Below are 263,826 nucleotides of genomic sequence, written 5' to 3'. Positions count from 1 at the left end.
CGATGAGGGGTGATGGGAGACCACAGTCTTAGTTAAAAGCCTTCCAGGGTTTGTTTTTCCTCTTTCGTTGTCGAGGGCACAGGTTCGGTGGGAGATCGACGTGACCCCCCCCCCCCCCCCCTCAGTTGACTTTGCGGACAGGAAGCGTTTGTTCTAGGCACCCCTCTGATCATGACGATGAAAATTGATGTTGAAGAGGGGAAGAGGACAGTGGACAGATTGCGACACCAACGTCTATTCGCAAACCACCCGCAAACCCGGCTGCGGGTTAGTTGCCTCTGATATCCAGTCCTCACGGCTGCGACTTCCCGATCCTCTTGTTGGCACAGTCCGAGTCACCGTGCACATCTTCTGACTGTGAGGCTGGCAGTTGGGTCCAACATACCTGCCAGAAGGCCCCGTTTCAGTTTTCAGTGGCGCTGGTTGTGGCCTTCCGTGGACACGCACACTGTGCGAGGAAATTCGCCTCGCCAGCGCCATTCTCTCTCTTCCTTGCCCGACCTTGGTAGAGTGCTTCCCCTTGAACACTATTCGATCACTGTCGGTACCAGACAGCGCGGCGGTACCGAATCACGACGACCCGTGCTGGCAACGGCTGGAGGCGCTTCATGCTCATCGACACGGCCCGTTGCATAGGCCAAAACTCTGATACCCTACCCGGCGATACCTTGCAGACGGGTCACCTCTTGTCCGATGACCAGCCGCTGGGTACCTTGGATACAGAAGACGCTTGCTGAGTGGTAGTGGATGGATTGGTATGCGTCTACCAAGGACCAGGGTTTCAACCTGCGGGGATCGCATTGTGCTTGGTGTCCGAATTGCCAGGCGGTCCCCCAGGCCCAGGGACTAGCCAAGACTCGATAGTGGCCCGTAACACGTCTTATCCCGAGATCTGATCCGCTCGACATGGACAGGGCAGCCTTCACCTCGGGTGGGTGTTGCGCCTTGTTGCGCCTGATGTGTCTTCCTCCGCCCCGTGATGGCCGTGATTTGCAGCCGTCCTACCGAATGAAGCAGTAGAAGAAACTATGCCAGCAACAGACCTGCCGACGGACGAGGACTGCCTGAGTCTGAGACCCTGAGCAATGTCTTTGACTCTAAGGGGATACGCTCTCGAGTGTGTGCCGTGCTCTGCATGTGAAGTCGCAGCGACCCAGCAGGATCGCGGAAACTAGGACCAGGGTAACAGGTCAGGCAGGTACCTCTGGAACCACAAGTTGCTCGACGCCTGGGCCCGCCGCAGCGAGCCACGGCTGCTCTCTGGTCACTTGGATGCCACAACCCGGCGAGCGAACGAGAAAGCACGCGTGGCATGCGACCTTCAGCGCATGGCGCGCTGTTTATGTCTCGGTCTAGCGGGCTGCGACTGGGGGATGGATGACCAGACCGAGTCATGCAAGTGACTTGTGTGGAGGGCGGCTGGAGACTGAGAGAAAAAAGCAGCTCTGGGAGCAAGATAGCTATGTGCATGTAGGTGCTGGCTGGGCTGGCGCAGACGATGGATGAGATACTAACTGCTGACAGGCCGGGGTCGGTCGTTGCACAGTGCGCCGCCAGCGACGAGAATGAAGGCGACTTGACAGATGGCCCCCGCCTAGTCGGTGCTGCGAAGAAGCACGAGGCTGGCCATGATTCCCCTCATTTCCTGTTGCATCCGTGGTGGGTGTTTGGCGTGCAGCATGCAGCAGGAGATTGCTCAAACTCACCCAACGGCGCGGGGCAGCTGCTTGCTGACGATAGGTGCGAACGCGGTGGATTATCCGGTGCAAATGGCTCGCTCGGCAAACCATTGGCTTCGGCTTACCCGCTCAGCGATGCAAGAGAAAAAGACTTGTTATCTCCAGCAAGTGACAATGAGGAGTCAAGTTCATTTCACTTTTTGTTTGTTCATTTCCTTGAGACGATGTCAACAGGCAGTCTGGTGGCTGGGCAAGTGCAGTCGAGACAAAATGAAATGACCATCGCTGTTGCCGTCCCAAATCCATCGCTTGGATATCGCTGCCTCTTAAGTGCCTCTTACCTTAGAGGTGCCAACGCTGTCTCTCGGCTGCCACGATGCAGGATCCAGGGCATGAAGCATTCGACCAATCCAAATACTGGAGCCGAGCCGCCATGATAGCAACTCTTCACCATGCGGCCATAACAGCAGCCTGGATTCCACCTATGACCCCATCGCGGACAACCACAGTACAACGACAATCCAGACTAGTGAACCCCCACTGACCAAGAGGTACCTCGCAGTTATGCTGCACCGCGACGCTACTGCATCTCGCTCACCAAAGAACCCGGCAAAAGCCAGGGCCGCCGCGCTCTCGCCCGCGGACCCGGGTCCCATCTCCTGCCACAGGGCTTCCCTGACAGCCCGCTCGATTCGTTCGACGGGGCTATTGCTATTACGGAGCGTGGATGAGGCAGTTTGAGAGACCACGCAAGGACTCGCCAGAGCTCGCCAGGGCTCATACACCAGCAAGGGGGCATGTCAGCCAGAGACCCAGAAGGAGTGTCCAAGTGCTGACTATCAAGCCAACCTGGACCCGAAGAGCAATGGCGTCTGTGTGCTTCCCTGCCCAACAAGCATGGTTGAGCTGCATGGAATAAATCAGAGAAGGCTTGTTCGATGCCGTTCGTGCGAGGTGGCACATGATCCTGCGGACCTTTGGGGCAGCATTGGGCAGTCGCCAAGTCAATGGATCACCATGATCTTCCCCTCGGTCAATTTGGGAGCACCCTCAAACACCGGTGCTCACCGATCTTTTTCGTTCTCTTTCGCCCCTGTCATATCTCGTCTTCGACGTCTGGGACATGCGAGGGCTTGAGTCAGCCAGCGAGAGCACCCAATCTTTTTCGACGCACCAAGCCCCCATTGCGAAACCCCATACTGCTATCAACACAAAGCACACGTTCAACCCATTGGCAACAGAGGGCGTTGGAAGGGATGCACCACCATTGGCGCCACTGATGTGCGAGGCACGGCCGATCACTCGCCCCCTCCAGCTTTCTCTGGCAACTGTCCGATGACAGCGGCTCGTTGCCGAGCTTGAATCCAGGATTGGCGTCCAGGGCCCTTCCGTACATGTCGGCCCCCTGGAGGGTGAAGCCGAGGGTCCATATTCTCGGCTTCAATTGGCGGCATTAGTCACCCCTCTTTCGCCATACTGCCGGACTGATGCAACGCACGTCGAACTCCGCCGTGCCTGAGCAAGCTCGTAGCCCCCCGCTTTCTGCTAGATATCGCCGTGATTGGGTAACAAAACAACCCGGCGACTCTCATCGGCCTGACCAACGACGTTCGCATGTGAGCTAGGTGTGGTCGGCTCTCCGGGTCAAGGGCCCATCTCGCCCAACCTCAGCCCCTCGAGTGTCAAAGCAGACATCTCCCGTTCTCTTATTCGTTTCTTCTAGTTAGGGCCGTGTTCAGAAGCGCTGATTCATCTCGCTTCTCTCACTGCAGATCATCAATTCTGGCTCAGCATGGCCTCGTCCAAGACCACAAGTGAAGCCGAGGTCAAGGCGCTCGCGCAGTATACCGCTTGCGACATATCTGACGCCCTGGTTAAACTCAAGGTTCAAGGAGGCGGATTTCTCGCCGACCTGCATTGCTACAGCCAACCGGATGCCAGTCACACTTCCATCACGATAGCACCGGCGTCTACCGTGCTATTCATCCCCAAGGGCGCGACATTGGACGCACCACGTTCTAACATCCCCCAAGACGCTCATTGGGCAGATCTAACACCGCCGCATACTATCGTTGTCATCAGGCAGCCCAATGGCCAAAGAAATGCCGTCTGTGGAGGGATCATGGCTGTTCGGATGAAGGTTCGCCAAGCCAAGGCGGTCGTCGTCGCAGGACGGGCCAGGGACCTGGAGGAGCTGAGAAGCACAGGTCTACCTGTATGTTGACAAAGCCACATAAAAAGCGTTAGTGATGTGCTCACGCTGATACATGCAGGTTTGGGCCCGTGGTCTATCCACTGTAGGGGCAGGGGCGGCAAGCACGCCTTGGGCTGTTCAGGTTCCTCTCGACATTGATGGAACCATCGTTCACCCGGGGGATCTTGTATTTAGCGACCCTGTCAACGGCGTCGTTGTCATTCCCCAAGACAAGGTCAGCCAGGTCCTTGAGCTTCTGCCACGCCTGACTGCTGCCGATGACAAGGTTAAAGAGGATGTCTTGAAGGGCGTCAGCGTTTATGATGCCTTCAAAACCCACAGGAGCAATCTTTAATGGCTTTCGTTCAGAAATATGGATCAAAGCTACATGTGGTGCTCAGTATTGTGAATAGGGCCAGTCCTGTTTCAGAGGATCGCCAAGACTGGTGTCCAAAACTGGCAGGACACCGCGAACATGGATATAGGTGCGAATTGGCCACAACATACCACGGTCCAAGGCCAAACAGCGTTGCAACTCTTCTTGACCGGTTCAAGCCCGTCATATCTCAGCAGAAACTGTTCAGCCTCTTTGTATAAATGAGTGCCTGTCGTAAGGGCCCGTAGAATGGCGCATTCCTGGCGATCCAGCACCACGATGACCAGCAGCAACAAACGACGGCGATTGGTTAACTTCAACTGATGGCGATCGGCTAGTGGCGCAGCCCCTTGACCTTTCAGTATATCGTAGGTGCCTAGGTGACGCTGACCGAACTGTGTCGGGGACGGGAACCTTAGGAGCATCGCACTTACGCTGTGACATGATTCCCGCTAGCTCACCGGCTGCAGGCTGACCATCCAGATCCCCCTTACGTGCACACCGATGAGATGAGCTCGGCGCCCCCCTCCTCCCCAACATGGTCTCGCTGTCTTTCCTGTTGGCCGGGGTCCTGCATGGTAATAGCAGGACGAATAAGTTGCCATGGATGACCAGTGGTGCGCACAAAAGCCCCGCTCGACGCACAGCAACAAGCCGATGTAACAAGGCAGCATCACTATCTTTACCACCCCGAAACCACAGGCGATGCCGCTAAAAAGTAACTCCAGAATCAGTTCGTCCCTCGACGAGACGACCTAGCAGTACTGTCGAGCAAGCCCAGCGGTCCGTGCCCCGCTTACGGGTTCACTCCGAGCCTGATTGTCAAGGTGCGCCAGCGTCATATCAATACAAGATCACCATTCTCAGGTAGGGCCCGCGTTGGTTCGTGTTCATCAATTCATTAACATGCCATACCGTGCCCTCGTGATACCTCTGGGGAGAGGGATAAAAAAAGAAAACCATCCAAGACCAGCATTAGACCCCTCCAACAGTAAGTACAGCCCATTGATCAGCATGGAAAAAGTTTGAAACAAGAATCTTCGTGTGCCTCTTTTTTCTGTCTCCTCTCTCTCCGTGCCTTTCGATTTTCGTGGAAAAGGGACGAGAGTGTAACGGCAATGGACCGAGACGCTGGGAAACTCCAACGCAAGGAAAAAGGGAAATACGCCTCTTGAAAATGGACATTGCTGTTCTCGTTGCTGTTTCGCACATCGCGAGACGGGGGAGAAAAGAAAGGGCAGACACTGGCAGCTCACGAGAACGTGTCCGCTACGTGATCCAACTAGGACAGCCAGGCGTCCCGGTCCTTCTGCTGCGGCGTCGGCAGACCAAAGTCAAGCTTGGGCATCTCGATGCGGGGCGCGGCATCTTTTCCGGGCACGGGCGACGCCGCAGAGGCTGAGGCAACGGGCTTCTTCCTGGGGCTCCGCGGCTCGGGCGGCGGTCCGTACCGTACATCGCGGACGTCCCAGCCGTCTTCGGCGGCGGCGGCGACCCAGGTGCGCAGGGCCTCGTGGACGCAGCCGTAGAACTTTTCCTTGCAGAGGCGCAGACTGCCGCCGAGACAGCGCTCCCAGCCCGAGATGCGCATGCCGTGACGGATAGCGTTGCGCTGGGCCACGGTGGGCGTGCAGGCAAGGATGGCGTTGACGAGATCAAGATGGGAAGCGAGGTAGTTGGTCGCGTCCCACTCGACACCACCAACGTAGGGAGCCGCGGGCACGGGAGGTCGTTCCTGCGGGAAGTGCTTGTGCATGTATGCGTAGGGTAGGTGGTCAGAGTGACCGGGGCCGGCTGAGAGAGGCATGTCAAGCTGAGCACCACCCTTGCTGGACATGTCGGCGGGCAGGGCGACGACGTTGAGGTTGTGGAGGAAGATCCAGAAGACCTCCTTTGTCACGCTGACGGTCTCCTTGTTCCAGACGGTATAGGGGCGCTCCTTGCGCATCTCGAGAACGAAGGGGACGGGCCGCTCATCCTCCTTGCCCTCCTGGTTGCGGAGGTAGGAGAGCATGGCCTTGGCGCGGATGACGCGTTCCTGGGGCGATGCTGACTCGATATAGGTGAAGAGGACCGAGGTGATGATGTTGCGGGTGGTGAATTCGCTGGGGCCCTTCTTCTCGGGATCGAAGATCATGTGAATCAGCTTGGGGAAAATTTCTGTGTGGATCGAGTCGAGATACTGCAAGGCGAGGGCGGTGGTGCAGAGTGCCTTGAGGCAGAGGAGGTTCTCATGAAGAAGTGCGTCCTCGTGCTCTTCCCTGTTTGAGTGGTTAGCAACAACAATCTTTGCACAAGGTCGATGCCGGCACGTACCTCCATTCCACCTCCAGGATGCGGTTCAGGAGATCGACAATCTCCTTCATACCACCCTGCTTCATGAACTCTTCGGTCCACGACACCGTCTCGTTCCGCAGCAGCAAGCGCAACTTGTGCAGCTTGCCGACCTCGACCAGCTCAGGCTTCTGCACCTTGCGGAGATACGACACAAAGTCACCTGGCCCCTGACCGAGCTTGATCTTGGCGAGGATCCCGCTGCCAGCTGACGGGTTGGCCGCTGTCACGGGCCTCTCGCCGACAAGGCTCTCGGTGGACTTTGTCCGAAAGTGTCTGCTCAGCGTTCCCTCGCCCTTGGACTTCTTCGTCGGCGACTTGGCGTCCTTCTTCGCGCGCCCCAGCGTGAAGCTCCGCCCGCGCGTCCGCTTGGGGTGGCTCTCCTCGGTATCCGTGCCGACGGCGACGGCCGAGGAGGAGCCCGCGTCGACGCTCGTCGTGCTCTCGTTTCCGTTGCCGGTTTGCTGCTGCTCCGCCTTGGCCGCCATCTCGGCCCAGTCCTGGCGGATAAACTCCATCTTGATTGTGTCGTTGAGATTCCGCATCTTGAACCGCTGGTTCTCGGGGATGTTGCGCCGGTCGAGCATGGCCTCGAGGTGGGCGTTGATGTCCTTGGGGTCGATGGCGGCATCGGCCGGGTTGCTCTCTGGTGCCTGCTTGTCGGTCCTGTGGCCCGAGGCCGAGAAGGCCGTGAAGATCTTGGGACGCTGCGCTTTGCTCGTGATGCGCTCCGACGAGGCGGGCTTGCGGCTATCGTGATGAGGCCTGTGGCTCGTGGTAGGAAGGAGACCCGCATCATCGCGGACGCGGGATTCGGGCTTGGAAGAGGTGTAGGGCTGGTAGGACTTGGGGCGTTCCTTGCCAAGAGGTCCTGGCGAGGGGTGGAGGCTATTCTCTGTCGATCTGCTGCCGTGGGCACTGCCCATGTCGAAGGAGGTCTTGCCGTCCAGATGGCGATTGTGTTGTTGTTGTTGTTGCTGCTGCTGCTGCTGCTGTTGCCCGAGGTCTTGGCTCGAGAACTGAGCGAAAATGGGGGGTGGGGGTCCGATGAGATCGACTGCTGAGGTCGAGGCTGGTGGTGTTCTGTTCTCCTTGTTACCTGCTTCGCGGCGCTCGTCCTCCTTTGCCTGCCTGCTCAGGCCCTTGGATGACTTGGGCCGTGACAGCAGACCCGCGAGGTTTGTGGATGATTTTGTCTTTTTCGGCTTTTCCGGCGACGGCTCGCGCGATTTGGGTGGTCGAGAGGACTCCTTGATGCGGGCAAAGGTGCTGAACGCTGATTTGGTGGGTGACCGTCCGCGGTCGTCGCTGTTTTGCCGTTCATCTCGTGTCTTTCGTGGAGAGCGGGGTCCCGTGGTATCCTGCTGATTCTGTTGCAGCTCGCCGAGGGCGCCGCCCATGTGCCTTGCGAGTCCCATGACCGGTGGGCTCTCCAAGGATTCGATCTGGGGTGCCGTGCTTGCTGTCGTCGTGTTGATGGCGAGGCCGGAGGGGAGGTTGCTGCCGCCGGACTGGTTCCGCCTGTGCATGAAGGATTTAAGGACAGAAGATTTGGACCGCTGGTGTCCGACACTGCTCTCCTGACGCGGAACACCGTGGAGATCGTCGTGCGAAGTTGCCATGGCCACCAGGAGGAGAGACGTTTGTGGGGACACGGGGTACTGGAAACAAGAAAGTCGTAAGGTGCAATGGCTAAGCTGAAACGGTCCAGGAATGCTGTCCTATTCGAATGCGTCGTTCAAAGATGCCAGGCGAGTCATACTACCATTGTTTCGCTCGCAGGGGAAAGAAGGCGGGCTGGAAGCTGCGTGGGAGGCGAGCGATGCTGAGGGTGTTGGAATGAATTGGAGGTTCAGGCCGGGAGGATAAGGCCTGCGGAGTATCTCGATCGGTGTGGGGATGTTTATTCTGGCGCTGTTGCCACGACGACATCCACCCGCTTATCTTATCGCAGGTTCGCGCTTGGACCACCAATTCATCAACGTCAATGCTGGAAGGGCTCATCGGCTTACTCATCCTCCGCGATTCGAGGTCGCCCTTTTAGCACATATTCTTCCCGCTCTTGTACCTCTCGATTTGCAGTGGCTGGTGTTGTCATAGTCGTCGTTCAAGGTGACAGAGTGGACATGTCCACTCATGCAACCTTGGTACTGATTGGCAGATATATGGCCAAGACCAACCCATCTGTAGCTACCTCACCTACCAGTCTAGGTGAGACTGACACAGCTACTCGAATACGTTCATGCCTGAACCCAATACCGACAACCTGGGTAGCTGGCTTTTTTCGTCTTGAGACATGGACACAGAGTGGGACGGTAGGCTTGCATCCCATGTGTTCTATTGTTTTCGTGGCGTTCATTCCGGACGGCCGTCTTCTCCCTGTCGTCACTCTGCTTCTTCCACAAGTACCCACTCAATATGCTTCTTGAGGACGTCCAGGTTCATCCTCGATGTTTTGCTGTGTGCTTTAACTCGACTTTCGGGTTGAGCGAACTTATGACCGACAGACTTCTCTTGCAGTACCCATTCCATGTCGAACCGCCCTGACTACGACAGTGACATGGATCATCGCACTGCTCAGGGTCGAATGCAACTACGACGATGGTCCGTAAGCTGCTAGATTGCTGGTCACATGTACAATCCTCACCTCGTTTCGCCAATGGAGCAGACGTAGTTCCTAGTATCGCTGCAGAACAATCTACGCCAGCGCTTGCATTCATATTTAGAGGCCATGCACAAATTTCTCGTCCCGTTTGTCCCACACCTTCGCGTGCCTGATGGCTTCGTCTTTTCTTCAGGTGTTGATCTCAGTGTCTGTCTGTCTTGACATCGTCCTACGGTTGAAAACGGTTCGAAGCGACACCGGCGTTGGCCCGCTGCGTCCGATCAGCGGAGCATGGCAAATTGTCCAAGAGTGCAGGCAACTTTTGGTAGCGTCAACCGTGAACCTTGACCTCGAAACTCAACTTGCAGCCGGCAGCATGACGAACGACATGACCACGCGCCAAACATGCTTGGTCAAGCATTTGTCAGTGCACCCGAAATTCCACGCGACTTCGGCGCTCTCGGAGATGATCAGATAAGATAGAGCAGGGGCCGGGGGATCTGATTGTCCCGCACTGAAGCGCCGCCAAGCCGCTTCCGTCAGGTTACGAGCTGCCAAGACCATTCTGCTGGGACGAGCGACCCTTGACGAACCCTGGAAGGAAGCGCCACGAGTCGCGAGCTCTGTCCCCTCACGCCCTGGCAGTTGTCGGTGGCGCATGTCGGTAGTTCGGGTGAATGGGGAGGGGCAGAGATTTAAGAATCGGACCATGTGCAGTCGCAGGGCGTACATTTCAGGACTCTCCCCAAGTTCTTACTTTTGGTTGACCGCCAAAGCTGCGTCCAAGGCACCTTGAAAGCCACCCGACGAAGTACTCGTCCTCCGTTTCCGCTCGTCTACATCATGGCCGCCTCAGCCGACCAGGTCACGGCAGTGCCGAACAAGCGTGAGGATGCCATCGAACGGAACAAGGGTAACATTGACCAGCAAGATGGACTTGTGCCCGAGGATCCTTCAAAGGAGCAGGAAGCGGAACAACCCATGGCTGTTCCAACGGAGGCTATGCGCAAGATCTGGAGTATAAGGCCTCTGGTCGCAGTCTTCGTTGGGTGAGTACATCAAGGCATACCCCGACAGCCGAACCGCGAAAGCCCCCGGCAATGAAACACTAATGGGACCCAGATTGTTCATCATGAACTTCAGCATGATCTTTGCTGCTTCGTCTGCCGGCGTCTACGACCCCTATGTCACAAGTCATTTCGAAGGCCACTCGCTCATCGCCACGGCTAACATTATCCACGGAATTGTGCGCATTGTGGGATATCCGCTTCTCGCAAAGGTCGCCGATGTGAGTGCAATTTCCAACACTGAGTCCAGGAGGAGCATGTGACAGTTACTGATCGCCTTGCGTCTCACAGCACATTGGTCGTCCTCAGGGCTTCGCCGGCTCCGCCATCAGCATGGCACTGGCAAATGTACTCTATGCTGCCTGCCACAACGTGGAAACCTATCTGGTAAATTTCGCACATTTATTTAAATATCCAGCTCATGAGGATTATGTACTGACTGTGAGCCTGCGCAGTCCGGTGGTGTCTTCGAATCATTCGGTGACACATGGTGGACCATCACGGAGCAAATCTTCATTGCCGATGTGACTTCTCTTGTCAACAGAGGCTTCCTCTTTACCCTGCCGCAGTCGCTCGCTGCTATCCCTACCCTGTACGCTGGGACCTACCTCGGAGAGCACATGCTCCTGAACTCGACTTGGCGCTGGGGTTTCGGTATGTGGGCTGTGATCATTCCCTTCTGCGCCCTGCCTACCATCGCCATCATGCTCTTCATGGAGCACCGCGGCCGCAAGAAGGGTATCAAGTGGCAAAGGCTGCCGCTGCGGGCTTCTTCTGGAGCTCCCCAGGGATCGTCTTTCCTGACCCAGCTCTACTACGTTGTGTGGGTGCGCCTCGACATTATGGGAGCGTTCCTGCTGCTGGCCGGTCTGTCAATGACCCTCCTTCCGCTGTCCATCACGGGAAGGAGAAACACAGAGCGCTGGACCGAAGCTTCTTCGATCGTTCTCATTATCATGGGTGTGCTCACCTTTGTGGCCTTCCTCGTGTGGGATGGACGATTTGCGAAGAACCCCATTGTGCCGTTCCGCATGATCAAGAACCGGAACGTTCTCCTGGCGTGCGTGTCGGTCTGCTTGATCGCCATGTCAGACTCGACCTATCGTGCTTTCGGGCCGAGCTTCCTCCAAGTGGCTGGCGGCTACTCGCCGGGACATGCTGTTCGTATCGAGTAAGTCGTCCATCGAGGGCCTTGTCGTCCAATACTGATCCTCCCTCCCAGCAACGCTCGAAGGGTAGCCCTCAACCTCGGTGGACTCGTCATTGGTATCGCCATCCGCTTCGTCAAGCACACCAAGCCCTTCATCATCATTGGCTGTGTCATGGTCGCCCTCGCGAACGGACTTCCGATCTACTTCACCAACATTGACGGGACCCGTGTCGCCAACGAAGCCGCTCTGACGACTAGTCAGGTCCTGCTAGGTCTGGGCCGCGGCTTTGCCCAGATCCCTCTGCAGGTGTCCTTGCAAGCCGTCGTGCCGGACCACGAGGTTGGCATTGCCACTGCGCTCTTCCTCTCCTCTTCAGGCTTTGGTGCCAACGTTGGCAACAGGTAGGGCAGGATCGCACCCCATACCCGCACATTGACTGATATGCGTGCATCACAGTGTCAGCGGAGCCATCTGGAACACGATTCTCCCCCGCCGTCTCCTGGAGCATCTCCCAGAAGCAGCCAAGGAGAACAGCCGCGCCATCTTCCGCTCCATCGTTGCCGCCCAAAGCTTTGCGATCGGCACGCCTGAGAGGAGCGCCATTAATCTGAGCTACCGCCAGACGCAGCAGACACTGGCTATCGCGTCGCTGTCAATCTCGATTCCCCTCCTCCTCATCATGCTCCTCATCCGGAACGTGGACTTTGTTGCCGAGGAGAAGAAGAAGGCGCAGCTGGCCGAGGAGCAGGCCGCCGCCGCTCTTGCGGAAGAGGCCGCCAGGGAGGATTCTGAGAACAGGAACGTCTCGGGGCAAGATGCCAGCGACCCGGAGAAGCGCGTTGGGCGGTAAAACCGGCGCGCTGTTGCAGTTGGGGTGAAAACTTGACACATCCAATTTTTCTATCTGATGACTGAGATTTGGGAAGATCAGTATCCTTCAAGTATTCATCGTATTGATTAGGCCGACGTGCGAAGAAATCCCACACGCCGAGTCTACATCTAACAGACGGGCCGTAGCTGTCCTGCATTTCTTCTGGATCAAGTCACCCTGACAGTGCTCGTGAGAAATAGCAACAATAGCTCCCCCATCCGGAACCCCGGGTCTGAAGGATGCAGTCATATATCTAGCAAAGAAGAGATAGATCATTCATCCTGGGGTTGCTTGCTCAAATTATTGAACCGTTCCATTTGCTCGTCAAAGTTTAGTTCGGGATAGTCCAGCTCGTTTAACACGCGGCGGTCCATGTACTGCTGCATTCGCAGCCGCGGCTTCTGGGGCGGTGCCCTCTCCCAAATATCTCTGTACACCTTATGGACCGGAATGGCGTCGCCTTGATCGATCCGCGTTCTGTTATCGGAAGAGGGTAGAATCGGAAGTGGTCCGTTGGTCCTTTCCTTTCTTTCCTCCGGATGCTTTTCCCTCGAACGAAGGAATTCGATCAGCCGGCTTTGCTGATCGTCGAGGAGTTGGCAGATCCGATATGTGATCCTGTCTCTCCCACAATGAATATAAGCATTCGGCTCTATGTTTTGATCATGCCACGACGAGGAGTGGTCGAAAAGGATGACGCCTCCAAGGATTCGGTCCTCGGCCCAGTATCCCACCATGTCTGCGATGCCGTCTGGATACTGCTCGTGGGCAACGAAGTGCGACTGCGTGAACAATGTGGGATGAGGGACTACGCGGGCCCACATATCAGGTGGACGCTCCCATGATGTGACCTCATCTACGTCAAGAGTATCCGTGGTTGTGCGATCATGCAAGCGTAGGTTGCGCTGGAACAAGAGGACGGCGATCTGATGAATCGCCGAGGCCGTAAGCTCGAGGAGGCGAAGGGCGAAGCCGCGACTCGACGTTGACGACGATTGAAAAGACTGCAGCAGCTGTGACCCGTTAGTTGCTGGCCAGAGATGAGAAGGAAAAAACGTCATTCACCTCGGGCTTGAAGACAAGTGCTTCTGACTTGAAATCACCTCGAAACTCTTCAGCCTTTGCTCTCGCCTCCGGACAGAGCTCGTTGTGAGAGTTGATGGGGTGTTGTGGCGTCAGCTTGGTCCCTCGAGTGTCCCATGCTATGTCACAGATAGGTAGGCCGTCAATGATCTGGGCAAAGGTGACCAATGCTGCGTCGGTAGCCAGAACGTTGCTTAGGGCCTGTGACACGGCATGGCGGTGCTGACTGTCAAGCCTTTCCACGTTTAAATAATGACTTGAAGGCATTTTTGAGACTGAATGGAAAGATTCAATGTATTAGGTGGGAACAACGGGAGGCTCTCATCTCTTTTGTTTCAAGCTTAACCGCTTGACCTGGACATGGAGGGGGTGGGGAGGTTGATTTTGGACCAACCAACCAATCATGTGCGGAACGCGACAGGATCAGGGTTCGGAGATGCTTCTCGACCGCCAGAGGGCTACATGAGGACTTTTATTTTATCTTGCCTGGCGCTCAACTTTGCGATTTGATATGGGCTGGCAGATACGACAATCGAGAGAACTCGCGTGTGGCACTTGGCAAGCCGTGTCCCATCGTTCTCTTGCAACTGTGAAAACATCATCCGCTAAGCTCGAGATGAATGAAAGTGAAAGGCTTTGTTAATAGCCAGTTTTTAATAACCTTTTTCGAACCGTTCCAGCTAAAATTATTGTACTTGGCAATGCAGTCAAGTTTCGATCGCCCTATCCGATCCGCTTAGCTCAAGTCGCACACATCGGTCTGCTCAGGCGACGAGGTCGCCCATCTTACTCACCGCAGACCCGAGCCTCCATAAAAAAAGCATCATGTAGCTGGTTTGTCGGCTTTTGAGTATCATTGTCATGAACATAGTTGTCAATTTGGTTAGGAACATGAGTTTAAGTCGATTTGCACTGTTTTGCAATCCGGTCTCGTCCTTGGATACGCTTGACTATGAAACCAACGCTGAATAGGAATTCCTCCGACTTCTAGTAATCGCGATGGCTCCGAGGCCTGCTTCCAGTAAACTCATGCTACGTCTTCAGACACATCTCCGAAATCACATGGGCCACAGCCATTTTTCACTACGATAAACCGGTACCCTCCTCTTTGTTACTACAATTAGTTGTCAAGCTAGAGTCATCGCTGCCCCGAAACAGTCTTTGATTGTCCCATCATCAACGTCTCTTCTTCATGACCAAGTCATCTTAGTTACACTTTCGAGCCGTTCTACACTCCCGGACGTGTCGTGGTTGGTTCCGTTGAACCAGATGGAATCTCGCGACTTCAAACTGGAGGAAAATCATCGGATCGCTTTGGGGTACTCCCTAGCTTGGTTTGCCGAAGTCCACTATGTATAGGGTATTAGTCACCGCTGCTTCTTGCGGCTTGTCCGACATTCAGTCTGAAACTACAACATCAGGTCCCTCCAGCCCATGTAGCAGTATTCAACCCCGGTTTCAATTATGAAGAAAAGCCAACTTGCCTACCAGTGCCGCCCCATGAGACGGAGAATCCTGCGACTTCAGAATGCCTGGATAGGCGAATGCTACGAGCGCCGGAGCTTTGAATGGCGCAGGAGCTAAACAGGTAGCTCCCGTCCGGCATTGGGCCAGTCGGTTCACAGAAAATACCCGACTTTAAAATTGCAGCAAGCCCATCTCGTGAGAGGCGCACCGTTGGCTGCAAGATCACGCCACCCGATTGACACAGTCCAACTGCAATTGAATGGGTGAATGTAATGTGGACAGGATCAGCTTGTGGTGTGTCATTGTCATTGTCTCCTCTTGCACTACGACAGCCCCCTTTTTCACTTAATGTCATTTTCCAGGAGGCCAAGAGGTGCACACGACGCTCAATTGACCTATTACCTCACTTCTTCTACTCGGGGGCGGCATGGACGTACAGCACAAGACTAACCCGGACTGCACAACGCGGCTTCAAGGCCTCAAGGGCTCGCAACCTACCTACGTACCTCTCTGACTGGTCAGCTCATGCAAGCGGACGATCGGCAGGAATCGCGCGCCCACATGGAAGGGCCGAACTAGGTGCATGGCAACATAACCGCTCAAGCACAACAGGCAATGGGCAGCAAACGCCCCATGCAAGGCCGTTGAGGCTCCAACGGCACGACCCAGAACGCGAAGAGGCGTCGCTCGGAGCTCGGGCATTTGCAGTGGGTAAACAGGGCGATGCAGTCATCGTCACTACATTGATGCCAGGGGAGGGGAGGGGGTCCCCTGGTTCAAGGATGAGGTGCATTGGCGTGCCGGTCTGGCTGGACTTCCACCCCCCCCTCGTTCGGCCCTTTCCAGGATCTGGCCCACCTCCGCATTTTACTCCGCCGTCTCGACCATGAGTTCCGCCCTTGGCCGCGTTAGACTCCGCATTCTGGCTGCCCACGGGTGCCTCTGACGATGGGGAGGTCTGGCAGATCTTTCGCCCCCTCCCCGCGCCCGCCGGCCATGACAGCGGCCCTGAACTTCCTAATCTGGGGAAACTCTCCTTGCCCCCCCTTTCCGCCGCTCGCTGAAATACCGGCCGTATCTCGCTTCTACTACGGGGCTGGGCGTTTTCATATGAAGCTTGGGAGTGCAAGTGGAAGCCACCCGCGAGGCTTGAAAGGCCCCGGAGACGTCCCCCATGGGAGGTGAGAGGGGAAGGCGGGGAGGGGACAAGGGGATCCAGGATGGAGATGGCTGGCAACGTGCTGCTCGTGCATGACGTCGTGGTTGCTACCTTGGCCTGGTTCGCCGTGCCCTCTACTAGGCCGGACCTTTTGCCCAGGTACCACACTGGCGATGGGTTGCAGACGTTCGGCGCGTTGCATCGCGCGCTGCATCGTGGGATCCTCCTCTAACCCGTACGTTGTCCTACCCTGCCTCGCTAGCTAGCCAAGCCCCCGGCTCGGCCGCTCTCATCCTGAATCTCTTGCAGATCCCTCTGCATTGGTAGGCAGGCAAGGCAGCACACATTGCTCGGAATGCGGTGCCCAGACAGCTGGGTCGGGCCAAGAGGGTGCTGTATAAATTGAAGTGGCTTCCCCCGCGATCTGAATTCATGCTGCAACCCCGACCAGTCACTTCAAGATGCATTACTGGAAGACCCTGCTCGTTCCCGGTGTGGCCGCGGCGGCCGTGCTCAAGAGGGACTCCCCAGACTACGACAAGCTTGCCGATTGTCCCGGCTATGCTGCCTCGAACGTCAAGACGACCGGCAACGGTCTGACTGCCGAGCTGAAGCTCGCTGGCCCGGCCTGCAACACGTACGGCACCGACCTCGAGGAGCTTACTCTGTCGGTTACCTACGAGAGCGGTGCGTTTGATCCTGCTCTTTCACTTCACATGACCATGGCTGACTTCGTGACCAGAGTCCCGTATCCACGTGAAGATCCAGGACCCGGCGGACCAGGTTTACCAGGTCCCCGAGTCTGTCTTCCCCCGGCCCGACGAAGGCTCCTTCTCCGGTGACGCCAAGATCAAGTTTGACTACACCGAGGAGCCCTTTGCCTTCACCATCAAGAGGGCCGATACGGAGGAGGTTCTCTTCGACACCTCGGCCGCCTCCATCGTCTTCGAGTCGCAGTACCTCCGCCTGAGGACGAGCCTGCCCGAGGACCCTTACCTCTACGGCCTCGGCGAGCACACCGACCCCTTCCGCCTCAACACGACCAACTACATCCGCACGCTGTGGAACCGTGACAGCTATGGTGTTCCGTACGGCAGCAACCTGTACGGCAGCCACCCCTTCTACATCGAGCAGCGCGAGACGGGCACCCACGGCGTCTTCCTCCTCAACTCGAACGGCATGGACGTCATGGTCAACAAGGACGACGCCGGCCAGTACCTCGAGTACAACACGCTCGGTGGCGTGCTCGACTTCTGGTTCCTATCCGGCCCCTCGCCCGTCGACGTCGTCAAGCAGTACTCGGACATCGTCGGGCTGCCCTCGCTCCAGCCCTACTGGGGTCTCGGCTTCCACCAGTGCCGCTACGGCTACCGCGACGCCTTTGACGTCGCCGAGGTCGTCTACAACTACAGCCAGGCCGGCATCCCCCTCGAGACCATGTGGACCGACATTGACTACATGGACGCCCGCAAGGTCTTCACCCTCGACCCCCGCCGCTACCCCGTCGAGAAGGTCCGCCAGATCGTCGACTACCTCCACGAGCACGACCAGCACTACATTGTCATGGTTGACCCGGCCGTCGCCTACGAGGAGTCGGACATTGTCAACCGCGGTCGCCAGGACGACATTTGGCTGCAGCACCCCAACGGCTCCGAGTACCTCGGCGTCGTCTGGCCCGGCGTCACCATCTTCCCCGATTGGTTTGCCGAGAACATCACCAAGTACTGGAACAACGAGTTTGACATCTTCTTCGACAAGGACACGGGTGTCGACATTGACGGTCTGTGGATCGACATGAACGAGCCCGCCAACTTCTGCAACGGTCTCTGCGATGACCCCTTTGGCGACGCCGTCGGCTACCCGCCCGAGCCCCCCGCCGTCCGCGAGAACCCCCGCGCCCTGCCCGGCTTTGGCTGTGAGTTCCAGCTCCCCGGTGCCTGCGACGGCAGCGCCGAGCGCCGCCAGATCGAGGCTCACCCCGCCCGCCCCCGTGCCGCCGGCGCCGAGACGTCTTCGCTCGACGTCCGCCAGACCGGCTCGGGCGACCGCAAGGGTCTCCCCGACCGCGACCTCCTGTACCCCAAGTACGCGATCCACAACGACGCGGCGGGGCCCGACGTGTCGTGGAACGCGGACCGCGGCGGCCTCTCGTTCAAGACGGTCAAGACGGACATTGCGCACCAGAACGGTCTCGTCATGTACGACACGCACAACCTCTACGGCGCCATGATGGGCAAGGCGTCGCGCGACGCCATGATGGCGCGCCGCGAGGGCCTGCGGCCCTTCATCATCACGCGCAGCACGTTCCCCGGCGACGGCAAGGCCGTGGGCCACTGGCTCGGTGACAACCTTTCGCAGTGGGACCACTACCGGTTCGCCATCTACACGACCATGACCTTCTCGGCGCTGTACCAGTTCCCCATGGCCGGCTCGGACGTGTGCGGCTTCGGCGGCGATGCCACCGAGCAGCTCTGCGCGCGCTGGGCCTCGCTCGGCGCCTTCTTCACCTTCTACCGCAACCACAACGGCATCGACTCCATCTCGCAGGAGTTCTACCGCTGGCCCGCCGTCGCCGAGTCGGCCCGCAAGGCCATCGACATCCGCTACCGCCTGCTCGACTACATCTACACGGCCATCTACAAGGCCACCGTCGACGGCAGCCCGACGCTGAACCCCATGTACTTTGTCTACCCCGAGGACCGCGCCACCTGGGCCCTGCAGCACCAGTTCTTCTACGGCGACGCCGTCCTCGTCGCCCCCGTCACCGAGCAGGATGCCACGAGCGTCGACGTCTACCTGCCCAAGGACACCTTCTACGACTGGTACACCCACCGTCCCATCCGCGGCAAGGGCGCCCTGCACACCTTTGAGGACCAGGACGTCACCGACATTCCGCTGCTCATCCGCTCCGGCAAGATCCTGCCGCTGCGCGTCGCCTCGGCCAACACGACGACGGCGCTGCGCCAGAACGACTTTGAGCTGCTCGTCACCCTCGACGTTGACGGCAAGGCCAGCGGCGAGCTGTACCTCGACGACGGCGTGTCGCTCGTCCAGCAGGGCCACACCCTCATCGACTTCACCTTTGAAAACGGCGTGCTCTCCCTCGACGGCACCTTCGGCTACGAGGTCGACGTCAAGATTGTCAAGGTCAAGGTCCTCGGCGCCTCGTGCCGCACCGGTGCTGGCAAGGAGGGCCGCGGCAGCAAGACTGTCAAGGTTGACCTGTCGCTGAACAAGGCGGGCTCCGTCAAGGTGTGGTGAACATGAACAGATGCGAACCTTTGTTGTCTTGATAAGGCCAGAGCTTGGATACGACTTATGAGATGCACCCAGATTTCGATTCTGATGTGAGGTTGGGGTAACCGATTTGCTGTGGAATAAAAAGCCTCAAGAATTGAATACCATTCCCTAAAACAAAGTTTCATGACGTTCGTGCCTTGGTATCTCGACCGCAATAATAACCCTGCCTTGCATAGTATTAGATGCTTCGCGCCTGGAGAACTATAGTCACCAGCCGTGGGCCAAGGATAAACCCATCAAGTGCTTTTTGTATGATCTTGCAAAATAACCTCAAAGAGTGAGATTGCGTAATGTTTACCAGGAAACATGGCACCGCCGCCAGCAGTAGTACCCTTCTCAATTCTCCTCATTGCTTGATATCTGGCTTTGTCTCCCTGCTGCCGCACTTTGTCGCGCACAGATAATGTCGAATCAAAAGGCCTCTTAGTCTCTTGAAAGTCTGTTGATCCCAAGTGCTCTGATCAGGAGATGACGACTAAGTAGGCCTCACTACGAACGACAGTCAAACCGGCGAAGAGCGCGCTCTCAGGCTTCAGCTGTGCGCCTGCGTTTTGAATACCGAAGAGCTCAATAATTGGTCGTGGAGGCAACTGCAGTGTCTGAATGCGGATGCTTCTCGGAAGAACTTGCATATCTTGAGAGCGAGGAATGATGCGGACTTTCAGTTCCACGAGGGGAGAAAGTAGGATCTCTCAGGTCGTGTACATTTGGAACCGCAGGTCTTCTTCAGGTCTTCTCCATTCAGATTGTCTGAGTAAGGTGCCAGAAACGCCACTAGCTGAGGTTAGCAAGCTACGAGAGCTGGGAGGCATGGGTCTCTGGTTCGTCCTTGGGGTCCTCGTGATCGAGAGTGTCCGATTTCTGCAGCATGGCTAGCAATATTTATTCTTCGAATGTCTCCTTTAGACCACCATCCACCGAAAAGGCCTTCCTTTGTTCTTCAGAACCGGTAGATGATCTGTCCTGTTTGTAAAGTCTTGCATCGGTGGAATCAGGAGGTCGATATATTCGCCCAGAACGACCGTCGCTCTGGTCGATGATCATGCTTCCAGGTACGCTGGGAAGCTTCTGGGTAAATGCATCCAGCAATAACATCCAGTGACGCTGTTTCTTGACGCCCCCGTTTTTTCAACCTCTTCAGGGAGTTTCCATAGAAAAATAGGAGAGCCTTTTCGTCTCGGCTTAGGGTCTTGGACAAGAGTGACGGAATTCTCTGGGTACTCGAGAAAATCGCTTCTCATGCATTCGCTGTGATTCATTGATTTGCGAGGCGCCCAGGATATCTTTCGGAACGTTTGATTTAAGAGGGAAGGGGTCCTCAGGATCTGAAGGAGCGTCAGTGACTGCACCAAAACGTGTGGTAAGGCGGGGTGTCCCTCGTTACGTCTCACAGTGCTCTTTGCACAACCAAGGCACACCTTGTTCTCCATGGCCAGGGGTGGAATTCCAGTAAAGGATGAGCATGGAAGCCTCGGGAAGTCGTTCAATTGCGGAAGGCCTTCCCGGAGAGGAGAGCGCCAGTACAGCTCAGCGTTAGATGGAGACCTCAAGATGGTATGAGAGAGGTCATCCAACCATGGGATGAACTACTTTTCAAGGTGGAATCGAGGTAGAACGTTTCTGGTGGGATGTTCCTTGCCTTGAGGTTGTCACAGAGGCTCTGGGCACGTGTATGAAGGCGCAGGGTTGAAAGTCCAATAAAAGGGGCGAATAGGCTGAGAAGAAGTGCCGCAGGCGTATAAACGCAGAATCAGCTCCCAAGCCAAACGCTTCAATGCCCAGCCAAACACCATGTCCCTGAGGAAGTAGTCATGAGAGGAGACGTGACAAGAGCAAGAGGCATGTACTTTAATCAGACTTGATTCAAAAGTACTCAATGTCAAACCTCTTTGCGCAGTCTCTGCGTCAATCCAGGTTCTGCGGGATGGGCTGCCACGATGTCACTTCTTCCAACGAGCAAAGTCAATAAATTAAGGTATGTCCGCTCCCTTCACTCCAAATGCCGCCGCAGGCTCATAATGTGTTGCTGTTGTTCCCAACTCATGCCCTTCCGATACCAGCCCTAACCCTTGCCCCTATTCAAGCCCCAACAACAGCCCGCTCCATCGCCCGAACCCCCTCAAACCAGACTGAAGCTCCCAGTGACGCCCTCAAAGGCGCGAACGCTGCCCAAGAGGCTCTTCGAGTTACCATAGTACCGAATCCGATATGTTCCCGCCGCAGCCGCCGAGCCGCCCTCCGCCGTCTCCCACCGGATCGTCACCTCGCTGTGACCCAGCAGCCAGTCGGTCCGCGCCCACTCATACACGAGAAACCAGTCGGCATCGTCCCGCACCTTGCTCCACGTTCCGTCCGCCGCGCGTCTCTCGACGGCGGCGTATGTGCCCTCGAGACGGAGGTTGTTCCGTGGGTTCGCGCCCTGGAACTTGACCACAACCTCCGACCCGCGGGTGTAGCTCGCCGAGGGGGCCGTGATGACGGCACCAAAAGCCCGTCCCGCGGGCGCGCCGTCCGTGACAACGCCCGTGTTGAAGTTGAGCGAGTTGGCGCGGTTGTCGGGCGGCGCGGGGCCTGCGGGCGGCAGCGTCGTGGCGCCGGGGGCGAGGTGCTGGAGGTTGGAGATGGTGAGGTTGATGTAGGCGTCGAGCGTGTAGCGGCCGTAGAAGGTTGAGGCGCCTTCGTAGCGCTGGACATCGTATTCTTCGCGGGTTGTGACATAGTGCTGCACCTGTTAGTCGGCGTCACATGAGGGGGAAATGATCTTGGTCAACAGGCGGGATAAAAAAAAGGGGGGGGCCAACGTACCGAGTACGTGTTTGCTGGACCGCCGAGCACAACGAGAGGACTTCCGCCCGTGATGCTACCCGAAGCCGCCGCTACGGCCTCTCTCCATCGCCTGCCAGCCATGGTCGTCGTCTCAGCACTGCCGACAACGAGGACAAGCTGCCCTACACGCAGAGTTTGAATATCGACAATGTTTGGGCTCCACGCGTACGGAGTGTTCACGCCACCGACGTCAAGCAAGATGGGCTTCGGCTCCTGGCACGCCTGTTGCTCAGCTGAAGGCGCCCGCAAAATGCCACCCACAACTCGCCACAAAGGATTCTCTCCCGTCGAGTCGCCCTGCGTGAAGTCAAAGGCGCCAGGACCATCGGTCGTGCCGGCGGCAAACGAGTAGCCAAGGGAGGCTGGGCACGTCTGTACCTCCTGACCCGAAGGTAGGCGGAACTTGGAGAAGGTCATGTTATGGAAGAAGTGGAAGGACTTGACAGTCGGGCCCGTGATGGGTGTTGATCTGGAGCCGAGCGCATCCTGGTCAAGTCAGCTTTTTCGTCTCGGACGTGGCACGAGCGCGATGGCAAGACAAACTCACAAAAATGGCCTTGGCGCCAACATACTGCCTCCTTCCAATCTCGTAAGCGCTCGAAACACCGAGATCCAGCTTTCTGAACTCGGGGCCCCGCCCACGGCATGACTGCGAGAGGCCGTCGGCACAAGTACTCGTCTCAAAGTCGCACTGCTGGCCCGACCCGTCATCGCACCAGGCGCCGAGAACATTGGGCGTCGTGTCGGCATGGTTCGCCTGGGCAAATCCAGCGACGAACCCGCCGCCAATCTCCTTCTCAAAAAGCCACGACGCGACGCCCTTGTTGTCGCCAGCCACCTTTGTATTGTTCTGCAGCATGGACGTCGGGTGCACGGCGAGCCAGTTGAGCACGCCGAGGGCCTTGTTGTCCGAGGCGCGGCGGAAACGCAGCAGCGTCATGGTCTTGTCTACATCTCCGGGGTAGCGCGCACGCTCAGAAGCCGGGTTCTGAAGGTAGGCCCAGGGGCTGCGGTTGATGGCGGCGTTGGGGACCTCTCCTGTACCAAAGTCGAGGTAACCCTAGGAAACGTCAGTCTTCCCATATATCCGACCAAGACGAGACAACTTGCCTCTGCTAAGGACTCGTGCGCCCTCTTGATGGACAGAACAGCACCATCGACGATGGCCTGATAGCTCTGTCTGTCGAATCCCAAGTTTGTAATCTGGGGCAGCAAGTAGTTGAAAAAGGCTCCCGGCCCAGCGTGGCTGTGAGAGCCCGTCACGGCAATGTTGTTCTTGTTGTACACGGCGTAAGCAGGGCCCAGCGCCGCGACGCCCTCGAGAATGCCCCTTCTTACAGCCGTGTCTCCCGTTTGCGTATCAAGAACAAGGTAGACGAACCTGTCAGCAGGCTTGGAGGCGTCGCCAACAATGAAGGCACGGCTGAACAGTCGCTGGCGCAGGCCGGTGCCCTTCTGGTCGAGGTCGGCGTAGCCGGCAAAGCCAATCTCAACGACAGGGCCCGTCATGTCGGCTTTTCCGACGCCGAGGAGGTACTTGGAGCCAGAAGCCTGGCGACGCTCATTGATGAAGTCATCACCAAGCGTGGCCGCCGTGGCGAAGCTCAAGAAGAAAGAAAGGAGGAGGGCATAAAGGGGCAGCCTTGACAACATGATGTTGTTGCTATAGCGAAGCTGCAAACCAAACATAACTTTTGATCAAGACCTTAGCAGTGCGGCGAGGCAAAAGCAGATGCTCAATCATCTGGAGAACCTCCAGGTCAAGAAAATTGTGCCCCTCACAACGACCCTTATATCCCCCTTTCAAGCCGCGGTGTCACAAGTCAGACTGTCAGGAACGCATCAAACGTGCTCCAATAGTGTCTCCTCCTGCCCACCACCTACGTAGGGGCAAGAGAAGGAAGCTTCGCTTCGAGAAGGCAAGTCACGACCCCTCCCCTCCCCTCCCTCAAGGTAGGTAGAAAACGCCATAGCTCCCAGAGGCGCCGCTTCAACAACCCAAGAGAACTCGGCCGATACTTCCTGATCGACAGTAGCGGACCTGCGCAAGAGAAGTACGACCACTAAGAGGAGAGCAACGCGCATCAAAGCACACAACGTCGACAAGGCTCCCGGGCCGAGTTAGGTCGCCATTCAACCCCCTCCAGTTCAGGTGTGCGCCCAAAGGCCGGGAGCTCGACGAACCGGAGACGATCCAGCATCCATCTACCGTCAACCGAGCAGGAGGGGCGCGGCGAAGGGGAGGGGAAGGGGGAGCCGGAGTGCTTCGAGTAACGAGTGTCGGATAAGAGTGTGGGTGCGAATGTGACCTATACAGGAAAAAGATGCTCTCGGAGAAGAAAGGCCAGAGACCAGGCCGGGCTGTCAAGACGCCAAAAACGGTCGTTGACTCCGGCGATCCCACCTTCGAACACGACGTAACCTCTGGATGTTTTTGTTGAAGTCCCCCCACCGAACGCCCACGCATCCAATGAAGCTGCCGCGCCGGCAGTGTGGCTGCTGGGCGGACATCACGCGCGACGTGCCCGCTCGAATGCGGGGGAGACCAGGGGGGGAAGACCCAAGGATGGACACAGGCATGAGATAGGTCAGGATGGAAAGAGAGAGAGAGAGGGTGCATTCAGAAGGTCATCCAGCGGCGCGCTATTGGATCGTCTGCCGGGGAGCTGTAGATTAGAAGGCCTCCATCGCAGATTCTATTCGATGCAGCGGGTGAGTTTCCAGGTTTTGCTAACAACCCTTACCCCCTCCTCTTATCCCCCCCCCTCCCTTGCCTTTCTAGATACTCCACCAAGTCCCATGTCCCGTAGTGCAGGCTGGCTTAGGGACTCAAAGTTGACGGCTAGCGTGATTGAAGCTGAATTGCTGTGCTGGATGTGGCTGCCGCACAACGCCCCCCCTGTCTGCTTCTACGCGATGCAGCTACCTGTTTGGGAACCGGCATTGGGGAGGGGTCAGTTCCAGTGGTTATATTGAAGATAGGAGGATCTTGTAGGTCGTATGACGTGTGGATCCTGCACGATGCCGGCATCTGGTCCAGGTTGGGAAAGTCTCGTGTGCGCTGGCTGGCTCGCGTGCGTGTGCCCGTGTGGTTGAGGGAGTGAAGCATACAGGCTTCAACGTCAAGGAAACCCGTCAGGGCCAAAGCGTCGGCCAAAAGTTGTCGAGATAAGACAGTGGCGCCCGTCACGCACGCCAAGGTACGGCTATTGCGCCTGGCAGACCCCCTGTCGATGAAACATTGATTCTGTCAAGCGTGGATGGGCGCCCTTCTCATCAGACAGAAGAAGAAATGTGCCCCCCTAAGTCTTCACTTGATAAGATTGAGAATTCCGGGACGGCAAAAGGCAGATTCGTCAACTTCAGGCGTGTGACTTTGGAATTACACAACTAGGTTGATCTAAAAGTACGGCACACATGGAAGCCAGATAGGTAGTCAAGCTAACACCAAAACAAGAGCGCCCTATCGCCTGTGCTGAAGCCGCACAGCCTGCTCTCTCTTCATATCCTCCTTTTGCCAGCACCTCGCCTTCCATCCATCGCGTCCCACTTCATACCCATCATGAGGAATAGATAAGGCGTTACCGTGAATGAGAACTGTATTTCTCACAGCCTGCACCTGCAAATGCCTGTTTCACCGCTGGCCCCGTTTTCTTTCCCCGAATCTCCCGACCTGAATCCATATCCCGGTCCAGCTTAAATATCATTTGAACGCCGGGTATTTCTGCCCAGCTTGCGCCATCCCACCCTATTCGACGCAATGAGACAAGCACACCGGAAAAACAACCAACAAAAAAAATACACAAGACGCCGCTAACAGACTGACGGGCGACTCGTCAGGAAGTGTACACCATTGTAATGATGATCATCGTGAGTCGCGATCAATAGGTACCAGCGCGAGACAAAGGGAAAATGTATGCGAAGCGCAGATCCGGCGCAAAGCTCAGCAACCGAGCTCCTCCTCGCACTCGCTCATGCTGCCGTACCCTGTGTCGGTCTCCATGCCCACAACGCTCCTCGTGATGCTAAGGCAGCGATCCACCATCTTGTGGCGAACGTCCTGATCCAACCCACACTGCTCGCCTGGCGTGCTGCCGATCCAGATGCGGAGGCTGCCAGCCAGGCGTTCGAGCGAGGTGCTGAATGCTTCGGCAGCCGAGGGATGCGTGTGGAGCTCCGTCATGAGTTTGAATAGTGCCGTGCATCCGAGGAGCGACATGCTCGCCGTGACGCTGGGTTGTGCGAGCTTCTCCACGAGTTGGGTGCTCTCGCGAGGGGCCGGTCCCGTCTTGAATCGTTGGAGATGGGCAATTGCCATGGCGCACCGCAGCGCCACTTGGACATCGGGCGTCTGAACTGCTGGCGAAGACGAATCTAGGATCGGAGACACGATGTCGTTAATCGGTGCCTGTACGACGCCGGGCTGGACAGTTTGAATGGCAGATGCAATGCTAGCGCCCCGCTTCTCGTCGACGAGGACGGCACGAGCGACGAGAGCTCGTGCCTGCGCGCCTGACGCGACGGGAGCTGCCTTGAGGGCATTGTCAAGGTGGCCCGACACGACCTCCTGAGACTCGGTCTCATCCTTGCCGGCACTCAAGCTGGCAGTCAAAGCCCGCTGGACTTCCTGACTGGACCACCAAGCCGCCACCGCATCCATGGGGGATCGCACGGCCTGATCGTCCACGACAGCATCCATACCCTCCGTCTGCTCGTTCGCGTTTTCGGTAGTCGGAAGATTCCATGCCAGGTTATAGGCTCGTCGAATGATGTGGCAATTCAAGACGTTGTCACACTCTTGTTCCAGCAGCGCAGCAAGATGTTCGGGAAGCTCGTCGTCGTTTGCTTGCTCCGAGACGCGTCGTTGTTGCGTAAGAATCCTGTTCAATTGCTTGGCCTCGTTCCAGCGGGACCTCGCCAGCTTTGTGGCAATAGTATTGTGAATACCCCGGGAGCCGAGGTCCCAGAGCAGAACCCGAATGTGGAGCGCCTTCAGCATGGATCGAAGAGGGGTATCAGGGAGTGTGCCGGATGCCAACAAGGTCAGCGTCAGCCGGCTCTTGTTTACTTCGACATCTCCACCGGCCAATTGCGCATCCAGAGCAATCGACCATGCCTTGACGCGGGCTGCTTCCTGTTCTTCGGTGAATCCAGTCAGTGCCTGGTAGCCGTGGACTCCGATCGTGTTTCGTAGGCTCAGCTTCATGGTTTTGAGAATAAGGGCAGCTGCCTCCAGGAAGAAATTGTGCTTTGGGACCCAGACTGTTTGGATCGCAGTGAGCCATGCCTGTCGTCGGACATGAATAGGCGATGCCAGCGAAGGAGCAGGTTCGAGCGAGCTACTCATTTGCTCCGCGCCCTTCTTCTGCTTCTTGTCTGAAGGGGCAAAGAGCGAAGGCATGAAAACGCTAAGGAAGATGCCGAAGAAAAGGAGGACTTTGAGGTGAGAGATAAAGTGCGCGGCGGGGACGACGTGACCAGCGACGTGGAAGTTGCTGGACTTCAAGGCGCCGAGAAGCTGCATCGGAACCGCGAACAGGCCGCGGCCTTCTGGCGTCTCGTTGCTTTGCTCCTCCGTACGCACAGCCTCGATAATCATCAGTCCAGCCAGGGAGCCGACCATCAACTTGCCGAAATAGGGTGCGTTGTTGCCCCATCGGGCGCCTTGCTGTGCTTGTTGCTGCTGCTGGATCTGTTGTTGGCGAAGCAGACCAGGGTTGCCACGGAACTGTTGCTGCGGCACCGGGTAAGGCTGACCGGCAGCCATCTGAGCGGCGATGATGCGCTTCATATCTTCGGGAACGGTCATCATGCCCTGGGGTGCGTCGCCGCGAGGTGTGCCCATGGGTGTGTTGATATATTGATCCTGAGGATACTGCATTGGCGTGGGTGGTTGTTGCATTGGGCTCATGGCACCAGTCATGGCACCAGCCATGAACAGTTTTTCGAAGGCTGCGATGCGCGCCTGCATCGCACCATTCTCATCCAGCAAGCGGTTATTTCGCTTCTCGAGATGGCGGATATATTCGGTAGCCTTGCTTAGCACCTAGAGTGAGGGTTAGATGGCGTTTCAGTGTCAGCGGCGTCGCCCAACATACCGTTGCCTTGTTCAACTTGTGAGCCGGTGTCAGGCCGTGCAGCTCTTCACGGTCTTCGGTCGTATCTTCGCCCCGCGCACTCTTCGACATGATGCGCAAACTGGGGACGCTGTCTCTCAACGCTGCGATTTTGTCGTTAAGGTTTGTCCGATAGCGCTTCTCAATCATGTTGTGGGCCGTCTTTTTGACAGGCTGGTTGCCATCTTCATCGAGCTCATCTTCATCATCCTCAGCGTCGGCCGACGACTTTCTCTTCCGACTGAGAGGCTTGCCAAATTGATCAGTGCCATCCGGGGACGAAAGAGCCCCCGCAGCAGCGGAACCGGGACTCGGCTCACTCTTGGGCGAGTTGTACTGAAGATGGGCGGGCATGGCGATGCTCCGTAGTTTCTCCTGTTGGGCAGGTGTCAGGAGGTTCAGCGTCTCGCCGCCTGGCGCGTTATATCGCTGAGGGGTACCCTGCCTGAGGGAGGGTTGTGCGGCGTTGTTGCTGTTGTTGATGGTGGGGTTGGGGTAGTATCCTGACGACGAAGGGTTGGACTGGTCGTAGGTAGCACTGGTGCCAGTCGAAGGCGAGGCCTGTTGCTGTTGCTGAGGTGCGGGTGCCACGTCCCAGGACGCGGTCTGGAAGAGAGGCACGGAGTCGGCGGCACTGCTCGCGGCAGCAAAGTTGAAGCTGTCGTACGACGGGGTGTCCTGGTAGGCCCAACTGGAGGAATCATACAGGAACTGATTGTCGGTATCGGCCTGGTTGCTGGTCGCGATGTTGGATTGGGATGGGTCGGTCTTCACACGCTGAGCGGCATTGTCGTCGATGAAGGGAGGCTGCGCACCGAGGTTGGAGTTACCAAAGCCATAAATGGCCCCAGAACCTTGGTCGGTCATGTTGCTGTGGGAAGGATATGCAACCATGGGCTGACCACTGGCATCCAGCGCGACGGGGTCGTGGCCCAGAGATCCGATGGCCACAGGAGTGGGCGGGCAGAGGCGGGCAGAGGAAGGCTTGTCAAGCGAGGCGAGGCGAGCTGCGAAAGCGAGTCGTACGAGGTTGGGCAGAGATCTAGTGGGCTGCGGTAGATGATTGGGATGAGTATAGGCTCAAGGCAGGGAGTCGCGGAAGATAATCGTATGACGGTCGGGACGATGCTGTAGGGGCCGGGGATTGGCAAATGGATGGAATGTGCTCGTTGAGCGTGACAGGCGTGGAATGGCAGAGGAGGAGGTGCAGAGGACAGGAGTCGGAAGAATCTGGGACGGATCGAAACCGGGGGGGCATCGTACGATGTTGAAGCGACATGGGCTCAGCTGCGCCAAGCCGCTCTGGTTAGCCAGTCGAACCTGCCCAAGCTCGGTCACCAAGTGGGGGGGGGAAGGCACCTACCTGCCTGTCGTCGCACAGGTCGCACCCGCCATACCCAATTTGCCATTTGGATAACGGATCTATGGGCCCACCTTAACCGTCTAACGGGGACCAAGCCGGCCGAACCACGGTACTTCCGGCCTGTTCCGGATGACTCAGCAGCCTACCATCCCTGATCCGTCTCCCTCAGTCCCGCTTCAGGACTGTCTCATCATGTCGATCTGTCCACCATGACGGTCATACCCGCCGAACAACTTTGACGGCTTTATATTCCTCTTTGTGCCGTTCGTTTGTTGAGGGTTCGCTCCAAATCCTACTGTCCTGAATCGACCGATTGTGTCAGACAAACCTTTGCGCCCCATGCTGTAATGGCCACGGTTTTGTTGGGTGCTGTGGCTTAGTACCAAACCATACACCTCGCTGGTCAGCAAGCCTTGATCAATCTGCATAGAAGCATAAGTGAGCGTGATGTTGAACATGGTTTTAAGATATTAGGACTGACACGCATTTAACGAAAAATCGAAGAGATGCATTCATCCAAGCAATCCCGGGCGTAGGATATTCGAGGATTGATCTTGCTACCCTTCAACCCACGTTCATGCCCTGCGCTTCATACAAGCAAACGCCGTTCTTTATTTCGACGCCTCTTTCGATCGAGACACGAAACTCAAGACATACATTCGTACTAACCGGTGCCCTCGTCGTGCTGCCATGGCAGACCAGAACATTGACAGTTACGTCAAGTGACAGCAGTCACTGTCTGTGTTTCGAATTCGATCTTCATTTAGTAGCATCTCATGAGCATCCTCAGATTCAATTATCGGTGTCTCCGTTCCTGTTGAACTTCCTTTACACCCATCAAGTTCGAGAATGCATGTATACGCTACCTTTAAAGTCAATATACTGATGACCCCGCCGCCGATAACGTGTGCACACCAACCAATACGGCTACGCCACCCGACTTGATTCAAGAAAGACGGTTTACCTGACAAGAGCCGTGAGGTGGAGCATTGTGTGTTTAATCGTAGAAAAACTTCTTTGCATCAGTCAATGCTCAATCCGGGTACAGGTAAAGCTGGAACTCTGGGCAACTTAAGACTGGTCAAAACTGTCGTAGGAAGTACCAAGCTGGCACAATCGGCATTTACCTCAGGCAAGGCATTTAAGGTAGGGAGCCAAAAGAGCCCAATCTCTGTGGGCTTATATGCCCATTGGGTCCCCCAACTACCACCCCTTTGGTCATCACATGACATCAGTTTGTCCAAGTTATCTACCGACTTGCATGGCTCGCGATTTCGATCGATCAAACTCAAAGTTCTACTTGCATGGTCGCTTCTTCTCAGCAGCCCTTCGACAGCAACAGACACTATTTACGCATATGGCTACCTTTACGTAGCCCGAGGCTTTGGGATGCACATCAGGCGCGCCAGCTCACACTGGGCTCTTCGAAACATTAGTTCTTCGACAACTCTTAGGAACCACAACGAGCCTGCCGCTCAGACTGTTCATCTTAAGAACCCAATCGGCAAGTTACAAAAGTCATCGATGAAGGATGTCTTGTTTGTAGGGCTCGATATCGATACGTTTCAAGGGTACGAGAAATTGATTGCAGACCAGCAAATTCATATCGGGTTATCGATATTGGATACTAAAATGCTGGAGGAATTGTTTCAAGAGTCAAGGCTAGATCGACCTTGCGACCCTGCGATCACGTCTTATCAATTCACTTGTGGGAATTCAGCGTACTTCCGACGAGCATATAACAGATTTTATCCGGAAATTCCCGGCCCATCGCTCTTGGCGATGTTAAGCCTAAGTGTAAATCTCTGATGGCTAATAGAGACGTAGCTGTGGTACTACATGGAGCCGATTTAGATCTCAAAATTCTTCGACAGCTCAAGATCAACATCGAAAAAATGTCTCTCTATATTATAGAGACCAACAAGGTGGCGCAGTTCTCTCTCCAGCTGCACTACCGGGTGGGCTTGGAGAAACTACTCGACGCATTTCAGATACCATACGCGTGTTTACATGCAGCCGGTAATCTGTTTGCAGGCTTTGCTCATACTTGCAGTCTGTGATGCGGAACTTCAACCATCGGGCTCTTCTTAGCCGTTACTCCAGATAGCCAGAGAGGCGGCACAAGCCTCAAGGCCCCTCTCTACGGCGGAGATACAGGCACCGATAATCGAAGCTAGAAAGCAGGCAACGGGTGAGAGTCGTGCTAGGAGGAATTTAAGACGGGCGGCCAGGACTGAGAGCCGAAGGGTAGGAAGACTCACAGGCAAGTCTGATACAGTGCAAGCCGCGGACATTGAGCCACCACGAGGCACATCAACTGAGTCTCAGGCTACGACTTCGTGAAATTGGTTAGAGCACAGCATGTGGGTTATTGGAAGTGAGGTGTTGAAGGTTACCTAGCTAACTGCGGTGGTTTTGGACAGGACAACGGGATAGGTGGGCGCATGGAGCAAACTTCCAGGGAGGCGTGGCATCCATCGTTCTATACACGAAATTATCCTACGTTCAGGATTTGAATGCGTAACGGAAGTACTTTACATGGCCTAGCGAGGACGTCGTTCTAACCAGAACGGTCTCACCACGGCAACACTGTAGAGCTGCGGCCTATGTTATAATCATACGAAACGCAGCAACAGAAACAGGAAGTGGCAGAGTATCAATGAATCTATCGATTTTTATCAAGGTACAAGTCGCATTTGACAGAGCTGCGTAATCTCAACCCCATGAAGTACTATCAGGATGTGTCACTCTGTCAGAGCGTGGTTTTGGGCAGAGTGAAGAGGTCTTCCACACGTGGTCCGCAGGCGATATATAATACGTATGGGTGTGTGATACATCTGAATTCTGGTCCCCCTCAACCAGGAGGGCCCTCAAAAGTTCTCATATATACGTTCTCGTTGTCCCTAGCCCCCACACAAGTCCCTCGCCCTGAAGCTCTGTAGGGGCCTCCTAGCCCGTTGTAACTAACATGACGTGGTGAAATCGTTTTCCTTGCGTCTCTTGATTTTTCATTCCCACAAGTTCTCTGACATGATCGGCCGTTCACCCTCGGAAACATGTCTTCAGTTGTGTTCTGCTGTATAACATCATGATACCCATTGGAGCCACCTAACTTCGACTCCGCATCTAGCCAGCATTTCGTCTTGCGCATGTCACCCAAACGACCGAGTTCAAGCCTTGGTGAAGAAAGGAGGCCAAACAAGCCTGGCTCTTCGCTGGTCGAGTAGTTCGACATTAGGATAATCGTTATACGGGCATATCTACTCTTAAGTTATAGTTCGATGGAAAGAAGGTAGGTGGGCATTATAAATTATGGACAATACAATGGAAGCAGGAAATGAGAGCAGGAAAGTAAGATGAAGGGTGCGAGTGGGAAAGAAGCATGCACGATGCAGGCTAGACCAGGACCAACAATTCATTGACGAATTTATTTATTTTCGATGATTCTACAAGGGAAAGGAGAATGCTATTGAAGCAGTGGTGATAAATAGGCGGAACGCCTGGAACTTGGTTATCGACATCAAATCGAGGACGGTCGTGTGTTTACCGAATACTTCATACCAACAACAAAACTCCGGAATAACAAACCTGGGCAGAGACGGCATTCATCATCCCACTTTGACGCTCAATCATTTCTGGCCAAGGTCTGGCCCCCCTCAAACACCTTGTGGGACAGCCACTCGCAAAATTGACGCCGCCGGGTGCGGACTGAGATACCACAGACGTTCCAATAGGCTCCGGCCGGGAGGGGTTGATCCCGAACATGACATTGAAAGTTATTTTTAGGTGCATGCAGCTCATTCTTGTCGACTTCGCAGACGCCAACCAGCCCCTGCCGCTGTACCGACCCCTCCATCCAAGCGCCGACAGGAGAGGATCCCCGTCTCATCGCCAGGTCCAGTTCGCCTCTGTGTCGTCCTTCTCCGCGATGCACAAAGTCACTCAGAAAAGGGTTTCAACCAAAAGACCAAGATATGCATGTACTGATGTGCATGTACTGTTCAAATAAAGCAAAAGAAAACCATGTCTTGAGACGACACGTTCCGTGGTATATCGACAAATAAGACCCCGCATGCACCTTCATCAACTCGCCTTTCGTGAGAACCCCCTCGCAATGCAAGATGCCACCGTCGTGACTCCCTCCTCTCTTCCACTGCACCCAGATAGAGAGAGATAGTAAAAGAAAAATACCCAGCCCGAGAAGGCATTGTTGTCTCACTGCCCGCTGCCGGATTGTCTAAATATCGAAAGCCTCGATGTCCCGTTTTGTCCTAAATTACAGTCCTCCTCCCATTGTTGAGGGCTTCGCCGTTACCACACGTCCTCGCTGTCGCGCACCATTTCCATAGTCGGCGTCTTGGGCTCCAGACGCTTCATGCGCTTGCGATCCGCCTTGGACACCAGAGACGGTGTCATGGGGATACAGGGGGTGAAGGGCTGGTACGGAGAGTACGGCACTGCGGCTCCCGTAGCCGGCGTGCGCAGGCCGCTCGGCGAGAGGGGACCTGTGCGCTCAAACGTCGTCTGCTTGGTGTTATGTGCCACCATAGATGGAGAAGCTAGAGAAGGCTCGTAGGCGCGCAGGGGCAAGGCACCGCCGGTGCGAACGGCCGAGGGGGCGTTGGGACGCTGGAAGGTGGCGCCAGGCTTGGGTGAGGCCGGCAGCGTGGGGAAACGCGTGACATGGGGCTTGGGGGATGTAGGAAGACCGACAAGGGGCGTCTGGGAATGGTCGGATGCGGCCGAGATGGGATCGGCCTCCGTGGGGGCCGATGAGATAGTGCGGTGGTGGTTGCCGTGCTTGGGCGGTTGGCTGAGGGGCAGCTGGAAGCCGATGCGCTCGTCGATGCTCTGCGTGCTCTCTGGCGATTGATCGGGGGAGATGGGTGCGGTCTGCACCTGTCCTCGCTGCAGGCCAAAGGGCACCTGGTCGGTAGGGACCGGAGGTGGCGGGGGCGGGGCATAGTGACGAGGAGGGATGGTGTCCATCTCTTGAGCCTCATACCGGGGGAAAGTGGCGGATTTCGGGGTCATCATGGGAGACGAGATGCTGATGCCGCGCACCCCTGTCTTCTTCTTGGGGGAGCGCAGGGCCGAGAGGATGGAAGAGGTGCGCGACTTCTTCTCCTCGGTGAGGTTCAGGGCCGCGGGTTTGTTCTTCTCCTTCTTGAGGGTGGATGGCGCGGTCGACCGGTCGGACGTCGACGACCTTGGGTAGGTGGAGGCGATCACAGGCGCAGGCGGTCCCTGGAGGATGATGCCTTTGGCCTTGGCCTCTTCCTGTTCCATCACGTACTTGTACATGTCTTCGAGCTGCGTTTGCGCCATGTGTCTGTCGGCTGCGACCACACGCTGGTCGACTGCGAAATCAACACCGGGGGCGTGGAGCGTGGAGGAGGGCGAAGGGGAGATGTAGGGTGTCACCGGACTGGGGAAGAATTCGCTTCTGTCTGGCGACGGGTACGAGAAGTTGCGAACGGGACTCCGTGGGATGCTGCGTGGCGATTCGGGCCGCGTTGGGATGATGAGATTCGGCAACTGCTTCCTGTCGTCTTCAAAAAAGACAGCTTCTAGGTCCTCTTCGTCTTCTTCTTCTTCGTCGGCGGCTTTGAGGTGTTCGCGACGCTTTTTGGAAAGAATGAGGATGAGGATGGCGACCAGCACCAGTGAGACTCCGTAGGCACCGACAATGGCACCAATCTGGATCGGCAGGTATTTCGTGTCTCTCAGCGCACCTGCGGAGAGAGGAGGGCCGTCTTCGGGAGCTGGCGCGGGACCCCACTCAATGTTGAGAGGATTGTTGTCTCGTCGTTGCTGGCCGACGGCGGCGAGAGGCGAGATTGGTGAGGCGGCGACGGGTGTGATCAAGATGGACGTTGTGGCAAGAATGAGCGACGATGTGACAAGAAAAGAGAGGCGGAGAGGTTGCTGGCGAGATTGGACTCCGGACATCGTGGTGAGGGACGTCCGGAAGTCTTAAAGGGTGAACCAGCTGAACCAGCTGTGATGATCCTACCTCCTGGCGGGCGATCCGAAACACATTACACATGGGAGAGTAACATGAAAGAGGGTCGGATACGCGGCGCACAAAGGTATATAGCGGTTGATGAAGTTCGGCACTGCGTCGAGATTGGCGCTGTGCGATGCAAGCTGCGTTCTGACTTGCTGGAAGGGCCCGGGATGGCTCGAGGTGGCACAGGATGGCCCCAGGCACTAGCCATGCTCACGACGCCAGTGGTCACACCTTGCATGAGAGCAGAGGAGGAAAATAGCGCCCACGAAGGCACGGCGCCGTGACTCGGTCGACCCTTGGGTGCCCTCTGAGGCCGTTTGTGGCCCTCCATCAACCTGTCGCGCGCCGACTGACGAGGGGGGGCGGGAGGTTGAAGACCGCATTTCGAACGTGGTTGGCCGGACCGTCGTGATGGCCAGGGGCTGTAAGCGCCGACCATGTACAGCCGGGGTCATGATTGGCGACAACCACCCACCACCAACCCCGCGCCGGACGAGCTAGAGGCGCATATCCGATGGCACACCGCGTTGCCAAGCAGTCGCTCGAGTCCAGCCCCCCGGCCGCTCGCTGCTCCATTCGCATGGCAAGCCGCCCTTGGAGATGAAGACTTCTGCTTCTTGCCTCGCTCGACATGGTGTATGGCTGCGTCGAAGAGGAGAGCGAGGCGACTTGACTTGGTCATTTGGGACCCGTGGTACGAGTATCTGGTTCCGAATGGATTCCACAGAGCCGTTCTGCGCCTGCTGCGGGCCCGGCAAGCTGCAACTTTCTCCTCTACTAGTCGACCCATGACCTCAGCGCTGGGACGGCATGTCTCTCTTGTTTCTCTCCCCCCTCTCGGTTCCTGTTCGTTGCGGCATGTCATCTCGCGACCGGCGGTGGGGCCAACAGAAAACCAGAGAGCGATGATCAGAGCCCCTCGAATGGTGGATGGAAGTGTGATGATAATCCACTAGATATGCCCGTCGCGCCGTCACATCACCGCTTCTTCTCGTCGCCCCTCGAATGAAATGCCGAGAGGCGTGTGTTCTCTCGGTGCTAAGGTGCCGACACGACTCGCGAACTGTGATCACAAGAGACATGTGGTCTCGCCCATCACAACGTGATTGAGAGTGATGAGAATTTGAATGCTGACAGGTGGTGATGAGCACGCTGCAGAAAACTTGTCATGTTGGTGTTCTTGCGCGCGGTCTGGTCTTCTCTGCGTCGATGGCTTGCCGTCCGCGCTTGGGGCGGGAGCCTCAACCAAAACGTGATGTGAAGCGATGTGACCAACGATCCAGAGATACGGTTCTGAACCTATAAGAGGCCAGGAACGACCTCCGACAGAGACCCTCCAACTCCCAACGATGAGGGTCTTGACAACCCCCCCTCACGGGACAAGAGGGTGGGAAGAGAACATGGCAGCGGGATGAGGCTTGCGGCGCGGCACGGTTCGGGACCGAGTGATCCATTCCTTGTCGCTTCTTGGGTATTCTAGAGTTCAGCGATTCTTCGGACGGTGCTGATGAGGTCGTGATGTGCCAGGCGTACGCGCATCCAGGCCCAGCTGTAAGAAAGACGTCCATGTAGAAAGACGGCGGGCACCATCTTGATCGTCATCATGCCACTCATGCACAGGCTCGGGACTTGGCACGCAGCTTGCCCGTCAAATATGAACCCTGGAGACCCCATCTCTGCCGAGCTGGCATGTTGCTATTTTGGTCGATGGAATCGATAATGTGATGATGGCTTGCATTGACAATACACTGTCTGCAGGTGCACCAGCGAGGAGTCGCTTGGCTGGGACAGGAGGGGAAGAGTCTCGCTGCTTTAAGCTCAGCCTGTCAACTGAGCTCCTGTAGTGGCTCAGCCAGCATGATCCAGCCACACACAGAGCCACGATGCTCACCATGGAACTCATATCGACGAAGACACATGTTTGACGAGCTCTGGTCAGGGTCGCATGATAGCCCGTGCCTGCGCTTCCGATTCTGCGGCATCGGCAATACCGCGATGTGAGGCTTCGGCGCCGCTCTCCTCTCCATTTCGGTAACCCATGTGCCTCGCAAATCGGGAAGCAGTTTGCATACCCTTTATCACAATGACAGCACACGGGGACACGACACTGGGGTTTTCTAGGCGAGCAGTGACCGTTATGGCCCCTTCTAGCTGTAGCGTACTATCAGTACCTCTTGGTGTTGCAGTGCAAGAAGCCTGGAAAATCTTGAACAGTGGCTTGGTAGCAGGGTCTTGCGATCGTCAGGCTCTCAGTACCTCCAGTATCAAGGAGACTCGTTCTAACATCCGCATTGTACTAATTCACTATCATGGACGCCCACCCGGCGGTATTGGGGTCCTATGGGCGTTCTCTAAGCCCTGCGTCAAAAAAACAGGATGACCTCGTTGGTTCACAGAAGCTCCATGAGCTGTGGGCAAAAACCAACTTGATAGACACACGACAGGTGATCGCTGTTACGTCCTCAAACCGAACCTTCCATTGATCATACAATCGTAATATTCGCTCAGACATGAAGGTCTACGTGAAATACAGGCTGAACGACAGACAAACATTGACGGGATCAAACACCAATACAGGGCAAGCTTGTGGCGGCCCAGAGCCGGAGAAGAAAAAGAATCACATTAATGTCGCCCCACCCAAAACCAAGTGCCGCTCAATGCACCTAGTGATCAAACAAGGCCTTCTACTCCATCTTGTACACGTGGAACTTCTCAGGGACATCCTCGAGGTCCCTGTCAGCTGCCGCGATGTCGACACTAAACGCAGCTGTTAGTAAACATGGCCAAGGCGCGGGATCCAGTGGCGCAGATATGACGGAATGTCCAAAGAGAAGGATAGAATCATCGCCAGGTCTTCCTGAAATACAAATTGTACTCACTGCACTGATATTAGCAAACGATGCCCGGAACGGATGATGGGCCTATGTCTTGCGTACCATTTCGAGATAAGAAGCTTCGTCCAAGCTTGTAAGGTTGAATTTGACCCCGCCGAAGGAGACGATGGAGGGCCTCACAACATCGGCACAATCCTCTCGGGCACGAACGGAGCGTCTTCGGTCGTTGATGAAGTGATAGCCGCCACCGCCGTATCCCCCGAAGGACATGCAGACAGATGTGTCTTGGCCGAAGGTGGCCTGTGACGAGATGATGTTGCCACACTGGCTGCCCTGATGGCCGGTGGCTCGAATGTTCCAACCGGTCGGGATCTCCCTGAAGTCGATGCTGGCGAAAGGGCTCCCTGGGTTTGGGACCGAACAACACACGTTGGGACTTACGTTTGCACAGTGGACACTGTTCTTTCCGCGACAGTCGGTGGCATCCCAGTTGAGCCAAATGTCAATGGCAGAGACGCCGGCAACAAAGTTGAAGAGGATCGGAGCGAAACGCATTCTGACTCAGGTGAAATCTTTGGCGGGTGAGGCTAGGAGCACAGATGAACTGGAGAAGACGGGGAGGATGATGTAAATGAAATAAAAGCGACGGAAGAGTGGCAGATGCGTGCTTTATATCTGAAAGTTGATGGTTCAAACTTGCCAGATGACTCTCAAAATGAGCGGACTTGCCTCGTCGAATGGCTTGTCCAGCGGTGACTGACCCATTTTCGAGTTGAAAAGCCTCATCCCAGGGTCAACTATTGACAGGCGCGCAAAGCGTGAAAGCGGCGGTGTCTCCATGGGCAACGGACCTGAAGCAGGGGATAATCAGGCAACAGCAGCTGTGTTGGCCGTTTCAACACGCTGCTTGCATTGCATCGTTGCGGGGGCGGAAGCAACAGAGCCAACAGAAACTACAAGTGACGCCAGCGTGCAGAATGCGTTCTTGCGGTTGGTACTACCATGACGGCTGTGCTTAAGCGATGGTCGGACCCCTGTCTTTGTTTGAGCCTGACAAGACGAGGCTCCTCCGATGTCCGTAACTCGCAGATGCTGCCAGTATGAAGCCCATGTGACTGTTTCCCCCCGACAGTATTTTCCTCTACAATTTTCTGCTCCAAAAATTAGAGTATTGGCCAATGATTTTTGGTTTCGATCTCGTGTTGCCCTTCAAAGGGCTGCTCTTGATCCATCCAGAAGGCATCACGCTCTTGGAAGACATATTGCTTTTGTAATTTTGATTGGAAATAAGGAGAGACCATCCACATCCTGGTTGCACCAACAACATCCACATGGAGCCGTGGGGTAACTCCGACTGGATTATATGCGATGGCCCTGTTCCCTACAATGACGCTAATGTTCACGCACCTGGACGTCTCCACCTTTTCAGTTGGAGACAAAACCGTGCCTGATACGTCGTGAACACCCGCTCAAGCTTCAGACGCGGTCTAGTCTGTTGACCGTGTTCAGTCATTTGGCCAAACGCGCAGGTAGCTAGCTGCACCTGATTCACCAGAGCATAAGTAGCACCGTCAGAAATCTCAGCATGTGCCACAATTCTGACTGTGTCGTTGATGCCCTTCACTTTGAACCTTAACGGATCTTCATATTCAGTGCTGGCTTAGTTCGCTGTGGCAAAGTGAGGGCGTGGCATTGCATTCACTGGCACTAACAAGTTTACAGTGCCATGGTGACCGGGCAACGTCAACCCAACACGCTAATATGCATCATGAGTGGTGTGCCATGTAGGCAGTCCGCTATCAATTATGGGGAGCCATGAACTTCCAATCGGAAGGGCCAAGCTCGCTTCCGTGGTGGTCCTCAAGTATTCCCAAAAAGATCAGATTTGGTCGAATGCGATCACATCAGACATGAATTTGCAAATGGCTGTTGGCGCTAGCACTCCTATTTTGTGGTCCCTCCTGGCTGCAACCCATGAAGGCATGGGCCAGACTTTTCGCATCCCTGTAGAGCGTTCGCTGGGGCTTTCCATCCGTGGCAGACTGTGCGGTATTGGCGCCTGGTAGTAAAGACTTACTGCGCCAGCCGGAGCAGCTAGGGACGAACCCCGTTTTGATGCCCCAGAGGTGCCGCCCAAGTTGTGGGAGCTTGTGGGGGTTCAGCATGCTGTAAAGGCGTGGGTTCTGAGCCTTGATACTAGGGATAGTCGATTGCCCTTCTGGTCATGACAGTTTCAAGCCGGCTTTTGATCAGCCTCAGCTGAAGGATGAGTTCCAACAGGGCAGGTCGGATCGTGCCGGCCCAGTGGGCTTGACCCCTTGCAAAGTAGATTCGTCCACCAGATCCACTCCCACTTGACTGCTTGTTCGGACCCTGGCGACTGATCCTTCCTCGCACCCCTCATCTGCCATGCTGCATCGTCTCCTGGCGATCGGTGGTGGAATGCAAAGACGTATCCTGTCCGAACAAAGTCCCTACATCGTCATAGTTGCTCTGGCGAGCGGACAAGCTGCTGCCCTCTTTGCGGGAGAGGATAGGTGATATCAGAAAATGAGTGCGCATAGCGTACTGGGCCGTTCCCTGGGCGTTCTGCTGACTTTTCCTTTGCTGCTGCGCTGCTCTGAAGTCTCCCTACGTCTATCGACATTGAGCTTGATTTCAGAAACTTGCGGTCAAACTTGCAAAACGAATTGGGCCCACTGGGTTCTAGAGTCCTCGTCAAGTCTGCGGTCTTGAACACTCGGAAGAAGACGCTGACTTCCTCAAAAGCCGCGAGAGTCTAGTCTCGCGACACATCTTACACGAGAAATACTGGCCCTGTCGATTCTCTGCGATATTTGGGTCCGTATCTCAAGCGACCGTTCAAGCTCGTTCTTTGATGGTGCACAAAATACTTAAACTCGTCTCAGGCGTCACTAAGAGCGGCAAGGACCCACTTGGTCTCATGCTGTGGATGGTCACACAGGCCCTGGTGGATCCACCTGGCCAAAGCTCCATCTCTCTCTCTCTCTCTCCACCGGTCATGTGACTTCGTGCTGCGATTTCCACTTCACGCGATTCCCACCCATCACGACGCGTCTCACCACTCCACCAAACTCGAATGTCCATCTTTTGAGATCCCAATGGACCCGCCCGTTCACCATGAGCTTGTCCAGCGCAGCGCCTAGTGCGGCTGAGTCCCTTCTCGCCAGTCTCAACAAGGCACAATGTCGCGCCGTCACCTCCTCAGCACCCACCGTCGCCATCCTGGCTGGACCAGGTAGCGGCAAGACGCATACCTTGACCTCTCGTGTCGTTTGGCTCCTGGAGAATGCCGGCTACCACCCGGCAGACATAGTCGTCGCGACTTTCACCGTCAAGTCGGCTCGAGAAATGAAAGAGCGCATCGGACGGGCATTGGGCGACGGCCGTGAGAAGAAGATTGTCCTCGGCACCTTTCACAGCATTGCCCGCCGCTATCTTGCTACCTATGGCCAACGCATCGGCCTCAGTCAGAGGTTTGGCATCGCTGATGACGGAGATTCGAGGGCCGTCATCCAGAGGATATGCAAGCGGCTGGGTCTGGTGGTGGATCCCCATGCCGTCCGTTCCTGGATCAGCAAGAAGAAGGCCAAGGGCTCCGAGCAGCACATCGCACAGCGGCCCAACGCCAAGAAGCCGCGCGAGAACCCCGAGTTTGAGACCTGCTTCCGCGCGTACCAGGACCATCTGGAGCGCTCCAACCTCCTCGACTACGACGACCTGCTGACCAAGTGTGTGGAGCTGCTGCGAAAGCACCCCTCATGCGTGTCCAACGTGCAGGCGGTGCTCATTGACGAGTACCAGGACACAAACGGCATCCAGTACGAGCTTATGAGGCTATTTGCCCAGGCCCGCGATCGCATCACTATCGTTGGTGACCCGGACCAGAGCATTTACGGCTGGCGATCGGCCGAGATCAAGAATCTGTATCGTCTGTTGAAGGACTTTCCCCAGACGGACGAAATCTCACTGGAGGAGAATTATCGGTCGTCACAGGCCATCCTGGACGTGTCGTTAAAGGTCATTCAGCAAGACAAGAAGCGGTACCAAAAACTCCTGCTTCCCGTCCACAACAAGGGCACGCGGCCGGTGTTGCGCCGACTGAAGACGGCCGCCAACGAGGCAGAGTGGCTCGTCTCCGAGATCCGACGTGCCATTCTCATGTCGGGGAAAATGATGAACGAAGACGATGTGGCCATTCTGCTGCGGTCTGCAGCACTCTCCCGACACATTGAGTCAGCGCTCGGCAAGTGCGGCATACCCTACAGGATGGTGGGCGGGAAAAAGTTTTACGAACGCATCGAGGTCAAGATTCTCATTGATTATCTACGTGTCATTCACCAGCCCGAGAACAACGACTCGCTTGCGCGCATCATCAATGTCCCTCGTCGCGGTATCGGCGACGTGACCATAAAGAGTCTCGTCGAAGAGGCTGAAACTGCCAAGATGGACGTCTGGACTCTTCTGACGAAGCACTGCCGCGGGGACCGAAAGGCGCAAACAAACATCAAGAAGGCGATGGAGCAAAAGATCAGCGGGGAGCTCATCAGAATGGTCATGTCGGTGAGGAAGAAGGTCGAGGAACCCCCGAATGGAAGTCCCTGCTACCATCTGGTCGACCTCATTGGCGATCTGCTCTCGCAGCTGAATTTCCAGAAGTACCTCCAGGACATGTATCCCGAGGAACATGAGGCGCGATGGGCCAACGTCGAGGAGTTTATAAACCTAGCGGGCGATTTCATGCGCGAGCTCAGCGCGACTGTGGAAGACGACAAGTTGCCCACCATCGACGGCGTCCAGCAGGTGGAGGAGAAGGATGCGCTTGGCAGGTTTCTAGCCAACGTCGCGCTGGCTTCTGATTCCCAGAAGGGTGAGGCGGAGAATAAGCCAATGGTGACCATTTCAACAATCCACGCGGCCAAGGGCCTCGAGTGGCCCGTAGTTTTCGTGCCAGCCGTGTACAACGGCTCAATACCGCACGCCAGGGCAGAAGACTTGGACGAGGAACGAAGGCTCCTTTACGTCGCCATGACGAGAGCGCAATCGCTTCTTTACCTCAGCTGTCCACTCTACAGCTCCCAGGCCGGGGGTATGGGTGGCGGAGGAGAGAAGGCCGAGCTTTCTACTTTTCTGCCCACTGAAATCCACCAGTCGTTCGCCAGGAGAGGGCCCTCGTTCAGCACCGAGGTGATCCAGGAGGTGGGCCGCATCCTAGGCCGCGCAGACTCCGTACCTTCGGCGGAACGTATTTTTGCACAGATGCCGCTGCTCGAGAGACTGGAGGACACGCTTTACCCTGCCGACCCAGAAGAGAGCAATCCAGCGGGCAGGGCTGATAAGAACGGTTTCAAGCGCCACCGAGGCCCGCAGGCCAACGGCGACACTCCCGCCGAGGCCTATCCCCAATGGCAGACGGCAACCACCATGGAAGCCGCCTCGGCCTTCACACTGCCCGGTTTCACGACCGCTGGCGCGCACCAGACCGCCATTGCCGCGGCCAAGGAAGTCGCCGAAGCCGCCGAGGCCGCCGGGCCGCAGCGAAAGCAGGCCGGACCAGGACACGCCAACACGCGACGCGCTGGAACGACGAAACGTCCCCCCGACCAGCGCAGCCTCCTGGGCTTCGTCAACAAGAGACAAAAGTCCGACCCATCAGGCACTGCCTCTGAGCCTATGCCCGTCGCCGACGTTCGCTCGGGCCTGACCCGGCACGTCTCGACATCACACTCGGCGGTCGCGCCCTATCCCCGCGGCCAGCCGGCGCCTCCGAATCCGGCCGCACCGGCTCTCCCCGGACACAGGCTCACGACGCCGACCATCGCGAAGCCGACGGCCAAATCACGTCCGCCAGCAGGCGAGGCGCAGGCGCACTACGGCTTCCTCTCGAGCTCGCCGGCCAAGTCAGCAGTGCCTCAGCCGGGCGACGACGACGCTGAAGCAGAGCCAGTCGTGGCGCCCGAGGCGCGGGAGCGGCCAGCAAGCTGTCTGCATGCGACGACATCAATGGGGCAAGGGGTGGGACGGTTCGAGAGGCCGGCGTTACTGAAGAAGGAGGGCGGTATTGCACCGATAGACCGGTTGAGGAAACCGTTCAAGCCACTGACCATGAATCGGCGTTAGCGAGGCGTACGAAAGAAAACAAACTACCCTGTCGATAGGTTCTCGATAGATTTCATGAATGATGTAATGCCCAGTGTGACGGACCCCCATGTGGACGGCCGGCCTCATTTTGACCACATGAGCACCAAACCGGACCACCTCTCGGGTGAAGCAGGAAGACCAGAAGCGGCGGTGTCACGGGGATGGATGCATGCCTTACGCCCAGGCATAACACGTCCCCAAGCGGGCCAGGCAGCGCACGGGTCGTAAAACCCCACCACCGCCGCCCCGGATTTACGACGTCAGCATAACGGTTGTTTGCTGTGCACTGACGACCTGGGTAAGGTACCTTGGTTGCCTTGCGTAAGGCTGACCCTCGTACCTGAACGTTCAGGTAGCGTCAAGGGACCAACCTGGAGAAGCTTGGGTATATAAGATGATCAGAATCTCGCCCTACAGTGGTCATCGTCATCCTCTGATCCAAGCCTCAAAACGAGAGACTCTCATCCAAGAGCTTCACCACCAACCGAAACACGTCCGCCAATGTATCGCTCCACCATGACACCCGTGGCCCGATCAGCCATCCTCCGCCCATCAGCGGCCAGGACTCTTTACCCCAGGAGCCTCTCCATCTCTGCTCCCCGCCGCGGTTCCGCGCCGCCGAACCCGGGCTCCGACCTGTGGAATCCGAAGGAAATGTGGCGCAAAGCCTCGCCCCGAACGAAAACCTTTGTTGTGCTGGGTGTCGCGGTGGCCGCCATCGCCGAGGGGGGGTTCTGGGCGACCTTTGGGCCGCGCATCTTCGGCAAGGACAAGACGGCCGAGTAGACTTTCACACACTTCATCGTCGTCATCTCTACCAAGACACTGAGGGAAAGACAAGGCAGGCAGACAGATTGTGTATCGTTATTTGTGTCCCAAATCTACTCATAATTATCCCTTCTAACGCCTTTGATGCCCGGCCCTGCCCGTACATGAATAACGTCCCATACTTTCCCCGCTGAAACCTTCTACCAATCCGGTGCGCTTCCGCATCCGCCTCCGGCAAGCACCTCCACTGGCCTGTTCATCTTGAGCGGCGCGAATGGCTTGACGCCGGGCTTCTTTCCGCGAATGCCCTTGAAACCAACGGCCTTGTCGAGGCCCGCGAACGGCGCCTGGCCAGACTCTCCCTTCTTGACCTTCCACTTGGCCGTGCCGAGTTCGGCGTCGAGCTCAGCCACCGGCGGCAGCAGCACGTGCACCATGCCGTCGGCGCGCTCCTCGGCCTCGAATGTCGCGATGCTCAGCTCGCCATCGTTCTTGCAGTCGCCGTTGGCGAGGTCAAAGTTGCGCTTGTGGTAGGGGCACGACACCCACGGCGCCGACTTCTTGGCGTCGCCGTTGGTGCTGCACCCGGAGTCCGCCTTGGGCGCGTCCGAGCACGTGTTTTCGCCTGTAGCCTCGCCGATGAGGCCCTCGGACAACACAAAGGCACGCTTGTGCGGGCACATTTGCTGCGTAGCATAGTACTTTCCGCGAACACGCCACACGGCGAGCTGCGTGTCACCGCGCTTGATCGTCGCCGAGATGCCGTCCGGCGCATCGTCGGCGCCGGCAAAGTAGGAGGCAGCAAGAAGGGGCTCCCACTCTTTCGAGGTCCACCGTGACTTGAGCGCCTTGAAGTCCTCCTTGGCCGCCTCTGGCGCCCAGTACACGGGCCTCTCCTGGTCACGCTCCGCCTCGATCTCCACATTCTCAACCGACTCGTCCGTATTGGCGAACTGCTTGAATTTGTTGATGATTGAAGGCGTCGCAAGTGCCTCGGCCCATTCGTCAAAGAAGCTGTCAACGAGTTCCTGCATCTGTGCCTCCAGGGACGCACAGATGCCGAGCTTGTCTTCGAGCACGACCTCCTGGAGATACTTCAGGCCACCCGGCAGCGCTTGAATCCAGCTCGCCGTCCGCTGAAGCTTGTCTCCAGTGCGGATGTAGAACATGAGGTAGCGATCAAGGATAGGGATGACTTCGGTGGGCGGTACGTCCTTGGCCAGCAGCTCCGCGTGTCTCGGCGTGACACCACCGTTGCCGGCAACGTAGATGTTGAAGCCCTTGTCCGTCGCGATGAGGCCAAAGTCCTTGCTCTGCGCTTCAGCGCACTCACGCACGCAACCGCTGACGCCACCCTTGATCTTGTGCGGCGCCCGGATGGACTTGTAACGCTCCTCGAGACGGACAGCGAGGCCAACCGAATCGCCGATACCGTAACGGCACCACGTGCTTCCGACACAGGACTTGACAGTACGCAGCGATTTCGCGTACGCGTGGCCCGACTCCATGCCTCCAGCGATGAGCTCCCGCCAGATGGCAGGCAGGTCCTGCCGACGGGCACCAAACATGTCAACGCGCTGGCCACCAGTGATCTTGGTGTAAAGCTTGTACTTGGCAGCGACCTGGCCGATGACAATGAGCTTCGCGGGAGTAACTTCACCACCCGACATACGAGGCACAACGGAGTAAGTGCCGTTGCGCTGAATGTTTCCAAGGAAACGATCGTTGGTCTCTTGAAGACCGTGTTGAGGCTTGTCCATGACGTGGCGATTCCAGAGCGAGGAGAAGATGCCGCCAATTGTGGGCTTGCAGGCCTCGCAGCCAAGCGAGTCGGGTTCGGTTCCGACTTCGCGCATGACCTCGGCGAGCGTACGCAGCTTCTTGACCATGATGATGTGGTAGAGCTCGGCACGCGAGTATTTGAAGTGAGAGCACAGATGGTTCTTGACTTCGTTGCCCATTGACGCCATTGTCTTGTTGAAGATTGTCGTCACGAGAGGCATGCAGCCGCCACAGCCCGTGCCGGCCTTGGTGCACGCCTTGATGTCACCGATGCTCGTGCATGAGCCGTCCTTGACGGCGTCGACGACGTCGCCCTTGGTCACGTTGTGGCACGAGCAAATCTGGGTATCATGGGATAGATCGTCACCATCATCCTCCCCATCCTTTTTCGCGCCAAGAATGAGCTCGCTCGGTGGGATGTCGAGAACCTTCATGTTCTTAACCATGGGTACAAGCTTGATGTAATCGCGTGTGTCGCCAATCATCATACCACCCAGGAGGTACTTGCCATCTTCCGTGAACAGATACTTCTTGTACACGTTGGAGAAGGGGTCGCGGTAGGTAAGGGCCTTGACCGGTGCTGGCGGTAGGCCGTTGGTGAGCGTCTCGAGAGCCGTTTGCGCGTTCTCCTTGTTGGCACGCTTCGCACGAGGCGGCAGCTTCTTGGGCCCGTCGCGATCAGCAAAGAAGTCACCAAAGCTGGCGACTTCCACTCCAAGCAGCTTGAGCTTCGTGCTCAGATCCGGAGTCTTGAAAACGCGAGGCGAGTGCAGGTGAGCTTGTGTCAGATTGAAAGACAAGACATCGGCCATCTCTACACCAGGAGCGATGAGACCAAAGGTCTGGGTCTGCCAGCTGGCACACTCGCCAATGGCGTAAATGTCGGGCTCGCTGGTGCTCAGATCATCGCCGACGATGATACCACCGCCGCGATCGGCGCACTTGAGGCCGGCCTTGCGGGCGAGATCATCTCTTGGTCGAATGCCAATGGCAAAGCAAATTGTCGAGCAGGCCATCTGCTCACCGTCCTCAAACAGAACGCCAGTCACATAGTTGTCGGCATCCACCTCGACCTTACCAACGCGCTTGCTGAGGAGAACGTCGAGGCCGAGGTCGCGGACCTGTTCAACAACCATGGTACCAGCATCGGCATCGAGCTGACGGCTGAGTACCCATCGGTTCCTCTCGATGAGCTTAACCTTGTCGTAGCACTTAAGATCCATCATGGCATTGGCAGCCTCCAGACCAAGCAGGCCGCCACCGACAACGGCGCCGACGGTCCCTTTCCTATGCTCGGCAAATTCAATGAGGTTGATCAGATCATCAATTGTTCGGTAGACGAAGACGCCTTTCGCGTCGTGCCCGGGGGTGTGGCGGGGCAGGACGGCATCGGAACCGGTGGCGAAGACGAGGGAATCGTAGGAAACGACCTCGCCGCTGGAACATGTCACCGTCTTGGCCTTGGCGTCGACATCTGTGACTTTGGTGTTGATGTGGTAGCCGAGAGCTCCTTCGGGTGCGGCAGCATACTAGAAGACACACAGGCAAGGTTAGGCACTGTGGTGCGATCGACACGAGGTGAGCGAAGGCACATACCCATTCTTTTGGGTTCATGTAGAGGTTCTCGACTTTTCGGTGGTCGAAGAAACTTGTCAGGCCGACACGGTTGTATGCCAGATGTGATTCCTCCCCAATGACGATGATGTCGTAGGCGCGTGTGCGGGCATCGAGCTTGAGCATCTTCTCGATGAAGGCGATGCCGACCATGCCCAGGCCGACAACGACAATCTTCTTTCGCTCCGCCATGGTGAAGGATGATCCCCTAGGGGGGGTCACGATACAGGGGTTTGACGAATTGGAGGTGGGAGGGGGGCGCCGTCAACCCTGGATAAGAGGTCTTGTTGGATGTGGTGTACACTGGTGATGTTTCGAACAACAAGTGTGTCAAGAAACAGTGAAGGGGAAGAAATTGGTATGGACGGGAGAAAAAGTCAATCATTCAACGCAAGACACCCGGGCACCTCGTCGACAAAAGTCGCGCCACTTGGTTTCGGCTCTTGTGTCTAGGGTGTACCATTTCCGCGTGGCATGAGGTCAATGTGGTCCAACCCAGCTAGAGGGAATGGCCAATGGGCCTGGCCTCGTTCGCCCATGGTCTGATGTGGTGTGAGCATCTCCGGATGGGCGATCGTGGGGCGGAGCCATATCTCCAGGTTTCAAAGAGGGACCGAGTCTCGCGGGCGCATTAGGGAATAGCATGGCGTGTACTGGACCTCCCCGAGATGGGCGGGCGGGCGATATGATCTGGAGGGGTTGATGTCGCGCTCGACATGGAGGGGTCCTTTGCTGGTCGAGGTCAAGAGCGATGGAGTCCCGATAAGAGCTGCGCGAGATAAGACATTGGGGGAGAGCACTTATCCTCCAATAAGAGCAGGGGCGACCGCCCGCAGCAGAGGCTCTGCTGCGCCCGCGGAGAAGTAACTTTGGGGCCAGTGCGACCCGGGCTGCCGCTAATCGCTCTTGCCAGCGACGAATCGCTCCTTCCTGGTGCTAATCGCGCCTCCCCCCCCCCCCCAAGCTCCCCCCAAAAACTGCTCGTCCCCCCTACGAAAATCGCTCGACAATCAGATACGCGGGATGACACCAAGCGCACCCTAAGAGGACAGCATCTCCTTCGTCATGCCATCCGAGGAGAAAGCGCCCCAGGGTCCATTAGATATAGCCCTCCCTCCATTGGCCCTCCCCTTGCGGCTCCTGATAGACGTGCAGCCGGGTTATCGGGCTGGGCCGAACTGGCTGCCGTTCCGCCTCTCATTGGCCTCGTCTTCCCTGTCAGCAGCTTTACCGTCCCATTCTCTGGGCTGAAAGCTGGCGATAAGGGCCGCCGAGAGCGGGTGTGTACCATCTGCCTTTGGATCGTCTCAGGAGACTAGCATGTCCGCCTTTCTCCGTCGAAACCTTCTCCGCCCCTTCGCCAACCGATTCCAGACATCGGAGCCGTTGGTTGCGTCGAACAGCAATTCACGTCATTTGTCCCGTTGGACGATCGACGATTCCACGATAGCGTGTTGGACGACACATGACAGACAGTCTGACAAAGAAAATTGACTCGATTACTCCCCACCCCAGATTTCTCCCCCTGAACCGGTATTGTGACAAACACATTTGAAGCTTCCCGCCCAGATACCGCGGGGCATTTTGGCCCTTGTTTACTGTACAGCATAACATTACACCTCCCCGCAGGTCACGTGCATCATCTCCCAGGTCTGGCATGTCGTCCAAGCGCATGACTACGCGCTGGCAATGAAGCCATGGCCGCACTTACGCGGCGATCTCCCGCCGGAACGCGAAAAAGTAGTTGCCCACCTTCTCGCTGCCGGCGACCTCGCGCCACCCAACGCCGGGCACGTAGACGACACCCATGATGCGGGGGCTCGCCCAGCCGCTCTGCCCGGCGAACCAGGCCGTCAGCTCGGCGTCATTGATGTATTTGTTCCAGTCGTGGGTGCCCTTGGGCACGATGCCGAGGACGTCCTCGGCGAGAAAGTTTGTCGTCAGCCAGCTGACCCAGGTGCGGGCGATGGTGCTGCCGACGAGCCAGCCGCCAGGCTTGACAAAGGGGGCGCAGCGCGCGAGGAATTCGGCGGGCGAGTCGACGTGCTCGACGACCTCGAAGACGGAGACGACGTCGAAGCGGTCCGCAGGCGTCGCCGGCATGGGCAGCGTCTCGATGGTGGCCGGTAGGTAGGTCAGCTGGGGCGGGCGCAGGGCCGGGTCGCGGCGGGCATGGGCGCGGGCGATGGCGAGGACTTCGGGTGAAGGGTCAATGGCCGTGACCGAGGCTGTTGTGGGCAGGCGGGCGGCCGACTCGGCGAAGATTCCGCCGCCACAACCAACGTCGAGATAGCGGGCCGTGGCGGCCGACGAGGGGGGCGGCGCGTCGGCGGTCGAGGCCTGACAGGCGCGGATAAAGTCGTGTCGTAGCGGGTTCATGAGGTGCAGGAGGCGGGAGGAGCCGTGGGGATCCCACCACGAGGCAGCGAGGCCGTTGAAGTGGGAGATTTCCTCGGCATTGACTGACGAGAAGGTCGACGAGGGCCTGGCGTGGGTCGGGGGAGTTGTTGTCGCGCCTCGTAATGACTGTCGTGTTGCTGAGGGGCGGGCTCGACGCAGCTGCCGCAGCAGAGCGGCTGTTGCTGCCCGGGGGGTGGCCATTATGTGGTTGCGATGGTCGGCCGTGTTGGTGTTGCAAGAAAAAGGTGACGAGAAAGTGAAGCTTCAGCCAAAGGAAGCTAGGCCAAGCTCAGGCCAGGGCTACATGGAGCTTGCGACGATGATGAGCATAGGCAGGTGTCGTGCAGTGCAGTGCAGTGCATTGGCAGTGCCAGCGACAACCATGTGAAAGTGGCTGCCGCGGTGGCTCGTTCATTCGGCTCTGCAGACCGAGGCTGACCGAGCGGGCGAGGCCCATCTGACCTGACCCCTCCTTCGGCATCGGCTGGCTTGCAGGGAGGGACGTGGGCACGGCCAAACTGCTGCCCACGTATTATCCATTGCGTTTGATGACTGCGGTGGTAATATTGCGTGCAATCCACAGAGTGCTGCTGTCGGATTGCGTATCACCAAACTCTTGGTCATCTCAAATATGGATTGGTCAGCATCATCCAGATCAAGCATTCATCAATTACCTACATCGGGGAGGGAGAAAAAGGTGGAAGCCGCGCGGGAACCCAATTCGGTAGGGTTACCTAAGCCTCTGAGCCGCGGCTGGTACCCGGCAATGGGGTCCCTTCGACTCCACCGAGGGCCATCAGTCAGCGGTGGCATGAGCATGAGCATGAGCATGTCAAAGCCGCAGTCAGGCGGTGCCAGGGCAGTGGGTCATTGCCCCTCCTCCGCCGGCCTCGCCGTCCTGAGTCAAGAGCAGCCGAGAGCGGGACGCTACACTGATGCTCGTGCTTGCCCAGGCGCAGTCGGTCCCACGACACCGATCTGGCATCCCGCTTGAGTACCTTAGGTAGTAGGTACTAGGTTCAACATCGCCAGATCTCTTGGGTTCTCCTCTCATCTGTTTTCTTCCACCTCTTCACGACCGACCAGACCATATTGCTCGACCCAATCGACAGTCACCCGCGCGCTGCTTGCCGTCGCTTCACCTTTACCCCTCCACTCGGCACATGTCCATAGGACCCCTAAAAACTTCGCCGACCCCTCTGTGAACGCCCGGAAAGAGTCACCACCTCACCACCGCAACCACCATCGCCAATCTCCCTCCGGCGACACCCTCCAAACTCGATTGCGATACCCAACATTCACAGCGAACGCAACCATGCCCTCTTCTACATTACCCGCGTCGGCTTTCGACACGATCCCCGACGCCATCGCCGCATTCCGTACGTCCCATTGATTGCGCCTTCCTCCCCCAAATCCAAGTCCGATCACCATGCTAACACAAGTCCCCTTCCTAGGCAACGGCGAATTCCTCGTTGTCCTCGACGACCCTTCGCGCGAGAATGAAGCCGACCTCATCATCTCCGCCCAGTCTATAACCACAGCCCAAATGGCTTTCATGATCCGCCACTCCTCCGGCCTCATCTGCGCACCGCTGGCCCCCCACCTCACCGAGTCTCTCGAGCTGCCGCAAATGGTCCCCCTGACCGCGACCCAGGATCCCCGCGGCACCGCCTACACCCTCTCTGTCGATGCCGCCGACCCCTCCGTCACCACCGGCATCTCTGCCCACGACCGCGCCCTGACCTGCCGCACCCTCGCCGCCAAGGGCTCCAAGCCCGCGGATCTCCGCCGCCCCGGCCACGTCTTCCCGCTGCGCGCCCGTGAGGGCGGCGTCCGCGTGCGGCCCGGTCACACCGAGGCCGCTGTTGACTTTGCCAGGCTCGCTGGCACCGGCGACGCTGGCGTCATTTGCGAGCTCGTCGAGGACGGCGTCGAGGTCGAGGGCAAGGCCCTGCGCGAGGGCGGCGGCATGATGCGCGCCGAGGGCTGCATCGCGTTTGCCCGCAAATTTGGTCTCAAGGTCGTCACCATTGCCGATCTGGTCGCCTACCTCGAGAAGACGGAGGGGAAGGTTGAGGCCAACGGAGCGTGAAAGGAGACGAGCTGTACGAGCTCTGCATAAGGGATGCACGGGGGAAGGGAAGGGATGCGAGGTGAAGGAGGAAACGGAGCAATGCAAAATGGCCAAGTTGCGGGAAACAATCAAAAATGCAGATTGCCAATTATTATTATTTTGGCCATCTAGCCGAGGTTGGACATGTACATACACACAAATCACCCCCACCATCTGTTGTGCGACTTTTCGAATACAAGGAGGCAAGATCTTGATTCTACATGCGTGTGCCAGTACCCGTTTCTCATTCTCTGTCTTCTTCGCAGGTCCTCTCTTTCTAAAGATGCTTCCCCTTAACCCCTTGCCCACATATCCCTCCAGCTTTACCAAGTCGTACACTGCATGCCGCCATCCAGCCACTCGGGCAGGTCAAACTCCACGTCGTAGGTCGGATTCGCCCTGTGCTCGTCCTCGCTGACCGGGTCCCAAGCCCAGCGGTCCGCATACTCGGGCGCCAGTCGCCCGAACAGCATGTCGACAATGTAATCGCCAATGACGGGCAGAAACTTCCACCCGTGGAACGAGCCGCCCGTCGCAACAAACAGGTTCGCGCAGTGGGGGTGCGGCGTGATGAGAAAGTCGTGCGACTTGGTCGTGGCGTCCCTGCGTCGACAGTTAGCTCGGTCGAGAAATACGCCGCGGGGGTGGCGACCGGGAAGCCAGAGAGAACAACTGACCAGCACATGCGGAACCTCTCAATCTTGACGCCATCGACCTCCTTGCCGTACAGGCCCCTCATGGTGCTGAGCGCTCTCTTCTCGAACCGCGAGGAGAAGGCGCGGCCAAACCACGTGGCGTACTGCTCGTCATCCGGCGCCATCGACATGCGCTGGCCCGAGGCCTTGTGAAGCTGCATGTTGGTGAAGCTCATGTCGCAGTTGAACTTGATGACGCCCTCGGCAGTCATGCCCATGCTCTCGCCCTTGACCTGCGGCAGGACGTTCTTGCACACCGGCACGCCCGTGTACTTGTCCTTCTGCGCGCCGGTAAAGCGCCCCGTGAAGCTGACGGCACCCGTGGCCTCGACCCTATGGCCTGCATGCAACTCCGCTCTGTCAGGCGCGCTATCGGCCAGGAGCAAAGGTGTCCGAGCCCCGGTGCAGAGGAGCACCGCGTCCGCGCGCATCTCGTCGCCGCCTCTGAACTGCACGCCGACGCAGGCACCCACTTCGTTGAAAATGAGCTTCTCCACGTCGCCGACGTGGTGCCGCACCCCCTCAGCCTGGGCAGCCTGCAGGACGGCCCCGAGGGCCTTGTCGGCCTCGGCCCAGCCGCAATCTGGATTGTACATGATCTTATCAAGTCCCTCAAATTCGCCGTCAGCAAAGGCGCCGTTAAAGCGCCTCCGAACCTCATCGACGTCAAGCCACTCGGCGCGGCTCTGCACATTCAGCTTTTGATAGTTGCGCATGCTTCCATTGCTGAAGTTTCCCGGATCGGCCCGCAGCATGCCGACCTGGTGGTAGTAAGGGGTGTATAGTTTGTCCTCGCGCCACTGCTGCATGGCCTTAACCATCATGCGCATGTACAGAATGTCTGCATAGTCGTCCCGCACTATCTTGTTGATGTCGTGTGAGGCGGCGCGCGGGTTGGCGAGGAGCGTTGTGTCGATGAGCGTGACGACTTTGTCCTTGTGGCTCTTGGCCAGGCTGAGCGCGGTTGCAGCACCAAAGTTGCCGCCGCCAACAATGATGATGCTCTGCGCTTGAGTAATGTCGGCCATTGTAACAGATGCTGTAACTGGCTGGATGCGTGGCTTGACCTAAAGCTTGTTGCATATTAGTCAGGGCTGCGAATCAACACAACCCAAAACGATGTCTGCGTTGCCCCTTTTATATAGCACATGGGCTAAACGTCATACAAGGGGAACAATCACGAAAGGAGGAAGCTCAGTGAGGCTGGGCCGACCGAAAGACATCGAACTGCGCGGGCTGGTGGGACGACAACGCATTGTGCCCACACTCATCTTACTTGGTGATGCGCTCTTCGTAGAAAACCTGACCCCGTGGGTCGTGGCTGCTGGAGGATGATCCTTTAGGCGTATCGTTCGATCACCACCCCGAGCAAGTCGGCGCAAAGAGCGGCAAGAACACTTTGGCAGTCAATTTTCTTCTGGACCAAGGAGGCGGTTGCGCAATCACTGAGTTCTGGCCCAGTGAAATGCTGGAGTTATGATGCAGGGATCCGCAGCCAAGGCGAAAGATCAGTCGGAAGGTGAAGGATTCTTGCCCGATATACCCTTTTCCCCTTTCTCGGCGTAGAATTTAAGAGTTCAAGCTGCATCAGATGCACCGTCGCGTAGGGTCAAGCGTGACGACGCCGGGAGGGGGTTACGCCACGCCGGCTAGGAGTCGGCCTAGTGCCGGCCCCGAATTGCTCTCGGCGGCGCTTGCGAGGCGGCATGGCCAATGAGACCATGTGGAAGCATCATAGCGTTGTTTTCTCTCTTCTTTTGATGCTTTTCGTGGTGTTCTTTCAGCGGCAGACGCGAGATGTTTCCTCTTTTCTCGTACTAGATGATCCGCTCTCGGCCGAGGCCGTGCCATCTTCCACGACATGGCAACTGATTCCACTCGCATTTGCCTTCGAACACGAGGAATCTCAACTTTCTTTTTGCAAGGCGGAATAGCGTGTCTTGTCCGAATGTTCGCCACTCATGACCATCGAGATGCAGGAGCACACCAGAAACATCGGATCCACGGTAGGCAGCCTGCAGCCCCCTTTCGCGAAATTCGTTGGGCAATGCGGTGAGCCGATGCAGAGTCCCGATCGTAGACCTAGACCCAATCAAATTTCGCAATTCGTCACATCTAGATGCCACTGAAGGACTCTATAACGCAGGTTAGCGCAGTGGCGCAACGAACCTGCACAATACAGTTGCGTCCCGCGTCGAGTGCATGTGGCTTACTGAGAACTGATAGTCGCTGGGCCTCTGTCCCATGCAACCCACCGCATTCGATCATTTTACTCGTCTACAGACCAAGTCCTACCCTCTCAGGTCTCCTAGGTTCAGCTTTCTCTGTTTGTCAACTCACACCGACCGAATTAACCAATACCCTCTGTAGCGTGCGTGCTCCACGCCCATGACGCACATCATGGGTGTTTGCACGTGTGCGTGCGAACAAAATGACCCTTGCCTTGGTCGATGTCGCCTGCCGCCTCTTTTTAAAGACCCTCATGCGCACGCTATCCTAGAATTCGGCGTTCTAGTGGGGGACTTAGCCTCCCGTTGTTGACTACAGCTGCTTAAAGGCTATTCTTTTGCCAGTGTTTGCTGCCCTCTGGAGAGAGTGTCGCCTTTGGCGATAGCATTCTCATGGCAACATTCCTGTGGCAATAGGCCAGGAAGCACTCTAATAGCTGCCTCGTTGCTTGGGCAGCTATGCAGCGTGTCTGCATTGGCATAATTTCAATGACGAGGCGGATGAACGAGCTTGTGGATGACAGAACCGCAGGGCGGGAATATCACCAGACACGGAATAAAGTCCGGTGGCTGACGGCCAATCAGACGAGTTACTGATGACGTCCCAGCGACAAGGAAGCGAGGAGGGAAGGAGGGGAAGAAGGCAGAGCGAAGCCATCCTAGCCTCGGTGACGATTCGACGCAGGGGGAGGAGGAAGTTTCCCCGTACAGAGACTGTATTTCATGGTGCAGAAAAAACGTTGGTGGATGTGGAAGCAAACATATATTTCCACGTCTTTGGCGCCACAATATTTGGAGGAACCCCCCATAGGGCCTCCAAAGGATGAAGCTGATACCCCAAGTTAATAGAGGGCCATATGGTGATTGGTCCAGACCTCGAGCGCAACAGGCCTAGCAGATGGCATGCCGGTCGGGAAGTCAGGCGCCACAGGATCTGGGGGATCAAACGGCGGAGCCAGCAGAGCCAAATTGCCCCCAAACCTGACACGAAACGGTGTTCCAACAGCAAGACCACCGCCGCGCTGCGCGTGAATAGTATTGTGGAGCGCCTCCAGCCATACCGAGGGCCAGGGCATAGGATTGTAGAAACTCCAGTCTAGCCGCGGTCATGGAACATCGTGCTTGACATTCTGCATGTGTCGCTCAAGCTGGTCCTTCCTGGCAAACCCGTCCTTGTTAGGGCAGCCGGGCTTCATACATTTATATGGCTTTTTATGTTTGTCCATGTGTTGTCTGCGGAACGAGTCAGTGAGCTGGATAGTGACGAAACAATAGGCCAGAGTGCGACGACTGACCGAAACATGCAGTTGCGCTCAAAAATAACTAACTGGCCATGCATATCCACTCCACCTTTGGTGCAGCTCATGCCGTATTTACAGGTGTAGGTGCCCTTGCCCCTATTTCGAAGGGCATCCATGTCCGGGTCTGCGAGGGCGTCGTTGTCTGCACCTGACTCAGACCTTTCTGAAGGGCGCGAGTAATTTTGATCAGATGCCGGCGAGGGTTTGTCGATCCTCGCAGGCTCGGCCAGTACTGGTTGGTGGCCCTCGAGCCTGGGATCCCGTGACGGGTCATGGACCGACTGGCCGCCGCTGGACCTTGAGAAGGTTGAACTGGGGCTGGGAATGTGCTCCGAGACGGACACGGACATGGACACGGGTCGGGCGTGGCCAGCCGAAGGGTGGAGTACGGGTGGTCTTTGCCACGCCTGGCTGAAGCCGTCGACGGTACTTTTCAAAGTAGATTGCATATCTCTATCGCGAGTCAGAAACTGCATCGGGCAACAAGGACTAAACTTGACGTCTGGCGAGTGAACCCACTTCAAGATCCGATGAGACGCGTCGACGTCTTGCAAGCTCATGGCGAGGGTGTATCTTCTCGCCGTCCTATCTTCGACCATGGCGCCGTACGCTCTTTGTTTAATTCGCCGGTCGTCGACAATCTCATCGGCAATTTGCGACACCATGGACAATAGATGAATAATGATGTCACCGAGATCTGCGACAAGACCGGCGTCGGTGTGCTCCTGTCGCGTTGGGAGAGTAGCCAGGGCAAGCTCGAAGCGCCTTTCAATGAGTTGTCTGAAGAACTCAGGCGAATCGTCGGATGACTGCGGTTGCATGAGGGCGTAGACAGACATGCCCGCGCTACGGGGCGATTGAGACAGCATGGTGAGAGGCGCGGGCGCTCAGGAAGAGGCCGCGCTGAGGAGTGTCGTACTGACGGGACGTTGGGCCAGTTGGGCAGATGGGCGTGCGCCGGAGTCGAGATGACGTGAACGGTTGCGGCGAAGGTAATGAGATGCCGGGGACTCCAGCGTACCGCGCTGGCCACGAGCGGTTGGATACTGCTATTTCAGTCGTGCGCGTTGAATCCACAGTCGCTGTTCAGGTAAGTTGGGCCGAGTAAAGGGTGAAGATCAGTCAGGCTTGGGTCCTGGACAGGTCTGGTGGTGCAACCCGGAGAGGCAGGCGGGCAGTAGGCACATAGGCATTTACTGGCCCTACCTAGGTGCCTACAGAAAGTACTGGCTGGCGATGGGCGACTGGTCGACAGGTCGACAGGATGGACAACACAGTCAGCTTTCTACTGGGCACCCAAGGCAGGCAAGGTAGGTAGGCAAGGTAGGGAAGGTACCTTCCTACCGCAAAAGGCGAGGCACGGCGAGGCAGGCAAGGAAGGGCAAGGAAGGGGCAGGCGGCATGGCATGGCATGGCATGGCATGGCATGGCGTGGCACGGCACGGCATGGCAGTGGCAGCGGCGGCAACAGCGCGGCAGCAGCAGCAGCAGCAAGCAAGCAAGCAAGCAAACACCCTTCACAAGAGGCAGGCGGGATTGGCGCGTTCAGGAAGGTGCAGTGCAGTCGGTGGCCGTGAAGGGGCCGCACCACTCACGTGTTGAATCGTCTTATAGGCTTCTGGCGTCCGGTGTGGCGTTTTTATCATGAAATGGCCGTTCGCGTGTGGGATGCCATGGATGGTGCCCGCACAGGCGCCCCTGACCGCGAGGGAGAAGAAAGGAGCAAGTTGCTTCTTCGAGCCAGCTCTCCTATCCGTTGGCCAACCTTCCCAAACTCAACACCACAACCAGCCCGCTGCATTGCGCTCAAGCCACTATCGCCACGCATGAACAGAGCCTTGGCCTGTTGACTTTTTCGTTTTCCACTCGAGTGCGTAGCTTGACACCTATGCATTCCACAGCGCTTACTTCTCCAAGGTAGGTGGGTACTCATCAAATGCGCAGCTCAACACCTCAGGTAAGGCATCATCTTTACCTGCCTGCCAACCTGCTCACCTACTTACCAGAGCATACCTGACTGGCGGTGGCGTAACTTTTGGCGAGGGAGTGTAATGTAAGGCAATGGCAGCAGGGGATGGAGGCCCGCAAGTTGACATTCGCCAGAGTCTAGATCACGTCGTCTCAGTCAAAGTGGTCGAGAGCTGAGGGCAACCGTCATCTGACAATAAGCAAGACGACCCTTGCCCCTGGCCAGCGGGGCATTGGAGCGGCCCCCATACTGTAGGGCGACTCGCAGCCTCAAGACCTCGACGATGACCATTGACCTCCATCGACCGCTGTCTAGTGACGACGCCCATCACCTCTGCTGTCTCGTCACACACACGGACCGGGGAGGTTTCGGCAAAGGCTCTCAATGGTGGGCATGCTAACCGATTGCAACCCCTCTCTGTATGTATCAGTGTGCTGGCCAACGAATCGGGGCGAAGACACGGATGCGAGTGCAGGCGTGCAAAGATGCGGGCCATCGAAGGCCAAAGACCAGGATCATCGATTTCCGAGACGGCCGGAACATCGATTTCCTACTTCTTCATTAGTCGTGCTACTGTCGGTACCCGTGCCGCGTCTTCGTTGTTGAGTTGTACAGGCAGGCCCAGGATGGATGGCAGACTAGGGTCAATGCCCGAAGGGGGTGCTGTGCAGCCTGATTGCTCTTTCACCTTCGAAAAGGAAGCAAAGACGCGAGCCTGTTCGATCGACAGGCGGTGGGGGTCATCACGTACATTGGATAGTCGATGCATGTGGCCAAACGCCGAAGCCCCTGTCATCGGCTCAGGGCTTGCAAGTTTGCATGTTTGCTCTGTGCCCCTTGACCTATCTTGCATCGTCTCCTCATGTCGACAGTTCGCGTGGGGAACGGATGGCACGCGAAGGTGTCAGAGCGTGCCGTGGTCGTATGCAGTCCGGAGGCGACGGAATGAAACAGCATTGTGGCAGAGACATGTTAGTCGGGTAGCTTCAGTGATCTGCATCTATTAAGACGTGCGGATCGATGCACTTCCATAGGAGGCAGACGGGTACCTTGAGGAGGTAGGTATGGCAAATGCTAAAAATGGGGTGATGGGACCCTCTCCCGCTTGCCAGGTGGCAGGTCAGAGACGGTTCACAGCGAACGAACGGAAACAGTCCATGCTGTCCGTGGTGTCCGCTTGCCGTGTGCTGAATTGATGATAGTCACAACCAGTTGAGAGAAACTCACCTTACCTTTCTTCTTCCACATCTGTCTCTCTGCGCGTCCTCATTAACCTTCCTCGGCGACCAAGGCGCAACGCCCGGTTAGCGTGGAAACTGTTTGACTCGAACCTGCTAAGCTCTCGGGCCACACGGCCGCGTCCGTTGTCACAACTCACTGCACGACACTGGCGGCGGCTTCCTTACTGCCACGCAGCCCACCGTAGCTGCCCTTGCTACCATACCTCCTTGGCTGCCGACTTCCCCGATTCCAAAGCCGCCCGCACACCCACGCCAGCCCCCGGGCCCAGATCCCCCTCCCCCCTCTTGCCTTGAGCATCCTGCAGGGCGTGCGTTCAGCCCGCAACTCCCGACTCCACTTCCACTTCCACTTCCACTCACCTTCCCGGAGTACGGGCGTGTGCAGCAGCTTCCTGTGCTTCACTTGGTGGTTACTGCCTACCTAAGGTCAGGTACCTTACGTTGAGCTCCTTCTCGGCCAGAACCCACCGTCCGTCACTTCCCAGGTACCTACTTCTCCTCACGTCACTCTCGGTTGCCTCCAGCGAAGGCGCCCAAGTACGAATACGCCGACCTTGCACCGCGCTGTTCGTTGTCTCAGCTCGTAACCAGGGTTGGCTCCAAGCTCTCCACCACTTGCACCTCACATCGCATTCTCACTCTTACGTCCGCCGGACAGGAGCAAGTTGGCCGCCAATCCCTCCTGTTCGTAATTCCATCTGACCCTGCCTTTTTATCATTATCCTCTTAGATACTCGTTATTTTCCCCCCATCCACTGTTGTCCCTTCGTGCCCCCCCCCCCCCCCCTTGCGTCTCGCCCGGCCATTTTGAAGCCCAGATATGAGCCGTAGTTGGGCCTGATGGTCGCTCCTCCGCCAAAGCGGGCTAAACGTTCGCATCAAGCCAACCCTCATCCTCATGCCTCCGCTCACCAGCACGCCCATCGGCCACCCGCTCTTCCTCAGTTGAACCTTCGCCCTCCCTTGCAACGTCCAAGCGAGGTCCCGAGCTGTGGCGATTCCGACTCGTCATCATCCTTGCACCGTCATGGACTTGGTACCGACATCAGCCTTGACTCGGAGGACTCACGAGATTTCGATACCTTCTTTCCCGCCTTCGACGACTTCCAAGCTTCTGACTCAGTCTTTTGGCAGGCCCCAGCCGCAGCTACATGCCCCAGCGAGGCGTCCCAGATAGTTGGGTCGGTGCCTCATCCCGCCTTTTCTGGAGCATCTCTTCCTGAGCCGCTCTCTCTTGTCAGCCATGTGCCGTTTGGTCGCTTTGCCCGTAGGTGCACGTCATCCTGCCCGTCAACAAGCCCTGTTCCCTGTTTCCTCTTGGCCCATCCTCTCAGTGATCACTGCACAAGCAATATCCTTGAACAAACCCGAGTCCCGAGTCTCAACACTGACATCGTTCAGATCGCCCTGCGTCTCACCCTTGGATCGCGACCAACGGCTCGTCCATTCAGTTTGGGGACCCTGTACGAAAGGCGGTCCTTCCGGCAGCCCTCGAAGGAGTCGTTGCCTTTGAGTCCAGTCTGCCATCTAAAGACGTGCGTCGGGCCACCCGAGATTTGTTGAATCCTTTCCAGGATAATGCTGTCGAGAGAATCCCAGCCTTGAGCAGACCGCGCACCCTAGAAAATGGCGAGGTCAACGGATACATCAAGTGTCGCTTCCACGGCATGCGGCTTCGTTCTCCCCCTCGGGCTCTGTCCACTCGGACCAGCAACGGTGCTCGCCAGGCGTTACAAGGCCGCCCAAGCCTTCATCGACGCGGGCTCGGGCCGGCATGCCAACCACGACTTCCCACCGTGGCGCCGCATGCTTTGGCAAAGCCCACCCCTAAACCATATGCACCAACAACATGCAAACCAGTGCTTCGTACCGATGCAGTAGATCCGCCACCCTTGTTTGAGGAGCACATTCAACGACTACCCCACGACTTTGGCCAAGACTTGAAATTGAGCCCGGCCGACTGGCAATTTTTCGTCTTTTGTAAGTCTTGACATATTACACCAAGCTCGGGAAACCAGGTCTAAGAGTAGTTCAGATCGCAATGCGTGGTGTTCCGGGAGAGCAATTTTGGATGCCACCAATTGCTGGCTCGTCAATATTATCCAGATGGCTCCCAGAAGCCAGGCTGTGCTTCACGCCATGTTAGCACTTGCCGGAACCTACGTCCTCGACTACTTACCTGATGAGCGTGTGAGACAACGGTCCAATGCACATTACAATGCTGCCGTAGGACTCCTGACAAAAGATTTGCGTGAAGAGGCAGAGCAAAGACCCGGCGGCGGCGAGAGCATAGTCGCAGCCATCGCTCTGCTGAACATGCTAGACGTCGTATCGCCTGAACGTCGGCGCTCCAAAAAGGAGGTTCCCAGATGGCTGGAAGGCGCCCAGGTTGCATGCAAGGTACTTGATGTTACTGACCCCGGTCACCGATACTGGCACATCAACAACGTGCAGCCCTCAGATGCCCGAGTCGCCAACACTGTCATCACCAGTCGAGCGGTAGTCCTTGCCCTCCCCATGACGCGCTTGAATAAGGCTAGCTCGGACAGCACGCACTTCCAGTGGCTCCTTCTGCAAAGCACGGAGGAGAACAGCCGCAAGATTCACGGGGCTTGCGGCTGTGCGCCTCGGCTTCTGCATAGGTTTGCCCTCATCACTCACCTTGCTGCCCTGATAGAGGAAGAGCCAGAGTCCATCGTCCTGCCGGTCGGGGCCGATGCCGTCGCTGAGGAACTTAACGAATTTCGTCAATGGTCCGAGCTGAACCGCGAAAGCCACAGCTCTGTGGAGGCGCTCCTCAGTAACTGCGACCTGCAGCTTAACCCTCAAGGCATTGTCACGAACAAGGCCAGCATGACTGACCTTACAGCGGAAGCTTGGCGGCTGGCAGCCATGATCTATCTGCACTGTCGACTATCGCGGCTACCGCGTTCGCATCCAGACGTTGTTAAACAAATGTCATACCTTGCAGCTTGCATCAGGCGCATGCCAACCTCAGGACCGCTATTCACTGCCCAGGCCCCTTTCTTCCCTGTATTTCTGCTGGGGCTTCTGGCTGTGCACCCTGATCACAAGCTCTGTGCTGAAGGCTGGTTCCAGTCGGTGATACAAACATCTTGTCGATCGGTAAGTGTAGACAATCTGACATGCCGCCGTGGGATGTAGCTAAAGACGCCTGAACAGAGCGTCCCTCCAGCGTATGAGGCCTTGCAACGCATTCGACATTGGATGAAAGATGAGATACTCGACGATGACGTCGAGATACCCGAGAATATCCCGTTGCGATCTCCATGGTGGGAAAAGATGGTGGCACGAGTCACCGAGGAAGAAGGCATCCTCTGCCTCATCTGAATCTACTTCCTCGGAGAGTCTCACGAGGCTTTTTAAGATTGAGTCTTATTCTCATTCATCCATGTCTTGACTCTGCCCAAGAGCCTCTTCTATACCTATATACTCTCCTGGGAGAGATCGTCGTCATGTGGTCATGATGCGAGACCCGGAGGTGATATTCTGAAGCGTATCTATGGTTTTTCTCAACGTTTCTTCCCAGAAGCCGCCACTTTTGGACTCATTCCCCGATCGGTCGCCCGTGTCAGCAGCTTGGAAGAGTCCAAAGGACTACTGCATGTCACTGATGGCAGAGTCAGCAGGCGAGCCCGCTCGGCCTTTCTTCCGGAGCAGGTACTGGTCTGTGCCATGTCAGCATTCCGGACAGTCTATCACTTGAGACCAGGGTGTCATAGCATTGACCTGAAGAGGGTGTTGGGGGGGAAGGGGTTCACATACACATCTCTGATCCAGGGGCCTTCCAGACCTTGAGGACCTCCAAATTGGCAAGGCCGCAAAGCTGACGGACCCTTTCGACGCCGTTTTTGTGTGCATCGAACCAGTCCATCTCGCACCCCGAGTGTAACATCCGTCCCTCACCAATGTCAATATCACGGCGGGCGCGGAAGAAGAAACGATGGCGGCATTGCTTCTCATCAAGCTCCGCACATATATCCCAATCGTCAGGCTTGAGGATGTCACCGCCGAGCAGGCGGTTCGCGTGCTCAAATCCGTTGGCCCAGAATCGGGCAAAGAGGTCCTCGTGGGCGTGGTAGGCAGCCCAGATCTTGTCGCGATGGTCGGCCAGGGTGTGTCCATCCATGCCGGCAAGGATGATATCCGATTCCTGCAACAGAGAAGCCCACTTCTGGAGAGAGGTGAGGGCTGTGTGAAACTCGTCGTTGAAGAGAACGGAACCAAGAGAGAGGAGTACGCGTGGTGTCGAGGGCGGAAGGGCGGCAACAAATGCGTAGCCTGCAGAGAAGTCGCCCCAAAGGCCGGCGGTCAGGACTCGCGAGTGTTTGGTTGACAACGTCTCAAGATTGAACGAAAGAGAGGCTTGGGAGATGTCTAGAGCAAGGTAGGTCGTCTTGGACTCACGCTGCTCAAGCTCGGCCAAGAGGATGCCAACTTTGCGGAGGTCGCTGTATCATGTCAGTTTGTTTAGTACACAACGGCGCTGGGGAGTGAATCTAAGTTTCGGAAGCATCTTGAACACTGCGGCGGTGTGTGGACGCGAGAACAAGAAAGACAATAAAGGCTAAGGTAGGGGATGGGGGAATGAACACACCCAGCACCCAGATCGACCATGACAGATTCCTCCGGGATATATGTGGCAATCTCAGGACTGTTGGCCTCGAAAAGTTTCATCTCATCGGTGGCCTGATAGTTCTCAGGCGTGAAGATAATCTCGGCCCAGATGGCGAGCCCCTTGTCGTCGTATAGGAGCTCGTCGGGAAGAACGATGGGGCTTTCCTCAGGGGTATCGTAGAGGGCGTCACGAAGACGAGCCAGGACCGTAGCACCCATGGTCGAACCTCCAATATCGATGACAGCACCATGGGTGATGTCCGCACCGATGACGGTCTGCGTCTTCTTAGACATTGCAATTGTAGAGTGTGGGGACGGTGTTCGCTTATGGTCCAGTGCTGATGATTTGCTAGTTTACGAGGCGAATGTGAGACAGCGTGAAGAAGATTTGGTTGTTTTGCCCAATGTCTTAAGGAGCAATTGTCGAGCAGAAGGAAATCTGTCTTGCTTTCTTTCCATGGATCGTGACGCTTGGTGTGTGGTGTGAGAAAAAGGTCCTCATGTAGGCCGTCTTTATAGGAATAGAAATTGAGAGTAGTGGTTGAATGCGGGATCCCATTGATTCATGCTTCTTGGTGAATATAAATCCCATGTAAATCGAAGGTATATGGTCGTTTGGGGGCGAGACGCTGTGCGGACCATGTGTGATGGAATGTCAGTTGCACAGTTGGTCGCGCCAGTCCAGCGAAGACGGTACGCGTGTCGCGGTGAATGAATGTCTGATAACGATCCGCTCAGTAACGGCACCGGGACTTCGCTTATACGCCAAAAGAGTTTGCAAAATTCGTGAATGCTCTAACATACTGAGAGAACAAGGTAGTGCTACGCCGTGGGATAGCGAGATATTTATGACTTTGACGTCCATGTTTGTTGAGGAGGGCTGAGAAGGGCCTCTTGACACTCCTGTGACTTTGTCTCGCCTCCCACCACCCCCTCCTCCTTTGATCCTCTCCGCAACAGTCTATTCAACATAACAGACGGCCGGTCCTGTCAGCGTAGCCATGTCGTTCTGGTTCACCGTCGGAGCTGCAGTCCGCTTCCGGGCTATACAAGGGACCAATAACTCAAAGCAGAAAATATGCAGCATGCGCCAAGGTGGCCAGTCAATCAGCCTTGCCTTCTCCAAAATGATGCCCCCGTATCCCTGCTCCTAGCCCCCTCTTCATGTGCCCAGCTTGCAGACCACCCTACGATTGCCATGAAGCCTGGACCCCCACCACTGACGACAGGCAGGGCTGTGACATGCCGCACGATAGGAACAGGGTCCCTCAGTTGACTTGATTACGTCGCCAGCCGTCCTGCGGCTTGAGATTTATCATCACACACCAATACGCCAGCCAGCAGAGCCGGTGTCCCCCGAATATCATCGGAGAAAACATGAGAAGGGTCGTGCCCTCCACCCCGCCCTCTATCTGCTCGTGCCGCTATCAAACAACTTTTCTCTCTCAGAGACACGGCCGGTCTCTAGCGCCGGCTGCGAATCGGAGCGTGCCGAGTCCTTGGTGACAGATAGTCCATGCACGGGGAAAGAGGGGACCGTCGTCAAGGCACAATCTGGGAGCCCTGCGGGACCACGAGGTTACACCATGTCGCGCGCACCACGGTTCCCAAGAACTGGCCATTGGCCACCCCACTTACGAGAGTGGTTCTACCAAGGGACGGGCTGCGCCTGAGCCAGTGGCAGCAGGCTTGATCAGGCGGCAGCATGGGTTGGATCAAAAGCTCCGGTCAGATCTCACATGATATACACCCAAAGCACAACCAGTCCTGCAAGATTGACTTTCCGCGAATTGCCGTGTGCCAACTTGGCTGGCTGGCAATCAAAGGCGGCGTACCGTCCACGGCCAAGACGTAAGAGATTGGGGGGCGGGGGCCCGGGGGGGCGGGGGAGACAATCGGTAAGAACGAACTTCAACAATTCATCACAGTTAACCTCTCCTCAACCAGGCTGCTTGGGGATGCGGTCAATCTGGGGTCTCAGTTGGACAGCAGAACTGAAGAGGATCGGCCCTGCAGCGTAGATCAAGCGGGCAAGTGGCATGTTAGAAGAAGAAATCAAATAACCCACGGAACTGGAGACGCGGATTCCAGGAAGACACGTCCGGGGGTTTCACGGACAGTACTCCGCTAGGCTTGCAAGTCGTTCGCTGGCGGACCTCCACGTCGTCTGGCAGGGTTCTTTCTCCGTGACGCGGGGGGGTCGGTTTCTGCTAGGTTGGAGCGAATGGATCCTTGAGTATCTGCAACGGGTGTCAGTGCAAGCGCCACCGAACGAAAATATTTCTTTTGGTGTCGTCTGGGTCCCCTTTCCACCAGGCAAAGACGACCAATGTTGCTCGGTCAAGTCAGATGACGATATCGCATGCGCTCCGCAGCCATGGACCCAGACGACCCGCAAAGTCTGGGGGCCTCTTTTTGTTCACCGCCTGGCTCAGCGTGTTGACCGAGAAACTTCTCCTGACGCTGGAGATCTCCTTCACAGCAGAGTCCGAAAGGGCGGATGCGACCGTGTGGCGCTGCGATAAAACGGTCCTCATGATGACTGCAGCTTCGTCTGCCAACGCCAAGATATTTCAGTTGTGCCATTGGGGCGTCCAGGTGCAGCTCGCGTCGCAACAGCAGCACCAATCTCGAAAGATCCAGACCCGACTTCTGGGAGCTCCCCGCCCCCTCTCGATATCCTGGACACGGCTTCTCTCCCCAATGGACAGCAGCAAAGGATGTGTGTGACCAACATTGAAAGCTGCGTCTCTTGCTGACTGAGCTGAACAAATCAAGACGTCCTGGCCCATGTCGACATCTGCGGATGGCGAGCCGGGGGACAACCTCCGCCTTTTAGCGTCGATAGCGTCGATATCTAGATTAGTCGACATCTCTCCCCTGTCGCGTCAGTCTGGGTCTCTGGGACATGCTGCTCGGATGCTTGGCTCGACCGGTGAGAAGTGCCAGTCTTCCGGGGCGGGCAGGCAGGTCACACCAAATCGTCACCGCATCCCACCGACCACAACACCGCCCCCATGTTGCTCAGCAGACGGGAGGTTGACCTCGATGGCCATCCCGGACGGAGGGGGCGAGCATCTGGGCTGTACGTAGAGAGAGCCTCAAAGCCGTGAGACCGACCCGTCAAGTCGCCTTAGTCAGGGTGACATCCCAGCCCGGAAGCCCGTGCCTCTCTCTACCTGTGCCAACGTGCTCTCGGAGAATTCTTACGTTCGGGGGAAATGGTAGGGCCATTCAGACACTTGGGCCACGGCATCGTGATCCCTGAGAGTCAAGGGTGCGGAGCTCTCGCCAGGTGTAGCGCCCTTTTGCATCGACGGACCCCTACCGATCAGCGTGGAACGGTGGAATTGGTCGGCTTGATTCATGTTGACACGATGCCGTCGGTCTTCGAGCAGCTTGGCAACGGCTGGCCAGGGGCCCCTTCTCTTTCACCCAACGTTGCCTCTACTTGAGACGTTCTGGGTTCTGCGCGCTGGCACTCAAATGCTGCCTCGGAAGCACCATGACTTACAATGCTTTGGACGAGAGTCAGTAGTGGATCCTCTTCCAAGAGTTGGATGATCACGCGGTGTGTGCACGATCGTGGACCGCGAGCTGTCCATTGCTTCTGTGAGGGTCCTCGAAGCCGTCCCGGGCCCTCAGCCACGTTCGGTCCAGCAAGCAGGCCAGCTGTAGATCCAAGTGTTGATCGATCTCTGTGTGCACTCCTTCTACCCACCACAAGTCACCCTTGCGATATGAGTGTGACCAGTAGCCTGACATCGTAGAGGTCCAAGGTCCCACATCCTTGTTCCGACCCAAGAGCACTCGAGGCCTGCAGATGTTCCAACGAGCCGAGTCTTGACCCGTGACTTTCATTCGGATCACTCCTGGTCACGGGCGGGATGCCGTAGCCTTGACCTTGCTGTCCAGTACGCCCAGGGGGGTTCACCGTCGCAGAGTCGAGCTCCAGCCATTGCGTCGTGGTGGCGCATCGAGCTTGGTCGCGATCACAGAAGCTTTCAGATGATACCGCGTACATGACCTCTCTGGGAGAGAGTGAGCGTCAGAAACAAGTGGGAGACCTTTCTCCGCCGGGTAGCCGGATCTCATGGTGAAACCGGTATCCAATTCTGCAGCCTCACCGTAGATCATCGGACGGATATCAGGAATACAACCCATGTTTCAACTTCGCCAAATGGAAGTGGAGTCCCTCCTTCGCGTCCAAAGCCGATGATCAAGTCCAGTTGTTGCACGTTTGTTTCTGGTAAATGGGCCCCTGCCATGACTCGAGTGCCAGTGAGGCGCAACATTGACGGATCATGTGATCAGAGACGTTGCGGCGAGCACTGTGGCGGGTGAATGTCGTCCCCTTTTCTGTGTGCATCTAAGGTCACAGGCGTGGCAAATAAGGCAGCAATCGCGATTGTGATGCTGGTTTTAGGATGTACCCAGACGATGCTGATCAACTGCCATCTATCTGGTAAGCGGCTCTAGGTTTGAGTGCCCGAATCGCCCTACAGAAACTCATGCACCACAAAGGGGTTCGCTGCAGTACGTGGGCCACTAGAGCTGCCGGCATATTAAACTACCAGTCAAGATTGATGGCGGCATCAGATTGAAGTATGCGGGTGTTGAGGGCAACGAGTGGTGTTCATCCAAGGATGATGTCTTGCTCTGACGAACGCTGACTTCCTGAAGAAACGTCTGAATCTAGCTGGCCAATGAACGCATTTCCAACGCATTTCCAACCCATTGTCATTGTAGTAGATGGTGGCACCAGAGCTTCTCACGTAGAAAAGCGTGTCTGATCAAGCTCGATATACGAAGAAGGGCTCTTTCTTCCATCATACATGCGTCGCCTAAGCAAGATGGCGCATGCTCCCTGGATGATGACCGGGTCAGTGGGGAGATGCGGAGCGGGGCGAGCAGTACGAGAAAGGGGGTCTACATCCTGGTGTCAGGTACGGGACGATTCCTGTTGGCCGCGCTGTATAGAGAGGCCATCGAGCAGCGAGTCGTCGGAAGCCTCTGATCGCCTTCATGAGGTTGACCGCAGCACAGGCCTCGCAGACCCATCCACCCTGTTTTTCTTTTCCGTTCCACCATGCTGGGACCAACCCCTAAAAACGACAAGGGTGCCATTCTCTTGTACCGGTCATGACGCCGTTCCAACTATGCCAATGGAAAAGTCAATAGCATGTATGTTGAGTTGACACGGGGAGATGAGTTCACGTGGAGCAAACGAAAATAGCAAAGATTTGGTAAATCACAGAGAAATGGAGGTCGGAGTCATCAACCAAATCATCCCCCCTCCACCTGTACCATACAGACATCCCATGGTCCAAAAACCAGGGAACAGGGGTCGCGCCACAGCATCAGGACGCCTACAGTCAAGCCACTGGCCTGAGCTAGCCTTCAGCTGATGCACACAGTCTCCGCCTAGTCCCCCTTGGCACTGTACACTGGCTTTGGGGTTTGTTTCCCAGGAAGTAACATGGCCAGCATATGCTTGACATCTGGTGGAACCCTGGGGATCACTCACAAGTCTGTCAGCTTCGCTTGTAGTTGGCAAGGTACCTTAGGTAGGTAGTCGAGAGGCTCGGAGGCACTGGGATTGCGGCATCCACCAAGGCCGTCCTCTGGCCTGAAACATACCTGCATGTTCCTGACCATGCGCGAGTGCTGGTGTCGTCTTCGTACTTTGCTCGACACCTTGTTGCTCAATGCGATACAGACTTGGGATGGACTTGCCCAAAGCGAAGCAGTCGCGCGCAAAAGAAAGCTTGCGACCGGCGATGCCGATTGTGGGGTGCGCGTCTCCGGTATGGTGTGGTGGATGTTTTCAAAGATTACTCTCTTGAGGGCAAATCGTTGTCTAAGTATGGCTCCTTGTCGAGGGGCGAGAGGGGGGGAAAGCGGTAATGAGGGGGTTCGTTGACGCGTAAAGGGTGCTGCGCAGACCGGCCGATCTCATTTGCCTAAGATGGAGACGGCAGTACTAATCTTGACCGGCAGATGGCCCATGCATCACGAGTTGCGGTGGACTGCAGAGTGGTTGTATCGCAGCGTCATATGGCGTACGGGAGGAGACCAATCTTGTCAAAAACCAAGCCCTGGAGGATGCAGGCTGCCTCAGAGACCGTCATGGCGCGTTCACATGGCATGGATATGCGCGTCGTGCTGCCATGAATGGGCCTAGCACCCGCTGAGTTGAATTGTCAACATTAATTCATGCAACGTCTCCCCTATAGCTGAGGTGGCTCATTCATGCTCTGGTACATAACCACGAGTCCCTGACGAATACGATAATTCATGATCGCATTGGGACACCCATGTGCTTGTGCGATACCAAATTCGGTCGCGAGTTGTATGACACAGACCTTCGGCTGGAGTGGGCAAGAATCGTCTGTGTCATTCCTGCGTGTGCTAAGAGGTGGAGAGAACCCATTCCTCAGCTTGGAGACCTTCTGGAAGGATTGTCAGAAGGAGGGATTTGGCGACCTCGCTCGGATCAGCTGTTGCCCTTGGGCGATGATTCCAAGCACGCCCCTTTTGATGGAACAAATGTGAGGATAGTGACATCCCTGCATCCTTTTGCTTCATCTTCTTCTAGTGTACTTCTGGAAGCCTTCCCCGCGAGGTTAGTCTCATTTCCGACCTTTATGCATGGGCCATGCAGCTGTTTGTTGGAGGCCACCCTCACCGGGGAAAAGAGAGGTGGCGTAACGGACATCCCCCCCCTCCCCCCTAGATTGTGCTGTCACAGACGTTGGCGGCTGATCACTCTGTGACGAATGCCAGATTCTTTCGTGACAGTGTGCGTCCTATACCAAGGGACGAGAGCGCATTTATGGTCACGTAATTGCAGCCAAGGCTGTGATGACCTCTCGTTGCCCTACGGCCTTAAGACTTCAAGTGACTTGCGGAAAGCGCCTGAGGCAGCTGGTACAGAGCGGGCAGCATGAACTCGGTTGGCGAACGTGCGCGGCGTGCGGAGTATAGGATAATATGGGCCAGGCCGTCGGAAACCACAGAAGCTTGGCCTGGTACGGGCCTGGGATAGTGGTGGGAGGGTTAGCAGCCTCAGTGGCCCAAGCATCGTCTTCCAGAAGACCCGTTCCTTCCACGACCACCCCTGGCATGCTGCAGGTGCCATGCAGAGTGCACGGTGAGGGAGTACCACAACATGCGGAGTCTGTCGCCTGCTCGATGTGGTCGGTGGCAGTAGCCAACATCGACCGGTACACGCACTGGCAATAGGGTGACGGAAAGGGAAGACTAGTGACGGAGCATTGCGTGCCTTGTTTCGACAGGCTCAGCAAGCTTATGATGCACGGCGAGGGAGCAGCCCGAATTCAGTTTATCCGAGCACACAGACGTCTATAGACAGTGTGCTGAAAGGGAGCGGGCCCAGCAGCTCAAACATGACAGCCGTGTCCCGATAACGAATTGGAAGTATCGAGAATAAACAGTGGCTCGGATTGTTCTCGATCGAGAAAGGGAGTCGAAACAACGCAAGGTCGTTCTTCCGACAGTATCTTTGCGGAAGGCCAGCTTCCAGTATCGCGCCGTCCGAGAACACAGCAGGAAAGCACTCGCGCTTGTTGAGCGTGATCGTGATCTGAAGACGTCGAATCAATGCTGGATCTACCTTGGCGTCGTCGGTATTTAGAGGCTCCTTCATCTTGCCGGATCGCTGGGCACAGGCTCAGAATGGACGTAGTGGGTGGCCTTGTCGTTCAGCCCTCGAACAGTGCTGCTCAGCAGATCTTAGATCTCCCAAGACCCAGAATCCAGAGCCCCATGACCAGTGACCGACGGGGTGGGAAATGAGCGTGACGTGAATGAGGAAGGCTGTCATCACGGCCAAAGCCGGTCCATCTTGAATTAGGCAAGGTGGGTCGTGGACAAGCTAATTGATGTCTCAGCCTGCAACTTGGTCAGTGTCCACAGAGTGGGGATGGAGGAAATAGCCCGATGTTGGACGAGACTGTAGAAAGGCAGTAAACGTTCAGAGGACAGTGTGACTTGCGATTGATGGAGAACTCGGTCAGAAACACGTAAACAAACATGGCTGACGACGCTCTAGAGTACCGTGATGCGCTTTCCAATGCCACAGCAGAATAGAAACAATACTTATGCTCCTCTGCCGGCAAGCAAGGGAAGAAAATACATTCTGGGCGGACAGTGGAGAGGGAAAAGGAGAAGTGGCCAGGATCTGGCGTCCTTGCATTGACCGTGCCTGCCCATGTGCACATCCCTTCTGGAAAATGAATGGAAGGCGCTCCCGGGGGGGGGGGGCAGCCCCTGCCTCCTGCTGACTCCCACTCTGGAATTCAGTCCCCAAAAAGGAGACACAGGGTTGGCCATGACCGTGATACGTACCTGCCAACTGGCGATCGTCAAGTGGAGACAGAGCTGGAGCCAGAGAGAGCCTTGAGACCAGTCCACTCTCAAGCAAAGTCAGTCTCTACACAGGTAATTGGTACTTGCTGGCGTCAGGGCACTGTGTGGCACGGTGCACATCTATCCGTGGTCCGTCGCCCCCTTGACGCCTGAACGTGCCTAAAACAGACTCCCGCCACAGACCCGAGGGCGGCAGGGCAGCTACCTGGCTGGGTACGTACCAGGCCCCTGGTCTTGCCGCCTCGAACGGAGCACGTTCGCTCGTTTCAACTCAACCTTCCAACCAAACTGCCGCACTTCACTGGACGAGTTCACACCAGCCGCGGAAAAAGTTGCAAGGAAGGTACCTGAATTCAAACCATCGAGCCCAGCTCTGCCTCATCTCTCGTGGGCTGCAGTGTGTCGTGTGCCTGAATTGGATCGGCCACTGCACCTGGCACCTGGCACGAAGTCTGGTCGATGTTCTGGCAGATCGTTATATATCAAAGCGTCTCCCGCCCACTACCTAGCCGCAGGGTCCTCAAGCTGCCTTGTCTCCCTCTCTCCATCCGTCCACCGATCCATCCGTCACCCACAACGTCAACCGCCTGTCGACCTTGCCTTCAGTTGAATTTGGCTTCTCATCAACATCACGCCCCTCCTCACAAATTCAATCGATTTTTTCTTTGCTGGCGTCTGTGCCACTCCCACTCAGTTCACGACACACCAGCCAGCATTCGGTACATACTTTGCCTGTCACCGCCGCGCATTTCTTTTGTGAACGAAGCAAGAAACGATCTCCATTAGGTCTTTCTACTCCACTTCAGCTTGTAAGTAGAATCTTTTTGGCTCTCCCCGATTCGTGTCACCAGCCCTCCTTCGTACGCACACTTGTGTGTATTCTTTTCTTCTTGGGGCAAAGGAGACGTCCTTGCATTCTGGCCTTCACATCCAAATATCCGTTCAAGCGATGATCGAGAGCACAACAAAGGAGACGAAGCCGTCCCGGCTGCCCCCTTATTAGTCGCGTCTCGCGTGTCACTTCCGCCTCACCCCATAAGTGTGGTCCGTGCCCGCGACTGGACTTTTTTTCGGGGTTCATTCATTTTTGGGTGCAGATCCACACTTCGTGTCTGCCTACCCATCTGCACCCCCATGACAGAAAGTTTCCTGAGCTGCCCCCCCCCCCCCCCCCCCTTTTGAAAGCCCCCAGCCAGCGTCCCCCCTTGCCCACCCCCCAGTCCCCTTGCCTTCCCTTACCTCACCTTGCCGAAGCAAACCTCGCCCACCCTCACTTACCTACCACCTTTTTCTGGACGCGTATCGCACCAGACCTCGCCCAAACACAACACTCGTCTCGACCAAGGCATCGACTCGTTCACGTCTCGGTCGCAGACTATCTTCCTTCAAATCCCCTCATTCTCAAGCACCTTGTTTCTTTGTTCTCAGCTGCTTGGTTCTACTCTTTTCGCCAGCTGACCTTCCTCCCAAGGGATCCCACAAGGTCTTCAGCCAACTCTTCCTGCCTGCATCCCTCCCCTTTTTTTCTTTCACCGACCTAGTCTCGCCTCGAATCCATCCAGATCGAGCATCATCACCCAGCGTGAGCATTCACTTGCCTGCATCGCAACGGCCCGAGATCGAACTTCGATCAGTACCCGCCCTTTCACGAGTTCTCGACACCTGAAGTGGGCAGTGCTGGCATTCGGTCCCGATTCGACCAACCTGTCGCAATAGTCGTACAGTGGACCCGCCACTTGCGATACGAATAACTTCGCGTCCAACTCACGAGCCCGACAATCCCACCGACGCTCTTACGGTCTTCACAGAGACGACGGCGATCTCGACTCGTTCTCTGTTCAGCCTGTAGCACAGGTGATTCCAGGTTGATACCTCTACGCGGCCTAAACGAGCCTCGTCATTCGCCAAATCGGATCAAGCATATCAGCTGATCATTTCGACTACTCATGTAAGGCTTTATGTTCCTAGCATCCCCTTTTCATCTAGTTGCCCGTTGGCGCGGCAAACGATCGGCCACTTGACGTGCTGGCACACGTCTCCGATCCAACACTTTGACCCCTCTCCCTTTGCCGTGCTTCAACTGCTAACAGTGTATTGCGTCAGCAACCATTTCTTAAAGCCACTCGTCACTTCTACACATTGGATTCTGATTCCCACCGGGCAAGTGATTTGAGCAAGAGGAACGCCTCGCCATAAACCAACCCGATCACCACGCGCAAAGTAATGGAGATTGGCAATCTTATGGACAGAAGAAACACAATGGCCATGCAACATTCTCATCACCACCCTACTGGGTCCACGCCCGAACGCCAGATGCATCAGCTCCCTCAGTTGACCGCTAGAAACCTTCCTGAGCCACCAATGGACCGTTCTGGCTCGCCCCACGGCTCCGAGCACTCCCGCTACTCGGCCCCTCGATCGCACATGGACAGCGTGCCCCGGTCATATCCCTCTCCAGTGCCTATGAACGGCCCGCCGATGATGCAAGCACATGCCCCCCCTCAACACCAGCACCAGCACCAGCACCAGCACCAACATCACGCTGGAGTGCCCATCACCATGATACTGCCCGGCGGACCCCCTGACATGAACGCTGGGATCCATCATTACAAGCCTCCCGGTGTGCCTGTAGAGCCGCAGCCAGCCCAGCAGGTCAAGGCCTACCCGTGTGGCACGTGCGGCAAGCGGTTCGCGCGTCGTAGCGATCTCGCTCGTCACGGTATGTAGCTGATCTGCGCGTCGTAGACATGTATTACATGCTAACCTGTTTAGAACGCATCCACAGCGGTATTCGCCCCCATGTCTGTGACTACCCCAACTGCGGCAAGCAGTTTATACAGCGGTCCGCCCTCACGGTCCATCAGCGTGTGCACACTGGTGAGAAGCCACACATGTGCGAGCGTTGTGGAAAGGTACGATGCTTCTCCGTACTCTCCCTTTTCGGGCTTTTTAAACTGACCATTCACAGCCCTTCAGCGACAGCAGCTCTCTCGCCCGTCACCGCCGCATTCACTCGGGCAAGCGTCCTTACAAGTGCCCTTATGCCGATTGTCAGAAGACTTTCACGCGCCGCACGACCTTGACCCGCCACCAGAACCACCACACTGGTACCGTTGAAGAAGCCGCTGCCGCTACTGCCGCCGCGCTTGCTGCCCGCGCCAGCGTGAAACCGGGATCAACCCGCTCTGACGGCGACTCCATGTCCAACCGCGGTTCTCCTATGACCACTCCCTCGCCGGCTCAACGTACGCTCTCCATGTCGCCTAGCGCCGACCAGATGCAACGCAGCAACGCCGAATTTGGCTACATGGGCAACACATCACTGCCGGTACACCTTCAGCGCGACATGCACGTCGGCAGCCCTGCGTCCACTACTTCTGCAGGTTACAGCAACGGTGTGCGGCCCACCTCGCACCCTACCGGCTACGGCTTGGTGCCGCCACCCACACTGGAGCCCAATGTCGAGCAGCACTCGGGCCCTGGAAGCGCCGGCGGCAGCCCCCACATGAGCACCATGGGATGGCAGTCGCCTTCGCACGTCGCTTCGCCGTCGCATAGCAACAATGGCAGCGCCTACATGTACCCCGAGCCTGAACATTATCCCGCGGGCCCAACCCTTGGCAACCAGATGTTCTTCGGACAGGTTCGCCGTCCCCAGAGCACCGAGCCCCCTGCTGCGGCGTACTAGAGTAACGCTGCTGGAGATGAAGGGTACGGGCCCGAGTGTGGGGAGTACCCAGACCTGCCGCAGTAGGCAAGAAGAGACTGCGGCTGCACAACGCAACATTTCGTCTCGTCTTTTTTTCCCCATTGGACACTGATACCCACGGCTATCGTCGTCTTTCCTTTGCATCTCTTTTGATTCCTTTTTAAAAATCCTCCTGGCACCACTGCTTCTGGCCGCATTGGCTAGACAGGCGAGGCTGGGACGGCTCGGTAAATACAATAGCATCCTTCTAATACTACGGCCGGGGAGCAGCGGCACACCACTGTTTTGGTTTCTCGGAAGGCGGGAAACGACACCACAGTCGCGATGAGGGATGGCAAAGCGCACGCGCATGCCTGCCTCAGATGTCTACGGCTCTCACATTTCCTTTGTCGATTGCGTTTGCTTTTATTATAGACGGCGGGGAAGGCTCGGGAACATGATGATCACTGGTCTTCTGTACGGCCCGCGGCACACGGGAAGATGGCTTTGGAGTTCCGCGTGAGCAAACAAAAAAGAAAGTCGGAGCCACAGCACTCGCACTGAAGGCCGCCAGCCTATCGCCTCGGACTATTTCACAGTCTTGAAGGTTTGGACGGACCTGAAAGGCAGGCAGGCAGACAGATAGGCAGGCAGGGCCAGTCAGGACAGACCAGAAACGGGAACAAAGGGAACGAACGGTCTGTGCAGACGGCCAGTTCATGTATGCACAAGTTGTATTGTAGGAATCACTTTAGACAAGAAACAAATCTCTTCACTAGCGAAATCAGGGTGCTCTCAGTCAGCGTGGCAGTAGCATCTGTTGTATGGGATGGCAAGATTGACGATGGTCGCGTCCGGAGACAAGGGTGCGCTCATCGTGAGTAGCGGGGCCGGCGTGAAACTCTTCCCACTCAGTCTCGCCTACATTACAATGCGAACGATAGATGCAACACAGGGGCACTAGTGCAATCGGCCGAATCGACAGCAAACCATAGGATCTCCGATGCTTCACGACAACGGAGTGTGCGAGAATCAAAGCTCGCAGGTGGACCACCGATCTATGTACCAACCTAGGTAAGGTGGGTAGCTCGTCTTCTGCCGCCTAGCGGTCTCTGAGAGGGGGAGAGAAAAAAAATGAGCAAAGGGACAAACAACAATGGCCCACCCACCTGACAGGACTGGCTTCTGACTGACTCTCTCCTTCTGGGATTCTCATGACAAATGCTGCATCGCGCTAGAGGAACGTGCGTGTCCATTTTGCCATTGCCATTGCTAATGTGTGCTGGGTAGGTCCTGTAGGTAACAACAGGTGAACAGGCCGAACAGTCCGAACAAGGGGACTTAGGGGCAAAGGGAGAGCGGGAGAACCAGAAAAGAGTGGGAGGGAACAAAGGCGCCCACATAGCTGGGGCCTCGACCTCGTGGGATGATCTCCCGCTCTTCACTGCTGGGTCCGGGCTGACGCCTAGCGGGCACGCAGATCGACTTGTATCCATGTGTGGGAGTGGGATGCCGATGTTTGTGGCTCCATCGCTCGTACCTGTGGCTGTTGTGAGTGGTGTTGTTCTTGTTGGCTGGCTTGAGCTTTGCGCCTGCGGCTAGTACTACCGACAGGGTTCGCCCGTCTGTCTGAGCGGGACTGGATCATGTAAACAAAAAACAGAACAGGAGAAATACACTGAGAACAAGACGGGAAGAACCGATGGGGCATGGAGAGAGGGCTGACGGCCAGAGCAGGTTCGGATTATGTGATTTGTGATCGATCCGTCGTGGCTTCGAGGGAAAGGGGGGGACGGCTGGCCACGTTGGCGGGCTTGGCTTGGCTTTCGCTTCGCTTTCTTGGGCCCAAGTGCTCGGTTCAACGCCCTAGAATTTTCGGGACGCTTTTTGGGAGCTGGAGGGCTGAGGGAGGGCTGAATGGCGACCAACAGACCAACTGTATGTGGGATTACGACCTTTCTGGTCTTCATATTTCTTTCTGTCTCCCCTTGCTTGCGTTCCCTGACTCTGTCTGGAACTGTCATCTGTTGCATCACGGGATGCGGTGGGCGAGTTCCGCGGAACCAGGGTATCAAGGTGAGGATACGCAGCAGTGCAGGGTTTATTTGGGACACAGCGATGCAGTAGGGTGGCATGTCGGTCAGGAAACGATGCAGCTTACACGTCTTCACTGGACCATCGACGTCCAGTGAGCGAGGAAAACAGGCCAGGCCCTAGTCGTCCGTGTCTCTGGCCAGCAAATCTAGATCGCGGCCGATGGAGTTGTGGTGATTTCCCGGGGTTCACGTCGGAGGTCAGCGTGAACTCGTATGCTTTATGGTTTGCAGGGCATGGTGCATGTGCGTGGCAGGCAGGGGTAGGGCCGCAGTGCAGGGCCTGGGGTCGCACATCGCCCAACCCAGATCCCTTGCGCCCCTCACGGACGTACTGACGCCCACCCGCCAGCCAGCCTCGCCGTGAGGTGCCTGTCTGGCGTGGGAGCAGCTGCGTGGGGAGGCGCCCAGGACGCTGGGACAAGGTGGTTTTCGAGAGGGGAGTTTGACTCGACAGAATTGACACGAGGAGGCCTGGACGCCTCCATGGCCCCGAGGGTGTGGGTGTTTGTCTCCCTCCATTGTTTTTTTCCCTCGTTTTGGCCCCTGGTTTTGCTTTTTCCGAAAGAGGGGTGGACAGGGTGGATGGAAAGGTGGATGGGCGCGTGGCCGCCACGCTGGAGCGGCTGGGACTGTGCATCGTACGTTTTTTCTTGCTCGCATGTTTTTGATTTACCGTTCGGACGGCCCCCTGCGATCGGGACTACGTACCAATCGATCTGGAATCCCGACTTTCTTCGGCGCGGCGCGCGGGGGCGCCGGTCTGCTGGGACCAGCTAGTCCAATTCTGATGCTTTTCTGATACCTGATTGCTCTGTCTGGCATCCTTTCCACGAGGATGCGTCGTGGTGGTGTGAGATGGTATCATGGGTCTGGGATTCTCACATCCGCCTTGTCCCCTGCTCGGGCTCATCCCTCGTCGCTCGTCGCTCGTCGCTCGTCGCTTCTCGTGCCTGCCTTCGGTCATCTGTTCTTGCCCGACCTTTCCTCCTGCAGGCTCCGCGAAACAGTTTGGGCAAGAAGGAGAGCAACAGCTCGCTCGAGCTACCCTGGCCGCGGCAGGGACACTTGGACCCTGTTTCCTCCATGCGCGCGGATTCACCTGCCTTGCCCTCCTTCACCTCGTCACCTTGAGGTACCTTACCTTACCTAGATGCCTTGAGGTACCTCAAGGGCAAGGCAACTAAGCCCAGATGAGATGGGACGCCGCGCCCCTCCTGTCCGATGACCCTCAATTGCCGGTTGATTAGTAGAAGCTCGGCTTCCCGTCTTATATCTGGGCCGTGTCTGCCTTCCCTCGACGATGCAATGCGATGCACATGGCACACGGCACATAGCATGGTCCCTCTGCGTTGTGTTCTAGATCGCCCTGCTCTTAGCTCTGTGGGCTTGATTACTTTCTTCGCCTTGCTCGTTCAGAGTCTTTACCAATACTCGATCTACCTAGTTTTTTGCATAGGTGCCTGGCATCACCATGGTCACGATCCACATCGAAGTCGTTTCCGACACCCTTTGTCCCTGGTGCTACGTCGCCAAAGCCAATCTCGACCGCGCCATCGCCCTGCACCGCGAGCGCGACCCTGATACTGTCTTCCATGTGGTGTGGAAGCCCTTCTACCTGTACCCCAACTTGCCTCCAACTAGTATGGCCCCTTCTTCCGCTGTTCTGATCCTTCCCGTCTTGCCTGTCTCTGCCATGTCCCCTCCTTTCTCGCCAAGAAAGCACGAGCCATTCTCATTGACACACACACCAGACCAACCCCGAGCGCCCCTTTACCCCTTTGCGCCAGATATTCAGTCCCGCCTCACGACCGCCGCCCAGGAGGCCCGCCTGACGCTGTCCCCCGCGTCCTTCACGGCTGGCAGAGCAGGGAACTCCCGCCCGGCCCACCAGCTCCTACGCCACCTCGCTCGCTCCCAGTCGTCGTCGCCAGCATCGACCCCGTCTCCGAGAGCCACAAGCTCCTCAGCACCCTTCCCGTCAGTCCCCGGCCACGGTTACGCGCAGCCCCGCGGCGCCATGCCTGCCTATTCCACACCACAGTCCCGCTTTCTCGACGCTCTTTTCAATGCCTACTTTGCTCGATGTCTCGACGTCTCCAACCGAGAGGTTCTCCTCGAGCTCGCGGTCAAGGCGGGTCTGGAACGCGCCGAGGCACATGACGTACTCGAAAGTGAGGAGAGCCGTCGGGGGACGGACGAAGAGGCAGCGCGTGCGAGGGGGGAGAGGGGCGTCGAGGGAGTCCCGACCATGACCATACAGGGTCAATGGAGGGTCGGCGGCATGCAGGGCGTTGAATTGTTGCTTGGCGTCTTCGAGAAGGCAGCGAGGGGCGTCGCAGCTGGAGGAGCGGGCGGTAGCGGCGGCAGAAGTCACTACGAAGGGGCAACGAGGCAGGGGAGTCGAGGAAGTGACATGTGGCTGAGTAGCATACTAGACGCATGAAGGCTTTCTTAGGTTTGGGTGGTAATAGTTCTTGTGTGAAGATGGGAGGCGATGGATATGTGGTTTGATCAAAGCGTGGAGCGTCATTTGTAACATCATGAGGGACAGGGACATGGGTAGGGGAAGGGGGGGGGCGGTGGGAATACATACGATGCTTTGTCTTTTTATCATTGATACCTGCCACACCTGCCAGGTTGCACCGTCTACACATACCTATACACAGGCTTTTCTCTTTGCCTTTTAACCCTTTTCCCATGTGAAGAAACACCGACCCAACGCCGAAATCAGCAAACGCCTGTCTGCCGTGTAGCTCATCCCACCCGGGCATGCCATGGCGGCCCTGCAAGGCCTGGCAGGCGAGCCAGCTCATTTCTTGCCGCCGCTGAAATCCTTGAGCAGATGCTGCATGTGCACATTGGTCGTCATGGCCGACCGCCGGTTCGCCCTCTTCTTGATCTTCTTCGTGTCGATCTTTTTGACGAGGTTCGGGTCGGCGCTCGCCGGCTTCTGCCCGGCCGCGACGAGCTTCTTAACAATATCGTCGTTGCTCGGCACGACGACGCGCTTCCACATGTTTTTGAAATCGTCTTCGACCGTGTGGCGCAGCGTCGGGTCGTCGATGAAGATGTGCTTGATCGTCTTCTTGTCCTCGACGGTGATGATCTTGTTCTCGCGCTTGAGCTCGGCGAGCGCGGCGTCGCACTGCGGCCACCCCTCCTTGAGCTCCTTGTACAGCAGCGGCTCCATGCTGCTCTTCGCCTGCAGGTGGCCCAGCAGGCCGACCTTGTCCTTGATGCCGCCGAGCTTGCCGAGGTAGAAGTATGTGCCCGAGTCCCACTTCTGCTCCGTCAGCGACGGGTCGGCCTTGAACTGGACGACCGTCTGGTGCCGCAGCACGTCGATGATGCGCTGGCACTTGGACAAGCTGGGGTTGCGCAGGTGGCCCTCCTTTTCGAGATTGTCGATGATGTCCTGCGCCTTTTTCGGCTCCGTCTGCGCGCGCAGGTACTCGTGGATGTACGTCATGAGCAGGATGATCGTGTTGATGTTGTCGTCGCCGTCGACGGGGATCTTGCGCTTCGGCTCCTTCTTGACCGGCGCCGGCGTCGGCGTGAAGGCAGACGTCTTGACGCTCAGCTTGCCCGACGCCGAGGCGAGGGAGCTGCTGAAGCCGGCCTTTTGCTTCTCGAGGTACGACATGATCGTGGTTGTGTAGTGGTGATGAGGAGAGGGCCCGGGATGAGGATTTGTCCGGTAACAGAGGTCCTTCTTCGGGCGTGCAGAGGTGATACACCCACGGCGATGCGAAGGATAGCGCCCTCGCCAGAAGATTGGTGGAACGGTTCGACCAAAGCCCAAACTAGGTCGACAGTCCCCAAGACTCGGATGTCGTCCTGATCGGCACCTCAAGCTGCCAGAGAGCTTCCTCAATGCGCCTTCACTAACGCGCTATCGTTGGCGACGCTGGAGCTTGGCTAGACAGCAGTCTCAGGTGATTCGGGCTCGATGGTCTGCTTGCGGGCTCGAGTAGTCGCCGCGTCGTCCTGAATGCGCCTGGTCGCGGGCGCCGAAGGGTCAGGCTGCTCGACGATGGGCTGGCGAAGTACCCTAAGATCGGAGTGCTGGCTGAACTTCCCAAGAGCGTTCTGAAGGAAGATGGATCTCTTCCTGCGAGCGTTGACCGAATCGTGTGCGCTGACAGAGTCGCGTGCGCGGAGTGAGGCGCTTGTCGAGGCCGGAGCTGGGATAGAAGCTTCTTTATCGTCGGTGCGCCTGCGAATAGCTTTCTTCCGGTCGGCAGTGTCAGTGTCGAGGATGATCTGTTGTTTGGCGATCCTTTGGGCAATCTGTAAAGTCCTATCGTGCCAGGACTGGCCGCGGTGATGGTTGTAGACTGTTCTTTCGGAAGGGTCCGAGATGGCTGTGCTGCTGGATTGGACATGTAGGTCGTCACTGGACCTAGACATGGTGCTCCGGGCAGGGATCTGTTTGCTTAGTAAGCACTTTCTGTCGGCGCTAGAAACCTGTGCAAATGGGGCAATGAGGGACGTGCACAGGGGAGTGGGTATCCGCTGCTCTGGCTGGGTTCTACTGATAAAAGCTGTTACTTCAAGGTAATACTGGCCGAGGTGATGGTTTCTGCTGGTCTTTTGGTTCAAATTAGGTGACTGTCGAAGTTTCGCTACTTCTTAGATCTACGGATCGGGCATCTTATTCATTTGTCGTCCTGTGCTCTACAATTCATGTATGGTTCACACAGTGAAATGTGGACAGTAGGGAGCCCTGTTTGACATCAACCTTGGTCGACAGTCGATACGAATAAGTTGATAGTGCCAACCGAAAGAAAGGACATGCATGGCCTCTGATGAACTGCCCATCCACAAGTCGCCTCACTCATTCTTAATGAGGCTGGTCAGTGATTCTAAACATCATCTATCAATTCATATCGCGGACAGTGCCAGAGGTCCATAGTCAAAGCTGTTGAAACGCGCAGTCCCTGCCATGAACTTATAGTTGAACGCACTTGCAGCACGGGGCTTGATGAGCCCAGGCTAATGAGAAGCGAGTATATGCGATGGACAGTCACAGCTCTTCAACGGGCATATGCTCGTAGCAGAACGGCGGAATGTTGGCAGCAGCCTCGACGAACAGTCCGCAAGCATCAATCCATCGAGTAACATGTCTATATTAAAAAAATTCTATCTCGCTGATGAGCGTCCCATAAAGCCGAACCGACCCCCCTCGGTGACTTCAAAAGTAGGAAACGCCTAAATCATAGCCTTCCCTATCCGCCGCGGCATGCGTGGCGGCAGCGACCTTCTGCGCTCTCCCGACAGCAGAACGCAAGCCTGGGCCCGACATTGAAGAGGATGCACATTTGGCTCCGCCTCCGCCGGGCCAGCACCGTCGCGAGTCCGTCTGTGTGTGTATAATTGTGTGAAGACATGAATCGTACAGAAGCCGCCCGTCATTTAAGCCGAGGGCTGCTGCTGCTGCTGCTGCTGCAGGTACTGGTACGCGCCGTAGGCGGCGGCACCGCCGACGAGGAGGACGGCGTACAGGCCGATGCCGATGCCAGAGGTGTCGGCGTTGTTGCTGGAGCTGGAGGTGCTGGCGGCGGGCTTGTTGGGGGCAGGGTCGCCGGCCTGTCGTAGAGCAGTGTCAGTTTCTTCTGCTCTTGGTTTCATCGCGGGGAGCGAGACCTGGGGGAGTGGGGGAGCGTTGGGCTGTCAGAGGAAATAGTACATACCAGCCTCTTCAGGGTGCCGACCTCGAGCTGCGCAAGCGTGTCGCGCGCCTCGTCGCTGTGACCCACGTCCTCGAAAGCCTCGGTGGCGTCCTGGCCGCCGACGTCAAGCATGACCTCCTCGCCGCCGCTGTGGAGGAAAATAGGGGTTAGTCGGTGTGTGTGAGAGGGGCACGGTGCTGGCGTGGGGTTTGGCAGCCCAGGGAAAAACTCACGGGTGCTCGTCAACGAACTTGGTGCAGTCGTAGACCTTGTCGTGCACGACCATGTAGAGGTCGTTCTTGGTGTTGTGCTCGGCAACATCCTGGAAGGTAAATTCGGCGCCCATCTTGACGGATTGTGCTTGGTTTTGACGATCTGGCCTTTGGCTCTTGTCTCGGCGATGATTCGGAGTTGAGATGCGAGGGGCGCGGCGAGCGATTAGACGAAGTATCCGTGTTGTTCTTGCGATGAGCGACTGAGGCAGAGCGGGAGATCAGGCCAGAAGATGCTGTTCGGCAGGTTGTTGAGATTGATGGAGCTGGAGGATTCGAGGGTCCTGGAGGAAATTGGGGGAATTACCGATAAGCTCGGGTCGTCTAGGTTCAACAGACATTGTCCCTTTTTTGACGAATCAGAAGAGCTGAAATTGTTGATGTTGACTCCTGATTGGTGATAGAGCACGGCAGCGTGGAGCAGGCTCGGAAAGCGTTTGGGATTCCGCTTCCGCTTGGAAATTGCCCCGCCCCCGAGCCAGGAACGCATGTGCTTGGCCGGCCACTTGTGATACAACCACGCGCTACGCGGTGCCCGGCGCTCCATCGGCATCCAGGCCAGGACTTGTGTCCTTTTCATGTCGAGTCATCAATATGGTCATGGTATTCTTTTTTTTCTTCTGCCATGTATCTGGATCTTATCGACTGAGCGTATCATCGCCACCTTCTGTCAAGCTCGTCACAGGCCTCCTCACCGCCGCGAGCCGCTGCCACCGCCAATGTCCTGGCCTAACCGGTAGCTGGTTACCTTGTCCCACTCAATTTTCTGTCTCGTCACCGGCAGCTGTCTCCGCAAACCCTTGAACGTACCCTCGCTGAGATTTGTGAACCCTCTGTTCAACTCATCCTGGTACTTCTTCTCTGCCGCCGAGATCTCCTTGACGATGCCGGCGCCGGTGCCTGAGGACACGGACGCCGTCGAGGGTCGATCGGTGAGAAGGCGTACGTTGCCGTCCTCGTAGTAATGGACGTCGAGCTTGATGGAACCCTCGAGGGCACCCGATGCCGGGTCGAAGGTGTAGATGGAGCGCCATCGGCCGTTCCTGGATGGTGTCAGCATGTGCGGCGTAAAAGGGGGGCAAGGGGTCATCGATCATGCGTACCAGAAGTTATTGGGGCTGTACTTGTTTGAAACAATAACGACGGCCACCTTGGAGTCCTCCTCGATGGGGTAGACACCGTAAGCGGCGTTGGCAAAGTGCTCCTTGACGTAGGGGCCAAGACTCTTCAAGGTCGACTTGCTGCAGGCTGTCAGTCATGTTCGTGCGGGAGGGGGCATACACGGAAAGCCCCTTACACTAAGTCAGCTTGCGCACCCTCGAGCACGTAGGATTGCACATTGCTGGCTTTCTGTAGCGACTCGTCAGCTGATGTTTACCGGGCTAGCGTCGTGGTCCGGACCTGTGTGGGGTGGTCGAATGTGAAGCTCGAGCTGCTCTCGACGTCAAAGTATTGTCCCTGGCCGAGAGAGTTGTGCGCGCTGATGATGACCTGCGGATACCCATAAGCCAAGCAATTCTGCCAATGTTAGGGCGACTGATGTGACGGACGGACTGGCTGCTTCCGGGCAGCTTCACAGTGATGAGTTGCTCCTCGTTGTACTTCTCAAAGGCGGGAGCGAGGTTCGAAACAATGTCGGGATTGTCAATGGTGAGGGACTTGATGTCTTGCGCCGTGTCAGTATACGGGAGCGTGAGGTCGGGTCGTCGGAGGTGTATGAGGTACCTGCAATGACATCTGCGAGCTTCGGTCCGGGTCAGCATGGCTGGAGCTATGAGGGGGAGGCTGCGCGACTTACCTCGCCGGGAGGGGCGCCCTCAACAAAGGCCGAGACGGTCTCGACGTCAGACATGATGTATTTGGAGTTGTGCACGTCAAGTAATAAAAGCCACTGAGGATTGGAGGGCGGCCTATCTGGTTGCAAGGTCTGGACGGGTTCGTGGTAGAGCTCCCGGTGAAACGAGCAACAGTAACGTAATGCGGGGCATCCGTCTCGGGGGGGCTCCACTACGACCAAGCTTGAGGTCACTGGCGTCTACTGGACCGAAGATTCGCCGACGTCACGGAACCTGGCGGGGCCGACGGTAGCCACCTACGCACAGATGGCAAGACATAGTCTTCTCTTTTGCAATCTGTACCACCTGATGTACGACACTACAAAGCTTCGAGAACATCAACAACACTGTGCCTCTAAAGGATCAAGTTGAATTGCCAGTCGAACAGAGATTGCTCGATTCTGGCAAGTCATGGTCGTGCCTGGTATGGATAATGGAGGACACAGAACTCGCATCATGGGTGTAACTTCGTTCAGATTGAGATATTCTCTATGATTTTGTGCATCAACCAACGCCTGCGCAAATGACATTTCAGGTCTGCCGTTCCCCACCATATTTCTCCAGTTCCCTTCAGTAATCCAGCACCCGCTTGATATTGTCGTATATCCCTGTTCCAGATTAGCCAAAGTCTCTTTGAGAAACGCGGACAAGTCAAACTCACTTGCAACGTCTGGCACGTTGAAACGCTCATACAGCAGAGGCGTGTGGATGCTCCAGCCAGCAACCCTCGCCACTGGCGCCTCGAGGCGATTAAACGTGTCGGGGTCCTCCTGAATCGCAGCCGCCACCTCGGCGCCCGTGCCAGCGTTCACCATGGCCTCGTGCACGACGACACAGTGGCCTGTCTTGCGCACGCTGTTGAAGACCGTCTCCTTGTCCCAGGGGTAGATGGTGCGCAGGTCGATGAGCTCCACGGAGATGCCGAGCTCCTCTTCGGCACGCTGAATCGCCGACATGCACGTGTACAGAGGCTGGCCGTACGAAATGACCGTGACGTCCTTGCCCTCCTTTAGAATCTCAGCCTTGCCGAGGGGCAGCGTATAGGGAGCAGTGGGGACCTGCTCGACGGCGGCACGGTAGAGAATTTTGGGCTCCATGAACACAACGGGGTCGTTGCTCTGGATGGCGGCGAGCAACAGACCCTTGGCCTGGAGCGGCGAGCGCGGCACGACGACGCGTAGGCCAGGAATGTGGGTGAACAGGCTCTCGGGCGACTGAGAGTGGTACATGGCGCCGTGGCCGACACTGCCGCAGGGCATGCGGACGGTGAGACCGCCGACGCTGCGGCCGCAGGCACCCTCGCGGTATCGGTACTTGGCCGCCTCGTTGACAAGCTGATCAAAGGCCGGATAGACGTAGTCGGCAAACTGAATCTCGGCAACGGGACGCATACCCTCGGCGGCGGCGCCAATAGCAAACCCCATGATGCCCTGCTCGGTGAGAGGCGTGTTGAAGACGCGGTCATTGCCGTATGTCTCGGCGAGCTTCATCGTGCAGCGGAAGACGCCGCCAAAGGCGACATCCTCGCCAAAGACCATGACTGCATCGTCCTGGGCGAGGGCTGTAGAGAGAGCTTCGTTTACAGCCTGAAAGAGGTTCATCTTCTTTGTGGGGCCGGCGCGGGCTTCGGCAGGTAGATCGGTCGTGGCCAGCGCCGTCTGGGACGAGTGGGCAAGGAGGGACGTTGTCGCATAGTCTATCGGAAGGTTGAGTTTCGCATTGGGAGCGTGGGAGGAGTAGTTTCGTGAGAGGAACGTGAGGGACGGGGCGACCGAGGATGTGAGGCACGATGTCCTGGAGGGCGCCAGCGCTGCTCTCCTGGCGGCATTGCGTAATGGAGACAGCTTCATTGTGACGATATGTGTAATAGAGAAAATTCACGATGGTGTTTACCCGAAAGAGTTGCAAGTGAAGGGAGTCTATGAGAAGAGGAGAAGAAGGTAGAGGGTTCCTGCCGAGGGGGTCGGTCCGTACAGGTGATGCTGTTTCGGCTTGTTGCGGCATTCGCGGGGTTGTCGAGGGCCAAGACAGGTCAATGCCTGCCTCATGTCGGCTCAAGCCCCAGGAAAGCACAGACGGGGGCGGGGCACAGACCCACCTGCCTCACAACCAGTGATCAAGACTGGGCAAGCACTTGCTACCTACCTGCCTAGGTCAGTTCAGGTAGGTAGGCACCCAAGGCACCTACTACAAATCTACAGTGACCGAGTCAACCAGACTGCCTCCACTTCCATTGACCACTTCCATTAACTACCTACCTTATTTACGCATCTTCCACCTTTCCAGGGCATCCCCATATCAGAAGAAGAAGAAAATCCATCACCAACTCTGCAGTGGAGCGAGACCGTCCGCCTTGAGATACTGAGTCAACTGCCCGTCGACAGTATCCCACAGTCCTCTGGCTTGCTTGCCATCCGAGGTGACTGGGTGCAGGTTTATTGTTTGGCCACCTGATATCAATAAAGCGTTTTTGAACTGCTCCGGCTGCTGGCGGACCCGTTCCGCCGTGGCTGCAAAGAGTGGCAACGAGGCAGCGTGCTCTGAGGACTGGAAAGCAAGGCGTGCGACCGCTCTGATGAAAGCACTATTGACCTCCAACAAGCCTTCGGTCGCTGTCGGGCCTGGGTGGACGACCAATGACAAAATGGGTAGATGGCTTTTATCAAATGTCTTCTGGAGCTGCGACGCAAAGACTTCCGCTCCGGCCTTGGCCACGCTGTACAGGATCATGTCGCTGGCGAAGACGAATCGCCCAAGAAATCGCCAGTGCCACGGGTAAGCAGAGACTGTTGCTGCAAGCGCCAAGGGCGAGTCGAAGCGCAGGGGAAAGTCCTTTGGTAAAAACACTTGTGGGGCGTTTGAAGAACAGGTGACAATCCTGACGTCGGCGCCCGGCATCTTGGCCGTCATCTGGAGGAGAGGTAACAACCGGTTCGTCAAAAGAAACGGCCCGACAACACTGTGATACTTCCATCAGTTCAAGGCTCTACGCCAAGGACACTAGGAAGTGTCATACCTGACTGCCATGTGCTTTTCCCATCTTCCGTCCACAAGCTGATGAGCCGGTGTGGCGGTTGCTGCGTTGTGAACTAGCCAAGGCAACCACGTCAGGGGCTGATGATTCCCTGATAGATCCACTGAAGGCTGGAACAACTTACCCAGGACATCGAGCCTATCAACTTTGCTACGAATCTCTTCTGAAACTTCGCTGATTCTTTGAATATTGGTTAGGTCGAGTGGCAGCCACTCAATGGCCCCCGCCGGGATATTGGGGTAGCGAGTCTTGAGGGCATCTCGAGCTTTCTCTGCTTTCTCCTCCGACCGTGTCGTGGCGAACACCTTGGCTCCTCCTTGGGCGAGCTGACGAATAATTTGGAACCCTATCCCAGTGCTAACCGAAATCAGCGAGATGCAATGACAAACCCGCACTCGTTCTCTCGTGAGGGTGCTCTACCTTGCGCCCGTGACGAGAGCGATCTTGCCTGTAAGGTTCGGCATGTCTTGCGCTGGGTTCCAAGCGGCTCCCATTGCTTGCAGTGTTCAGACACTGAGATGGATTACGAGTGCGAAAGAAGTCTACAGATGGATGAAGGTACAAAATGAACAAAGCCTGCGTCATCTAGAGGTGCAGCAATCAACCTTTGAAATATAGCTGGGCCACTGTCCATCAACGGGCTCTCTGGGGCTCACACAGACGCTTCGGACCGCATTGCGGTGATTGCATTGTACATGGATACAAACGCTCGGAGTTGTGCGGATCTGTCGCAGAATGCGGACTCTTCCCTCCTCTAACCTTCAAGTCCGCACAAACCAAGATTCCACCGTATCAGCCCCCCACATCAGCGAGTACAGATGAAGAGCGAACTCGTCGACCTCCGCAACTGACAGATCGCGCTTCGCCAACTGACGGCTCGCAAGACTATAGTCAAAGAGGGGGTCCTCTCCGCCAGCTATCGCTGCCCAGCGTGCCGATGTGAACGCGTCCCACAACCCCGCGCGGCTCGTGAACAGAACATCCCCTGCGCATGCGGAGCTCCAGTCTCCCCTGAGGCTGCGGTAGACCCCTATCGTCATTGCAGACACGAGCCAGGTGCGTCGGATCGACTCGCACATGATGAAGGCATGATGCAGCTCCGGGACCGATTCGCCTGCTGGTTCTCCGCTTCCCAGAGGATCGGCTTGCACGGAGGGAAACATGTCCACAAGGCTCGCTTCCTGGCTGGCGGACTCCCACAAGGCGAGTTTCCAACGGTGGAGAGTCTCGATGAGGCTCTCCGCCTTGGCCTGGCGCGATATGGAGGACGAGAACAAGGCGAGAATGATGTGGACAAGGAGAGCCTGGGTGCGGGCGAGGTGATCGACGGTGGTGACAATCGAGAGCCCGTGGGCCGGCATTTGGGGATAGGAAGATATCAGCCGCATGACCAAGGCGTTGGCGATGCTGTCCACCAGGTTCTCATTCTCGGGACAGACGCCCTCCGAGACAGCGATGGCGGCGTAGGCGTCCTGGATGCAGTCCGGGATGGCCCTGGGCGGGTACAGCTGGCGGTGGATCAGCGGGGAGTGGCCTTCCCGTTGGAAGCGCCGCACCCAGCACTGCAGGCCGCGGATGAAGTCGGAGAAGGCCTGCGGCGAGGGGAGGCCCTCGGGCGGCTGGTAGTGGTACCCAATTGTCCAGGTCGAAGGGTGCGTGAACCATTTGAGGCTCTGACCCGTCGACGGCGATACGTTTGTGCCGACAGAGCCGATCCCCGCGCCGGGTGCGGCAGATCCTGGCGAAGTTGAGGACCCGAACGAAATGGTGCTACTAGCAAGACCAGAACTGTGCGATGCGTCATGCTCAGTGTCGGGCATGGGCGAGATGCCATGCGGGGGCGATATCATGAACATGGTCTCATGCATGGCCGTGTGATGGCTTGTGGAAGGCGGTTCTTGGCCCGCCACGGTACCTGGATTGTCATCCCCGTGAGCACTGGTGAATGCGGGGTTGGTGGACTCGGACTGATCTGGAGCGGGTTTGGCCAATTTCCGTTGTTGTGCGGCCGGCCAGGCGCATTGCACGCCTCTGTCGATGCATCTCGTGCAGGACGGCAGCGTCCGGTCGCAGCGCCGCTTGCTGTCGACACAGGGGTAGCAGGACTTTTGCTTCGTTCGACGGTCCATCTTTGGGGGAGCAGACGCGGACGTGAGGTGTGCCGGACGTTGAAGGATTAGTCTGTGAAATGGGAGAGAAGTCGGGGGTAGCTCCGTTGCTAGTGGAGATGGTGCGGACTTGGTGCGGACTTGGTTCGGTGTGGGTCTCCCGGCATTGCTCTGACAGATGGCGCAAGATGGACCCGGCGATCACGGCGTCTGGCTCGCGAATCGGAAGACTTGGCGACGAGCCAGGACAACTGTTGCGGTGACCGGGTATGCAGCCAAGCATTCGATGCGACCTTGACGGAAGCTTGTGGTAGAAAACCGGCGCAGCCATTCCCTACGAGAGTCTGTGGGTGTAGACCGCATCTCTCTTGACGACACCAGCGCAGACTATGGCATTTATGAACATCAGCGGCTTCGTGCGACCGACAATCGCGGCAATAGCAGCAGCGCCGCGAGCACATGACGACGCAAACCGAATCATCATGGCAATGCAAAGCCGAGAGTTGATTCCTATGGATGAAGCGACATGCAGGGTCTTTTCTTCGACCCGCTCAGCTAGACTCGGCCTCCGTTTGAGCCGTGACCTTCCTCTTGCCACCAATCAACTTGATCTCCCAGATGATGACGGTCGTGTGCTTTTTCTCCTCCCCCGAGGCCTTGTCCTTGGTCGACCACGTGCTGAGCACGGCGACGACGCCGTCCTTTTTCACCGGGTCCTCCCACTCGAGCAGGACTGAGAAGGTCTCGAGGACCGAGATCCGAGAGCTACGGGCGTGCTGGATGCCCGGTTTGAACTGGTCATACGTATAGACATCGTGGTTGATTCTGGGATGCCAGGAAGGTTAGGGTTGGATGCTTGCTTGTGGACAGCTCTCGTGAGCACGGACGTACTTGACCACCAAGCTGGTATCAATCTGTTCCTCGACAGCCCTCCGCGCCAGCTCGTCGTCCGGCTGGAAGAACAGAGTGTTGTTGAGCTCTGTGACCCACTGGCCGAGGGGTTGCGATTCGGTCGACATTGTGCACGGCTAGACCACCATACGTGAGTGACTGGGGAGGCCACAAGGACTGCGCACGACCCACTTGCGTTTCGATTAGTAGAAGCTGCTTGTCGAGAGATGGCGGTCTTGAAAAAGGTGGTTCTGAGCGAGACGGTGGATTTGTGTTTTATACTCGACTGTCCTCGAATCTCCTACAGACGTGTTCCCACGAGACGTCAACTGCACCGTTGCTGAAGCACGACAAGCTGGTGCGGAGATGCGGAGGTGCGGAGATGGCGCGAGGCGTCGGAAAGACGACCAGCAATGCCATGACCTGCGGATTTGACGCAGGAGAATAGGGTTTGGCGGTGGTTGTTGGTTTGGCGGTTGAGGGTCACATCGCGAACTACGCGTCCGGAGGTTCGTCGTGCTCGCTGCAGGTTGCGTCTTTGGCACACCTGGAGTCCTCGGAGCATGTGCCGCGCTTCGCCGAGCACCATTTTTTTTTTGGGTGCAGGCAGATGAAGAACGAATATTCTTTCTACGTGAGTCGCAGGTCCCTGAGATCAAGAAGGAACTTGGCTACATTCATGACTGCACGCACTATAGCTTACTGTAGGTGCCTAGGGTTGGGTAGCAACGAATGGCGATGCACGTGCAGGTTGTCACTCCCGACAGCAGCTACGTGATGCAGATCAGACACGCGATCACATTTAAATTCGCCTTTTTCTTTTCTTTTTTATTGTCAGAGCGGCGTGAATGGAATCTGTCACATCCAGCGAAACCATGGTCGTGCCTGAGGTGAATTGTGTCTGTTTTGACAGGTTGAGCGCCTCATAGGGTCAAGATGTTGTCGGGTCCAATGCGGGGGACAATTGGCTGCAAGCTCAGGACTCAGGGGCAAGTGCCGCTGGCTCCGGCTCGTTGAGGCAAGAGCGTGATATGAGTTCCTTCCGCAATGGCAGTTGAGCCCCCTCGCGAGGGCAGGCGCTAAGGGGAGTCCCGTCAAGGTACCTCTGTATCTTGCTCTGATGCGCGCTCAATGTGGCCTCCCAACCTGCGATATCGTCCCCGCAAGTGGACATTCCCCTTGGATTCAACAGCCTGCCTCAAGGCTACGTGATGTAGTCCGTGCTGACTAACTGCATCACAAGAGTCCCTTCATGCCTGTCAAGCAACGTCACTGATGAGATGCCGCGATCTACCGTTGCCGTGCCAACCCCGCACAGACCAGCACGGCCATCAAGCAGGGAAGTCACTGCCTCTCCTCGGGCAACGGGCAACGACGAAGGAGTGTGGCTTCCTTGGTATTTGCTCGGCGGCTTGATATATACGAACAATGCATTCAGCTTGACGGCAGAACATTCCTCTCACCTTCTGCTTTCCCCGCCATTCAACCTCCCCGCATACCATCTTGCCGACACATCGAAGCCGAGCTACGCCTTTCCCCCATTTGCCCCGCCATGCCTCGAGATTCCTCGACCCGGCCGTCACACCGCCGGCACGAGTCGACCGAGGAGCGCGACCAACGACGCAAGACTAGAAGAGCCCAGCAGGACGACGACAGACCTCGCCGCGCCAAGAGACCACCTACGACCACCACGACCACCACAGACTCGGAACAGAGCCGTGCCGAACGCAGCTCGCGCGCCCACGCCCTCTCGGCCGATGCCCTGGCGCAGCTCAACAGCGCTGGCGGCCCTGTGCGCGACGACAGCCCCGACCGCGAGAGGGAAGAGCGGCAGAGGGAGCGGAGGGAACGGCGACGCCGGCGGCGAGAGCGCGAAGAGGCTGGCGAGAGGCGCAAGACCAGGCCTGACGACGAGAGGCGGAGGCCGAGTCGCCAGCCGCCGGGCGAGCGGACGCGCAGCCGACACGATGACGAAGAGCAGAGGCGCAGCCGCCTTGACGACGAACGGAGACGGGCCTTGGTCGAGGAGAGGTGGCGTCTCGAGGACGAACGACGGCAGGCGAGGTATGAGGACGCCCCGAGGACGAAGAGGACCGTGCGGCGCGAGCGGCGCGGCGGCGACGGCGACTTCTCCGATGTTGAGTATGAGAAGCCTCGGAAGCAGAAAAAAGGCGCCAAGGACAAGCGGATCGTCAGCGGCGCTGCTCTCGAGGAGGGCCAGGGGTGGAAGATTGGTGGCTTCTTCGGCAGGCTCAGGGGCGGCGGCAGCAGTGCTGTGCCCACGAAGGACTTGGACGACTCGGACTACGACCCGCCGGTGCGGCCGGTCCGCAAGAAGAGGAAACTCTGTACGTGACAACCTCCCGCGAGACTGACCGAACGGCGCGCGCTAACAGAACAGGGATCTGCATGGGCGTTTCGGTCGTTCTCATCATCATCATCGTCGTCGTGGCCGTCGTCGTCTCGAAGAACAACTCGTCAGACAGCAGCGCCAGCGCAGACGCCGACCTCCAGGACAAGGACAAGGACAGCATTCCGATGCAGTGGCGCGGCACGTACCTCGACCCCTTCAGCTGGGACAACACGGACGATTTCAATGTCACCTTCACCGACGCGACGGTGGGCGACCTGCCCGTCATGGGCCTCTTCGACGACTGGGACGACTCGGCGCGCTGCAACGACAAGGTGCCGCCGCTCGACAAGGCTTGGGGCTCGTACGACAAGCGGCCGGCGCGGGGCGTCAACGTGGGCGGCTGGCTCGTGCTCGAACCCTTCATCACGCCGTCGCTCTTTGCCTACGACAAGCGCCTCGGCATCATCGACGAGTGGACGCTGAGCACGCACCTCGGCAAGCGCCAGACGGCCGAGGTGCTCGAGGCACACTACGCGAGCTTTGTCACCGAGTCGACGTTCAAGGAGATCCGGGACGCCGGGCTCGACCACGTGCGCATCCCGTTCGGCTACTGGGCCGTCGAGGTGTGGGACGACAGCGACCCGTACCTCGCGCGGACGTCGTGGCGGTACCTGCTGCGCGGCATCGAGTGGGCGCGCAAGTACGGCCTCCGCGTCAAGCTCGACCCGCACGCGCTGCCGGGGTCGCAGAACGGATGGAACCACTCGGGCCGCTGGGGCGCCATCGGCTGGCTCAACGGCACGGCGGGCACGGAGAACCGCAGGCGCTCGGTCGAGATGCACGACCGGCTGTCCCAGTTCTTCGCGCAGCCGCGGTACAAGAACATCATCACCTTCTACGGCCTCGCCAACGAGCCCAAGATGACGGAGCTGTCGACGGCGGACGTCATCGCGTGGACGGAGGAGTGCTACGCGCTCGTGCGCAAGAACGGCGTCGACGCCGTCGTCGTCTTCGGCGACGGCTTCATGGGCCTGCACAACTGGCAGGGACGCATGACGGGCTACGACGACATGGCGCTCGACGTGCACCAGTACGTCATCTTCAACAAGGACCAGATCGCCTACACGCACCAGGAAAAGGTCGAGTACGCGTGCCAGGGGTGGACGGAGCAGGCGCAGCAGAGCATGGACCGCGCGACGGGCTACGGGCCGACGCTCTTCGCCGAGTGGTCGCAGGCCGACACGGACTGCGCGACGTACCTCACCAACGTCGGCCAGGGCAACCGCTGGACGGGCACGTACGACCCCGGCGACGATCCGACGGCCGTCGCCGTGCTGACGCCCGGGTGCCCGACCAAGGACAGGCGGTGCGACTGCGGGCCGGCCAACGCCAAGGTCGAGGACATGAGCGACGGCTACAAGCAGTTTCTCAAAATGTTCGCCGAGGCCCAGATGCACTCGTTCGAAAAGGGCTGGGGGTGGTGGTACTGGACCTGGGACACGGAGGACGCGCCGCTGTGGAGCTACAAAAAAGCCCTCGCCGGCGGCCTCATGCCGGCCAAGCCGTGGGACAGGGCCTTTGACTGCGACGCCGACGTGCCGGCCTTTGACCTGCCCGAGTTCTACCGGTGAGGCCGGCGGTCTTGTCACTCCATCGTATAGCTTGGCTGCCTGCAATGACAAATGATGTACTCGTGATGATGGCCGCTGGTCTATCCCTTGGGTGCCGAAAGTACACCTCCGCACATATACTGATGACCGCCTGCAAGAATAGCTCCCATGTGCATCTTGACAGGCACTGTTAAAACAAGCAAATCTATTCAAACTAAGCAGCATACAAGTGTGTAGATGTCCTGTTCGTTGCATCCTTCATTCAACTGGCGACATTGATTGTTCTGCCGCCTGGCTGTCGATCATATGAAGTATTGAAGGTTTCATTTCGGCGTCAAGGGATGTCTTGTGCTCTTTCTTGCATGTTGGAGGTAGCACTAGATACTGGTATTCCCTTGGTGCCGAAATTGGCCTCAGTACATATAATCTTCGCCCCCTTCCCGAACAGCTAGACAAGGACGTTTCCAGCAGCCGGACCAGTCCTGCATGAACAGTGAGCCGATCCGCAGAACACGGATACCGGATCAGCATTCGAATGCACCCCTCGTTGTCTACCCCAGCGTAAACTTGTCCTCCTCATTTTTCTGCCACTTTTGCTGTCCAGCTGAAGAAGTCCTCGGGCCGACTCTCGGCGCACAAAAGGGATAGGCTTGTGCAGATAGCCTCCTCCGCCTGCCGCCGCCGATGACGAAGACCAGCTGGCTTATGGGGGGTTGATTCGACATGGAGTTGAGGGAGGATCCGAAATCGAGTTGAAAAAAAAAATGAGCGGCTTATCAACCATGACAATTCGCCTCGCGTCTCGCGTCTTGCGAATCCCCCGTGGTGGGGCCCCCTCCCCACGCCACCCTTGTCTTAGACCCTCGTGACAAGAGCGCCCAGAAGCCCCATGTGGACGTCTCACGAGCGAGCTGGACGACGACGACAATCGAGGCGATGGGCCGAGATTCGTCCTTGTGCATCCCTTTTCGAGACTTTTTTTTTTTCTCGAGGAAGAAATCCCGGCAAAGGCGCACCCTCCCCCCCCATGAGCGGCCGCGTGTTGTGGAGCACGCATCATGTCGAAATCCGAACAGGAACGGCGTCAGTCCTGTGCTCGCCGACATGCCGAGTTCCGTCCTGCCTGCCGCCAGGGCGCGGGCCCCTCAGCAGAGCCCAGAGAGAGAGAGAGAGAAAGACGGCGCGCGGAACCCCGACCTAGGCTATGAATAAGCTCCCCGCCCCGGGATCCGATTTCCCTGCCCCATGGATCGCTCAGGTTTGGTCAGTCATAATGTGACCAACGTGAAAAGAGGCGCGCGAGCCGAGCACAGGAACGAACGCCTCCCGTTGACGAATGGAGGATCAGTGCGGGTGGCCTGGGAATCGGCCCAAGCCGCTTTCCGCCTGTTCCCCCAGTTATTTGTTTGTTCAATGCGATTTCGGTAACAAGTACGCCAACGCCGATTCATCATCAGTCGTCAGGTGAAGGCCCGGGAATAAATAAATCGATCGTGGAGCCCATGCCGCCCCCCCTCTAAAAGGATGGACTGCCGACCCTAGAAATCTATTCAGGGTGCTGATGTCATTGCCTTGACCTTTGAAGCTCCCGAAACGCCTCTTCACCTTCCGATTCCTTCGTCTCTCTCACATTGTCTCACACGTCAAAGACGGCAGACACGGAACTGACGCACGTGGAACAAGCTCTTGACACCCAAACACCATGGCCGATGCAGACCGTGATCTCGAAAAGGCCGACGCCGACGCCAACGCCGACACCAAGTTCGCCCCCATCCGGACCGAACCGCGTGCAACGTCAGATGCACAACCACGTCGACCGTCAACCGCCTCCGCCCGCTCCGTAGCCCGCACCATCTCCCGTGCCCGGTCGCAGAACGGCTACTCCTGTGACGACTACCAGCCCTCCTCGGACGACAATGAGCCGTCGGCGTCCTCAACGGATGCTGCTGCCAACGGTGCCGCCAGGGCACGATCCAAGGAGGACCCCTTCGAGGTTTCGTTTGAAAATGGTGACCGCGACCCCTGGTGCCCGCGCTCCCTGCCGACGCCGCGCAAGTGGCTCATCGTCGCCCTCGTCTCGGCCGCCAGCCTCTGCGTCACGGCCGCGAGTTCCATCTACACGTCGACCTACATCAAGATGGACGCCGAGTTCGGCTCGTCGCGCATCGTCTCGACCCTCGGCCTGTCGACCTTTGTGCTGGGCATCAGCCTGGGCCCCATGTTCCTGAGCCCGCTGTCCGAGTTCTACGGCCGCCGCCCCATCTACCTCGTCGCCTGGTCCATGTACATCATCTGGATCATCCCCTCGGCCGTCGCCACCAACATTCAGACCATGATCGTCGCCCGCTTCTTCGACGGCCTCTCCGGCAGCGCCTTCCTCGCCGTCTCGGGCGGCACCGTCAGCGACCTCTTCGACCGCCAGCACCTCCAGGCCCCGATGCTGCTGTACTCCATGGCGCCCTTTGTCGGCCCCGCCATCGGCCCCACCGTCGGCGGCTTCATCAACTACAACGTCGATTGGCGCTGGACCTACTACGTCCTCCTCATGTGGGCCGTCGCCATGGGTCTGCTCATCCTGTTCTTCGTCCCCGAGACCTATCACCCCGTCGTCCTGCGCCTCAAGGCACGCGCCGTACGCGCCGACACGGGCGACGACCGCTGGCGCGCCCCCATGGACAAGGCGGACAAGTCCATCCTCCGCACCGTCGCCTTGTCGCTGCGCCGGCCCTTCCAGCTGCTCGCCTACGAGCCCATGGTCCTCCTGCTCTGCATCTTCTCCGCCATCCTCCTCGGTGTCCTCTACCTCTTCTTCGGCGCCTTCCCTCTCGTCTTCGGCAACACGCACGGCTTTAACCTGTGGCAGGTCGGCCTGGCCTTCAATGGCATCCTCGTCGGCATGCTCTGCGCCGCCGCGACCGATCCCCTGTGGCATGCCATTCGCGATCGTCTCATCCGTGACAACGAGCGCCGCACCGGCGTGGCCTTTGCCAGCGAGCCCGAGTACCGCCTCCCGTCGGCCATCCTCGGCGCCTTCCTCGTGACTGTTGGCCTCTTCGTCTTCGGCTGGACTGCCAATGCCAACATCCATTGGATCGCACCCATCATTGGCTCTGGTATTTTTGGCGCTGGGTATGTCTTCTTCCCCCGTCCTGTTCCGCTTCGTCTGTGCCTCCCTTTACGAGTCCTCGTCGCACGGCAGCTCGCGACCCTGCCCAGAGTTGGTCAGAGGTCCGGCGGCTGTGGCCTCTGCTCGACCGCGCACGATGCATCGTCCCGCGCATGACACTTGTCGGCTTGAAAATAGGGACGGGAACTGCATGGCGCTGGCACCACCCGCACCGTACTTCAGTCATCCTTAGTAAAAGCTTGGTCAGGCGGTTGCGCAAGGCTCGTCCGAGTCATCTTGCATGAAATGTTCAAAAAAGTAGCGATGCGGCTAACCGTCTGGGCTTACAGAACCCTGCTGGTCTTCACCGGCATCTTCACGTTCCTCGTATGTTGTCCTACCTCCACCCCTCCACCCCTCCACCCCCAAAAGCCCTGTCCGGTACCCTGCGTGGCAGGAAGGGGGAAACCCCCTTGATTTAGAGGGCGACGACGTACTGTATAATTGTGACGGTCTCTGACGCTGAAACCCGTAGGTTGACGCCTATCCGCTCTACGCCGCGAGCGTTCTGGCGGCCAATGCCTTTGTGCGCTGCATGTTCGCTGGTAAGTGCATCTGGTGATACCGGTGCCCGCGTCCGTCCAGCTGGTATCCTCTCATTCTCCAGGTCGCACGTGCAGGAGAGGCTAATTTTCGTGTGGTGCGGTAGCTGCCTTTCCATTGTTTGGAAACCAGATGTACGAGGCTCTCGGGTATCCCTGGGCATCTTCGCTCCTCGCTTTCCTGACAGTAGCCATGCTGCCCTTCCCCTACATTTTCTTCCGGTACGGCAAGAGGATCAGGGGCACGAGCAGGTTCGCCACCCAAGGCTGAAGATGTGAGCATTGGACGACAACCAAGTGCTCAAATCGGTCTCCAGGGGTCGTTGAGACCTTGGAAAGCCACCCTAGGTGCCCGACCGCGTGCATACGCCCAGTGGCGACGAGGCGACAGGCGCCTCTTCGTCGGATCAGGCACCATCGTAGCACAAGTTACTCGGCCTGCGGGTGATCGAGGCGTGTGCACGCCAGATGCCGACGCACTAGTGTCGACCCGTGTCGAGGCGCTCGCGGCTGACTTTGGTCAGGGCTGGCTTTTGGTTGCCCGGACCCGTGTTCATGAGCCACGCCTACGACAATGCGACGATGATCGGAGCAAAGGAAGAGAAGAGGTGTCGCATTCGAACCCACGACATGGTTGTGGCGATGAGGTCGAGGGAGCTGGGAAGGCCAGCGAGGGATGCCTGCCGCATGGGCTACTCCAAAGCCTAGGAGGTGACGCAACAGAAATCTCTATCGTCGATGGCCCAATCGCCATGCTGGCATCGAGGCGAGGCTGGGCCTGAAACGATTAAGACGCGTCGACGCGTGAGCCGGCCAGTGAGAAGATGACAACCGTCCTTCTAGCACTCTGTGTTACATGTCAGCATGGAGTGAGCGATTCAGGAGACAGCGAGGACCAGTGAAGCAACGAGCCAAGCCACTCGGATGGCTTGTCTACCACGGTATCCAACAGAGTTGCCTAGCAGGCCTAGGTAGGCGCAAGATCACCTGGCAGCAGGTCAGTGGTTTGGTGGAAGCCTCGGTTCCCGGGTTGGAACAATCAAGGCCCATGTTAGCAAGTCTCTGCAGGTGACAATGATCCGTGGTGCGAGGTGTGGTGTGATGAGTGTGGCTGAGGGGTGCCAAGCCAGAGTGATGGTATGTTTATTTCACAGAGCTTTGCATGGTACAAACTAGGAGGGGGGGGGGGGGCGTGAGATGTTTCTTGGGCATTTGGGACGAAGTGGCCGGCCATCAAGTGAGGTACCAGACGAGCAGCGGATGACCGCACAACAATGTAGAGGGCTCGTAAAACCCGTAAAGAAATCAAGTCGTCGTCATCGTCATCGTCGCAGGTTGAGGCTGGAACAGCAAATAAGCAAATTCGACTGAATCATGCATGTCTGAATCAACATGACGGCGCGCAGCCGTTAATAAGAATGACCATTGAGCCAAGACCAGGCACCGGCCGGCAGGGGGCCATGATGATGCCGTTGCTGCTTCCCGTATGAATCACAGCCACAGTCGCAGCTGCCCCACCGATCCTGGCCTTCCTCCTGTACTCAAGTCATTCAATGGTAGCAGGCAGGTAGGTACCTTCCTGTGCCTAATTATAATTGCGTGACGAGGAAATCGGTAGTGGCTCTCGCACTTGCCCGGCTCGATCATCTGCCAGTCACGCAAGACAGGATCAGCAAGACAAGGCAGGAGACATGTTGGTCTGAGACCCGTTCCTGCGCTGCCGGTCCGCGGATTGCAGCTGCCAGGTGAAGTGTGTGTTTCGAGCCTCGCATCCTGAACCTCGTGAATCTGAGTCTTCCTTCTGCATTGATCACCCCTCTCACTGATCCCTTCATCGCCTGTCCGCCTGAACCTTGAAGCCTAGTGAGCGACATGGTACCTGAAGCAAAGAACGGACGGAGACTCTCAGCCCTGGGACGGACGCGCATCTCATTGGTCTTGTGACCTCGGTTACGGGGTCCTCCTCCAACCCCAAGTTCTCCCGCAGGGCCGGAGCCTTTCTAGCGACCAGACCAATACTGGCTGACTAGCAGTTGGTGCAACCATCAGCTGCGCGCAGCCAATCATGCGCCACCTATTCTTCTCCAATGCGAGAGCGATGCCCAGCCGACCCACCTTTTGACGAACCCCGCAGCGCAAATCTTTGACCATGCCCCAATACCAAGGGCAATGGAACGCAGCCACGAGTGCTGGAGAGACAAGCAGACAAGGCACCACCACACCAGACCAACCAACACCAGGAGTCTAGGCACCTTAGAGGTAGGCAGGTAGCAGGAGGAGTACCGATGCCTCCCCCCCCCCCCTACGTAGTCCAGTCGCAGCTTATTTCTCCGTCGGGTCACAACACACACGACAGCTCTTCAGTCTCAACCACTCAGAGCCTCGCCAAAACACTGTTGTCGCTGCGTCTGAGGTACATACACACCTACCTTCAAACACGTGTGCACTCGCTCGTGTCAACTGAACGCAGACCGAGGTCGACAAACCACGACCGACCCAACGTCGCCGCAGACAATCGACCCGGGCTCCCTTGCCATAGCGATCTCCTCGCTACATCAACACCGAAGACGCCAAACCCGACACCTATTTGCGCTCTCTCTCAGCCCCGCGTCAATGGGCCTGTCGCAACACCCACGCCTCACCCAACGCCCTCGACAACCCTCGCGCCCTCCTCTCCTCCACGTGTGACCTCGTCTTAGTATCCTGTTTGCGCCCTTGCGAAGCCAATTGCCCTCATCCCCCCCATCAAGGAAATCGACTCGATACCCAACTTCGGCCTTCTTTTGGTCGCCGACCTTGTGTTGCATGTCAATGCTTGTTTACCACTCGCAATAGACCCCGACGGGTAGCTGCCGACGACCTGCATCCCTCCTCCCCTCTCTGCCGCTGCCATCGACGCTACCCTCATCGACGCCCACAGCCGGCTATCCACGATCCCGAGCACGAGCCCCAGCCTCCGTCACAAGTTTGCCGGCCAGCGAACGACACCTAGACATCCACACCGCGGCCTCTGTCCGTGACGGTGCTTCATCCGCCCCTCCCTCGAGGCCCGCGACGTCCTTGGGGAAGCCACGACGCTCCCCCCTTCTCTCTCCTCTCTCTACAACCTTGACTGGTCACTGCCGTCTCAGCGACCCAGTCTTTGCGCCGTCAACGATTTCGTTACACCAGAAACGCCTCCTCCCACCCTCCGTCGCAGCTCCATTGGCAAGCCTTGCTTGTAAACGATACGAGGCCCGCCTATCGTCGTGCCTGACTGATCCTCCGCTAGCACGACCTACATTGGAAGCGCAGACGTGAACTAGTAACACGCCCCCTCTCCCAGCAGCGAACGACGACACGCAGCATCGTCTCTACGCCCTCCCAGGTTCGAACCTCAATTTGCGGCGGCAGCGTGACACAGCTCCCGCGCGACCTCCTATTTGTCCAGGATTACCTCTCAAAAACTCTTTGGGGCGCCGCAGGACCCATCCCACCCAAGCGCAACGAGGGGAAACGATACATCGCTGGTCGGGGCTATTACGTCTGTGTGTCGCTGCGAGGAAACTATACCCTGTCGTGTACCACGTAGAACGCTGCCCTGCAGGACGATTGACCATACTATTTCCCCTTACACCACAGCTCCTGGACGAGACACCAAGCCAAGAACCTGGCGCTGCCGCCCAAGACAAGGCCATCCCGGTCGAGGGCTCGCATAGCCGTGCCGTCATCTCGTACACCTCCCGCGCGCCACGCCACCATCCTGTCGCTCACACCAGCGTGTAGGCTGTATATAAACCTTCGTCATCATGCCGGACGAACTCGAGGAGAACGGGGCCGAGGTCTCGGATGCCATGTCGGACAATGAGCATGAGTACGAAGACGATCTTGCTGTGAAAGACGAAGACGACAAGATGGCCGAGACAAACGACTCAACCGGCAACAATGGCGAGGTCAAGAAGAAGTATGACCCTAAAGACCCCTTGCGCCCACGGCGAAAGAAGGCCAGGAGAGCATGCTATGCTTGCCAGCGAGCTCATTTGACGTGCGGTAAGCTTGACAGAATCTTATCCTCTTCGGTGTGACTCGCGGGTCTTGTGATCCGTCCTGCTCGCCTTGGTGACAGCGGCAGCCGGCATGGCGGGGTTGCGCTCGGGGCAGATGTGCCCACGGACCAGCTCTGACTGACGTTCCCACAGGAGATGAACGACCATGTCAACGATGCATCAAGCGTGGCTTGGCCGATGCCTGTCAGGACGGCGTACGCAAAAAGGCGAAATATCTCCACGATGCACCTCCTGAAGCCTTGCGACCTGTTCTGGGCCCAAATTACAACCCGAACCCAACGCCGGCCCGCCCGAACGGTCAACGGCAGCACAGCAATGCCTCAGAGACGGCCTCCACAGCCGGGAGCACCTACTTCTCGCAAAGTACCGCCTCGACCACGTTCCCGGTGTACTCTGGTTCGCAGACACCTGTGGGCCTTCCCGAGGGACTCACTTTCCCGCAGCCGTCGCCAGTCTCGCCTTCATTCCCTCAGCCAGCCACCAACAACCAGCGACCTAATACGATGGGAGGCATGATCTCGCCTCAGATCTCCGGGGATCCATTGAGTTTCAATACACTCTTCGACCCCAGCAACCCCGCCATCTTCAACTTTGACTTGGAAGGCCTCAACTTCGGCAGCCAGTATGGTGCCATGGAGTTTGGCATGTTGGGCCACATGTCCTCTGGGGCTGGGGAGACACCACCGCGCGACCCTTCTCTTTCTGGACCTAGCAGCGGCGACATCAACTTTGGATCCGCCGGTGTCTTTGGCAACGGCAACGGCCAGTTTGGTCAATCCTATGATGGCATAGGTAGCGAATTCTTGAACCTCGATCACCCTTCAAGCGGCCTGTATCAGCAGGGCAATCTCCAGCATGGCTTGCCACACGCCTATGCCATCGCCGCCGGCCCAAATAGTCTGCATAGCCCCAGCACCGAGACGACGGCGAGTCCACAACCGACCAATTTCAATTTCGAGGGCTCACCGAGCGGCAATTTCGGCGGCCTGGGCGGAACCCAATCCCTGACAGGTGTCGGAGCCCGTCACAAGGGAAAGCCTAGTGCGGCGCAGAAAGGCGGGCCCCAATCGATCCTGGGAAAGAGGCAGAGAGATCCATCGTGGATATACGAGTCGGTCAAGGAGCCCTATCAGTACCTGGCCGGGTTCCACGCTCTCATCGCTTTCCTTCAGAAGAGGTTCTCTGCCAACAAGACGCTAAGGATTGCCAAGGCATTGGCCAGCATCCGGCCGTCGTTTATCTCCTGCACGCGGAACCTGAATCAACAGGATCTCGTCTTCATGGAGAAGTGTTTCCAAAGGACTCTGTTCGAGTATGAAGACTATATGCACCAGTGCTCGGCGCCTACCATTGTGTGCCGCCGGACGGGCGAAATTGCGGCCGCTAACAAGGAGTTTACCGCCCTGACAGGATGGACCAAGGATGTCCTGCTCGGCAATGAACCCAACTTGAACGTCAACACTGGCGGTGCTGCCTCTACCACGACAAGCGGCGCCAACACGGGCCGTGCTGGCTTGGCGACGCCGAAGCTGTCCGCCGCAACGCTGGACTCTGTCGAGACCGAAGGGAGTCGCAAGCAGCCGGTCTTTATTGCCGAGATTCTCGATGACGACAGTGTCATTGAGTTTTACGAGGACTTCTCCCACCTTGCATTTGGCGACAGCCGAGGCAAGGTCTACAAGACATGCCAAGCACTCAAGTACCGGACCAAAGAGGCCGCCGAGGCCGCCGCGGCCATGGAGGTCACGCCACAACGAGATCCAAGGAAGAGCATCCTCAGCAGCCGCGTCATTCGTATCGACGGTGAACACGGGATTTCCAAGATTGAGAAGGACGGCAAGGTCAACTGTCGCTATTGCTGGACCATCAAACGCGATGTGTTTGATATTCCCATGCTTATCGTTATGAATGTGAGTTACTTGGCCCTGCTCTGAGACTATCGGCATCCTCGTACTGACTAGACGTGCAGTTTTTACCATGCTATTCGCGCAACCAGGAACCGCACCAACTTGCTGTTTAGATGGGGGGTTCAATTCCAAAACCAAAAAGTATGAAGGGGGTCATCAGGCTGGGGACATACTAGGGCATTCAGGTACGGGCGGCGTTTGGGACAAGTTGGGCGCATGCCCGGGATTCTTCTTCTCTACAGTTTCATCCTTCTCCAGATGAGAAGAAGCAGTGTTTCTTTTTCTTTCAGATGTTGCCTCCGTGGCTCCGGTGTGATGCGTGTGTGATGGGGAGGGGGGAGGGAGGGGGATGGCTTTGAAGTTGGACACTCGGTCGCAAGGGCGTACATCGTGTGTAGGCGGGCATGTTTATCGTTTCTCATGTCTATACGAAGTCTACATGTTTCCATGAAACCGGGTGCACGTCATTTTTCTTCGTCGCTCGTACGCAGGTGCTTGTGCTCGCATGGCCCCATCTGGCAAACGCCGCTCCCTTCTACCTCTGGCTTTCCACCCACTCCTGACACCGGGGGGCAGCGAGGACCAGCGAGGACCGCCCTCTCACTCCAGAGCACGCAGCAGCCACGAGACGTCGAGCGTGCCCTCGCCGTCGCCCAGCCGCGCCTCGGCCCCCTCGCCGCTGCGCAGCACGTCCTCGCGCGGCGGGCACCAGGCGCTCCGCCGCAGGCTCTCGCGCGCGACGGTGCAGTCGAACCGAATGTCCTCGACGAGGGCCTCGAGCGACTTGTAGTCCTTCTCCTCGCGGACGAAGCCGAGCAGCAGGAGGCGCATGTGGGCATCGTAAAAGTCGGCGGCAAAGGGGTGCAGCACGTGCACCTCGGCCGACCGCACCGTGTTCTTGTAGAACGGGTTGTAGCCGATGGACATGACCATCGGGTACAGCAGGGGGGGCAGCGGCGCGGCCGCGTCTGCGCCTGCGCCTGCGCCTGGGGTTGGGGTTGGGCTGGGGCGGTTGGGGTGGTCCGCGGGCAGGGCGATCGAGGCCCAGCCAAAGTAGACGCCCGAGGCGAACGTCTCGATCCAGGGGGTCACGGATGCGTCGACGGGGAGGTTGGCGGTGGGGATGCCGAGCTGTGGCGTGTTACTTTTCGGCGTCCCTCTTCTTGGTGTTTTGAGGGGAGAAGGGGGGGGGCATGGAGGGCATTCATGGCATGGAGGGCATTCATGGCATGAGGGGGATGGGCACAGTGAGCTGAGACGAGACTGACCTCCTTCGAGCCGCGGCCGAAGCCGGAAATGACCTTGCCCTCCATCTGGAGGGGAAAGGGGGTCTCTGGGCCTGCATCGGGGCCTACGATGCGAGGACGCCCTTCCGTGACGCCTGTGTCTGTCATGATGATAAGGGTGTTGATGGGGGGTCGGCAGCGATGAGTAGTACAGGAATGTCCGAGAACTAAGGCAGGAGGCGTTCTCGTAACCCCCGAGTGGTGAGACTGGTGTTGCGTGGGACCTGATGTCTCGGGGTCGGTTTGGGGCGTAAGGCAGACGAGGAGCGGCCTGTGGATGTGATGGAGGGGCGAAAGGTGAGGCTATCGTAGGATGGGATTTGGAGAATGAGAGAGTCTTATGCTGTTGGAGGGGTCGCGCTGGTCGAAGGAGGGGCAGACCCTGACTAATGCGGAGCTGCTGGCCAACCCTAACCCGATGACGTCAGTCGCATCGAAGTTGTACATTTCGGTAGAGGGCCAGGCCAGCAACGGCATCTCTTTTCTGGCTTTCATGCTGTTGATCATCAACATAAGGTTTATTCATTGACATAGTCTGATGTATTCAAATTTTGAATCACCTCTTTGTACACAAGATGCCTTAACTGAGCGGGCTTGGGATTGTCCGGGGTCACATGTTCTCACTCAACGAGGATGAGGTGTAAGCACTTGACCGCTACGATTGGTGCCACCAAGAAGCGAGCTGACCATTGGCATTCACTGACCAGATGATGTGGATTGTCCGTTAGAACATAAAACAGGCTGTCGGCAGGTTTCGTGCATCTGCTTTCCTTTTTGACATTTATGCGTTTTCGTTGTGCCTGAAGGAGAGCATAAAAGCAGCCAATGTTACATTCGCCAAACCGCCTCTAAGACGCAATTTACCATTCTAACGTTCACGCATTGTTCTTGGCAATCATAATGGCACTTTCAGTATACCAAAGGTTTTCGTTGGTGCTCATCTTCCTATATGTTTTCATCCTGATGTCCATCACTGTAAGATCTTCCACAGCAGGAAGAGCTAGCTTAAACTGACTGGTCTGTGGCAGTGGCCACTGCTTCGAACCCTATGCAGCTTTTGGCATTCCAAGCTTACCAGGGCGAGATCACTTTCGCCTCGGGCAACTCCTAAGCTCTTGCCCAGGCTCTTCCATCGACAACGAAGCTCAATATACGATGTTGAACAGCAACCGGTAGTCAGCTGCCACTGATTTGATGACGGTACAATTCGCTTCATTCATTCTGGATGAAATACTCTTTCGATACTCATCAAGTTGGATGCGTCAGTAGCGCTTGAGCTTGGCAACACACTTCATGTCGGTGTCTCAACACGGGATGAACTTCGTCTACCACGGCAACGATCATTCAGAGCACGAAATGGAGGGAAGCTCAAGAGAAGCGAGCTGCATAGACGAACCACAAGGTATCACTCATTCGCACGACGCGCGCGCCTCGAATGAATCACATGTCATGCTGAGCTTCCAGAACAGTATTTTGGCTGTTCAGCAACATGCAATAGGGGTAATTATTGGTATCTCGCGTAAGGACAAGAAAGATCAGTCAACCGAAACACAACGAGTGTCTGAAGAAGAAGAAGAAGCGAGTCGCCCCGTGGCCCCCTACGCAGTGGCAGCAGACTTCTCCGCCGGGTCCTTCCACTCGGTGCGGCCGAGCCTCACGATATCCGCCGACTCGAGGATCCAGTACTTGTCGGGCGCGCCGCCCTCGGCCGCGATCTGGGCGGCGCGGACAGCAGCGCGGGCAATGACCTCGTGCTCCTGGCCAATGGCATCCTGCACGCCCTGGCCGAAGAAGCTCAGCGACCGCACGGCGGCGTTGAGGAGACCGCCGCCGGTCTGGGGCGTCTCGCGGGTGCCGAGGATGGCGCCGGGCCGCACGACGACGGCGTGGTCAAAGCCGGCGTCGCGCAGGGCGTCCTCGACGCCGATCTTCATCTTGCTGTAGGGGGCGCGGGAGCCGACGAGGCCGCGGACGCCGGCGCTGCTGATGAAGACGAACGTCTTGACGCCGGCGTCCTTGGCGGCGCGGATGAGCTCGACGTTGAGGTCGTGGTCGATCTTCCACTGGTTCGCCCAGCCGCCGGCGGCGGCGCGCGTGGTGCCGAGGCCGGAGAGGACGGTGTGCGGCGTCGGGGTGACGGCGGTGAGCTTGGCGGCCCAGGCGGTCGTGTCGGGCTCGACGATGGCGTTGAGGTTGGGCGTGCCGGTGGGATTGGGGGGCGCGCGGCGGGAGATGGTCGTCGTCTTGATGCTGGTGGTCGTGAGGAGCGTGGCTAGGATCTGGGAGCCGACGAGGCCGGTGCTGCCGATGACGGCGGCGGAGGTGAAGGGGGCAGACATTCTGGCCGAGTTCTACGCAGGTATCGCAGTTCTTCGATGGGTAGGGGTATGTATGTTCTGCGGCTGCCGCTCCGGAATTGTCGAGGGATGAGTCGAAATGCTGGGACGACCGCCAGCTGTTCCGGTCCCATGAGATACAGTCTAGTTTCGGGGTTAAGATTAAGGGTCTTGGGAGTGGCTGCCCCCCCATTATGTCCGACCATGTCGCAAGACCCTGGAGCCATGATGTCAGTCGGCGACGGAAACATGCGCCGAAGGGCCCGTCCGACGATCGGTTCTGGCAGTGCACAGGCATTGGAGTAGCCATGTCCCCAGTAAGGCAGGTGAGTATTGGAACCGTTACAAGAGCACACTTTTGGCGGACGAGTTCGTGAATCAGCCCGTACCCCGTCATTGCCTGGGCTTTGCCCATTTTTCAGTTTTCCTTGTGGGCTGTACCAGACTCTTCAGTATCTCCTATGCACGTCAATGTACATCTTGAGGACTGGTGGACAGGTCTCGCCTTCGAAGAAATTGCTAAGGAGGGAGTGATGATGGCCCTGCTGTGGCCTAGGGTAGGAGACGCCACTGATGCAGAAGGCTTCGTAAGTAGTGGACCAGTGATAGATACAGGGCCCCACGCTCAAGACACAGGCCTAGAGATCACCTGTTATTGATTGAGGCCGCTCGCGACCTGTTGACAACAGGTGTTTTACTTGGGCAGGCTAGTCGGTATAGCATAGTGGTCTGGTAGGTAGTAGATTTAAGGTTAGTAGGTATGTTCGTGAACAGCCTTTTTGGACCGCGAGTGCGTGGTTACTCTGTCATGCCTGTAGAGACCTTAGGGGTATATCTGAACTATGCGGGCAATACTAGCAAAGCGGATGGCACACCCCTACGAGGAGGCAGTATTCCGGGTAAGGATGCCGAAGGAGTTGGCCAGCACTGCAGGGTCCCCTTGCCAATCGATGCATCACTGTTGATCGCACTACCAGAGCGGTGCATGCTTCTAGGCCGACGTGTCATATCTTGCGCTCACCACGAGCGACAACCATACTGCCATGTGAATCATGGATGCATAGGGAGACTTGAAACATTCAATAGACAACCTTGGTGACACGCAATGATGCAGTAGGACGCGTGGTTCTGAAGCACCCATCGTCCCAGTTGGCTGACCCCAATCACCTGAAGAACCCCTCGCCAATGATAGTGGATCGGTCACAGAGGCAGGCGGGGTAGCTCCAAAAGCTCCCGACAGGATTGCGACGGCGGCACTGCCTGGAGCCAGCCTCGCTCATCAACCTCAACACTACACATCAACACCACGCGCTCGACGACGACAATCTCGCAGCAGTAAGCAGCCCATCCCTCATCGTCAGCGAAAACCCACCATTTGTCGCATCGGATTCCAACCCCAACCGCAACCATGGCGACGCAATACGAAGGTAAAGCCCCCCCAGTTTCCAGTGGCCCATCATGCATGCCCCTAACAACCACAGTCGAGCACAACATCAAACCGCCGCGCCAGCACGCACACTCCCGTCGCGTCGACATGTCCACCTTTGACGCCTTCCTCCACCAGATTCACACGAACCCCTCCTCGTCCTCGACGCCGCACAACAACCCCCACGCGACCCCGACCCCCGTCGACGCCGCCTCCCTCTTCACCCTCCTGCAGCAGCAGTTCCAGACCCTGCACGCGACCGCCCCCTCGACCGCCAACGCCTCCTTCCTCGAGTCCCTCGTCGAAGCCCTCTCCGCCGACATTGACCAGCCCCCCGTCGAGATTCCCGGCGTCGGCCAGTCCTACCTCGACGCCCTCGACCGCGTCGACCGCAAGACGCTCGGCCAGGAGGAGCAGTGCCCCATCTGCGCCGAGCGCTTCCTCGACGACCAGTACTGTCTCGTTGTCGAGCTGCCGTGCCACCACAGCCACAGGTTCGACCTCGAGTGCGTCGGTCCCTGGCTCATGGGCAAGGGGAGCTGTCCCATGTGTCGCAAGGACCTGACGAAGAAGAAGGAAGTGCCGATTGTGCAGGACGATGAGGAGGATGACGATCCCGACGGGCTGTATGCGTGAGCGACTCCAAAACGAGACGAAGGGCATGGTGGGCGGGGCATGGCGGGCGCGGGCATGGCGGGCGGAGCACGGCGTAGGGTGGTTAGGTTCATACGCGGCGGAACGAAGCGGCGACGAATGCTACGATGTTCATTTCCCCCCCTTTTCTTTTTCCGACTCGGTGGTCTCCCGCCCCGTCCGCAATGTCCTATCCCCCTTCTTTGCGAAAACGGCCTCAGGAAACGTACAAAATCTAGGCCGCTCCATCTCCCTTCTTCTCGGGACTCCCACCGCTGCTGGCGCCCCCCTTCCTGACCTCCCGCGGCGTCTCCTGCCCGCTCTTCTCGTCCCCCCGCGGCTTCGACACCTCCTGCGAGGCCCCGCTGACGTCGAGCTCCTCTTTGCCCTGGCGCCTGTTCGCCTCCTTGGCGCCCTCGGGCGACGTCACCGACGGGTCGAACGCCGACGCGAGGTTGCCCGTGTCCGAGTCGCGCCCCGACTTGGTGCCCTCTGTGCCGCCGGGCTGGAGCGACTCGCGGTCCTGCGTGTCCTTGTACGCCGCGCGCGGAGACGTCGTGTGCAGCGGCCGCGCTGCTGCTGCTGTTGTGGTGGTGGTGGTGGCGAGGGGTGTTCGCCGCGTGGCAAGACGGGCTGCCGGTTGGAGACGGAGGATGGTGCGAACTTGGGAGGCCATGGTGATTCTGTCGAGGGATAGTGCTGAGCAGGCGGACTTGGTGCTGTTCTGATGTGTTTCGTGGGCTCTGCGGTGAGCCGAGGCGTTGAGTTTGTGCGGCGAAGTGACGAGCTGTTTTACAATCCAAAAGTTGTAGACGGATGTATGATGGGATCGGAGCTCGTCGCGGCTCGCGAGCTTCATGGTAGGTCGATTGGTTGTTACGCTGGCGTGACGTCACCATGTTGAAGGCTCCCGGAGCGTCTTCTCCCATTTTGAAGACCTCCACATCGGTCGAGGACGCGGAGCTAGAGCCACGAGACTTTATTTTCAGAGTTGATCTCATTACTGGGGAGTGCTGTTTAGGTGCGTCTGATGATGCCGCGTCTGCTCGTAGGGAGTTTGTAATGGCTCGTGGCAGTACCTCATGACACTTGAAGCTCTTTAACTTTCCACTGCGTAAAGCTAGACGTCTTGAATATGACCCATTCCATGCCATGCATGGGTAGTCTTGATTGGCATCAAGATCAGCTGCCGTGTACCAACCGGAGTCTTATGAGTCGAAGTGCGGTCCAAGAACGTGGCGTGTTGGTGAAGTTTGACAGTACCCAATGATTTACAAAACTGATGTCGGCAGCTAGAACGAGAAGCCTGGTTCTTGACCAGGGAATCATTTCCTCAACTAGTATCGCTGTAGGTTTCACAATGAATAATTAAACTTCAAGAAATCTCAATCTATTCATAATGAAGCACACGGAGCTCAAGTTGACGCTTCTGTTGCCCTTGTTGATCATGCGTTTGCCAACAGGTTTTGCGTCCTCTTCCTGGACCTTCGAGCCAATCAAGAGTAGATAAACGGGACCTTAGTGGTGGGTTGAAGCAATCATTGGGTTCTCGAAAAAGCTTCATCAGGTTACGCATATTACGACAACCACTTCAGGTGAACGTTTGGCAACATAAGACGAGCTTGAAGTCGTGCGATCGCCCGACACAAAGCTTGACTCATCTAAGCTGATCGTTCTATCAGATAGCTGTGGTCATGAAGCTGAGAGGTGACTTCAATTGAGCCCCAGAACCGGCGGCTCTGCTGCTTGTCTCTGGCATCGCTGAGGTTTGAGTTCTAGCAAACCCAGGCATGTGACCGTAAACTGACTGATCGGACTGCATTTTCCATCTTTGAACAGTATTTGACAGACATGTGCCTTCCTTCGGTTCAATCATTGTATCATTGCAGCGATACAATTTCAAGCCCCCAGATGAACCCGCAGGTACGGTATTGAGTGTTGGTTACACACGTCAACACTGGGCTGGGAAGGACCCCGCAAACGGGTCAAGAAAGAGCGTGAACGGGCCGTGAAAGATCCTGGGGGGGAATGGTGATGATCCTCATCGAGATGCCTCCTGAAGACTATTCTTCTGTTCGACAGCTGACTCGAATCTTCTGCTCAACGAGACTCAGCCATTGGGCTTCGTGGCCGCCGCTGACATCGGTGGCAACATTGGGCTCTGGTCTTGCAAGTTCCAACTAGTGTTCCGCAGTTGCGGTGAACAGCTAGGAATGCTACCTACTAATATTACTTCTTTTAGGCCCATTGAGAAGTCATCCGCATATTCAGGTCGGCAATCAGATCAGATCAGCTTGTTTCTGCTGATCATATCCTTGAGCGTGACTGTCGGAAGTTGTCGATTCATCCAACAGCTCGCTTGAGAATCATCATCATTCGCTGCCTGCTCCAGGGCTGAGACGTCGCCTCAACAATGAGCTGGGCACGTTGCGCAATTCTATTCGAGTGAGACCAGACCGACCTGCGCCTGTCCTCTATCAGACCGAATCATTTCAACTTCGGTGGCACTAAGCAAGCCGTCCGACGCAAGTCTTCTCGGCTGGGGGGTCAGAAAGGAGGTTCAACTGTGCCTGTGCCGTTGCCGCATTGATGCTATGCGTCAAGATAAGATTTGTCTGTGGTTCCTCATGGGTCTTTTTGCTTTTGACAAGCGGAGCGGGTGGCTGGCTGGGCGGCTGCAAAAAAAGGGTCTAATCACACCGGTGGCAGAAGCAAGACAGACAAAGTGTCGAGGTCTTGGCCTAGCTTTCCAGCCCCGCCCAACCGGCATTGAGATCAGAGTACTCGGTAGGTTCAAGACGCGTGTAAGAGTTGCATGGTAGTCAATGTGTTAGTATCGTGTATTGTTGTCCATCTCGAGGCCCCAGTGTGAAAACTGACGCCCAATTACTTGTGGTGTTCAAGACAGAATCAATACCCCTAAAAGCACAACATAGTCTATGCGATGTTGTGCTCGGCAGGATCAACGACACCATCCGTGCACGCTGCCCTAAGACATCTTGGACTGATCTCGAAAAGTGATTCAAAGTTGACCCCATACATTGACAGAAATAAGGCCGCTAGGGGCAATCCCGGTCTCAGAACAATCAATTCTGTGCCACGTAACGTGCATCCCTGAGCCGGACCCACGCGGCTCGCGACCCTTTTTGCCAATGACGCCAAACTTTTCAGGGGTCGTGAACGGCAATTGCGGGGAACACGGCAGAAACGAGGGACGGTGAGATGCAGGACTGCCATATCGAGAGCCCATATTGCTTTTCCTCACTGCCGTTGAGCGGAGTCCGCGGGAGACACTCGCTCTCCCTGAACACTCCCTTGGCCTTGAACACGGCGAGATATAGAGACTTCACGAAGGTGAAGAAGATGGCATCAAATTGATATATAAACCCGGTGAACCTGCCAGGTCCAGAGATATTTCCTCTTCATCAGCTTCAGCATCTTTGACATCATCAACCATCACTTCTCTTCACCACAACTCTCTAACCAACACCCTCCCTCACCAACACCACCTTTCAAAATGAAGTCCTTCACTGCCATCGTCGCCCTCTTCGCCGGCCTCGCCATGGCCACCCCCGCCACCCTCGACACCCGTGGCTCGGTCTGCTCCGGCCTGTACAGCACCCCCCAGTGCTGCGCCACCGATGTCCTCGGTGTTGCCAGCCTTGACTGCTCGAACCGTAAGTCTCCTCATCCACTGCCAGGAATTCCTATCTCCCGCCTCCTATCCCGGCCTACTTCGACAAAGTTCTCAACAGAGACTGACCATTTCTGCGTCCTTCACAGCCAAGAGCGCCAACAACGCCAACGACTTCAAGCACAGCTGCGCCTCCACCGGCAAATCGGCCCTGTGCTGCCTCCTCCCCGTCGCCGGCCAGAATGTCCTCTGCACCAAGCCCATCGGAATCTAAGCATCGATCCGGTTGTGAGATACGTGCACCGCGCCTATTCGCGGGGCATTGCACACATATCTTCTCTTCCAAGTACATCACAGGACATTAGTTATTCGGCTTGGCAGCCGCTACCATATATCATCTGAGTTGACATATTCCTCACTACAAAGATTCCTCCACGCTGCACTGTGATTAAAATGTGACTACCTGTCGTAGACAATCTTCAAGCATCCGAACGTGTTAACCATCCGATTGAACCAGTCTGATTATGGACTTACCTCTATAGCATCACCAATTGACAGTGTTTCTAAGATATCGGTGGTTCATGGTGTCAGCCTGATGATCATCGGAGCCAAACTTCAGCCCCGAACCAATATCTTACCACAATCACTGTCACTCAGCTACGACTCAACACACTAACCGGCCATGCCGGGCCCCAACTCTCCAGCGAAGTGAACGCGAAGGACATGAGGGAGTACACCCTGACGGCATAGCGACGTGCCAGAGACGATGTCAGCAATGGCGAAGCGGTCACTGCGCATCTCCAACGAATACAGTCCGTGATGAGTGACATTGACCACAACGACACCACAGGCCCAGACGTTCAGGCTACCACCACCGACTACAACTGCCCAGACTAGTGACACCGCCGATGCGGAGGGGACCACCGCACGCAGAGTACCAACGAAGAAGGCCAGGGCCAAGGCTAAGCATCTCCCAAGTCTGCCGGACGACCCGTGGATCTTCAACGCCGCCGACTCTAATGTGGAAAACCCCGTCCTTTTTTGGGCCCCGCTATCCCGATACTTTCCCCCCTGGCGACGACAACAGACCGTAGATCCGGCCTGAGCTGCAACGGCATGAATGCAACCGTGGGGGATCGCATCGACAGGGCAGTCGAACGAATCCAAACAACTACTGGCAAAAGGTGTCTCAGCGACAACTCTACTTTCTCGCAGATTTCTGACAGAGAACAGGTTGTTATGCCCCTATCGCGCTACGTGGCAGCAGATGCACACATCAACCACTCCGTGCCCCAAGTGAGGTCTGACAAACCAGCACGTCAGGTAGCGTTTCGATAGTCATGCCAGGTAACCTCAAACTTGCCCTCTGTGAGCTGGTTCCCACGGCGATTCTCATCAAAGTACGAGACGTTTACACGATTGCAAAAAATTCATAACCTAGACACCATCCAAGTCTCAGAGCCGGAAGGTCAGGCTGTGACCTTGCACATGCGTGCTATATTGAATTGATGCTATCTTGGCCAGCAGTTTGCCCTCGTTCATCCATATGGGCAGGAAGCACAGAGACTTGATGCAAGGATGTACGTACCGTTGATGCAGGTCAAATCTTGCTTTCTGACTCACAAGCTGCTTAGTCGTGGATGCAAAGCTTCACGACAACTTAAGCAACAATAGACAAGAGACAGCTTTATTCACTCCGCCGAGCCTTGGGACCCAAATATTGCCCGTGACAGGACGCCCAGTCAATTTCTTGTCTTAAAGTATCAGATGAAATCGTGCGTCTATTCGAGTCATTTTCCCCGATGTCTGTCACTTGGGCTGACCCCGATTCCCCGGAACAAAATTCAACTTGTCAACCAATGACCTGTTTCAATATCAGCGGTGTGTCACACATTGTTTTAACATCGCAAAGCTCTGACGTGAGGATAGCCTTTAAGGTTGTGATTTACCCATGCAGGGGGGCCTTTTATCACAATAAGTCGCAGTATTACCCACCAGCGTGAAGTTTGAGCTTTGAAGCCTCTTGCAAGGACGGGAATGTGCCAAACCCGAGGTAGCTGTTGGCTGTTACGAAGCAACACACCAGCGCAAGATGACTGCATGCCAATCCGGCAACACAGACCTGGCCGAACCGATGGCCCTCCCCTGCGCGAGTGCGGATAGCATCGAGCCCTCTGAATCGGATCAATCTTGCGCTTTGAAATTGCGTATGCTGGTGGCATCCGGTGGCAGAATTGAGCCCGAAGGGGCGTTGTGCGGACGGTATGGTAATGACACACACACGCGAGGTTGCAGTCGTGACGGGGAAGTCAACAGCAGAACTCGAATCGGACATGCCGACCGTTCACGCTTGGAGCATTCTCTGGCCTATCTGACGCCTGGAGAGCTTACAGCGAACGGTGAATGTAACCACGGTGGTTTTGACTCTTCCCTGGCAGACCGTGTAAGTGAGCCTCGCGTACACACCGATCTCTCAAGGCCATGCACAGAGGTAAGATGCAGGGACGAGGATTAAACAGTTGTCTGCAGTATGCGACAATGGCAGCGAGATGTAGGGACGCTGTAGAATGCCAGACCAATACGAATGTGCACGCGGTGTCACGGTGTAGGGTGTCGCAAACCAGCCATGTATGAAGCACGTGAAAAACGTTCAAGTCACCTCCGCGCGTTGGTCTCGAAGACCCACGCACGGCTTTTGGTACCATCGCTGAGCCCTGTCATTCGTAGAGGACAGGTGTACGGGTTGAAGGAGGATTGTGATCAGCAAACATTGTCATTTGCCCAGACCTCGCTTTTCCCAGAGTAGAGCCTGAACCGGATGAACTCTCGTAATGTCAGATGAGTAGCGGACGGCGCGCCTATGTTTTGGGGCTGGTCGCGTGCGTCGTCATTGGGCATATCCGCAGAAGGGACGGACCTTCTCGAAGGATCCCAACAATCCTTTAGAACTTTCGGGACTTTACAGCTGCATCCCCGACACGTGGCGCCAACCCAGGTGTCGTTGTGTTGCTAGGGTCTCTGGAACACAGACGAGAAGCTGGCTGCTGTCGCAATTCATGTCGCGCCTCATCTGTGAAATGTTCAAGGTGCAACCAGCGACGGCGAGCCCGAGATATCAAACATGCAATGATGCTCAGTGTTGCAAACTGCGAAAAGTGGCTGATACGGCGAGGATGCATTGTAGGCGCAATGCACGTGAGCGCTTGAAACCGAGAGCCCGTGTTTGAGTTGAGGGTCGCATCATTTGAAGCCAGCCAGACTCTTACCTTGTACGGGGCGGGAGATGAGCAGGTCTGGGTAATGTGAGACGTGCGTTTGCTGAAACAAATTGCAGCTGCAAGGGCGGATATTATGCTTTCTGGTACTTCATCAGACCTTCATTGTGCAGCAGCATGTAGCCAGCCCAGCGTCAGCTCCGATGCAGCCATTGCTTCTTGCAGAATAGGGGTTCTGGTATGCTGCAATGCGAGATGGAAGGGGCAAAGGGTCGCCAAGGTGTTGCATCGCCGCCCACCGACGCTGTCCGCAGAATCGCTAATCTGGCACGGAATCGGCAAACGCAGCGAGATCTCGTATGGTTCCAAACGGGACACGCGGGTAGGGGTACGTATGGAAGGCTTCCAGAAGGCAGCCCCGGTGGCACATTGTGGCACGGTGGGCTTTTGCCGGCGCCGTGGGTATTGTGGGCGTGTTGTGCGGATGCGCAGACGATGAGCGCCACCAGAGCAAAATGCTTGATCGTGTTGGCCTTTGTTGCGGATGTTCGATGGAGCACTGGCCGAATGAAACAACAAGGACGACCTCAGGCCTGGTCAGCCCTGAAGAAGGCTGAATAGGGACTGCAAACGCCTGGTTCGGTGGTGCTCCATTGTGTCATGAAAAAAACGAATCGTGCGTGTATGCTCTCGGTCCGCTTTGGAAAAGCCAGCGACATTGCTGAACTCACGTCATGGGTCTCCATCCAGGACAGCCGCCCGAACTGGAAGAATTTCGTGCGTCAAGTGGAGGCTTTTCACGGGACAGCCGAATGATTAGTGCTTGACGTGTGGTGTCCAAGCGGAGAAGCCTGGCTGAGTCGGGCAACATGAATCGTGAAAAATCGGCCGGCGTCGTCCTCTTGATGGAGGGGGGATCCCGCTCTGGGCCGCGTCTCCGTTTGACGTTGGTCGGTGGTGCCATCTCGTCGACCTCAGACAAATGGCTGGAGCCGCCTTAGTCGCAGGATTAGGGCGAGAAGAGGCGACAAGAAATGGATGAGGTACAGAAGGAACGGCGACAGGGAGAGGGAGAGGGAGAGGCCACTGAAAGCCGCGTGGTTCGATACATACACGTGGAGAACAAGGGTGAGGAGGGTCCTATTGGATGTCGCAAGCGATGGCCAAGATGCAGAAGCAATAGGTCCCTGGCTAAATCCGTCTCAGAGGACTTAGGTATCTGTTGGTCAGCAGCCGTCTTGATCGTCGCAAGTTTACAAACGGGCTTTTCAGCCGATAATGCGGGCAGTCGAGGAGCCTTTCCTCTGGGTCCCAAAGGAGTTTGTGTCCCCGTCACTAGGGGTTAGCACGCAATGCATGGGCTGTATAGGGCGCTGGCGCTTGGACGCCTTTCCCCAAACCAGCGCTGCAGCTCCTGGAAGCCTCAGGTGCTTGTAGTACTCGGTGAGAGAGGATCAAGTACCTTGAGACGGGCGAGCTTCCACCGGAGCCAGCCGTAGGAGTAAGGAGTAGTGTACCAAGAGTCTGGATAAGTAGCCCGGGTTGATCTTGCCAAGTGGCACGGCATTTGGCGTTGAGAAAGGGACCGTCGTCTATCTGGCTCAACTGGTGGAGGCGCTCCAGAATGCCAAGGGCTGGATATGGATGCAAACCTGAGGATCTACAGTCTCGTTGCGTGCAGTGGAGATCTTTGCCGACCTCACAGGCAGAGGCATCAAATCCGAGTGCGACGTGCCTCTCATGTCGGAGGGGCTGTAGCCGGGCCTTTCCAGGGCACCATACGCTCGCGACAGCTGATCGAGGTTGATCAGAGCCCATGCTGAGCAGTCCCGGATGGGCGAGATAGGCTGGCCGATGTCCGCTGACATGGACAGACTTGACAATGGGGATGAGATGCGGTTGGTGGATAATGCAGATTTGGGGAGAGAAGACCAATCTCCTCCTCGGCCCTGCATGTGCAAGACTAAGCTCAAAGCCAGGAGGCTGTAGGAGAATGCAGAATGCAACCAATTGATCAATCTGCGCTTGACCTTTCATCTCGCTGTAGGCAGGCCAGTGTGGCAGGAGGTATCAGTCAGGAGGCAGGCACGACGCACGAAGCACGAGGCATGAAGCAGGAGACAGGTTCAAGGAGGTAGATACGGAGGGAGGCACGAGGCAAGAGACGGGAAGGTGAACCTTGTTGGCCGACGCCCACCCGCACACATGTACCTGTCGGTACCACGCCAGCAACACAAGCCAGAGACAGGTGCGGCGTGCCGCCCATGTGGATGAGGCAGCAGGAGGCGCAACCCCATCCTAACCCACGCTTGTCCACTGATTGCCAGGCTTCCACATGAGCCATTGGCCAGCGTGTGGCTTTTGCCTCCGTTTTGGTCTTTGCCGTCGCAGCTAGCTGACGGGCGCTCCGACGGTCTCCGGACTCTCACTCTCTCTCTCCCTCTGTTCCTCGGCAAGGTGCACGCACACGTAGGCGTCCCTCTGAGTCTCCATTCCCAAGTCATTATGTCGCCCTAGAACAACCTAACTCACCCACTAAAAAAATGGATCACGATCACCGTCGTCTCAGTGGGATCACTTCGTCTTTTTCCCTTGCCCCCCCCGGTCCATTCCCCGTTCCCCAAACCCTCTTTCTTCCCAGACGCCGCCCAAGCCGCCGGGAAACACGCCCTTCTCCATCACCAACCTATCACCTTGGCCTTCTCTTCTGGAAGCTTTCTCCCGTCTGCTGCCCGCCACCAATGCGCATCATCTCTTGACCACGACGCCTGAAACCTGTCACCTTGTCCCCTTTGTCTTCCGAGACGCCACCGTCATCCCCCCCCCCCTTTCCTCCGAAATCGATTCCGTCAGCCGGCCAATTTACCGTACCTGGCCGCCTATCAACCGAATCAACCACTGGGGCCCGACCATCAGGCTCTGCACCGTGCTACTGTCCCAGCCGGTACACTGCTTTGTGAAACCACCCCTGTCCCCTGTCATACAAGCCTGCCGGTTCCCACCCTGCCACCCTGCCACCCCCCCCCCTCCACCTGCAAGCGTGAGGTCGGCGTGGGAACATTGGAGGTACGACACATTACCGAGCTTGCAAGGCTCCATCCTAATTCCCTATCGAGGAGACAGCCACCGAACGGACGCCCACGAGAGAGAGGAAGAGAGTGATGAAATAAAATAAGGCACAATCAACTTGGACTGCCTATCTACGACGTCCATGGTCGATGGCGCCGCTGACGCTACGACCATATAGCACACGTCGCCCTTCCCTTAACACGGCGCTTCATCTTGCTGCCGCCTGCTTCCTGATTCCTGCTTCGTACTTCGTCCTTCGCCCCTCGCCCCTTCCGCCTCTAGTCCCCTATCGACTCTCCATATTTCGCTTCGCTATTCGCTTCTTGCGAGCCAGCCTTTCAACTGCGCTGCGGATCTTGTTTCTCCAACGCCCGCAATAAACCCCGATCTTCTCCTACCAGGTCGGCCACCCGAACCTAGCCTGCTTTAGTGTGCTTTGGCCTATCGTTTCTGATCTTCTCCCCCCGGCCGTTTATTGTTCACGCCCACGCCGTCATTCGAAGCAATTGGACCCTGCTCCGCACTCTCCCATCCCCTGTCAAGGCCCGAACCAGCTGACTGCGACGACTCCACTCCCTGCTTTCGACTTCCACTCCACTTCGTCTTCTGCTCGCCCCTTCCATCTCGACACCGACTTCCTTGGACGATGGTGTTCAATTGATCTCGAATACGCCCTGCCCTATGATCGAACCCGAAGAACCCAGGCCACTACCGATATCGACAAGAGCACGCGCGAAAGACCCCCATAGCTCGCCATGGGCAACAGTCAGGGCAAGCCCGTCGACATGGACGGCGAAGGTACGCAGATTCCCGCAACCCCCCCCTCGCCCCCTCATTCTCTGTCCCTACAGATAGGCTGACTTGGGTGCTCTCTTTCTTGTCGACAGTGAACCTCAACCACTTCCGTCTTCTTCGAGTTGTCGGTCGAGGCGCCTTCGGCAAGGTGCGCATCGTCGAGAGGAAAGATACGAACCTATCATTCGCACTGAAATACATTCGGAAAGACGAAGGTACGGCACCCTGCCCGGATTCGAGACACGGCTGTCGCTTGCCGTCGGCACCCTTCCTTCCCGCAACAATGTCTTTCCCGTGCTGACTCTTCTCTCTTATTCAGTTGTGCGCTCCGAGAGCGTGCGAAATATCATTCGCGAGCGACGCATGCTGGAGCACGTGAACCATCCATTTATTTGCAACTTGCGATACAGCTTTCAAGATATAGAGTACATGTGAGATACAAGCCGCCGTCCCGCGCACTCAACACCGAGGCTGACCAAGCTGAAACAGGTATCTGGTCGTTGACTTGATGAGCGGTGGTGATTTGCGATTCCACATCTCGAGGAAAACGTTCACCGAGGACGCAGTGCGGTTCTGGATCGGGGAGCTTGGCTGCGCGTTACGCTACATCCATGGCCAAGGTATCATCCACCGAGATGTCAAGCCTGACAACGTCCTACTCGACGCAGATGGTCATGTGCATCTGACGGACTTTGTGAGCTTCTGAACCGACACGACTGTGTTGCTTGATTACTGACATGTGCACAGAATGTTGCGTCTGATGTCATTCCTGGTAAGGTGCTGACGAGCAAGTCGGGCACGTTAGCCTACTTGGCACCAGAGGTCTATGCTGGCAAAGGCTATGATGTTCGCGCAGACTGGTGGTCCTTGGGCGTCTTGTTTTACGAGTGTATTTACAATAAGGTTTGTGATATCATTCCCCAAAGCCTGTGTTGAGCTTCTTCTTACTCACCTCACACAGCGACCCTTCGATGGCAGTTCTGAGAGCACCCTCAGCAACCAGATCCAGTCTGCGAGCCCCAAGTACCCTATCACTTCGCCGCCTGTCACTCTTCCATGTTTGTACGCCATCCGCGACGCTCTGGAGCCAAATCCAGACAAACGACTAGGCTGTACCTGGGAGAGCTTTATCAATCATGAGTTTTTCGCTGTGCTCAACTTTGATCACTTGGAGCAGAAGCGAATTGACCCCGTTTTCGTACCGGCCTCGGACAAGACAAATTTTGATGCGACTTACGATCTGGAGGAACTCTTGCTTGAAGAGGCACCTCTCGAAGCCCGAGCTCGCCGCCAAAAACCACGAGAGCGTCTCAAGGAGGATGCGTCAGACAAGGAGATCAGAGAGGATGAGTTGTATCGCATGATCGAGTCCGACTTCAAGCCCTTCGACTACACAGTCGCGGCGTACAAGAAGTACGAGCTTGCTGTTCTTGCCGGCGCCGGCGCTGGTGCTGGCACTGGTGTAGGTGCTGGTACTGGTCCTGATCTCAATAGGATGACGGAGCAAGCTGCGTTGAACGGGGGCCTGAACGGCGACATGAACCAGGCGCAAGCACCGCAAGCCTTGACTACAGACGAAGCGACGCCGGCTACGATGGCGATTATCAATGGCGGAGCCCAGCAGCAGCTATACCAACCCGCCATCCTACAAAAGACGCCAAGCCGTGAAAATGGACAAGAAGCCGTGCAAGGCGCCAGCCGTCGACCTGCTTCTGTGGTGCCGCCCCCACCACCACCCATCCCCCAGCATTCTGGAGACTACGCGAACCAAAGAGCGGCACCGCCGACTGCAAAGAGGATCACGAGCCCGGCGGGTGGTGTCCAGGTAACACTCGACGGTGGTGGTAGCTGGTCCGATCTGGCCCGGCAGGATGCCACGCTTCCTACTGACGCAAATGCTGTCGGCGACAAGATTGAAGGCTCAGGCGGCGTTTTTGGTTTCTTGAGTCGCAAGAAAGGCCGAGGCCACAGCCCGAAGCCCAAAGAGCGAGGTGTATTGGGCAAGGAAGGTGCCCGTGTTGTCATTGGCTAGATACCTCTGCGACGATCCCAAAGAGTTGACGCGAGCAACCCTGGCCGAGAAGTGAGCCAGCTGGACGAACGGCGCCATGCACGGTCCAGAAAGCGCAAGTCGGCTGTTCCTTACTTTAGACTGGCCGCACCGCGAACGTTGCCTGAAAACCGAAAGATGGCGTGTCACTCTGAGGGCCGTGAGGCTTGTCAGCCCCCGACACGACATCTCACAGTCTGCGCAAACCGCCTGCTACTTGGGCGATATCTAATCCTTCCGCGGCCCATGTGTGCCGGGCTCCCGTGCCAAAGGAACTCTCCTTCACCACGTACGAAGCAGGATCCGACTCGAAGACATGGCCGGCTGTTTCTCAAACAAAGCAACGACGCTGACGAATTCATGTTCCTCTCCTTCAACCTCGTCGCCAATGGCGTTTCTCCGCCGGCTCGGGGACCCGAAGGCAGATGAGCCCGCGAGGCTTCCCCCCCCTTCCTTTTTTCCTCTCCAGAATTGGGTTTTCCGGTATAGACATTAGCACGGCGAGCTTGCCAGTGTACAAACATTTGTTGAAATAATGAGGAGGGCAGATAGTGATATCGTCCTGTGGAGAACGAAAAATCCGCGGCTCGCCCGACCTCGTTGTGCTCGAGTCATAAGGGGCGGCCCACCACAGGACGTTGTGCCGGGCGGTTTCGGGGTTTCGGGTGTCGACATGAACAAGGAGACGAGATCTGATCTTAGAAAGCATTAATGATACCTCAACATGCATTGCCAGCCAACCTTCCTTCCGTCACCTCGGCGTGCGTTGTATTTGATCTTGGGTCTTGGGAGTGGAAAGTTCAACCCCGTATACAGATATCCAAGGGCCTCTAGATACATGACATCTGCCTGACTTGACGCGCGTAGCAACCAACGATGGCTAGATGCAGCCATCACGTTTTGAACGTTCGATACTTTTGATCTCATCTCGAAATCCGAGTTACATGTTCTTGTTCATTTTGTAAATTTGTTCATGACCAACCGGACTTGTGTTACTCGATACTGTGACATTGCGCAAAAAACCACAAATCACCAACCCCCCATCCCCCGATATCATCAAAATATGAAAACTTTCCCGCCACTGTCTCCCATAGTCAGAGAAAAAGGAAGAGTGGGGTGATCTCCCGCCTTCTGACCGTGTTGTGAGGGTCGAGGCTAACAATTGATGCCGCCTGCCCGTTGCATACCTACCAAACTAGTCTCAACCCAATGTCTCAAAAGAAGACCGTTCGCCCCATCCATGTTCCTTCCGTCTGTGATATACGGTCGGTTCGGGCTCTTCTTGAACCAGGGACCGCCATTTTTCATCCAATGAGCAGAAAAAACGCCGTTTCGTTATCAGACCATTATTTGCTTGTCACTGCTCCGCGTTTCTAAAGGGCCTTTTTGGCTGCCGCTCCTCAATGCTGGCTGGCGTTGACGGGCGCAGGGGGGCCGACACATGCCGCGTCCTTGCCCATCCATTTCTGAACCACTTTTTGGAAGTCTGTTTCCGAGACGACGGGGCCTTGACCGGAGCACTTGGCCTTCTTCTGCAACTCGGAACAAAGATCATCGAGGTCAAACTCGCCGTTCTGCACCTTGGGACAGTTTTGTAGTCGTTCCCTGCAAGATCTTAGTCAGTTACTGTTTTTGCTGATTACTGGGCATCTTTTCAACTTACCAAACCTTGGTGCAACCGTAGTTTGTTTCAATCTGATCAGGCTTGGCCAGCTCATCGTCGGCATTGTTCGCCGCGTCAATCTGATCGATCAAGTTGTTGCTCTTCTTCGGAACAGCCGGGCTGGGGGCCATGTTATATGGCATGAAGAAATCCGTGTCGAGAGCATCATTAAAGAAACTGTCGTCAAACGTTGCCGTAGGAAGCACAGTAGTCTGTGTCTCGCGGTAATCACCGAAAAGTTGGGGGTCGAATTGACCACCGTTTTGCTGAGCAAGCCAGTCAAAGCTGCTGTTGTCGACACTTGCAAAGTGGCCCAGGTTGCTGTTGCTGCTATTGCTGTTTTGACCTGTGGTCAATGCTGTCTGCTCCTCGCCAATTGTCGTCATGGTTTCAACAGGTTTGAAGCCCATGGGCGACTGAGTGAACGGCTCAGGAGATGTCCCGCATGACGAACTGGGGCCAGCGTTCGACTGCGTTGATGACGATGGAGAGCTGGTAGCGGTGCCATTGTTGAAGCTGTATGGGTTGGAATCAACGCTAGCGCGCGATGTCGACATAGAGCCGCGTGTGATGGCAGGGTTGAAGAAAGACGAAAAGCTGGAAATGTCATCCTTGGGCAGTGCGTTGAGATCGGAACCAACGCCGAGAGGACTTTCGCTGCTCGACTTTGATTGAGGCGGGCTCATAGGCTTGCGGGCCGAAGACTGGTGAGGCGAAACCGATGCAGTTGAGTTTTGCGGGGAGGCCTTGGTAGCAACTGGTGGTCCGGGCAAGACGCCGAACTTGGGGAATTCAAATTGGAAGTTCACGTCATTCAAATTGCCGAGGGCAGACGCGCCGAAACCAAGACCTGTCGTCTTGCTCTGTGAGACAGATCGGCTGTTCATGGCGGCGAAGCGATTCTTGTACTCGGCCAACTCAGACGTCATCTTGTCGACTTGTGAGCGAAGCACAGAGTTCTCGTTGTTGGCTGCCTCGGACGCTTTCTGAAGCTCATCAACCTTGTCCTCGAGGTCTTTGAGATGCTTCTCCTTGCGCTCGCGGAAGGCTCGCTGGGCAGCTCGGTTTTGAGCCTTTCTCTTCTGTAGATCACCTTGTCAGCAGACGAGCAACGAAAAATTTTGTTCCTCAGCCTAACTTACCGAACTGGGCTCTGAAGTCAGGGGCTTACGCCCGGGCTTCTTCGCAACCTTCTCCGTGCTCTCACGTCTCTTGGCGTCATTGCCAAGGGATTCTTCGTCGTCGTCGTCATCGTCAGGGTGAGCACGCTTGTCTGAAGACTCGCCCTCATTGACGCCTGTCTTGGCCAGGTTAGGCAAGTCGCCAATCATGGAAGCCTGGCTGGTGTCCGCGAATTCAAAGTCAAAGCTCGAGTCGCCAAAGTCATAGTCGTAATTGTCGAGGTAGGGAGTATCAGTAGAACGTTTGGTTCCGGCACCTTGGGCGGGAGATGTTTGGAGAGAGGAGGGTGACTCGGACACATGTTTGGCAACAGGCGAGGAATAAGATGCTTGCTTGTTGGAGTTGAGAGCGGCGAAAAGAAGGCTCTGTTGTTGCGGAGTCAGGAAGAGGTTGTTTGACCCCGCTTGGGTGTTGGTCGAAGCCATCGCGTCTGTTGAGAGGAATGGGCGGTGGTGTGTAGTCGTGGTAGTGAAAGGGGTCAAGTTTTCAATGTGAGGCTTGTGCGACGACGCGCAAAGAAGACTGGGCCGTCTGGAGCCAGGAAAGGCAGGACCAAACGGCGACAGAATGACGATGATCGGGTTGTGTGAAGTGACTCAGTGAACAGCCACTCGGGTCAATAAAATCGCAGAAACCAGGTGTGATGGAGGTGTCCACAATTGAGATGTGCCGTAGTATTTGACTGTATGGAAGTCCGGCAATTTTTACGATGAGAAATATGCTTGACGGTCGGGATACTTGATGCAAATGTTGGGTGCAAGTCGCGGTTTGGAGAGGTGACGAAGGCAAAGAAGGGTCCAGGTGGGGGGGTTGGATTTGGATGCCTTTGAGGTGCAGATGTCTGCCTGGCGCGCGGGAGGACGTAGGGAGGGACGAGGACAGATTCGTCGACCTGCTTCTGGATTCTGCACGTCAGGTTCAACGGGATTCGGCGTACGGTTGGCTGATGCTTTGGGGGTAGCAGACGGACGAGTTTGGCATGCGGCGGCAATGTTGCTGTGAGAGTGGCAGTGATGTGGGTGGAGGGACTGGAATCGCATCGAGAGGAGGGGAAGAAATCCAGATGGGCCCCTTCGACGTCAATTTGTCAGCCTGTGCACTGCCAGGCAAAAATGGAGGGGCAGGGATTTGGGCTGCTTGGGGGAGGAGGTGCTGCTACCGGAACTGGGCTTGCCTGGGCAGGTGGAGGTGGGAGGGAAGGAGAAGGGGCAAAGGGGGAAAGTACCTAACTACCTAACTAGGATGTGTGCAGTGGTGTGTGTGTGTTTGTGTGTGTGGGCTTTCCCCGGTAGCGCCATTGGGGATCAAGGGAATCGAGGCACGGCAGGCGCGGCCTGTTCGGCACCTGCCAGGATCCAGCCGTCTCCCCAGCCAACTCAAAAGCCAGTCCTGTCCCTGACACTGTCGAGAGCGCCCCGTCTCTCCAGCTCTCGCGTCTCTATCCACCATGAGGCGTTTGAGCTCGAAACTTTGCCACTTGGCCCTGTCCTTCCAAATGCACCTATCCAAAGCAACAGCAGCGCACTGAGGAATAGGCTCTGAACCATCACTGGCAAGCCGCGTCGATCCCAGAGCTCTGGAGCGATCGAACTGCTGAAGTGGAAGCGTAGATAAGGTACTCCATGCCATGGTGGCAAGACACCAGTCCTGCCAGACAAAGCAGCTACGGCCGGATTATGCCCCGACCCCGATGGCGGCGACTCCGTTCCGAGTAAAGACGTGGAGATGACTCAGGGCCCCATCTCAAAAACCACACATGCCTTACCAAACACACAACGTGCTGGAAGCCAGACCGTTACCGCTCTAGCGTCGTTGCACCTCTCGAGCTGCTGGAGCCAGCCTGGCGATGAGAATCCTGATAATCTGTCATTACGCCCTTCGCTCACATGAAAGTACCCCCTCCCTCTACCTAGACTAACGGCGTACATAGCCTTGCGCCTTCGTCATCCTCATCTACCACGTGCCGCATGTCGTGCGCAAACAACAGCACCGTATGGGTAACGTGTCTGGTGACCTGACTGGCGAGGAGCCGGAATGCCCCGTTGAGGGGGATCTGTAGAAATACAGCCACCGGCTCAAGGCGGGATGATGTCCTTGGGATCAGCCGAACCTGAGTCTGTCAAGCAGCCAGGCGTATCGACATCATACGTCCATCGGCATTAAGAAACGATATGTTCTCATCAACACGTAAAGTTGACATCAAGACTCACTCAATGCATTCTTGAAACACGAAGGAGGCCCTTGCTTGGTCACTTGCTCCAGGTAGGTAGCCAGCGTTCCGCAGGCCTAGCTAGCCTGTGGTTCCAAGCCGAGCGGCGCACAGCTTAACCCCGATGTCTCCGTTGCTGTTACCGCCGTGATCCTTTCAAGGCTTGCGACAGAATAACGTACTTCCCCGACCAAAAGACGGGTTGAACGGACTGAGACCCGGCGAATGGCGCAACCCCTTGCATTCGACACCCCGCACACGTGATCAACTAACACCTTGACCTCGTCTGTGGTGGTCATCCCTACACAACCGCTGCTATCCGGGCCTCTCCGGTACGAGGTCTCAGCCTCCACCAAATAGACCCTTGACTTCACGCGGTATAAGCAACCTGAACGGTTAGGGATGGCGGTGAGTCATGTAAGCTCGTTGTTACAATACCGCAAGGCAAAATATAGCCCAGCTGCCAGAGCTTACAATTTGGCCTAAGTAGTGTTGAGGGCAAGGTCTACGCGTCGTTGCATGCCCGGCGGATCGTATAGACACCCATGTAGATTCTGTTCTTTTCAAGTGACACTGCACAGTCCAGGCCGGCCGTAAATTCGAGGCAAGTCCTCGGACCACCAAATAGAGGGGGAAAGGTTGATCCCCTGCCGGTTTTCCGACCACGACAGTCTAAGACGTCAACCAGAGATGAATCCGTAATATTCCAGATATCAACCACACTTTCCACCGAGAGTCCATTGGCCAACAATCCTCGCCGTCGAAATCCGAGTCTAGACCGTACGTTGAAGGCCGTCTCGCATACGATAGGACGGCAGAGCGAGAGAAGCTCTGTCAATGAAGCGAAACGATTAACATGGTGCTGCATTTTTATGGAGCCGGCTGGACTACTTTGTTTCTACATTGAGCTGTTAGGGGTTCCCATGTTAGTTTCAGTGTCTTCTCATCCAGGGAGCTTGGTGAAACCTGCAGACCATCGAGCTTGACTGTGGCTATTATTCAAGCACCCACAATGTCGTACGAGTGGGCAGGAACGGCGACGCGCAGTATGGCACGTCGAAAGTCGCCTGGTGCCCCATCCACAGTGATGTCGACCATAAAGTTCAGGTAACATCCAAGGCGGGTCGAGCTCGTGGTCTACGTGGCCTGGCTCAACAAGAATTGGAATTGTGGTTGTGTCTTGACCCAGTAAGCGTTCCGTCCACATGCGCTCCTGGGTAAGTAGGCAAAGGATTGAATTAGATAGGCACTTGCCAATATCTTGAGTAGTCATGTATTCTGCACGGCATTCACCGAAGCGTGGCGGTTGATTGATTGTTCGCGACCTGGGATCAAGCGGCTCGGAAGCTCCAGTTGCGGACGGGGCGCTAGCTGGGTTGGTCTAGCGCCATTGGTGGCTGGAAACCAGACAACCCCGCTTGGATCTCTCTGGAGGTCACGTCAGGGGACCAGAGCCTCAAGCACATTCTATTGGGAAGTGCATGACAGCAAAACAATCGTCGGCGAGCTCACGAAAACCAAATCACAAGCTTTTGTTACCCCTTGTGAACCTTCTCGAGGAGCATAGCTCGCAGTGTTAACACCATGGATCTCGCGTACGACCAGATCAATCAGGATGCTTATCCGAAAGATGACGACAAGAAGGACGGCGACAAGAATGACGGCAAGCCCGAAGTGAGCCTGAACGACGACATCCAGGAAGCGTACAAAGCGCTCGCCAACAGCCCATGGGGCGTCAAGCTAGGCGGCTTCCTAGGGAACGCTGTCAAACAGGTGCGCGACCTCCCCATCTTCCAACTTTCCTTGTCGAAGGAGGGCAGGAGAGTTTATGATCTGACCCAGGAGATCAGGGCCAGTCAGTGTACCGCGAGGCTTCGAAAGAGGTCACTGAGCTGGGACAAGATGCTGCAAAGGGCCTCAGCGGACTCCAGAGCTCCATTATCAGCCAGACGCGGGCCCTCACTCTCGACACGACGACGACAGCGCAGGAGGGGGAATCATCTGGGACCAAGACAAAGGAAGGCGACGACAAGGGAGAGGCTACACCCACCAAGGCCCGAGCCTCGACATCAGAAGATACGCTGAGCAACTCCGAGACATACCTGTCGAAGATCCGCGCCGAGGCTGCCAAGAGGTTGAAGGATCTGCAGAAGGCTGAGGATGCCGCCGACGAGGCGCTGCTTCGTTTCGGCACCAACATCTCCAATTTCCTCAAGGATGCCGTCAGTATAGCACCGCCTACGGAAGCAAGCAGCCAGAGCAACACGGTTCTCTTTGAGAGCAAGGACGCGCAAGGAAAGCGTGTCATCCACACCTCGCGCCAGGACGCACAGCTGCACGCTGTCCATACGAGCCCAGAGAGCTTCGCCAAGGATCCCGCCACGGAGGAATTCAAGACTTGGGCGAAGACATTTGACGCCGAGAAGAAGACGGCAGACATTGCGGAGGATCTTTCCAAGTACCCCGAGCTCCGTTCTACAATGGAGAAGCTGGTGCCGGATCAAGTGCCCTATGCCGAGTTTTGGCAGCGGTACTACTTCCTGCGTCACGGTCTCGATGCCGCCGAGACGAGGCGGCGAGATCTTCTTAAGGGTGAGTTTTGAATACTGTTTACGAGGCTATGGATATACGGCTAACAGAGCGTGATCAGCCGCGTCCGCCGAAGACGAGGTCGGTTGGGACGACGACTCGGATGACGAGTCTCCCCCGGCCAAAGCAGAGCAGGAGAAGTCTGAACAGGCCGAGGAGAAGCCCAAGATCGCGAGACCAGCTTCTGTGGAGTCTTCGACCACAATTCACCCATCTACAGCCGCTTCAAGCCTCAAGCCTGCGCCCGAGTCGCGTACGTCGAACGACGAGAAGTCTCAGGCCGATAGCGAGGCGAGCTACGATGTTGTGGGTGCCCGGTCAGGCGTTGCCAGCCAGGCACCCAGCAGTCCGAAGGAGTCTCGCAAGGGCGACGACAGCGACGAGGACTGGGAATAAAATGCGTGATCGAAGTTTTGGGTTTTGGCGTTCCGGAGAGGCGGGTGATTTCAGGGGTTTCGTTCTTGACGGCCGTTCAGAGCGGCAGCGTGTGAATGCGTGGGGTTTTTTCTCGCTCGAGACGCACTTGGTCCATACTTCCAGGTCTTGGTCAAAATCATTCGCTGTTTGTTGTATCAAGCTTCCTGTCTCGTCTACCTCTTCCTCGACACCGTGGTAAAGCCATCCTCGTCCACCTCTGGTGCGGGCTTCTCCTTAGAAACCTGTACCAGCTGAGGCGCCTCATCCATGTTGACATCTTCATCGTCCGAGTAGTCGTCGCTGTCGTCATCGTCGACCTCCTGGTTGGGACTCTCTCCTTGGGCGACCTGGACCTTCTTTCCCTTCTTGCTCTCCCACTTGCGTTGCAGCTCGCTGAGATCGTCAAACTTGCCCTTGGCGCAGTCGGTGCGGAACTTGATGATGGCCTGGGCGACATCAAAGCCAGACTCATCATCAATGTTGACCTCGAACTCGTCGCACATGACCTGAAGGAGGAACTCCTCCACGTATTCAACATCGGGCTCCTCCTCGGCGGCGGCCGCTGCGTCTTTGGGGGTCGCAACGCCGTTGACAACCTTTTCAAACGGCGCAAACAGATCGACGACGGCACCGGCGAACCAATCGCGCTTGTCGGAAGAGGCCTCGCCGCCCCAGTTGTTCTGGACGGACAAGGTGAGGGCGGGCCATGTGTGGAGGGAGAGGGCCACGGCTTGTTCAAAGTTATTTTGCGCGGCGGCTGTATCACGTTGGTCAGAGATCCGTGTTGCAAAGAAGAACGGTGAAGAGAATGGCATACCTGCGGTCAGAGCCGCGGGGGCACCGTTTGAAGCCATGACTGCTGTTTGCGATGGTCGGCCGAGTGGTCAGTCTATGTGTTGGAGGGGCATTATGCACGAGGAGGGGTGACATTTCGTCGCTGTCAGATAGGAAATCTTTTCTGCGTGCAGCGATGCGTGCGGGCGCTGGATAGCACTGTATCATGTGCACAGTACGGCTGAGTGCGGTGGGGAGGGGGGGACTTCCTCAGGCCAAGACAGGGCCTCCCTTTCCCCGCAAACGGGTCCGGCTCCAGGGGAAAGAGCCACTGGCTGCGGAAGATGAAGGTGCCCGTGAGCCCGCCCTGCCCGCCTGTGGGCAGGTATCCGTTGGCATGTGCGCCAAGAAATGACATCACTAGACCCTGGGGCCAAGATGGGCTAATAACATGAGGAACTGCCCCTAATGCTGTTGGCTCTCTTTCTGAAGCACGAGGTAACTGGACTTGTCTCAATTCCCATCGCCTGCCCCGAGCTCTGAGCTTGCTCCCACGATAAGCTTCACGGTCCCCAGCTCGGCGCGTCGCCCATGGCAGCTTGGTTCGCTGTATCACAGCCTCACACGACAACGCCTCCGATAGCGACACAACCACGAATCATACCACGATGAACCCACTCAAGCTCAATACGACATCTGTGTCATTGGCCGTGACGCCGACCGTCGTCTCCACACTCTTGTCCCATGTGTGTAAACCCCCGACTCCAGAGGCTGATTCCCACATCCAAAGACTTGGGGTGGACGGTCCAGATTCTCGTCCTCCCTACGAGAGGTCCCACTGACACATCTTGGCTTGCAGTACCTCAACCGACAGCCTCTCAAACAGAAGCCCACCGCCCACTTGTCCTACGACGAAGGCCTCCACCTCGTCAGGTCCTTTCTCCAGTTCGCCTCTCAGCATACCGTGGAAGAACTTCAAGCTTTTACCGCACAATGGGTACCTCATCCGCAATGGGTGCGGGTTGACGAGGTTACAATCGCCGACCAGCTACTCGAGAAGGCCGCCACTTTGCTTCAGGCCGAGTTGGGCGAGGAAGGCATTGCGCGAGTCGGCGGCCGTCAGTGGTGGCAGTGGAGGAGACCGAAAAGCCCGCTCAAGGCCGAATGGATCGAGATGAAAGCGCACTACCAAGAGCGCAAGAAGAATGGAGATCCCGGGAAGCGCGTCATGCTCTACGTCCATGGTGGCGCTTACTTCTTTGGAAGCGTCGACGAGCACAGGTATCAGATGCAGCGTCATGCCCGGAAGCTCAAGGCTCGGGTCTTTGCGCCGAAGTACAGACTGGCGCCGCAGTTCCCCTTCCCCTGCGGGCTGCAGGATTGTATTGCGGCGTATCTCTATCTCCTCACCATCCAGGAGCCAAACACGATCATCCTCGCAGGCGACTCGGCCGGCGGCGGCATGGTCATGTCGATGCTCTGTACTCTGCGTGACCAAGGCATTCCTCTTCCTGCTGGCGCCATCCTCATCAGCCCCTGGGTCGACCTGACACATTCCTTTCCCAGTGTAGCGGGAGATACACCGTTCGACTATATTCCCTCGTCTGGGTTTCACCACAAGCCATCGCGGGCATGGCCGCCGCCCAACGAGGACGACCTGGCCATGATGGAAGAACAAGCTGCGAAGACGAAGAAGGGAGATAAGGGCGCTGCGAAGCCAAGCACGTTAGAGGCCAAACAAGGCAACCCGTTTGAACTGGAGACACCCGAAGGGCATAATGCACAGGGTGATCCGATGGCAAAGCCTGAGGCTCCTCTCGAAGCCGATGTGCCGAAGACTTCAGTCCTGCTCTCCGTCACCATTAACGGAAAATTTACGACCGTCAAGGATCAGATTCAGGTGAGTTGGGCCTAGATTGACACTAAGAACTGTTTGAATTGACTCTGCTCCAGATGTATACCACCAACCAGCTCATTGACCACCCACTCGTCAGCCCCGTCACGCAACCAACCCTCGGAGGTCTTCCGCCTCTGCTCATTATGGTCGGCGGCGGCGAGGTTCTGCGTGATGAACAAATCTATCTGGCTCACAAGTGTGCCAATCCCACCAAGTACGCTCCACCAGACGAAAAGATGAACGATGCGGACCGCGAGAAGCTCAACCGGTACAAGCCAACAGACGTTCAGCTGCAGGTGTGGGATGACCTCTGCCATGTCGCCCCGACTCTCAGTTTCACAAGACCCGCAAAGTACATGTATCGGTCCATTGCCCAATTTGGGGCGTGGGCCCTCGCCCGAGCTCAACAAGTCGAAATCGACATTCTGGACGATGATGACATCTCGGTCATTTCTTCCTCCGGCAGCGATACTGACCAGCCACAGCCAGAGTGGGAAGCTCAGATTGAGTCTGCAGCTGCGGGCAACAACCCCCTCAAAGCCCAGATCGGAAAGGCGGGAGACACCCTGCCTCCTTTCAAAGGGCACATGATTAGGCAAAGAGTTACGCGGCACGGAGGCGTGTATAACCTGGAGGCGCCTTCCGAGCTCGCCAGCTGTACAATGGACAAGAGGGACATTGGGGTCGCCAAGGAGATCCCCGTCCGGAGATGGCTTGAAACGAAGGCGCGGTGGGACAGCAGGTATTCGAGCGCGAAAACCAAAGTGCATCAAAAGATTGTCAAGGACATCGCGTCGGGCTTCGTTGGTTATGGCGATGGTGAAACCCCTCCGCCGACCGCCTTGGCAGGCCGTAGGAAGGTTCCCGCAGAGCAGGTTGACAAGAAGAAGAAGAGGAGTCTTGGTCTCGCATTGTGGTCGCTTTGGGGCTCAAAGCATGACGAAATGACAGTGGAGAGGGAGCAAAAGGCTGATCAGCGGGACGCCGTGGAGCAAACAACCGCAACACAGCCTGATCGCGGCGTGCCGATGCCGTCGAATGTCGACGGCGAGGCTGATGATGCTACACTGGCACCGCCTACTTCACCAGGTCGCCCAAGAAGCAGGAGTCGTACTGTGGTTGACGAACATCAGACTTCACAGCAAAGCGAGCTCGACGACGGGGTTGCACCGGTCGACGCACTCATCGAGCTAAGGCGAGAGGCGGGGAACAACCAGCGGGAGGAGGCGATTGTTGGCGGGCACGACGCTGGATCTCCTGGCACGCTTAGTCCCACGCATATCCCAAGCGCCGTGGTCGCTGGCAAGCGGCCCTTTATCGATGGATACGCAATGCCCTTCAGCCTCGGCAAAGATGCGGACACTGCTAGCATGCTGACGCTCCAGTCCACAGCAGCTGGGCCGAACGTCAGGCCGATGAGTCCTCTCCGGACCATGAGCAACGGGACTGACGTGTCGGATGCGGCGCAGAACGCTGAAACGGGTGCAGCAGTCAAGAGATTGCCGTTCCGTCTGGGCCATGACGCAGAGACAGCGAGTATGATGACTCTGCAGTCGGCTGCGCCGGCTCCTGACGCGCGATCCGTCAGCCCAATACCGCCTACAAGTGCTGCTGATGCTGGCGCAAGGCCGGAACCAGAGGTGGAGGTCGCAGGCAAGCGGCCCTTTGTAAATGGGCTGGCTGTGCCTTTCTCATTGGGTAAGGAGGCCGACACGGCGAGCATGATGACTTTGCAGTCCACGGCACCTGTCCAAGATGTGCGCTCTGCTGATCCAATGCCCCCCGCGGCAGGCAAGGGCACGAGCTCACGACCTGTCTCGGAGCATCTTGATTCTGCCACGCCCATGGCGGCAGGTTCTGCATCTGCTTATGCCACGCCCATGGTAGAATTTGACAGGCCGCAGATGCAGAGAGATATATTTGTGACAGCCGCCGAGGATTTGCCCATGGCAGCTTCTGCAGGCAGGTGACTTCAGACCTAGACAAACACTGGCGCAAAACCAAAGAAGAGTAATAAGTAATATTTTGGCATGTTTCACTTTTGAACGATCCTGAATTGTGCTACCGTCGTACCTTAACATGACGCTTTCAAGCTGTAGGTTGCTGCCGATGCACATCCTCGAACCCCAGTCTACGTTTTGCGACCAATGCGAACGGTCAGCAAGAGATCATGTTGTACATGTTGATACATTTCTCCAAAAGGGTATACAGCTCTTCCAGTAGAGCCGAGCTCGCGACCAACGCGGTGTTCCGCAGCGTCTCCTATGCTAGTCTGTGCCTCCCTCTTCGTCGGAATGGCCGCCTAGTTTGTGTATAATTTTACATCGTCGTCTCCGGCACCTGACTCATGCTGCAAACCGCCCCTATGTCCTGCCGTTCTGCAGCTTCCAGCTCTCCAGGTACGCCGCCGGGTTCCTCGGGCCCTCAGCGGTGTCGTACTGTCCGCGGACTTTCCTAATCGTGTCCCCCACGAACGGGGTAAGCTGTCACACTGGTCAGTCTCGTATTCCCACAGCCGCGCTTGCTCGCAGCGAGTTCAAGCCCTAACCGCCCGCCCGCGCCGGTCGTGGTCTCCGGTTGGTGTGCCGGCAAAGAGAGAGGAAGGGGCTAGGCGCACCTTGAAGTCGGCCTCGAACAGCCTCTCGGGCACGGCGAATGTGCGGACCTTGGCCCAGTCGATCTTGTAGCCTCCATAGCGGGTGTGGCTGCCCATGGAGCCGGTGCGGTTGCCCTTGTAGAAGCCCTTGTTGACGTCCTTGGTCGTGAGGCGGAGGTGGCGGTAGCCGAGGACGCGGAGGGAGGCTGTGGGCTGCATGGTCGGTTGGGCGGCGGGTGGTGACCCCTTTTGTGGTGTTCAGGCGGAGGTGGGTTCGTGTACGGATTTGCGCGCGGCTCGCGGTCGTCGATGCGAGGGAAGCTCGTGTAGGGGGCGGGTTTCGTTGGGTGTCAAAGTTGGATCGTGGTTTGATGCTCGATTGAGGCTCTGGGAAATTTCGGGATGCGCTGCTTCGGAGTGGGTCTGTCTAACTGTCTGTGCACGGACCATGTCAACGTGTGTCCATCGGAGAGCAATGCGTCTCCCTTGGCTGTGCATACACTGCTGCTTGAGACGGTAACATTGCTGTCCTTAGAGATGGTAGCATCAATTGAACAGACCGCCGGCATGAACAGCGAGTCGTTCGAGGAATTATGAAGATTTCGAGCACCCGCGATCACAAGGAGCCCGTTAAGTCGCAAAACTGGAGAGACCTTCAGCAGACGGAAACCACGTGTTTTTCGAAACTTCGAGCACCTCAAAGGGTACCATTTTATTACTGAATTACAGCTGCTACCGAATACTCACCGATTTTTGTTGCCCTCGTCATCGCCTAGCTCTCGCAACAAGCGCTCTGTGTCCGCTCTCCAGCTCATGAGGTTCCCAGCTCATGATGTTCCCGACGTGGCAACACCGTCTTGCGTTGACTGCTCTGTCTCCTTCTTCGTCTTTGTCAGAATCTCTCTCAGCGTCCTGCTCTTCTTCTTCTTCTCGAACAACGGCTTATGTTCCGTGTGGATGCTGTGGTCGTGCTCATAGTCGACGTGGACAAAGGCCCGCTCAACGTCACCGAGACCTGTAGCCCCAAAAAGTCAGCAACCGGGGATGCAGCGCGTGCGAAAAGAAACAGTGTCATCGGACGCACCTTCGACCTTGCGCTGCAATTCTTGCGCCACATCGTGCGAGATTCGAAGTGGCGTGTCCTCGCCCATGACAACGTCAATCTCCACGTAATACCGCTGTCCGGCATGATAGGCACGGCACTGCATATACGTCAGAATTCGTTCACGGAGCTTGATCCCTGGATGAGCACTTACGGTATCGACCTTGACGATGCGCTCGTCGTGGTTCATGGACATGTAGACCAACTTGGACAAGAAGGCCCTCGGCGCCGACTTGCCGACGAGAAGCCACACTTGCTCAAACGCGTTCGAGACCCAGGAGAAGAGAATGAGGAGCGCGATGAGAATGGCGCCGAGCGGGTCGAGATACCACACGAACTTGTTGCCCACGATAGCCATGATGAGTCCGAAGCTGTTGACGGCAATGTCGTTGCGGTGGTCGATCTGGTGAACGTCAGCAACACAGCATCACCCGTCGGCGTTTTGTGAGGCTCGGAGCTCGGGAGACGCACGTAGAACACGTGGACGGAGGGGTATTTCCTGTACGCGAGGCAGTAGAACATGAGGCTGCCCTTTGTAAAGATGGCAACACTGATGAGGATGATAGGGACTAGATGCAAGGCTTCGGAGTCGCGCTCGCCCTCGGCCAGGCGTCGCCCGGATTCGATCTGTTTGGCGAGTCAACAGGTTGAACAGCATCAAGCACTTCGCGGGCCTGATGCGACGCACCAAAAGCTGCACCGCGACAGTTGTCATCAAGCAGCAGAAGAGGATGATCCCGATGGTCTCGATTCTGGTTCGTCCCTGTTGCGGAGTGAGCATACATGACCTCGCTTCAGGTTCGCGTCACATACCACAGGGTATTTATACACACTCGGACGGACGGCCAAGGCCGAGGTGACGAGCATCACAAGGGATGACACAAAGTCCATCTGAAATGACCTGTGAGCTGCGTGTTCATTTTGGACGGGACAGGTGAGACTCACAAAGGCATCGGTGGCCGTCGCAAAAAGCTATCAAACAATGAGTCGTGCATAAGCAAGGTTGGAGATATGACCCTACCGCGAGCGATCCAGTTGAGACGGCAGCATACAGCTGGATGACGAAGAGTAGAAAGTTGAGAACAAACGAGGCCCAGATGGCGAACTGAATCTTGGGTTGATTCTTCTCATCTTCCTCGACCTTGAGACGCTCCTCGTCATCGGCTCCCAGGAACTGGTCGATGAGCTCGTTCTGGCGCGTGTAGAACTTTGTGAGCTTTCGCTTGTTCCCCTTGGGGTGGTCGATGGCCATTTGTTTCTTGTTGACATTATCGCGCCGGTGGCGGCCAAAGTCCATAGGGTCAGCGCGGTTAATCATGCCCGCCGTGGACGATTGGACGGTGGAGACATCAGCATCGCCCACAACCGTGGGGGTGATCTTGTCGTCGGATCCTGTTGCTAGTGCTGGGACGATAGCCTCATCTGGGGCAGAGCCGCCTTCGCCATGATCAGTACATGGCCGCCATATCTGAGCATGTGGCTATGCTAGGGCTGCAATGGGCACCAAGAGGGGATCGACAAGGGGGAAAGTAGGGGAGCCGGTGATCTCGGGGGCGAGACGGCAAGCAGAAGCGAGGCTTAGACGACAGGGCAAGACGAACCTGATGACCAGACAGGGTTGCTCTCAGGCTGTGCAGAGGTAGACATGGTAGAGATATGAGACAATGCTTATGAGTCGTCAAAGTGGCTCTGAATTGGTGCGTGTGATGATGCTAGGGAAAGAAAGGTCTGGGGAAATACATGTCAGACGCTTCAACAGCAGCAATAATATATCAGGCACGCAGCATGCACAAGCACAGCAAAAGGCCTCCAGCCATCTCGCTTCGCCTGTTCGGAGAATTTGATCCAGTGTGGTGAGCTTGAGGCACTCCTACCAATGCGACATGCTGGATTCAAGGAGCTTCAGCACATTAAAATCCCCGAACAAGGGGGCGTCGGGAGGGGCACCTCAGGGCTGAAGCACGGAATCCTGGTTTGCCCTTCCATCCCAAGATGGGATTGTAGTCTTCGGATTCAATGCTCCTCGGCCAAACCTCACCACAAACCGCAATGGCCCTCACATGGCGACCATGCCGTCCGACGTCAAGTTCTGTCGTCCCAGCGTCGAGGCGCGAGGAGTGGTTGGAGTCAGGACTGGGCTTCTATTTCCGGCAAGGACCAAGTGTAACCGACTGAGGCAGGCCGTGTCGAGACTATCCCTCTCAGGGATTAGCGCGAGGCCCAAGACCTCGTCCCGTCTTCCCCAGAGACAAGAGACAATAGACCCCAGCATTGGCATCAGGCCCTGGGCCTCCTGTCTGCTGGCTCCTGGCTCCTGGCTCACCACAAGGCATGGATGACGACGGCGATCAGGCATGGGGCCCACGTCCAACGCCCATGCAGTGCCCAGTGACTGGTGCACCATTCGTTTCAAATCCGTGCCGGAGGCTCAAGAGCCGCGAATGCCTTCATTCGATGGAACAGAAAGTGATCGATAACCGTCAGCTATACCCATCCCACACCTTACTCGAACAGCTGGAAATGAGCAGAAGGAAAAGTAAATATTCGACATTCGTACTGCTTTGAGTGTTCCGTCACCCGCATTAGGTACCAACGACAACGATGGCGGGTGACGAAAGACCTGATGCGACCGCAACACAACCATCAATGTGTCGCCGCACTGCCCTCATCCATCGGAACTCGGCGCGCAGACGACACTGGTTCTTCATCCAGATGTGGCGATTGCGGGCCATAGTTACACGCACAAACTCTGTCCGTTCCCTGTGGTTGACCTGAAGATTCACCAGACGGTTTTCACATCACATGTCTTGGCGTTGTTGTGACAGTCGCAACCATGACAGGGCAACCATGAGAAAAAGAAGATCCCATCTTTTGGTCTCTTGGCATGAGTTTCGGTCTGCAAAGATTTCCAGCGACTAGCTGTCTCGACCACTGCACCGCCCTGATGCCATCTCAACCCAAAGCCTCTCCCCGCCCCCAGACCACCCGCACCCGCACCCGCACCCGCACCCGCATGCCCACACACCCCTAAATTCCTTGCTAAGCCTTGGCCGATGATGTTTACGCTGCACAGCTTGCCTTCTAGCTCGTCTCACGAATTGACGACTGCCGGGCTTTGGCGGACGCATGCTGCATTAGTGTTGAAACGCGCCGTTGGCTCTAACCTGAATTGTCCTGACATGTTGCGGCAATCTGTCCAAGATCTCCGGTTTCACACCTTTATTTGAAATAGGCGTCTTGCTGCGGCGAGTCGATCGCTTCACGCCGAAAGGCTCTTCCCTTGAGGCCCCCTGGTCCCTTTTCGTCGACGGGGGCCCTTGCATCGTTCCGACTCTGGACCCCTGGCCCCCCGTTCTTTTCCTCCCTTTGGTGAGGCCTCGACCCCCAGCAGCGTGCCATGCTCTATTTTGGGTGATACTGTCCTTTGTTTTTCTCGAATCGGACTGGACCCACGCTCATATCCGGCAAAACATGCTTAGACAGACAGTCTCAACTTCGACTTGATCTTCACGATACCTGCCAAGCAGTAGCATCGTAGGCCTATATGCCAAGAGTCGGCTCTTCCTTCTCGTTGTTCGATCAGCTATGCTACGGTCTCTGTTGTCTCCGTGCCCTGCTGCAGGCTTGGCATCATCTTGCCGCCGTTCTGTGTCATGTCAAGCCGATGATCCGTTGCTTCTACGTGAGAACGGACGCGTCAATACTTGCCGTTCCGGTCCGTGACCTTGCACTTAGTTGCGGCTCGAGTTCGTCTAGGCCTACTAAAGCTGGCGACTGGCCGTGACCAGAACAAACTCCATCCTTGGGAAGGTCTCGCTAGGTCTTGACTGTTACTCCATTTCCTTTCCTCTTGGCCTCGATTCTTTCCTTTCAGGACCCGGCATCTTCTGATTTCGTTGCACAGTCATTTTCGTCTGTTGTTCTTGCGTTGAAGCTGCGGGACAGCTTCGTTCGTCCCTTTCATTCCCCTTCTGTTCCCCTTTTTGAAATTACGAGTATTGTACGCGCCCTGGATAATTTGGCAGCTCATACTCAACTTGTATTCTTTGATTCACTTCTTTACTTCATTTTTTCAATTACCTCTCTCTGTGCACGAACCTTGACTGCAGAATGGACCCCCTTCCGAATGCGAAGCCTCAGTGCGGTGGAGGCCAAGAGCCAGGGGAATATGACCTGCCCCTTCACGTGGCGGCCCTATGTAAGTCAACAGCAGAGCGTACCATGAGGAAGTGATTGCTAATGCGGTGTAGTCCTGGTGTTGGCGGCGTCAATTTTTGGTAAGGAGCTGTTCTCACCGATCAGTCTTACATCTACATGAGTGAGCTAACCATCTCAGGTGCCGGCTTCCCCGTCGTGGCTAAGAAGGTCAAGTGGCTCAAGGTCCCTCCCAAGGTATTCTTTGCCTGCAAACATTTTGGTACCGGCGTTTTGGTTGCTACGGCGTTTGTTCATGTAAGTTGCTCAGGCCCTCACCAGCATGTTCGCTCCGTCTCACGCTTTCAGCTCTTGCCCACGGCTTTCGCAAGCCTGACGGATCCGTGTCTGCCCGACCTCTTCACCGATCAATACCCGGCCATGCCCGGTGTCATCATGATGGCTGCCATGTTCGCACTCTTCACGGTCGAGATGTACCTCCACGCCAAGACCGGTGGTCACTCCCACGGCGGCCCAACCGGCGATGTCACCGCTCACCGCCCGCGTCCCACGGCAGTCCAGCAACAGCAGCCTCCCGTCCGCCCGGCCCGCCCGTTCCGCAACACCTTCGATGCCGATGACGAAGAGAGCCTGTACTTTGAGAAGAAGGTCGCCATGGCCACATACAACCAGGAGAAGGGGGAGCGCTATCCTTACGTCAACGACCCTTTCCGCGATCCCAACAACGTTGATGCCCCACCTCCGGACTCGGAGATGCCCCCTTGGTTCGTCGTGTTCTACGAGCAGTATGTCCGCCAACGCCTCGAGATGATGAACATGATCAACGCCTCGCAGGGACAGATGAACGAGAAGAGCGCTGCGAGCCGTGTCTCCGTCGTTCCCGTCCCTGCTATCGAGGGTCACCTTGACGCCGAAGGTCAAATGGTTGACCCTGCCGTGTATCGGAAGATGTCAATGAACATTACGCTACTGGAGGGCGGTATTCTGTTTCACTCCATCTTTGTTGGCATCACCATTTCGCTCACCATTGACGGGTTCATCATCTTGGTCGTCGCCATCATCTTCCACCAGATGTTTGAGGGTCTCGGTCTTGGCTCACGTATCGCAGAGGTGCCCTACCCCCAAGGGAGCGTACGGCCATGGCTACTAGTTGTTGCCTTTGGCACCACGGCACCAATCGGTCAGGCTATCGGTCTGGTGGCGAGGGGCAGCTACGACCCCAGCAGTGCCTTTGGTCTCATTATTGTCGGCGTATTCAATGCTATGTAAGTGGTCCATCCCCAAACTGGTCTTGAGAATCAGGAATTAACACCAGAATAGCTCTTCTGGTCTCTTGCTCTATGCCGCTCTGGTGGATCTACTCGCCGAAGACTTCCTGTCGGAGGAGGCTGATCTCCTGATGACCAAGAAGGACAAGAGGGTAGCCTTCGCATGGGTTTTGCTGGGCGGTAGGTCTCTCCTCAAATTGATCCTTCGACGCACTCGCTAACCTAAGATATAGCCGCCGGCATGTCCGTGGTCGGTGCTTTTGCGTAAGGTACTCGCTCCGCCACGCCCAGGTGGATAGAGTTCCACCACTCGTCACGAGTTGGCCAGCAGACTTGTCTCAGCAGTCTTTCGACAAGTTTCACACGAGATACCGCCTCAGCATCATGATCCTGAAGAAAACAGGCCGGGTCCTCGGGGAAGAGACCACCATGCGCAGGAACGTGGCCCGGCCTCGCAACACAAACAATTCCTGTCCCTACCGTCACCAAAGGCCCAGAGCCTTCCCGCACAGAACATTGGACGCTCCAAAGGCAAATTCGGAAATAGTGCCATGCGGCCAGCCAAGAGAGAAAACCACACAAGAATCTACCACGCTCGTTTACCCCTTCTCATCTTCCTTGTGCCGGGGACTGCATATCTAGAACAGAGAATGAGGCTGGTACGCGCGTGAAACTGACCGGGCTCCACGACCGAGATGTAGGGTGAGAGAGGAAACAGGGTTCAATGCGTCGAAAGCATAGAAGGCCTCTGATGACAAGTACAGCCTAATGATAAAACCTCCATGTAACGAGCGCTTCTAGCCAAGAATGTATGATGGAGGACATGGGCAGGGGACGCTGTAATTAATTGAGATCAATACCAATGAGTCTGTGACAAGCTTGAAGTATGGTGAGCTGGTGCCAACTGTCCACTCGTGCTTGTCGAACTCCGCGCCACCTCCCACATGCGAGACTGCCGCAAAGAAATCTGAAGCAGCTCATAGGCTTTGTTGTTCGGAACCCCAGGGGCAAGCTAGGACAGGCTTTTCTCGGGCTGAGATCGGACCGCGATTGTCTCCTTGGATGATAAAGCGCAAATTTGTATCGTGCCCTGACTAGGACGAATGCCTCGTATCTAAAGTGCACCACGGATTGGGAATACTGTAATTTATTTTCTACGGGCCAGTTTCATATTCTATCCTGAACATTTGATAACTCACGCCACGCGAGGCAGCGCAGCCGCCTGGATAGCAGCGTGGATCTCCTTCTCGGCACCATCCTCGAGTGGCAGTAGTGGTGAACGCACCGTGGCATGGTCCAAGATTCCTCGAGCAACAAGCGCGTGCTTCAGCGCAACGGTACCCTCCATGTGCGAGCCCCGATGGTAGACGGCCTTGGTGACAGGGAGAAGCTGGTCATGGATAGCTCGTGCCTTCTTGTAGTCCCTGGCCTGGCCGGCAGCGATCATCTCCAGGAGCGCCTCAGGGGCAATATTTCCGTATCCGACGAGCATACCATCCACATCGAAGACGGTGTGAAGGAGGTATTCGTCGTGGCAAGTCAGTATTTGTAGACCCGGACGCTGCTTGCGAATGACGGGGATCTCGCTGTCCCACCGGCGCATGTTGCGGACGCCGTTCTTCATGGCAAAGACGCCCGGCTGTGCGGAGATGTCAAGCATGGTTTGCAGGTTGTATGTGGCCTTTGTGTTGTCGGGATACTGGAAAAGAATCAGAGGGAGCTGGCTGACCTCGTAAACCCGCTTGTAACGGTCTTGCGGCGCGCCGGGCTGGTAGCCGAAGCGGAGCCAGCCGTGAGACGGATACAGCAGACCGGCGGCGGCGCCGGCCTCCTTGGCGCGCTTGGCCTCGAGGGCAGCAACCTCAGTACCCTCGCCAGTGATGCCCGCGATGATTGGAACACGACCTCCGACAGACTTGTGGAAGGCGCGGATGACTTCGAGCTGCTCATCTTGGGTGAGGAATGTCCCCTCACCGGCGTGCCCGAGGACAACGAGACCCTTTACGCCGGGGATGCTTCCCAACCAGGAACCGAGACGTTGAATAGCTTCATAGTCTACTGCGCCTTCCTTGGTGAAGGGTGTGACGGGGGCCGGTGTGAGGCCACGGACGTCAAAGCCGACTTGAGGAACAGAGCCCATTGCGATTGATATGCTGCTGATGGATTGGAAACAGCTTTCGTATTAAGCTTAAAAATGTGAAGAATGTAGAGTAGGAAGATAGTGATGATAGAGTGGTTTTGCTGTGAGAAGAAGAGGGCTTGATCTGTTTCATCAGTTGAACGTTTTCTGCTTATATAGATGGCTTTCACGGCGTCATCGCGTCCATCGGCTCAACCTCAGAAGCGAAGACTAAATGTCTTGTCGCGCTCGAGCGAAAGCCGAAGTCGCGAACCATCTGCCGGGCTCCGAAACTCATGTTCGAAGCCCACGCGGGAAACCTCAATGGGATATCAACCGGAGCCCCAGATTGGGTGAGCCCCTGGACGTTGTAGTGACAGAAACCAGTTTCCGGACCGAGCCCGATCAGAGTTAAGTAATCCGAGAAGAAAATCCGGACTCTGACCCTAGTGTTACTCGGACTATTGGAAACTGAGAGCCGGTCAAATCAATAATAAGTCAAATTGCGCTAGCTTACCAACAGGCCTAGCGTTGCGGCTAGAATGGTCGAAACCGTTTTCCGAGCCCAAGTCCGGAAGATCGGCAGATTCTGCTACCCCGGACTAAATTTTCTGGGGAAAACTTTCCCCATACCACTCCAGGTTCTCCAGACAGATCAATGCCAGGCGAGTACCTTGTTCAAGGTCTCAGGTAGACTTACTTGCTGCAGGTTGTTGGCATGTTGTTGTATAAAGTCGAAGCAGTCGGCGTCAACCGAAGCTGACTTTGTTCACCAATATAACGACAAGGCAAAACACATGAGTTGCCACGCTCGCACCGCGTCACAATTATCTTTTTATTCAACAGGTTTTAAATCACTTGAGAGTTGTCATGGCGACTACTGCGGATCGGAAGCTCTCTGTTCGTTCGGATGCCGAAAATATCCCACCCGAGAAGGACACCGTCATGCATACCGAGTTTCAACATCGTGGAGGTATGAGCCCTGAAGATGTTGAGTTCCTCGCCAGCTTTTCCGATGAGCAAAAGAAGAAGGCAGTTCGAAAAGTGGACGTGAGTCGCATCTTCCTCTACTCACCACCATATACTCTACCTCTCGAACTGACGTCTTGCTATAGTTACGTCTTGTGCCCATGCTAGTACTATTGTACCTTATGGCGTATCTTGATAAGACGAACATCGGAAATGCCAAAATAGAGGGCTTGCCGAAGACTCTCAATATGAGCAACATCGATTACAATGTCGCGGTGTCTATCTTCTTCATTCCCTTCGTTCTGGCCGAGGTGCCCAGCAACATGATCCTCCACATGTTCAAACGGCCGTCGCTCTACATGGGAGGAATTGTCACTGTCTGGGGAGTAATCATGACTTTGACAGGAGTTGTTCAAAATTTTGGGGGGCTCATAGCCATACGATTTTTCCTTGGACTGTTTGAGTATGTCTTGTTCCTCATGTTTGCTGCTCATCCGATAGTAGGATAGCCGCTGACTTTCAAAAACAGGGCCGGATTCTTACCTGGAGCTATTCTGATCATCTCCAAATGGTACCTCCCAAACGAGACACAAACCCGTATTGCGATACTGTATACTTCAGCAGCATCTGGCGGTGCGTTTTCGGGACTTCTAGCATTTTCCATCGCGAAGATGGATGGTGTAGCAGGCCTCGAGGGCTGGAGATGGGTATGCTTCATCGTTCCCAAAAACGAGCCAAATTTCTGACATTATCAGATCTTCATCATTGAGGGTATTGCCACTGTTGTCATCGGAATTATGTGCTTTTTCCTTTTGGTCGACTCTCCCGCACTATCCAAGTGGCTCGACGCCGATGAGAAACGGTTTCTCGAGCTCCGCCAAGCAGCCCGCCGCGTCGTGCGTCCAGACGAGTTCCGCGACAAGCACTTTGATAAGCACGCCTTCTATTCGGTCGTTTTTGACTGGAAGATGTGGCTTCTGATCTTTGCCAACTGGTCAAACGCTGTCCCCAACTACGCCATGAAGTTCACCATGCCCCAGATCATCAAGAATATGGGCTACACTTCCAGCGACGCCCAACTTATGACCATTCCACCGTATGCCATTGGCGCAGTGTCTGCCTATGTCTTCTCCGTCTTTGCTGATCGGTACTCGTGGCGGTATCCCTTTCTTGTTGCGCCTCAGTTGTCCCTCATCGTAGCATTCAGCATCCTGTTCACGAAAAGTGGTGATATCAATGACAACATTGGCGCATGCTATTTTGCTGTTTGTCTTGCTTGTGCTGGGTGAGTACTCCAGTCCTCGTCACTGACGCTCATGAACTAATTTTGCGCAGGATGTATCCCATTCTTCCTGCTGTCAACGCGTGGAATGTCGCCAACTGTCCAAGCCCTCAGAAGCGCGCCATCAGCATTGGCTTCCTTGTTTGTGTAGGCAATATTGGAGGGCTTATTGGCAGCTACATTTATCTCGACAGGGAGGCTCCGCGATATCCTACTGGGTTTGGGACATCCTTTGGCTTCGCATCTGCTGGTATCATTGCAGGAACTGTTCTTGAATTCTCGCTGAGACGTCTTAACAAAAAGAAGGAGCTGCTAGACGAGGACGAAGTCCGGCGGACTTATAGCGACGAGGAGCTTGACAAGATGGGTGAGAAGAGCCCCCTATTCAAGTATGCTTTGTAGCTATTTAGGAGTCATGGTATATAGTTAATTTCACAGCCATTGGGCGCAAGATAAGATAATCGTAAATAAGAGTTGTGGAGGGCTCAAATTCACATGTATTCGAGATCCTTACCTAAAAGTCCTGCAGTTTACGCCTGAGGAATATTTCTCCACTCAGTCAATTCAGCTGCTTTGACACTTTGTCATGATACACGGGCTGAGGCAGATACTTGGATGGAATGATCGAACAGCGCGGAACACAGAAACACATCACGTGGTGTCGATGAAACCAGACGTAATCAAAGCACATGGCGTGTTCCTGCAGGCTGTGCCGATTCAACAGTAATTGGTTGAACGGAGAAGGTAAGTATAACAAACTTGCGCAACGTCAAGATGGCAGTTCTGGGAACATTGGTAAATGTGCATTATTCAATATGTGCCATATCAGTGGAGTGGACCCAGGTCGGATTCGTGTATGTCCGGAAACTATATGGTTCTTAATCCGGAATTCGCCTGCCTAATCACGTGTTTTAGTGCTAGATCAACCTCATCGTATCGGTTGAAAGTCCGCCATCCCCGTCTTCTTTGTTACCCTGCGTCTGTTTTTCCGGCCTCCTTCCCCAGATTCAGCCAGTTCAACATCCAAACCCCGGACGACAGGGCGACACTGGATCAACGATCTGGTACGACGATCAGGGTGCGGCCCTTGTGTCGGGGCCGATTGTGGGCCGTCCAGGGTTTTGCCACACTGAGAATCCGGACCCGAACCTGGCTGCCATCCCAACATGGCAGGCGTTTCGGCTACCAACCGTAGGAATCTTGGAAACGGGTCCGTTCGAGGCGCATCCGGGACATCTAATGATTCGCCAACAAGTGCAATATCGAACGCATCATCGTCTAGGAAACGAGGCCAGCCAGCGTCGGGCACTTCTCCCGGGGAAGCGCCTTCACTTGAGCCCGAAAATCGGCGCAAGTCAAAGAAGATTAGTCGAGCCTGCGACTTCTGTAAGACGAAGAAGCTCAAGTGCTCCGGTACTCTTCCGTGCGACGGCTGCATCAAGCGAAAGCTCTCTTGTGTATACGATGCGACGTATCGTCGTGGTAGACCGCCAACCCCTCAACCTCGCCCAGAGGTGCCACCACGAGAACCCGGGTTACTGCCAGAAGCCATTGAAAGATTGATATCCAGGAACTCAGAATCTACGTACGTCTAGCGCGCAATCCCTAGTGTTCGAGATCCAATTGTCCTGGATTGCCTGGAAATTGCCATCCTTGCATACAATACGGCAATGAAGCGTTGAAACACTTCGTGCTGACATCTGTCCCAAGACATTCATCACTCCATGGATCTCATGAGGGGGTCAGTACGATGGACCCTGACCTGCTAAGCCTAGGATTGTCAACCACAAATCAAGGAAATGGTGATGGGAACGTATCGACCTCACGTGCCTCTCCTGAGCTAGAGAGTGCTGAAATTGAAGGCCAATACCTCGATCCAACTTCAAGCTTGACCTTTCTTCACCGGGCATGGAAGAGACTCTCGTCACAAAAATACACGGCGGGTATTGCTCCTCAAGTGCCCAACAACACAGAGCACCATCAAAGCATGATATCAGCTGGCGATAAACCCTTTGCCGTTCATGCAGGAGATATACTCATCATCCCGGACCATGCGACTGCTATGGAAATGCTGCAGTACTACTTCGATGTCTGCGTTGTTACGTACCGCTGCTTGCACCAAGGCTATGTAACGAGGTGGTTCACTGCTGTTCTGGCAAATCGACAGGCCGATCTGCCGCTGTATTACGGCATTGGGCATGCAAAGGCGGCTGTTGTACTGAACATTTTAGCCATTGTCACTCTGCGCCAAATACAAATCAACGATGTGGCTTCGCTCGCAGCCGATGGTGGATTTGTCGTCCTACAGAGAAGTGATTCACTTTTTTGCGCCGCGTCAAATCTGACGGACAATGAAGTCGGTCGACCAAGCTTGGACTCGGTACAGGCAAGGCTATTACAAGTGTTATATCTCCTGCAGTCTGCGCGTATGAATCAAGCCTGGTACATATTCGGCAGCACGCTGCCCATCGTCTCAGCTCTAGGCCTTCATCGACGGTCCGGCGGAAAACGTGGAACGAGCGGCCCAAGGTCAACCAGTTTCGACTATATCGCCTCCCAGTGTCGTAAACGAACATTCTGGGTGGCATACACGATTGACAAGTATTTAGCTGTTGTTTTCGGTCGTCCGAGGCTCTACCACGACGACGATATTGACCAGGACTTTCCCGACGAAGTCAACGACGAGGACATGACCCCGCAGGGTCGGGCAGCACACGAGCCAAAGATGGACTGCCAAGTAGATTCTCTCATCTGCCATGCGAAACTCGCTCAATTGATAGACCGCGTCTCGAGAGAAGTCTACTCGATCAAGAAGACATCAAAACAGGAGCGGCTGGAGTCCGCCCACAAGTTCAGTCGTGAACTTCACCAGTGGCGCGAGTCGCTCCCATATCACCTTGGCACGCTGCGCCCCATGTCTCTCATCCCATCATTCAGACGCCAAGCTACGGCGCTCAAGCTTGCGTACTGTCACGCAATTATGCATGTCAATCGACCCTTCATTCTTGGGACGCCAGGAAACAACGGCGAAGGACAGCCTACGCCGCTGGAGGACAGCGTCGCGGAGTGCATTAACGCGGCCAAGACCGCGCTTGAGACGGTCGACACAATGGCCACAGATGGAACGCTTTTCCATGCGTTATGGTGGACACCCTATGTGACGTTTTGTGCTCTAGCCGTGGTGTATGTCTGGGAAATACAACAGAGCCGTGCCGCACCGGAGGATGACCACGGGCTACGCCCTCTGATCGAGCTAGCAGAGCGTTGTCAAAATCACCTGGCCCGGGCAACCGCACCAGACAGCCCGAGCCGCAGGTACAGCGTCATCATCGAGGAGCTGCGACAGGAGGCTCAACGGCAACTGGCGCGCGCCCCGAGACTAGCGCAGCCAGCTACTGATGCTCATCCTCAGCAGCCCGAGCAACATCCAAGCAGAAACACGGGCACGATCGCCGCAATGGCTAATGTGGGCGAACTAAACACGGACGAACAAGCTGGTCAACAGATGTTTGTGTCCGAGGGTGACGCAGGATTTGGGGGCGTGGACTTGTTAGACGGATGGCAGACAACGGACTGGCTGGATCTCGACTCCTCGGTATGCAAGACGTTTTTATGATATTGTTGTAAAACACAAATGTAGCTGACAAATGCCTCAGGCCTTTGGCCCTTTCCCTGGCTTTGAAGATTCGCCGAACCTGTGGACAGACAACCCGCACCCGCCGATAGGTTGAAGAATGCGTCAGCTCTAGGTTTGACGTTCCGCAAAGTCTGGCACTCAGCCAGGCAGCACCGCGAATACTCAGTCCCTGAGAAATCACTACGGGAGCCTTTGCGGCCTAATGTGAATAACATCCGTAGAGATGGCCAAAGTGGGAATAACCGGCCGGCCGGTAGGGGGTCAGTGCTCTGTCTTCCACGATCAGGAGTCTATGCTAGCTCTCTACCGCAGGCAAGCTTCACGACAAGCGCAACAAGCTTCACGTTGTCCTTGTATTGGCGACGCGCCATCTATGGAGGAGGTGTATTTGCGGAAGACCACCGCTAAGAACGTCAGCTGGAGGAATGAGTGTCACCAGAGGCATTTAACGGAGTAGCCAGTAATGTTGCTTCTCCACTGGGCTACATTAACTTCAGATGTATTAACTGACACAGTACTTCTGATCGGTACAGTCATCATCCCTCAACATGCATTGAGATTTATTGATTGAAAATCTCATCCCCAAGCCTGAAAGCCTGCAAAGGGAGGTTGTACGTCAGAGGATATCCACGTCAACAGCAATCGGGATCAAGCCGCTTAGCAAACCGGACCGAAACTTGACCTTTCTCCCCACGCGAGGCAGCAGATCTTCCTTAGGCTGGTAAAATACCAGTGTCAGTGGTGGGCAAACATAATGCAAACCAATCGCGTAGACTTACAATCAGAGAATTGAGGTTGGGGAACAGAAAACTGCGCTTATCTACGCTGGTGATGCTGCCCAACTGAAGGATATCGTCGTAGGCAGTGAATACGCCATCAATGAGCTTTCCGTCTTCCAGAGCGGACACGCCTGCGAGGCAGAATGCGCACAGTAGAGTAGTAGAGAGCTTCATGGTGGTTTTTGGTGGGCTTAATGAGTCGACCAGGGTGTGGCTGGATGTATTGAAGCAGGGGCAAAAGCTGTCCACCGGAGCTATATGTACGCCAAAGGACCGAGAACCTGCTGATAGAAGAATAATGGGCTTGACGTTTGGTGACATGGCCAATGTCTCCCTGGCACATGGGTGCGTTTGTATATTGCACAATAAGCGTGGGAAGAACAGGCTAGATGCGTTAGTCTAGCGGCACAAACTTGTCTGCCTCTGGTACACGATACAACTCCCAGATCGCGCGAGCAACACTGGCACCAAACCATGTGACTTATGACTCATTCTGTAGACATGAACCTCTCGCCAGAGTAGAGATGGACCACGAATGTAGGTTCGGAATTGACTGACAAGTCCCACAGGCCTCAATGTCCAAGATACATACCTCATTCGTTCACCTCATCTACCTGATTCAACATCATAGAGTGCGCTCACTGCCGGGTGCTGGTGGTTCCATGGTAGCATCGGATGACACGAAGCATGTTTCCGTCCGAACTATTCATGTGTAGCAATTGTAAATACGCTGCGCTGTCATCACAGTAGTCCTGATTCCGCCTAATCTATGTCTGCGTACTGGAAGACAAGCCAGATTACGTAGGGCGTGATGAACTGGAGATTTTCCCGGTTCGACGTTGATATCCGTCCCTGAAGATCTTTAGCACGCCTCAGGGAGCTTTGAGGATCGTTCTGAACGATAAAGGTCTGCATTTGGGACACAAGTTGTTTGTCCTCGTTATCAAGAGATTGAGAATCTGCACTAGGGTAGTACTGATACAGAAGCACCAAAAGCGTCACCGTCTGTAGAACCACGAACATTCCAGGATGAACATGGCCAGACTATAGCGCCAAAGGTACGTCTCTACCTGGTCCATAACCGGCCACCCCTGGAAACTATTACCCAATCAAGGGCAACATCTGAGCAGCACCATAATCGTAGCAAGCCAACGTCTCAGCCGAGAAGGTCCACGTCCGTGGCAATCCAGGTGTTGAGCACCCGCGTGCCTGTGAACGAAACGTTCTGCCCCACCACAGGCGTCCCATCTTCATCATCCTAGTCAACATCCTCGGTTAGATGCCACACAACACAACCCAGGGGAGTCTCGTTGATGCTTAGTCGACTTACGATCAAAGAATTGGCGCCAATGTAGACATACGACCTGGACTTGCCCTGGATGGTTCCAATGTCCAACCCCGCATTGTAGAAGCTGAATTTGCCTTTCAGGGCCCACACTGTTCCCAAGCAAAGAATCTGTGAGAGAGCAGTGGCAACCTTCATTCTGAATTCAATGTGTTCGTAAAGAGTAGAAGTCAGAGTGGGTATTACATGTGTGAACGTGACAGTGGGGGCAGGAGATCTGCTGAAAAGACTACACCACGAAGGACAGGAGCCTTTTTAAGAAGCTTGAGAAGCAAGCAGCATCTCAGAACGTTGCCTCTCAGAACGACCTAGATTGACGAACTTCCATTGCGGGTTCGCGGCCATCTTCTTGTCCTCTCGACGACACAAATCGTGTCACTTGATTCGACACAGCGATGACCACGGAGCTGCCGTGCACGGCATGACAGGTTTCTTCTCGCAATCGTGGCAGGCCCATTGGCGCCCTCTGATTCTCTTGCGTTGAACAAGCGTACACTCGGAGACACAGTAGAGGTTCACTTCAGCTCCAAGCATCCAGACGCCCTTCAACGACATCATCCACGTAGAAATGGAGCATCTTCTGTCGCGAGTTCCCTTAGACGCCTGTTGATCGAGGCGTATGATGTCCCAAGGATCAGCAAGTGATGCCGAGAACCGAGAAACCGCAGCATGGTCACCTCCTAAACGTGAGTGAAACAGCAGAAGGATCGTACTCGATGAGACGCATAAACAACAAACCAATCCATCGCCTGTGTCGCTGAATGCTTGCCCCTATCCAGTACAGCTGCACACAAGCTGCCTAACGCATCTCACCCTTCACGGAAACAAAGCTGTCCAGGATGCTCCCCCATTGACGGAGAACATCCCAGTCACCATAACCACCCAATAAACCCCGCGCATTCCAGAACCTGAGACCACCCCGTCACCCCCGCGCTCCGCCGACCCTATCGAGGTCCCACCAGTCAAAATGCGGGGGACGGCAGATCGGGCTGCATTAGCTCAAACGTGGGGGGAAACGCGACAAAAAGGTTTATATCGTACGTCAGGTGAGGGGGTTGCGCGGGCTGACAGAAGGGCGTAGCGTAAACTGTGAGATCGTCCAAGAGAGAAAGGCCATAGGCTGAATGACGCAGCCCTGGGAGCCGCAGGTGGTGATGTGTAAATCGCATTAGTGGCTTGCGACGTGTGCCTAGTCGAAACGCGTGGGAGGCCATTCGCGACGGGAGCTTGGACGAGGGACAGCTGCATGCTGATTTCCCCCAAAGGTCGAGAGAAGCCCGAGCTGCAAGTATTTTCTGCCAGTATTATGGGTTGGAAATGAGCTGATGGCGGCTCTCTAAGCTGAGCTGGACTGAGCGCTCACAAAACGCAAGATGGACGGACCTTAAAAGCTCTGGCGGTCGCACCTGCGGCGTCCTGCTTTGTTGCCTCTTGGTTATACTTCCCTCATCAGCTCCATCCCGTCCCCCGCATCCATCCTGTCAACCGTGTCTGTCCGTGATACCAATTGAATCTACTTTGACCGTGCATACCATAACTCTACCGATACCGAAAATGGCTCCCTCAGCGATCGGGCAATTCACGTCGACCGTGTCCTCCCTCGTCGCCGACAAGCCCCGCATCCTCGTGCCCGAAAAGGTCTCACCCGACGGCCTCGCGCTGCTCAAAGACAAGTACGATGTAGACAACCGGCTCGGTCTGTCAGCAGAAGAGCTCATTGCCGAGATCCCAGGCTACCATGCCCTGATCGTGCGGTCTGAGACAAAAGTCAATGCAGATGTGCTGGCGGCAGGCAAGAAACTCAAGGTGGTGGCACGAGCTGGCGTTGGTGTTGACAACATTGATGTCGACGCCGCGACCCAACACGGCATCATTGTCGTCAACTCGCCAGCCGGCAATATCCTCGCGGCGGCCGAGCATACGATTGCCCTTCTGTTTGCCACTGCGCGAAATGTTGGTCGTGCAGACACGACGATGAAGGACGGCAAGTGGGAGCGCGGCAAGCTCGTGGGTGTCGAAGTGGGCAACAAGACGCTGGGCATCATCGGCCTTGGCAAGGTCGGCATGAAGGTGGCACGTATGGCCATTGGGCTCGGCATGAAGGTCAAGGCGGTCGACCCGTACGCCAGCAAGGATATTGCTCGACAGGCGCACGTCGAGCTCGTGCCAGATCTGCAGACCATCCTTCCAGATGTCGACTTTTTGACCATTCACACGCCACTCATGGCGAGCACTCTGGACCTGCTCAAGGAAGACGAGTTCAAGAGGATGAAGAAGACGGCCCGCGTGCTCAACGTTGCTCGTGGCGGAGTCTACAATGAGGTCGCGCTGCTGACGGCGCTCGACGAAGGTTGGATCGCTGGTGCCGGCCTCGACGTCTTCACTTCGGAACCGCCCGCGGCAGACTCAACGGCGGCCCGGTTGACAAGTCACCCTAAGGTCGTTGCGACACCTCATCTCGGCGCATCAACGGTCGAAGCACAAGAAAATGTGTCAATGGACGTGTGCACGCAGGTGGTCGAGATTCTCGGCGGCGGAATGCCAACGGCAGCTGTCAACGCGCCGCTCATCCTGCCCGAGGAATACAAGAAGCTGCAGCCATTCGTCCGCCTCATCGAAAAGATGGGCGGCCTCTACACGCAACATTTCGTCGGCAGCAAAGGCGGCATGGTGGGAGGACGCAAGTTTGAGTTAGTGTATCATGGCGAGCTGTCTGGTATCTCGAACACGCGGCCGCTTCTGGCGGCGCTGGTCAAAGGGCTCGTTTCTTCGATCAGTGATGCAGGCGGACGCGATGTCAACATTGTCAATGCCAACATGATCGCCAAGGAGCGAGGTGTGGTCATTAGCGAGACGCACAGCGGCGACCGGACGAACGCCATCTACTCGAGCCTCGTCACGCTCCGGTCATACGATGACCGGCCAGGCAGCGAACAGGTGATTGAGGGCTACGTTTCGGGCCAAAGTATCTACATCTCACGGCTGGATCGCTTCAACGCGACTTTCGAGCCCGAAGGCACGCTGCTGGTGCTGCACAACTATGACGAGCCTGGCAAGATTGGAGGTGTCGGCATGGTCTTGGGCCGCTACGGTGTGAACATCCGCTTCATGCAAGTAGCAAGTGTCGACGCTGGAGCCAAGAGGAAGAGAGTCGAAGGCGCGAACGGAAACGAGGAGAACGAGGCATTGATGATCCTTGGTGTTGATGGAGTCAGTGCTGAGGTTGTGACAGACCTCAAGGGAACTGAGGGCATATTGGATGTGAGTCTCGTGAAGCTCTGAGTCAGCAGATGGAGATCACGGCATGAACAGGACGAACAGGATGAGCGGCATGGGAATGGGGCGCGCTACGGGCACGTGGAGCAGGAGTGGAACAGGACGGCAAGCACGATGCGATGGCTTGCTTGCACTTGCACTGTGCGTGCGACTACAGCTGAGGCAGGCATTTTGCATGTGCAGGCGGAAGCGGGTGGAGGCAGAGGGAAGGGCGCCCGGCTGCGGTAGGGAAAGGGGGGGTTTTTTGGTGATGTCACTGAGCGGCGGCGGTGGATCGAACTCCATCGATGCAAGCAACCCCGAGGAGCTTGGAGCCTGAGCAGAGGCCATCAACTGGTCGACTAGTAGAAGTTAGACAGCGAAGCAAAGCGTTTGAGGTCAATTGACGAGAATGAGGATGAGCGAGGCCCATGAGAGACCGACTCTTCAGCCGAGTCTCTGCATTTCATGGTGTTGGTCATTGATCGACTTGACTTGCCTGGCCTTTGGGTCCTCCTCTCCCTCTGGGGCTCGGGCAATGTCCGATGGTCTGTGGTGTGTCTGTCTGATCTGCTTTCTGCTGCTGCTCTCTGGGCTTGGTGGGGGCCTCCAGGTGCCTCACACAGATGGCCCGTACCAGGCTCAAGCACTGCCAAGCAGGGGTCCCCTCCAGGCGTTCGCCTGTGCTCCGTGCCCCAGCCGCAAAGCTCTTCCAACACGCCAATCACTGGTACGTATTTCCATGATTATGGGGGTTCAATCGCGCGTCATCAAAAGACCCCCTCGTCTGGGCTCCAGTTCTCGACCCGTTGCGGCCTGTAGCTCCGTCCTAGTGCAGCTCTAGGCTCTCCTGCTTGCTCTGACTTCATTTTCCTGCCCACCGAAAACCCATCTCTCAATCCAAACGTCGCCGCCAGCTTCGGCTTCGTCACTACATCCCACCTTGTCCACCTGTCAATCGATTTCGTCGACCTGCTCCTCAGTATCCCGAGCTACGCATCTGGCTTCTCGCGAATCGGGCTCGTGGTATCCGGGTAACACCTTACTGACACGAACCAATTTCCCGACCCCCTCAAAAGTGTCGCCACAGCCCTTTTTGACTCGACGCCACCTTCACGTCTGAGAGAACGCGACGACCTCGAGACGAACCCTATTGCCCTCCTCCCAACCTTGGGCGTCCGACTGCAAGTATTATTTCCGTCCGCGCCTCGGTCGAGAAAATCCCCTCCTCTCCAACATCCACAGCGCCATCAACGAACGCCCTTCGCACAGCACCCTCATATGATGACCACGAGGTCATCAACGCGACCCGGAAATGCCTCTGGCACATTCGGCATCGTCCGCACGGGCGTAATTGGCCTGGCCAAGGCTCTCACCCTGGGTGTCTCCTCTGTTGCAGGCGCGCCTCTGGGCATCAGAGATCATCATGACGACGTGCCCGAGGAGACGGGTAGCACCCGAACCGTCCTCTTCATCGTCTCTCTCGTGCTTGTCCTCCTCGGTGGCGCCTTTGCCGGCCTGACCATCGCGTACGTACAGCAGCATCCTTCATCTCCTGCGCCATGTCGCTAACTCTTGCCAGTTTGATGGGTCAGGACAGCATATACCTTCAGGTCATGGCCGGCGACCCGTACGAACCTCAGTCTAAGAACGCGAAACGCGTCTATAACCTGTTGAAGAAGGGAAAGCACTGGGTTCTCGTCACGCTCCTCCTGTCCAATGTTATCGTCAACGAGACTCTTCCCGTTGTTCTCGATCGCTGTCTCGGCGGTGGTGTGGCAGCTGTTGTTGGCAGTACTGTGCTGATCGTCATCTTTGGTGAAGTGGTGCCTCAGTCCATCTGTGTCCGCTACGGCCTCCAGATTGGCGGTATCATGGCCAAGCCCGTGCTTGTCATGATGTGGCTGATGGCCCCGGTCGCCTGGCCCACCGCCAAGCTTCTCGATTGGGCACTCGGCGAGGACCACGGTACCATTTACAAGAAGAGTGGCCTCAAGACTCTCGTCACGTTGCACAAGTCCCTTGGCGAGGTTGGCGAGCGTCTGAACCAGGACGAGGTCACCATCATCAGCGCCGTTCTCGACCTGAAGGACAAGTCTGTCGAAACTGTCATGACGCCTATGGACGACGTCTTCACCATGGCCGAGGATACTGTCCTCGACGAGAAGACCATGGACCGAATCCTATCGGAAGGCTACTCTCGAATCCCCATTCATGCGCCGGGCAAGCCCAGAGACTTTGTGGGCATGCTCCTGGTCAAGATTCTCATCACGTACGACCCCGAAGACGCCTGGAAGGTCAAGGATTTCCCTCTGGCTACCCTGCCTGAGACGCGCCCCGAGACCAGCTGTCTCGATATCGTCAACTTCTTCCAGGAGGGCAAGTCTCACATGGTATTGGTTTCTGAGTCTCCTGGTGAGGACTACGGCGCGCTTGGTGTCGTCACTCTTGAGGACGTCATCGAGGAGCTTATCGGAGAGTAGGTACACCTTCTCATCATGTTGGAAAGCGTCAATTAACAGTTGAACAGGGAAATCATCGACGAGTCAGACGTGTACATTGATGTCCACAAGGCGATTCGCCGTCTGACCCCGGCCCCCAAAGCCCGACCTATGAAGAAGGACATGGAGGACGTGGCCAACCGCGCGAACGAGAACGGAAACGGCAAGCTCATTGACGTTGGCGACGACGAAGAGCCCCATGATAAGCGCATCAGCTCACTTGGCGGTCAAGGTGACGTCGCCAACATGTCTACGAGTCCTGGAAAGACGGCAACGTTCCTGATGCGCCGAAGCTCGGCAGGCCCCGATGGACGGATGCAGGCCACGACGGTGCCGGTCAAGGCCAATCTCGAGGAGATCAAGCGCCAGCTCAAGCACCTTGGCCCATCAAACCGCAACACGAACCCCAGGGATACCAAATCGACGACGGTCAAGATTAAGAAGACGGCGATGGGCGGACAAGTCGTTGTGCAACCTCCTGCGCAGAGGAGTCGCCCCGCCTCCGTGGCCGGCGACCTGATCGAGTCTCGTCTTCTGGACGATGAGGTCATTGAGGACGAGAACACGCCGCTCATCGCGCGACCCAAGCTCACAGGTAAAGGTGGCGTCCACGCAGTACGCAAGAGCTATGTCGGGGCTGGCATGAGCGGTGCCCAGGCGCGCCTCGCCGCCCAGGAATACGACGATTTGGTCCCCCTGGAGACGACGCAGGCCGTGCCCGAGCTCCAGATGCCCACAATCAAGGATGAAGAGCCCCGCGGGGCCGGCGCCGGCACAAGCAGCAACACCAGCCCCACGTCGACCACAAAGCCGGACCTAACCGTCGCCGTGGACAACGGCCGGGCTAGCAGCCGCGGCAGCATCACCAGCGCCAACGAGGACGGCGGCGGCGGCGGCGTCACGCCGCGCCGCAGGACGCTTGTTCGCAGCGGTAGCATCAGCGAGAACATTGTGGAGACGAGCAGCGGCGTGCGCAAGATTGTCATCCAGGCGGCGAGCTCCGACTCGGACAACGAGTCCAAGCTGTCGGCGGCGTCGGGCACCAGGCAACCGGCCAAGAAGAGCGATCAGGAAGACAGCATATCCTACGCGGCAGCGGCGCAGGAGTCGGAGGAGGCCGAGGCTGCGGACGAGGCGGGGCCATCGACGGCGCCGTCCAACGCCGAGGGCACGCTGGTGGGGCCGAAGAAGAAGAAGAACAAGAAGAAGAAGAAGGGCGGCAAGCCTTAGATGTGCTTGTCTTTTTTCGCTGTAGGATCAGGGTTCTGGGCCTCGGGCGCAGGCGGCATGTACAAAATGAGGGCTGTCGGGGGGTAAGGAAAGGGCTGAGAGGCGGAGCGCAACCTCGAGTGCAGGCATGGCAATAGGGACACAGGCCTAGCTAGGGAAAGGGGTGAAGGGGCCGGGATAGCAGAGTTCATGTTCCATGTTCAATTTACAACCTTTTTCTTCTTCTTCTTCTTCTTCTTCTTCTTCTATGGCATCTTTATCTGTTCTATCCGTTGATCTACCTCCTACCTCCGCATCGAATGCGATCCGGCCAGGCAGAGACTAGTCGTACCAGATGGCGTTCATGCCAAAGCCCGGCTCGGGGATGCGCAGGCGGGCGACGCGCGCGAGGAACTCGTCCTGCCACCTGTACATGTCGAGCCAGCCCTCCTGGTCGTCGGTGATGGCGACCCACTCGTCGGACCAGTCGCACGGCGCGACGGCGTTGCTGTGGCCGCCGCTCGTCGGGGTGGGGTTGAGGCAGATTTGGCGCTCGATGTCGCCGTCGTCGCGGAGCTTAAAGGCGGCAATGTAGCCGGTCAGGCCAAAGTCGTTGGCGCGCGACGAGGCGAAGAGGTAGCGGCCCGACTGGGTCAGGGCGCAGACGTCGGCGCGGTACATGGTCTTGGGGTTGGGGATGCCGGGCGGGATGAGGGGGTAGTGGGCGCCCGTGTACTCGGGGACGTGGGTGGTCGGGTTGATGCGGTAGACGCGGATCTTGTTCGAGGCCTCCATGAGGGCGTAGAGGTGGGTGCCCGAGGGGTGCATGGCGGTCCAGCGCGGGTGGTCGCCGGCGTCGGGGGCGGCCTGGCCGTCGACGAAGGTCAGGGCGCCCGTGACGGGGTCCTTGGCGTGGGTCCAGATCTTGTTGGCGCGGAGGTCGGCCGAGTAGAGGTAGGACTCTGTCGGGTCAAAGACGGAGCCGTGGATGCCCGAGTGGGGGTCGAGGGGGAAGTGGTGGACGGGGTCGGCGGCCAGGGTGCCGGCCTCGTCGACACCGTAGACGGTGCCGTGGCCGGCATGGTTGTAAAAGGGGTTCGCGTAGACGGCGTAGGGCGGCTTCTGCGCGGCGAGGAGGAAGATGGCGCGCGTGTTGGTCGAGGCGGAGGAGGCTTCGGGCTCATGGGTCATGGGGTGGGAGGCCGTGTGGGTGATGGACGTTGGTGACTCGACGGCATAGGATGACCACTTCTTCATGGCCGCGCCGTAAATGTTCTTCTTCTTGTGCTGGGAGGCATGTCAGTGAGGTGCGAACATGTGGCAGCACGTGCGAACAAACATCAAAGGTCATCCAGGAGATGGGTTCGTCCTGGGGAATCTCGGTACGCTTAACGAGCTCGAGGGTGAGCTTCTCATCGTCAAACGCGACAGTGAAAATGGCACCCGGAGGGGTCCAGGTGCCTATCATGAGGTGATGGACGGGCATGTTGGGCGTCGTCGAGAAGGCTCGGCAGGCGTGGCTGGGGTGCGCTGTGAGAAGAGAAGAAGACAGTCGGCTGGCCGACGCCAAGGTGTGATTGCTTCGGACGAGGAACGAAGTCAAGGATTGCATGAGCTGCGTCGTGGTGCTGGCAGTCAGTAGAGGAACAAGGAGAGAGTGGAAAGCCGAGTGGACAGGCAGCCGATGACGGAGCAACCAGCCAAGGGACACGACAGAGAGAGTGAACAGGATGGCAAAGAGAAATGTCGAAGCGAACAACAACAACAACGGGCCTGGCAAAAAAGTACACGAACCTCGGACGCTGGAACCGGCAAACGGAGGGGCGGCGTCGGTCGGTGTAAGCCGGGATTGGGATCAGAGGAAATGGACCTGACATCATGCTATCAGATGTCTGGACCCGGGCGACCTGGTATTACTTTGACCCCTTGGGTTCTTCCCTGGTGCCCCTCCCCCTCCTTTTCCCGCCCCTTCGGTGTTCCTCGTGTGGGACGTGTGGGGCACCTGGGATGGATGATCGGGAAATGCGGCGGCAGATGTGACTCGCGGTAGCCGTGGGAAGCATGGCCTGTTCAATCAAGGCATATGTGTTGTGCGACAGCGCCTGTCTCCCGTATTCGACCCGGCGTCGCACGACAGAGTGTCTGCGTAACGGCGGGTAGGGCACTGCGCTCCTTGTTCGCGATGTCTGTCTGAGGCTGAAATACCTTGTGTAGTTGAGGCAAGGTAGGTAAGGTAGCTGGAGCGGGTTGGAATGATTCAGGAGGATCAGGTCGGCCGCCAAGAGGAGAGGGGGATGAATGTTCTTCCTCGTTGGAGAAAGACGTAGCCCCACATGCTCCTGCCCCAGGTCTCGCGATGACGGTCTGCGTCGCGGCTTCCTGAGGACAAGGATGAAATGCGGGGTCGTTTGGCCTGCCTCTTTGATGGTGACGGGTGATATGTGATGCGAACCAGCAGATCCGTCTTCGATCACCACGACGAGCTGGCCATGGTCCGTTGTAACTGGATGGGCGCTGGCGTTTGGTGTCTGGCTTCAGCGGCAGATCGTATTGTTCAGCTGGCCATTCGGTACATCTTCACGATCACGAATCGTGCCCCAGAGTGTCACATTGGGATGAACGCCCACAGCTTTTTTGAAGGTATTGTTTGACAGTGCAAGTCCATTAATCATAACCAATAAAAACTTGAACCACTGGAAATAAACCCAAAATGCATAACTAATAAAAAAAAAACATGGCTCGTCATTTTTTTTTACATCCAATGCATGCAGTTTTGCCTTCTCCCAACCCATCCCACCCCACCACGCAGAACCCCCTTTCCCTAAAAGTTGTCCTGGTTGGCGTTGCCCATGAGCATGGTCATCTCGGGCTTGTACTTCTTCGACGCCAGCGTGACGTTGTACTCGCAGTCGAGCACGGCGCCGTTCTTGTCGCCCGTCAGCGGCGTAAAGTCGAGCAGCAGGTCGTCCTTGACGGCGCACGCCGTGTCGGTGGACAGGTAGGGGTCGTCGCGCGGGTACAGCTGGGCCGTGACGCCGAGGAAGTCGTCGTGCGTGACCATGATGTGGATGTGGGCGGGGCGGTAGGGGTGGCGGCCCATCATGTGCAGCAGCGTCGCCGACGGGCCCGACGTGTCGATGGCGTACTCGGTCGGCTTGAGGCAGTAAAAGTCGAAGCGGCCCGCGGCGTCGGTGCGGAACTTGCCGCGCAGGTTGTGCCGCGACTGGTTCTCCGGGTCGTGCGCGTCGTATTTGCCGTTGGTCGACGCCTGCCACATGTCGAAGACGGCGTTGGGGATGCCGGCGCCCGTGTCGACGTCGCGGATGACGCCGTGGAAGTGCGTCAGCTGGCCGTCCGACGGCATGTCCTGCACGACGCTGGCGCCGAGGTCGCGGAACGGCGTTTCCGGCGACCAAAAGGGCCCGAGGATGGCCGACGACGTGGGCGCCTTGCCGTCGGGGATCTCGACGGTGTGGTTGATCTCGTCGACGAGCCTTTTCTCTCGTTAGTCTGGAGGTCCGGGAGCAGCACGAAGCAGAAAGGGAAGAAACGGAGGACAAGACAGGAAGGAAAAGAAAGACGCACGACTCGATGCCCAGAATGTCGCACACGCGCCACGTCTCGTTGCGGTTCTTCTTGTAGGCCTGGCCCAGCGAGTTGATGTAGTTGACGCCCGTGAGCCACTCGTCCTGCGTCAGCTCGACCTCGCGGCAAAAGTCGTGCATGTGGCGGATCAGAGAGGTGAGGATGACACGCTGGCGGGGGTCCGTCTCGGGGCTCATGAGATCAATGACATGCTGTGTGAAGTTGGGGTCGAACTTGGACGAGCCCTTGGCCTGACCGTTGGTGTGGCCGTTGGCGGTTCCGTTGGCTGCCATTGTGGGAATGTCTGTCTGTGGGCGTGCCGTAAAGTTGGTGGTATCTCAAAACGGGACAATGATGCGACTCGGAGACACTGGGAGAGAGGGCGTAGTGAGAGAGAGAGCCGGCAAGGACATACAAAGGTGTTTGATGGAATAAGAATGGCTCTTCCCTCCTCCGAGAACCAGGGGCGAGACCGACTACTTATCGCATTCGGTGGCTCAAAGCTTCGCCGGGCGCGATGCCGAACAGGCTTTCGCAACGTCCCCAAAGTTTCCCCCCCGCTGCCGAACTCGTGGCGGCCACAGTTCGAGGCGCCTCCACCGTGGCCACGAATCATACGAGGCCTATTCTCATCGTCGCAGCAGCCCGTCACGGTAGCGGCAACGTAGCTCGGCAATCCGCGGGGGGAAGCTGGGCGCGGCTTCGATCGTCCTGGGACTCGGGAGGGGCATGCCGGCTAAGCGTATATCCAGGGGGCTGACACCGCTGGAGGGCCCTGAAAGGCGACGCAGAGTATGGTATGGAGTGATCGTGTGTTGACGCCCATCCGGTCCGCGCCCACGTTTAGCCGACCCCAACTGCCGCCGCATCTTCCAGATATGCAGCCCAAGACACGCCTTATGGGGACTGGAGACAAGGGACCCAGTTCGGACCCCTCACGCTCTAGGGAACCTACACCTCGTGTGCCCCGCGGTGCGAAACGCGAAGCGCGAGGTCCGTCCCTTTCTCCATGAATCGGCAAATCGGGACCTCCCTTGTCGAATCAGGCGCTGTCCATTCGCCTGACCACAACTGCGCGGTGCCAGCAGCAACCGTGTCGTCTTCCCGTGCGTGGCACGTTGGGGAGGTTCAAATCTCGCGGGGATCCCCGTGGGGCATCATCGCGCAACTACAATGGCACCATGTCATGGAATCCCGACGCCCACGAACACGCGCAAGCTCCCTTGTCGCCGGAATCCCATAGGGCCATTTTTCGCATTAGACTTTCTGTGCTATCATAAGCATATGTTCAGCATTATTGATTGCACCATGAAAGTTTTCCCCTTGCCAAGACCATTTGGGAGGCGATGCTCCTTCCTGTGAGTTCGAACCCTGATACGAATCGTGTCACGACATGAGTTCGACCTGGAATCCCTCAAGCGACTTCACCTCTGCACAGCCGCCCAAGACAGCCGAGCTTCAGTGATTTAATTCACCGTCCCATCTGGCGTGATGTAGACTTGTATGATCAGCACCGTCAAACCTACAATCATGGACAGACCTCAATCTCCTTCCTCGCCAGAATATCGCGCCACAGCAGCCCGGCCAGCGATGCGCTGAACGCTGCGCTAAAGGCACCATAGTTGACTCCAATGGCCATGCTGTACACCGTGGCCCAAAAGGTGCGGCTGTCGATCTGCGAGCCGCTGACGCGATGTATCTCCTCCCATGTCTGGATGACGCGCGACAAGAGAATCGTAGTGCCGATGTTGGTGCCAGCAAACTATCAAGAACGCATATGTCAGACCTCGACACTACCCTGTTCGTGTGGAGACAAAGCGCTCTCGCCGATAGACACTCACATTACACAGAACGACAGATAGAAATCCCATGCCGCCGATACCTCCTACAACGCCCGTCTTGTCGACCCAGTGTTTCCATCCGTACGCAAACGTGGCCACCCAGTGCTTCGACACCAGCGCTTGCACGAGCACAAACATGGCAAAGGCGAAAGGGATGAGCGCCAAGGGAAGATGCGAGAAGACGGCCATGGTGGCAGGAAATGTGGCTCGAAGCCAATCGACTAACTCTCTGCAAGAACCGACGAGTGTTTGAGGTCGCTTATGGCACTCTGTGTCCATGTTGTCAGCCTTGAAATCTTCACTTCCGAAAGTATCACGCGACGCGGGAGACGGCTCGGCATGACTGAAATGCGGCGCATTGCCTGGAGTTTCTCTTTCAGGATCGCATGCTCCCTGTTCTTTCGCTCTGGCGGGGCATTGGGTTGCTTCGTGGATTGTCGAAATGATACTTTCTGGGTTTGTCACAAGCTGCCCATCAGCGACCGCGGGCTGGCTCTCCTTCTCGTCGGAAGGGTTCATCGTTGCCTGTCGTCCTACGGGCTCGGAAGGCGTTGTGATGGTTAGCGCGGGATTCGTCTGTTGTACAGCCAATGCTTGGAGGCGCTTCTTGTCGCCGAATTTGGCAATCTCTCTGGTCGTATGCCGGCTCTCCCAGCCACAGCCGACATCCCAGCAAAACATGAGAAATGCGGCTGGGAGTGTGACCCAGAATACGGGATGTTCCCCGGTGCCTGTACTCGCCGCGTTCAGTGCCAGCAACGTGATCAAAGTAGTGGCCATGATGACCGATCCAACGATTGCCGACTTGGTGTCTAGAAATGGGTTCAAGACTTCCTCGAGGGCCAGCAAGTCCCTCGAGGACTCGCCTTCCTGGGCGCTCGCTATCTGTCCAGCCTCCCTCGGCGTGCAGTGGCTCAGCTCGGTGACGGTTAGATCCTTGGCGGCTGGGATGTTGGGATTTGCAGGCGGCACGTTGCTCAAGTGACTTGGCAGCTGGTACATGGCCATGCGCCTAGGGATCAATCCGGGCTCCGTGAAAACCAAGTACAGCAGGATGGGGTAGAGGACAATGGCCGTGATGACGGTCGGCACAGCCATGTTAGCCGTGTAGTGAATAAATTTGATGCCGAAAGCGCCAGCAAGGACGAGATTGGTAGGGTTACTCGAAACGAGAATGGCAGACCCAATGTTGGCAGCGGCGAACTGGGAGAAGATCCAAGCGCGAGGAGAGGACAGATCCTTGGACACGCGGGTCATGTACGCCAGAAAGGCGGTGCCACTCAGTATTACAGGGTCGTTTCCAATGAACGTCGTGAGCCCAAAGAAAAACACGTAGAGGTAGAGGTAGAGACGGCGGCCGTTGTTGCCTCCCCATTGGAGGACCTTGAAGGCGAGAAAACGAATGAGTCCCGAGGCGTCTATGGAGATGGCAATGTAGGCCAAGGTGATGAAGAAGAGCATAATGTCGAGAGGTGAGATGTTGTTGGCGCCCAGAATACCCTGGCGGATCTCCTTCCCGCCAATGGCACCAATGGCGAGGAGGAAGAGATCCGCGATGATGGGAGCCGTGACGAAATTCATAGGAAACCTGACTTTGACGTGCTCGTAATGCAAGGACCCGAGGTATCCTCCAGCTGAAGTCGTCGGAGTTGATCCACCGTTAGGGCTTGCCGACACCTGACCTTGCCTCGACTCTGAGGCCGACAGGTTACTTGTCGGGCTGCCCTGTTCCAGAGAGCTGGGACCGACGGAAGGTTCGCGTCTGTTTCTTGGCTCTGATATTCTGAGCCAAGCGGACAGGTCACCTACACCACAATACCATGCTACCGGCACCCTAAACGTGATATGGAATGAGCACAGGACATTAACGTCTAGAGTCGGTATGTCAGTCACGCTGCCTGATACCCCGCGTCTGGCTCCTGCCTCCGACCAGTGGAGCTCGTCATCGCCAGACTTACTCGTCAAGACAAACACAACAAGGGTAACAATTGCACGCCAGCTTCTGATGCCCTCCGTATCGATGCTCAAAGCGTCTTTTTCTGAGCCTCCGATCATTTTGAACCTGCAATATGGTATTCGGGCTTGTGGAAAGACTTGAAAGGCGGTTGATGATCGAAACTCGAACGTCACGAGTGGCAGGCGGGGAAAATCTACCCATCCTCACTTGCTGGGCAGCCGCGGGGCTGTTCTTCTAAGATAATGACCGGCAAAAGTCTTCTTGCTGCCGCAATCTATGCGCCCGCGGCTGCCGTCGTTGGGGCCTTTGGGAGGGGGGAAGACACGTGAACCGCCAGTCTACCTTTCCTTTTCTGTATGGGCTGTTCGGAAGGCCGGAAAGTTCGAGGCATGGGCGTCCCTGCTTTTATTGGGCAGCCAGTGACGCACGGCATGGCAGGTCAGGCTCAATGTAGCTGCAAGTGAGATACATAAGGCACCTCGTGCATGAGGTGTTGGTAACGTCAGACGCACAGCCTCTTCGCCCGCGCCGGCTCATATTTCACAGCCTTGTGTTACCTCCCATAATTTGCCTATCTTGCTACCCGATACCATGGTGCGGTAGACAGGTAATGGAGGCTGCCCAATGTCGTCCGCTATTTCTTCCACGTGGTCTGGGTATTGGCCTCTATGTGTTCTTCCTTCTAGCAACCCTTCTTTCGATCCATCAGCGACTCCGTTTCCCACCTTTTATGCTGACATTTTTCTGCCCTCCACGCCATGATCGTGCCACGCTTCGACAACGACGACACGAGCCCATCTGTGTCAGGCCTTCATGAGAACTCTAACCTTGCTTCTGTCTCGCATCTGCAGGTCATATGTGCCTGGCCGCTCTCAGGTCAATATGGATTTGGAGCTCGTTTGCTGTAAGTACATATGCGCCAGCCATGTCACCATTCCCCGATCGCCCGTCCGCCAAAGGTCCCTCATCCTTCCAGAATATGTATCCAAGTCACGGGCCGGTCCGACCTCTATTAGTTACCAGATTTGGGAGCGATAGACCTACAGTCTCTTATCATGCCGTCCCAGGTTCTATCTTCTCCTCGTCACGTGCGTCATTGCCCGAAAGATAGAGTGGCTAAGGAACACATTTCTCGCGGCCACCCTGCTCTTCCCCATCGTTGCCTCCCTTCACGGCATTGTTCTTGCGGCAAATCATGTCGATGGTAAGCTACACTGTCAAATCTCGGCTGGATGCCATGTGTTGGTAGCGCTAATACCCTACCTACCACGTCCCAGGGGCAACAGATATGGATATATTCGGGGCATTTCAGTTATGCTCTCTTGGTATCCTCGCTGCGCCTGTGGCTGCGCGAGTGAGTCGAACTTACTTCGCAGCACCTGGTCGTAATACCATCTTTGTCTGGGTTTGCCTGAACTTGGCAGGTGAAATTTCTTTTTCCTTTCCCCCTTACCTTGCTTTTGAGACGAGTCTCTCTGATCCTCTCTTTGCTCTTTGATACGCTATTTCTTCGTTCTCCACGAAGCTGATCCAGATCGACAGGCTTATTGAGCCTTACCATTGAATTTTATCGGTCTCAGGTTCACGACTGCCACCTCACCGACAGTACGAGTGCCGATCTCGTTGGTTCTGCTCGATTCCCCCACGGCCCTAGCACGACTTGCGGCCTCACTTGTTCAGCGGCAGATGGGCCATTTTCGGCTCTGCGGCGCGGTGCTGCCAACAATATTTATGTTATCCCAGCACCCGAATCGCTCAATTTTCACACGGCAACCCTCTTCTCGGCAGGCTGTTGCGTGCATGCTGGTGTGTGCTTGCTGTACATGATGAATAAAATTTTACGCGAGAAGACGCTCCGCGTCCAAACAGACGCAGATAGCTCCCGCGACGGTGCCCAAGACGAGGAGAGGCAACTTGGCGGTCAGGGCAGAATGGATTTCATGCATGGAGGTGTAGCCACGGCCCACAGACCTGCACAAGACGCAACGACCCGAGACCTTGAGGAGAGGCATGGTGGGGCGTTCAAACACATTCTCCGAATGCAAAGCATCCCCAGAGAGACAGTCGTTACAATCCTCAACATTGTTCTTTTTGGAGGGGCCGGCCTAGGGGTGCTTGCTGTTGGGGAGCGCAACTTCCACTCCGCTCAGCTATTATACGAGACTGAGCCATTGTCCAGCATAGGCAGGTATTCACTCTTCTTTGCGACTTTGTTTCTTCTGACTACCATCATAATGGGCAGGTCTGACTCTTATTTTCAAGGCCAGTGGTCCTCTATTGTCACCGCTGTTCTCGCCGCCCTCGGATCCTTGTACGTTCCCATTCACGCCGACATGATGGCGGTGAAGAATAAAGCAACTCGAGACCTAGATCCAGATCGGACCTACAAGGTTGCCGCCTTTCTTTGCAAGTGGCAGGGCGTCTTCAACAAACAGATGGTTGGCCTGATCCTGAACAAACCCAACCCTGCACCTGGGATCCCTCGAGTGCCAGCAGAAGAGAGGCGAAATCCCCGCTTGTCGGAGACACATGATGTACCTGCAAGGTCTAGAAGATCGAGCACCGCAGCCAGTCATGCAGACTTCGTCATGAGTGGCGGCAACGGCCACGGCCTAGAGAGACTACCGTTGCGGCAGGCAGCGACTGAGCCTTCGCCTCCGCATCCAAGACAAAGATCTGACTTTTTGGATGTTACATGTCCCTCAGTACTTTGATGCTGTACGTAACGAACATGGACTTTGGCGAGGGGCACTATGTGGATGGCTGAAGCGTCAACGTCGGGGCGAGAAGGGGTAGACGCCGAATGAAATGTTTTATTGGGGTTTTTTCTTTTCTTTTTGGGTCAGACAATCAATCGGCGCGCGGAGCCTCAAAGGTGTGCCCCACACGCTTAGAAGTGAAGGTAACCCTTTGAAACCGAATCCAGTCTCGGTACAAATAGCGCCCACAAGCCGTATACCGCCTTCGTAAGCAGGTTTGGCGCGGCCTCTCTCCACCACCTCGTTAGTACCTGGAGTTTTGCTTCATGCAAATATAATCCACCTATAACTTTACTCTATACCCTACGTCTGATATCATTAGATGTCCTGTAATACTGTAGTTGATTATGAATGTACTATGAGCTATTCTTACGATTTAATTGACTGTGAAGCTTATTTCTGCTATGTTGATGAGGTCCTTCTAGTACGTATTTCTTTTACAGAGATCGAATTCGGTTTCAAAGAGATAGTAGTGCGATCAAGCGACACCATATAACTAGTCCGGAAGCCGAATTCTATCATACTATCTGGAGCGCCCAGTACGTGCCGTTGTACCTGAGGTCGTTCTCGCTTCCAAAGGGATAAAAGCCTGTTAGCGCTACCTCTTTTCCGAAAGGCCTTCTGATTCAGAAGCTGAGACGATCAGACCCTGAAGGCTTTCGAGGGACGTATCTGAGGCCCGATTCATGTGGCCGTGATGTCCCAACGATTCGACGAGAGGCTTCACTCCTGCGCAACGAGCACAGCCCCTCCGCCCTCCCTGTTGCCCAGTCCAAATGCTTTCCATCCAGCCTTGGGCAGATCAATTGACTGGTCTTCAGCGAGGAATTTCATGAACACGCCATGCGTGACTACGACTATGTTCGCACCGCGTCCCTCGCCGCCATCTCGATCTCCTCCTTGACTCAGGGACGTCACAATATCGTGCAACCTGTCGCGGAACCGTTGCGCTCGTTTCGCGACGGCTCCATCATCAGCAGCATAGAGACCCTCCTTGACCAGCCAATCCTCCCCCAAATGTCCGAGATCGAGATGCGGGAACGCCTTTTCCAGCTCTGCACGTTCCGACCCGGTGTCGCAGGGAAGGTTGCTGCGCTCCTGAAGGTCTGGATCGATGATGAGCTGCGCGCCGCCCGCCTCACCCCCTCGAGCGAGGTGCGGAAAGCCGGCGATTGTGGTTTGTAGCGTACGCGTCAGAGGAGACGTGATAACGACGGCGATGGAGGCTATCTCGGGCAGAGTTGCAGCAAGAGTCGATGCCTGGGCCTTGCCGACTGTAGTGAGGGGCGGGTCTCGTATTGTGAAGTCTTTGGAAATGTTGTGCTCCGCCTCGGCGTGGCGGACCAGGTAGATGATGGGTGCCATGATTAAAGTTCTCAATGTCTATGTCTCCTATCAACTTGTTCTCCACCGATGATGTATGCTGGCTGTGATCTTCTTATGTGCTGGTACATTTTTACATTGACAGAAAACACCATTTGCGCCTGTGATGACGCCATACCAGCTTGAGCACTCGTAAAAGACGCTACCTTATCTGGAAGTGTTAGCGAGCATCAACCTTGAGTTAGGTACTTGCCTTCAAGTCCATGTTGAAAAGAGGTCTGTGTGAGACTAGGACTAGATCAAATTCAACAGCAGCGGTATACACAGCTTACTTTGGGATTGAATCTACTTTCGTAGCTTTTGTCCCTGTTGTGGTCGAGTGCCGGCCGTGCTGAGTGCATCTAGAACGCTACTGTTGAGTTCGTTATGTGTGCTTCGACCAAGGTCAGGAATACGACATCGATTTCCACTTGCCGTGAGCAATACTGAAGCATCATATCTTCAATTTCTATCTGCCTCGTACGTACCGCTTCTTTGAACGGTCTTCAAATAACAACCGTAGGAGCGCCCAAAAATTAGGACCTGAAAGAACCAGACTGCCGCATCTATTACTCCAGCTAGGCCGTGTGTGAAGGAAACCGCATGCCCGTCCGGGCATGCAATGAGCCTCCATATCTACCCCCGCCCAACCTGTAGAGACAGCGTGGCTGTGTTGCAGGAACAAAATCCATGCTTAGCAGCGGGTGAGAAGGTCGTAGAGCCAAGTGTTCAAGGTGAAGTCTCCGGGCCAAATGGAGGGCATAACATCAGGCGGAGTGTTCTAGTCTCGAAGGGGAGAGAAAATATTAAGTTGAGGTTGGAAGCACAGTGAAGAGGTCTTCTGCAGGTCAGATCCGCAGTCTAATGGTAGACCTACGATAGCTGGCTGTCCCTTCCAATCCAGCTCTGTCGTACGGGGACGCAGAGAGGCAAGGAGGGGCCCTTCCAGATACTTGAACTTCATCGTCTTCATGATCCATCGTCGGCAGCACATCACTCTCAAAGGCGTCATAGTCAAGTGTAGGAGAGCTGTCCCAGAAAATCGAGGCAACCAGCAACACCATGTATACTCGTCCTACTGCGCAGCCTCGAGATCTTAGTGTGGATTAAGAAAAACGGCCTAACCGGCTTCAGAGGGGTTACATATGCAAGAGATAGGATGGCAGGCTCGTGGTCGTGTGCCACATTGCCTAGAACCACGCTGACGGAGAGGGCAGATCCTCCTAGCTGCATGGGAGGATCGCGGGATGGTAACGAGTCGGAGCAGGTCGCATTCCCCGGTTGGGGGTTCTCTGCTGCAACGGTCGATAGGTGGTGTATTCAGCGAGTCAAGGGTTGGGTGAGCTTGTGAGGATCATCTCCTGCCGAGGGATAGATATCCATATTGGAGAGATTGTGGTAGTAGCATGGTCCCGGGCCGAGCCTAATCAGGAATAAGGCCAGAAACCGACCCGGTTCGGCGGGGCATTGGTCGATAAGTACGGTAGAACGTAATCATGAGGGAGGTCATCTCCTCCGCTGATAGAAGCGCGAACAAGACCGTAGCCATTGCCATGATTTTGGTCTTCGGTGGAGGCCGGATGTGCAGGGGAAAGGAATGAGGCATGCTGCCTTCGTCCGAGGTCGGGCACATGCTGGCAGCGTCTTCCTTGCATTCAGCTATGGGCCCAGGCAAAGAAGAGGAAGAGCCCGCGCCAGGGCGTGGAGAGGGGCCTCGACTGATAACTCTACACGTGATAGAGTTCATTGGCCCGCGCGATAGGGGACTCTTACCATTTTTACCCTCCAAACCACAGCGGACCAGGGGGCCATGACTTGCGCTACAGGGGATGGCGTACAGGGGGCCACCCGAGCCACAGCAAATGGCGGGGCAGGACCAGGAAGTGGCGGGCATGTGCCGGCTGCCGTCTTGTCTCTTCTGCGCCATCATCTCCAGGCCAAGTCGTTTCTTTTCAACATGGTTTATTTCCATCTCGACTTCCATCAATCGTCGTCCAACCAGCCACGGAGAGTAGCAATCTTCATCTCTCTCCTGCCGCCAACCGACAGCTCTACCCTCCACAGTCTCGAATCCGAGGGACTACGACCCCTCGTAATTGGTGGAGATAACCTTCCAAGCATGGTTTCCTAAGAACGGCTTGGGCCACTGGGGAAGTCTCCACGGCGGAGAAGATCAAGATCCCAGTCACCCTCCAAGTGCTCGCCTCTCCAGCATGCGAACCCCCCTCCCTCCCCCCTCGAGGCCCTCACCTTCCCGATGAGGAACACGCCGGGGCTCGGCCCAACGACGCGCTATTCGACATGCAGGCAAAGCAACGCGCTCTTCAAGCCTCTGCCCGTCCTGATCGCCCCCTTCTCTCTCTCTCTCCCCAAGGCTCGCAGGAAACGTGCCAGGCACCGCGCACTCTAACAGGGCAGCTGATAACACACCCCTACCCATGTCGGGACCTGCCGGCCATCTCCATCTCTTGGATCTGCCGTCCTGTGCTGGACCACCACATCCATTGACGAATCCCCGTCGCCGATGTCCTCTCTGCGATCAGAGACAGGCCTATCAACCCCGTCCCCGTGCTACCGTTGCCTTCGGAAATGGCCGCCCTCCCATCTGGCTGGTGTGCATTCCCAGTTGTCCGCCCCATCATGAGGGTCCGTCGTACCTAGGTCAGGGTTGATGCAAGGCGGGCCGCGCTGGCAGATACAAATACCAAGTAGCATCCCCGGACTCTGTTCCTAGATGAGTCTCCAGGCCGCCGATCTCACGAGAAACCGTCCCTTCTTGCAGGTTCCTCCTCGTCGTCTCGTTGTTGATTGACCTTCGCATCACCATCTTGCGATCTCCTCGATCCTCCAAGATGAAGGTCTCCGCCACCCTTCTTTCCCTCGCCGGTGCCGTTGCGGCTACCACCATTGCCGAGATCAACGGCAACAAGTTCTTGTCACCGCTCCAGGGACAGAATGTGACGGCTGTTGAAGGCCTCGTCCTCGCCAAGGGCCCCAACGGTGTCTGGATCCGCTCCACCGTGCCCGACGACGACGACCTGACCTCTGAGGCCGTCTACGTCTTTGACCGCAATGTTGGCGCAAACCTTGCTGTTGGCGACATCATCAAGCTTGACGGCACCATTCTGGAGTTCAGGTGCGTGCTTGACCCTTAGAGCGGGCAAAACCCCGCTAGGATTAAGCATAACTGACACGCAACGCCCTAGGTCCACCAACACCCATCTCTACCTGACCGAGCTTGCCACGCCCCGCAACGTGGAGATTGTCTCGCGCAACAACGCCGTTGTCGCCTATGTCATTGGCGAGGACACTCCCAGCCCGCCCACCGAGCAGTACACGAGCCTCGACGGCGGTGATGTCTTTGCCGTTCCCAACGATGTCCGTCGTGTTTCTGCTGTGAACCCTGTGCTCGAGCCCACCAAGTACGGCCTGGACTTCTGGGAGGCTCTCAACGGCGAGCTCGTCACCGTCAAGGCCCCCGTCGGCGTGACCCGTCCCAACCAATTCGGCGACACCTGGGTCCTCGGCACCTGGACTGCTACCGGTCGCAACGAGCACGGCGGTATCTCTCTGCTTGACAAGGGTGAGTTGACTCGAGCTTGGAATTTACGTTGTGCGACATCTGGCTGATCACGGACGTAGACGCTAACCCTGAGACCGTCCTCATCGGCTCGCCCCTCGATGGTACCCGCAACCCGGAGTCGAAGATGGGCGATAAGCTTGCCGACATCACCGGCGTTGTCACCTATTCCTTCGGCTTCTACCGCATCCTGCCCCTGACTGCTGTCAAGGTTGAGTCTGCGTCCTCTGCTGAGACCAGCCCTACCACCCTCGAGAGCAGCGGCGACTGCCGAGGCATCACCTTCGGCTCGTACAACGTTGAGAACCTGTGGCCAGGCTCCGAGCACCTCCCCGATGTCGCTGACCAGATTATCGACTACCTGAAGACTCCTGACCTGATCTTCCTGCAGGAGGTTCAGGACAGCAACGGCCCCACCAACGACCTGATTGTCAGCGCCAACATCACTCTTGCTACGCTCGCTGCCGCCATCGAGGAGAAGAGCGGTGTTGTTTACGAGTGGCTCAACGTTGACCCCATTCGTAACCAGGATGGTGGCCAGCCTGGAGGCAACATTCAGACCGCGGTGAGTCGACCCGTGATGATGACCTTTGAAGCAGTGACTGATAAGTTATGATTAGTACCTCTACCGTCCTGATGTCCTCGAGGTCTACAAGCCCAACCAGGGCGGCAGCCTCGACTCGACTGTCGTCGTTGACGGCCCCGCCCTGTCCTTCAACCCCGGTCGCATCGATGTAGCTAACGACGCTGCCTGGGCCAACAGTCGCAAGCCTCTGGCCGCCTCTTGGCGCGCTATCAAGGGCCCCAAGACCAAGCCCTTCTTCACCATCAACGTCCACAACGGCTCTAAGGGTGGCTCTTCCACCCTTCACGGCGATAACCGCCCTCCTATCAACAACGGCGTCGACAAGCGCCTGCTCCAGACTGGCAGCATCGGCGCCTTCATCGACACTCTGTATGCCAAGGATCCCAAGGCCCGCATCGTCGTCTCTGGCGACTTCAACGAGTTTGCTTTTGTCGCGCCTATGAAGCTCCTCACCGAGAAGCACAAATTGACGAGCCTGAGCAAGCACAGCCTGCCGGCTACGGAGCGCTACAGCTACGTCTTTGACGGCAATGCCCAGCAGCTTGACCACATGCTGATCAGCCCTTCTTTGGTCAACGACAAGGCCAAGCTCGAGCACATCCACGTCTCCTCGTGGCGTCGCTTCGCCGATGTTGTGAGCGACCACGACCCAGCTGTTGGCCGGCTGAACGTGTGCGGATGCTAGAGGACGCGGAAAATGTACAGTAATGCGGCATGACTTGAAAGCCGCCTTAATATAGACAGCCATGATGATGAGTTGAACACGTCGTGTCCCACCGCAGTGCAGCGTTGATGTGTGCATATCCACGTAGCTTTACTTGTAGTCGCCTCCATGGTTCAACACTACGTTACCCGTTCCGGTCGTGATATCCAATCGATTGAAATTGTTTGAAGCTGGCGATAGCTTTTGAGAGCCTCCAAATGTGCGTCGTCTCAATCAGTGCCCTCACTCTCTCCTTCTCCTTCGTTCTCGTCGTCGTCATCGCTCTCCTCTGGCGCAGCCTCATCCTCTTCGTCGCTCGTATCCCCAGGGTCCGGCATGACTATGCGGTTGAGAAAGGTAATCTGGCGAGTCAGCAAAGACAACGTACAACCGCAGTGTGCAACGGGTACTCACGAAAGGCTCCATCGCCACGACCATGTCCTTCAGCCTCTCCTGCGCGTCCTCCCGCGCGAAGAGCCCGTCCTCAATCTTGGCCCCCACCGTGTAGCTCCTCAGCTTGAGGAGCCCAATGTCACGATGGTCTGCCTCCCAGCCCTGATCACGCACCATCATCAGCATCACGCTCTAGTTGCGAGGAAGGGGGAGTTGAACGCAACGCGACGAAAAAGAATGAGAAAAAGAAAAGGAAAAGGAAGAGGAAAGAAAATACCTTTGGTTTCGTCTTGAGCGCATTCTCCTGATTGCCCTTGCAAAACGCATCCACCGCCTCCTCGTCCCCCTTGCCCTTGCCCTTGCCCTCGAGATACATCCGCTTGAAGACGGGCCCGTTGAGGACGGCACGCCACCGCGCCGGGCGCGCATCGACGCTCTCGCGCAGGGCGCGCACCTGCTCGGCGGGCGGACACCACAGGCCGCCGCCGAGAAAGGCGCTGCCGGGCTCGACGTGGAGGTAGTAGCAGGCGTAGGGGCCCTTGCGCCCGGTGCGCGACCAGGCGGCGCCAAAATGGGGCTTGTAGGGTGTCGGGTTCTTGCTGAAGCGCATGTCGCGGTGGATGCGGAACGTGAGGTCGCGCAGCGGCAGCTCGGGGACCGTCTCGTCGGCCTCGGAGACGAGCGGCGTCAGCGCCTCGATGAAGGTGTTGAAGTCGGCGAGGGCGCGGCGGTATTCGCCGTCGTGGGCTGCGGGCGAAAACTGTCAGTCTCTGCCTCTTCTCTTTTCTGGTTCGCCACGGGTCGGATGGCTCGGGGGGGTGGGGAACTCACATTTCAGCCAGGGCCTCGTGTTGTTGGCTCGCAGATCCCGGAGGAAGGCGAGCGTGTTCTTGTGCAGCTTCGTGTCGGCGTACTCGACCCCGTCTAGAGGCCGCAGGCCGATCAGTTTTGTAATCGTCACGCGCGGAGCCGCATCGTCGTCGTCCTCCTCATCCTCGTCATCTTCTTCCTCTGAAGTTTCCTTCTCCTTGTATTCGTCCACGTCTTCTTCCTCCTCTTCCTTGCTCTTCTTGCCCTTTTTCAGTTTTGTCCCGTTCCGCTTTACGATGGGCGATTTGGCCTTGGCCTTGGCCTTCGTAGGGGGCCGTCCGCGCCCGCGCTTCGGCGGCTTATGCTCAATCTCCTCGTCTTTTTCGTCTTCTTCGTCCTCGGACAAGTCTTCTGCCTTGAAATCAGCGCTCTCGTCGCTCTCGTCGCTCTCGTCATCGAAATACGCGCTCTTCTTGGGCGTACTCGTAGTCCGTCGCGGTCGTCTACGAGGTTCGTCTTCGGGCGGCGAGGCCGCTGCTCTTTTCCGCGCTGGCATGGCCAATGTCGAGCCCGTGTCTTTTCAATCAAAAAGGGCGTCAGAATATTCAATGTGAAACCGTTAAGCGGGCGAAACGTCCTGCAGCAATGGGACCGACTGACTTGTTCAGTCAGCCAGACAAAGTGATGTCGTCATAGTCATTTGGACGCGAATCCAACGCGCCATTGGACTTGCGCCCACACGCGATGTCACGTGCTCTTAAAGTACTGGGCAGATAACGCTGCAACGATATTGGGCCATGTATCAGTCACTTTCTGTCCATGCTGTACGTCATGGAATTGTCCAATGCCTACTCTTTTGTTCATTGTAAACCACTGTTTTAAAATTATTAGTTCCAGGCTTACGATCAGCAACGCTCGAGTCGCGCGTTACTGCTGTATACCCATCTTCCAACAAACAAGCAACATAATTCAAATTGTGACTGCTCTTGCAAGACTGGACACTTCGGGTATCCTTATTATTGCTCCGGCCCAGCAAGTCACCAAGCACCATGACGAACCCATGATTGCTTCCTTCCACTGAAACCACCCCGACCAAAACCAGAACGCCGGCATCCATCATGTCACAATTCCATTTTTCAGCCGAGGCCAGCTTCAGCAGCAATCCGTCCCATAGGTGCCCGATCGTTTGGCTTTTCAACCAGACTTGCGTAGCCATCCAGACTAGACCCCATCACCCGCACCAGATCGAAAATGTGCGTGCCCTTAAATGTCTCAGCCCAGAGGCGGATGACTGCCGCAGCAAGCTGCCTCAGTCTTGTGCTATCCCCAGCCAAAGCCTCCATGTTCGATGGCGGGTTGGCCGCAGGGCCGCCCAATGAAGGATCAATCGGCACGGCGAATTCGGTTTCGTCGAGCATGCGCCGGATCATTTCAAGAAAGTTCTTTTCATCCGTGGACACTGGCTGGTCATTTGGCCCAATCGACGAGAGTGTCAAAAGCCATTTCGAGAGCAGGACGGCGCACTCAAAGTTCCCCACTACAAAACGAGTTAGCGACATGGTGCTTTCGGCACAGAGTATTGGCTTACAGGAATGCTGAATGCTCCATTCCAGCGATTTTGTTCTCGCAACATAATTGACACCAGCCTTGACTAGCATGGAAAGTGCGTGGATTGCCTGAAACACTGCTTTCTGGAGACGAAGGCTTCGCACTAGAAGAGGCGTGTTGCTCAGTGACGATGCAATCAGCATGTGGTCGCGTGTCTCAAGACTCCTGCTCGGGGTAATGTCGGTATAGAGCCGTATGTACGCCAGTCGCAGAAGAGCTGTCGCGTTGAATGCCACTGGACCGCCAGGGAAGGTGTCATTCGGTCCCATGTGTGCTGATTCTGCTGCTCGCAGTTGATGGCGATGTTCGAAGCTGGTCTGCCATACTCGCAAGGCTTGAAGTACCTCTTCGACATCGTCTGGCTTGAGACCTCTCTGCGGCTCAAAGGGCGAGCTGAGAGCGAATGAAGTTTGTTTGAGCAAAAACACATGTTGCGTTAGCGCATGGATGAGAACGTAGTGTCCCAATGAAGTGATGTGCGCAGGAAGGCTCTGGGGCGATCTTCCAAACAACCTTGCAAACGCATCATGCACAGTGATATCAACAGAAGGGCATGACTGCCTGGCTTCTTGCCACTGCCATGCTGATTCAGCCCTCCAAAGACGGGACGGGTAGGGCAAGAAAAGACTGAGGTCCGAAGTCAACAGCAGTGGCGGCATGTTGTACGCTATGCTGCACAGGTTGAAGAAGCAGTAGGCGATCAGTTTTGTGCGCGAAGCGCCCTCTAATCGGACCCAGGTCTCCCAGTCAGGAGCTGCGCCTGGACTCGACTCCGCCGTCAGGCCCTCCTCGCGGACTAAGATTGCGAGATGGCTTTGCAGTGAAAGTGCCTCGTGCAAGATTGCGCTCGCACCCCACAGGCCCACGGCAAAGAGCAGCAGAACAGCCTGGATGGTTTCGAGCCGTGCTTGCGGGGTGTTGGGTGAACTGCAACCGTCAGCGATGATGGAATCTAGATGGCCCCAGTCAGTGTGACTTACAAAGGCTCACGGTGAGTATCTTGCGTCATGGGCCTTTCCTGTTGTGCCGAGGCAAAGGTGTGTCGGAAGCCAGTGCTTGGCGATGGTCTGGTCGAATGGGGACTGTACGCAGCTGGCGTAGGCAGGAGGGCATGCACCTCGTGGCTGTGTCGCCTTCGGATTTGTTCGAGCGCAACAGCCTTTGCGGCATACCACAATGCGTGGCCTCGATGGCTTTCAAAACGATACTGCGCGCCGACAGCTAATATCGCCAGCAGCAGCTCGGGCGCGATTTCGGCCGGGGCCAGAGAAGGCAAGTGTAGGAAGGGCAAATACTCGTGGAATCCACTGATGTAGCCTTCGAGAAATCTAGTCAGGGTGTGGCGTGAAGGGAAGATGAAATCTGCGGGAAGCACAGAGGAAAACTCATCCAACCGGTTCTTGATTACGTTGTGGTCCACTGCGGATATTCGCAGAGAAGGTGCTCTCATCGGCTCATCGCCACCTCGTGCCTGCCCGTCCATGCCTGATATTCCGTCTGGCTGAACTGATGGAAAGCGAGAGGGGAACTGAGATGTCGGCTTTGACAAGCCGCGCTGGTGCATGTCACCAGCTTGTCTTGGCCACATGCCACCCATTTGCTGGTCAGGCTCGAATGCAGGCGGAAGAAAATGGGAAGATCCGGCAAAGTCATCGAGAAACAGGTGGTAGTCGTCATATGAGGAAGGGGCAGCTTGTGACGCGAACCCAGGTGCTAAAGCCGGCTGGTCCTCGCGCGCTCGCTCAGAATAGCCCATCTGCTCGTCGTAGGACTTGATCCGTGCGTGAGCAGACTGAGATTGACCCATGTCCGCCATCATAGGTTGCATGGGGTTGACTTCACTGGCCAGAGCAGCGTCCGAGAGCATGTCGAGATTGCAGGCGGCTGCCCGAGCCTGCTGCATGCGAGCATCTTGAGGGAGAGAAGACGGTGCTGCGGCAACAATTGTATCCTGGTGATAATGTTGATGTTGAAGCTGTTGGTGATTGTGATGCGGCTGATGCTGTTGGTGTTGCGGTTGCAGATGTGCTTGCACTGGTGTGCGCTGAATGTTCAGCACTTCGGTTTCGGCGTGACTTTCGGACGAGGAGGCCTGATGCCCACCGGCACCTGAAGATTTCCTCGGCCGGTATTCTTTTGGGCCGCTATTTCCTTCATTGAGGTGAACGAGCTTTTCGTGACGGACCAGGAGATCACTGATGTCCATGTAAGCTTTTGTCTTACAGGGCTAGCTGGTTGGGATTGACAACGTAAGGGCAGACGAGAGCACCGCAGATAGATCAAGATATGAGAGAACATGAGGAAGGGGGAGGAGGTTGAGCGAGTGGGCGCGCGACAATGCAGAGGTACGAGGAGTGGTGAGGGGAGAGGAGGAGGGAGGCGAGGATTGGCCATCTATGGAAAGGTGGGCTACAAAAGCATAACTCACCGGCGTCCGAATGTCTTCCCGCAACGAGCCCAACCGCAGGAGAAGGGTTTCTCCTTGGTGTGAGTGCGCTCGTGCCTTTGAACATGCTCCACACGCCTGGATGAAAAATGGCATGTCAGCTACAGAAACATAGAAACGTTTGGGAAATAGGATGGACAGGAGCAACTCACCTAAAACGCTTGCTGCAGTACTTGCAGGGCAGGGTCTTGGGTTTCTGCTGGCGCTCACCATTCTCGCCGGCAGTGGCGGCAGGAGGGCTTAGTCCAGGGCCCATGTGAGGAGGCTGGCCCTCGATGGACTGGTGAATGGGCATCATCCTGGAGCAAAATCAGGGCACAAGGGACGGCTGGGACGCTGGGAGCTCGGGTCACGGTGCACACTGAAGTGGGGGGCCAGGGAGGAGAAGAGGGGATATGGTAGGAAGGCGAGGAGATGTGGTGGAGGATGCGGTGGAAGGGGAGTGAATTGGGCCGCGGAGCGAACAGCGGAACCACTGCACAGGCTGCGGGGTGCGGCGCGGAGGAGATCGAGGGGATGGGAGACTTTGGGGTCGTTGGTCGATGGGATGGAAATAGCTTCCTCGGCGTTGTCGACGGCAAGGCTATGGACGTTTCCTGCCTCGCCCTGGTCAACGACCTGACCGGCTGGTCTGGGCGAGTCTTGCAAGAGCAGCGGCTCGTTCACTGGTCGTCGATAGTAAAGTGCTTCAGCCGTCCCCTGGGGCCATGCGTACGGGTTGGCAACGGAGGAAGTTGGTTGATTGGGCTCGGAACGTGACAGGCCGTTCGGTGCCTTGGGGTTGTTGTTGCGGGTGCGGAATAGTGTGTCAGTAGGGTCGAGGACGCGGGCGCAGGAGGGGTCCCAAGTAAACGAGTTGGAGACGCGAGCGAGGGTTGAGGATCAGGTCCAACGGCGGACGGGGTAGGACAAGAGACGAGGATGCGATGATTGCAGTGTGGTTGATGTCGGCGGTAGTTGGGTGGACGAGTGTGCTGTGGGTGGCGGCGCAAAGACAAAACGCATGTACCCGCGGGAGTGGAGGTACACGTGGAGTCGACCTTGGGTGGGTGAGAAGCGATGTGTGAAGTGAGATGAAATGAGGGTGGTCGCAGAGAGGCCTGAGGGTCCGAGCAGGCAGGGAGGGTGTGGGATGGGAAAGGCGGGGGAATGGGGGACTTGGTGAGGAGACGGTTTGTTGTTGGAAGCGTCGGGGGAGGGCGAGACGCGGGGGGTAAAGGCGAGAAGAGCGTCGTCGCTACCGTAGGTTGGTGACGCCGACTTGTCAAAACGGAGCTGGTCGGCACACGATCAAGTCGTGAGAGGTGGTGGTGGTGCTCCTGGATGACGTACGATGCCGCTGTTGGAGCTGCCCAGGCTAGTTGAGCGGCGGTTGTGCGAGGCAAAAGAGGTGAAAGAAAACAAGCAAGCTGAGGTCGTCGGTGGTGCGAGGGCGAGAGCGAGAGCCAGGGCGAGGTTGAATGAGGTACGGATGTACAGCGGGGAATTGATTCAGGCACGCGGGACGCCGAGGTCTGCCATGGGCGATCTGGACGGAAACTCAAGTCCAGTGGTGGCAGCGATTGGTGTCACAAATTGAGTTGCAGACCAAGGCAAAGCGGGGAGGTGGTGAAGGCGAGGGCGCATGTGCTTTGCTCTGTGTTGGGTACCAGTGTTTGGTTCAGAGACGGGTATTCAGGCTCTCTGGGACCTGTGGTGTGTGATGGATCAGGGCGCCGTGATGGCCGTGGAGGTGAGAGAGGGGAGAAAGTGTGGGGAGAGGGTGAGAGGGCCAACTTCATCACACCTCCGTCTCTGACCTCTTGGACTGGGACCTCGGGGCAAGTGCAGCCTGGTCCACGTCAATCCGCTAGCAAGAGCAAGTGCGACTCGACTTGGGGGAAGGAAAAGCTGGGGCCAGGGACTAGGACCGGAGAGGGGCGGGCGGGGAGCGAAGGGGAAGGGGGAAGGGGCAAGGGGGCGGCGGGCTGGCTGGGAAGGAGAATCTGGGGGCAGCAGCTCGTGGGGTCTGACTCCGCATTGGAGAAGCTGCCAAGGTTTGTCGACTGCCCCTGCCAACCTCCCGGCGCCTGCCCAGCTTGGGTTGGCCTTAGATACACCACTTACCTAATGGGTCTCCATGTGATGATGTGCCTGCCCGAGGATCCCCTGCATGCTTCGCTATTCTTCTTGTCTTCCTGGGGTGGATTCACGATCCTGCAGTCTAACGAAAACACCATTTCTTGCTTGCACACCTCTGCACCAAGTGTGGAGACATTGGAGCGCTGACAAGGAAGCCTCTCAAGGCGCAGAAACAATAACCAAACCACACCAAACCAAACCAAATCCCAGCATCGTAGCCGAGCATCTCCGAAGACCAATCCGTTTGTCATCACCGGCTACCTACCCAGGCTGGAAAGGGCTTTTGGGGACAGACCCCTCACAGAAGCCCCGGAAACCTTGCCGAGACAGGACAAGGACACACGCGCCAATGACGGCCGAACCTTTGGTCATTGGCTTGTCGCTGTGCTCTCTCTCCTCATTCTTGACGCCGTCTTCTCCTTTTTCCCTCCCGCAGGCACCCGGTCGACAAAACGGGTTTCCAGGGCCTGATCCGATTCTCCATGCCTTCTCCTCCCCAAACAGGCACATGGAGCCGCACATCTTGACTTTCGGAGGAATAGCCCGCACGCCTGTCACAATGCGACAGACACTAGCAGAGAGGGGCCGAGAAGAGATGAGGAGGAAATGAACTGATGGAGACGCCCAAAGGAGAATCAATTTCCATCCAGGCTCTGGCCGGCGCATCCATCCAACGTCCCTCTGCCCACCCCATCACAGCGTCGGAAAGCCGCATCACCACGGCGGCGACGTCCGCAATGTTACGTGTTGCTTCGAGTGGGCTTATCTACCCGCTCATGGTTTGCACCTGTTTCCTTCGTCTCTAGAATCTGCCGGCAATCAGCGCGTCAGCGATGCACGGCGGCTTCCCTTGACTAGACACGACACAATCGCATCGCCAATCCCAAGCTAGCGGTTGTCTCAGATGCTGATCCTGCCGCACGTCACTCGACAGACAGACACTGACCGCCTTTGCACTTGTGCCAAATATGGAGGTGCGGAGGTGAACACACAGGCAGCCCTGGAATGGTTGTTGCTGGTCGTCAGGCGCCCGCTGCCAAAGTGTGGGGTAGCCTATCCTCGGGCAGGAGACAGCTCTTCCGTGGTCACAACCCTGTAACCTTGGCACCTCCACAAAAGGTATTTGTTCATGTGGTGCGGCTGGTACCTGACGACCAGTCATGGCCATGGCCACTTGGCAACAGCGGCTCGCGTTTGGTCGACGACCTTCGTCAAACAACGTCTTCAGCTCACAACTATTTTTGTTTCTTCGCCCTGTATGGGCACTGAGTCTTGGACGGTCCTCCTTCGGCGTCCAGTGGTATCACGGAACACTTGCACGGCTTCTAGCCACAGAATGTACGCCTGACTTTCAACCACCTCCTGTGTAACCACATTAGACGAACACCCCCCGCCCCCGCCCCGGCAGACCACCACTTCAGGCACATTTTGCAGACGAGCGCTAAGGTGCTGCATATCACTTGGGGTCCAGAGGTGTGTTGATTGTCCGGGTGGTATGGGCCTGTGTGGGTGTTAATTTACAACTCCGGGGTTCTTTATCGAGACACGCCTGTGGGGGAAACGGGCACAACTATGATACCTTCACCCTCTACTATCAACGCCTCACAGCGCAGCTCGAAGCCGAGCCCGCACATGCAGTATCCTTGGTTACAACACATTATCTCGGCTGTTCAAGGCTGCCTCATACCCGACGGGTGACAAACCTGGACTTGTCCGGCATTCTCTCAGCGACTGGAGTGTGGTCACAACGTTGACAATGGACAGCCAGAGTTAGAAGGAGACAGATACACAGCTCGGTCGTCTGTACGCAGTGTAATTTGGTTACCAGGCACTGCCCATAGTCAGGTCCTTCGGTAGAGTTCCACCTACTGACACAACATCGTCGACGTGGCACCATGTCACCTTGCACGGCACCCATGTCGATGGTTAGGCGTCCTGCATCGAAGGCCACCCCCGCCTTGGAATATTCCATGATCCCCCCTCCCCTCGGTCTACGGTCAACTTGCCTTGTCCCAGACCTCTCGCAGCTTGCAGGCTTTTGAGTTCAGATGATCTTGGTCCACACGGTTGCCATTGGCCATCAGAGGTCGTTCAGAGCTCCTGCCCGAGCTCTCTTCTGCCCCCACCCCCGGCTTGGGCGTTCAACTCTGTTTCTCAGTGGTGGGATGGTATGCAGTTGATGAGGAAGGAACTGTGTGGCTGCGTATGCTCCAATGAATCGATGCCAGGAGCGGCTCGTGATCTCGTCATTCGTGCGAATGCAGTTCTAGGCTCCTGAACAAAGGCAGCATCCACTTCACATTTGCCCTTGGATGAGCCATTTCCGCACCTGCTGCAGCTCCTACCCCAAGGATCATGGTCATTGACGCTACCAGACTGTGATCATATGCCCGACTGTTGCGCTTTCGTTGTGGTTTGAGCCGCCGTTTAGTCCCGATCCTAGGTCCATCAACCTCTCAAAGCTCGCACTCGGATTCCGGCCACCTCAACTCATACCCCGATACCGTCTTCAGCACTTCCTCGTCGCCGGGGTCGTTCTCGAAGAGCTTCTTCTCCATCTTGCGGTCGATCACCTGCTCCACCAGGAAACCTTTCTCCCTAGCCGCATCGAAGAACACGAGGTCCTTGTGGCGCAGCCACGGCCTGTAGGAAGTGAAAAAGACGTATGCCCTGCTCTCCTTTTTCTTGGACAGTGTCATATCGATCGTCTTCACCAGCGTCTCGTGCTCTGAGTGCCGGAACAGCAGGTCTGCGAGGATGAGGACATCGAACTTGGCCTCGGGCTCAGGCAACTCGGCGAGCAACGGCGCCGGATCGGCGCCCCAGACGTAGCCCTTGGCCACAACCTCGTCGGCGCCCTCGCAGACGTCAATGTTCTTCTGCATCGTCTGTACTATGTCGACATCGTGGTAGTCAGACATGACGACGCGACGCGCGCCGAGGAGGCCGGCGGTGAGGGACGGCAGCCCGGCGCCGGCGCCAATCTCGAGGACGGTGCGCGAGGCTACCCTTGCTGGGAGGGCCTCGAAGTAGTCGGAGACGACGCGAGAGCCGTTCCAGAGGTGGTGGGCCTCCGTCGCGCTGTAGCCGACGAGGTGAAGCGTCAGGGTGCGGCCGGAGGCGAGGGTGTGTGAGACGGAGGTTGGTGGCGGGGTGGGTGGGTAGTAGTCTTCTGGTTCCGCGAACATATCGCCCACGTCGCCCTCGTTGTCGGAAGGCATAGTGGCAGGGGCCTGTGGAAAAGGTGACGTTGATATTGATGAGGAAATCCTGATGGCGGGGTCGTTGGTGGGGTAAATTTTCAAAGTTTGGTGTGTGCTGTGAGGTCCTTCGTGAGGGTATCCTGGTCCGAATGTAAGTCTTTGCCCTTCAAATGAGGCATGGACTGCTTACAGGACTTCAGAGCTCGAAGCTTTATGACGGCCAGGCTCTGAGTGGGTGAGGGGAAAATCTCAGAGTCAGAATTGAGTTGGACCCTGAGATGTGTTCAAGAGTGGGGTCCCTGCAAAGGGATGCGACTCGTTGCACGCACCCTTCAACCCTGTCTTGGAACATTACACACAGACATCCCCCAGGGAGAAATGGCTCAAAGTTTCCCAACGCATAGAGCTATGAGTTCAATCTGATACTAGATGAACTGGAGTTTGTCGTATGACTGCTCATCTTTGTCCTGCCGCGGCCGTCCATTTACAGCATATGTGTCACGTGAGGTGTCTGTGCATGAACAGGAGGCAGTTCAACGACGGCAAGAGATTTTGACATTGCCCACCAGTCGCCAACAACCTCATCAACAGAATACCTGCTCACAAGGAAAACTTTGAAATCATCGATCAACTGTGATGGAGACACTTAGTTTGCCCGATGGCTGGAAACAGGGCTGAATGAGACCAGCTTTCAGCCACAGCAGCAAGACAGACAGATGGATTCATTGGAATGGTATGTTTGAAGAATCGTGCTGAGGTCGGTGCGCCATTGGCGCATGCAAACTTCTACAGACAAATCTGGCCTCTAGTTATAATACTTTTGCTGGACCAGTATGAACGGCAAGCCCTCCAAATGTGTTGAGTAGGATCGATTTGGGACCGACTCTGGCTCCATTGCTTGCGGAACCACGGCGAGTTGAACGTTCAGAGCAGGCTATGCATCCTGGAAAGCAACGTTCATCCCGGCCTCGAGCTGGTAGCAAGGAATCTTAATGACAGGAGCAGCATGGAAAGCTCCGGACGAAGATGACTATCAAGGGCTCTGACAGGGAAACCACCCAAGCAATTCACTTGATTCGAACGAATGGTGCGTGTGGTTTTCCCAAAGCCAAATCAATGAATACGGACTTGAACTGAACTCGGTTTCGTAACGTAAAGTGCACAACCAGAAGAGAGCTCAGGAGCCACGGCGAGCTAAGGCCTGGATGTCAATTTACCCCGTATCGATCACTGATTCATGGGTCTGAAAAGATTCCAGCAGCCGGCTGCGCGAGAAACTGCTGGTGTACGTATTCCACGAACCCAAAGTGACCTGCGCCCCGATGGGTACCGTTCAAGGGGCATGCCATACGGCCTGTCATCTCCCCGACATGTCCAACCCATGCACAGACTGACCATCAAGCGAACGCAGCTAACTAACCACAGGATTCTGTGGTAAAGATATGCTTGAACACCCGAGAATGCTGCAAAAGTAGAGAAAACCCCACAAACATATCAAAATCTCGGCCTTGAGGAATGAGAGCGGGCATAGAGTAGCCCCCGAAGCTGCACAAAGCAGACAAGACTAGCCAAACCTCGCCTTGGCCAGCTCCTTCAACGCCTTCATAGTGCCCTCTTCCCTCTCCTTCCACTCCCGCACGCGTTCCTCCCTCTCGGCAGCCTTGGCCCGGGCAATCTCCTCCCGCCGCAGCTCCCGCTCCGTCTTCTTCCTCTCTTCCCGCTCCCGCTCCCTGCGCAGCTCCTCCACGCCGTCGCCCCCGCCCATGAGTTCCCGGTCCCCGACGACCGCCGCCCCCGGCGACCCCTCTCGGAACCCCTTCATCTTCTCGTTGACCATGGACTTCTTCTCCAGCCTGCGTTCCCTCGTCCCGGCCTCGGCCCGCGGCACGAGCTCGTCCAGCTTCTCCCGCTGCTCCCGCCGGTCCGCCTTTCTCTCGTGCCGCAGATCCTCCGCCGCCTCCCTTCGCGCGCGCGCCGCGTCCTCGGCCCTCTGCTCGCGCGACGCCGCCACATCGTCGAGGCTCGGCATCCCCGGCCCCGCCCTCGCGCCAGTAGCAGCCCCCGCCCTCGCAGATGGCGGCAGCGCAGGGCCCATGTCCTCGTCGTCGCCGCTGTCGGTCCCGCGGTCCCGCGCTTCGGCCTCGCCATCCTCGGAAGCCGTCGTACGGGCAGCAGCAACACGCCGCTGCTCCTCCGCGCCATAGTTGTCATCGTCACGCTCGTCATCGAGCCCAATCTCCCGCGCCCGCTCGACGGCCGACGCAAACATGTCGGGATCATACCAACCTTCGCTCAACGCACCGTCGTTCCACTTGCCGACAAACGACTTCCACCGCCCGCGCGCCTCGCGCTCGTCCATGGCCTGAATGTCGCGCCCCTTTTGCAGGTCGAGATAGTAGGCGAACAGCGGGCGGAAGGCGGCCAGGTCCGACTTGTGCAGCGGGCGGGCCTCAAAGGGGAGCTGCTGCCGCGCGGGCCGTTCGCGGCGGGACGAGCGGTGTTTGTGGTGGTGATGCTGTGTCTCGTGGCGGCGCGAGGTAGAGGCATCTGGGGAGCGGCGGCGGTGGTGGTGGGAGCGGCGATCATTGTCTGAGGCGCGCGGCGAGCGGGAGCGGGAGCTCAACGCGCCCCGGCGAGGGGCTTTGGTGTGCTGGTCGCTGTTATGGCCTGGCATATTTAGTCCCTTTCTTATGATTGGTCTTGCTTCCAGGGGAGGGAGGTTAAAGTCGCGCGAGATGCGAGCTAACGTCAAGTTGCTGATGTGCCAGATCTGGCTTGAGTCGAGTGTTGTTGGTATGTCGTTGGTCGCGTGAGTGAGAGCATGTGTCTCACGACGATCCCAGCTTGGATGGCACCCGTCACTGGAACCTTTGTCTTCTGGCTCAGTGTCAGTGCGTTGGCTGCTTGGTCGATCGGATCTTTCGTCCCAAGCGTTATGCAGATCTGTTCCGTTTCATAGATGTTTGAAGAAGAGACGATGACGTGGGAGAAAGAACTGGCGTCGCAGCGTGGTTGGGATGAGGCGTCGTCTTGCGTCTGTGCATGAACGGCTGGCGAAGGTTTCATCCAGGTTGCATTGGGGATCATCGTTATGTGGGGGATATGCACTGAGTGGGGCTTCGTGCCACTTGCGGTCCGTCACCACATGGACATCTCTATATGCTACCTAGTTGTTTCTCCTCTCGTTCCCACTGTTCAAGGGTATCGATCATCGTCCTTCATGACAAAATGAAGCATTCGTTAAACCGCGACCGTGCGACCCCATGTGCCAGTATATGTAAAATGCCCATCATTTCATACCAGCAAATGTCATTATGTACCTCTCGTTTTTCTTAATCGTCTTCGCCATTTATGCCTCCGGCACCGGGACCGTCGTATTGTTGTGTATCGAACAACCCAAGCACTGGCAGTCATCACCACAAGGACAGAAGGCTGTCTCTCCCGAGCAGGAATCCCCACCGAATGGATAGTTGACGAAGAAGAAGTCATTGGCGGAGAGCTCCTCCCCCACGCCAGACGTCGCATCAGAAGGCGTCTGTGGGGCCGTAGGCGATCCGCTCACCTCGCCATCCCGAGACGGAGGGAGGTCTGAGGCGCCGTTGACCCCGTCAGCGTGCCCGTTGGTTCCGTTGGCTCCGCTGGCCCCGTCGTTGCCATTCGCAACGTGCAGCCCATGGCCGTTGGAGTGATGGTAGGAATCCTCTACCATGCTCTGCCAGGCTGAGCGGACGTAATCCTGCGTTGCATTGTTGTATGGGTGAGCTGCGCAGCCGACACACTGGCAGCCGTCGCCGCATGTGCATTCATGCGATGTCCCCATGCCGCTTACTGGCGAAGCATTCTGACCGTAGACCATCGGCGTCGACATGTCGTATGACCCATTCGCAGGCAGAGCCTGTCGGTACTGCAACGCCTGCATCGTCTGCCGCCACTGAGCGGGCTGGAGTGGCGTCATGTAGGAGCCGTAGCTGGCTGGATAGTGGAAGAGCGTCGGCTGGGGGTAGTACTGCTGGAACACCTGCGACGCCAGGGCCGGGGGCGGCTGGAATGGCGGCATGGCCACTCCGTTGATAGGCGGTAGCGGCGTTCCGTTGAGAGTCCCATTCTTCGTCGGGGGCGGGCTCTTGTTCTTCGACGAGCAGCAGCTGCCCGTGGTAGGCTTCGGGGCGACCTTTGGGCTGGATTCGGTGCTGGCTGGCGGAGTCGTTTTGGCGCTCTTGGCGCCTCCTGAGCAACAGGAGCCGCCTCCGCCATTCTTCGGGCTGTCTATTGCCGAGCTGGCAGTAGGAGGCTTCGGCGCGGCCATGGTCACCCCTCCGGACTGCTTTTGGACGTCTGGCGGCAGCATGATGGGTGGCATGGGAGTTTGATACATGGGGAACACCATATGACTCTGCAAGATTCCATCAGGTCCCATCATGGGCATTTGGCCGTACTCCATGCTAGGCCTGGGCGTCGGCATTCCCATGGCATCCATGCCGCCGTTTAGGTGTGGTGGTATCGTCTGAGCTGCGTCAAAGGTCGGGATAATGTTGAACTGACTGCTGTCGATGCGGTCCAGTGTGGCGGGTCCGAAAGACTGTTTTCGGCTGTTGGGTTTGCTACTTTGCTTCTGGACTCGGTACGATGCACTCGACACGGTGGAGGACCGAGCTGGCGATGTAGGAACGGCCTCGCTGACGGGAGACTCGACTTTGATAACGTCGGAGTCAGCGGGCGTCGACGGGCCGCAATTACACTTCTGCTTCCTCGGGATGGCGGCCGTCACACTACCACAGCCGCAGCCACGACTCGGCGGGTGCGGGCATGTGCTGAGAGGCCTGCCGGGTTTCCGCACAGGTACCATCAGGCGCTCGTTTGCGTGCGTGCATTTGGTGGAACGATGGCCACGGATACATGGCTCGCTGCAAGGGGGCGGGTGACAGGTCAGTGGGGTGGTTGGAGGTAGGAAAAGAGGGCGCTTTGGAGTTTCGACGGGGGGGAAGAAGGCTTCAAGAAAAAGAAGGCCTCAGGAACGATGACAAGGGATATATGAAATGAGGTGTGAACATACCAGGCCATCTTCTGACCGTTGATGAGCGGCATGGTGGGCTGATTCTGAAATGTGTGTCAAGAGGAGGATTGCAATCACCAAACCAGACGATTGTCGATCAAGGCGAGAGGCCGCCGACCAGAGGGCGGCGAGTGGGCGTGAACCGGGGGCGCAGAAGGGCTATTGACGGAGTAGGCGTCGTGATCGTGATCGTGGATACAGACAATAGGCAAAGTTGAGCCCCGACGCACGTACCAGAGCTCTTGTCGCAGGCGAGAACCAGAAGCTCGGTTTTCGCGCTCTCCGTGTTGATTGGGAAGGTATCGAGCAACGTCGGGTTGCGGAAGGAGGTCGCAGGGTAAGAAATGCCGAGAAAGTTTGTCGAAGGGACGGGGAACGGACGGAGAAAACGCGGTGCACCGTTGGACGGCCGATGGATGAGAGAGGGGGGGTTAATCTCCAGCAACGGCAAGGCAAGGCAAGGCGAAGCAGAGGCAGAACATGGATGAGCAAGGCGCGGCCCCACGTGAGGGGAGGGAGGGGGGGCACAGGTAGTGGGCGGGTATCTTGCGCGGTAAGCAAGTAGAAAGTCGACCTGGTGTTTGGCGGCACGGCTCCTGAGGGACGCGGATCAGGGTCCTCCTCACATAGGCTGGTAGCCTTGTGTGGTACGTTAGAGAGTATAAGCGGGCAGCTGGCGATCGGGAAAACGATGGTCTGGTTCTCGTCGGGCGAGCGTGCGCACGAAAAGGCGTAGGCAGGCGTGAGAGGAGGGGAAGGCGAAAGTCGGCAGAGGTAAGTAAGGGTCTCAGGTATCACGAGGAGAAAGCAGGCTAGCCTCCTGGATCTGTCCCGGCGGCCGATGGCGTGGGGCGGCGCGGTCTTGGATTGCGGTCGGACAGAGAAATGTTGGTGCTGGAGCTGTTTTTGGCTGGCTCGCTGTTCTTTGGTGTTGTGCGTTCGTTTCGTGCCAGGTAGTCGAAAAAGGCTACCAAGGTGGGCGAAGGCGTGGACTTTGACGGAATAGCGTCAGGCTGTAGAGACACGGGACAGCGGGTGATGAGGTCAACGCATGGTGCAATGATGTCTCCTCTCACGCGCGAGCACCCTCGCTCTCTCTCTCTCTCTCTCTCTTTTTGCCTCTCTGACACAGGCGAGGACAGGGAACGGATGAAAAATCGGAGTTGCTGTCCAAGGCGCCGGCGCTCGCAGTTGGAGGGGGGGTGGTTCTCGACTCGGCTGGGGACGGGGGGATGTCGTGGTGAGACGGGGATGAGAAAGCATCGATCAAGTGCGGCCCAGAGCCTGGAGCTGGAGGGGGGTGGGGTTGGAAGGTGGGACCCAGGGGTGCTTCCAATCCGGCCCTCCCTGCCTGCCTGTTCGGCCCCCCAGAAGACCCCTGAAACGAAGGCCGACGGAGGCCTAGAGGCAGTAACTGTGGGCAGGAGCTGGCAGGAAGCTGGCAAGCCTCCCCCACCCACCCCCATGCGTCCTTGCCGCAAACAGGCAAACAGGTGTCCGAACAGCAGTGACGAGGGGTGCCCAGCAGACGGAAGTGAGCAAGTTTTCGGGATTGGGTGCACTGACAACATCCGTTCCTCGACTCCACCTGAGGTCCGTCCTGGTCCTTGTCCTCGTCCTGCTCTTTGCCTCAAAGACTTTGCCAACACCTCTTTTCACTGCTAGTGGAAGGACAGTCGTCGTCCAACGTGCCAGTCCACGGCGATCCCAAACCGCCGGTTGAATCCCAAGAGGGTCCCTTGTAGACGCCATTCCCACTAGCTATGCGGCAGACCATCTCGCTTCTGCTTTGGATACACCACGGCACCGGCTCGGAACTCGGCCCATCACGGCCTTCACTGCATGGGATGGATGGCTTGTATGTGCGTGTGGGTTCGGGTGCGGGTGCGGGTGGTAGAGAATGTGAGCAGGTTGCCATGTCGTCTCTCCGCCCGCCCCTCCGTCATCCACTCTGGCTCGCCAACGAAGGGGGTTGTACATCCATCCATGTCATCCCTCTTCCTCTGACGTCGGTCAATCCTACCTTTTGTCGCCGTTGTCCCAAACCAAAGGTACCGACAGCAGTTCGAGCCCAGAAGAAAGATGACACTGATGTTAACAAGATTGTCTACAGCCATGGGTCACGTCACACGGGCACCTCGGCCATTGAGCTGCTCCAATATCCAGTTTGCTATCCATCCACGAGCGGCCCTACATCATCGACGGTGGCGGATTTGCAGCATCTTAGAAACTTACACTCCCTCCCCGAAGTGGCGTTATGCTGACCTCCAGGGTCCCAACACTGACATGCACCTCACTCTATTCATCCTGGTTGGCCGTCGGTCTTGGGGACCCAGGTACCGCGGCCGACCCTTGACCACTGCATATTTCGTAACCGGAACCGCTCCATTGGGGGTGGCCTCAGCCAAAGTCCAGAAGAGGCAATTAAAATCGAAGGCTGGCCCCTCATGGTGTCTGGGTATCTCGCCTCGATCATATTGCGTCGGGGCATCAAACGCGGGAACATGTCACACGCGTGTCGAGCGGCTGCTGCAGATTAACAGTATTAACAGCCCACCACCAACCAACCCAGAATCCTTTTTCCGTCGCAAAACCTCTAGTCTGAGTCGCCAGATTCCGCGAACATGTCCACGGCCCTCATTCGCTTCCTCCCTGGCCCAGAACCTGGGGGTATCACCTGCGCATTCCCGCCTGCCTGGGAAGACGCCTCGAGTGCTGCAGTGTCTCGTCTTTCGCCATCAATGTCGTCGTCCATTGGCTCGCCTTCCACATCGTCGTCCATTGGTTCGCCGTCGACGTCCTCTTCGTCCATTGGTTCGCCAGCCACATCTTCGTCATCCATTGGTTCACCAGCCACATCACCATCTTCCATCGGCTCGCCCTCGACATCACCGTCATCTGCCTTGACGACTGCCTCAGGCAGCGTGTCGACGCTGGCCAGTGTAGACGCCTCGACAACCTTCCACTTGCCCTTCTTCAGACCCTCGTCCGCAGAAGCCTGGGCCTTAAGCGACGGCGGGTTCTCAAACGTATTCGCGAAGAACGCCTGGCTCTCGGCAGGGAAGACACACCAGCCCTCCCAAAGGCTGAGAATCATGCCCACACTGCGTTTCCACTTGTCGGCCTTGAGTCGACCCCAGCGGAGCTTGTCGGCCATGAGGCCCAGCTTTTCGAACACCCTGGCATCCTTGAGCGCTCCCTCGAAGTGCTGTCGGAATCGCCACGCGTGTCGAATTCCGCTCGTTGAGGACGATGAAAGAATGTCGCTCACCACGTAGAGACCCACAAGACTGGCTCCACTCGTATCCTGACTCTCCTTCTCCTTGTCTACCTTACCATCTTGCTCCGCGTCGGATTGGTCCGAGCCGTCGCGCTGTTTGCTCTTGTCTCTTTCGTCTCTTGACAGAGCCGGGTTGGCAGCGGTGAGAGCCAATGGTTTGTTGATGTTTGCGGCAATCATGGCGACAGCCTCATCGGCGCCACGGCTGGCATGTGTCAGAGCAAAAGCCGTGATGCGTGCAATGTCCCCCTTGCGTATTCTTGATAGCGTCGTTGGTAGTCGTGACAGGAGGTGAGTGAGCTTGGCTTTGTCGAGGGGGTTCAGAAAAGTGTTTTCAACCTCGGCGCCTGCGTTTGCCTCGCGGTTGGCCTCGCCATCCATGTCCTCATCGTCGGACGAGTTGTACTCTGAGTCCGAGATGAACTCGTCAATGTGCGTCGTGTACTCGAACGGTAACTTCTTCTCCGGCGCCTTCCACGCATGGCTACCGTCAAAAAGAGGTAGATAGCGCCCTTTGCTGCCGCTCGACGAGGCGCCCGTCACGATTTCCCAGAGCCGCCAACGGTACCACACGCCACCCACGCTCCTGGCGTCCCACAGCCAGGCCCATTTCTCCTCACGCTGGACTTCGGCTCGCGTCATCAGCAGTGCCTCAAACTCCGGCCCGTGTTCCAGGACTGATTCGAGCGTCTTGTTGATGAGCTGGAGCGTCTTGACGTCGTGCGGCGGCGTTACGGGGACGTGGAGGATGCTGTTCCTGTTGACTGCCGCGCCGGCCATTTGGTTGTAGGATGTCGGCGGGGCAAAGCCGCGATGTGTCTGTTGGGAGGGACCGTTGCCGGGGCCTGTTTGCTGCGCGACGGGTTTCGCGCCAAACGGCTGGGAGCCTGTTGATGAGGCGGCTAGGGTCGGCGCCGCGACGGACGAGACTGCCGAAGACAGGTGGCGATGGAGGGACAGGTAGAAGCCATAGCCCAAGTACCGGTTCTGCAGCAAGCTGACGGCTGCGTCGATTTCTGTAGCCGGGGTCTCCTGCGAGAGTGTGACAACGGCAACCGTGCATTTCCTCTCGGTTGACGAACCAGACGTGGGTACCATTTTGACGTCCTCGACCGTCAGCGACGGCGGTATCAGCGACTTGATGAACGCTGGTGAGGTACCCGGCGGAATCTGCGACAGTCGCAGCGTCGGCCGCGCCACAGCCATCTCCTCGGCCCTTGCGCCGCCCTTGTGATGGCCTCCCTCGTCGTCGTCGTCGTCGCTGTGATGAAACACCTTGGCCACCGACAGCGGCTCGCCGCGCGCGTCGAACCCAAGCCTGCCATCCCTCTCTTGCCGGCTGTACGCGTCGAACCCCCTCTGCTTCCCGCCGCCGTACGAACTCGGCGCGAACCCCAGGCTCCCCGGTCCGCTCTTCGGCGGCACAGGCCCCAGACTCCCCGGCCCGCTCTTCAGCGCCGGCGCGCCGAAATGCCGCCTCGACGCTGCCGGCGGGCCGCCGAAACCACCGCCGCTGCCCGTCAGCCCGCGGCCGGGGCCACCCTGCTGCGAGGAGGCACCGTAGCGCCCTCCGCCGCCGCCGCCGCCATGATCATCACGGCCGTTGTTGTCGTCGTCGTCAAAGCTCGCTTCGAACTCCCTGAGCACGGCAGCCGTCTCAGCGGCTTCCCGCGCCCGTTTGGCTTCGGCTTCGGCGCGCTGCTTCTCAAAGGCGGATTGCTTTGTCGGTTTCTGCAGCTTGGCTTCGACGTTGGGGAACTCGGCGATTTTTTTGGAGGACATGGCTTTGTTTTCGAGGGGGTTCTTAGGTGCTGGGGCGCATGGCGCCGAGGGAGCTTCGCGGGGGTGTGTCGCTCGCGATTGGGGGCTGACGGTTCGTGATTGTTGCAGTCGAAGGTGCTTGTGGTCGTGCGAGCTACCTATTTCAGGCACTTAGGTAGGTAAGTAAGGTAAGGAGAGATATCGTCGGATGGGCGGGGTCCGTAGTCAACTGGAAGGCAGGCGTGTCGGCTTGTCGCTGGTGGGTTTGGAAAGCAGTGACGGAGGCGAGTGATTGTGACGAGGCAGGTGCTGGTCCCGCTACATGCATATGTGCATACACGATCCCTAACCCTGTGTGCTACACGCCCACCCCAACTCGACATCGTATTTCAGAACACAGTCAAGACGCCAGCACAGATAAATCTGCTTGAGGTGATGCAAATTTCGCCGGATATGATTAGGCACTTTAAAATGCACTCTATCCTTCAGGCTGAGAAAAAGAAACCACAACCCTGACGGGCACTTCGGACGGTGGTCATTCATTCAGGCCTCAGCCTCCAGCCAGGTCCAGCGCAGTCAGTCGGTCCAGATCCGAAGACACTCATACCACCACGCGTGAAAGGGGCTGTTAGCAGAAGAGCCTCGTCGAATGACGAGTTGTTGAGCATCTCTACAGTGCACATGATGAAGCAGGCTACGAGGGTCCAAACGCTACGAGGAGACGCTTACCAGCCTCCATGTTCTGGCCGGCCATGGCCCAAGATGTAGCCTCATATATCTTGGGATACTACCAGTGTACCAGCCAGGCCCCAATACGCCAAAAGTACCCCTATCAAGTCTTGAGGCTTTGGAGCCATTTCAACTCAAGGGAATTAAATACCTGGGACCCTTGACGGTAGCCGTAAGAGGGAATCGATACTAGATCATTCTTATGGACACTTTCGCAAGTACGTACAGCTATAATTTGTATTGGGAGCTATAGCCTCGGTATAGTCCCATTGCTGTCAGGAGCACCTCCAATGTCTGCATCCACCAGAATGAGGGGTGAAGCAGGATCAACCTCATTGCATCGCGTGCCATTCTTGCTTGTGCACCAAGGTCCCCCAGGATCGGGGCTGCATCCGGGTTCTCAGCTACGCGAAGGTTCGCCGCCGGGGCTAGAAAGTCAAGGACGGGTACAACCGTGCTGGCCGCAGTGTTCTTGCGTACCATGAAGGGTATTAAATTGAGTTGCTTCAAGGCTCGTGTTCTAAAGTGTACAGAAACTCTACCGGGAAAAAATGCCTTCATTTCTAGCCGCTTTACAACGCGGTCAGGATGCGGGCTCCTGCAACAAGTCTACGCCATTTCACCATCAATCTCAACCGCGTACATGGCCTCCTCCAGCCAGGACGCCTCTTCGAGCGCCATCAGCGAAGCCGCGTCTTCTGTCTGCTCCGTGGCTGACCCGCCCGACAATGGCGAATACGCCCACGGCACCATAAACTGCGAAGGACACACCTCTGACCGGTAGTAGTCGTCCTCGCCCGCCTCAAGCCGCCGCGCCGGCTCAAAGTCGGCGACGTGTAGCGAGTACCAGTCCCCGTACCAGCGACTCGTCGTCTCGCCTATCCACTCGCCCGTCGGCGCGCAGATGACCCTGACATTGGACCTCGGACAGCGGGGCCCAAAGTACGTGTCGCCGATGAAGCCCGTCCACAAAGCGAGGTCAAAGTTGACGACGAGGTCGAAGCGCCGCAGCTGCGGAAAGGCGCCGAAGCCCTGCAGCGAGAAGAGCAGGCAGTTGTCGCTGATCCAGCTGAAGTCGTCGCCCATGGCCTCGGCCTGCAGGGACTGGATCGAGGCGCGCTCGGGAAAGACGCTGCACAGGTCGTCTCTGCAGATGTGCGCGCAGTCTACGTGGATCGTGTCGAGGTCAAAGTTGGCCCAGGCGTAGCGAGGCGGGCCGTCGCTGCTGGGGAACGCTTTCTCGTACGGCCCCGAGGTTCTCGCCTCGCGACATGCTTGCGTCAGAGGGGGTGGTTTGGTCGGGGAGGTGAACTCTGTGGCCCCGGCACCGGCTTTCTTGATGACGAGGAGCCGTGGTTGCGCTGCTAGATGCCAAATCTGAAGACGTAGTTCAGCGGGCAGCCGAGGAAAGGGGTGAAATGCAGCCATTCTTAGCAAGAGAAAATGAAGCGGGGAAAATCACGATTGGGTCAAAAGCGGGAGAGTGTTGACAGACAGAAGTGGCATGTTCGACACAGAATGTCCAAATGGCATGCTCCTAAAGGATGTTCGATTAGGATGTTGAACCTTGCTGACACTGCTGACGGATGATACTGCATGTGGCTATTGCTGACCAGCAGGTGCCGTGCCGCGCTCTTCTGGGATCTGAGTCTGGGTCGACCCATCATTCCACCTGGTCTCAAAAGGAAGCATAGCGTCTCATCACCGTGAAGTTTGGACATGACGATGTGCTGAGGTGGTGGTGACGTGTGATGAGGCCCGGCACCGAAGCCGTCTGACTCGGCATCTCGACCGAGTGAGCACCGGCCCGGCAGAAGACCCGAGTCATGTGGCCACCGCCTTCTCTCAAGCCCGCACCCAACCGCATCCCCAACACAAAGGCCCACCCCCCACCTGCACACACACACACACACCACCGACGTCCGACAACGGCATTGACGATGGCGAACTCTGCTGGGTTTCTTCTTCCGTCTGTGGCTCTGCCGCTCGAAGGCATCGTCAGATCTCTCGCTGGGCACACCTCTCTCTGACCCCCCCCTGTCCGACGTCACCATGTCGACCTCGTCACCCCCTTCGTCGATCCTCATCATCGGTTCAGGCGTCTTTGGCCTGTCCACAGCCCTCGCCTTGGCCCTTCGTCCAGCCTACGCCAAGACGGAGATCACCGTTCTCGACCGCTCCCCCGAACAAGGCGTCTTTCCTTCGCACGACGCCTCGAGCATCGACTCTTCGCGCATCATCCGCCCCGACTACGCAGACCCCGCCTACTCGGCTCTCGCCGCCGCCGCCCATCACCACTGGCGCCACAGCCCCCTCGGCGAAGATGGCCGCTACACAGAGTCGGGCATGGCTCTCATTGCCGACGCGCCACCAGCTCACGTCAAGACGCGCACGCAGATGGACTATGTCCGCGACAGCTACGCCAACGTCAAGCGCCTCGCCCAGAGGAAGGAGTGCGGCATCGACGCCGCCAGGCTCAGCGAGCTGCCGAGCAGGCGCGCCATTGCCGAGCTCGTGGGCCTCAACCCGGCCGACGCCAACGCCGACACCGATGCCGACACGACGCCCGGCGACTGGGGCTACCTCAACGGCAACTCGGGCTGGGCCGACGCCGGCCGCAGCATGCAGTGGTTGCTCGCCCGCGTGCAGGCGACGGGCCGCGTGCGCTTCGTCCACGGCACGGCCACGGCGCTCCTACGCACCGGCGACCGCGTCACGGGGGCGCGCCTCGCCGACACGAGCACGCTGCTCGCGGCCCTCGTCATCGTCGCGACGGGCGCCTGGACCGGCGCCCTCGTCGACCTCGCCGGCCAGGCCGTCGCCACGGGCCAGGTGCTCGCCTACCTCGACGTCGCGCCCGCCGAGGCCGCCGCGCTGCGCCACCTCCCCATCGTGCTGAACCTCTCGACCGGCCTCTTCGTCATCCCGCCCGCCGGCGGCCAGCTCAAGGTCGCGCGCCACGGCTACGGCTACGTCAACCCGCGCCCGCCCCCCGCCGCCGCCCTGCCGACGCGGCCCGGCGCCCGCCTCGCCCCCACGACCTCGCTCCCCTACACCGCCGTCGACGACCCGGCCCTGCGCATCCCCGCCGAGGCCGAGGCCGACCTGCGCCGCGTGCTGCGCGCCACCGTCCCCCTCGCGCAGCTGCACGACCGCCCCTTTGCCGCCTCGCGCATCTGCTGGTACACCGACACGCCGACGGGCGATTTCCTCGTCGACTACCATCCCGGCTGGCGGGGCCTGTTTCTCGCGACGGCGGGCAGCGGCCACGGCTTCAAGTTCCTGCCCATCATCGGCGACCACATTGTCGATTGCGTCGAGGGCCGCCGGCCTGAGGCGTTTGACGACAAGTGGCGGTGGCGGGGCGTCGAGAGGAGGGACGACGACGTGGAGCAGGTGTACGAGCACATTGTCACAGAGGATGGGAGTCGGGGCGGCAAGTTGGGGCTCGTGCTGGCCGAGGAGCTGGCTAAGAGCCACCGCGCGAAGATGTAGTGGCACGGATGTGCAGTACAATGTGATGAATGAGATCTGAACTGCATGCAGTTAGATCAAATCAACGCAGAAAGTTCACAACAATCATGCAGCGCAAGCATGCGTCAAGTCAATGTGTGCAACAGGCCTAACACTTCACGTGTGTTCCTCGTGTCTTTGGTCAACGACCGCTACTTCTTTTGCAATTACTATCGTGGTATTGCTACGCGCGTTCTTTTCTTCCTCGAAGCAAGCCGCCTCGGCTGGACCCTCCTCCAGCCTTTGTTTGTTTCCCCTCCAACGCCAGTGCAATGCGGGAAATGAACCAATTGGTACAGGCCATGGTTGTGGTGCGACACGTTCCGACCCCAGACTAGGGTGGCCAAACGTCCGACAGCCAAATCATGACTTGGAAATGGGGGGGGGGCAAAAATGTTCTCGTGGTATCGTGAAGGAGAATTGGGGTGTAATGGTACAAATCGCAAAAAAAGGGGGGGATGCACGCAATCAGGCAGTCAAGCCGACGCGCACATGATTTTGTGTAGTGGTGCAGGCGCATGTTTAGACCTTGCGGAAATCTGGGGCAGCGAGTTAGCAACTGTGAGACGTCCGAATACACATCATGAGAAAACGTACCCTGCAGCACGGGGTAGATCATCTCAAAGGCCTGGTAAATCTCCTCACGGACCTTGGCGCCCGTGAGAACGATCTTACCGCTGACGAAGATGAGAAGCACAATCTTCGGCTTAATCATGCGGTAGATGAGACCAGGGAACAACTCAGGCTCGTAGGAGCTGAAGTTGTGATGGCGGGACGCCAGACCTTCGAGACGAATGGGGAACTTGATGTCGCACGAGCCGACAATGTTCTGAATCTTAAAGTCGGTAAACTTGGCGTTGAAGCCGAGCTTCTGAATGATTCGAGCGTACTTGCGCGAGGCAAGCTTCGAGTCGTCCTCGGACTTGGCACCAGTGACAACCATCTTGCCAGAGGCGAAGATCAGCGCGGTCGTCTTGGGCTCGCGGATACGCATGATAACAGCGGCGAAACGCTTGGAGAGGACAAATGTCAGCATCCTTGTGATGAGAAAGTCACTGATGGAGCAAGTAGTACCTTGGGGTTGTACTCGGCATTCCTCGCGTGCAGGGCAATCGTCTTGAGGTCCAGGCGGCAATCGAGATTGACCGTGGCAACGATGTTCCTTGACGGGAGGTAAGCATCACGTTCAGACAAGATCCTCTTCATCAAGTTGATACTCACTGAAGCGTGGGTGTGAGGCCACTACCGCCCACCAAGGCACCAGGCGTCGCAGCGGGGGTCGCGGGAGTCACCCCATTGCCGTTTGCGACCTGCTGGTTGCTGACCTGACCGTTGGGAGCCAGGGGAGCAAACTCCTGGGCGCCGCCGGGGAAGGACAGAGAGCCAGGCGCAGTGAAGGCCTTGGCCTGCTCAACCGTGGTGGGATGAGTGGTAATGTTGGAAGTCTCCATGATGGCGACTGTTTCCTTGATGCTCAAAGACGTGAATGCTTTGTGGCTGAGAGCTATCTGCATAACTGATTAGCACAATGCATCTTAAAAGGCATGCGCGGTAGATACCGGCGATGGCTGTAATTTGATTGTGCTGGAATCCGTTGTGTGGAGGTAACGGGCGCAGAAGTGCCGGTTGCAGGGTGCATTTGGCGACCTGATATAGAGGTCGCGAAATTCACCCAGCAACGGGAAGGAGCTCGAGACGGCAGGAACGCGCTCTCTTCCAGACAACAGGTGTGTCGTTGACCAGGATGCCAGGCAACGAGGCTACTCAGCGGCGTGAGGAAGAGGAAATAAGGCACCTACCAAAAGTGGGAGATGAACAAGTGAATGTCTCCCCTACAGTGAAGGCTCAAAAATCCCGGATGCCAAGTCGCGAGTGCGCTCAGCAAGGCAGATGATGGAGGTAAAGAAGGAATCGGCGTTATGTCGATTCGCAAGTGTCGGCGCAAGGCGTTCGGGTTTCCAGATACCACCTTGACGTTTGCGGACCACGTCACTTCTAATGCACGAAAATCTTCTATTCGAGAGAACAGGGCGCAAAGCACGGAATGTGTCTACAGAGCGCGGCGACCTTGGGCGACGAGATGGGGGTGCGGGCTCTGGTTCGAGTGCTTGCCGATTTCGTCGTCGAGGAAGGTATCGCGCGCGCGAATGAAGGAGAGGCCTTGGTAGTCAAAGAAACGTTTTTCAGTTTACTTTGTCGACAAGTTGCTCGACGTCGGGTCGATTCGGGCGGCTTCAGTGAAGAAGCGCGAGAGATCTTCGACGGAGAGTTGTTTTGTGATTGTTCGACGTCTAGTCGTGGGGGTGGGGGAGGGGTACGAGTAGACGGACGGTGACGATGGGTGAATGTCGTGATGATTATGTGACGCTGGGTCAGTGTCGAGGTCGGATGGGTGCTTTTTTTTGTGGAGACGGGAGAGGGAAAAATAAAAAGGCCGAACGTAGAGGATACAATACGTAGGGCAGGGGTCGTAGATTCCGGTACGAATTCGGCCTGGAGGCGGGCAGGAGGGGAGGGCGACTACTTATAATTTCGAGGCAGTTGCCCCCCCAGGCAGCAAGTTGTGGTGTGGCGCCCACTAGCGTTCGCGCTACCGTCGATGCACCCAATCAGATGGCGTGGTTGCGTTTTTTTCCTGCACCAGCCCCTAGGATCCGCACCGTGGTAGCCCGTATCCCGCCAGAGGTACCGGTACAAGATCGATAAGCCTCTGCTTAGCTTATGGGCGACGAGCCAATCCCAGCAGCGCGTCGGCCGTGGCGCGCATCCATCCATGGCATCATCTCCCCGTCCGGCGGTCACTCTGAAAATCTCTTCCTCCACCCTTTCTTCTTCTCCCCCTTTCCTTGTTCCGGCCCTTGCTGCTTCCTGGGCGGACCACCCAACGAGAAGCGAGAGAGCGAGCGAGGAGGAGAGGGTTACGAGTATCGATTCTTCACCTGCTTCTTCCTCTCCTTCTCTCTTTTTCTCCTATGCTTCATCCTCGTTCGCATCCTCTTCTTTATCTCGTCTGCATCACCCCTCCTCGTAATCGTTATAATCATCATCCTCCTCTCTGACCAGCTTTCCAAACGATACCTCCCTCTCTTCCATCGTTTCCCACTGGTCCACTGCATCGCATCGCGTTGCAGCTGCCTCGCATGTGCCGTGCCCCAGAGACTGGACTGGACCACGACGCGCTGGGGGCGTCTGTCGTGTCAGCACCAGTAACGAACGCCGACCGACTCCAGCTCGCAGTCCCGCCGCGCGAACGAGTCGACGACCGACCATCGGCGTGATGGCCGCTCCAACAGTCCCCCCCCAGCCGCTATCCCCCCTGCGCCAGGAAGGGGGCCCAACCACCCCCCGGCATCCACTCTGCCCTCCACTTCTGAAACGATGGGTCGGGGCCCCCTTTCTGCCTTGTTGATGCCTCTACTTTCTGTTGATCTCCGACTCTTCTGAGCGATCCCACTCCTCTGCTTCTCATCTCTTTCACACACAACTCTCACCTGCAGACGACAGCCCGCTTCCTCCCCCTGGAAGACTCCTCCGGTCTCCTGGACTACGCCGCATCTGTCGACGATGGCACGTCGCGTCGTCTCCTCAGTTCAGCTGGCCAGGCGAGTATCGTGACAGCATGGGGCAATCTTTCCAGGTGCATCACCAAGAAAACCCGACCGTACTGGCATCCATCCATGTCTCGTCAACCGACATTTTGGTTGATCACCAGACAAAGCATCTCACCTGGTTTCGGCCACTCGCGGGTTTACGCTGGGCAGGTGGGCGGCGGCGGCACAAGCCAACGAGCCAACGACCGAGGCTCCTGGTCCAGTGTGAGTCATTCCACTGAACCATGAACCGCAAAAACCCTGTGCGCGAGTCTTGACTTGCTCGCCACACCACTCCAGCCCGCCACCATGATCAGGAGCTTTTGCAAACACCACGAGAGATGGCTCCCCCCCTCTTACTCCTCGCTGGTCGAACGTTGGTCACACAAGCACGCAGCACGCAACACAACAACCCATGTTTCCATCACAGCCCGACCGCGTCCAGGCCGTTTGGCAGATGAAAAGAGTCGGGGGCAATCTTACGCAAGTCAGGCTCGGTCAGTCCCTGTCCAGGGTTGCGCGACAAGGGGCTGACGCCAGGTGGCCCGAGCTTGTCTTGTACCGGCATGTCCGCCGCAAGTCGCGGTACTTTCGGACTTTTTGCCCTTTCACCCTCTCCGGCCCCCTTCCCTCTCTCGGCTGCGGTTCTGACCCGAGCTCTACCCCCTGCACGACGCATGCGAAAAGCCTGAGGCCATCCCTGATACGACACTTGATGACCGCTTGAACGACCCTTGCGGCTATAACTCTTTTTGTTTGCTGCTAATCATGCTAGCCTTGCGCGGATGCTCCATCGCAACCAGTCCCAATGCGCAACCCGATCAACCTGCTCTCCTTCGTCGATGGCTTGCACGGGTTGCGATGAAGCCCACGCCATGAGAAGAACTGTCTCTACTGACGACTATTCCGGCCTTGCCTTGCCTTGCCCTGCCAAACAATCATCAGAGTCGCCGGATGGGATGTTGACAATAGACCTTGGAGGCCTCTCTCTCTCGGTCGCCCTTACATGCCGCAACCCCCCGAGAAGGGCATTCCAGCCTCGTCCGCGGCATGTGGTTCAAGGGGGGACCCACGACCCTGGAAATATGTCTGGGAGCTTTGTTCATAACTCCTCCGAGACACTTCAGGGTCGCCTTTTTGACACCATCATACCCAGGGATGCCACTGCGGCACATGATGTGTGTTGACGAGACGTGTCCTTTTCATGCGTAAATGCGATTGCCCGCTTTCCCACTTTTCCAACGGATGGGACCCGTACCCACTGAACGAACCCACAGTCTTGGGTTGCCTGTATCCTTTTTCGCATCAACACGGGTGTTGCGTAATTGTAGGAGGATCGTCTGAAGTTGCGGCGCGTGGCGTCATTCCTTGAGCGAGGGAGGCCAGTTCCGCTTGCTATTTACAGCACCGTGTGTTTTGTTGTATCGACAATTATCAACCCTTGCTGCATGTTTGTTTTCTCTTGTGCGCTCTCCATCCTGGAGAGCTCTTTCACTCGTCACTCGTCACTCGTCAGAACAACCATGGAGTCCCAGTCTTTTCGTCTTCCATCCGGAGCCCCCACGTCTACAGATCGGCTTCCCCGCATGCACCTCCTGACTAGCGGCCTGCCAGTGTAAGATCATGACGTGGGAGTACATGTATTCTCTCGGAAGGTCTCTGCGAAACCTCGCCGTTCCCTGTTTACCTACTGCGAGCTTGATAAAAGATGGAGAAGGTCCATGCGGCTTGAAGAGCCGCTGACGGCACCGATTATCATGGTCGGCAGCTGAGATGCTTCGGGCCACGACGGCGCAGGTTGACCGATTGACATGCGCCTCGAGCCACTGAGTTCGCAGCACCCTGGTCGCCCTTGCTTAGTCGTGCTCATTGATATGTCCTTTGAACGTCTTCGAATGTGAAATCGTCATCCTGCACCTAGCTTTTAGTCGATGCGAAGAGCGAAAAAGAAAAAGAAATCTTCATCCACAACCGATCGAGTCCAGTCAAGCAGATCGTTCGGAGAATGTGCTTTCTTCACCACATCATGTTCAGTGTCGCTATTGGCGGACCGACATTTGGCGTAGCCAATGTATAGAATTGCCTTCACTGCGCTACGTTATAGCTGATGATTTTGCTTCCTGGAATCAACCCACCACTCAACTCCATTGGTAGGCGGCGTAGCTGCGTCACCCGATATTTAGCCGCCGCCGCTTGGTCTCGAGACAGAACGCCTCACGACTAAATGTGCGTGCAGTACTCTCCATCCTGGAGGCGGGGGAGTCAAAAGCAAATGTCGCGTATTAGACATTGCCAGGCTGTCCAGCATGCGAAATAGACGGCGAACACTGATGCTTCTTATGGCAGATATGTAACCGAGTCCGATAAATTGTCTAGCAGTTTGTATGCGCATCACTCGGGGCCATTTTAGCACACCAATCTGGGATTGACCATGGCGTTGACAAGGCTGTAGAACTCGCAGTCAAGTTCACCAATAACCCTAGAACAATGAACTGAAGAAAAGACTCGCAACCGTACAAGGAAGCAGAAACATCAAGTCGAGGTTGTAGAAAACGAGGCAGCACTTGGAGTGAGCTGACAAGGCTTGTTTGCGATACTTGTGCCTGCTGTGGCTGCTCGTCCGACCTTGCTTGCGCGCATCGACTGCTGTAAATGGACGGATTCAGTTGCGCAAAAGGGCGAACCTTTCGATAGCTACTTGACGGTGTTGAGAATTTGAAATGACTGTCTACTTCAAGCGTGACCTATTGAAGTTGTTTTTTATGATAAGTCATAATCACGAAGCTAATTAAGAAAACACAATCCTGGAAGTCCCATTGTGTATGAGTACGCAGAACCGGTACAACCAAAAGAAGGAACGTGCCACCCCGACGCCTTCTTAGCTGCTCGAGTCTGTTTGTATCAAACGCCCAGTATTTGGATACTTTGGCGATCCAAGGCGTACCGATCTGGAGAAGTTTAATAGTCCTGGCCGCCAACTAAGTTTGCACACCGTGGTAGAGCTGTACACTTGAAGCCCAGAACAGTAAGCCGTGCATAACAGGGCAGCCCCTGATCACAGACTTTGGATCGGGTCTCTCAAGACCCCTCCACAGAAGGTTTGGATACACAAAGTTTGTGTCTGCAGCAGAGGCGCGCATCTTTCCAAGACTTCTCTTTGCGCAGCCTCTCCCTTAACAAGTCATGGAGAAGAGAAAATGGCGATTGAAGCAAGGCCAGCTCTGTTCAACGATCAGCAATCGCTTATGCATGGCAAAGCGCACTACTCTCCTTGTATTCGTAATTTGTACGGTATTCACAGCTCGTGGAACGAAGAATATTCGAAACGGTCTACGCTTTCCTCAACGAAAACCCGACCTTCTCATGTCTGCATGTTGCATTCGTTTTGGTGACAGCGAACAACCCCGCGGCCGGCAGCCTGTTCTTTCTTGCCGAACATCTCGTCCTCATTGCTCTTAGAAACGAAACACGATGGACCCGGAGTGACTAGAGGGACAGTCATCGCAGCTTGGCCAAACAGTGACAGCTGTAACATCTAGCCTGCACGTTGACAGGGCACGTCCCAGCTTGGAAAACAAAAATACAATTCTCAAGGCTAGATTCAGAGGAAAAGGCACAGCCGCAGCCGGGCCTCACTTTTGGGCGCTCAGACTGGGAGACTATGCTACCGAGGCCTCCTGCTACACTCCTTCGCCGGCTGAGTCGGGATGAGTCCCACCAGGTACCTAATCAAGAAACGCCCACCACCCGTCTAAGAACCCCCCCGCCCCTTTGTGTATATACTCGGCGCGATGCCCATTGATCGAAAACAGAGTGAAGAATGTCAGTTCTACGTCATGTAGTACTTGGGGCCCTCGCCACCCTGCGGCACCTGCCAGTTGATGTCCTGGTGCGGCGCCTTGATGTCGCACGTCTTGCAGTGAATGCAGCTGTCTCCATGTTAGCATATGCAATTTTTAATTTTTTTTCAAAAATGTCACGAATGACGAGAAGAACTCACTTTTGCGAGTTGATCTGGAACCGCACGCCGAGCTCCTTGGTGTCGTCCTCGACATACTCGTAGACGCCCGCCGGGCAGAACCTGTTCTCGACACCCTTGAACTTGGGCCACGTCTCGGCGGCGTGCTTCTCCCAGTCCTTGACCTGCAGGTGGACGGGCTGGTCCTCCTCGTGGTTGGTGCCGGTGCGGCTGACGCTCGTGAGAATGTCAAAGGAGATCTCGCCGTCGGGCTTGGCGTACTCGATCTTCTTGCTGGCGTCGGCCGCCTTGGTGGACGCGTGGTCGGGGCTGCCGTGCTTCAGGGTCCAGGGCACGCGGCCCTTGAAGAGGTAGGCCTCGAGGCCGCAGTAGGCGAGGCCGCCGTAGAGGCCGAGGGGGGTGTGAAACGAGGGGCGGAAGTTGCGGACCTCCTTGAGCTCGGCCCAGATGGGAGAGGCGCGCAGCTTGTCTTCGTAGTCGTACAGGAAGACGGCGCTCGCGTCCTCCTCGGCAGGGGGCGCGTCGGCGAGGGCGGTCCAGGCGGCCTCGGCAGCGAGCATGCCCGACTTCATGGCGTTGTGGGTGCCCTTGATCTTGGGCAGGTTGACGAAGCCGGCCGAGTCGCCGATGAGGGCGCCGCCGGGGAAGGCACACTTGGGAATGCTCTGGAAGCCACCCTCGTTGAGGACGCGCGCGCCGTAGGAGATGCACTTGCCGCCCTCGAGGACGGAACGGTATAGGGGATGCTGCTTGTACTTTTGAAACTCGTTGTACGGGGACAGCCAGGGGTTCTGGTAGTCGAGGGCGACGACGAGGCCGACGCTGACGAGATTGTCGCCGAAGTGATACATCCAGCCGCCGCCGTACGTGTCTTTGTCGAGGGGATAGCCGAGGCTGTGTGTGATCTCGCCCTTCTTGAACTTGTCAGGGGCGACCTCCCAGACCTCCTTGAGGCCGAGGGCGTAGGTCTGGTGCTGGCTGTCGCGGCGCAGGTCAAACTTTTTAATGACGGCCTTGGACAGGGAGCCGTGGCAGCCCTCGCCGAAGAGGGTGACGCGGGCGTGGAACTCCATGCCGCGCTCGAACGAGTCCTTGGGCTTGCCGTCGCGGGCGATGCCGAGATCGTTGGTCGCGACACCCTTGACGCTGCCGTCAGGGTGGTAGAGGACCTCGCTGGCGGCAAAGCCGGGGTAGACCTCGACACCGAGCTCCTCGGCCCGCTCGCCGAGCCATTTCGTGAACTGGTTCAACGACACAATGTAGTTGCCGTGGTTGTTCATCTGGGGGGGCGTGGGTAGGGGAATGCTGAGCGTCTTGGTGAGGTAGCGCATGCGGTCCTTGCCAGCGGGGGTCGCGTGCTCAAAGCGGTCGGGGTTGTCTTCGGAGAGCCAGTCGGGCAGCAGCTCGTCGATGGACGTCGGCTGGATGACGGCGCCCGAGAGGATGTGCGCACCAATCTCGCCGGCCTTCTCGAGGAGGAGGACGCGGAAGTCCTCGTTGCCTGCCGCATTGGCGAGCTGCTTCAGGCGAATGGCGGCACTGAGGCCGGCAGGACCGCCGCCAATGATGCAGACGTCGACCTGGTCAGACTCTCGTTCGATGGAGGCGGGGTCGAAGGACTCGTCGTCATCGGAGAGGCGGGGTCTTGAGGTGGTGAAAGCGCGTATGGAGGGGAGGGCGGCGGCGGCGGCGAGGGTTCGAGGGGTGACTGCGGCGGCAGCTGTCGTTCTTGTCGTTGAGGAGAGACATGGCCTAGTGCTGATTGTGGGGAGGGGCCTCCATCGCGCAATGGAGCGTGTGGTGCGTTGGAGGTTGCGGGTTGAAGACATGGTGGCGAGCGAGGCAGTGAGGAGTGTTTGGGAGGGGGAGGTAGCCAGACGCTCAGAATTGCGAGAAGGATAAAACGATTCAAAGAAAAAAGAGAAGAGGATCAACGCTATCCTCTACCAAGAATCCCAGACCAACGCGGGACCGTGGTTTACGAGAGGAGGAGCGAGGGGATGGGTGTCGAAGTGGTGGTGAGGTCGAAGATGTGACTCTCTGGCTTGCGGCGGCATATGAAAATGTTGGCGGGCGACTTGGGCCACAGCTTCCAATACGTAATGTGGGTTCTGGGGTGGGATCCCCGGCTTAAGCACGGGCGTTGTCGCGGCGTTCGCAGTGCTACAACACTGACGAGTGCCAAAGATTGGCGGACAAGCCCTCGGTTGCAATAACCGAGAGAAAGCGTACAGCCGATACATGAGGGGACTTGTCGAGAGCATGCTACAGGGGGGCTCAGGGGGGTGCCACAGCGGACCAGCCAGTCCCTCGAGGTACTTCTGTCTCCGTCACCTGCCACTGGAACCAGAAGATACCGAGGGAGGCTCCACTACGGAGCACCGTCTCCTCGAGGCATTGGCCAATGGGAGGGCCTCGATTACTGTGCTGCAATACGGGCTGCCCAGGGATGGTAACCCTAACCCGAACCCAACCCTGGCTAGGGTTATCATGAGCTTCTTCTAAGCACTAGTGATTCTCCTGAGCGTCAGAGCCAGGCAGTGGCCTTTCTTGTGTGCAGAGGGTAAGGCTCAGACACCCTGGTTGTTATTTCAAGACTGTTCTGCTCAGCCTTGACCTGACAGATGTGCACAATGAAAAGCTAGCTGCCCCTACAGATCACTCATCTGCTTCATCAGTTGCCAACCCAAGAACCCCAGCAATAGTCTTTCAGGGTCCATATGCAACGATCGTCCTGCCATTTCACAATCTATGAAAAGTATAACGCCTGCCCCCGCGTACCCATCAACCCATGGGCTCTCCCACCGAATGCGATGGCTCAGCATCCTGGGCCTGACCCTCTCCCCCCTTGAACTCCTCAAAACCCCAGCTCGGCGGTAGGTCTTCCTCGTTGGTTCCCCATGCACTCTCATCCCTGCCGACCTTGACCTCGAGCAAGCCGCCCTCAGCGAAGAAGTCGTGCGTGATCCAGCTCTTCGTCCACTTGCGCCCATTGAGCTTGACGCTCTGCACATATAGCATGCCCTCGGCCATGGGATCCTCGCCCCGCGCCGCCACCTTTCGAATGACAGCCTCTCGGCCCGGCTTCCTCGCCCGCAGCCTGACCTCACGGAAGAAGGGCGCCGTGAGCAGGTACACGTCCATGCCGGCGACGGGGAAGAAGCCCATCATGACAAACGCCGCGAACGCGCCCATGGCACCGTCGTCGTTGCCCGGGATCCCCGCCATCGTGCCGTTGAACTGCGCCGGCACGTACGCCCGCGCCCACTTGGCGCTGAGCCCCGGCCGCGCCGCGTGGTGGAACTGGAACACTGTCAGAAACGCCTGCTCGTTGCCGAGGTACGCGAGCCCGCTGGCGTGGTAGTACTCGAGCCGCGCCGCGAGCGCCGCGCGCCCGCCCATGAGGCCCGCCAGCGTCGCCATGTCGTGCGGCGCGTAGAACGTGTAGAGCCACGGCGACCCCTCGTACGTCGACTCCTTCGTGTCGTAGTAGCAGAGGTGAGGCTCCGACGTGGGCGAGCACACGCGCGGGCTCTGGTAGATAAACGTCCCGTTGGCGAGGCGCGGCTGGAGGAACCCGACGAATTTGGACGCGGCCGTGGGGTCCTGGCTCGGGGACGTGCCGCTCAGGGCGGGCGGCGGCGCCGGCGGCAGGTCTATCTGTGCCGGGTTCCAGAGGTTCTGCCAGTAGGTGCTGCGCTGCGCGTACTTGGCAAAGTCGCCCGTGTGGCCCCGCCAGCGGGCCATGGTGGCGATGCAAAAGTCGTTGAACGCATACTCGACTGTTCGCGAGACGGTACGCGAGTGAGGGCCGGTTGAGTTGGCGTCACGGTGGTCCGAGGCGATATAGTGCAGCTGCTGCCACGACTCGATGTTGCCTCTGCCTCCAACGTTGAACGAGGGTGGCGAGACTGCGGCCGTCAGTTTCAGGATACGTGGGGAAGAAGATCACCAAAAAGGAAAAAAAACAAGGGTGCAAAGAGAGACAGATAAAGAAAAAAAGAAAGACTTACTCTCAGCATCAGAGACGATAGCTTCATACGCCGTCTCCCAGTCGATCCCATCCGTGATGCCCTTCAACAAGGCATCCACGACAACGACATCAGCATTGCTGCCGCCCTGCGTGAACCCCTTGCAAAAGGACATGCGGCAGTCCGGCAGCTTGCCCTCGTGGCGGTAGATGTCAAGCAGCGCCCTCACCATCTCGGCCTGGGCGACGGGATCGAGAATGGTCAGCAGCGGGTGCTGCGCGCGGAACGAGTCCCAGATGCAGTAGAACGAGTCAAAGTAGGGCTCGGACGACTGCCACAGCGGGTTCTCGCCCGTGTAGTTTTGCGGCGACAGCATCGACCGGTAGAGGCCCGACCAGAAGACGGTCTGCAGCTCGGTGCTGACGCCCACGGCGTCGACCGAGACGGAGGACAGCTTGTCGGCCCACACCGCACGCGCCTCGGCTTCGACCGTGTCGAGATCGACCTCGGGGATCTCCTCCTCGGCGTTGTGGCACGCCTGCGCCGACGAGATGAAGGACACGCCGACGCGCGCGAAGATGCCGTCCGGCCCCGTCTCGTCAAAGTGCAGCCAGGCGCCGGCCGATCCCCACGGCAGCGCGTCCCACTCGTGCAGGCCCGGCGTGGCTTCGGACCCGGCGAAGACACCGGCAGCGCGCACGTGGGAGCCGGCGAAATCGGCGCAGAAAAAGGCCTTGTAGGTGCCCGTGCCGAAGGAGGGGGCGAAGGTGCCGTGGCCCGTCATGCGGCCCGACGAGCGATCGACCTTGATGCCGCCGTCACTGCGGCTGCTCGCAATGTCCTCGACGTCGAGGAGAATCAGGGGCTTGGCGCCCTCGGGAAAGGTGAAGCGGAAGAGCGTCGCGTGCGCTGACGCCGTCATCTCGGCGCGCACGCCGGTCGTCAGGTTCAAGGCGAAGAAGCCGACACGTGCCTCGACCGAACTCGGCGCGCGCAGCGTCTTCCGTTCCAGCGTCGTGAACGTGCATCTCTTGGGGTCGTCGTTTGGGCACCAAGGGTGTGCGAACAGGGGGAAGTTTCCCAGCGAGGGGGCCTACGACATTTAGCTGGCGGAAACGCGTGCGATAGAGGCGTTTACATACACCTCCGGTTCCTGTACGTGTCAGAGATTGTCAGACGACTTGGGTCTTCAGGGCGAGGGCATACCTGAATCGTGAAGATGAGAGAAACCCGTGATGGGTGAGTCGTCAGACACCCAGCCCGCGGCGTTCTCCCCTCGATTGTCCGTGTCGGGGCCGGCCTTGGCCATACCGTACGGCAACGTCGCGCCGGGGAACACATGGCCTACACACGGTCATCCGGTTGAGTCATCTTGTTCGCCTGGAAGATGACGATCTGAGAGAACCCACCTCCGTTGAGGGTCCCGATCAGTGGATCAATGAATCCAAGGATATCAGCACGCACACGAGTGAACCCCCCAAAGCCGATACGCGGGTCATAGCGACCCCATGTCAGTAGACCCAGGACAGCGACGATCAGTACAAATGCCAGCAGGCGGACGGGCCGGCCGAGGTTCGTGGGCGCAATGAGCAGCGCCATGGCATGTCATGGCATGGGGGCGTTCAAAAGTCGTGATGGGCGCTGAGGCTGCTTTCCTTGCTACCGCCAACAGGTGAGAGAGCGGCTGAACAGCTCAACATAAAAACAGAGAGAGCGAATGCCGAGGCGGGCAGCATCCAGCGCCGCCAGCACCCACCATCAGCTGTCAGACGTGAAGCGACCCCTGTCCAGGGGGAGGGGGGAGCTTAATTGCTTGAGCTTAGCGTGCCGAGTCGGATGGCTCGGCGTTGGTTCCCCTTTAGGATAAGGTGGCAGGGTCTGGACGCGTGATTCTGGGGAATTGGCATAATGCACGGGGAAGGGGAAGAATCACATAGTCCAGCCATGAACCACAAATTGTGCAGTGCAGAATGTGACAGACTTCGTAGGTCCGGGGGTGGTAGGGCTGGAACTGTGACAAAGGGATTCAGGCTGAATGTCACGACATGTGCACGCCGATCGTGCCACGTTGGCATGTCCACGCATTTTCATTAGGAAGTGTTAGATTTAAACATTACAGGGCTGGAACGTGAAGATTCTCATCACTCCAAGTATATACCCCAAAGGCCAACCACCAGCCAACATGTCTCCTCGGTTAAGCCGAACACTGCCCAGGCCCCCCAGAGCCTTCCGACCCGGACGGCGCGAACAGAAACTGGCCGCCTCCCCTGCCAGCGGGACACTCAGCAGTAGCCGTCCCGTCGCCGAAGTTGAACTCGACAACAATGGTGCACCAGTTGGTGTCACGGGCCTTGAGGAATGCCCAGCTCTGGCAGCCTTGGTACCGGAAGCAGGCGACGCAGCACCCGGCGCTGTCTTTGAAGTTTCCGAGTTCCACGAAGCGGCCGGGAGGAGTGATAGAGATGCCAACGATTGGCTGTTGTCGTTCGCAGATGGTGGCTGTTGCCGTGGCCTCCTCGGTCGTCGTCGTCGTTGTGAGTTCGGTGATGATCCTTGTCGTTGAGGGCGTTGTCGTTGTGAAGCGCGTCGTCGTCACGGTCGTGGGCGTCGTCCTGGTGCGGGTCGTGGGTGACGGCGTAAAGGTTGAGACCTTGGTGATGGTGGCCGAAGGACGCTTCGTCGTCGTCTTGGGTGGCTGTCTTGGTGGCTGTGACGACCTTCTTGACCGTCTGGGTCGGGCCGCGCCGAGGGGGGTACACGGCGGCACAGGCGTTGCAGATCTGCTGGCGCGAGTACCTCCTGAGATAGGAGGGAACCCTGGCGTCGCGCTCGTCGAGGCCGCGCGGGGCGGGTGTGTCACCCTTGAAGCCGATGGGGATGACGGAGGTTGTCGTCGTTGTTGTGACCTCTGTGACGGTCGAAGTATCGGTGACCGTGGTGAGGATGGTGGACGTCGGGGCCCTGACGGTTGATAGCCTGGTCAGGACCGTGGTCGAAGCCCTAGTCACGGTGGCAACGGGTCGAGGGGCGGTGACAGTCGAGAGAACGGTTGTCTTGCATCCATAAGGGCACACGGTGGCCGTGGTCGTCGTGCACACGGTTGTTGTGGACTTGATTGTCTTTACTTGCGGCTTTGACGAGGCACACTGACTAGGGCAGTAGGACCGACAAAACTTCTCCGGCTTGTTCTTACGAATGATGGAGACGACAGGGTCTTCGTCTGAACGGCTATCAGTAAATTTCCTGGTCCTCACTCACTCGTTGTGGTTTGCTGGAGGAGAGATCTTACACCTGCCACGTTTGCTGACGCCGTCGACCTTTTTATGGACCAGACTATGGGTCTCAGGATCGACGTACACTAACTCATAGCTTTGATCGCTGGGGTAGCCAGGAAACTGAAAGGCTGGCGTGGTGTCCGACTTTGACTCCTTGGGATGGGCAACGGCGAGCTGCACGAAGCACAAGTTGGCGGCGAGGACCACCTTCAGGAGGTTAACCATGATGATTTGAATGCCGGAGATTCGGGGAGGTCTCGTTATATCGAGCCTTCTGGATGGGAATCAAGAAAATAACGAACCAGGCGGTCTGTAGGGGATGACAAGAAGAGCAACCCAGCTCAGCGCGAATATAGGTGAACAAGCGATGACAGGTGCTCAGGATATAAGAGTGCTTCACCGCATCTCAACACCGTTAGATCTCCTTTCCACCAGACGAGGACTGGCGGCAGCGCTATCGAAGGCCGGGCCACGCAGCATTGGTCTGGTCCGGCTTGTCGTCCTGAATCGGGCTTGAATCTTGGTCTGGGGCCAACAACCTCAAGTCATGCCAGCTGTTTAAGGAATACCTCACAGCATGCCATTGGATCGTTCCTGGGGCTAGTCCGAAGGGATACCAAGCTTTCAGGGGACACAGTTGACTGGCCACGCCACCAGATTAACATGGCGTTGTGGACTGTTCAGCTGCCAAGACCGACCAACGCGGCGCACATAAGCTCAAAGGGTCTGCGACCTTATTTTTACGTTCAGCCAGGTTGATGGAATGCCGACAAGCATCTTGACTGTAGAGCACTCTCCCGCCTGACGACCCTCGAAGCCCTTGTTATTGCTGCACTGCTCCGCTCCGCTCCGTCGCCATCTACTGCGCTGGATTTCGGGATGATTCAAACGCTGAATCGGCGAGAAAGATTCAATCTTAACGTCAAGTCTTGGATCAACACCGACGTATGGCCTTGCCTGGCCTTGTCCATCTTTCATCGTACAAAGTGACCCGCTGGCTAAACCGGATGAAAACTTCAGCCAGGTCGACTTAGCAGCAGCGCTAACAAAGGCCCGGTGCTCTACTCATAATGCGGCAGCGTCGGCCAGAAAAAAGCCAGACGTCATCGTGTACGGTCAAATTATGGGTGCTGCGCCGCTGGAGATTGGTCGCTTTGCTGACGACATGTCTGATTCTGCGTGTTCTGTGCGTACCAGTATATACTCATCGTGACGGACACCAGAGGCAAGGCCAGAGCCGCGAAGAGCGCCAGGTCCTCGGTGCGGGTCTCGATGTAGCCCATCTGTAGCACGTGCTGTCCAAGATCCATGTCTTGGGTCAGTAGCAGGTACCAAGACGACGAGATCACAGCCATAGATTTAAGGCTTTTCCCGCTGAGATCAAGATGTGTCAGATGGGGTGGGGGAAACGTACGGCAGCGAAGGATGCCGGCACATAGATGAGAGCCAGGATAGTCAGCGTCTTGAGCACGTGAGAGTCACAACCCTGATGCTCTGCCAACCGGAGTGCTGCGGCAGTCTGCTCATACGAATCCTCCATCTTGAGTCTGGCAACCTCACTGTTTCGGAGGCTGATCGGGTCCATATGCTGTTGCGTAGCAGAGTAGATCAGTAAACAGCATCTCGACAGACCAAAGACACTGGGTTTAGGTGCTGAAATGGGAGATACACCTACTCGATGAGGTCCTGGCACCGCCATGCCAGCAGTACGTCAGAGTGGCGCGCGGTCAGCCTTGGCCAGTACCCTCCGACGTCATGAGGCTGTTTCGGGATCTTGGTTAAGATCGAGAAGGAGACGGGTTTGAGCGCGATGCGTCGGGTATCCAGAAGCTGGAGCTAGTTCGTCGCTACGACCTGCGTTGGAGGGTCACTTATGAACTGGTCGGCAACTGGGAAACAAAAAAAAAAGAGATACAAGAGGGTGCCTTGAATCAAATGGGCCATCGGTCCGCCGAAGCTCAGGACCTTTGTCAACTCGTACACATGTTAACGCATATACTTAGTTTCACATGACCCGCGGGTACCGAACCCGTGAAGAGATCAATCACGACCGATCCAGCAACAAAAATATAACCTTCTCATTCTCGAAAACCAAGGTATGGGCTTACAGAGTCTTTAGTGGTGATAAATGGACCGAGTCTACTTGAGAAATTCGGATCGGATTTTTCAGAGTCTTAGACTTGTTCTTCCCGTGCTGCAGGTAACGTCTCCAAATAGCTCCATGAATTGGAACTGCTCACATCAATGATAAGAGCGAGATAGATGCTGTTCTTTGCACTCAGATAGCTATATTATTCGTTTGACTTCAAGTTACCTAGGTAACGTTGATGCGTAAAAAGGAAAAAAAGAAATCAACATTCAAACTTCCATCCTGCCAGTGCTGCCGCCTTTATCTTCAAAGAATAATGACATATTCTGTCAGTGCGTGGTATGGAGAAGAGTGAAGAGGCCTTCCACAAGGTCCGCAGGCAATAGAATATAGTTGGGGGTCGGAATACATATGAATTCTGGCCCTCCGCGGCCCCTATATACAGGTTCGCGTAGTTCTCAGCCCCTAACCAAGCCCCTGTTCCGTGGCTCCATAGGGGCCAACTGACGATGAAAACAACTTGAGCAGCCTGTTAGTTATAAAGGGACATCAGTCATTCAATTTTCCAAGAAGCGAAGTAGAGGTGCCATACGAGACATATCGGCCCCCTGGTACATGATGTTGCCTGAGACTCCTCTCATGAAGATCCGTCCCATCTCACGTCACAGCTGATTCTCAGGAAAGCCTCGTGAGTTGAGTCGGAAGCTTGCGACACAGATGTTAGTTAAGCACGCAGGGCTGAGAGCTCTGCTGGAGACTCCATACTTTTCCTCGTCTGCACCCTCTCTTCAAACAAAAGTTCATGAGTAGAAACTTTGGCCCGTCTTTTCGAGCGCTCTGTCGACCTGAACGTGTGATCTCTGAAGAGATGTAGGCAGCAGAGGCTCTGTGTTGGATTGTTCCCTGAAACGGAGTGCTTCTTTGGAGAACGGACCTCTCAGAAGTTGCGGGCTTTTGCCTGGACCATGTGTATTTTTGATCAATATTTCTCCTAGTTTGGCCCGATATCAAGTCCAACGAGACAGCCTGACCTGTTGGACACTTTTTCGAGCTTGAGGATTCGCTTGTTCTAGTGTGGCTTCTCACGAGTCAAGATCGTTGGTGAGACATCACAATTGTCTTCTCCATCAGCACCATTTTTCATATCCCCAGTTTCTTCTTTGGTCTGTGTCAAGGTATTGAACAGGGTTAGGAGATCGCCTCGGGATCCAGGACCAGGGCGATATGTGGGACGGTTGACGAATATTAGATCTCTATGTGTCCACACTTGTGCTACCATCTCTGAAGGACCAACTTACTAGAGATACCTAGTGCTTAGACTTGATCTTAGCGAGACTGAATAGAAAAGCGCTCTCTAGAGCTTGTTGTGGCCAGATTAAGTACGTGGCTTGGCCGCCCCGAAGCGGGCGTCGATACGATATTTCTAGTAACAATCTCCCACCCGTCACCCCCGTCACCTGAGCACTTGCAGGTTTGACTAAACTTACCTGACTGTTCGCCAAGCTCCCTGAAGGCCGTTCTCTTGCTTAGCTTGGCGCCAACGGTCAATCGCGCAATCGGACACGATGCAAGTATTCCGAGCTCTTCCCGCCCCTACCAGGTTATACACGGCGGGGGTCCAGCTAGTGGCCATGTCGGGCAGGGTCGAGTAGGGAGGTGGCCATTCGTTCTTTGAGCTCCTCGCTGCCCTATTTACCTCGTCTAGCAGCATCCACCCTGGCTCGGGCCGCTCCCCGGACCACCACCTCTCAGCTCTCGGCACCCGGCTCTCGGCACTCTCGAAGCCCAATTTCACAGCCTTTCGGATGATTTCTTCCATGGCCCTTCCAGCCCTAGCAGCTCTCCCCCATGTTGCGGTCCCCTAGCCTCGCCCCCTGGACGCCTTCGCGCTGACCGCCGACTCAGCCAGCCTCCTCTGCAGGACCGTGCCCACGCCCGTGAGCCTCTCTACGAGCAGACCGGCGTAGAGGCCCGAAAGGGACCAGAAGAGCCCCTGGAAGACATGGGGCCGGGTCGGCGAGAGGAACACCCAGCTCGTGGCCAACCCGAAGCCCACGACAGCGGCCGAGAAGAACGGAGCCACATGGCCCGGCCAGGCCTCCGCCGCGCAGCCCGCGGCAGACACCAAGGCCAAGAAGTGGGTGATGATGAGCAGGACAGACGGCACCTCCAAACTCTGACTCCAGTCGGGGGTCCACGGACAGTGGCCGATGCCGCCCACCGCGAGCCAGATGCCGGTGGATACAGAGAGGGAGCCCGTGAACCGAGAGACGGCGACGGCGACGTCCTTCGGGATTGGAGTTTCGGCCATAGTGCAGGGGTAGTAGGCAGGTCGAGATGATCGGATGCGAGCGTAGGGTTAGCGTTCTTTAGGCCCGAGAGGCGATGAGGTTTGCTGAAGTGTGCGCGCCCTTGTTTGGGAGCCGGGGTCAGTCACAAAAACAGGACCCAGCGTGGGCGGTTGGCTTTATAGGAACTGCCAAGCGACCGCGCCCGCTTCCTCTCCTTCTCCCCCTTACTAGAGGCCTGTTTCGACAAAGGCCTAGTTCCAACGTACATGGTAGTCGTAACCACTTGGACATAGAATCACGTGATGGCGACGACGACAGAGCGTGAAGCGCAGCAGACGAACAGAGGGACCAAAACCGTAGGGCTTGTTTTGTACATTCCCCCTCTCAACGCCCTGCTTCGGGGACAGTAGTCGACGACCTCCTAGCAGCTGCACCCGCAGTCCTTGCACAAGGGCGCCTTAGACATGCCGCACGCGTCCCTCATGAGGCAGTCCCGGTCGGAATTGCAGGTCCACCAGCCGCCAAGGCCCTCCCTGCCCTTGGCCGTCCAGCACCAGGGGCCGTCGACGTCGCAGCATTTCCGGTAGCAGAAGCCCGTCTTGCTGCACCCGACCACCTTTCCGAACCAGCACGCGCGCTTGGCGAGCAGGCTCCTCGCCCGGTGCTGCGGGCTGGGGCTCTTGTCGGAGCTCTCCTCGTAGTCCGTCGGGAGGGGCGCGTCGCCCGGGTTCATGCCCGGCTGGAGGAGCCTCGTGGGATGCTCGCGGCAGTCGCGGACCTCGGAGGCGTCCTCGCCCTCGGGCACCTCCATGACGCCCAGTATGCCGCACTTTTGCTCTAGCCGGAGCGCGCGCTTCTCCGTGGTCTCGGCGTGAGTGACTGCGGCGGCGAGGACCGAGGTCGCCTGGACCACGGCAAGGAGGAAGGCGGGCTTCATTGCGGCCGTTTTTGGTCTGGGGCGAGGTCTGGGGCCGAGTTAAGTCAGCAGATGAATAGAATAGAGTGCGCGAACAAAAAGCTTTGGACAGGTCTCTAGGTACGAACCCGTTGATTGCAGCAGTTGAGAAGCAGATCGGCGGTGGGCAACTACAGGCCAGACAACGAGACGGGACTCGAAACGTCAAGGAGAACTGTATTCTGGATGAGTCGAGCACAAGGTGGCTCGTCGAGCTCGGGCAAGGGAGATATTATAACACCAAGCATCAAGATCTACATCCCCAGTCCGACCACTTGCGCTCTCTGCGAAATTCGCCCGCGCGTCGCGACTAACACCCACATCAGCAGAGATGAGAAGAACTTCGAAAGCAAACCCGGACCAGCCGTTGGCTACGGAATTGCATACCTGGCATCGTAGTCTCTCGAGAGCCAGGGTCGAGGTATCGGTATCCGTAGCCAAGACATCCGGCACTGTCTTGGCCCTCGTGCCCGCACGACAAGCGCCAACCGCAAGCCCGCCAACCCCCAGAGCCCACCGAAAAGAGGCAGTTCCGTGTTCGCGTGGATATATATTCTTTATGGCTATAGACAAGACACTCCCGGCCGGCAAGTCATGCTGCCCAAATACGTGCCTGAAGGCCTATGGCGTGCCTTGGCGTCGGTGAGTATGGAGGTCCGAGAACGCGGCCAAAGCAGTCTGCGACTCTGCTCCCTTGCTCGAGTTGCCAAGTCGTCGGTAGGACTGCCACTCACACAGCTTTCAGGCCGGACACGGCAAGTGACAAGCCGCATGATGCATCCCCGCTCTGGCATGATGCCATGATCCAACGGCTGCATGTGGACGAGGAGATATACACACTCAAGCTCGGCGAGCTCGGGCGACGAGAAGGCTCCTCGTACATCCACCACTAGAAGCCGGTGTGAAGTCGGAGGCGGCTCTCTTAGATCCCGGCCCTCATGTTGACTCACGCCTGTTGGCAAAGAGCGGAGCGGGGACTCAGGGTTGTCTCTCAGGACTAGGGATCCAGCCGAACCGATGAGCGCTGGATGTTGCACGTCCGCCTTCTCCGGTCTGGCCTTTGGCGGTTACTGGTATAACTTGCGACTCGATCGCTGCTTCTCGACTTTCGGCATCCCCCTCTTCTTCGATACGCCAGCGGTTCCAACACGGCACATCCCCCCTCCACCTCGCTCTGATCTCGTCACTGGGCACCTTGCTCGTTCCGCCATGTTTCCAGCCCACGTCGACGGACTGCCGCTCGGCCTCACCGGCCTCCGTGGCCTCCGCGGCCTTGCCGTCGTCCTACTCCTCGGCGTCGACTCGGCGCTCGCCGCCGCCAGGATCATGCCCCGTGACTTCAACCCGGACACGGACGTGGACCTCGGCGTGCTCGACGACCTGGACGCCTTTTTCACCACGCTCGGCACCAACGCCAGCGACTGGCTTGACGTGTCGCCGCCCCGGACCATGGAAGTCGTCGACGTGGCGGCCGCCGAGGCGTGGAACCGCGCCGTCAAGGCGGGCGAGATGGACATCTCGCCCCGTCCCCGCGAGGGCGAGGCCCTGGCGGTCGAGCAGACGCGGGCCCTGGCGGCGCGCGACGAGGGCAACGGGACGTGCGAGAACAAGTCCATCTGAGACCGCCTGTCGTGCGACAACATGCCCGAGGGCGGCATCCGCCAAGCCTGCGGCTGGGGCACCTTCATCGCCCTGTCGCCGCTCTTCGCCGGCGCCTTCTTCCTCCACATGGCCGTGGCCATCAAGGCCGGCAGGTACACGTACCGCGTTGCCGTCCCGAACACCCAGAGCCGCGTCCGTCTCATGGTGCGCGACGCAGACCAGCTGCGGGCCGCCGACTTTGTGCACTTCAAGATCGAGCATCCCGCGTCCCGGCTGCACCCGCGCGGCTTCGCGGCGGAGCTCGACGCGGGCGAGGCCCACGTGTACACGGACTGGAAGTACGACGTGAACGCCGGCGAGCTCTTCACCAACGGCGCCACCGGCCGCCTGCTGGGCTACACTTGGGAGGACGGCCACGACGACGAGGCGGACGTGGTCGGAGAGGACGGCCACGGTGACCGCGGTGACCGCTTCGCAGCCGACCGCAACGCCACCGAGGACGGGCCCGGCGCCATCGTGACCAGGCAAAACAGGGCGTGGACCATGATTGTCAGCGCCGTGCCGGCCCCCAACACGTGGACGACCGCCTCGCAGGGGTGTGTCGAGAAGACGCTCAAGTACTTTGCCCTCCGCACCGCCAAGCGTCACACGAGCAGCTGCCAGCCCCTGCACAACCGCGGCGACTGGCGCTACCACATTGGCATCCACATCAACATGGGCGACAACACGAAGGACGGGCTCATCAAATGCCCTTGCTAGGTCTGTGGGAGGGATCGAGAACCTCCGAGGTCGAAGAGTACCTAAGGTACCTAGCCCTTTGCCCGCTGTTTTGTGTCGCACGTACAACCGACAAAAAGAAAAAGAAAAGAAAAGAAAACCTGAAAAGGGGGGCAAGAAGACGGTAGCATAGTATGCAGCTCGTGCAAGCATTTCCCTCCGTCGGGGTACAATCCGGTAGGCTGCTTCGCTGTCGGGGCAAGCTGCGAGTCCCGTCACCCAACAACCTAGGTACCCATGCCAGGGTCCATAGATCAAACAATACCAGACGTTCTTTTGCTTCGACGCGATTCCCTGGTGTTCATCCAATCGATTGCATCCTCGTTGCATGAGAAGGATCCTCGTTGCATGAGAAGGACAACTTTGCCCTCGACATGACAAGCCGACTCAACGACATCAAGCTAGCCGCACGAGCCCGGGAAAGACGAGTCTGCGGCGTCGCTCAAGACCGTTGCCGTCACACATTCCTCAGTCGCCTTTTCCAGCGGGACTGTGGCTTGCGGTGGGTGCCGTGGCCACGCTGGACGGCATGGCTGCTCTCACCCGTGCTGACGAGCGTCTCCGTCAGCCAGAGGTCACGATCGCAAGCTCTCAAACATGGCACCGAAATCTTCAACATAGTTTGAGCAAGACAATGTCATGTATTGCTATCGAAACAACGCTTGACGGGCTGGCTTCGAACCAACCCCTCTTTTGCTTGCTCGCCTTGAGCCAGGGAATGTAACTGATGATGGGCATACCACCACGACAAGTAGAGAACAGAGATGAAAGCAGCAGCAAACAAACAACGAACCGCGACCGCAACAGCACTCGTGCTCCGACAAGCAATTGCCGCAATTCTACCAAGGACCACTTCACGCGGCCTCGCCACCCAGCTGCTGGACCGCGACAGGCTTCACCTCCTCGGCCTGCTGAATCTGCGCCTCCAGGATCGGCTCGCCAGCCGTGTTGCTGGCCAGCGTCTTGACCTGCTCCGTCGGCTCTTCAACAGGCGCAGGATCGCGCAGGATGGTCTCCTGAGGTTTTGTCACCTCGGGAGAGACCTGTGGCTCCGTACTTGTCGCGGCAGTCTCGGGCTCTAGCTTCTCGCTCGGCACAAAACTGTCGACCCCCTTCTCGGCAGCTTCGAATGCTGTCGAGGCAGGCTCGACGGGTTTGGACTCTGGTTCGGGCACAGACTCCTCCTCAGCGGCTTCGGGTGCGGCCTCGATCTCGGGCTCCTCCTCCTTCTTTGGCTGAGGTTTGCTGTTCTCGATCTCAAGGATACCATCATCACCGATGCTCCAGCACGTCCTCAGGGGCGAGAAGCTCAACGTGGGCCCGCTGGACCTGTGATCCGCGGCCTGCGACTGGCTCTTCGCCGCAGGGGCCCGGCGCTGAGGACCGCGGGCGCGGCCTTTCCTAGCGTCGGCAAGCGGTGCCTTCTCCTTCTCCTCCACCATGTCTGCCGCCGGGGGTTCTTCCTTCTTGGCGGGGGCTTGTGGGCCTTGCTGCAGCCGTTTGTTGAGGTCCGACATGAAGCCGGCCTGCAGGGCCTGAATCTTGCTGCCGACGGGGCGAGCGGGCACCGCCGGCTTTTGCCTCGGCGCAGCATCCTGCTCCTTGGAATCAACGCCCGAGGGCAAAGTTTTGGTGGGGCGTGCCGGCACCTGAGGCTTCGGCTTGTCGGAGATGACCGGCCTGAGGCGCTCGTCGCTCGGTGTCGAGCTTGGCTTGGGCCTCTCGGGAATCGTGGGCTTGTCAGTGGAGAGCTTCTTTTGCGGGCGAGCAGGCACTGCAGGCCTCGAGGTGGCAGAGGGCTCATCCGTGGCGTTGTTCGACTCGTTCGGCTCGGCAGACTCGGGGTCGGGGCTGTCGACGGTGGTCTCATGCATCAGACTCTCTGGCGTGTCTTCCCAGACATCGCGGCTGGGGAAGCGATTGGCATGGGGCCGCGCCTCATGGGACTTCATTCGCTGGACTGGGTGAGGCCTGGGCACGTGCGTCTGGCGGAGACCGTAGCTCTCGGGCGACTGACGCGACTCCTTTTCGGCCAGTTCCTCTTGTTGCCTGGCAAAGGCCTGCGCCGGTGTCTCGGTACGGATGACGTCGTGGTGCGACGGAATGAACTCTTCCTCCTCGAATTCAGGCGTCGAGACCATGGCCGTCGCGTTGACGCTGTCGGGGGCATCTTCCCAGATGTCCTTGCTGGGGAACTTGTGGCGCGGCTGGTTCGCCTTGGCAGCAGCCTTCCTCTTCTGCTCCTCCTCTTCGGGAAACAGAGGCTCGTATTCCGTGACGTCCTCCAGAGGGGTCGACGTCAGCTCGACTTGAGACTGCGAGCCGTGGTGATACAGACTGGAGGGGCGGCTGTTGGGACGGCTGGCGTTCTCATCATCTAGGAAGCTACCGCGACGGTCGGCAGGGACGGCGGCGTCCTTGTTGTAGTGGTGAGGGTTCTTGGCGACTTCGTCGGCAGCAAGGATGGGCGTGTTGTACTCCTCCTCCTGCGCAAGGTTTTCGCGGCTGTTGAGGAAGCTCCTGCTGCGGTTGTGGTCGGCATCGACATGGATGACGTCGCCATCATCATCGACAGCGACAGAAGCGGAGGCGGGGGCGGGGGAGTCCTTGCGCGGGGTCGAAGCGCGACGCAGCTCCGGGGACCTGGGGGCGGCAGAACCCGGGCGGGAGTGCATGCGATGCGCGTACTCTTCGGACGCCTGGTATCCAACCTCTTCGCTGGGCGTTCCGGTGTAGTTTGTAGAGGTGCCTGATGTACTGGTTAGACGTGGGGCGCTGAACTAGGCGCCTCTTGACTCGACGTACCTACGCCCGCCTCGCGGGTGTCACGAACAATCTTGTTGAGATCGGTGCTGCTCATGGCGAAGTCATTCTGGCGATCGTGGAGGGAGATTTGCGATTCCCTCTTCTTCGATTCGGGGTGCTTCTCGTACCAAGCACGCTCGAACTTGTCGTTGCTGGGCGTGCCGTGGCCGTGGAGGCCGTAGCTGCCGGGAGGCGCATCAGGGTAGCCGCGCGCACTCAGCTTGCGTCCGTGGTGGCGAGGGGTGTGCGACCTGGCGGACTCTTGGGCGTGGGAATTGGGAGCCGGCGAAGGGGCCTGGACATCACCGAGATGGGGGTTCAAGGGCACCTGCTGGCCAATCTCGGGAATGCCGTGCTCTTCGTCGTCAAAGACTTCAATGCTGCCGGCCTCGGAGGCCTGTCCGATACTGGACCGCTTCTTCTTGATGTAGCTCGGCGGCAGCTCGCCGCTGCTAGGCCTGCCAATGCCAAAGGAAGCAGCCTTGTCCGAGTCGGTGCGAGTGACGGTGGCGACGCGCTGCTTGGCCGACTGGGCAGAGAAGGAGGGCTTCGGGGCGTGAAGCTTGAGGTCCTCGGCAATCATCCTCGTCTGCTCCGGCGAGACGGGACGCTGGTTGGCCGTGGTACTCGACCGGACGGCCTCGTACTCATTGCCCTCCTCGCCAACGGAGGGCATGTTGACGCTGCCAGGGCGCTGGATAGGGTCTTGGATGGGGCCGCCGAGGCTGCTGTCGGGAAAGCGGCTCGTCCTGGGGCTCTTGGAGAAGGGGCTCTCGTTGATGGGCGAGGGCGCGAATCGGTGGGGGTTCGGAGAGATGGAGCGGTCGAAACGCTTGATAGGGCGTGGCGGGACCATTGGTTGGGATTCGGCCTGGGCAGGACGATCTGAACTCCTGGAAGGACGAGGAGGAATCGTGGGAGGTTGCGACATTGTGGCGGCTGTGGACATGGTATGCCGTGTGTGTGTAGGTTGTGTGGTGTTGTTGTAGTGCAGAAAGCAAAGCTCGCAGGGTCGAAAGACGTAGCAATTGGGATCGTGGTTGAGATAGGCAAGATCGACTCGGAAATGTTCTGTAACGCGCAGAGTCTGTCATTAGCATATGGGTTGGCAGCGGTGTGTCAGAAGCAAAACGCAGCTTCCAATGGCGAGGTCAAGCTTTGGCACTCGTCGTCTGCAGTGACGGCCGTGCTTGTGCTCGTCCTTCGGTCGCCGCAGCCCAAAGACCAGTTCTGGAACGGAGCGAGAAGCGAATGGAGATAGCGAAAGTCAGGGGGCGGGAAGGTCAGGGGCAGCTGATAAAAGAGATAGGAGGGATGCGATATGATAATGCCGTGTTTTTCCTTGATACATGGCAGCTCAAGATAACGCAAGCCCGCTGCTTGAGCTAGGGGGGGGGGGAGAGGTAGGGAGGTGTCGAGGGTGAAGCGCCACCAGCCAGATACGACGACTCATCGCGATAAGGGGACTTGCTCGAGGGCCGGAGGCATTGTCTCTGGTTCGCCTTGCGCCCAGGGCAATGTCTGCTGCCGTTTTGCCTTCGAGTCCTTTGGTTCCTTTGGTTCCTTTGAGTCCTTTGAGTCCTTTGAGTCCTTCCATCACATGGTGGTGGAGAGGCAGATGGGCATGGCAAGAGGCAGATTTCGAGACAGATCAGAGGCAGGCAGTGCTTGTCATGGCCGACTTACAGGTGTGAGTGATCGTTGGGGCGTCTGGGTGTGTGGTCTGTGACTCTTCCGGCTCGGGTGTCTTGGTAGAGTCTTGTTGGGTGTCTAACAGAAGAGGAAGACAGATTCTCAGTGTCAATGGAGGCAAGTACGAAAGGAGTAGCAAGAGTGGCGGCAGCAAAACAGGCGGTGGCGGGCGCCGACGAGGGAAGTCACCATGACTTCAACCTCTTTCTTATACACTGACGAAACCAGCAGCGGCCAGAAGCGGTACTCTTTGCCAGTTCGTCACCGGGCGGGCCAGTCACGACGCCCGTTTCCCTGGCGAGTTTCCCTGGCGAGTTTCCCTGGCGAGTTTCCCTGGCGAAACAGGGATGCCACTGCCCGAGCCCCGTCGCAGACCACTGTGTCGTTGGCCCCGCACTGCGCACGGTGCGAATGATCTGCTGGCCCGCCGTAACGCCTGCGAGCCTTCGACGCCAGCGCGCCTTCGAAGCCAGCGAGGTCATCCCCTACGGATGCCCCTCCATTTGTCCAGGCCCCTGGGTTCTAGAGCATCGGTGGGTCCTCCTGAGAGCACGTAATGACTCCACCGCACCGCGCGCCGGCAAGCTTTTGCTGGAGGCTCCGGGTCTGTCTGTTCTGTCCTGTTCGGTTCGGCGTCGGGTCAGCTTCTTTGTGTCTTGTCGATCGCCTGTTTCGCTCGATAGGCTGTAGCTGCTGGTTCGTACCGGGAACTGAGACCTCGATGCCTCGACGACGGTCCGTCTGTTTGGCGTTTGAACTTGGAGGACTCGAATTGACCCAGGTCGCGACTCCGTTCCATCATCGAGCACACGCAGACAATACCACAAGGTAGCTAAGAATCTACTGTAGGGTACCGACACAGCCTCACGGTGCGAGCTGTCAGGTACGTACCCCTTTTTCACGGTGCGGCGTCGCCTAGCGCCCCGCCATGGAGACCACGAGGGGCCCTGCCCATGTCTCGACCGCCCGCATTCCCACAGCCCCGTCTGTCCACCCGCATCTCGACATGCATTCAGGAACGCACGAGAGACGCAGAGATTGCTCACCGCAAGACCGGCAGCTGATCGGGACGCTGTCTGGTGTCCCCGAGCTGCCCTTCTCGTTTCTGACGAGCCGAGCGAGCACGTCGACTCCTGCTGCTGTCGTCCCGGCCGGTGCCCCTATTGACTGCAGCGAGAGCTGGGGCGGGGGGACAAGAAGCTTCCGCCTTGCGCTGTTGCTGGTGGTGCTGACGCGAAAGGGCAGGACCTAAAAGTAGACAGAAGCAGGTGCTTGGTGGGGCGCAAGGCAAGGCACAGCGCAGCTTTCCCCAGAGGGTCGGGCTGGCCCAGCAGCAGGTCAGCACGCACAAACAGGGCGGCCAGCTTCTCCTGTAAGCAGTACCTATGTATGTACCTTACCTTAGGTATGTACCTCCCATACTATGGAACCACAGCTGGCCTGACCGGGCGACGTGCCGGTCCCCTCCCCCCCCCTCAGTCTGGCTTTTGTGCCCCCCCCCCCGTCTAACCCAAAGAAAAAACCTGAATCCCCAAAATCCCGGCGTCCGTATCGCTTCACAAACTGGCAACTTGCCGGTGTCCGGCCGGTTGGATCGTCCAACCTGGCACTTTGAAAATGGCTGGCCTACGACTCCGAGCAACTCGCTGACACGAGCGCGCCGTGACCAGCGCCTCCGTCTCCCCCTCTACCGTCATCTCGCAGAAACTCGCTCTCGCCTCCTGCCCCTCCTTTCCAACACAGACGGCACCTGGCTGAGGTGACGGTTCGAGCCGTTTTCAGGACCACCGTCTCCGCTGACGTTGCGCGATGCGCGAGCGAGCCCACGCCCCCCCCCCCCCCCCCCCCAAACGAAAAAACTCAACCCAACCCCTTCGTGGGCTCTTGGGGTGCACAGTGTGCTCCTCTTGGCGGTGGGGGAAAGCCCTCCAAAAGTGCCCCTCCAAGCCTTATGACGCCATGTATACCCTTCTTCCAGCCCTCGCCTGACCCCCCGCCGTCTATTGTTCTCTGGTTCTTCCATTGCTTCTGCTGTTGTCGGGGTGGACGCAAGCCTTTATTTTCGCGAGTTCAAGTCTCTTCACTTTGGGGCTCGGACAGGCATGCAAGCACATCAAAGCACCAAGTCACAGGCCACGCAAGTCTCAGGCCAAGTCGGCTGAGCATGACTACCGCTGCTTCTCCTCCGTTTTACCTTGGACCGGTCCCCTCGCCAAACTCGCTGACGTCCCTGCCAAACGGGCCTCCCCCCCCCTCTCTCCCTCCCCTCCGGTGCGATCGATCCAGATCGAAGACGGGCCCCTGACGACGTCAATCGACGGCCCCTCCGTTTGGACTGGGAACCCACAGTGTCCCCGGCCAACGCCATCCTACATCATCCACAGTGCCAGTAAGGGAGGGAACCTACCACACGTAGTGCTCGCACCAACAGTCTCCAGCGTGTGCCCCTCCATTGTACAGTACGGTGCCAGGTCCTGCCTGGCCCTCATCCGCTCCCCGCGCCCCCGGTTAGGCTTGGGACTTGTCCGTCTTGGGCCACGCTCAGGGGCGTGACTGGCGGGTTCTTCACGATCACGAGGCGGCATGGAATTTCCTTTTGCAGGGTGCCAGCTGGGCCCAGAGAAAGTAAGTCAACGTGACTTGACAGATTTCGCGGACTATTTGCTGCGAAAGAGGGCTTCTCAATTTCGCCAATGCCCCTCCCTCCCTTGCTTGGCCCGTGGTCAGTGCCGTGGTGTGGGCTGTTTTCTCTGGCCCGCCCCCCCCTTCCTCTTTCTCAAAAAAATCCGGGGAAAGCTTGCTGAGCTCGACCGCGGCGGGGTGAGCAGAGGGAGGGTCCTCGACGAGCTTCGTGCCGCCCATGACCATAGTCAGACTGGTCGGTGTAGGCAGGCGAGGAGCGGCGCTGTTCCTGTAGCAAGTCGGCCGGCTGCTTCTAGCGTAGTCGACGGCCCCTGGACAGGTCTGAGGACCTTGAGGGGCAGACTTTATTTGCGTGTCTGCCTGACTGACTGACTGACTGCCTGCTTGCCTGTCCCTTTGCAGATGGGGATGACGAACTGGCGTGTCTGCTAGACGCTCGGCGCGATTCTGGCCGAGCGCAAGTCGTTCGGTGGCATACAGGCAGGCAGGCAGGCAGGCGATCCCCCGGTCTGACGGCTCCAGGGCGCGGCAACAGATCAGCGAGTGCTTGCTTGTCTCTGCGCTTCATCGGAATTGTGCCATCATGTTGCTAATGGGATCAATGATGACTGTGAAGAGTGGATCATGTTGCTGGTGCTTAGAGACAGAAAACCAGAGGCCAACTGCAAGATCAGTGTTCAGACTGAGAAGGGACATCTGACCCGCTGCCGCGCACGATGATGTAAGTGAAGTCGGGCAACTACACACAGCAGAACCGTTGGTGTCCCCACGAGGCGCCAGCATCGTACAAATGACTTGTTGGGGCCGACGGTCCCCAGTGTTGGTAGAGGAAGGCCATCGGGCTATGGGCGTTGTGGGCGCACGTTGGGCCAAGCACAGCATGTCGCCGCCTAGAGGCCGCGCAGTGGTACGTACGCGTACTCTTGTTCGTCACGGCTGCGGCTGCGGCGATGCTATGCAGCTGCCTGATGCGAGCAAAGTAGTATATGTGTCTTCCGTGGGGACCAGCTCTTCGGCTCATCTGATGCTCCTGTCCTGGGATTGTTCTCGTGCAAGGAAGCAATCACTATCGAATCAATCAATCAAAGGGAAAACACAGTGCAGAGCCAACGGGCAGTCCGTGCCAAGGGTCAAGCAGAACGTGTTCGGAGCGTGTTTCACAGGTGCTTTGCTCGAACGGCGATCGCTGCAGACGGGTCACTTGCAGGAGGCAGCACTCACAGAAGGCACTTGCAGAAGAACTTGCAGAAGGCACAGACGGAAGACACTCGCAGAAGGCACAAGCAGAAGGCACAAGCAGAAGGCACAAGCAGCACTGACACAAGGCGCACAAGCACTGACAGAAGGCGCACAAGCACTGACAGAAGGCGCGCGAGCAGCACTTGCCGTCAGCTGCCACTTGCAGCCGCCAAGTCATTCCGACGCGGCAGGACACCTCGCCTCACTGACGCCGCAGGACACCTCGCCTGGGAAGGCGCCCGCCGTTGTCGAGGCAGGTGTGTGAGGAGCCGCTGCCCGGCCAAAGGAGAGTGGAGCCACGCAAGACTCCAAGACACGACCAGCCTCCACCCGCCAACCAGGACCCCCGAGAGGCAACGTAACGACGGATCCTCTCGTCGACAACACAGCCATTGCCGAACATACCACTTTTCTCTCTCCCAGACGTCGTCGCCTCTTTCCATCCCCATCGCATCTGCTACCACCATTCATCCCGACAAACGATTCACGAGCACCATCTTACGACCGTGATCCGATTGGCACGAGCTTCCGATACTTGATCGGCATTAGCTTCCGATACTCGATCGACACACGACAGCTCCGGCACGACAGCTCTGACACGACATAACCATCACTACCACCTCGTCTCCATCATGACTCTCAAGGAGGAGTTCCAGACCCGCAACTTCAGTATGCATCTCCTCGACGCAGTTGACTTGACGCCCAGTTCCTTTCGCTAACCCTGTGCAGGCATCTACGGACAATGGTAAGCTCGCGCTGACGTGCTCCTTCGTCCCCTGCGACGAAGCCATCGCAGCTCTGCCGACACGCCCGATGCCATCGCGCTCAGCCTTGCTGGGCCCTCGCCGATACAGACTGGTACATGAGCTGACATTCGACAGGGCCGGCATCTTGGCCATGATCCTGTGCTTGGCGCTGGGCATCGCCAACATCTTCACATTTAACGTTGTCATCATCATCTTCTGCGCCCTCGCCCTGTGAGCCTCTCCCTCCCCGCCGCCGTCTCCATCTCCATCGTGACAACCGCTCATCCCTGCGCGCAGCGTCTCCGCCTTTGTCATCCTCTTCATCGAGGTGCCCCTGCTCCTCCGCATCTGCCCGACCTCGTCCAAGTTCGACGAAGCCATCCGCAAGGTCTCGACCAACTACATGCGCGCCGCCGCCTACGCCGTCATGGCCGTCATCCAGTTCCTCAGCACCATCGCCTCGAGGACCTCTCTGATCGCCGCCGGGGTCTTCCTGCTGATCGCCGGCATCTTCTACCTGCTCGCCGCCGTCAAGGGCCAGGACTTTGTCGGCTCCAAGACGCTCGGCGGCCACGGCGTCGCGCAGATGATTGTCTGAGCTGCGTGTCCGGCACGGCGCGCTGTGCCGTTGTGCTGCCAAGGCACGGAAGACAGAGGGAGACGGGAGGGTTGCAGCAAGGAAAGCAGGCTGCAGCAGGGAAATGCTGCAGCAGGAAAGACTGTTGGATGGCCCATCACCGCTGCGGCGTGCTGCGTATGCTGCGTATGCTGCGTATGCTGCGTATGCTGCGTATGCTGATGGGCACCGGATGAGGTGATGATGAGTCTACGCACACCGTACATTTGTATTTTTCCCCCACAATCCGCGACGGCCCCCATGATATCCATGTCGGGCGAAGGGATCAGGCGTCTCGGATGAGTTTAGGCTACAGTTGACCGATGCGCGGCGGAGCCTTCTTTTTGATCCGTCTTTTTGATCCGGAGATACCGGCAATGATGATTTGCGTTCTGGCGAGGCTGTGCTGAGGGTCCTTGAGGTTCGTGATGTTTGAGTTGGTCATGCTGTTTGCTGTAATGGACGTCTGATCGATGGAAAGAAAGCTGGCTGTCGACATATCCGTGGTGGATGGAGATGAAGTTGAGGTCACGCCAGTTATCAACGCTGGATCCTTTCCATGCCACTAGCAAGGGTCAACTGCTTGCTTGCATGGTACCAAGAGGATGTCTCGCGCTCGTCGACAGGTCCGATTCCGTGGGTTGTAGGAGGTAAACGGCCGTACGCAGTCGATGACAGCGGCCTGGACGCCATAGAAACGTGAAGGCAGTGCAGACTTTGCATTGTCATGTCACGGCGCAATAGCTGGAGAGTCGAGAGTAGAACTCGTCTCGTGTTCGGTGGAGGCATCAACAAATACTACCTCGCTTCTTGCAGATGTATCTCGGGAATCTTGCTTGGTGCTGAATATCACGTCAACTCGGCGAATCAAGCCATGAATGGAAGACTGGTTTCAGAAAGAGTGCCTTGACAGGAACTCTCATGATATCAAAACCGTCTCCAGACGCCAACGCCGTTCTGCTGCAATACAACCACCAATCTGCGCCTCGTCCACGTCACGGCCTGCCATTCTTGTCTATCCAGTCTATCCGGTCTATGCCTCGACAAACTAATGACCCTCAAAATGCTCCCTCGCCCAGAACCGCGCATCCCACCGGTGCCACGCCCCCTCGCCGCCAACGCGCCCCTTGTCCCACGACGTCTTCGACACGAGCCTCGGCGCGCCAGCCCGAGGCCGCAGCCCGAGATCCCTCTCCGACCACGCCAGCCCGTCCCAGTCCATGACCGTGTCGATCCTCGTGTCGCCAATCTCCAGGAAACTGTACTCGGCGACCTCGGCGCGCCAGCCGCGGACGGCAGCGGCCCGCACCTCCTGCGGCCGGACGCCCACGTCCTGCTCGCCGAGCCTCATCTCCGCCACGGCACCCGGCAGCCCGACGTAGAAGCTGCCGCTGGCGTCGCCGGCCTTGGCCAGCGCGTGCACCCGCGCCGGCCTCGTGCGGGCCGCGGGCCGCGGCTGCAGGATGACGACGCTCGACGGCCGGTACAGCGCGTGGCGCACACAGGCGTGGAAGCCGCAGCGCCGGCCCGAGAGCGCATGGCATCGCGCCCCCCTGCCCGCCGCCGAGGTGGTGGCAGAGGTGGCAGAGGTGACAGAGACGGCGGCGGGCGCCGGCACGGGACCCCACGCGCGACACGGCGCCGCGGCCTCGGCGTACGCGTAGCCGACGCCCGGGCGCCGCACGTCGAACACCTTGAGGTGGGCGTGCTCGTTGCTGCCGGCGACGAAGCGCTCGCCGCCCCAGGCCAGCAGCGACGACAGCGGCTCGTCGGGCTGGTAGGCCCTGTCGCGGAAGAGGGCGTCGGCGGCGCGCGGCGAGCGCAGGTCCGTCAGCCGCACGGCGCCGTCGTCCCAGGCCGAGAGGAGCACGTTGGGCGAGAGCACCTCGAGCGCGCGCACCGTTGTTTGTCTGCTGCCGCTGCTGCTGTCTGTGCCTCCGCCGGACGGCAGCTTCGACAGGAGCCGCCGCGGCTTGCCGGTCGACAGCGGGACGAGGGACCCCGCGGGCGTCAGCGTCAGGAGGCGCAGCGGCTCGTCGTCGCCGCCGAGGGCGCAGGCGAGGGTCGTGTCCGAGAGGGGTTTCGCGGCGTGGAGGAACCGCGGCGCTGCCGTTCCGCCGGGGCCGGGAAACGAATACGTTGCCGCGGGCTGCTGCTGCTGTCGGTCATGGCCATGGCCATGGTCACGGCCGTGGTCACCGTGCTCGTCTGGCAGGCGGTAGACGCCCAACCTCGCGCGGTCCCCGGACACGAGCATCGCATCGCCGGGAAACAGGTCGACAAAGCCAACGCTGCCCCACGACGCACCCTGCGGCGCGCCCCGCGGCACGTCAAACGCGGCGATGACGCGGCCGGCATCGTCGGCGCCCGCCTCGGCCGACACGAGCTCCAGCACGCCCGACGCGCGCCCGACAAAGAGGCCGAGACGGCCGCGCGGCGCGCCGACCTTGACGGCCGTCACGTCGCCCCCGACAGGCCTGTGGCCGGCCGTCTTGCCGTCGAGACGGAACCAGGCCTCGGCGCCGCGGCCGTCGGTGCTGTCGCCGGCGCCGGCGCTGGCGCTGACGTGCCTGAACCGCCCGACGAGGTCCTCGCCGGCGCCCCAGACGACGAGCTCCTGCGTGCCGGCGTGCACGAGCCGCGCGTCGACGCAGGGCGAGAACGGGTGCGCGTGGGCCGCGGCGTAGCCGTCGAGGAAGTTGCCGCTCGCGGCCCGCGCGTCCGTGTACACGCCGGGCACGTAGGCGTGGCGGTCCCGCAGGCGCGCCGACGCCGTCAGGGCGCGCGCGAGCGTGGCCCAGGAGGGCTGCGCGGGCGCGTCGTCACGGTGGTGCTGCGGCAGCGTCGGAAAGGCGTGCCGGAGAAACGCCTTCCAGCCGGCGTCGGCGACGAGGGCGTGCAGCGCCTTGGAGGTCTGCGCGAGGCGGGCGACGGGGGCGGCCGTGGCGAGGTGGCCTATGATGTCGAGGAGGATGTCTGTGGGCAGGGCGGCGAGGGACGTGTGCGTCTTGGCCGTGTGCGGCCGTGGCGGCGGGGCCCGTCGGGGTGATGATGGTCTTCGTCTGTGGTTGCTGTGTGTGGTCATTGTGCGGTGGTCATGGTGGTGGTGGTTGGTGGCCCTGGAGGACGTGCTGCCTGCTTTAGTATCCCTCATGTTCTCCCGTGTCTGTCTCGTGACGCAAGACGTCCTCACGTCTGACTCACAGAGGCCGGAGAGTGGGTGGCGATGCAGACGGGGTGAGGCCAAAGATGAGAAGCCAAGGCGAGAGACCCAAAGGCGAGAGGCCAAAGGCGATGATGACCTGCAGTCGCAAGACTCTGACGGAATCCACTTTTTCTACGACGTCGACATGCTGTGGCATCTCGCGAGCAGCATAAGCCCTCGTTGACTTGGTGTTTGTTCATGCAATCATGCCAGCCAAAAAAAAAGACAGCAAGAATCCTATTCGACAGCTAACCCTACCAGAGGTCCCCCCAACGCCAAATGATGCACAGCCTTGCACACGAGTCCTGACATGCTCGTCTGCCAATCCATCCCTTGCCAGCCTGGCGACCGTCCCAACGTCCCCACGTCGTACGTCCAAACGCCGTACCCAAACACGACCTCCTCATGGCCACATCACGGCAGGGCCCGCTCGTCGATCCCCCGTGCGCCGCCGTACAGCATGGCCATGAGCTTGCCCTTCTGCCGCGCCCGCACGTCCTCGAGGTAGCCGCCGACCGTCTCGAGCCCGCGCACCTGCTCGTCGAGCGTCAGCGTGCTCGAGTTGACGCTGCGCACGAGCGGGCTGACGAGCTTCCGCCGCAGGCTCTCGAGGTTCGCCTTGAGCGTCAGCAGCCGCCCGTTGTGCTCGACGAGCACGCCCTTGTTGCGCACCGTCTTCTCGCGCACGTTCTGCAGCAGCAGCTTGTTGCGCGCAAACTTGGCCACGGCCCCGGCGTTGGCCCCGAGGATCCGCGTCCACAGCGACGACAGCACCTCGGCCTGCATGTCCTCCTGCGCGCTGGCCTCGCGCACCACCGTCCGCGCGAGGTTGAGGAACTGCCGGTCGATGGCCTCGAAGAGCCCGAACAGCGCGAGCGAGTGCTGCAGCTCCGCCTCGATCGCCTCCTCGAGCACCGACAGGAACTCGTGGAACGTCCGCTCGAGCGCCTGCTGCGTGCGCTGCGGGTTCGACAGCCCGAAGAGCGCCGTCACGAGCGTCCCCGCGCGCGTCGGGCGGCCGGCCGGCGTCTCCAGCACCCCCGCCCGCGACAGCAGGTTGTGCACGTTGTCAAACGCCGCCGTCAGCGGCGGCGACGCCAGCTGCTGCACCTGCGCCAGCTCCCGCCGCGCCCAGTCCATGACGAGGAGGATGCCGTCAATGTCGCCGTCGACGTTGGCGAAGAACTTGGTCAGCTCCACGGCGAGCGTCTTGAGGCTGTCGCTGAGCTCGTCGAGCTCCTTGACGATGATCGGCGCCGACGTCATGTTGCTCGACCGCACGCTCTCGCCGAGGTCCCACACCGCCACGCCCGTCGCCTGCAGGTCGCCGACCTGCGACGCGCCGTTCTCCGAAAAGTAGATGAGCGGCTCGAACGACCGCGCGATCCCCGCCACCTTGACGAGGTCCGGCACGGGCCTGGGCGTCGCCGGCTGGAAGAGGTTGCGGAGCGCTGTCACGGAGACGACGGCGACGAGGACGGAGAGAAGGAGCGACGACCACGACTTGGTCGCGGCGGCCCACCGCGCGCGCAGAAAATGGACGGCCCGCTCAATCGGTTCCGTGCGCTGCTGCACCTCCGCCCGCAACGCGAAGCGGATGTAATTGTCGGGGCCCTCGGCGCTGCGCACCTCACCCAGACTCGACGACCCCTTCCAGGCCATGTCGTCGAGTTGCAGCGTTGTCGTCTCCTCACGCTTGGGCGCCGGGCTCGGCGACCTGCGCTTGTCGGGGCTCATGCTTCCCGTCGGCAGCCTCGTCCGCACGGCGCGGTCGAGGACGTCGTCGCCCGGCAGGTCGCCGTCGTCGTACGCGGGGCTCGACGCGCGCGAGTCCCGCGGCGGGCACGTGCCGAGAATGTCGTTAGTCTTGCGCCAGAAGCCGCTGTCGCGGTTCCCGTTTCCCAGACGGCGCCAGGCCGGAGGACTGTAGCCACCGGGTGAGTCGACGGGGTCGAGCAGGTCGCTCTCCGTGTCGTCGGAACGGAAGCCAGAGTGGTGGGACGGGTAGCCGAAGTGCGGGTGCGGCGGTGTCGTCGGCTCGAAGTCTTGGAGCGAGGCGTCGAGATGATCGAGAGGATCGTGTGCCGTCATGGTGGGCGAGCACGAGCGCGTCAGACGTCTCGGGCGCCGGAAGAGCGGGAAGGACCTTGCCGGTTCCCGTGGCCGCGGCCGCGTTGCTGCTGCTGCTGCTGCTGCTCCGTGTGGCGGCGCTGCGCTTGGCAAAGTACGGCAGGTTGGGCAGCAACGTGGGTTTCCAGGAGATCTGGATGACGTAGAGGTAGACGAAGACAAAGGCCAAGGTGACGGAGGCGATGTAGGCGCTCGGGGCAATGGTGATGCTCAGCAGCGACACGTTATTGTTGACCGTGACGAGCGAGTAGACCATGGCACGGGCGGGCACGACGGAGATGGGCAGCCCGCGCCTGACAGCAGGTGATGGAGGCGTGCTTGGGCGTCGTGTGTACGTGACGGATGAGGAGGGGATTCGTACGTCCCACCGGTGCTGGGTGAAGAATAAATGTTGGGCGATTCGAGTATACAGTCCGTCTCAGACAAGGTTCCGTTGATTGAATCGAAAAGAAGGTTGAGAAAGCGTAAAAAAAGGCAGACAGTCGCAGAGCCCAGAATGTGAGTGTCGAATAACCAGAGAGACCTGCAAGGTACGACACCCCTACTTTTCAATGGCCACAGGCCGGCCGTCTGGGCCACGGACTCCAAGGCCAGCTCGAAATCGAGAGGTTGGGAGGACGTCGCTCGGTTCCACCGCCGCCTCGAGGTGCCCGGTCAGTGGCCCCCCTCCCCTCCTTTCTCTCTCACCACCCTCCCTGTCCTGGTCCTTGGAGTAGAGGGAGGTTTGAGATGCCTGGCCCAATCACCATCGAGGAGCAGGCCAGAAGTGCAAGCCCGCTGTCCACCTTTCCTTTTCCGGCTCGAGATGTTGTGTCTGACTCTGGCGGAAACACGACAGGGGTCTTCCTGCGGGAAGGAGGGGGGAGCAGAGATGCCGTCGGTCGGGGCGTCCGACCAAAACAAATATGGCTATGGAGGCAATGGTTGGAATGCTTGGGGCGAAGCAATGATGGATTGATGGATGGATTCGACGGGTTGATCGATGGATAGGCGATGGCCAGGGAGGGGTCAGTCCCGATCTGGTGACGAGGGGGAAATCCCGACGCCAAAAGGTCGCCAGATGGTCACGGATGGGTGGGGCCAGTGACACGTCTAGAACGGTGGGCCTGTGAGTGGTCCGTGCACCAACTGCCGTTTGCCCACCATGCTGGGGCCCATCTGCCAATCACGGTCCACAGCCACGTGTTTGGTGTGTTTACTCCGTATCTTATCACCCCGCGCCCGCACATCCAAACATCGCGACCACTGCACGATACACCACGCGCGACGTGCTGCAACCACTTAAACAAAAACAGATTTGCTACTGCCCAGTACCCGATTGGGTACGGCATGGTCATGACATGGTCATGGCATGAATCATCGTGGATTTTTCGCTTGTTCCCTTCCCCCCTCCCCCCCCTTCACCCGTCAAAACCATCGTCCCAAAACGCCGCAAGCGCTGTCGCTGCAGGATATTTCCTTGCTCTTCTTGTCTTCAACTCTCTCTGCTGACCCGCCCGGCAGCCTACCTGCCCCCCACCCTCTGGCCATCACAGCATCCCCTCACCCGAGCATCGACTTTCGGCGTCTCGCGTGCGCTCGAGTCATATCTTCTGCGTGCGTTTGCCCTGCCGCATGCGCCTCCTGCTCTGCTTTCTTGTTGCGCAGAGACGATGACCGCCTTGACCTCGGCCTCTCTTCGTCTGCCTCTGCGAATGCCCCTACCCGTGCCCCTGTTCCCGCCTCGTCCTCGGCCTCTACCTCCACGCCTGCCTCTGGTGCTGCCACGAGACCCCGCCGACTCGGAAACCCGTAACCATTCTAATCGATCTTGGCGTTCGCGAGACTGCGGCTCGCCGGGTTGCTGAGGTTGTTGACCTGGCCCATCGGCCCCTTTTTGTACTTGCTGTGTTTCCTCAGCCGCTTGCGTGCCACCATGACCGGCACCGAGCTCTTCGTGACGAGATAGTTGGAGAACGAGCCCAGAATGACGCTGCCGCATGTTAGTTGAAGAAAGAAGAAGGGGCAAAAAAAAAAAAAAAAAAAAAAAGAAAAAAGAAGAACAGCGTGCCGCCATGGTCAAAACGTACCCCTTCAGTGCGCTGCGGCCCCGACTGCCCAGAATGACCAGCGTCGGGCTGACGAGGTCAATCACCTCCGTGATGAGATGCTTGGGGTTCTTGCAGTGCAGGACCTCGACCACCACACGCACCTGCAGCTTAGTCTTGCGCAGCAGCTTCGTCACCCGCTCCGTGATCTCCTCCACTGCCCGCTGCCGCTCCTCCTCCGCCCTGCCCCTGTCCCGGCTGGCCGGCGCCGGCGACGAGCTCCTAGACCCGAAACCCAAGGCCGTCGCTCGTGAAATGTGCGGGAAGATGGGCGCCGGATTCGCGCTGCCCTGTCCGTCCTTGCCAGCCGTCACTGCATTGATCGCCGCCGCCTGCTCCTTGTGCGCCTTGACTTCGTCGGGGATCAGCACATTCTCGTCCGCGTAGATGCCCGTCTCCTCGTCGACGCAATAGATCGCGAGGAGCGTGTCGCCGTCACGGAGGACTGTGCCGATGGTCCACTCCAGCGCGTGGCTCGACTCGTCGCTGAGATCTGTCGCCACGAGATACTTTCGCAACGTGCGGCCCTCTTCGTCCGCCGCGCGCTCGAGCTCGTCGAATTCACCTCGATACACGATGCGAATGGTGCGATGGGAGTCGGGCGTCGAGATGACGGGTGTCATGGAGAAGGCCAGTTTTTGTGCTCGCTTGATGTCCGTCAGGTCTGCCTCCTCGTCGGAGTCGACAGCGCTTGGCGGGCCCGACGTCGGGCTCTGATCGAATGCTGTTGAGGGATGGACACCGGGCTTGGAAGGCTTGGCCCTCTCGCCACTGGGGCCCGTGACTGTGATCTCGGGCTCGTCGAAGAGTGACCTGTACCCGGGCTGTCGGTTTGGCTGATTGGTGGACACTTCAATACCTGGATGGACGTCAGCACACTGCGTTGACCTACCCTGTATGCCTGCGTGACTCACGTTCTTCCTCGGCGGCCGCCAGCAGACTGCGCGTCTGTCGCTGCGGCCCCGCTGCGGCGGCTGGCGTCGATTTGGCCTTGGCATCGCGAGACTCTGGCAAGAGCTTGCGCCCCCTTGTCCCCTCGTCGTCTGAGCTGTCGTTGTTCGGCTCCTCGTCGCTGCTGTCCTCGAGATCTTCACCGTCCGGGCTCAGGTAATCCTTGGCCAGTCTTCCGTGGTTGGCATTGTCGGACGCGTTGGACTTGCGATGCGCCAGCCCCGAAAGACTTCCGGCAGAAAAGGCGAGGTTGGCGTCGGACAGCTTGCGATAGGCGTTGCTGATGTCTACGACACGGCCGTCGTCGAGGACGGCGGTGCCGGGGATCTGCTGGAAATGGCCCGAGACGTTGGGCGAGGGGGAGCGGAAGCCCATTCTGCCGTGGGGCGACTTGGATTTTGTGTTGTTCTTGCTCGAGCTTCTACGGCCCGAGGGGCCCGAGACGGAGCCGTGGCGCCCCGTCCTGTCGGTCGGCAGGATGATGCTCGAGAGATCGCTGCCGCGCAGGGCCTCGGCCATGGCGTTGGTGTTGCCGACGTTGCCCGAGGACGAGGCGCCAAACTTGGCGGCCTGGGTGTTTCTCTTGGGCAGGGCCTGGCCAATGTTGTTCGTGTTGATGTCGGAGAACTGGTAGCCGGCGGTGGGGTCGAGACGGCTGCCAATGGAGGCACGAGGCCCAAAGCTGGGCTTGGAGCTCGTGTCGGACATGGAGCGCGGGTGATGGGCGGGGGCGCGGTTGGACTGGAAAGAGGACCTCGACTCGACGGGCGAGTTGGGGCCGCTGGGTGCGTGGCCGGCAGCGGGGACGTCAATGTCGAGCATGCTCCTGCGCACGGGGTGCATGGGGGGGCTGTCGACGTCGAGCATGCTGCGGACGGGGGCGACGCGGGGCGGGCTCTTGCTCGAGGTGCTGGCGGCATCGTCGACGACGTCGAGCATGCTCATGACGGGCGAGCGAGGCGTCGTGTAGGGCGAGGTCGAGCGAATGGCCTCGGGGGACGAGCGCCCCTCGAGCAGGGCGAGGACCTCCTTACGTTCCTCGTCCAGCATGGCCTCCATGCTCATGGGCTGATTGCGCGCCATTGCGGCGGCGGTGACGGTGAACGGAAAAGATTCGTCCTAGGTCAATGGCGATGGGTACGTGAGGCGGGTGCAGATGGTGTGTAATGGGCTCGTTGCAAGAGTTCGTGAGGGGGCGTGTGTGGTGGTGAAGATAAGACTACTGGAAGGTGAGAGGAAGGTAGGTAGGTAGGTAGGTAGGTATGGAAAGGGTGTAATGATGGGTTGATTGACGAGCCAGACGTGAGATGGAGGTCGAAGGTGGAGGTCGAGGTGGAGGGAAGTGGCAGGGTGGGTAGGGGCAGGGCCGACAAGCGAGATGCTGGTTGGCTGAGGGCGGCAGGTTCGATGAATTAAGGTAAGGTAGCCTGGCCTGTCTGGGTGCCAGGGAGGCAGGCAGGGCAGGGTAGGTTCCTTCCTCAGCCAGGATGCAGCCAGTGAGGGTGCAGAGCATGAGCGAGGCAAGCAGGAGCTGATGGGCGGGGGAGTCAAGCAGAAGCAGCAGCGACAGCATCAGCGTGAGGGGTAGAACAGCCGCTCTTGCACGTTCTTGGGTTAGCCCTGTTGCTCAGGTACTGCCTACCTGCCCGTGCCCACTCTTGCCCGCCCCTCTCTCTCTTGTCTGTCTCTGTCTCTCTCTTTCCCTCTCTCTGGACTCGGGACCTCCATGACGATCCGCGGGGGCACCGCCCGCTGCGTCAAGCGCTGTAGACAAGGACGCTACAGCGGTTCCGTCGATGAAGAGTCACACGCACCCTTGGTTCGCCTCTTTCCCCTCCGACAACGACAGGGCTGTGCAAAACCAGGCGCCAGCCGCCCGAAAGAAAAGTACAAGTCACAATGGATCCTGACGAATACGACGTGGACGTGGTCTGGGTGTTTCTCTCTTCTCTCTCTCTCGTGTCTGTCTCTGCCTCAGTCTTGGCGCAGGCGGTTTCCACGTGGATGGGCTGATCTGAATGCAGCAGCTTCACAGAGGCGAGGACCCCGAAAGGTACCTCTGTCTCGCCGGCGGTTTGCAGTGCACAGGTACCTGTTTCCAGGTGTGACAAGGTGTGCCTCGCTGCCCACCTGCTGCCTCCCCTCCTGCGACCTCTGACGAGCTGACGCTCACCCAGATGCAGCCGGCGCTCTGGAATGGAGGGAGGCTCACGCGGGCGGCCTCACGCTAGCATGCGTCTCGACTCTCAATCTGCTCCGTGTCAGACAAGGATCGGACATGTCGAGCCATACACTAGCACACCCTACAGTAGTGTAGGGGCGCGGGCGCAGTCGCAAAGTGGAAGCTCTGGTCGAGTCGTCGGAAGACATCCGAGAGCGCCATGTACACAGACACTGACACGTGACAGTGCCACTCCATATTGTCTGCCTCGATCACAGCTCATTCCCATTCACGTCATCAATGCAAACGAGCAACGTCAGAAAACTATTGACATGAATATGCATGTACACCATGTTCCATCAGCTCATACCACGGTGTCATCGTGCATAATGATCGACTGACCACACCCTTCCTGTCTAGAGAGCTGTCTAGAGAGCAGCAACCGCTACGATGGCAGCAACACCGGCAGCAATCGCCGATCCAACCGTTCTGCCGGCTCCGCTAACCTCGACAACAGAGGGCACAGGCTAGCAATCACAGATCAGCAAACTCGTCCGCAAACTCCAGACCTGCACGATGCAAACTCACCACCGAGCCGTCCGTGGCATCGGCGCTCTCGACGACGGCGGGCGCCGTGGCAACGTGAGAAGGCGAGCCGGTGGCGGGCGTATGCGCGGGGGGCGCGGGCTGCACAGGAGCGTCGGCAGACTTGGTCGGCACGACGACGTGGCCGGGGACTTCGGTCATCTTGGTGACGAGCGTCGTGGGCTTGCCCTGGCCTGTGGGCACGCCGTTGGCGTCGGTCTCGCAGGGCGCTGTGCTGGTGTGGGCGGCCGTTCCGTTCGCGTGGGAGTGCGTCTCCACGGAGTAGGGAGCGCCGCTGCTGACAGGGTGCTCGACGGCAGAAGAGGTCGGCTCGCCGGCGGCGGCCGAGTTGATGAGGCTGCTGGCCGGAACGCCGGCAGCCGAGGACCCGGGGGGGGGGACAATGACGCTGGGCTGCTCGGCAGAGACGGCGGCGCTGGTCACGGCAGAGGCGGCGGTGCTCGTGGGGTCGACGGGGGCGGGGGCGCTGCTGACGGGATCGACAGGAGCAGGGGCGCTGCTGACAGGGTTAACGGGAGCAGGGGCGCTGCTGGGCGGTACAACGGGCGCCTCGCTGCTGGGCTGGGCCGGTGCCTCCGTGGACGTGGGCGTCGGCACCCAGCCGCTGGGCGACGGCTCGGCCGTGAGACCGCAGGCGGCGGCGGCCGGCGTGATGGCGTTGCGGTAGAACTGCCAGATGCCCTCGGTGTTGGCGCAGATCATGCACGCATCGTAGCGGCCGCGCCACTCGGCGTTGGTGCAGTAGCCCTCGACACGGCTAAGCGAGATGGTGGTGCCTGGAAATGTCAGTGGGGGAGGGTTCGCGGCAGGCCGGCCTGGCGAGCCAGACCTCGAGTGCTCTCTGCTTACCGCAGTCCTCGTGGCACTGGAACCGAGGGGTGCCGGGTGCCTGACGAGCCTCAATGGGCATGGCATCGGGCCAGTCCCAGCTGGGAGCCAGGGACGCCGAGGCGGCAGTCACGGAGCTCGAGACGAGCAGGGCAGAGGCAACGAACGAACGCATTCTGACTGGGTATGGGGTTCAGTGAATGAAGGAATGAGAGACCACAATCCAGGATCAGAAGCGCGCCAAAACAGACAACGTAGCGAGTGAGAAGACAGAGGGCAGCAGAACCTTGAAAATTACCTGGGCAGGGCGAGGGATTATATGCCTGCACCAGATAATCAGGTCGCGCAAGGCCAGCCCGGCTCAAGTCGCAACGCGAAGAGAGCCAAGACCGCCGACTCATAGAACTTGGCCATTCGGCCGACAGTATGCATACCTAGAGACTGAGTTATCTGATTGCCAAGACAGCCGGGGCATCGTGAACTGAGTGGGCACCCCTGTGCTAGATCACCAATCATATTGCCGCGATCCATCTAATCTTATCAGATCATCTGATAAAATTTCATCAAGACCCCGACCCATGAGGGGCTGCCGGGGCACGCCGTGAGGAGCAATCCAATAGCGCGCTTCTCGTGACGAGGGACGCCCCCCCTCGGACCTGCACTAGCCCCAGCTGTTCATGCCAGGAACGAACTGCGAGGCGAGGCCGACATCGCTGCCGGCATCCCAGGGCGAGCCGACATGTCCGGCTATGACTTGGAGGCGTCGTGGCAAGGCTTGGCGTCAGGTCTGGATCACGTTGAGAACGAGGAGATCGAAAGCATTGACACATCGCGGCCCACTTCGAGGTTCTGTGCAGCGTCGGGCCATATTCAGCAGCCAAAACGGTCACGAAGCTACATGAGTATGGCGGTTCGGGAAGTGCCCGTCATGTTTGCCATGGCTCCTCGTCATAGGAATGCCATCTGCTTTTTAACAATCCCATTTTAACAATTCAGGCATCAGTTGGTCACTATGTGTGTGGTGTTTATGGAAAGAATGGTGTCCTGACCCAAGAGTTTGGCACACCAAAAAATATGCTTAACAGTCGCCCAGACTCCCCATCGTTGGCGCCTGTCAGGATACAGACAGCTAGTCGTATGTGCGAAGCAATCTGCCACTCAAGTTTATTCAATGCTGCACACTGAATCATTCCCTTAAGCTCCAGGGCATGGGCGGCTTGACGTTCTGCCACAGCAGAGGTTCACCGCGTTCCCACGAGGGCTGCACGCACGATTTGCATGGCTTCATTCACTCGCATGCCTTCATACATGCTCTATCTAGGACGAGTCTCGTCGGCCTTGGACATCAGTCTACGACCCTGCGGCTGCAAGTCGCCCACGGATGCGCCGGAGAGTGGTCGTCACACGCCCCGCCTAGCACCCTGACGCCCAGGCACCACGAAGTACTCGGATGTGCAAAGCAAATAGAATCATATCGGCTGCACTATGAAGCAGCGGGGACGCCGTGAATCTAAGCCGGAGATGACATGCTGTTGAGGCGATGAAAGACAGATCGAGCCAACAAGGCAACAGTCTAGCCACTGACGCTGGCGGATGGAGTGTCGCTTCAGCACTCTGGCGAAACAGGAGGACCCTAGCCAATGGCTACATACATCATGGCATGCTGAAGAGGAACAGCTTGCTTCACCTTCTACGAGCAAACCTGTCACCAAAGGGTAGGGAATCGTACCATCTAGGCACGTCGTTCATCAACAAATTACACGAACCAAACCGAAGTGACATGGCACAAGCTTCTCATCATTGGAAACCCATCTGTACAGCCGGTATAGTACAACAGATACACCGAAACATTTTGTTACAACGGCCAGCCCCAGAGCCGGCCGGCTCTCGTCAGCGCCTCTCAGCGGTCCCCCCCGGCTTCGGCCCCATGCAGCCTCCCCTCCTCTTTCTAGAGAGGAAAAGCTGCCTTAGACCTACTTCTTACCGGTGCCGGTCCTGACCTGCTGCGCCGTCAGGTTGGCTCGCGTCGACGTGGCGAGCTTGTGCACGGCAATCCGCTTCTCCCAGACGCCGGACCGACCCTCGGCAATGGCGATGATCTCGTTGGCGATGCGGTGCGCGAGCTGCGTCCGGCCGCTGCCCGTCGACCTCTTCTTGGCGACGGCGTCGAGGATCCACTGGAACGCCAGGCGGCGGCGCTGTCGCACAGCGAGCGGGCCGGGCATCTCGAGGGCGCGGCCACCGCCCGCGGCGCCGGGGATGTACCGGACCTTGACGAGGGGCGCCACGCTGTCAATGACGATGGTCAGGTACATGACGGGGTTGAGGGGGAAGTGCGAGCCCGGCGGGTGGCCCGCCATGAGGGGGTTCTTGGTGCTGAGGATCGGGGCCGGGGCCGTGCGGAGGTGGTTGAGGATCATGGCCATGTTCTGCGAAGGAGGGTGCACGTGTTAGTGACATGTCTTTTTTTGTCAAATATTGATGTGCCCCTTCTAGCTCGACTTGTAGCTCGGCTTGCTGTGCCGGGGGGGAAGGGGGAGAGGACTCACCCTTTGCGCGACGCTCTTCTTGCCGTGCCTCATCATAACGTTCGTCAGCTGCTCCAGCACAGGGTGATACCGGGCTTGAAGCTTGCTGTTCTCCGGCAGGGGCGCGGGCAGCGGGTACTTGTAGGACCGGCCCTTCTCATCGGTGCCGAGCACGTCGGCGGCCGCCGAGTCGGCCAGTAGGCCGCCGGACGCGAGCACCTCGAGGTCGCGCTGGGCGTCGCCGTCGGACACGGTAGGCGGGATCGAGCCCTCGCGGTACAGGTGCTCCATCTGGCTCGGCGTCAGGCCGTCCTTCATGCCGGGCCCGGCATTGGCCCTGGCAGCCTGCTCGAGCTCCCGCACCGCCTGCTCGACCGTGATGCCCGAGTCGTCGGCCGCAGCCTCCTCGGCCAGGGCATCCTGCTGCTTCTGCTGCATGTCAGCCACAAGCTGCTCATTACCCCGAGCGTTCTCCTTCTTCTTCCCCGCCAATTGGCCGCCTGGGGAGTGCAATGAGGTCTGTGTCCGGGTTCCTTACCTCGTCCGTTCCCTTCCTCGCCTTGCGTCTCGGTTGTTCTTTCGGCAGGTTCGCCAATGCGGCCTCCAGCTGGTCCATCACCGCCTCCTCGTCGAGGTCCTCCTTGGTCCTCCGCGCAGCTGCGGCATCCACTGGCTTCGAGGGGTTCTTCTGCACCGCGTCGTCGGCATATCGTCGTTTCGCAAGGGACCATCCGAGGGCCTCGTGCCTGGGCAGCGCCGGCCTCGATCGTATCGCCAGCGCCCTGCTAGCGGCGCGAAGGGTAGGGCGTAACGACATGATCAACAGGCGGTTCTTGTGTTTTGTTTTCGAAGACCAGGGGGAGGCTGTCTCCAGCAGCGTGACGTCGCCGGGGGCTGATGTGAACTGGACTGGCCGGAGGTGGACTTCGAAGAAAATAGGGTCGCGGTTCGCCAGTACGTCCGCTCGTGAGGCTGCTCGCAAAATTATTGAACGTCGCGCGGATCGTCCCGTGAGCCAACGCGAAAAGGCAGGGGGGTGGGTCCCTCCTGTGGCTTGACAGACGGTGTCACGTGCTGAGAAATGTGGCACGCCAGCTCTCATCCACGCGGCAAAGAGCAAAGGGGGGAATTGGCTCTCTACCATGTCCTGCGAACCACCAAACGGGTGGCACCAGGGATTCATGGCTGTTGACGGCTTTCACTCGACAGTTCAACGCAAGTCATCAGCATCCATCATGACACGCTGATGCCATCATACCACACGAGTTCACACCCCATGGCAACCCCCCCCTTCTGGCCAACTATCACTCCGCATCAGAGGGCGCCGGAGGTACCTTATGCAATAGTCCCGGGGGGGGGGGGGGGGGTTCGAAAGGAGAGGCGGGGGTTTGCTTCGATGAACAGCTGCCGAGCAAGCCCATCCCGCGGGCGGCATCCAGCGGCTCTTCCGAAAGAGTCCACCTGACCACAGCGTTTCCCTTTTCCCTCATGGGGCCTCCCCCGACATGCCATTCGGAGTGTGGGCATATCATGGGGTGTCACGCTGACCGGTGTCCATTGAGACATCCGAAAGGACCTTCCGTCTTGGAGACCGGTCAACAAGAGAGAGAGAGAAAAAAAACCCGCATAGGGCGGGCGCATTCCCCATCAGAGCGGGCGATTTGACCACGTCGAGTGACGGAGGGGGCCGTTGTTCTTTTCGCCACAACCCTGGAAGCACGACGAGAAACGAAACATTGGGCATCCTGTGCGTTTGATGGGTCAAAGGATCCTAGTCCTGCCGAGAAGGGAAGAGGGGAGGAGTGGGACGCGCCCGGAACGTTACACCTTCGGCGGGTTCCCAATTCTCTCAAACCTCACACTTCAGCAACCCACGGCGTCTCTGTCAGGTGGCCACCCGGCATCTGGGATCACAGATATACTTCCGATCCTGCATCACTTGAGACAACACGCCCCATGATCACGATTGCGTCAAGGCAACAAGGTACGTCCCCCCCAGTCAAATCTCGAGATGGGGAGCCGCAGCAGCAAAAGAAAACATGCGCCCCCGTGCCCGGGAAGGGGGTGGGGGGCGCTTTCACTGACTATCAGATGCTCAGCTAGCGAGGCCGGTAAGTTCTGAAGGGGAACCCGTCCGTTCTTAGTCCCAGCTTCCTGTTTCTTTCCGGACATTTCTTTGCCCTGTGTGATATTGCTGGTGGACCGTTGTCAAAAACACCGCCAATTCCCTCTTCCTGTCTTCCCCCCTCATGATTCGCCCGAGCTGGAAGAGACAAAGAAAAGAAATATCAAAACCCGAGAGCAGACTGGGTTGCCCCTAGTAAAACAAAACTGCCCTCCCCTTCTGTTGTGCGCTCGGAAGGCGTGACCTGGCTCCGTGTATCGTGTGCTTGGGTCCTCTGCAATTGTGTACGTAGCGAAACCACCAATGTGCAGGAAGAGACGGAAGGCCGAGGCCAAATCGGGCATGAGATCCTCCCATCGGCGCCAGTGCAGAGACAAAATCATTGATGCCTTGCGTCTGCCAACGCCCTGCATTCTTGTCTGCCCGTGGCAAATATCCTCCACACAAACTTGCCGTCCGAGAACCAAGAACAAAAAAAAAGAGCATCGTGTTTGGTGGTGCGCCGTTGCCGTGTGTTCCCTTTTTTTGTATGCCGTGTGGCGACGGCTAGTATAACCCCAAATTCCCCAACTCCAGAAGTATCATACAGTGTCGCGTCGTCAGGGAAATATCGAGAAAGGGTTGCGGCACGAAAGAGATAGGCGCCAGACTGGTCTCGAGCTGGTCGTATGGATTTCGTCCCGGCGTCTGCGAGCTTTCCGTCTCTACCAACTCCCGCGGCTGGTGGATGGCGAGCTGGGATTCGAGGTCGTCAGGTAGTTGAGGGCCAGTTCAGCAGCATCTTCCTTTGCGTTGTTCAGGTTCTTGCCGTCGTACCAGAATCTTGCCGAATGGGTTCGCCCGTGAACTGTCACTCTGCTGGACCAGGCAGTACGCCCTCCTGGTTGCGGCATCAGTCATTAGCAACGGGCACCCTCGAGCTATTCAGGTGCAGTTGGTCCTTACCACGGCGATCAGACACGATTTGGAAGACAGGCGGCATGATATTCGCCTCGCGACAAGCATCTGCCAGCTCTTGGTCAGCGCTTGACTTGGAAAGGCAAAGTGATGGGTCGACACTGGGGACTGGCGTACCTTCCAAGCGATCCTGCCAGGGGCCGCATGGGCTGTTATATGAAGAAGTCGACATGACGTATGTTGAATGGACCGCAGGGGTGTTCTCTCAAGTACGTTGCAATCTGAGCGAGAGATGCTGGTGGGAAATGGTACAGCGTCGACAGGATAGTATGGTGGATCTGGTGACGAGACTAAGACGAAATATGTCGAGTCTCAAGAATTGGGAAGCGAGATTGTGGTCGATTTCTGTTTCTCTTATACTTGATCAAGGCAAGCAGCAAAGGGAAGGGGGACAGTTGTCATTGGGCTGGGGAAACAATTCTGTGGCATATACGGACGAGCTGTCGTCGAGGCGAGGGGCAGGAAGCAGAGTGAGGTGGATGTAGAAGATTGGAGCCCAAGGGACGATGGCCAAAGGTACGTGTTTGCGCGGGAAGGCTTATTCACGCTGGCACCCAAGGCACGGCATGCTGCATCAGAGGTATGGAAGAGGAGGGGAGAAGAGGGCAGAAGTGTGAAAAAGAGGTGAAAACGACGGAAGGGGAGAGAAAAGGACGTGAGATGATGCAACATGGTAAGGTAAGGCAAGGTGCCGTCAGTTTGGGCGTCGCCGTTTTGCCAGTCCCGACCTCTGTCTGTCACCCGTGTTTCTTTTTGCACACACCCCCTGTCGGGGCCCAGAAGGTACCTCTGACAAGGCCAAAGAGGAAAAGAAGACTATAGCGTAAGGTACGTATGCAGAGTTTCTCCCGTATGAAGAAGGATGGGGATGGAGATGCAGAATGGCGGGCGAGGGGTGTGTGGATTGGGTGCGACTGCGTGCGTGCGTGCCTTCATGCTCTCCAATGTGGTCTGGTCCGTGGCCTGGTCCGGGCCCATGGCGTGTGGATGGCTGGGTGGTGGTCCTCGTAGCCTTGGCTGTCCAGTGTTTTTTTTTTATGTCATTGCTTTTTCTCTCTTCTCGAAATACCAGCTCCAGCGCCGGCATCAGAGGCGCGAGCAGCACCTTGTTACGGCAACTGGCTGGCCAAGTGACAACTGAGGTGCTGAGGTGCTTGCCCCCGCGCGCGCGCACGGGTTCCAGGGGGGTAGGTGCAAGGGGGGATTCTACCAGGCATGGGGGGCAACAGTGTGTGAGAGAGAGAAGAACGTGATGAATGGGGGAGGACACAGGCCTTCACTTCAACGTTTGTTGACAGGCATTCTCCAAATGACCTAGCAAACTTTGGACGGAAGAGCCCCCCTCAAGCTCCTTGCTCGCCCCCCCCTCCCCCTAGGTGTGTGTCTCTTCCTGTGTGTCGGGAGGGGGGCCTCTTCTGAAGAGGTGACATGGGCGTGAGACTGATTTGACAAACGGCGAGACTGGACCCAAGTCACGTCTTTCGTGGGCCGCCGGGGAACGGAGCCTGGAGCGACCCAGGGCACACTGCATGATGCCGATTGCAGCTGATCCGGGGTTACATGCCAATGGTCACTCACTGTACCATGTACCCCGAAGAAGAGTGGTGTGGGATCCTCCTCTGCCGACCCATCGCAGGGGAGAGCCAAGTGATTGGGGAAGGCACAAGCTTGTGAAGCACGAACATGCACGACGTATGCTATACGGTAACCACTATGAAAATCGGAAGGAGGAGGAGGAGGGCACGGATGGATGCTGGAGTGGTGAGAATGACTGACCCGTGTGGCAGGGAACCATTGAGAGAGACAGTCAGTGGGGGAGAGGGGTTCGTTCTGGAACCGCGAAGTAAGGGCAGACGTCGTAGTGCGCGTTGCGCAAGGCTTGAAGGCCAGGATGACGATGGTATGGGGCCCAAAGAAGCAAGCAAACTGCTCCTAGCCAGATCAAAATCCGATGCCGTGTCAACGCAGCAAACGGTCAACGCGGAACGGTCAACACGGAACGGTGGTGAAGACAGAGCGTCCGAATGAAGATGCGAACAGTTGAGATGGACGGGGCGCGGCTCTACCGGGCGGCAGACAAGACTGGTGTCCGTTGTCAATCACTGACGAAGGCGCCCTCAGAAACGACGGCGCAAAGGCACAATCGCATTGACCTGGCCCAGTAGGCGAGGCAAGCGAGGCGATATCACCTCAAAGGCAGAGACAAGTCTCCGGATAGGCAGGGGGTGAGTGGAACGGACGACAGAGGTTGCCAGGGTGAGTGGAGTCGTAGTGATGAACTAGCACCTCTGACCTGGACGTGGACCTGGTGTCTGTTGTACAAGCCGACTGACAATCTGCTCGGTCAAAGGCTCGAGGCGCAATTTGGGCTTCATCGAGTCCGGCCTTGTCAGCTCGGTGTCGTTTCCGCAGCGTTCGGATCGATGGTTCCCGGGTTATCTGGCACAATCTAGGCCTGCTCGAGGAGCCACGTTGTTCGATGAGAAAGGTGCGGAAGAGGGTGTGTCGAATCGGGCAGCATCGTCCTGGTAGGGCTAGAGGGAAAGTGAAAACTGAGTTGCAAGGCCATGTCATGACGAGGCGCAGGAAAGCAAGGCTATCACAGCTTGTCGGCTCGCGGCCGTGGCCGGTTTCGAAGCATGATGATGGCATTCGATGGCTTTTCGCGCAGGGTTTGTGACTTGTTTGGAAGCTCCCGCAAACCAAATGAGGTGGTCAGTGATCCGAGGCTGTCGACCGGGTTGCCTTTTGGTCGACCGACTGGTCGCCGGAAGCTGCTGCTGGCTTCCCCGGGGTGGAACGCTCAGACGCAGGCAACGTGGTTCGGACGTGAGCTAACCACCTACCCGGCTTAGCTACCCTACCTAGCCTTAGCTACCTACCTTTAGGTAGAGTAGGTAAGGTGAGGTGATGTAAGGCCAAGGCAGGTAGGGGATGGCGTGCCAAGGGTGTGGCTAGTGTGACAGATCCAAGGAGGTTGGGAGCTCATGTTGAGCTGGAGAGGGTAGGCAGGATAGAAACCCAAGAGAGGCTTCGGTCGTTCGGTGTTCCGTTGAGAATCTCCTCAAGCACTAAAACTCAAGCTGGACGATGGGACGGAGGAGACCAAGAGGTGGACGCCATGAAAAGAGGAGAGAGACAACATGCGTCGACCAGTGACAGCGATTTACGGAGGCAGGCCCCCAGTCAGCCCCGTGCAGCAGCTGAGGCAAGGCAGGTGGTTGTTGTATTGCAGGACCAGCCAGGGAAAGAAAAAAAAAATGGAGGTGAAGGTGCCAGGGGTGAGGGGAAGGGGGGGGGGGCCTGGGCAGTTCTTTCTGGCCCTGGAAACTCCCAGAGACCGGTGAAGGATCCCCTGTATACCTGCTGCTGGGGCTGTTGGGTAGAGGTCCCTACCTCAAGAGGTACTGACTGGGTGGGGGAAGTCATGCCGCTTTAGGGATCATCCAACTTCATCTCGCCCGCGTCCGGGGAAATCCCAGCAAGAACCAACCTTCCCTAATCTGCCCGGTACCTCGAATTCTAATCAACATGTCTGAGTAATTGGGTAGGTAGGTATATGTACACAGACTAGCATCTAATACGAGCCGCTCTTGCCAGGCTTATATGATAGTGTGAGCACTTTCTGAATCATCGATTTCCTTTGGCCAGGCATCTACCAAGGCAAGCACTACCATGTATGTCCTTCCTACCTGCCCAGTGCCCATGGTAAAACCCCTTTGGTTTGCGTGCTTTCACGGGTTGCATCTTGGGATCCCCAAATGTAACTTCCCCAAGTGTTCCTAGGTCTGTAGGTAGGTAGGTACCTCAGGTAGTGACGACATGTCATAAAGTTAGGCAGGTAGGCGGCGCAGCATCTAAAAACCCTCCACTGTTGGACACCACGTCACTTATTTTCTTTTGTTGTCAACCCCCCAACCAGGACTACTCGATAATGAACTCATCTCGAGTTCAACATACCGTCGGTCACCAATGTCTTGTCGGTATCGTGGTTGTGTCGTGCCATGCGTGGTCAGCTTGTCGCCTAGTCTGTAGAAGTCAGCCTCTCAACGGCCGTCTCTCTTCGTTTCATCAGGTCTCCACATGCAGGTATGCAGCCAGAGCAACGCATCGTCATCTCTGGCTCGTCCGCCGGTGTGAGCATAGGCACCCTAATCTTGAAGCCAAAACGCACATAACGACAGGTTCGCACTTTGCATCTCCGATGCAATGAGGCGGCCCCGTCCACGAGTTCGATGGAGCAACTGTCACTTCATTTCGCCCTCGCAATTGGCCGCCCACGCGGCTCAGAATGCCGTTCGAGAGAAAATGCTGCCAGCGGTTGAATGTACCGCTGTAGTAGGCGAGCGGTACTGAAGCAAGGCATCCAAGAGCTTCTCCAAAGCAACTGCGCCCGTATTTGATATCCCATCAGAGGGCATCAAGCGGATAGAGGCCTATCCCAGCTTTCCTTTTACCTGCTACGCAATCATCGAACCCTAAATCTTCACGCCCTCGAGGCTAGAGTGTGAAGCCGTGGTATTGAGGATGAGTGGGATATCCGGAGCCGCTTGGCAAAAGCCAAAGCAGAAAGGCATATACGGATGCTACGCTGCGCTCTCATGACTTCGTCTTCGTCAACGACGATATGGACAAAGCATACAGAGGGCCTGAGCACTTCATCTTTCGTGATGACTCGGACGGGCGCACAGATGGCCCGCCCATGTGCGAGGTTCACTTAGGCCAGGCCATCATTCCGCCCTATATTGGCACTGACGACGCACGCATGGCGCAGGGAATATGGGCTATCTGGGAGTTATATGCCGGTGTTCCCTTTCCGGCTTACCAACAACTGATAAATATGTGCGTGTACCTGGTGCTCCGAAACGAACAAGCCTCGCCTGTCGATGACGGCGGTGCTGGAGAATGGCTGGCACCTGCTCGTTAGAGCAGCCAGGGCGCTAGTCCTAGTGAGGGATGTGAAGGTGTCTGCATTAACGTGGTAGAATTCGTGAGCTGATCGCCTCGTTTGAAATGACGAACAGCATACATCTCGAAGGACTTTGATTGTGGTTATTTGACCTCGAGGATGGGGGTCTGGCCAGGATTTGCCTCTTCATCGTCTCAAGCTCAATTTTCTTCTACTCTCGCCTGCAAGCTTTATGAAAACAATCTCACAGGCTTCAACATGGTGGTGATAGGTAGTCGATCGTCTTCTCGGATGGGTCGACCCCCATCAGCACCCAAGACGCCACGCGAAGAACAGCCTACGTTTTACTGTTACCTTGGAAGATGGCCGTCTTCAGGTCTTGATCACCGCCATCGAAGATCGCCACACGACCTAGAGCCCCTGCTCCTCCCCACCGACTCCCACTCAACTCCCACCCGACTATCAAGAGACGCGCGGGGGGATTCCTGCATGGGCACGCATCCATCCCGCGCTTGCCCAAACGCCGAGCTCACTTTATCGTGCTCGCTTGACACGCCTCTCTGCTCCAAATTCCAGCCATGATAATCTATCCATCAGCCCCCCATCCCAAATCTGATGGGCTGACCCGGACCCCTTGACAGCTGCCGCGGTTGCCGGAACCCTGCCCATGTCCAGTCTCCCCAAAAATGGAACCCCTGTCTCGGTAGTGTCCGGAAATCTTTGTTGCTCATCAAAATTTTGAGCGCATCGCTCGTCAACAGTTGCGTTCTCGCTAGGGAGGAGACTAGGTGCAGTACCAGGAGGGTGCTGCGGGCCAACACCGCTACCGAGTCTCCGGGCCACAGCCCAGGCAGATCATGGCCAAGCCACGCTGTCTTTGAACTAACACTACGTATTGTTCTCTCTGGCATTCTCCCGGCATCAAGAAGCGGTCAACAGCCTGTTGAGATACAACCCGCGGGCCTACCTCACCCCCTGTTCACCCTTGTCGAGCGGACCCCTTCATTCCCACATGCCCCTTCTTGGTGGTGTTTTCCGGGCGAAGCAAAGCTGATGAACGGAATCCCTAATATCGGAAGTGGCTAATAATAGTCGCTATACGTAATGGTGAGGACTGCGCGATCAAGCAAGCTCATGTGATGCCTGGCATGAATGGGCATGCTACTGACATCAAGGACACATGAGCTGACCTCATCATGACCAGCGTCTTGCCGTTGACAGCCTTCGGTGGTGGGTGGTCGATTGGCTGGTGAGGCCATACGTCCATATGCCCATCCCCCCACGAGACGCAGCTGCTTTGGTGCGGTCGTTGTGAGTAAGCGCGCGGGAAAACGTAGCTGGACAGGACGTCTGACCTGTGCGTGGCGTACAACACGATACGGGCTTCATGAGCCGTGTCGTACTTAGTACATACACATACCACCGCAGCGGTGTTGTCAGGCAGATGCCATGGCAAGGAACACGAGCGTACGCCCAAAGAAAAATTAAGAAGAAAAAAGGTAATACGAGGAGGAAAAGGCCCCGAAATCGCCGATGCCTTTGTGCGATGTGCCCATGCATATTCTGATGCAACACTGCAACATGGCGAGTGGATGGTCGTCGGCATGTTGGCACCCGGCTGTCAAATATTCGTACCCGTTCGTGTGCCCTCCCTTGGGGGTTCCACGATGCGCGATTGACGAGATATACTTGTCAAATGTGAAATCTGTCAGGCGACGGAAGGACCAGGGCATCTGTATCAGGTCATTTGGCTCATACCGCCGAGTGATATCGCCTTGTGGTCGCTTGCCGCACTCGTTCTCGCTTCACATATGGCATCGTACCTGAATCTCGATATGGACGATGTTCTTGGATTCTTACCCACACTTGAAAAAGAATCACCGTCGATGGTCCTAAAGTTTAATGGGAGCCGAGGCACGCAGTCGATGCCTGCCTACCTAGGTACTTCCAGACGGGAGCGATGGACGCTTTGTCACAGCATGAATCTTGACAGCACCCCCCCCCCCTCCCCGGGCGTCTTATGGCGAGGGCTAGATGTTGGCATCTCCGGACCGTCCACCGTAGGTACGTGAGCGAGGCGCCAACCGCCGTCTCATCGTCGGGGGGAAACATTCACCTTGTTCTCGACGGCACGGTTCACGGCCGTAAAAGTCACGCGAACCCTTGCGTCTCAGATGGTCCTTCGCCGAAGGTGCCGGGCCAATACGCAGGCGGAGGACAGCCGATGACACCGCAACTTGGGACTATTGCCTCGAAACCCGTCTTAGGCTTTGTGGCCATTTATTTTCCCTTTCCTAGCCCGGTCTCACAACCGTCACGAGGCTATAGCTAGCTGGTCCGCCGCCCGCCACGCCTTCTGCGACAAGAAGAGGTCGGCTTGCGGACCAGCGTCTGGACCTCTCTGGATCACGGGGTTGGGCACCCGCATCCCCGTCCGACGTGCCAATGGGCCTTATGCAGCGCCGCTGCTTGGCTCCTCTCCGCCCCGCCTTCGTCCACCCAGAGTGTCATTGACGCGACGGCTAGGGGTTGGCAGGGCAGCTCATCAGATTCGACTGATCTGCACAGTCCCATGCAGAATCGAAAGCTACGGCTGCGGCAATCCTCCCGCGTGTGACGAGAGAGAAAAAGGCCTGTCAGAGCGCGTGAATGCCGGGAGGGGCCAATTGGGGGCAGCCGGCCGGCTCCTGAGTAGCACACACACCCGCGGGGTTTCGTTTCGTCCTCTGGTCTGCACTGAAGCAAAAGTGCGTTGGGGCCCAAAGGACTCAAGGGTCCTGCCATGTCATGGACATGGCCGGATGTGCTGTCGCGTCAGTTTGCAAGCGCACACGTCGCATGGTTTGGACGCCTTGCTTGAGTCGAGCGAATCGGGTGAGGTGTGCATTGGGAAGCGATGCGGCTCGACACGGAAGCCCTGCCGTCGCGAGAAAGAAGAAGAAAGCCGTCCGAGACGCAGGATGCCAGTCACGCAACACAGGGTCGCACAGATCGGGAGTGGCCTGATGGCCGCCTCACAACGATGGGCGCTGCAGGATGCAGGTGGACGCGCAGCATGCTTGTCTGCCCGCTGGCCTGTCTGCCTGTCTGCCTGGTGGCATGCCAAAGGGTAGGGAGGCAGGCCAGCGCGAAGCATGGTGAGGTGAGGCAAGGCACAACCTGTCAATTATTCGCCGTCCTGTTGTGTGCCAGCTGTCGTGCATCCGATGTCAAGGGCGAGGGTCGAGCCAGCGTGTGCATGCACACTTGGCCGCCGTCGTCCTTCCGTGTGGGAGCATGTCGTGGCGCCACCTCCTCATGCCTGAGAAGTTGATGTCTGACTCGACCTGGATGGATGTATGTTTGTTCGTTGTCGCTTGGATGGTCACGAGCTCATGGCAACAAGGGGAAGAGGCATTCCAGGTCTCGTGACCTTGGAAGGTGGATGGATGGATTGTGGCTTTCACCATCAGCACAGCCTCCTACCAGTGTGTTCCTTCGCCGAACATGTGAGTCGGTACCCCGGACGGGGGAAGGTGCCCGCAGTGGGGCATCGACCCGAGGACCTCGGCATGTCTCGTCACGTCTGCCAAACCGAGCTTCAACTCCACGACAAATGGCCGCGACAAGACATCACGTCTGCTTGGCCGCCGCCCTTCATCACGACCAGAAACCTCGTTACCAACAGCGCGTGCGTCATTTCTGCTACCAAACTATCTGCACATAGAATCGCTGTCCGCCATGCCTTTCGACACTGAGCTGACCCGGCGCCTGGGGATCAAAGGTACGCGTGCCCTCACGAGCTCTCTTCTCCCACTGCCTGGTCGCTGTGTGTGGCACGCCAAAGACTGACCTTGGCTCGCACCCCTAGTCCCCATCGTCCAGGGCGGCATGCAGCACGTGGGAACCGCCGACCTCGCATCTGCCGTCTCGAACGCCGGTGCCCTAGGCATCATCACGGCTCTCATCTTCCCGACCCCCGACGCTCTGCGCGCCGAGATCAAGCGCTGCCGCACCCTGACCAAGAACCCCTTCGGCGTCAACCTGACCCTTCTCCCGGCCCTCGTGCCCCCCGACTACGCCGCCTACGCCCGCGCCATCATCGAGGAGGGCGTCACTATCGTCGAGACGGCCGGCAACTCCCCCGGCCCCGTCATCACGCAGCTCAAGCGCGCCGGCGTCACCGTCCTCCACAAGTGCACCTCGATCCGCCACGCCCAGTCGGCCGTCAAGCTCGGCGTCGACTTTCTCTCCATCGACGGCTTCGAGTGCGCCGGCCACGTCGGCGAGTCCGACATCACCAACCTCATCCTCCTCTCCCGCGCCCGCCAGTCCCTCAAGGTCCCCTTCATCGCCTCGGGCGGCTTCGCCGACGGCCAGGGCCTCGCCGCCGCCCTGTGCCTCGGCGCCTCCGGCATCAACATGGGCACGCGCTTCATGTGCACCGTCGAGGCCCCCATCCACCACTCCATCAAGGAGCAGATTGTCAAGGCCCAGGAGACCGACACGGAGCTCCTGCTGCGCCGCTGGCGCAACACGACCCGCCTCTTCCGCAACGACGTCGCCCTCGAGGCCCTCAAGGTCGAGCGCGAAAGCACCACGGGCAAATTTGAGGAGATTGCTCCCCTCATGAGCGGCAAGCGCGGCAAGGAGGCCTTTGTCAACGGCGATCCCAACTACGGCGTGAGTCTTTCCCCCTCTGTTCCTCTGGGCTTGATGCCCTGGGGGAAAAACACGTGAGACAGAAAAAAGAGTGCTAACAAATGTATGTAACGCAGGTCTGGACGGCAGGACAGGTCATTGGCCTGATTCACGACATCCCCACGGTAGATGTCCTCGTCACGAGAATAGAGAAGGAGGCCGAGGCTGCCCTCAAAGACAGGTTATCCCTCCTGAAGCCGGCGGCCAAGCTGTAGTAGATAGAGACGATGTATGAATCGAAGATCGACCATTATCGGTCAATGTATGACAGCAAACCTTGATGAACATGTTCCTTGTCAAAGCCCTCCCAATCACGCCATTGTCCGTCCAGTCACATGAGCAATTGTGCCTGAATCTTTTTCAATAATCTCATTCATGCCATGGTGTCATCATAAACATAAATCTATTCGGGACGGTTCACCACCCATTGAGGTGAGCCTCCCCCTTCCACCCGACTAACCGAGAACCGTTCTGGGGTATTGATGTCATTCCTCGTACGAGGCAGACGACTGTTCTCAAAGCATACCGTAAAACGCCGTCCGTAAACCAGACCGAGGAGGAAGAAAGCAACCACCGAGAGAAGAATTGTCCTCCGGCCGAACATGACAATCGTCCGCGAGGACCGCTGCCGGCCCTTTACCCTGTCCTTTCCACAAGATGCTGCACATGGCACATCGTGATATGAAGGCAGAGGGGCTCTGATGGTTGACCGGCAGATCTGAACCCAGCTGCAAAAAAAGAAAAAAA

General features: G+C 57.4%; 84 protein-coding genes across 84 annotated transcripts; 30 read left to right on the top strand and 54 right to left on the bottom strand.

The window, feature by feature from the left end:
• Positions 1 to 3,471: 3,471 nt before the first annotated feature.
• Positions 3,472 to 4,228, top strand: D7B24_004849 (uncharacterized protein; the record flags this gene model as incomplete). The annotated part of the gene is made up of 2 exons (XM_028639014.1): positions 3,472 to 3,894; positions 3,953 to 4,228. 2 exons carry the CDS (start codon positions 3,472 to 3,474, stop codon positions 4,226 to 4,228), a joined length of 699 nt encoding a protein of 232 aa, XP_028496555.1.
• Positions 4,229 to 5,531: 1,303 nt separating this feature from the next.
• D7B24_004848 (uncharacterized protein) lies at positions 5,532 to 8,205 on the bottom strand (the record flags this gene model as incomplete). Its single annotated transcript, XM_028639013.1, has 2 exons — positions 5,532 to 6,510; positions 6,566 to 8,205. The coding sequence occupies 2 exons, from the start codon at positions 8,203 to 8,205 to the stop codon at positions 5,532 to 5,534; spliced, it is 2,619 nt and encodes an 872-aa protein (XP_028496554.1).
• Positions 8,206 to 10,031: 1,826 nt separating this feature from the next.
• D7B24_004847 (uncharacterized protein) lies at positions 10,032 to 12,256 on the top strand (the record flags this gene model as incomplete). Its single annotated transcript, XM_028639012.1, has 6 exons — positions 10,032 to 10,237; positions 10,332 to 10,476; positions 10,547 to 10,642; positions 10,711 to 11,426; positions 11,478 to 11,807; positions 11,863 to 12,256. The coding sequence occupies 6 exons, from the start codon at positions 10,032 to 10,034 to the stop codon at positions 12,254 to 12,256; spliced, it is 1,887 nt and encodes a 628-aa protein (XP_028496553.1).
• Positions 12,257 to 12,549: 293 nt separating this feature from the next.
• On the bottom strand, positions 12,550 to 13,627 carry D7B24_004846 (uncharacterized protein; the record flags this gene model as incomplete). Its single annotated transcript, XM_028639011.1, has 2 exons — positions 12,550 to 13,290; positions 13,343 to 13,627. 2 exons carry the CDS (start codon positions 13,625 to 13,627, stop codon positions 12,550 to 12,552), a joined length of 1,026 nt encoding a protein of 341 aa, XP_028496552.1.
• Positions 13,628 to 16,447: 2,820 nt separating this feature from the next.
• D7B24_004845 (uncharacterized protein) lies at positions 16,448 to 19,247 on the top strand (the record flags this gene model as incomplete). The annotated part of the gene is made up of 2 exons (XM_028639010.1): positions 16,448 to 16,673; positions 16,729 to 19,247. 2 exons carry the CDS (start codon positions 16,448 to 16,450, stop codon positions 19,245 to 19,247), a joined length of 2,745 nt encoding a protein of 914 aa, XP_028496551.1.
• A 2,158-nt stretch (positions 19,248 to 21,405) lies between these two features.
• D7B24_004844 (uncharacterized protein) lies at positions 21,406 to 23,765 on the bottom strand (the record flags this gene model as incomplete). Its single annotated transcript, XM_028639009.1, has 4 exons — positions 21,406 to 22,014; positions 22,092 to 22,598; positions 22,660 to 23,172; positions 23,223 to 23,765. The coding sequence occupies 4 exons, from the start codon at positions 23,763 to 23,765 to the stop codon at positions 21,406 to 21,408; spliced, it is 2,172 nt and encodes a 723-aa protein (XP_028496550.1).
• Positions 23,766 to 26,055: 2,290 nt separating this feature from the next.
• D7B24_004843 (uncharacterized protein) lies at positions 26,056 to 29,095 on the bottom strand (the record flags this gene model as incomplete). Its single annotated transcript, XM_028639008.1, has 2 exons — positions 26,056 to 28,158; positions 28,211 to 29,095. 2 exons carry the CDS (start codon positions 29,093 to 29,095, stop codon positions 26,056 to 26,058), a joined length of 2,988 nt encoding a protein of 995 aa, XP_028496549.1.
• Positions 29,096 to 33,902: 4,807 nt separating this feature from the next.
• Positions 33,903 to 35,543, bottom strand: D7B24_004842 (uncharacterized protein; the record flags this gene model as incomplete). The annotated part of the gene is made up of 1 exon (XM_028639007.1): positions 33,903 to 35,543. One exon carries the CDS (start codon positions 35,541 to 35,543, stop codon positions 33,903 to 33,905), a length of 1,641 nt encoding a protein of 546 aa, XP_028496548.1.
• A 2,745-nt stretch (positions 35,544 to 38,288) lies between these two features.
• Positions 38,289 to 38,993, bottom strand: D7B24_004841 (uncharacterized protein; the record flags this gene model as incomplete). Its single annotated transcript, XM_028639006.1, has 4 exons — positions 38,289 to 38,361; positions 38,421 to 38,461; positions 38,541 to 38,810; positions 38,880 to 38,993. 4 exons carry the CDS (start codon positions 38,991 to 38,993, stop codon positions 38,289 to 38,291), a joined length of 498 nt encoding a protein of 165 aa, XP_028496547.1.
• A 2,586-nt stretch (positions 38,994 to 41,579) lies between these two features.
• Positions 41,580 to 44,579, top strand: D7B24_004840 (uncharacterized protein; the record flags this gene model as incomplete). The annotated part of the gene is made up of 1 exon (XM_028639005.1): positions 41,580 to 44,579. The coding sequence occupies one exon, from the start codon at positions 41,580 to 41,582 to the stop codon at positions 44,577 to 44,579; it is 3,000 nt and encodes a 999-aa protein (XP_028496546.1).
• A 522-nt stretch (positions 44,580 to 45,101) lies between these two features.
• On the top strand, positions 45,102 to 45,386 carry D7B24_004839 (uncharacterized protein; the record flags this gene model as incomplete). The annotated part of the gene is made up of 1 exon (XM_028639004.1): positions 45,102 to 45,386. One exon carries the CDS (start codon positions 45,102 to 45,104, stop codon positions 45,384 to 45,386), a length of 285 nt encoding a protein of 94 aa, XP_028496545.1.
• A 182-nt stretch (positions 45,387 to 45,568) lies between these two features.
• Positions 45,569 to 48,956, bottom strand: D7B24_004838 (uncharacterized protein; the record flags this gene model as incomplete). Its single annotated transcript, XM_028639003.1, has 2 exons — positions 45,569 to 48,679; positions 48,747 to 48,956. 2 exons carry the CDS (start codon positions 48,954 to 48,956, stop codon positions 45,569 to 45,571), a joined length of 3,321 nt encoding a protein of 1,106 aa, XP_028496544.1.
• Positions 48,957 to 50,471: 1,515 nt separating this feature from the next.
• Positions 50,472 to 51,365, bottom strand: COQ3 (Hexaprenyldihydroxybenzoate methyltransferase, mitochondrial; the record flags this gene model as incomplete). Its single annotated transcript, XM_028639002.1, has 1 exon — positions 50,472 to 51,365. The coding sequence occupies one exon, from the start codon at positions 51,363 to 51,365 to the stop codon at positions 50,472 to 50,474; it is 894 nt and encodes a 297-aa protein (XP_028496543.1).
• A 1,114-nt stretch (positions 51,366 to 52,479) lies between these two features.
• RIB3 (3,4-dihydroxy 2-butanone 4-phosphate synthase) lies at positions 52,480 to 53,256 on the top strand (the record flags this gene model as incomplete). Its single annotated transcript, XM_028639001.1, has 2 exons — positions 52,480 to 52,543; positions 52,619 to 53,256. 2 exons carry the CDS (start codon positions 52,480 to 52,482, stop codon positions 53,254 to 53,256), a joined length of 702 nt encoding a protein of 233 aa, XP_028496542.1.
• A 344-nt stretch (positions 53,257 to 53,600) lies between these two features.
• Positions 53,601 to 55,000, bottom strand: D7B24_004835 (uncharacterized protein; the record flags this gene model as incomplete). The annotated part of the gene is made up of 2 exons (XM_028639000.1): positions 53,601 to 53,880; positions 53,955 to 55,000. The coding sequence occupies 2 exons, from the start codon at positions 54,998 to 55,000 to the stop codon at positions 53,601 to 53,603; spliced, it is 1,326 nt and encodes a 441-aa protein (XP_028496541.1).
• A 2,306-nt stretch (positions 55,001 to 57,306) lies between these two features.
• On the bottom strand, positions 57,307 to 58,370 carry D7B24_004834 (uncharacterized protein; the record flags this gene model as incomplete). The annotated part of the gene is made up of 3 exons (XM_028638999.1): positions 57,307 to 57,433; positions 57,496 to 57,954; positions 58,021 to 58,370. 3 exons carry the CDS (start codon positions 58,368 to 58,370, stop codon positions 57,307 to 57,309), a joined length of 936 nt encoding a protein of 311 aa, XP_028496540.1.
• Positions 58,371 to 62,817: 4,447 nt separating this feature from the next.
• D7B24_004833 (uncharacterized protein) lies at positions 62,818 to 64,062 on the top strand (the record flags this gene model as incomplete). Its single annotated transcript, XM_028638998.1, has 2 exons — positions 62,818 to 63,837; positions 63,895 to 64,062. 2 exons carry the CDS (start codon positions 62,818 to 62,820, stop codon positions 64,060 to 64,062), a joined length of 1,188 nt encoding a protein of 395 aa, XP_028496539.1.
• Positions 64,063 to 64,329: 267 nt separating this feature from the next.
• D7B24_004832 (uncharacterized protein) lies at positions 64,330 to 65,643 on the bottom strand (the record flags this gene model as incomplete). The annotated part of the gene is made up of 3 exons (XM_028638997.1): positions 64,330 to 64,400; positions 64,498 to 65,183; positions 65,330 to 65,643. 3 exons carry the CDS (start codon positions 65,641 to 65,643, stop codon positions 64,330 to 64,332), a joined length of 1,071 nt encoding a protein of 356 aa, XP_028496538.1.
• A 10,320-nt stretch (positions 65,644 to 75,963) lies between these two features.
• On the top strand, positions 75,964 to 77,428 carry D7B24_004831 (uncharacterized protein; the record flags this gene model as incomplete). Its single annotated transcript, XM_028638996.1, has 3 exons — positions 75,964 to 76,459; positions 76,513 to 76,652; positions 76,709 to 77,428. 3 exons carry the CDS (start codon positions 75,964 to 75,966, stop codon positions 77,426 to 77,428), a joined length of 1,356 nt encoding a protein of 451 aa, XP_028496537.1.
• A 3,567-nt stretch (positions 77,429 to 80,995) lies between these two features.
• D7B24_004830 (uncharacterized protein) lies at positions 80,996 to 81,967 on the top strand (the record flags this gene model as incomplete). The annotated part of the gene is made up of 1 exon (XM_028638995.1): positions 80,996 to 81,967. The coding sequence occupies one exon, from the start codon at positions 80,996 to 80,998 to the stop codon at positions 81,965 to 81,967; it is 972 nt and encodes a 323-aa protein (XP_028496536.1).
• Positions 81,968 to 82,333: 366 nt separating this feature from the next.
• On the bottom strand, positions 82,334 to 83,167 carry GTF2E2 (Transcription initiation factor IIE subunit beta; the record flags this gene model as incomplete). Its single annotated transcript, XM_028638994.1, has 1 exon — positions 82,334 to 83,167. One exon carries the CDS (start codon positions 83,165 to 83,167, stop codon positions 82,334 to 82,336), a length of 834 nt encoding a protein of 277 aa, XP_028496535.1.
• A 275-nt stretch (positions 83,168 to 83,442) lies between these two features.
• On the bottom strand, positions 83,443 to 83,934 carry D7B24_004828 (uncharacterized protein; the record flags this gene model as incomplete). Its single annotated transcript, XM_028638993.1, has 1 exon — positions 83,443 to 83,934. One exon carries the CDS (start codon positions 83,932 to 83,934, stop codon positions 83,443 to 83,445), a length of 492 nt encoding a protein of 163 aa, XP_028496534.1.
• A 1,005-nt stretch (positions 83,935 to 84,939) lies between these two features.
• On the bottom strand, positions 84,940 to 85,542 carry D7B24_004827 (uncharacterized protein; the record flags this gene model as incomplete). The annotated part of the gene is made up of 3 exons (XM_028638992.1): positions 84,940 to 85,113; positions 85,218 to 85,344; positions 85,430 to 85,542. The coding sequence occupies 3 exons, from the start codon at positions 85,540 to 85,542 to the stop codon at positions 84,940 to 84,942; spliced, it is 414 nt and encodes a 137-aa protein (XP_028496533.1).
• A 617-nt stretch (positions 85,543 to 86,159) lies between these two features.
• Positions 86,160 to 87,320, bottom strand: CAP1 (F-actin-capping protein subunit alpha; the record flags this gene model as incomplete). The annotated part of the gene is made up of 7 exons (XM_028638991.1): positions 86,160 to 86,511; positions 86,572 to 86,709; positions 86,766 to 86,818; positions 86,870 to 86,959; positions 87,019 to 87,134; positions 87,194 to 87,212; positions 87,267 to 87,320. 7 exons carry the CDS (start codon positions 87,318 to 87,320, stop codon positions 86,160 to 86,162), a joined length of 822 nt encoding a protein of 273 aa, XP_028496532.1.
• Positions 87,321 to 87,873: 553 nt separating this feature from the next.
• On the bottom strand, positions 87,874 to 89,153 carry D7B24_004825 (uncharacterized protein; the record flags this gene model as incomplete). The annotated part of the gene is made up of 2 exons (XM_028638990.1): positions 87,874 to 87,911; positions 87,965 to 89,153. 2 exons carry the CDS (start codon positions 89,151 to 89,153, stop codon positions 87,874 to 87,876), a joined length of 1,227 nt encoding a protein of 408 aa, XP_028496531.1.
• Positions 89,154 to 89,622: 469 nt separating this feature from the next.
• Positions 89,623 to 90,831, bottom strand: D7B24_004824 (uncharacterized protein; the record flags this gene model as incomplete). Its single annotated transcript, XM_028638989.1, has 4 exons — positions 89,623 to 90,262; positions 90,320 to 90,392; positions 90,462 to 90,694; positions 90,758 to 90,831. 4 exons carry the CDS (start codon positions 90,829 to 90,831, stop codon positions 89,623 to 89,625), a joined length of 1,020 nt encoding a protein of 339 aa, XP_028496530.1.
• A 267-nt stretch (positions 90,832 to 91,098) lies between these two features.
• D7B24_004823 (uncharacterized protein) lies at positions 91,099 to 92,205 on the bottom strand (the record flags this gene model as incomplete). Its single annotated transcript, XM_028638988.1, has 1 exon — positions 91,099 to 92,205. The coding sequence occupies one exon, from the start codon at positions 92,203 to 92,205 to the stop codon at positions 91,099 to 91,101; it is 1,107 nt and encodes a 368-aa protein (XP_028496529.1).
• A 791-nt stretch (positions 92,206 to 92,996) lies between these two features.
• On the bottom strand, positions 92,997 to 93,464 carry D7B24_004822 (uncharacterized protein; the record flags this gene model as incomplete). The annotated part of the gene is made up of 2 exons (XM_028638987.1): positions 92,997 to 93,270; positions 93,337 to 93,464. 2 exons carry the CDS (start codon positions 93,462 to 93,464, stop codon positions 92,997 to 92,999), a joined length of 402 nt encoding a protein of 133 aa, XP_028496528.1.
• Positions 93,465 to 94,888: 1,424 nt separating this feature from the next.
• Positions 94,889 to 97,320, top strand: D7B24_004821 (uncharacterized protein; the record flags this gene model as incomplete). The annotated part of the gene is made up of 2 exons (XM_028638986.1): positions 94,889 to 95,684; positions 95,738 to 97,320. 2 exons carry the CDS (start codon positions 94,889 to 94,891, stop codon positions 97,318 to 97,320), a joined length of 2,379 nt encoding a protein of 792 aa, XP_028496527.1.
• A 1,681-nt stretch (positions 97,321 to 99,001) lies between these two features.
• Positions 99,002 to 100,582, top strand: D7B24_004820 (uncharacterized protein; the record flags this gene model as incomplete). Its single annotated transcript, XM_028638985.1, has 1 exon — positions 99,002 to 100,582. One exon carries the CDS (start codon positions 99,002 to 99,004, stop codon positions 100,580 to 100,582), a length of 1,581 nt encoding a protein of 526 aa, XP_028496526.1.
• A 129-nt stretch (positions 100,583 to 100,711) lies between these two features.
• On the top strand, positions 100,712 to 101,278 carry D7B24_004819 (uncharacterized protein; the record flags this gene model as incomplete). The annotated part of the gene is made up of 3 exons (XM_028638984.1): positions 100,712 to 100,792; positions 100,941 to 101,010; positions 101,115 to 101,278. The coding sequence occupies 3 exons, from the start codon at positions 100,712 to 100,714 to the stop codon at positions 101,276 to 101,278; spliced, it is 315 nt and encodes a 104-aa protein (XP_028496525.1).
• A 3,517-nt stretch (positions 101,279 to 104,795) lies between these two features.
• Positions 104,796 to 107,073, top strand: ERT1 (Transcriptional regulator of nonfermentable carbon utilization; the record flags this gene model as incomplete). Its single annotated transcript, XM_028638983.1, has 3 exons — positions 104,796 to 105,036; positions 105,186 to 106,963; positions 107,023 to 107,073. 3 exons carry the CDS (start codon positions 104,796 to 104,798, stop codon positions 107,071 to 107,073), a joined length of 2,070 nt encoding a protein of 689 aa, XP_028496524.1.
• Positions 107,074 to 107,560: 487 nt separating this feature from the next.
• On the bottom strand, positions 107,561 to 108,354 carry FMN1 (riboflavin kinase; the record flags this gene model as incomplete). The annotated part of the gene is made up of 2 exons (XM_028638982.1): positions 107,561 to 108,091; positions 108,229 to 108,354. The coding sequence occupies 2 exons, from the start codon at positions 108,352 to 108,354 to the stop codon at positions 107,561 to 107,563; spliced, it is 657 nt and encodes a 218-aa protein (XP_028496523.1).
• A 1,490-nt stretch (positions 108,355 to 109,844) lies between these two features.
• On the bottom strand, positions 109,845 to 110,585 carry FMP52 (Protein fmp52, mitochondrial; the record flags this gene model as incomplete). The annotated part of the gene is made up of 1 exon (XM_028638981.1): positions 109,845 to 110,585. The coding sequence occupies one exon, from the start codon at positions 110,583 to 110,585 to the stop codon at positions 109,845 to 109,847; it is 741 nt and encodes a 246-aa protein (XP_028496522.1).
• A 1,405-nt stretch (positions 110,586 to 111,990) lies between these two features.
• D7B24_004815 (uncharacterized protein) lies at positions 111,991 to 112,644 on the top strand (the record flags this gene model as incomplete). Its single annotated transcript, XM_028638980.1, has 2 exons — positions 111,991 to 112,009; positions 112,064 to 112,644. The coding sequence occupies 2 exons, from the start codon at positions 111,991 to 111,993 to the stop codon at positions 112,642 to 112,644; spliced, it is 600 nt and encodes a 199-aa protein (XP_028496521.1).
• Positions 112,645 to 112,876: 232 nt separating this feature from the next.
• D7B24_004814 (uncharacterized protein) lies at positions 112,877 to 113,500 on the bottom strand (the record flags this gene model as incomplete). Its single annotated transcript, XM_028638979.1, has 1 exon — positions 112,877 to 113,500. The coding sequence occupies one exon, from the start codon at positions 113,498 to 113,500 to the stop codon at positions 112,877 to 112,879; it is 624 nt and encodes a 207-aa protein (XP_028496520.1).
• A 2,658-nt stretch (positions 113,501 to 116,158) lies between these two features.
• HYD5_2 (Fungal hydrophobin) lies at positions 116,159 to 116,549 on the top strand (the record flags this gene model as incomplete). The annotated part of the gene is made up of 2 exons (XM_028638978.1): positions 116,159 to 116,318; positions 116,425 to 116,549. 2 exons carry the CDS (start codon positions 116,159 to 116,161, stop codon positions 116,547 to 116,549), a joined length of 285 nt encoding a protein of 94 aa, XP_028496519.1.
• Positions 116,550 to 123,314: 6,765 nt separating this feature from the next.
• Positions 123,315 to 125,386, top strand: RPS6KC1 (Ribosomal protein S6 kinase delta-1; the record flags this gene model as incomplete). Its single annotated transcript, XM_028638977.1, has 6 exons — positions 123,315 to 123,357; positions 123,411 to 123,569; positions 123,674 to 123,779; positions 123,844 to 124,048; positions 124,102 to 124,257; positions 124,316 to 125,386. The coding sequence occupies 6 exons, from the start codon at positions 123,315 to 123,317 to the stop codon at positions 125,384 to 125,386; spliced, it is 1,740 nt and encodes a 579-aa protein (XP_028496518.1).
• A 1,418-nt stretch (positions 125,387 to 126,804) lies between these two features.
• YAP1 (DNA-binding transcription factor yap1) lies at positions 126,805 to 128,674 on the bottom strand (the record flags this gene model as incomplete). Its single annotated transcript, XM_028638976.1, has 3 exons — positions 126,805 to 127,009; positions 127,068 to 128,149; positions 128,210 to 128,674. The coding sequence occupies 3 exons, from the start codon at positions 128,672 to 128,674 to the stop codon at positions 126,805 to 126,807; spliced, it is 1,752 nt and encodes a 583-aa protein (XP_028496517.1).
• Positions 128,675 to 132,042: 3,368 nt separating this feature from the next.
• Positions 132,043 to 133,443, top strand: D7B24_004810 (uncharacterized protein; the record flags this gene model as incomplete). The annotated part of the gene is made up of 3 exons (XM_028638975.1): positions 132,043 to 132,231; positions 132,309 to 133,050; positions 133,109 to 133,443. The coding sequence occupies 3 exons, from the start codon at positions 132,043 to 132,045 to the stop codon at positions 133,441 to 133,443; spliced, it is 1,266 nt and encodes a 421-aa protein (XP_028496516.1).
• A 194-nt stretch (positions 133,444 to 133,637) lies between these two features.
• Positions 133,638 to 134,318, bottom strand: D7B24_004809 (uncharacterized protein; the record flags this gene model as incomplete). Its single annotated transcript, XM_028638974.1, has 2 exons — positions 133,638 to 134,221; positions 134,282 to 134,318. The coding sequence occupies 2 exons, from the start codon at positions 134,316 to 134,318 to the stop codon at positions 133,638 to 133,640; spliced, it is 621 nt and encodes a 206-aa protein (XP_028496515.1).
• A 588-nt stretch (positions 134,319 to 134,906) lies between these two features.
• Positions 134,907 to 138,105, top strand: D7B24_004808 (uncharacterized protein; the record flags this gene model as incomplete). The annotated part of the gene is made up of 3 exons (XM_028638973.1): positions 134,907 to 134,984; positions 135,098 to 136,138; positions 136,192 to 138,105. 3 exons carry the CDS (start codon positions 134,907 to 134,909, stop codon positions 138,103 to 138,105), a joined length of 3,033 nt encoding a protein of 1,010 aa, XP_028496514.1.
• A 393-nt stretch (positions 138,106 to 138,498) lies between these two features.
• On the bottom strand, positions 138,499 to 138,950 carry D7B24_004807 (uncharacterized protein; the record flags this gene model as incomplete). Its single annotated transcript, XM_028638972.1, has 2 exons — positions 138,499 to 138,618; positions 138,753 to 138,950. 2 exons carry the CDS (start codon positions 138,948 to 138,950, stop codon positions 138,499 to 138,501), a joined length of 318 nt encoding a protein of 105 aa, XP_028496513.1.
• Positions 138,951 to 139,558: 608 nt separating this feature from the next.
• On the bottom strand, positions 139,559 to 141,480 carry D7B24_004806 (uncharacterized protein; the record flags this gene model as incomplete). The annotated part of the gene is made up of 9 exons (XM_028638971.1): positions 139,559 to 139,746; positions 139,816 to 139,933; positions 139,988 to 140,236; positions 140,305 to 140,460; positions 140,522 to 140,596; positions 140,647 to 140,724; positions 140,779 to 140,805; positions 140,855 to 141,270; positions 141,435 to 141,480. 9 exons carry the CDS (start codon positions 141,478 to 141,480, stop codon positions 139,559 to 139,561), a joined length of 1,353 nt encoding a protein of 450 aa, XP_028496512.1.
• Positions 141,481 to 143,943: 2,463 nt separating this feature from the next.
• D7B24_004805 (uncharacterized protein) lies at positions 143,944 to 145,524 on the top strand (the record flags this gene model as incomplete). The annotated part of the gene is made up of 6 exons (XM_028638970.1): positions 143,944 to 144,031; positions 144,084 to 144,110; positions 144,170 to 144,285; positions 144,337 to 145,253; positions 145,309 to 145,436; positions 145,490 to 145,524. 6 exons carry the CDS (start codon positions 143,944 to 143,946, stop codon positions 145,522 to 145,524), a joined length of 1,311 nt encoding a protein of 436 aa, XP_028496511.1.
• A 927-nt stretch (positions 145,525 to 146,451) lies between these two features.
• D7B24_004804 (uncharacterized protein) lies at positions 146,452 to 147,396 on the bottom strand (the record flags this gene model as incomplete). Its single annotated transcript, XM_028638969.1, has 1 exon — positions 146,452 to 147,396. The coding sequence occupies one exon, from the start codon at positions 147,394 to 147,396 to the stop codon at positions 146,452 to 146,454; it is 945 nt and encodes a 314-aa protein (XP_028496510.1).
• Positions 147,397 to 148,245: 849 nt separating this feature from the next.
• D7B24_004803 (uncharacterized protein) lies at positions 148,246 to 150,028 on the top strand (the record flags this gene model as incomplete). The annotated part of the gene is made up of 5 exons (XM_028638968.1): positions 148,246 to 148,425; positions 148,491 to 148,807; positions 148,874 to 149,051; positions 149,100 to 149,629; positions 149,680 to 150,028. The coding sequence occupies 5 exons, from the start codon at positions 148,246 to 148,248 to the stop codon at positions 150,026 to 150,028; spliced, it is 1,554 nt and encodes a 517-aa protein (XP_028496509.1).
• Positions 150,029 to 152,054: 2,026 nt separating this feature from the next.
• On the top strand, positions 152,055 to 153,357 carry D7B24_004802 (uncharacterized protein; the record flags this gene model as incomplete). Its single annotated transcript, XM_028638967.1, has 2 exons — positions 152,055 to 153,221; positions 153,283 to 153,357. The coding sequence occupies 2 exons, from the start codon at positions 152,055 to 152,057 to the stop codon at positions 153,355 to 153,357; spliced, it is 1,242 nt and encodes a 413-aa protein (XP_028496508.1).
• Positions 153,358 to 153,879: 522 nt separating this feature from the next.
• Positions 153,880 to 154,216, bottom strand: D7B24_004801 (uncharacterized protein; the record flags this gene model as incomplete). The annotated part of the gene is made up of 2 exons (XM_028638966.1): positions 153,880 to 153,981; positions 154,043 to 154,216. The coding sequence occupies 2 exons, from the start codon at positions 154,214 to 154,216 to the stop codon at positions 153,880 to 153,882; spliced, it is 276 nt and encodes a 91-aa protein (XP_028496507.1).
• A 982-nt stretch (positions 154,217 to 155,198) lies between these two features.
• On the bottom strand, positions 155,199 to 155,525 carry D7B24_004800 (uncharacterized protein; the record flags this gene model as incomplete). The annotated part of the gene is made up of 2 exons (XM_028638965.1): positions 155,199 to 155,300; positions 155,373 to 155,525. 2 exons carry the CDS (start codon positions 155,523 to 155,525, stop codon positions 155,199 to 155,201), a joined length of 255 nt encoding a protein of 84 aa, XP_028496506.1.
• Positions 155,526 to 156,941: 1,416 nt separating this feature from the next.
• On the top strand, positions 156,942 to 158,669 carry D7B24_004799 (uncharacterized protein; the record flags this gene model as incomplete). Its single annotated transcript, XM_028638964.1, has 1 exon — positions 156,942 to 158,669. The coding sequence occupies one exon, from the start codon at positions 156,942 to 156,944 to the stop codon at positions 158,667 to 158,669; it is 1,728 nt and encodes a 575-aa protein (XP_028496505.1).
• Positions 158,670 to 159,923: 1,254 nt separating this feature from the next.
• D7B24_004798 (uncharacterized protein) lies at positions 159,924 to 162,373 on the top strand (the record flags this gene model as incomplete). Its single annotated transcript, XM_028638963.1, has 3 exons — positions 159,924 to 160,171; positions 160,225 to 161,121; positions 161,173 to 162,373. 3 exons carry the CDS (start codon positions 159,924 to 159,926, stop codon positions 162,371 to 162,373), a joined length of 2,346 nt encoding a protein of 781 aa, XP_028496504.1.
• Positions 162,374 to 162,694: 321 nt separating this feature from the next.
• On the bottom strand, positions 162,695 to 163,838 carry D7B24_004797 (uncharacterized protein; the record flags this gene model as incomplete). Its single annotated transcript, XM_028638962.1, has 2 exons — positions 162,695 to 163,639; positions 163,692 to 163,838. 2 exons carry the CDS (start codon positions 163,836 to 163,838, stop codon positions 162,695 to 162,697), a joined length of 1,092 nt encoding a protein of 363 aa, XP_028496503.1.
• Positions 163,839 to 165,173: 1,335 nt separating this feature from the next.
• D7B24_004796 (uncharacterized protein) lies at positions 165,174 to 166,230 on the bottom strand (the record flags this gene model as incomplete). Its single annotated transcript, XM_028638961.1, has 2 exons — positions 165,174 to 165,846; positions 165,938 to 166,230. The coding sequence occupies 2 exons, from the start codon at positions 166,228 to 166,230 to the stop codon at positions 165,174 to 165,176; spliced, it is 966 nt and encodes a 321-aa protein (XP_028496502.1).
• Positions 166,231 to 167,465: 1,235 nt separating this feature from the next.
• D7B24_004795 (uncharacterized protein) lies at positions 167,466 to 169,359 on the bottom strand (the record flags this gene model as incomplete). Its single annotated transcript, XM_028638960.1, has 2 exons — positions 167,466 to 167,699; positions 167,779 to 169,359. The coding sequence occupies 2 exons, from the start codon at positions 169,357 to 169,359 to the stop codon at positions 167,466 to 167,468; spliced, it is 1,815 nt and encodes a 604-aa protein (XP_028496501.1).
• Positions 169,360 to 170,930: 1,571 nt separating this feature from the next.
• On the top strand, positions 170,931 to 172,449 carry D7B24_004794 (uncharacterized protein; the record flags this gene model as incomplete). Its single annotated transcript, XM_028638959.1, has 4 exons — positions 170,931 to 170,939; positions 171,013 to 171,089; positions 171,342 to 171,923; positions 171,978 to 172,449. 4 exons carry the CDS (start codon positions 170,931 to 170,933, stop codon positions 172,447 to 172,449), a joined length of 1,140 nt encoding a protein of 379 aa, XP_028496500.1.
• Positions 172,450 to 173,217: 768 nt separating this feature from the next.
• Positions 173,218 to 173,859, bottom strand: D7B24_004793 (uncharacterized protein; the record flags this gene model as incomplete). Its single annotated transcript, XM_028638958.1, has 1 exon — positions 173,218 to 173,859. One exon carries the CDS (start codon positions 173,857 to 173,859, stop codon positions 173,218 to 173,220), a length of 642 nt encoding a protein of 213 aa, XP_028496499.1.
• A 2,849-nt stretch (positions 173,860 to 176,708) lies between these two features.
• On the top strand, positions 176,709 to 178,707 carry D7B24_004792 (uncharacterized protein; the record flags this gene model as incomplete). Its single annotated transcript, XM_028638957.1, has 4 exons — positions 176,709 to 176,992; positions 177,063 to 177,439; positions 177,499 to 178,001; positions 178,057 to 178,707. 4 exons carry the CDS (start codon positions 176,709 to 176,711, stop codon positions 178,705 to 178,707), a joined length of 1,815 nt encoding a protein of 604 aa, XP_028496498.1.
• Positions 178,708 to 178,955: 248 nt separating this feature from the next.
• On the bottom strand, positions 178,956 to 180,484 carry D7B24_004791 (uncharacterized protein; the record flags this gene model as incomplete). Its single annotated transcript, XM_028638956.1, has 4 exons — positions 178,956 to 179,087; positions 179,140 to 179,280; positions 179,396 to 179,865; positions 179,950 to 180,484. 4 exons carry the CDS (start codon positions 180,482 to 180,484, stop codon positions 178,956 to 178,958), a joined length of 1,278 nt encoding a protein of 425 aa, XP_028496497.1.
• Positions 180,485 to 181,064: 580 nt separating this feature from the next.
• On the bottom strand, positions 181,065 to 184,280 carry D7B24_004790 (uncharacterized protein; the record flags this gene model as incomplete). Its single annotated transcript, XM_028638955.1, has 5 exons — positions 181,065 to 181,465; positions 182,141 to 182,463; positions 182,517 to 183,377; positions 183,965 to 184,060; positions 184,135 to 184,280. The coding sequence occupies 5 exons, from the start codon at positions 184,278 to 184,280 to the stop codon at positions 181,065 to 181,067; spliced, it is 1,827 nt and encodes a 608-aa protein (XP_028496496.1).
• A 4,279-nt stretch (positions 184,281 to 188,559) lies between these two features.
• Positions 188,560 to 189,324, bottom strand: NNT1 (nicotinamide n-methyltransferase; the record flags this gene model as incomplete). Its single annotated transcript, XM_028638954.1, has 1 exon — positions 188,560 to 189,324. One exon carries the CDS (start codon positions 189,322 to 189,324, stop codon positions 188,560 to 188,562), a length of 765 nt encoding a protein of 254 aa, XP_028496495.1.
• A 1,546-nt stretch (positions 189,325 to 190,870) lies between these two features.
• On the bottom strand, positions 190,871 to 194,391 carry D7B24_004788 (uncharacterized protein; the record flags this gene model as incomplete). The annotated part of the gene is made up of 4 exons (XM_028638953.1): positions 190,871 to 191,956; positions 192,869 to 193,042; positions 193,136 to 194,210; positions 194,360 to 194,391. 4 exons carry the CDS (start codon positions 194,389 to 194,391, stop codon positions 190,871 to 190,873), a joined length of 2,367 nt encoding a protein of 788 aa, XP_028496494.1.
• Positions 194,392 to 196,955: 2,564 nt separating this feature from the next.
• On the bottom strand, positions 196,956 to 199,421 carry D7B24_004787 (uncharacterized protein; the record flags this gene model as incomplete). The annotated part of the gene is made up of 1 exon (XM_028638952.1): positions 196,956 to 199,421. One exon carries the CDS (start codon positions 199,419 to 199,421, stop codon positions 196,956 to 196,958), a length of 2,466 nt encoding a protein of 821 aa, XP_028496493.1.
• Positions 199,422 to 200,738: 1,317 nt separating this feature from the next.
• On the bottom strand, positions 200,739 to 201,557 carry D7B24_004786 (uncharacterized protein; the record flags this gene model as incomplete). The annotated part of the gene is made up of 1 exon (XM_028638951.1): positions 200,739 to 201,557. The coding sequence occupies one exon, from the start codon at positions 201,555 to 201,557 to the stop codon at positions 200,739 to 200,741; it is 819 nt and encodes a 272-aa protein (XP_028496492.1).
• A 624-nt stretch (positions 201,558 to 202,181) lies between these two features.
• Positions 202,182 to 203,624, top strand: D7B24_004785 (uncharacterized protein; the record flags this gene model as incomplete). Its single annotated transcript, XM_028638950.1, has 1 exon — positions 202,182 to 203,624. The coding sequence occupies one exon, from the start codon at positions 202,182 to 202,184 to the stop codon at positions 203,622 to 203,624; it is 1,443 nt and encodes a 480-aa protein (XP_028496491.1).
• A 540-nt stretch (positions 203,625 to 204,164) lies between these two features.
• On the bottom strand, positions 204,165 to 205,093 carry SPT15 (TATA-box-binding protein; the record flags this gene model as incomplete). The annotated part of the gene is made up of 4 exons (XM_028638949.1): positions 204,165 to 204,181; positions 204,240 to 204,654; positions 204,717 to 204,804; positions 204,864 to 205,093. The coding sequence occupies 4 exons, from the start codon at positions 205,091 to 205,093 to the stop codon at positions 204,165 to 204,167; spliced, it is 750 nt and encodes a 249-aa protein (XP_028496490.1).
• Positions 205,094 to 205,692: 599 nt separating this feature from the next.
• On the bottom strand, positions 205,693 to 207,800 carry D7B24_004783 (uncharacterized protein; the record flags this gene model as incomplete). The annotated part of the gene is made up of 4 exons (XM_028638948.1): positions 205,693 to 205,802; positions 207,134 to 207,186; positions 207,369 to 207,447; positions 207,716 to 207,800. 4 exons carry the CDS (start codon positions 207,798 to 207,800, stop codon positions 205,693 to 205,695), a joined length of 327 nt encoding a protein of 108 aa, XP_028496489.1.
• A 3,261-nt stretch (positions 207,801 to 211,061) lies between these two features.
• Positions 211,062 to 213,040, bottom strand: D7B24_004782 (uncharacterized protein; the record flags this gene model as incomplete). Its single annotated transcript, XM_028638947.1, has 2 exons — positions 211,062 to 211,161; positions 211,233 to 213,040. 2 exons carry the CDS (start codon positions 213,038 to 213,040, stop codon positions 211,062 to 211,064), a joined length of 1,908 nt encoding a protein of 635 aa, XP_028496488.1.
• Positions 213,041 to 213,995: 955 nt separating this feature from the next.
• On the bottom strand, positions 213,996 to 216,781 carry D7B24_004781 (uncharacterized protein; the record flags this gene model as incomplete). The annotated part of the gene is made up of 5 exons (XM_028638946.1): positions 213,996 to 215,122; positions 215,225 to 216,275; positions 216,325 to 216,335; positions 216,389 to 216,526; positions 216,592 to 216,781. 5 exons carry the CDS (start codon positions 216,779 to 216,781, stop codon positions 213,996 to 213,998), a joined length of 2,517 nt encoding a protein of 838 aa, XP_028496487.1.
• A 595-nt stretch (positions 216,782 to 217,376) lies between these two features.
• On the bottom strand, positions 217,377 to 218,682 carry D7B24_004780 (uncharacterized protein; the record flags this gene model as incomplete). Its single annotated transcript, XM_028638945.1, has 3 exons — positions 217,377 to 217,597; positions 217,653 to 218,402; positions 218,472 to 218,682. The coding sequence occupies 3 exons, from the start codon at positions 218,680 to 218,682 to the stop codon at positions 217,377 to 217,379; spliced, it is 1,182 nt and encodes a 393-aa protein (XP_028496486.1).
• Positions 218,683 to 219,578: 896 nt separating this feature from the next.
• D7B24_004779 (uncharacterized protein) lies at positions 219,579 to 219,997 on the bottom strand (the record flags this gene model as incomplete). The annotated part of the gene is made up of 2 exons (XM_028638944.1): positions 219,579 to 219,740; positions 219,872 to 219,997. 2 exons carry the CDS (start codon positions 219,995 to 219,997, stop codon positions 219,579 to 219,581), a joined length of 288 nt encoding a protein of 95 aa, XP_028496485.1.
• A 2,410-nt stretch (positions 219,998 to 222,407) lies between these two features.
• On the bottom strand, positions 222,408 to 222,857 carry D7B24_004778 (uncharacterized protein; the record flags this gene model as incomplete). Its single annotated transcript, XM_028638943.1, has 1 exon — positions 222,408 to 222,857. One exon carries the CDS (start codon positions 222,855 to 222,857, stop codon positions 222,408 to 222,410), a length of 450 nt encoding a protein of 149 aa, XP_028496484.1.
• A 401-nt stretch (positions 222,858 to 223,258) lies between these two features.
• D7B24_004777 (uncharacterized protein) lies at positions 223,259 to 223,774 on the bottom strand (the record flags this gene model as incomplete). The annotated part of the gene is made up of 1 exon (XM_028638942.1): positions 223,259 to 223,774. One exon carries the CDS (start codon positions 223,772 to 223,774, stop codon positions 223,259 to 223,261), a length of 516 nt encoding a protein of 171 aa, XP_028496483.1.
• A 1,035-nt stretch (positions 223,775 to 224,809) lies between these two features.
• D7B24_004776 (uncharacterized protein) lies at positions 224,810 to 225,412 on the top strand (the record flags this gene model as incomplete). The annotated part of the gene is made up of 1 exon (XM_028638941.1): positions 224,810 to 225,412. The coding sequence occupies one exon, from the start codon at positions 224,810 to 224,812 to the stop codon at positions 225,410 to 225,412; it is 603 nt and encodes a 200-aa protein (XP_028496482.1).
• Positions 225,413 to 225,433: 21 nt separating this feature from the next.
• On the top strand, positions 225,434 to 226,153 carry D7B24_004775 (uncharacterized protein; the record flags this gene model as incomplete). The annotated part of the gene is made up of 1 exon (XM_028638940.1): positions 225,434 to 226,153. One exon carries the CDS (start codon positions 225,434 to 225,436, stop codon positions 226,151 to 226,153), a length of 720 nt encoding a protein of 239 aa, XP_028496481.1.
• Positions 226,154 to 227,025: 872 nt separating this feature from the next.
• Positions 227,026 to 229,925, bottom strand: D7B24_004774 (uncharacterized protein; the record flags this gene model as incomplete). Its single annotated transcript, XM_028638939.1, has 2 exons — positions 227,026 to 228,920; positions 228,977 to 229,925. 2 exons carry the CDS (start codon positions 229,923 to 229,925, stop codon positions 227,026 to 227,028), a joined length of 2,844 nt encoding a protein of 947 aa, XP_028496480.1.
• A 5,257-nt stretch (positions 229,926 to 235,182) lies between these two features.
• On the top strand, positions 235,183 to 235,894 carry TVP18 (Golgi apparatus membrane protein tvp18; the record flags this gene model as incomplete). The annotated part of the gene is made up of 4 exons (XM_028638938.1): positions 235,183 to 235,219; positions 235,280 to 235,295; positions 235,432 to 235,527; positions 235,594 to 235,894. 4 exons carry the CDS (start codon positions 235,183 to 235,185, stop codon positions 235,892 to 235,894), a joined length of 450 nt encoding a protein of 149 aa, XP_028496479.1.
• Positions 235,895 to 236,960: 1,066 nt separating this feature from the next.
• On the bottom strand, positions 236,961 to 238,997 carry D7B24_004772 (uncharacterized protein; the record flags this gene model as incomplete). Its single annotated transcript, XM_028638937.1, has 1 exon — positions 236,961 to 238,997. One exon carries the CDS (start codon positions 238,995 to 238,997, stop codon positions 236,961 to 236,963), a length of 2,037 nt encoding a protein of 678 aa, XP_028496478.1.
• Positions 238,998 to 239,531: 534 nt separating this feature from the next.
• On the bottom strand, positions 239,532 to 241,503 carry D7B24_004771 (uncharacterized protein; the record flags this gene model as incomplete). The annotated part of the gene is made up of 2 exons (XM_028638936.1): positions 239,532 to 241,236; positions 241,346 to 241,503. 2 exons carry the CDS (start codon positions 241,501 to 241,503, stop codon positions 239,532 to 239,534), a joined length of 1,863 nt encoding a protein of 620 aa, XP_028496477.1.
• Positions 241,504 to 243,047: 1,544 nt separating this feature from the next.
• Positions 243,048 to 245,368, bottom strand: D7B24_004770 (uncharacterized protein; the record flags this gene model as incomplete). Its single annotated transcript, XM_028638935.1, has 3 exons — positions 243,048 to 243,219; positions 243,317 to 244,193; positions 244,249 to 245,368. 3 exons carry the CDS (start codon positions 245,366 to 245,368, stop codon positions 243,048 to 243,050), a joined length of 2,169 nt encoding a protein of 722 aa, XP_028496476.1.
• A 1,506-nt stretch (positions 245,369 to 246,874) lies between these two features.
• On the bottom strand, positions 246,875 to 248,055 carry D7B24_004769 (uncharacterized protein; the record flags this gene model as incomplete). Its single annotated transcript, XM_028638934.1, has 3 exons — positions 246,875 to 246,973; positions 247,035 to 247,828; positions 247,902 to 248,055. 3 exons carry the CDS (start codon positions 248,053 to 248,055, stop codon positions 246,875 to 246,877), a joined length of 1,047 nt encoding a protein of 348 aa, XP_028496475.1.
• A 1,798-nt stretch (positions 248,056 to 249,853) lies between these two features.
• D7B24_004768 (uncharacterized protein) lies at positions 249,854 to 251,225 on the bottom strand (the record flags this gene model as incomplete). Its single annotated transcript, XM_028638933.1, has 3 exons — positions 249,854 to 250,309; positions 250,430 to 250,837; positions 250,947 to 251,225. 3 exons carry the CDS (start codon positions 251,223 to 251,225, stop codon positions 249,854 to 249,856), a joined length of 1,143 nt encoding a protein of 380 aa, XP_028496474.1.
• Positions 251,226 to 253,237: 2,012 nt separating this feature from the next.
• D7B24_004767 (uncharacterized protein) lies at positions 253,238 to 253,662 on the bottom strand (the record flags this gene model as incomplete). Its single annotated transcript, XM_028638932.1, has 3 exons — positions 253,238 to 253,413; positions 253,479 to 253,538; positions 253,608 to 253,662. 3 exons carry the CDS (start codon positions 253,660 to 253,662, stop codon positions 253,238 to 253,240), a joined length of 291 nt encoding a protein of 96 aa, XP_028496473.1.
• An 8,457-nt stretch (positions 253,663 to 262,119) lies between these two features.
• On the top strand, positions 262,120 to 263,294 carry D7B24_004766 (uncharacterized protein; the record flags this gene model as incomplete). The annotated part of the gene is made up of 3 exons (XM_028638931.1): positions 262,120 to 262,162; positions 262,250 to 263,061; positions 263,157 to 263,294. The coding sequence occupies 3 exons, from the start codon at positions 262,120 to 262,122 to the stop codon at positions 263,292 to 263,294; spliced, it is 993 nt and encodes a 330-aa protein (XP_028496472.1).
• Between the last annotated feature and the right edge of the window lie 532 nt (positions 263,295 to 263,826).

This window comes from Verticillium nonalfalfae (genome assembly GCF_003724135.2).
Source record: "Verticillium nonalfalfae strain VnAa140/NRRL 66861 chromosome Unknown scaffold_28, whole genome shotgun sequence".
Classification (NCBI taxonomy): domain Eukaryota; kingdom Fungi; phylum Ascomycota; class Sordariomycetes; order Glomerellales; family Plectosphaerellaceae; genus Verticillium; species Verticillium nonalfalfae.
The sequence above is the reverse complement of the archived record's forward strand: the minus strand, read 5'-3'. Positions and strand labels throughout refer to the sequence as shown.